The sequence below is a fragment of the Lissotriton helveticus genome, chromosome 5_1, assembly GCF_964261635.1.
Source record: "Lissotriton helveticus chromosome 5_1, aLisHel1.1, whole genome shotgun sequence".
Classification (NCBI taxonomy): domain Eukaryota; kingdom Metazoa; phylum Chordata; class Amphibia; order Caudata; family Salamandridae; genus Lissotriton; species Lissotriton helveticus.
In genome coordinates this window covers 1,432,095,551-1,432,383,908 of record NC_136065.1, presented here as the reverse complement: position 1 = coordinate 1,432,383,908, position 288,358 = coordinate 1,432,095,551, and the positions used below count along the sequence as shown (strand labels likewise).

The window sequence follows — 288,358 nt, the reverse complement described above, 5'->3', positions numbered from 1 at the left end:
TATAAGAGGGACCGTGCCTTTAATCTTCAGCTATCGTTCCATTCTGCCATTGTGCAGCGTCTAAAGCCATTAGGCAGATTCAGCCTTGTTCCTCGATTGCACCACTACAGTGGTAAGTCGCGCTGGTTTTATAAAATGTATGGATTGGGCTATTAGTAATGTATATGTAATGGAAATTTTATTTCTTTTCCATCCGATACGCAACAGTACCCGGCTGGGTTAACTGTAAGTGCATTTATCCCTTTTTTACTCACGCATGGTGATCACTTATTACTATCCAGTCCATGAGCCCGTACACTTTCAGGTAATTAATTTGTCCCTTAGTCCTTCAACAAGCCATTAACACAATTAGTGTTCACACACCTCACCCTTTGCCTTTTCATCCACAGAAGTCCCACACTCCCCAGTCCTGACGAGACCCATTATTCTTCTAGGGTCGAAACACCGTCGACGCCCCCAGAAAACGAACCTTACAAACAGTGCCTATGATTTGAGATAGCTACTGTGCCATGTATTGTTGTCATTATTATTTACTTGATGGTCGTTTTCTTCTCTTTGTATAATATTCCCTGAAGAAACCCTGTATATTACACCTTTTGCATAACCTATTGCATTCTTGGTTCTCACTTTTACACTTTGGGTCATTTTTGCACTTGTGATTGTGAACACTATATGTATGTAAATATTGATTGATTATTTAAATGAAATAGAAGAACAATGATGGTTGAAATCTATGTGTGTAGAGTCCTTTCTCTTTCTGACATCCCTCTAAACCACTGAAGTGTTATTAATTAACATATGCTGTATTGATTATTAGTCGTACATTTGATGCACCACTGGAACCATTGTTTCTGATATATAGTGTAAACCATGGTTCCTAAGTGAGTAGGGTCCCCTTGTTTTCCCTGTGATCCTTTCAGAGAAGGCATTGTCTTCAAAGACCTGGAATGACCTATCCATCAGAAAAGACTGAAGTCATTTAACAAGCAATCCTGTCACCCCAATTTCTCTTAGTCTTGCAAATAAGAGTTGATGGTTGACTGTGTCGAAGGCCGCCCAGACAGCGAGTAATATAATAGCCGCGGACCCTCCGACATCTAGAATTTTCCTTGATTCCTCAATCACCACTAATAAAGCAGTCTCTGTGCCTTGACTGGATCTGAAGCCAGTTTGTGAAGGATGCAAACGATCGTTCACCTCCAAAAATGTGGTGAGAACGGAGTTGAGGTACTTTTCACATATTTTGTCTATCCCTGACAAGAGGGAGATTGGGCAATAATTTGCCCATACCTCAGGGTCCATGGTTGGTTTCTTCAGCAGGGCTCTGACCATAGCCCGTTTCCAAGAGGAGGGGACAATCCCAGAGGAAAAGGAGGTATTCACTAGTTCCAGGATGACAGGGACGATAGAGTTGATGACCTGATTAAGAATGGTGGGGGCTGCAATATCGCACGGGGAGCCAGATTTCAGCTGATCAAAATAAATGTTTAGAGCTTTCATATCCATGGGGGGGATTGAGTCAATATTGGGGTCAGGGAGTTGGGCAAGGTCTTCGGACAGGTCAGCCCTTGTTGATACTACTCGGGGGAAAAGCGAAGTAGAAATATTCAATTTTCTTATAGAAGAAATGTGCCAAATTGTTACAATGTCCAACGGTATCCTATGAGAGCAATAGGGGAACCAGAGGTTTCAGGAGGGACTTAGTTATTTTAAAAATTTCCCAGGGAGAGTAGGCAGCTGAGATGATTTTCTTTTCATAATAGCCAGATTGGGCAGTTCTAATTTCTGTCTTATAGGCTTTAATAGCATCTCTGTATTTACTTTTCTCTATAATGGAGAAATCCCTTCTCCAGTTTCTCTAAAGGTGTTTACATAATTGTGTTAATTCTCTGAGTTTAGGGGAGTACCAAGGTGCACAGTGCTCGACTTTTTTGCTGGTCATCCACTTTTTTGGAATTAGGGCATCTAGTGATGTCTCCAGCCATTGGTTAACTATATTGCTGGCAGATTCTGGATCACTAGCCAAAACAGGTCTTATGTTGTCCACAATAGATGCCCAGGAATCAATAGACAGTTTAGTAAAGAGCCAGCTACCGGACCCTCGGAAAAACCGTACTGCATATTATGAAGAATTGACGGAGGCGGCCTCCTTCACAGTGATGACGTTAGCTGATATTGAGTTGTTCTTTGGTCTGTTGGTACCGGTAGTTAAATGGCGGCAGGTAAATACGCAGGATCATGCACTGGAGTTGGGTGGCACATGGGATGAGATCAAGGCATGGAATAAGGAGCGTAAGCCCGGCGACAAGCTGAAAGCGAGCTCCTAGCTCTTCCGGGGCATATTATCACCTACATGCACTCCCTTATCCCCCCAAGGCGATTGAATTGGGATAAGTTGACCGTGTGTTGTCAGAAGAAGGATGAAAGGGTGTCTGATTTCTTTACTAGATTTGAAGGGGTGTTTTTAGACTTTAGTGTTCAAGACCTGTTACAGGATGGTGGTGTTTGTTTGTTTGTTTGTTAACAGATTTGCCACTATCTTGCTTCCCGAGATCGCAACTAGGTTGCAGGCTACGGAAAGTACTTGGACGACCTCATCCCCATCAGTGATTTTGAGTATGGCACAGTACTACGAGCATAGAGAGAATGAGGACAAAGAAAAGGTGGAGAAAAAGTCTAAGGATTTGAAAACAAGGGTGTTGATGCAGCAAGTTGCGAGGGGAAGGAGCAGAGGTTCGGGTTCGGCCAAGCGGTTACCCAGGTCTGATAGGTCTAATAGGGGTGGTGCTTTGAGTGCGCCCCTCGGGCTTAACCAATGTGCGTATTATAAGCAGGAGGGACATTGGCGGAATGAGTGTCCGGAGATGTTGCAGAAAGGGGAGGCCCCAAGAGGTTGAGGTTTTAGAGGACGCGGAAGAGGAGGAGGAGGCTGAGGGGAAATGCAGTCAGAGAATACATCACACAATCGACAGAGTGGGAACTATTTTGACGACCCCCCAGGCCAACAGTACTATCATGATGACTATGACCTGATGAGGTGATGGGGTTTTCCAATAGCTAGGACAGCCAGGGACAGTGTGAGGGACCAGTTCCGGTGCCTGTAGATCAGTGCGGACCCTATGTTACGGCAGATTTGCAGGGTACAACCAAGACATTTTTAGTTGATGCAGGGGCTATGAATAGCTCTGTTCACTGGTCCCGGGGTCAGCTCTGTCTGGCCAAAATAATGTGTAGGTAGGCTTTTCGGGCATGCCAGTTGTTAGCCCCATTTCCGAACCTCTTGCTTTCACTATTGGCCGTTTCACGGTTGATTCACCATTTTTATTAACATCAAACTGTGGGGAGAACTTGTTGGGATTGGATTCGTTAAAAAGGTTAAATACGACAATATTTGGTTCTCCCGATGGTGTTTACATGGCTATTGGTCCGCACGTGAACCACGCCAAGCAATGCCTCGCAAAGGATGTCCCCCTCCCCGCTGAGTTTAAAGATGTGCCACATACCCTGTGGGTTACAGGAGACACGGATGTGGGGTTGCTCCAGATCCCATTGGTCTCCATCCAGATAAAACATAACGCCAAATTGCCACGCATTCCCCAGTACAAGATCTCGCAGGCAGGAGAAAAGGCTTTGTTACAAATAATACAGGATTTGATTAAGTCTGGTGTGGTTGAAGAGACAGTTTTGATTGTGTATTATAGCCCTATTCTTCCTACTCACGATTCGTTCCCTGTACTCTCGTACCCACCACCAGGGGGCCACATAGTGGGACTTTCCAGTCTTCTAATAAGCTTCCAGACCCTCCCTTGCATGCATATCCTGACTTCCAGCCATTTGGACACTTATTGGGAACTGACTTCCATTCCCAATCCATGCCGGGTTTTGTGAAAGCCTGCCTGCTTATACTTGAAGCCAGCCTACTCATGCCTGAAACTCCATTACCCAGAATTCCCTGCTCACTGCTTTGTCTCCACCCCTTCAGGCCAAGGATGGGTGGAGGAATTCAATTCACCTATGGCTGGCTGCTGCTAGCCTGCTTACACCTGCTGCATGTGATTACTGTGAGCTCTTTTAAGCCCCAGCTCCCTTCAGCCCAGTGCTGGTCATTGTAGCTGTTTACCGGTGAGACCGATGCTTGTTTCCAGTGCTCCCTGAGGTTTTGCTATTCTTGTTTCCAGTGTTTCCTGAGCTTTCGTTCTGTCTTGTTCCTGACCTGCTGCTGTTTTCCTTGTTCCTGAATTAGCACTGCCTGCAGTGCGACCTTGACCTCTGAGCCTTAGTATTCCTTGTTCCTGATATGCAGCAGTTTTCCTTCTCCTGAATTAACATTGCTTGCAGTGCTACCTTGTTTCCGGATTTCCTTAGCTATAGCTATTCATTGTACCTGAATTAGCACTGCCTACAGTGCTCATGTTTCCTGAGCTATAGTTATTCTTTGTTCCTGTTCCTGGGCTTCAGCTATTTTTTTGTTCCTGGTTGGCACTGTTTGCAGTGCTCTCTTGACTCCTTGTTTCCTGATCTGTAGCTATGTCCTGTTTCCTTGAACCAGTACTGCGTGCAGTGCTACCTTGACTCCTGAGCTCTAGTAATTTCCCTGTTCCTGAACTAGCCCTGCCTGCAGTGCTACCTTGACTCTTGAGCCTTAGCTCAATTCTTGTTCCTACCCCAGCACTGCCTTCCTTGCTACTTTGTTTTCTTGATTCCTTAACCTGCATTATTTGAATATACCCTTGTAGCCTCCCCTTCTGTATATCCCTTTCCAGCCCGTATCTTTCTTCCCATTTCCTTGGTTCCAGTTCTAATTTGCCGTCTTTCTAGTCTGCTGTCTTGCTTCTGTTACCTTGTATGTTTTTTACCTGCTTTCTGCCAAGTGTGTCCTGTGATTTCCTTCCTTTCCTGTTAAGCACTCCTCCTTGCTAGCTCCTTGTCTATTGTGCTTGTGTTTAGTTCTACCCCCTTGCTGTTACTGCCTTGCGTGTTCCTGTTTGATCGCCAGGATCCGTGGGCACAGCTGACTACCTAGGTGGTGTTTCTTGTTCACTGTGAGTATTGTCTTAGAGTTACATTTATAACATCATCATGGGTATAAGCTCCACAGACCCTGCCTTTGCATGCATATCCTACATGTGGGTATTTGCAGTCAGTATCTGTAACAGCAATTGTGGGTAAGAAACTTGCTGAGCTTCAGTCTTACCATGTGGAGCTCCTGAGTGCTTTATCCCACACCCCCTTTATTGTTAATGTTGTATTATATATATGTCTTGCACGTCTGTCCTGGGTGTAGTTAGTCTGAATGCTAAATTGCCTTGTGAGTGCCCTTCCTTTCTGAGTCTCACCCATCTTGTTCACTTGTACAGGCTTCCCCTTTGGATCCCTTTTTCTCCTCTGACTCCCTGTATGATCCTGGGCAACACTGTACTCCTCCTTTCTGTGTACGTCTTCTACCCAGTTCCCAGTCCTTGCCCAAGTCCCTGACTGTGTTCCCCACATAGTCCCTGATAGCCCTTGACAAAAATTGTTTTCCGTGATTGATTTGAAGAATGCTTTCCTCAGCATACCAATCCATACGGAGTATACGATATGTGCTCCACAAGGCTATACAGAGAGTCCTAGTATCTATAGCCAAGTTTTGAAAGCTCTATTGGATTCATTGGAGCTTCCCCCTGGTAATGTGCTGTTTCAGTACGTTGACGACCATCTTGTGGCTTCGGACACTGAGAATGGTTGTAAAGAGGCCACGGTTAAATTACTGTTACATTTGGCACACCATGGACACAAGTTGTCAATTTCCAAATTCCAATATTGTCAACAGGTCACCTATTTAAGTCACCGACTGTCGAAGGAGGGTTGCAGACTAACACCTGAACACATAGCTGCTATTACTAATATGGATGTTCCTAAGACCCAACGCAAGGTGCGTGCTTTCATTGCCATAACTTCGTATTGTCGGCACTGGATCCCTAACTATTCCTTACTAACGAAGCCCCTTCTTTACCTGGCCACGAAAGAAGTGCATGAACCCTTGCCTTGGACATCTGCATGCCAGCAAGCTTTTGAAGAATTAAAGGTTGCGGTTTGCTCTGCTCCTGTGCTTGGTACTCCTGATTACTAGAAGCTTTTGTGCTCTACGTTCATGAGGAAGATGGTTGAGCGCTTTCTGTCCTAACACAGGGTTTCGGTGGTAAGCAGATACCCTGCGCTTATTTCTCTGCTGCACTTGATAACGTCTGCAGCGCTCTCCCGAGCTGCCGTGGCAGTGGCAGTTTCTATCAGACAATCAGCAGGGCTGGTCCTTGATACTGATCTCCCAGTAATGGTACCTCATCCTGTGGATGCGCTTTTGAATAAGACAAAGACGCAGCACCTTATTGGTGTGCTTCTTACTAGATATGAATGAACCTTGTTTGCTCCGCACATTACCATCAAACGCTGTGCTACTCTGAACCCAGCCATGTTACTCCTCTTCCCTTCGGAAGAAAAGGACAATGATGTCCATGATTGGTTATCTCAGACTGAGGAAGAAACGAAAGGACGGGTAGACCTGACTGATGTTCCTTTAGCTGACTCCCTAGGGGAACTATATGTTGATGGCTCTTGTTTCAAACTACCAGATGGCACTTCCACTGCAGCCTATGCAATCATGATGTTACACACTGTCATTAAGACATCCCGTATCCCATACAAAACAGCAAAAGTTGCAGAGTTGGTTGTCCTCCTTAGGGCTTGTGAGTTGAGTGAGGGACTGACTGTTAATGTCTACACCGACAGCCTTTGGGGTGGCCCCTAATGTTGGGCGCCTCTGGTCAGAGAGAGGGTTTGTGACCTCGCATGGGATGTGAATACAGCATGGCCCATTGATACATAGACTGGTGTCAGTATTGACACTTCCTGATAAGTTGGCAATAATGAAATATAGCGCGCATAAAGCAGTAACAAATGACGTTGGAAGGGCAAATGTGTTTGCAGATCAGACAGCTAAGAAGACAGCTTGATCAAAGATGAAAAAGATGTTTGGGCAGGTCCCGCTAGGTGGGTCCCAGACAATGGCATGTTCGAGGACACATTGAAAAGTGGCAGGGAAATTCAGAGTGAGGCGACCCTAGATGAATTGGCAATGTGGGAGGAGAGTACAAGGTGCTTGGACGAAGATTGGTGTTGGACTTACTTGTCTGGGAAACAGAGATGGTTGCTGCCCAACGCTTATGTGCTACCTGTGTTACCATGGCCCAGCACACATTAGCGCAAAAGGAATATGTAAACTACTGGACCCAGTATGGCAGAATGATTATATCTCTAAGCTAGCCACACACCTAGTGAAGCATTGTATCATTTGTTTGAAGCATAATCCTGGGAAAGGTACTAACTTTGCACCGCCTTCCTTCCTGTTCAAGGTTCTCCAGATGGATTTCATCGAATTGGAACTAGTTAACAATTTGAAGTATGTGCTAGTAGTGATTTGCGCATTCAGTAAATGAATTGAGGCTTACCCCACTAAAGAGAGTACAGCTATGGCGACGGTGAAGGCACTCTTAAAAGAGTTCTTCCTGCGCTATGGATTGCCAAGTGTGATTTGGAGTGACAACAGAAGTCACTTCAATTCAAAACTCATTGAATTGGTGTGTAAAGGCTTGCAAATTAAGCAGAAGTTTCATGCAGCGAACCACCCCCAGTCAGCAGGCCTGGTTAAGAAGTACAATGGTACTCTCAAACTGAAGTTAGCGAAGATCCAAGAAAGTAGAGGATTGCAATGACCAGATGTGTTACCCTTGCCTTTATTATCTACCAGGGCGACAGCATATTCTAGAACAGTGTTGTTCCCGTATGAGGTGGTCTTGGAACACCTGTCAACCTCTGGGGCGTCCCAAGACCTACTCGCTTCTCCGAGATAGAGTACCCCCTGCTTGTAGATTATCTGTATGAGTTAAGTAAAGTTCTCCATTCTATCTACCAACAGATTCACGCCACGCTGCAACCAGTATCAGAGCGGCCCGGGCATCAACTCCAGCCCGGGGATTTTATCCTTGTAAAGAACTTTCAACTGAAGAACTGCCTGGAGCTGAGATGGAAGGGGCCCCTGCTTGTCCTTCTCGCCACCCACACAGCCGTCAAGCTTGAAGGCGGTAAGCACTGGGTCCATGGATTGCACGTTAAACAGATCCCCCTCCCACTTCGATTGGTGGGTCCTCGATGGCATTGCTGACCAGGAAGGAGAGCGGGTGCCCCGCTTCAGTCCCTTCTCGGACGCCAGACTGAGGTGGGCCCAGACGGACGAAGAAAGTGACACAGCCTTGTTGGAGGCAGTCCCACCAGAAATAAGGGCTGCTCCGGATAACCCCGTTTCCAATACACCAGAATCTTAGTCTCGATGCCCACCTGAACCGGAGTTTCTACCCTTTTTTGTTGAAGAGACAGTGCCCGGAGTCAACAGGTACAACCTGTGGCCCTAAAAGAAGGACAGTGCACCAACAGAACAGTCCAGGAGTTAGGGAAGGACTTGAGTTTAGGGCGTTGGTGCCATGCCTAAGGTGCCTGTATTAGATTAGAGAGTGAGCTACACTGGTACACTGCCCTGGACACTGGACAGGATCATTGAAGGTACTCGCCCAGGAGGGAGGGTGCCCTATCCTGAAAGAAGAGGATTTGTTTTTCAGCAAGGGCTGTGATCCCACAGCCCCCCTGTGGGAATGCTTCATAGCACTGTTGTTGATGAACAATAGGAGACTACCGGTGAGTCTCTAAACGGACGCTGGGTGACTTGCGCTCCTCTGGTCGGTTGTATTTTTGTGGCTCCAATTTCTAAGGTTTCTTTCTATGTACCCATTTGGCCGTGCAGTCATGAAGGAGGAACACCCCCTGGTGGCCCCTCCATTACAGCAGAATCGTCCTGTGTGGTCTAGATGGTCCACTGGGAGTAGAGTAGTAGTGGTAGTGGGCCTTCTCATAGTAACAATTACACTATTTGGGGTGATGTGGTATTGAGAAGAAAAGCATCCGGTGCACACTTTGATAGGGACTATCCTGGCTCCACCTTAGCACCTATTTGTTACACTGGCCCGAAAGAGAGACATAGACAGACTTATACCGAGAACGCTTTTCTGCAGATGCTTCATGAGGTACACAGCACCACAAATTTTTGGGTGTGTGGGTTATGTCCGTTATGCATAGGAATGATTTGCGGTGTAATTGTCCCTGTCATATTTAGGTGGATGTGAGGCCTGGTTTCTGTTGCTTTCTATGGTATACATGCACTTTCATGCTGATGCAATGAAATGAAGCAGTGTTGGAGTATAGAGTAGTACATCGGGGATATATACGTTTGGGGCAGATGACAAGGAGGGTACCCTTTATCCAGAAGCTTGTATGAACATTTTTAAAGCAAAATGAAATGCTGGATTTCCAAGGATTTAATGTTACTGAATACTTCAAATGTTTCCGGGACCGAAATATCACTGAAGAAAAAGCCATGTCCGTCCCTGTGATCATTGCAACAGCTAGTTTTTGTGTTGAAGGCTCAGGAAACATTCCTGTAGGACAGAGCAGTTGTAACTACACATACCGATTGAACACTACTAGTAGGCCGGTGTTATGTCTCTTTTCACTCACCTCCCATTTACATTGCACCGTCTAATTATCATAAGGATCATAGGCTACAGCGTAGGGATCTCCATTTGCATCGGGTTAAGAGAGTTGTCAATCCAGACGATATTGATCAGACAGATACCTCCCTACAGCAAATTACTGGCGTAATGAAGGGCATTCTGCCGTTTTGGGGTCCCATGTTCAATAGTCATAATATTCGTCACCTTGCCAGAGCAGTTGAGTGTGTTATTAATAGTACTGCAGGTATACTGACTAATATTACAGTCGAGCTTCAGGAAACGAGGTTCATTGCTCTTCAAAATCTGATGGTTTTAGACATCATTCTTGCTGATAGGGGCGGAGCCTACCACGTCATTGTCAGCAGCTGCTGTGTGTACATTCCTGATAACGCTCCTAATGTGTAATCCGCAATACAGAAATTGCAAAGACTAGCTTCAGATATCCATCAGAATAATGGTTCATGGTCCCTCACAGGGTGGCTCTGGGGTCTGCTGACATCATTGGGTTGGTCGATATTACTTGTCCTAGTAGCAATCACAGGTGTCATCTTTACATGTTGCCTATGTATCAATTGCCTTCCAGCATGCTGCACCTATTGTGTGAGCAAGTTCACCCCTACCCCCAGATTGTCAGGACGTGATAACAAGGTCTCTACTATGATTATGCAGGATATCCAGGATATGATGCTCATAGATGAGGGCATTTTTGAGTACTAAGTGGATTTTAATGCTAAGTGTGTTGCTTTATTCCCCCTTGTAACCGGAGTGACTATACATTTTTCATTCTTCCCACTTAGAATTGTAAAGACCGTACCAGATAGCCTCAATAAAGCATTTAGCCACCCATACTAAAAGGACGGTCTGTTAGGTTTGAAAATCCCATTCCTGCAATGCACTTGTTTCATGCTATATTAGGTTAGCTGTGTGTGGCTAAATGGAAGCCATTGTATTCACGTTATGCAACCCACTGAGTCATTCCCGTAATGTGCAGGCTTCAGTTAGCGAGTGTGACTCCATTTTGTATTTCGTAATCCCTATTAGGCTGCTTAGACTGTGCCTGAACTAGCCCTCATTACTCGTTTTGCTTGCCTCAGCAGAACACTGTATTTTGTCATTATTTCCTCTTCCGTTCACGGTTGTTCCTTGACTTACTAATGAAGAGGCCATTCTGCCCTCGTACACCTATGTGAGTGTGTAGATCTGCTCCCAGGTTAGGAAACGCTGAGACCCAGCACGGTAACCTTGAGTTGCCGATAGCATGTACCCATCTGGCAGGTGGTAGCTCATCCCTCTGTGTCCTCTTTGTTCATGTTCGGCTCAGGCCAGTAACTTTCCACTGTGGGCGTGGTTGGAGGCTCTTGGGAAGATTAATTACGTGTTGTAGACTGTTGAGGGGTCAGTCCCTCGGCAGACATCTTATGATGCAGGTCAGATTGGACTCCTCTGCAGAGTATTGCTGATAAAGGTATGTTTGTATTCTCTACTGTCTGACCAACTCTTCATTACATGGGAAGGCATAGCAGGTGGTTGTAAGTAACCTGGGTTGCCCCTAAGGGCCTTTTCCTTCAGTAGAGACATGTATGTCAGAGGCTGAGGATGAGTAAATCTCAGGGGTGGGGGCACAGAATCAGTGGAGAAGATGATTTTGTCAGGCCAAGGTAGAGGACTTGGAGGCCCGCTCCAGGTAGAATAATCTCTGTTTTACAGAACTTGCTGCATCCATGAATGTGGACAACATGGAGACCTTTGTGGAGAAACTCCTTGTGGACCTCTGGGGCAAGAGACATTCTCCAATATGTTTGTTGTAGAGCACACCATTCACCGGCCTCAAAGCTAATGCCTGGGTCTAGGCACTCCCAATTATAGCAAGACTGCTTAATTATCGAGATAGAGATGCAGCACTGCACAGCCCCCAGAGAATTACAGACCCTTAGATATGAAGGTGCAGATCGCTCTATTTTTCCAGATGCCTAGAAGCACAAACACTTTCTTCCAGCTAAAAGGAAACTAAAGGAACTGAAAATTGACTATGATTTGCTTTACCCCACTCGCCTATGGGTGACTGTCGATGGAAAAAGAAAGATCTTTGGTCACCCTAAGAGTTTGAAACAATTTTTCAAACAACATGAGTTGGCAGACGGTAGACAGAGATACCCAAGGGAGGAGGACGAAGACAGTCAGGGACCGCTTCTAATTTAGATGAACCTGGTTGCTAATAATTTATCTTTGATCCTTTGCATGCCAGAAATCCAAAGGGTCCGATCATTTGATGATAATGTGATTTGTAAAGTTATTCTCTTTTGGTGATGCTTGGTTTTATATATGTATATCTAATCAAATGTTATAATATGTATTATGTTTGAATTGTATGTAGGTTCATGGGGTGGGGTAACATACTTCTGAATGTTTGCTACACAATTGGCGCATTGCCTATTTTATATGCAACTTCTCTGTGGTTTTGTGTTGAGAGGGTCCTGTCTCGTGTACTGTGCCTCCATGTGTGCCCCACATTGTTTTCATAGGGGTTTGTTGATTAGGGAAATGGGTGGGGGTGGAGTGTACTTTGCCATGTCATATGTTGGAGGATATTGGCATTGGAAGGGGCAGATCTTGGAACTTCAAATCAGTTATATGGCACAAACGATGGTGGACACAGGTGCATCTGTTCAAGTTCATCCAGGTTTCCCCATTACATGATGTCGAAATGCCTGCCGGGGCTAGGGATTCGAACACTAGTAATAGGCACTCTTTACTGTGGAATTTTCTCACTTGGACTGTTAGAGGGCTCAATGACAGCAAGAAAATCTGTAAAGTGTTCTAGCATTTACAAAGTCATCAGATAGATGTAGCTACACTTCAGGAAACACACCTGGCTCCCCATAGTGGACTGCTCACACAGAGACACACAGGAGGGATATGTTATAATGTTGGTTTTAATACCCATGCCAGTGGGGTTCTGATTTGAGCCAGTGGTGGATCTGGGATACAATTGCAAGAAGTGTGTGTAGACCCTGGAGGGCACTTTGTAGTAGTGCTATGCCGCAGAGAATATTTCGAGGTGTTACTAAGGAGGGTCTCTGGGCCTAACTATGATGATCCATAGTTGTATCATGCATTCCATGCTAAGCTGTCCCGTTATGACAGTGTACCTCAGATTTAGGGTGGTGACTTTAACTGAGCCAGTTCCCTGATAGAGATTGTTCTCAGGGCCAAACTCAGCGACCCTCATTGGCAGCCCTTGCCATAGTGGATGTGGCTGACCTGTGCGAGCTGGTGGATATATGGTGCTGAAATTCTGCATAGGGTAGGGAATACACACATTACTTTACCATTCATTACATACATAAATGAATCACCTACTGGCTAATTACACGCAGTTTGATGCGTAATATGAACATTTGCCTCAAACATATTCGGATCATTGATTGGTGTGATTCGTTTTTGAGATGGAAGAACCACTACCGCTAGCGCTTTCTTGGTGCTTCCTGCACTATTTTTTGCTGGCACTGTGTTTCACCAGGAACTGGTGCAGGAGATTGATAATTACTTTTGTACAGATTTGGGTTCAGTGTTAAACTTCACCACTATCTGGAAGGCTTTTAAAGTCTACATTCATTGGGTTACCATCTCGAAACATGCAGGTGTGCTACGTCCCATGCGAGTCTGCCTTGCAAGACTAGAAGGAGATTTGGCCACATTTATTTATTTATTTATTTATTTATTTATTTATGATTCTTGTAGAGCGCACAGCTACCCCCGTCGGGGGTGTCCCGGCGCTAAAACCGTCAGCAGAAAAGAAAGAAGGGCCTGTCTAAATAGAAGAGAATAGCCAAGTTTTCAAGCGTCTACGGAACAGTGCTTCAGAAGGGGCAAATCTGAGGTCTAAGGGAAGGCTGTTCCAGTGTTTTGCAGCAAGGACAGCAAAGGCTCTGCCACCCATTCGGGCGCGGCGGAAGCGTGGCACCACCATAAGACGAAGACTGTTCGAACGTAGGTCTCTTACTGAGTGCGATAATGTCAATCTCTTTCTCAAGTATTCAGGTCCGGATCCGTTCAGAGCACGGAACGCAAGAGTGAGAATTTTAAACTTAATGCGGCAGGCTATAGGAAGCCAATGGAGCTGTTTGCGAAACATTGAGATCGGGTGTCGGAAAGGGATATTGCCAATCAGTCTTGCTGCCGCATTTTGGACTACTTGAAGGCGTTCAATTTGGTACAATGGGGCCCCCGCATACAGACTGTTGGCGTAATCCAAATGAGAGGTTATTAAGGCCTGGGTAACTGTTCTGCGCGCATCCATTGGCAGAAATGGAAAGATTTTTCTCATCATTTTTAATTTTCCAAAGCAGGCGGCAGTAACTTTATTAATTTGTGGGCTGCAGGAGAGCGTATCATCAAACTGGAATCCCAGATTACGAGCAGAATGCACCGGAATTGGGGGGGGGTTGAGAACCGTAGGCCACCAAAGTGAGGGGGGTATTGTCATTTTTTGATTAAAAAACAGGACTTCCGTCTTGTCAGTGTTAAGACGGAGATGGTTCAGGGCCATCCAAGAGCAGATTTCGCCCAAACAGTGGCGGAAACTAGAGAGGCTGGAGTCAGAGTGATCTCTAAAGGAGAATATCAGCTGAGTATCATCAGCATAGGAAATCACTCTGACTCCGCATGCCTCCACTACCCTGGCCAACGGTGCAAGGTAGACATTAAAGAATAAAGGACTCAAGGCCGAGCCCTGCGGGACTCCACAGGTAAGAGGTTTGCACTCCGATTTAAAAGGTCTGAGAAGAACCCTCTGAGATCGACCCTGGAGGAAAGAAGTGATCCACCGTAGTGCCGAGCCGCTCAGTCCAATCTGCTCCAGTCGATCTAGAAGTATTTGATGAGACACCGTATCGAAAGCGGCGGACAAGTCGAGGAGTACCAACATGGCCTCCTCGCCCTTATCCACACACTCTTGAACAGTCTCAGATACCTCTAGTAATGCCGTTTCCGTGCTGAAGCCCGCACGGAAACCGGACTGGGAGTCATGGAGTAGGGAATTAGTCTGGAGATATTCTGCAAGTTGAAGTTGGACGGCCTTCTCCAGGACCTTCGCTGGTTTCGGAAGGAGGGAAATAGGCCGATAATTACAGAATTGTGTGGGGTCCGCATCTGTTTTCTTCAGGATAGGCACCAGCAAGGCTTCATTGGTATATGCTCACGGTGAGACGGCAGAGCAGGCACTTTTGAGCACATCCGAGCCAAGTTATATAAATATGAGCATACTCAAGATGAGGTCACGCACTTGGGCAGGTTTGCAACAGCTAGAATTTATGGTGAGGGAGAGCGACAAGGTGCTAATCTAGCTGCCCTTGTTCGGCCTAGTTGCGAAGATAGTGTAATATTAATGATCAAAGACGAGCAGGGCATGCTTCGACAGTTCAGTTCTGCCGATATTATCATCCACGATGAACAAACTGTACCTGACTACCTTATGCAAATAACCATGAAGGGGTTGACTGATGGTCACCGGGGGTGGCTTACAGCCACTATTCGTCCCATCGAAATTGCTGCTCTGTTAAAACAGCATGCCGAGTGGGAATGCGCCCTTCTATAAGGCCTACCAGGATAAACTCATACCACACCTGGTCATCTACTTTGAAGAGATAGTCCACGATGGACATACGCCTCCATCAATGCAATAACCGTTACTCGTCTCACTAGTTAAACTGGGTAAACTGGCTCCTCTTATCAACCTATTCTCTTTTAAACATGGACACAAAGCTCTTTGCCAAGGTTTTGGCCAATCATTTGGAGGCTTTGCTACCCAGTATTGTGAGACCTTAGCAATCTGGTTTTATACCGGGCCAGTCTCTCATATGTTACCTCGGTACACTTTTCGTGATAATATCATGGATTGCTCCTGACGTTCGTGCCGCTGTTATTTTCCTAGACGCAGAAAAAACATTTGACTCTGTTGAGTGGGGATTTTTGTTTACGGTGCTACAAAATGTGGGAGTCAGCAATGTCTTCCTGCAACTTGTCCAGGTTCTCTACATGAGACCAATGGACATTAGTTGCAAAGCCTTTGGCCTGTGCTCTGCGAGAGTACCACTTTCTCCATGGTATTCACTTTCTGCATCATAAACATATCATAGTGTGCACTAATATGCTTTTATAGGTGCAGGACCCCGACCCCGAATAAAACCTTTCGCCAGTCCTCAGAGAGATGGTTCTATTCTGTGGCCATTTCGGGTTAAGTTTTTACTGGAACATATCAGTTATTTTTTCACTTACTGCTGCTACGACTCCAGTATCACTGGAGTTTCTGCTTACTTGGACGACGGAGCCAGTTCGTTATTTTGCTGTTCAAATTCATACTGATCCAGAAATCGTACTGAGTGACAACTATGGGAAGGCTGTGCATTGCTTCACAAAAGTGGTGGACCATTGGATTTGCTTACCTCTTTCGTTGTGTAGACGCATAGCTATCATGAAGATGGTTATTCTCCCCAGACATTTGGTTTTTTTTGCAAATGCTTAATGCATTTTTTCAGACCCTACCCTGCATATTGCTGAGATTAGTGTGGGCCGGAAAGCAGCCACATGTGTATTGGGATGCACTCATGCTACCATACAAAATGGGTGGACTTAACGCTCCAGACCGGGAGGCCTGCTACAGGGCGGCACAATGTATGTTTGCCTATTTTTGGCTTCATGGGCCACTGGAATTACTTTATCTCTAGAGTGAGATGCCACATCTCCGCTATCGTTTCTCCAATATTTATTTGATAGGCCGGTGTGTCAGTTTCATGATATTGATCCCGTCAGTACCATGTGGAGCCCTTGGAGGAAATTGTCTGACCTGCTGAACAGACACTTGTTATATTCTCAACGAGTCCCCCTGGAGTGGTGTGAATGGTTCCTGGTGGGGCAAAAAAAAGGCAGCAGAAGAAGCAGCAGGATACAATATATGGGTGATTTCTTTGGAGTTGGAGTACTCTATGATGCGAGGAATGAGGGGCCGTCCATACTAAGACAATTTCATTATCATCGGGCATGCCACATGATGCACACCTTACTGAAGGATTCCCTTGCGGAGCCATTAAAGCTCAAGCCTCTTACCTATCTACTGCAGGAACCCCCCCCCCCCCCATTGCGGGTGCTGCAAAGCTATACTCTGTTTAACAAAGGGCCCGATGGCCTCACATGCCTAGTGGCCTACCGTGATTGGCAAAAGGACTTAAGCATAGAGATTAGAGAAACCTTTAAATATTCATCATAGACTGGTGCATTTTAAATATCTTAATCGGGTATACCACACGCCAGCGTGTCTATTTTGTTATGTTTACACGAGGACAGTGCTTGTGTTGTGGACTGGATGGCGCTGGCTTTGCAAATGTAGCGAGGTAGTGCCGTGAAGTGCAACACTTTTGGCTTGCAATATTTCAAACTTTACAGGAGATCACTGGGGAGTCATTGAGCTTCACTCCATTGATGGGCTACGTCAAAGACGTTTCAAAGACATTCCGGCATCTGGTTGCCTTGGTTTTGCTTCTGGTATGCCGCAGGGTAGCAATGCATTGGATGAAGGGTCCTGTTCTCAAAGTAAAGGAGTGACACACTGATATGGTATAGTGCAATACTCAGTAACACACTTATCATGACCTTATGCCGCCCCATAGTCGCCTGAAAGATACATGGGGCCCATACCAACTGTATTTGGTGCCTGGGAGGAGTGCTACTAATGGAGAGAGGAAATGAGGGATATTAAATGATATGCCTTGTGTAACACCATTAAAACTATGAATATTCAGAGCGTGCTGACCTGTACGCTGTGAACAGTCATAGATGTAAATATGGCTGTCCCCTCTGCTTGTTATCAGCCGTTCATTTGTAGTGGGGCATTTTATGTTACATCTGGAGGAACCTTGGTGATGTGCATTTTGCTTATGTTTTCATACTACCTGTGATTGCCGGATTGTGCCTTTCCCTACCCAATACATCTAATTCTTTTCCCCGGCGTTTTATATAGCGCAAGCTTGACCCAAAGGTATCGGAGCACTTTTCATGAGCACCAGTTGCTTAGACAAGGACTCATTCATTTTTGTTAGGCACAGGGAGATTAAGTGATTTGCTCAGAATTACAGGATATTGAGCCCCGTTGCCAAGACTCGAACCCCAGATTTGAGATCGACCACCTTCGCCGTTAGGCTACATCCTCTCTACATATCTTATACTTTACATTGTACTTGCTATGTACCTGTGCCACTGTGGAATTCACTACCTTGTATTTTTGTTGTGCCAGGAATGTCATAATTAAGGCTCCCTATTTTCCGTTTTTACGGATGTGTTTTCTGTCTGCATTTATTTTTAAAAGTGGATAAATACAAAAAATGCTGCTTCTTTTAAGTGACTACGTGCAGTCTTTCATGAATTATAGGCCAGCAGCTGAGCAGATAAATAGCATGGTTAATTAAAAAACAGGATGGCATTTCTTTAAATAAGAAATGTATGGTATAATGCTAGTATTTACCAAAAGATGTACTGTTATGTAATATTTGGGAGCCTAAATAGCTAAAAGACGACAGACATCAAAGTAAGAGGTGCGCATCTATCAGTTAAATAGATATGGAAATGTACAGTTTTACAACTTAATTTATACACAAAACACAAAATAAATATGGATAAATACAGATAAATACAGATAAAATAGACAAAAAATAAATATGGATAAATACAGACGGAAATGGCCAAAAAATAAATACCATAAAACCGGGAGCCCTAGTCATAATCCATTGTCAGTTGTGCAAGTTTGATAAACTGAAAATAAATGTAAAAAAAAATAATAGGGTGACTTGATATTTGATCTTACACTTGCACCTAAAAGCTTCTTAAGGGAATCCCCCAATCTGGCTTACTGTGCACTTTAGGTGATTTTACATTGTGAATTTTAAGTAAGTATTATTTGTGCTCCTAAAGGATTTCCACACTTATACTGATGTGCAATAAGATTGAAATTGCACTTCAAGTTTCTGTCAAGCTAATGTGATGGCATACTGATTCTTAATTTTTACATCTAAAGTGACCACTGACACCACATTTTCTCTTTGTTCTGAGTTATACTCCCATTGCTGTATATCGTGATGTTTCATACGGAATCTGCTTCTATAATCGAATCCAGTCCACTGCAATCTGTTAGTACGAATTCAAAAAGCAAAAACACACCCAGAAGCTGCCTTTGACAAAACCAATTTAGTTGCAAAACAATTAGAAAGGAAGAAGTCCTTGTCTTGTTTGTGTCTAAGACGTTCCAGCGGGGAGTTTCCACAGTGAACAGTGAGATCACACAATAAGATGTTTTCCGGCGAACCCGCGAGTACAGTATGGAGCAAGACTCGGCTCCATGTTGTGAGAAATAATCTCACATTTCAACATAAGTAGTCTACACATTTTATTTGATCTTATAATAGCCACCAAACTAAACCAATGAGAGCTTCATGTCACATCACATTTCAAGAAGTAGCTAATACCACCTCAGTGATCCTATTCACCCTTGGCACTCCAAAACTGCCCTCAAATACCACAAGCACCGAGCCGTGATGGTTAATTATAAAACCATAAGGAATTGCAAAATACCATAGCCTCAGGCAGGGCTCAGTGACAACACATTTACTGTTTTCTATGAATTGCTTTTTATTTCTAGTCTCAAATAATGCAAAAAAGCCTCCAGTGAAAAAACATACTGTCTGGGTTTACACTTGAGTCTATATGAAATTGGGAAGATCATGATTCAAACCTTGCATATCAACTTTATTATTTTCACTGCATTGTTTGACACGTTGTAGAGCTTACATGGTTCTACCAAGGATGGGGACATTAATTATAGGATGGCTATCATCTCTGACTACAATAGCTCTAGCTCATCTTCATATTCCCCTTAACCCTTCTAACCAAAATTACTCCCACATCACTCGCCACTGAAATCAGACAGCATCATGCCAGCATTATTCAAGGGAGTTAGGACTATAACCTAGAACAACCTGAACAAAGCTACTCCGACAATGACATGAAAATACCATCAAGAATTAGATTCATAGCCCTCTCAGTAACCATCGTCATCCCTTAATGTGCCTTCATCTTTTAAACAATATTCTTGCCGACTCCAACTACACCAAAACTGCAGCACACAAACTCATGGTTAACAGAAAGACTTGACCACTGATATGCATGATTGGCATGTTTAGGGTGATTACTCATCTCATACTGCATTACAGCTACTCACCTCTGACTAGAGCAGAAATCTCTCCTCATACATTCAAAGAGGCATCCAGTTATCCAACTACAGTAATTTGTTCATCCATCTTTCTATGCACATTTATCTATTTGTGCTCTCATTGGTTTATCCTCCCGCCCACAGATATTTTCATCCACCCTTCCATATATCTGCCCACATCTATGCATCCATTAACCCATCCCCAGGCATCTATCATTCACCTTCACCAACACACATATCCATCCATTCACACCCTGGAATTTATTTATCCACCAACAACCAAAGGTTGAAGCATTCACCCTCACTTTCACCCGTCCAGCTGTGCAACCACACCCTTTCATCATTCCATCCACAATTGTATGCACCAACAAGCATCCAATGATCTGCTAATCCGTGTATACAACCACACAAACAACAATCTATCCATTTGGGGCCGGATGTAGGTCGCCAAATACCGATCGCTAATGCTGAAATTTGCAGAATTTCAGCATTTCGGTATTTGGCTGAGAGCAATGTAGGTGAGTTTAAACCTACTAGCAAAATAAGGAATTGCTAAATTTGCAATTCCTTATTTTGCTCTTGCATTTAAGGAATCGCTAATTGCGATTCCTTAAATGCAATGTAGGTAGCACAAAAGAAAGTGCACTTTAGGCTTAAGGAATCGCTAATTACCACCAACTTCAAGTTGGTGGTAATTAGCGATTTACTGTAAAGAAGCACTTTGTGCCATGTGGCACACATTCATGCCCTTAGGGCATGTATGTGCGCCACATGTGCACGCATGCACCGTTCAGGGGTGCAACAGGGTGTCCTTTTGACACCCAGGCACCCTTGAAATAGTTCCCGCTATTTGAGATTCTTCAATACCGAATCGCAAATAGTGAATATCTTCCCATTCACTCCTATGGGGCTCCTAGCCCGTAGGAATGAATGGGTAGGTATTGCTTATTAACTAATCCCAATTTGAGATTCATTATTAAGGAATTTTAAGGAATCGCTAATATTTTAGCGATTCTTACCTACATTCAATTTAGCGAGTACTTAATAGCGATTCGGTAAAAACCGCTATTAAGGACTCGCTAAATTGAATTTACCTACATCTGGCGCTTTGTCATTTAACCAAAATCAACCTACAGGTCCCCCTATGTATGCTGTTAGACCACTTGTTATTGCAGATGTGTTGTCTGTGAACGTTTGCTTTCATTTAGGTACTGTCTGCTGGTGCATATTTTCTACTTGCGCATCCAACCATATCACACAACATGGTATTCATTGGTAGGATGTTGTTGACTCTGCTGGCAACTTTTTGATGATCTGTCCAATATTGGTGTCCACCATGTTGCCTAAAGCAATGAGCCATTCCTCTGGATTGGTTACCTTCAACCCTTTCATGAATGCCTTGAACTCATTCAGCCAGTCTTGCCAGAGCAACCCCATTCCACTACCAGATGAGATAGGTAGTAATCTCTTTTGTCTATCTTGTGTGATAAAATGGCAGGCGAGTCGCTGGGGCCTTTTAATGACCGCCTTTGGATATTGTGGAATGAGTTGCCGGACTCAGCGATGGTCGCTCTCTGGCCTTCTGCTGTGAATCCATGGCACCTGACTATAAGATGGCTGCTAGTGTTTCTTCTGTGTCCAGTGAATGGGCCACCTGACTTCAATATGGCCACAGGTGTTTCTCAAATCTTGCAAGACTTTGGAAGTCTCATATCATGAGATTTGCCTTCTGTGAGCCGGAAATAGGGGTTGGATTTCATTTTTAATTGGCAAGTCACCACTCACCTGAGTTGCCCATTGGGGGGCTCCACCTTCTGTTACAGTGCAGCCAGGGAGAGCTCCTGGGGACGCGCGACCGGGGTGGGCTTCCAATGTCATGTTGCCCTTGCAGGTCTTCTACCATAGAAATTGAAATGGTGGCAGTGGAATTTTTAGAACAGCCAGCACCTCCGCTATGTTTGCATTAAGGTCAATTTATGACTTTCTCTTTCAGAGCGTGCTCTATGTCTTCATACCGTGCCACCCACAGTATCACCTAATACATAGCAGAAATCTTCGTATATATTAATAAACATAGACAGAGCACAGCACAAGGTAAGTAAACAGCTGATTGGTCCCAATCAGCAAAATTATTTTAATACAAAATTCGTGTAGTAAATTTTGCTCAGCAAATGATCTTCATAACTGTTGTTCTGTAGTTACAAAATTGAAACAGCTACAGCAGACATGTGTTTCGTCGCCAAATTGCTACTTTTTCAAGGCTTCAACGGAAAGATATGGTCAAAATTCGAACAACGCATCTAATTTGGCAGGTCAGAGCAACGAGGTCTGGATAAACTTTGTCCAGATCAAGAAAAAGTATTTGCAATTATATCTTGGTACTGAAATCACGTCTGCCCATCGGTTTTCTTCATATTATAAATCGAATACTGTAGCAAAGTCAATAAATGGAAGTTTTCTGCCACGCTGGCCTCAAAGTCAATTCTCAAAGCACGTGATGCCACGCAAAGACCCTCTATCGAGCAGCTTTTAATCGTAAATCGGCATCTTTCAGGTTACGGCAGAGCACAAATGTCATCCAAATCCAGTTTGTAAATGGTATATCTAACTCAAGGAGCGGTAAAGTTTGGTCCCCACCAGCAGATAACGTCTGTTATCTACCATGACTGCCAAGTCATCGTGAGTAAACTCTGCCTCCTACACTCGTTGGCCGATGTCAAGTCGTGATTGCGCAGTGAAGGAGACACGACACACTGCGCAGGTTCAACTTTCTATATTCAACATATCGAAGAGAATCTATGTCTTCTTGATAGCCTGCTCTATCTCTACTAGACTTCCTCCCATTAAGTCCTCCCTTTCTTATCCCTGGCTCCACTCTATCAATGATACCTCACTGTGCCGGGCTCCTAGTGTCCTGAGGTCAAAACACTACAGTCCATACTAGGCTTCATGCTTAAACAGATGAGCCTGCGGCTAGGACAGTCACTCTCAAAGTATGTAAGTGGACTTTGGAAACTAAATGTACCGAAGTTCTCATCTTACTCAGAAGATCCTCCACATGTCAAATCCTAAACACTGAAAAACTTTGACCAGAGATTGCAAAGCTTAAATGGCTGGTGGCCCCTTCCTTAATGTGACAGTGAGGTATGCATAAGACTTCTTTAAGGTAGCCTCATATTTCCAGTCAACACGTTCTATGGGCGCAACTTTATCTGGCGTCAAGGCCAAGTGTTTTACTAGGTTCCTCAGCATGGGGTCCACTTTAACTCAATAGGAAAAGTCTGTTTTGTATAAAGTCTTAGGAATGACTGGTTTATCGATGTCTTTCCATTCTCCGAAGAGCAGACCTCTCATAACATCATGCACTGATATATTGGAAATGGAGGAATGGACAAACCTTATAACCAGTACCACACTGATCCCAGAGAAGACATACTACTCATAGCAGATTTAGGCAGATTCATAGATTTGACAAAAGTTCAATCTATGCTCTTTCCGGCCCCCATGGTCTGGTTCAATAATAATCTCCTTCTCTTACCCTACAAGATCATATTTAAGAAAAGTAACTGTGAAACCATAGCCCTGGGGACACCAGAACTATACCCAATTTTCTGACATCCTGAAAAAAGCTCAAAACTCACCTGTTCAAAACCTACCTTTCATAACCTACCAGTGACAACTGCAGACTTGATGGTTATGTGTTATATGGTACAGTACTATATCTAATTTGTTTATGTAAGGCACCCTGTTGCTCTTGTGGCTAGAGTGGCACTCTAAGTAAGGTTTAATTCTAAAATCATTGTAAATCTTATACTCCAATGGTCAGAAGCTCTGCAAAGTAGGGGGATTGATGTCTTCCCTTTTGTAGAGAAACCACGAAATAGAGTCTTTCATAATAAACCCCCGATAACTCAGGCAGACTCTGTCACTAGGGATCACCTTCTAGAATTTGAGTACTTAAAAATCTGTATTTCTAAAAAGGGAAGACAAGTGAGACTCATAGACCCTATCTCTCTCCCCTTCCAACGGAACTCCATAGAGGAGAGCCTACAATGGAATTGGTTACCTGGTGTCCTGTCGAGCAGATTCTGCAATAATCTCCCCCTGCATCCATTCTTTTAGCAATGAACTAAAAATATTATCGTGGAATGCTGCAGGAATAAAGAATAGTAGGGAAAAGCTGCAATTTCTACACACACTAGATGCAAACGTGATCTGTCTCCAAGAGACTTGGTGCACGGAGAATTTATTACTGGGCAAAGATTACTTTACGTTGGACGGCAGAGCAATTCCATCCAGGAGAGGACATGCAAGGGGCGGGGTGGCTTGCCTGTTGTCTAATAAGATAAAATGGAGTTATGCTTATTACATAGACCCTAGTAACCTTTTTCAGGCAATAACTTTGTTCAACATGGGCAACGCTGGAAAGGGTAAACCATTGATCTTGATAAATGCTTACATTCTTCCGGATGCCTGCCACAATGTACTTTTAAAAAATGTCTTTTCATACATAAAGAAAGTCACTGAAGCAGAACCTTCCCCCCACATCATTTTGGTAGGGGATCTTAATTGCAAGATCTCCAATCTTAATCTAGAGATTTTCAGAAATAAGGATAAAGAAGAATCCTTGCAGATTCCTCAAGCGATTTTTCCACAAAACATCAGGACAAATACGAGAGGGAAAATGCTTCTTGATGAATTGATAAAAGTTGATGGCATTATAGCAAATGGAAGGCTCCCGTCAGATACACCGGCGAACTTCACCTGTAAATCAAATAACAGTGAATCCATCCTAGACTATGTGATAGTGGGAAGTACCTCTTTCTTCCTCGTTAAAGATCTTAAGGTCTCTAATACTCACCATAGCGACCATAAAGTGCTAACTCTCACTGTAAATTTAAATCCAACTCAGACCGATCCATGGTCGTTAAATAGTGATTTGGTCGGCTTCGGTAAGAAATCAGGAAGATGTCACTGGGATATCAGGACTATTAGGGGTTTGGAAAGTATCTTAGAGGCCGCCGTGGTCAATTTGGTTAACTGGAACGGCTTTGAAATAGCATGTTTTGCTGATTTTATGGAAACAGTGATTGCAGTTGCAAAAAAGTCGATCCAAAGAAGTAACAGAGTAACTCCCAGATCTCTACGCCTACTTAATATTGAAATAAATTAATTAATTAGGGAACAATATCTGACCAACTCCTCCGAAAGATATCTTAGAATTTTACTACTCAAGAGGAGGAGGACTAGGGTAAAGGTTAAGATGAGAAAAGAAAGGGAGGATAGTACATGGATTAAATTGAGGGAAGCTGCATTGAAAGGTCAAACAAGAACATTCTGGTCTCTTATCGGGGAGGGTTGTGGAGTTAGATCAAGTCCACTTCCAGTTCCTATTGAGGAGCTTATATGGCTTGGCTATATCCGGAACCTTTATGCAAGTAACGGGAATGTGCTTGATTGTAGCAGAGTAAATGAAGACCCTTCTCCATATGAACCACCTTCTGAAAAAGATATTGAACTGGCCATCAAAGGTATGCGCTCCTCTGGGGCGATGGGCCCGGATGAACTCCCAATCTCGGTCTTGAAACAAAACAGTGCAATGTGGAGTAAAATCCTTTTCCCGGTCTTTAGATTTTGCTTTGCAAATAGAACCGTTCTCCCATCTTGGAAAGGGAGTATTTTAGTCCCCCCCTTCAAGAAGGGAGACCGTGGCGCCCCACACAATTACCGACAAATTGCACTTTTGGATGCCGTGGGTAAAGTCTTCGCCAAATGCCTCCTGATGCAAATCAATGTCTGGGTGGACTCGGGTGAAATTCTTCCATTTGAGCAGACTGGATTTAGGCGAAGGCATGGAACCATGGATAATCTAACGGCATTGCAAGTAATAAATGAAAAATATGTTAAAGTCCGAGGAGGGAAAGTGTACGCAGCTTTCATAGATTTCTCCACAGCATTCGACAAAGTTGATCGTCCTTTGCAGTGGAGAAAACTATCGGACCTTGGCATGCCGGCCACCCTTCTGGAGTTGGTTCGAGCTCTCCATACTGACACTTGGTGTAGAGCCTTGATGGGGGGGGAAAGAGGTCTATCCCAAGTTATTTCTACAACAAACGGCCTAAAACAAGGTTGCTTGTTGGCCCCCCTATTATTTTCTTTTTATATATCTGATCTACCCTACGCCCTGTCCTTAAGTGAAGGTATCGCCCCATTATTGGGGGGTAAATCGATAGTCTGTTTGCTATATGCCGACGACATATTAATACTGGATTTAACACAGAGGGGATTAAATAGTCGTCTGCAGGTATTACATGAATATACAGAGGCCCATCACTTAAAGATAAATGTGTCTAAAAGTAAAATAATGTGCATGCGGGGAAGGAAAAAGTTGAAGTGTGGGAACTATGTTTGGTCTGTTGGTGGACAAAAATTGGAAGTGGTAAATTCATATGTCTTCCTAGGAAAAATAGTGTGTGGAAACTCAAGTGAAAATGCTCATATAGGAAATAATATTAGGAAATCAATGGTAAAAGCTTAATCTCCCTTTACAGATCCACAGGCAGAAGACACTTCGCACTTCTACTAGAGGTTTTCCGTGCTAAAATCCCAGCGTCCCTGTTGTATGGTATCAAACTACTCGACATAAGAAAATGGGGCTTTTTAAATTCAACAGAAGGTAAACATTTTCGGAATCTAGCCTCAGTTAACTCTGCCTGTTCTGTTGCGGCTCTTAGGCTGGAATTTGGGCTCGCAGTAGTTGGGTACAGGGTCTCGCAGGGATAGTGCGCTGGGTCTCAAGCCTTGTAAAGGGTGATCCAAGGTCCATTAAGATCCTTTATTCAGAAAGAATTATTAGGAACCCTAAATGAGCAATCATTAGATGTAAAAAAAAAATAGGACTGCGGTGGAGTTGCTTCAATTGGATGAATCGGTACTTTTTACTTTATCTTCATATCAGCTTAAGGCAACTTTGAAGCGGGCCACCTGGAAATTAAGTTTTACTATGGACAGGGAAGCGCGTATTTCAAAGAGAGGCATTCATCCAGCTATCGATTCTTGCCTGATAAACAAAGTACAGTCTTATATCACTTGGAACCTCCCTCATGGAGTGCTTTGTTTTTGGCTTTTATTGAGGCAGGGTTCTCTACCACTTAACAATGTGTTGTCCAAATGGTACGGTTCCTCCCCTATGTGTAATTTGTGCAATAATTCCACCCAGGATGTTACACATGTGCTCTTTGTTTGTCAGGCTCTTTTATTGTATCGACGTAAGTGGATGAGGCCAATCTGCCTGCAACTATCCATTTTGTCCGCCACGCATTTATGGATGCCATTTATAATCCTCCTAATGAAATGTTTTGCCACAGGATTTTTAACTTTTTTTTAATGTTTTTTAGATATATATTAAAATTTCTAAAGGATGTTATGACTATCATCAGTGATTTTACTTGACGTTTTACATGATTATGTATATTTGTATATCTTATTCTATTGTTGAAAATGTATATTTTATCCTTTGTGTTTCTTTTTATGTGGATCTCATCTGAGTTCCAAAATCATAAATAAATTGAACTTGACACTCTAAGTGCCAGTAATAAATAATAAAAAGCAAAGATGCGTAGAAATCAAGGATAGAGGTATTTGCCTCCTATAAGCAAGTCCGCTGACCTTCCTAGTCAGTGTCACTGCTCTCCCCCGCACAGCTCTACGATTGAGGGACTGCCCTTGAGCCCAAGCTCCTTGCTAGGTAGTTGTTCGAGGCCCTCTTCCACCCGCAGGCTCCTGCCTGACCACACAGTAACAGGCAGGTATACCTCTGCTCCTGGTCCTACTCGTTTTTAACTTAAACGTGTGCTGCTCTAATGTCTGGATAATGCAATTTGCACTGTGAATGTGGTTGTTTTAAAATTATCGCTGTTATAAGATTTTAATTTGGGGAAACACTACCTGTGTAGCTGCCGCTTTCCTGTTGTCCTCCCCGGTCCACTGCAGCATTCTCTGCTGATTGAGTGAAGGGAGGACTTGAATTTCAGATTCCTCATTTCCGGGTGGCAAAGAGCAGAAAAAACAGCAGCAAGGGATAATCAAAAGCCACATCACCAAGTTATACACAAGTCACAAATATACTTGTAGTCAAATTTGCCCACCTCCCTGGTCCACTGCCAATAGACCACACAGTTATAGTACACTTAGTGGATGTAGCGATGCAAACCCTGTGACAGTACTGCTAATGTGTTCTTGTTTAAAAAATGCAATAAAACCTGTTGAAATATTTTTTTTTTAAAAGCAGAGTGGCAACATGACATTTTTTAGAATGCACAAATGCACAGTAGATGAATTCATCCGGACTCTCTGATGGTATGGACTATGATCCTATTTAGGGTGAAACGCGTTGGCTGCACTGTTGGCTGTATTATTCCATCATCTTACGCCATATATGGTCCAAGAACTCATTAAAGAATCATAGTCAAAGAATCCAGATTAATTCATCTACTGTGCATTTGTGCATTCTAAAAAATGTGATGCTGCCTCTCTGTGATTTTCTAAGTCATTTTCGGGTGGCCATCGGCGGTCGCTATTTTGGGAAGGAGATGGTCTAGTCTCTCCCCTGAGTAACTACCTGCTGGTATTTAATCCAGGGATGGTGCTGACATGCAGCGGGCGCGCGGCTTGCATGCCAAAGACAAGCCAGTCTACGCCTGGACGCCAGGACTCCTGGGTCTGGACCATCCTGCAGGCAAGTTTGCAGACAGGAATTTCTACTTTCACTACAATCCAAAGCCCCCTGTGGACAACATAACTGGCATATTGTTTCCTCCCCCCCCCCCCCGCAGTGCAACATATGTGGGTTTAGGGTGGGTATGGGTTCCAGACTGCTGCCTCCAGCCTCGGGGTTGAAATATCTCACCATATGCAGCCTTAATTGCAGGTCTCTTGTCAAACATAATGCAAAGGTATTTGACTTTTGCAGGAATCCGCACCGGATATTTTATTTCTCACGGAAACGTGGCTCACTACTGACTCTGTGGCCATCGCAGCCTTGGTCCTACCTGCAGGTTACACGATGTGCGCCCAGAACAAAACAGTCGGGAGGGGGAGAGGGTTAGCCATTATATTTAAATCAAAACCAAAGGGGATGATGGATGGAGTGTTGAACATTGCAAGCACTTACCCCCAGTCAACTGATCTGGGTTTAATCCATCATCATTCTTTAGCTCACTCCACCACCCCAGTTCAGACATGGCCATATGCAAATCAGTCTGACCCTGTGCCTCATGGGAACACTCCAGCCCAAACTGCCAAAGCCATGTCTTCCCTGGACCGGAAAGAAGCATCCTGGGACCAGTTTCGGGTTCACAAAAACGCAATCTCTAGGAGATTGTACAGCTCAGCGAGCTGAACTACAAGCATTCATAATGGCACTTGAAAATACGGATCGCAAATTCCCCACACTCATAGTGTGCGATTATTTTTACTGTGTTTCATCATACAATGAATTTTTACTGAATTGGCTTCAAAATGGTTTCAAAGATGCAAAAGGTGGACCAATCAAGCACAAAACGCTTTGGGAACAAGTAGTTCAGTTGTGAAACGGACTACAAAACACTCACCCGATACACACGCTGAGTCATCAACGTGATGGCGTTCACATAGAAGGGAATTCATTGGCTGATGAAGCCGTGAAGGGGGCTGTGCAAACGGCTTCCGCAGCTGCAATCACTCTTTCAAAACTGAGCTAGACAGTGAAATAATACTGGCTGTCAATGCTTTAAGCAAAGGCAGTGGTGCAGCGTTACCTAAAGAGTTTCCACTAAAATACTCATATATAATTGATGCAAACAGCGTTCAGTTTGCTCGAATCCCTGGAGAGGGGGATAGGGTAATTCCAAACATGGAACGTAGGACAGCTTTGATTTACGAAGCGCACCTGGGAGAGGGTCTGATACATCAGGGGATCTCTAAAACAATATTAGCATTAAACGAGATGTACTGGTGGCCAGGGATGAATGCACATATTCACATCTTCATCATTAACTGCAATAGAGATCGCAGAACAGAACGCCACCAGACACCTGACTACAAAGTAGCCAGCCCAGTACAGACACCAATGTTAGACAGCATTAGACTATCTACATGCAGGCGTCCTTATGGATGAATGTAGTTCCACAAACACTAAATCAAGGTTCCTTTGGATGTGGCCTCAGCGCTCGGCTGAGGCTCGAACTGTTATATAAGATTTGCGAGTCTTTATCGGCACATACGCAATAGGCACACTACACTCTGACCAGGGCCCTGTGTTTAGCTCCCAAGCTTACAAAGAGGCCATGGCCAGTTTGGGCGTTAAATTGCGGTACTCTTCTGCATTCCATCCTGAGGGAACTTCTGTTGTGGAAAGAAAAAAACGGGACATAAAGCAGTCTGTAACAGCTAGGGTATTAGATTCGGATGATGGGTGGGTCAAACATCTTATGGGATCCAACATGCTTTAAACAATTTGCCACGAAGTTCTCTAGGGGGGTGTCACTCTATATGAGGTCCATTTGGGACAAGAATGTTGGTCCCGGATCTTGATTGGCATGGAAATGTGGGGAGAAATAAGAAATTTGATATCAATGATCATTTGGCTGTTTTACAGGACTTGAATGAACTAAGATTGAAACAAAGCAATGTGCTCCTGAAGCCAACCACCACTGGGGGAAAAACATCCGTCCCAGCAAGGCCTGTCTGGATCCCAAAACTTGGTGATCTAGTCAGAGAAAAGATCGTAGACAAGAAGGAATTTGGGCCTTCTTACAGACGACCAGTACCTCTCCTAGCAATCCACGGATCAAGAACAGTACTACTGCCGCCCCTTGCTGGTAAAAAGGAGAAAAGTTGTGTGTCCATCGACCTGATAAAACCACACTATGTGGCCGATACTAAGCAGTAGGCCAAATGGATTCCGTCAATGTAGCAGACGCACTCCTCTAGCTACAATCCAAGAGGTTCAAACTGAGAGACTCATCACATTTGAAGATTCTATAGTGAGAAAAGAAAGACTATGCAATAAAGCTATGGAACTCGTTCCTCTTGAGACTCAAATAACAGTTCGTCCTGTTACACCCGTCTACAAAGAAGTAACAAGTGATCAAGTGGTTCCAGCGATTTCAACAAATCCGGATGCAATCCCAACCATTGACAGAACTGCCTCTGGCTATTTCATTAACTTTGATACGTTTTCTGAGGATCCCAGCGAACCTGAAATGACACCAGCACAAAGAACTTTCAAAAGAACAAGCAACAGACTTTTTTCATCTCCTGAAAAAGACTTATCTGGTTTCACCATGGATTGAACTATGGATTGTTTTGGGAATTATCTTCTTTCTACTTTGGTTAGCTCTGGTATTAACTCTGGGTATACTGATAAATGGAAGATATATTCAAAAGGACACAGCAAGTAAAAGAGTGAACTTGCTTCTCCAGCCACAGAAATCATCCCATCGTGAACAAAGAGACTTGTCAGCAGTGAACATCACAGCCGTTCCTATGCCAGATGGTATAGTTTGGGACAGAACTGAATATGCCATTTTTGGCCCGTCAAAGCTTTTGAAGATTCCACACTTATTCAAGATTTCATTAAGTGACTTTAATACCTCTAGTACCTTTTCTGATGATTGGGACTTCGAGACTGTTAATAAAATGCTGTCTGATCTAGAAATGTCTGCAGTATTCACAAATCATGAATATTTAGAGGGTTCATCAGACTATGAACAAATGTATTGTTATAGCCATGATGGTCATCATTTCTTGCACAAATTTGCAATGCCTAGAAATGTATATATGTATAACCAATGGAAACATTGTCCTACACCTCCAAAGGGTAGCTCAAAAACTTTTGCATTTAAATTTCCATATTGTTCAGGGTTCAATTTATCCAATGCTTAATCATTTTATTTAAAAAATGTGAATAAGACAGGAACGAAAAATATGTTAACCACTACAAAACAGATTTATTCTGTATGCTTTATTGCCCAACAGTCTAGACAGGGTTTCGACTTTTGGAAAGACAACATTGAGACAAAAACTGGAAGGGTGGGTAGATGGCCGCGGTCAGTTCGTAGTGCGAAGTCGCACCATTCCTCCTCGACATAGAATGGTGGTCTGACGGCGATGTGGTGGACCCCTGCTGACCTGGGATATCTAACCAGCACTGGCCCAAGGGATCTCATGGCTCTGCGATCGACAAGAAACCAGATAGCGAGCATCCTGACAAGGTTGCAAACTGGGCTCGTGAGGATGGCAGCTCTGCTTCTCAGAGGGGTGCGTAGAATGCCTCCGTGCTCCACAAAGCAGGTCAAGGACCAAAAGGAGTCGGCGGCACCCAGAGAGAACGATGAGGGCAAGGATCTGTCAGCCCCGGGCACGGCACAGCGCTCCGCTAGCGCGATGAGAAGGACTCAACTAAAAAAAAACCAGGGAGCAACGTGGAAATACGAGCGAGGTCCCAGGTCCGGTGATCGCTCGGAATTTGTCTGTACAGAAATCCCTAAAGGAGAAAGGCAAGAACAAGGACTCAACAATGCATCAACCCACCTTATCAGAAGCTTTTTCTGTCAAAGTCCCAGAGTCAGTAGATGTCAGCGTGATGAGCGGGAAAAGTGGGAGCGGCGCCGTCCTCGAGGACGCGAAACTCCGGTCGCTAAGCAACTCCTGGAGATCGAGGCCCAAGCTCCGCCTGGGTGTGAGCAGATGGGCAGGACCCCAGGGACTGAGAGTGCTATTGCTGGATCGGACGGAGGCAATCAGAAAGTACAGTTCGAACTGGTTGATGACCACATTACTCCCGTTAATGGCGATAAGGGTGAGTCAGGGGCACAAATACTGGGAGTTAACTTACACAATGCAGGCAGAACTGTGAGCACCTGGGCGAGTGACGCTCTCCTGGCATACCATAATAACACTAATGCTATTCAGCAGATAGGGGCCCTGGGGAGAGGGGGGACTGGCTCTTCGGAGGGGGATCGCTTCTTCTCTGTGAATGAGGATTCGGAGTCAATGATGTCGAGGGAAGCAAGCTCGGAAGAAGATACTGACTCTGGGAGGAGTTGTATGGCACAGAAAAGCATGCAGAAGAAACGCAGGTCTAAAAGAAAAGCCAACCCTTCTGGGACTCCCTCAGATCCCACAAAAAAACTGACCTGGGATTACTCAGCTACGTCTCAAATATACCACGATGGATGTAACCCAGTTATGCAATAAGGGGAACTGGCTTCACACACACACCCACAGCCTCAGCCTACCTCATTAGATTTACTGTTTAGCACTTTAAAACAGATGCAAAGTGAAGCAAGGGCTGAGAGTCGTAGGGCTAGACAGGCTACAAAAAAGATACAAAACTCACTGAGAAAAATGAATAAACTCTCCAAAGAGGTGGCAGATAGAGTGGCCCACGTGGAAGAAAGGACAGGGAAGCTGGAGGATGATCTTGGCAGTTTACAGACTTTTAAACAAGAACAACGAAAGATGGCCGAGGATGTCCAGTGGAAGCTCGAGGATTTCGAAAATCGGCAGAGGCGAAATAACATACAACTGCTGGGGGTGGCAGAGGGGCTTGAAGGGCAGTATGTGAGACTATTTGTGGTGAATTTACTAAAGGGTGCCTTCCCAGAGTCACCTTCTTGGCAGTGGGAGAATGAAATACAAAGGGCACATCGGTTTCCACTCACACTAAGGAAAGGGCAGGGGGAGAGGCAGGAGGACAGGCCCAGGGCAATCTTTATTTATGTGGGCAACTATTTGCTTAGGCAAGAAATCATAGACAAGGCGAAGCCAGAGTTTAAGCACTCATTCAACAGCGTCACATTCTTTGCCAGACCTGACATCTGCCATGCCACTGTCGAGAGACAGCTAATAGCTCCTATCCAAGCCCTGGGTTCAAAGGCATACCTTCTTTATCCCGCCAAACTTAAAGTGGTTACTAGAGGGCAGATCAAAATGTTTTTCTCAGAAGTAAAGGCACGAGAATATATGGAGGAATTACGGAGGCAGAAGGGGGGGTGACATATACTTGTTAAGGCATTGATAAGGCACGGGTGGGTGCTCCTAGGTATGAAGAAATAGGTTGAAATCGCATGTCAAGGCATATATGAAAACGGAAAAAAATAAGGGGTTTTGGGGATTGGGGTCCAGCATAACGAGGGGGGCCTTGGTAAATATAGGGGAGGGAGGAGGATACGATAGCTGAGACTTAAGCGGCCACACACAGGTCATGTTGGACCTATTTGCCTGTAAGGGGGGAGTGGGGCTCTGGGGGGGAGGGACATTGGTGGGGGAGGAGGGGAAGGGGGAGCACACGCAGCACACACAGCACAGCTTAGCTTTTTTGTTTTCTTCTAATGTATCAGCAGGTGTTTTTTAATGAGTCTCCGGATCGCCTCAATTAATGTTTGTGGGCTAAATGACGGCACAAAAAGGCAGCGGGTAGCCACACTTCGGAGGTCAATGCGGCTAGATCTTGTTTGCCTACAGGAGACACATTTAGAGGGGACAAAGGGGTACCTCTTGGAACAGCTTGGTTTCTCGTTGTTAACACACACAAGGCAAGGCTCCAAGACCCGAAATGTGGCCATTTTAGCTAAAGGAAGGGATATAGTAGTTAATAGAAAGAAGGAGGATCAGTGGGGCATATGGGTTCTACTAGAAGTAACCACTAAGGGCGAGACGTTCACTATAGTGTCAGTATATGGGGCTACAGAAGAAGACGCAGACATTTTCAAGTTTTTGGACCTAGAATTAGCCCTCTGGCCTGAACCAATCATTGTGGGGACTTTGATATTAATGGGCTCTCTGGTATGAGGACTCAGGCGGGCCAGCTATACACTGGTCGGAAAAAGAAGACATCCCGCGCAATAGCGGCTATAGCACATCACAACTCGTTAACGGACACAGTGGTACTAGGCACATGGATATAGCAACCCCGATGAAGTCCTTATGGATGAAACGTGTTAGCTGAGCTGCATTACTTTTTGATGAAGGAATCAATAAAATTGGATATCAACACAACTCCTCGCTCGATGATGGACTGAATTTCATTGGATGGTTGAGTTGAGACTTTTAGAATAAAAACCTCTTTGAACTTTCATTACTCAAATAAGAAACACATAGTGATTCTTAGCACTCCTTTTCCATTTTGTGTTGAAAAGTTTGGCTACAGTGTGATTCCCAAGCAGTGGTGTCACTAAACGTGCTGCACAACAGGTTGAATTTATACAATTGAGAAAAATATATACACTAGTGCGATCCTAGACTGCCTATACTGCGTCTGTGGTTGTTTTCCTTTCAAAAAGGGTTTCAAGCCAACTGTAGTATCTGTGGCGGTTATTCGTTGCTATGGCACCCTTGGACATCGCGCAAGAGAGAGGACTCACCTGGAGGTGGCTGGTGCTGTAATCCTCTGAGCTGATCTGCCCTGCCCTGTGTTGCCACCAAGACTCCCCGCACCCGTTTGCGGGTGCCGCTTCGCGGCGCTTGGAGGGGCCGCCGTGGATTTTGTGTGGACCGGGGGCGAGACCAACACCTGTAGGGGAGGAGCGCTGCAGGGACTCGCTTGACCAGGAGTCCCTGCACGGCGTTCTACTGCTTGCCGGCGCCCCCTGCTAGCCCCGCCCCATCACGTATCCTATTAATCTGACCTTTCCCCCGCCGAGCGGGACGCCGGGCAAAGGGCGGGCCATCTGTGGCCGTCCGGGGCTGGCCAAGGCTGGGCTGAGCCACCCCACCTGACTGGTTGATTGTGGTTGCATGTTTAGGTAGCTAATCTCCGTTCCGCGTTGTTTTCCAGGAAGGAGGTGTTGTACTAGGCACAGTTTTCCTAGTTCGTAGTGCCCATGCCAATGTCAACCCGCTCGGGTAAAAGTTTGAGAGGGGGAGGGTCCAGTTGTGTAATGGGTACAATGGATCAGTTTATTACCCGCATTGCCACTGTTATTGAGCAGGAAATCGCCATGACTGAGCGGCATCTTTCCCAGGAACTTCTTGCTGGTAGACGGTCATCATTGGGTCAATTGGCTTTAGTTCCGTCTCCGGCGCTCCCAGTCGATCCCTTGGTGGCTGCCCTACCCCCTTCAGACCTCCCACGGGTTGCAGCTCTAAGGGCTAGTTTGGACAGGCTGGAGAGCCTGATAGCCATAGTTCAGCTCAATGAAGATATCGCAGTATCAGATCCACTGGCTAGTGAGACCCCAGCCCCTATGTCTCCTTCTGTTGTCTCTATTAGCCATGGGGTCCCTCCCTCTTTGCCAGTATTAGCATCGCTGGCTGTAAATAATCCAAACCTTAGCAAAAGGAAAAGAACTGCTAGCCCGCGTAGAGGAAGTCAAGCCAAACCCTACAAGAAACTCAGGAAGTTTAGTTCCAGGGTGGGTGGGACCTACAAGAAATCAGGGCAGGGTGTTGGTCGTTCCCAGGGCGATGAGGACCATGGTGCTCTAGTAGCAAAAAATTGCGTTGACCTGACGGTTGATCCCACTGAGGCCCTGTCACATGAACCCCTCTCTGCAGCCAATTTAGAGAAAATGATGAATTCATTGCTGTCTCCGGTTTTGGGGAGAGTCAAGGGACTCAGAGAGCGGTTGGACAGGTTTGAGCAGGCAACCTTGAACAACTTTTTTTCTCTAAAATCCCTTATCAAACTACACTCAAGAATTAGGGAAGATGGACAAGGGGGGGGAATCTACAACCCGGGTGACACTATTATCACCACAAGATCCTACTAATGTTGTTGGGCCTGCACCCGGGGTGGCCGTGGCAAATGCTCCCGTTGTACAACCTGTGGTTTCCCCTGGAGCCGTCCGGAAGACAGGGTTGGCCACAGAGGACGGTACAGCGTGACCTAAGGTATCTAAGGTTAGCACCATTCCAACTAAAAGGATTGCACAGCCGAAGGATTCTGGTACCAGCTGTCGTGCCAATCCAAAAAATCTTGAAATTGGAAATGGGCCTGAGACAACTGATCCTAGAATAGGCAAAACGATGATAGTCCCCACGTCACAGCCACTGCCTATGTTAGATTAGTGGTAAGTGGAAAATGGGCCTAGTTCAAACTGCCACTTTTGGCTTAAAGTCAGCTTCTAAAGTATTTACTAAGTGTAGTTATTGACAGAAGACCCATGTCGTATATATACACTGGATGATTGGTTGGTAAAAGGGAATGCCATTCAGGAATATCAAACTCACAATTTCTTAATACACTACCATGGCTCCCAATTAAGGTGGAGATTGGCAGCCAATTTAGAGTAAAGAAAGAAAAATGTATTGGAATCAAGTTTGAATTCAGGCCATGCAGCAGCTTTCCCTACAGCTGTGATTGTTTCTCAGAAAATGCCTTTTTACCATACACCACGGCCAATAACTGAGGAAAGAACTTCTGGAATGATGGCATTGCAATTAATTTGCTCTAAATGCAGGTTTACAAACATATCCCCTCCATGAGTGTTTGGGTAGCCGGAGACCTCAAGCAACTGGGAAATAACGTAGTACGGAGGGTTGTCAATTAATAACAAGCATTTGCACTGCAACAGGTCTCGCATTTACAGGAGTTTGAGCTATTGGCATTGTAAATGACAAAGCCTTTTATTTATGTTTTGGTTTTTGAAACATAAATAAAACGCATTGTTATTTACAATGCCAATAGCTTACACTTGCATAAATGGGAAGACTATTGCATTGCAAATGCTTGTTTATTCTGTATGTATGTTCACTTGTTCTATTATGGCTTTTAGCTGAAATAAAGATTATGATGATGAATATTAAGGAAAACTGAATAAAATGTTAAATAAAAGAGGGTGATTGTTGATGTATGCACTGTTTTATAACGCCAGTTATGTTATGCTGCCTTTATTTTGTTGTCTCCAATTGTTGCTACTGCCAAGAACAGATTAAGGAGAAAGGGCATATTGTACCTTACCGCTTTGTCTTATGCTTAAATCAGATCTGTCACCAATCATGCTAGTCATAAAAGTCATCAAGTCTTGGCTTTTCTCTAATGCCTCTGAGGTTACACCTCTTACTGGTTTGCATTTGGTGTTTTCATACCTATCCCAACACTTCTTTACTTTCCACTGTTTGCGTACAATGAAGAGATCATACTAAACAGTAATTAATGACACCACTATCCATATACCTCAGAATAACAAGCATCGCGGCACCGAATCTTTAATTTTAATGTTAAAAGTGAAGCGTGGGTGCCGCGATTATAGCAAAAGTAAAGAAATAGAAAAAAACATCTATTTCTTTACTTTTGCTATAATCGCGGCACCCGCGCTTTACCCGAAGGTATCAGAGTGCTTAACATGAGCACCAGTTAAGTTACAGACTGACACATTCCTTTTTGTTGGGCACGGGGAGATTAAGTGATTTGCCCAGAATCACAGAATGTTGAGCGTCCCTGCCCAGACTCAAATCCGGATCCCCGGCTCGGAGGTCGACCGCCCTAGCTATTAGGCCACATTCTGTAAGCATTAATCTGTTAGTGTGTGGAGACTCAGCTTATGTCTGGCAGCAACCATCAATGTGGACTCCTTGAATGTCCCTCAACCCATGGTTTTGGCTTTTATCATATCCAGTCCTGTTACGACAGAGGGTATTCTCTAACCTAGTGCTGCAGCTGAAGTCACAAAGCACTGCTTGACTCTATGCAGCCGAAGTAAAAATAACATAGCATAAACTATACAAGACTCCAGCCCGAAATCTAGTTGTCCTGAAATTCGTGGAATCTCCCTCAGTAGTCTCGGAAGCAATCTATTAGTTGATGTGTGGCTGTGTTCAACTTTCAAAAGTAATTTTGGTGCCCTGGCATTTTTCTACCAAGGAAAGGCAATTGAAATATGACAGCTACAAAGTGGCTCATTGAATGTCTTCACCAAATCCCAGTTTTCATTGCTTACTGTGGTTGTCGTTGCTGAGCAGGGCCTCCAACACCTCAAAGAAAGCATCTCTGGGTTGAGGGTTTTCTGTTCGGTGGATGGAGATTAAGTCGTCTGGAGTTGCTGCTAGGTAATGGAGTAAGAGGAGTGCCTGGTAGAGGCAGCCGCGGTCCTGCATCGAAGATTAGGTGGTGCTTCCTTGCTCATTCTTTGGCATTGCTTTTGCACCCCCTCCAGCTGCGTTGTGTATGGACTTGGTCTTGCTACTCAAGGCCTGTTTGAACTTTGCCAAGGGCCTGAAACCCACAATAGCTCTGCATGTAACATTTCCCTATTCAGTGGGAAAATTCTCCACACGTGAGTCACTCTCCCATCGACTCCCCAAAGCGCGCACCAATCTGTTGGCTTTGTGAAGAAGGAGCGAGGTCCCTAGTGAGGGAACTCCAATCCTTCAGTGCTTAGGCCTAAGAGAGACCAGTGCGGCCCTCACACTCTTGCTTTTACCGCTGATGGATGCCACATTTAAGTTGCACAAGCGCTATATAAATGGAATTACAATACACCTCGCTCTAGGGTGGAAGGCAGAAACCCGCAGAAAATATGGTTCCCTCCTAACACTAAGGGGCTGATTCAGATTCGGCAAAATCCCTTACAAAAAGCCATACGGAGCATATTTCCCATACAAATCGTACCCTTAAACGTCCCCGTACGTACGATGAAGTACGATTCGGACCCAAAGCAGATCTCTGTTCAAATCGTACGAAAGACCATACGACTTAAAAATCCGTACGAATCGTATTTGGAACACGCAGTACGAGACGTCGGTACAGATAGAAACAGCATTTTCCGACCCAGCAAGTACAATTTGTTGCATGATTGCAGGTGTACGGTGCGTAGGGGTACGGTGCGTACCCCCCCCATGATTGCAGGGGTACAGTGCGTATTGGATTGTGTGGCTCTCCGTACGAATCGCTCATACACAATGTTTTCTGTACGAATCGCGTTCATTCCCCGGTCCAGATCGTACTTGTTGGGTCGTACAGCATGTTTACGATTCGCACGGTTCACTGTGAGGGTCCATGCAATGATTCGGTTATATATTTTTCAAACGAATCGTACTACACGATTCGGACAGAATTGTATGAGTCGTCCGGAAAGGGCTACGGATTCGATTCAGTTGTACGATGGATTTACCGAATCGGTATTGGCCCCTAAATGTTTGTAGGGATGCTCCAGAATTATGGAGCAAGTCATACTTGTTCTTCCTGGCAAATATTCTAATATCTGTTTTTTCTATTTATTAAAAAAAAAATGCAATTATTTATAGTATTTGGAAAATTTATGCTTTTTCCCACCAAAATGTGGGACCAGGGGGGAAACACTGCATAGTTCAGTGGTGAGCGCCTAACTCCCTATTAACAAATGTTATTCGGCTCCGACACTAGCAAATACCAAGATGACCGTTCGGTTTTGACATGCACTGGCTTTGAGGGGCTGGAACTTTAATTTAACCTGTCTGTGCAAAATAGAACCTTGTTCAATGGTAAATAAAATAGCGCCAAAATAGCTGCAGCTGGCAGTTAATGCAGTGTGTATTATTTATTTGCCGTTTATGACAGAACTCTTAGTGTCGTCCAGATAGATTACCTTCCTGGAAGTCTCTGCATCCGTTTTTACTGGTGCTCCACTGCACCAGGAATAAAAGCCTTGCATTAAGCAGCAAGCGACTGCTGGGGCAGAGATCACTTACTTTGGTGGTTTGCTGACATTTGTAATAATACACGGGAAAAAAGATATGCTGCAAACAGCCACTCTGCACCAATAAAATCCCAGCTCTACAAAACGAACGCTTCTAGCAGGATTTACTTACACCATGTACAGTTACATTCAAGTATCATACAGATGGTGTGGGACCCAGAACACATTAGGTTTTAAGTCTTTATAATATAAAATCCATACCTGAAAGTTTAACGCAAATGGTGCCCTGCTCTGAGAGCCAAGTTTGTCAGTAAATAGGGTAGCATTATAGCCTGCTGCAGTAATGGTGGTTAAAGGCCCTGTGCGACCTTATAGGCCCACACAATATGCAAGCCTTTAATGATGAGGAGGGCTATTCTGCTACTTGAGCACTCCACCGAAGGAACGTAAATATCTTTAAAATCAGAAGACCAACTTTTGGAATGTTGAAGCACAGATTCTCTACCAGCCATTATGGGCCTGTGATGCACGGTCTTCGGAGTAGCTTTAGATATTCCAGTGTTCGAATGCAAAGAGCGATTAAGGGTAGAGTACCTATATCCCTTCAATCTAAGCTTGGGATCTGCCACAAAAAGAGGATCAAGATGCAGAAACTAGAATTGTTGGAATCTCTTTCTGTACTGACGTAAATGCTCTGGAAGGGCAAATCGGCCACCATTGATAACTGATCATTCAAGAGCACAGGACCCAAGTGTTCACTCAGATTGTGCCTCGGATGGCGGTATAACCAGTTCTGCAGATGGCTGCCACACTGCACTGAAAATCAGCTTGGTCTTTGGGAGATTCTAGGTTTAGTGGTACTGCACCCCACTGCTTAAGAACTTTTTTTAATACTCTTAAAGAATTGTCAAAGTAAATCCCAAAACAAATGGGGGCATTAACAAACTTTGGGAATAGGCATGGAATCGTGGGGGGGGGGGGGTGTAATCGTAGGCAAATTGTGTGTGTGTGTATATTCCAACACAAACAGCTTGTTTCGCTGAAACACGGAGAGCACGCAAGTATCCTTTTCCAAGAGGTTTATTTGCAGACCCTTCAGCCCCCGACAGACGCGTTTCGCCTTCCGGCTTAGTCAGTGTCGATTGGTTTGTGACCACAACCACCAGTTCTACTTTCCAAACGGTATTAAACACAAAAGAAGGATTCTAGCAAGCGTTACGAATGCAGCAACCATCTTATAGTATGTAATTCATACACAATCAATTTGAAAAATGCATAGAATTGGTTGTTAAAACATATATAGTGCAATTAACGAAAAAAAATTGTGTGTGTAAGAAACATTATTGTGCAGAATTCTTGGGGGGAACATTTGCCATTTTCTGAGACAATATATACCAAACTCTCTACAATCTTTTGCCTGCCTCAAAGTGGTAAGCATCGGGGATTCCGGACAAATAAAGTAGCAGCATTGAAAACAAGGCTTGGTCCTGCCTTGAGCACACGCACCGCCTGAAACGAGCGCCGCACACTGCCCGAACATGGACCCTTCCAGAGCGCAGCGAAAGCACACAGGGCAGTAGGCGCTCACCAAAGACTTGACTTTGGGAAGGTCCCCCGCTGCCTCAAAGTGGTAAGTATCGGGGATTCCGGACAAATAAAGAAGCAGCATTGAAAACAAGCGTCTCCCACTGAGGGAACATAACATCAAAGGTCAACACTGAACTACTAGTACCATCACGCACGATAGCAACAGCCAGCCCGTTGAGGTGACCACTAGGGGCGATTAGCTATAAGGAGCAAGAAGGGCGAGTTCAGTGTTTGGCCGCATGGACACTGAGGCTACTTCCCCCGAAGAAGGTCAGGGAATGACCGAAATGCATCGGGAAAATAATGCCGCAGCTGCAATAGAAAAATAAATGTTTTTACTTGCTGGAATGAGTGCTGCTCACCTTTTCTCCGTGCGAGATACCGTGCTTGATATATATATATATATATATATATATATATATATATATATGTATATAAAATGTATTTAGCAAATGTAAACCTACTGAGGAAGCAACTGAGTGTTGTACGTTATTAGGCAGATGATCAAGGCCATATACGTAACACAGGGGATTAAATTATACACTTTTTGTGGGCACAGAGATTGTGATTTGGCCATAAACGCATGATGTTGATCCACGTGTTGCAGCCGAGATTCAAACCTAAGTTCCCCTGCTACAAAGGGTACACTTTCAGACCAGTGCCCTGTCCTATAATTTGGATAAAACTAATAAATTACATAAAATGTAGACATTAGATCAAATATTGAAATAGGAAAAATTAAAGCACAAAAGGGGAGAATACACAAACGTGAGATCAGGCTAGCATGCAGAACCTTCCTTGTAGCATCCAACATACCTGCCGCGTCCCTTAGTGCTGGAGTGACACTGGCTTGTGGTACAAGGTACCACAGTTAACGTCTCGCTGAGAACAGCTGGACTAAAAAAATAAAATAAAAAAAGTTTTGAACCTGTGCGCTCTGGTCATTGTCTAGACTGGAGCCAGCTGCTGTTTGAAGCATTTGGTTGGAAGAGGCTGGGGCGGATCTCGGAGGGACCACTCCAGCAGCTGATGCTAACAGCATCCATGATGGTTATCTGGCCCCTATAACTGATGCTATTCAGGCTGGCAAACATGGGGGAAGTTATGGGCTAATTAAAAGTTTAAAGGATCAAGATACACCTTCATATTGCGCTCCAGTTATCATTTATACCAATTATCTCTAACCTAGCTTTCATTGCAGGTCGGATTTCTTAATACGCCCCTTGCCATCACCACACATTGCCCCCCTCCCCTCCTACTTCCACTCCCGAAAGGACACCTCCTGGAGGCATCCACTGGTGGTGAAAGAATCAGTTTATCCGAATGGAATCACCGCGGCCCGGGGGCTTGTGTCCATGTCCTAGTCACCCACACAATGAGATGAAAAGAGGCCGCAGCTGTGGTGCGCACACCGACGGCCCATCTCCCACGGAAGACCCAGTTGTCACATTTTAAATGCAGCCTTTCGGGGATTACCAGATCAAATCTCGGCTTGGAAATTGTCTAATTAAATGCTGCAAGGTTTAAGGAGAATTGCTTGAGGGAGGCGGGGCTGAAAGGTCTTCAGTAAACAAAGTTATTTTCTTTCCTTTCTTTTTCTCTCCTCACTAAGTGGGGACTTGTAATGTGCCGCGATTATATCTAAAGTAAAGAAATAGATGTTTGTATCTATTTCTTGACTTTTGGTATAATTGCGGCACCCGCACTTTACTTATAACATGAAAAGTAAAGCGCGGGTGCCTCGATTATATCAAAAGTTAAGAAATAGTTTCCATTTCTTGACTTTTGGTATATACCCGGCACCCGTGCTTTACTTTTAATGTTATAAGTAAAGCATGTGTGCCGCAATTATACCAAAAGTCAAGAAATAGAAACAAACACCTATTTCTTGACTTTTGGTATAATCGCGGCACACGTGCTTTACTTTTAATGTTATAAGTAAAGCATGTGTGCCGCAATTATACCAAAAGTCAAGAAATAGAAACAAACACCTATTTCTTGACTTTTGGTATAATCGCGGCACACGTGCTTTACTTATAACATTAAAAGTAAAGCGCGGGTGCCGCAATTATACCAATAGTCAAGAATAAACAAGCACCCGCAGTGTATTACTTATGTAATGCCCCCCAAAAAAACGCAGTCTGGCGTGTGGGCATTGCAAAACGGAAATAAAAATGCTATCACTCACCTTCAAGTGGTTTCTGGGTCACAGCACCGCAAAGCCCGATCCAGCACCGCAGGACAGTCAGGGGGGCCTGTCACCACTATACTGGCGCTGACGTACACTTTTCTTTTTCTGCTGTCCCACTTGGACGGCCCGGCCTGCTTTCCATCGTTTTTTTATCTTTATGGGGCCATGTGTTTCGGCCCCATAAAAATAACAAACCTTTTACGCCAGCAGGAAGTCAGGGCAGTCCATCCAAGTGGGACAGCAGTAAAAGAGAAAAGTGTATGTCATCAACACCTCTTTCCCAATGGCCGGCCAATGTTTAGCATAAACAGTGACGCCGGCCAATGGGAAAGAGGGGCGGGGCTTAAAGCCCGCTAGTGTAAGCCATTCTAAGTCATTAAATCTTGCGAGGGAGACTGCACATGTGCGCAGTTCACGCCAGCTCGACCTAAAAAGTAAGGATTATTGGAGGGAATAGGAGCTTGTGAAGTTGAAGTTATAGCTATAGTCAATGAGGTATGTAAAATGAGAGAAATGATAGACGCCAATGAAAGACCAAGAAAGGATAAAAGACTTCTTAGTGAAAAGAGGCATGAGAAAGGGTAGGGATTATTTTAAAGACCTATGACAAGGTGAGGCGCGGGGAGAGAGGTTAACAGTTTCAGAAGTTTACTCTGGCGTACAGCTGTAAGGTCTAGTCTCGTGTGGGTTAACCAAAATCATCAAAAACAATTACATTCTAATATTGAAAAAACAAATCTTCATTTAAACAAACCCAGATTTTGAAGATATTTTTCAGTTCAAGGATGCATTTTTTCAGTGTCTTGGAAACCTAGAAATTATTCACCACACTTTGAATATTTATGGTTAGTTTATTGTAGTGTGTACCAGCAGTATGAAAACATATGCTGACAGAAGGGGGTTAAAAAAATACAAATGTACTATGTTAAATCAAATTGAAGAAAACGGGTTTAATACAAAATACTCATGGTTTAGGAAAATTAAAGTTCCCCAGTCCATGTTACCACAGGACTAGGTCAATTATACTCCGAATAAATCCATAAGAGCAGAGTAGCAAGTGAAACTAAAATGTTACAAGACATGGAGTAATTAATACTGCACAATGATCTTCAATACGTTCACTAAGCTGCAATGCAATGATATTTTTAGGAGTGCCAAATTTGACTCTAAGCAAGGGGTTTTTTTTAAAACAATTTTACTAGGTTTTGAAAGTATTTTTTTAGGGTCTAGTATACATGTGGGCAGTCTTAGGTATGTGTGTGATGCCAACCAAGACGCAACCGTATGTTGTTGCATTGTTTGTTAAACACATTAAAAAAACAAGCATTGGCAAAGCAAACCGGTCTCGCCTTTTGGATCTACAGGCTTGACTTATGCTTTTAGCAATGCAGTACAGCATTCCCAATGAGGTGCAGCATGGCTAAAGAAAAGAATTAGAAAGAGAGAAAAAAAAAATATGACACAGTCACCCTCATTTTGCTTGTGCGGCGTGAGGTGTGGCGCCGCGGCCAGGGTGACTGACTCCAGAATCTGGGGATCACGGTTCGATCCCAGGGGCCAGCAGCAGATCAGCTCAGCACCATGTGACTCTGGGCAATAGCTTGCTTAATCTTCCCAACGGCCCCCAGTACCTTACGGGTGATGGTTCGCACTTTACAGATGTGGATTATTATTATTATGTGCACCATGCACAACTGATTCTCTCGCTTTTATTGATCAGTTAGATCATATATAAAAGGACATCCAAAGAATTTGCGATTACATTTTGTTTAAATGAATGGAAAAAAAACAGGCCGTGTGGGGGGGCTTACAGAACATGGGAGAAGGAAGCAACGGGGAGGGTGCAGGCGGGTGGAGAAAAGCAAACATGCAAAACAGCAACATAAAGTGTGGGGGAGAAATACAAACTGGCGTGAAAGCGCAACGTGTAGCAGGCATGGAGAAGCTCACAAGAGCAAACGCATCACTGAGGAGGTGGGGTAAAACCAGAGGCGACAGAGGGAAGAGAAGCACACTAGGAAGACAGCTGGAAAACACATGCACTCTTGAGGAGTGCTTACGATAAAAGAAAAAAGTGGTTCCCTTAAAGTGACCAGTGGAAGGACACAAGTAAATTTGTTGCTTCAGGGGAGAAACGGACACAAGATGCACAAGGCAAACGACTGAATAACAAGGGGCTTGACCTAAAATGATCATGTTAAAATGCAAGAAGTGACTTAAGTTTCTACTACAGACAGATTTTAGTGGTGGTTAAAGAAGTCTTGTGAATGATACCAAAAACTAACAGTGGGCATGGAGCCAAACCATTGCTTCCCTTTGGCTGACTCTCGTCGCTCCTTAGCTTTCTCCTTATTCAGCTGCTTTCCTTCCCCCCCCCACTTGGGTGTGTCCCTCCCCTGAAACATATCCTCCTTACCACCCTTTCTTTGGTGGGCTGTGATCCTTCCATTACTTCCATTGAGGAAATTACTTTTTCCTTTCTTTAAGCATAAGGTTGCATGAGTTCACCTGCTCTCCCTGGTGTGCTGCTAACACTTGAAATCCACCCAGTCCCAAACACACTAGTTGTATGGACGGCAGGGCCACCCTTGAGAGGAAATTTTCCTCTGAAGGTGTAAGAAAAGTAATTTGAGACAGCGCGTGAAACTAAAAACAAAAAAAGAAAGAAGGGTCAGGTATTGAAACAAACAAGCAGGAACAAAGCATTATGGACATTGTGGTCCTGATGAATGGAAATAACATGCATATGATTGACAGTGTTATAAATGGAAAATGCAAAGTACTTTATCTTTGAAGGATTATCCTATGCAGATACCAGTGGAAATAATCACTGTCTCAATGCGTTGTTTTTGAAAGAAATTTAGGCACTATTAAATCACTGCCACATCGCACTGAGCAGGAAACCTGGTCCTTTTTCGCTGTTTGGTGTTCTAATTTAAAAAGGTCGAACTAAACTGCCATCAAGTTTGCATACGAGTAAGCCTCGCTGGAACCGAAACGCATCATGCTTTTACACTTTGAACCTTTTTCATTGAAGCATGGCTGGTGGGCGTGCGCAGCACTGAAGCGGTGCGTGTTCTTTATTAGGAATATATTTCCTTCCTGGAGCGTGACCAACTCCTTTTAGGTCATTAAGGACAGTTTCCAGGACTGCACGGTGGATCACCTACATCCTGCACCTGCACCATCACCTGCATTCGGGGAATTTTAGTTTGCTGCAATTCAATTTAATTATTTTGAATAATACCTAAAAACATTAGTTGTAGTTCAAAAGTTCAGGTTTGGACAGTGTCTGTAATAATGTGGAGTGGAGTCACCTGCATGCTTGAAGCACCTCATGTTGCTCCCCCACTACCCGCTTTCAGCTGCCATCTGCTGCTGAGCTGCTTCTATTTGATGCACTTTGCACAAGCTTAAGATATTTGTATTTACCTCTTCAAGACTCGTGTTCCCTATCTTAGAATAGTAAAAGAAAGAAAAAATAGGCAAAATGGTTGCTACACATTATAAGGTCTACACATATGGGATAATGTATGCGAATGGATGGATCATTAAGTTGAGCTACCATAGTTTCATGGTGTACGCACGTATATTAGCAGTCATACCCCCCCACCCCCATAAAAGCTACTGGCTTTACCAACGCTTCTTTAAACGTATAAAAGCAAGGAAATGATGGACAATAAAACAAACCAAAGGGAGGGCTGTAAATTCTAGGTAAGCACACATTAGGCTTTCTGCAACTGTAGGCTGGACCTAAAGTTAGACATTTACACCAGTCATCTGGCAAAGTACTTCTTTCTGCTTTTTGAAAGACCACAAAGACGTTATGAGGTTTTATACTCCAAACTTTCTCTTCTCCATAACATTCTACTCTTAACAATAACTGAAGGGAGGTATGGATGATGTTCACACCTATTTAAAATCGGGTGTATATCTCTGAATGAAAGTGAAGCCTTAAGTTCATGATCAGGGAAGAAGGCGTTATCATTAGTGGCACACCCAGGTTTGGAACAATAGTGTTGGAGTAAACAGCCTTCAGCCCTTGTAGAATATTAAAGCAATCTTGTCCTCTAGGAATATATATATATATATATATATATAAAAAATTTAGGAGACTGCAAACAGACACGTGAAGGTTTGACAAAATGTGTACATTGATCAGTAACTCTTTGGACACACTTGTTTCTAACCCCAAGAGAGGAGAATTGTATTTCATTTAAACAGATTGGGTTGGTGAGCTACATGGAGAAAAAAGTGGTTATCTGCGCTAGAAACATCTGAAATCACAAAACTACTGTGAAAAATAGCAAATTCTGCTTCGAATTTTCGTGGGAAGACAAAATGACTGAGGACTACTCCCACAGATGCTTCAATCAATTGGTGCCTCAGAAGGTTAAATGAGGATTTCCGTTTTTCCGTTGTTGTACGGACTAAGGATGTCCAACAGACCAACATAAGTGGAAGCACAATAGTGAAACAGGTGGATGTGTGGAACTCAACCTCAATAAGAGGCTAAGAATAAAAGTAGTTTAGCCCCGGCTGAACTATACTGGATTGGAGGTTGAAGTAATGGAGCTCTAGAAATGCAAAACCCTTAGCTGGTTGAAATCCACAGATGAGCTCGGGTCGTAGGAATTCGAGACAGTTTGCCCTCTTGCAGTGGCTTCAGAGTGGGGCTGAGACTTTCTATCATATTGACTGGTTGCAGAAATCCAATTGTTTGCGCTATGACTGCACTTGCTTCCGCATTAAAACTTAATGGAATCCACTCACAGGAGCTTTGAGAGGGTAGGTAGCGTAATAGCAGTACATAGCTCAAAGTTACAGGCTTCTTATCATTGGTCTATTTCACCTGCCTTGGCAGGGGGGGGGGGGTTAGGAGGAGGGTGATTGAAGCACCAATAAGCAGAAAATATCTTCACTCAAGGTGCTTTTAAAAAGCTTTTGTAATTAAGTTTTGAGTAGGCATTCATCCTATGCTGTGGGACTTTATATGAATAAAGAAGGATCAGGGAAACTAAAGCACCCTTGAAAATACCAATAATAATGTTCTATGTCCACCAGTCCTGATGAAACCACTGCCAGTTTACAAAAAAAAGTCTACCTTCGCAATATTAGTGTTTGTACACGCAATACTAGTATCTTTTTTGATGTAACCCAGGCATGTTTATTAGGATGTTGAAAGATCCACAAATACAATGCAAGAGTCCCACGTTTTAACTTCATCTTCACAAAGTCATAGCAACAGGGGAAGCTCAGATAGATGAGTTAAAGCTATCTTTCCAGTAATCTTAGTTGCACTCTCATTACCTAAATCTTCTACAGCAGAGAAAAATACTGATTCATAGACCTACATGAATGTAAATGTACAGGAATTTATATAGCGCAAATCACCAAGCTGTTTCTAAGCGCTTGCTTAGGGAACCCGTCCTGGTATTCCCCTGTGAAATAACCCTGGCAGGGTATCCGCAAGGTGAAAGCCAGGCATCCCGCCGCGAGGGGCCATTGTGGAGATTAAGCAAGCTATTGCCCAGAGTCGCAGAGTGTGAACCCGTGCATCGAGTAGGCACCGGAGCGAGAATTGTCGAGTCCATGGACATTTTAGGACTGAAGACCCCGCTGAGCCGGGAATTGAACCCTGGTCCCGGGCTGACCTCTGCTTCCAGGTCAGCCTCCTCTAACCAGTTAGCCACACTTCTCCTAGACATCCTATAAGCACTTCTTAAGCGATAGGGTCCCGCTGTTTTGAGGATTCTAGTTTAGGTCAACTTTCATGTTTTACGAATACGTCTTGGGGTCCTCTTGGTTTGTGCTATATTTGTTCATCTTATTCTGCCTACTTCTGGTACAAAGATAATTTGCCAGTTCATGTTTATTTCTGTTTCGCCATGTTAATTTATTTAAATAAATATAGTCTAAAAAGCAGTGGCTGCTTTGCTTCTCAATATCTACAAGTTTCAAAGAAAGGGGTGGAAAAAATGATATGCACGGCACCTCACTTCAACAGCACCAAAACCCCGCTTGTGTAGTATGGATTTAATAGATATTCAAAATGAAGATAATCATTAGCTACTCAATTGAAGTTATGCAAATGAATTAATACTTTTTTCATAATTTTGCTTCCATTATTCAATATTTCAATTAGGAAAAAACGATTGTCTAATAGAATACAACCAACAAGTTTTTCGAGTGAACATCACTTTTTCAAGGTAAGGATTCAGTTTAATTTGCATTCAGTTGTGAATTCCAGTGTCTCAAAATAATGACCCCCTTTTCATTATGGAATCCGGAGTAAATTGAGTTTACCATTGGAACAGGTTTTCGTAAAACATTTCCAAAAAACAAGGTTAGCCTGCCTTCTTTTCAGAAAAGGAAACCTGAAAAACTATGGATGAGCTCCGCAAGCATAGGCATGAATTATATTAGGTTAGGAGCAAAAACAGAAGGAACACATCAATGATAATATGTCCCAACAGTTGAAATCCAATGAGTACCCCTTAGAACTACTGCGAGTTGTGACCGTTAACTTTTAGAAGCATGGTTTTCTTTACTGAAGTGAATGTAGCCATGCAAAACAAACGCACAGAGTAGCAGTCTCTTTACTGCTAGAGTAACCTTTATCACTAGGTCGCACAACTAGGACTTTGTAAGAAGCATTCCCCCACCCCCAAATTTTCTAATGTAATTTGAGTTTGTGTTTTCGTGGTTATCTCAAAGCACACATATGCAAAGGCAATTTGCACTAGGATCTTTCACGGAAATCAAGACATATGGACTTGTGACATTAGAAACGGTGCATAGATTCTTTAATGGCTGACAGTCTTTGGTGAAAGAGGCCATGGCCACTCATTTCCAAGACTGTGCCAGTGAACTGCAGTCTTCAAGTATAGCAGAGTGACTTTAATTTAACACGGAAGCAAACGCTTATTAGGTACTTGGTAACCACTGGGGGGCGTGCAAACCCAGGGATCAGCTAAAAGGCATGTGTGCATCTCCTTGTAGGTAAAACACAAAATATTATGGGGGGGAATGCTTGCAATTTGTCTAACCATTGCCAATCGCTCGGTGTAGAATCTCAACCCATCGTTCTTTTACTCACCATACCATCTTAATTTAGACCCAGCTATATGCAAATAAGCCTAGACCCTGCTCCTCATGGTAACAGTCCAGTCCAAAGAGCCAAACCAAATCCCCACTGAACCAGAACCAATAGCAGTTTCGCACTGGTAAGGGCTCATCAGCAAGTTATAGTTTCATTCCAGTGGCACGGTGAGCACAGGACCAACATCTGGGCATACCCATGCCTATTAAGGCAGTCCATTAAACACACAAAAGGATGGGAGGAATGCCTGAAAGTTTCATGCACCACCCTTAGTGGCATGGGTGTGTCCAGATGTGGGTCCCCATGCTCACTGTGTCACTGGAACCAACCTATGCCCAGCTGATGAGCCAATAACAGAGGAAAAACCGGTACTGTGTTTCTTGTGTTCTGGTTCAAGGAGGACCTAGCTTGGCAGTTTGGGCTGGAATGTTCCCACAAGGAGCAAGGTCAAGACTGATTTTCATATGATGGGGTCCAAACTGAGGTGGCATGGTGAGCAAAAGAACAATGTGTTAGGGTGCTACCCTGAGCGATTGCCTGTTAGACAAAGTGCAAGCATTTCTCCCGTCACTTTTTGTTTGTTTCATGCATCTACTTGTAGCACGTCCGATACCACTTTGAATAAGGCAGAGTAAGATACGAGTCCGATCACGCCCAAAATGCATTAATAATAATCCCAAAAATACTGCTGTGTTCCTAGAAATGTTGATTTTAATGTTAGCAAACCGACCCACCCTAAACACAGCCAATTACCTTCTTTGCTGGGCTTCAATAGTTTGGTTAGGGGACAAACTAATGTTTCTCTGTATCCCAATTCTACACCACTTCCTAAATGGGTGCAAAGGAACTTTTAAAAGGATGCAAGACAATCAAGGAACCGGAGACTAAGTTCTTCTGGTTCCAGGAGTCTTTATCAGAAGTGCAATATCCTATGGAGCAAGGGGAGTGAAGCCTAATTGATTGAAAGGAATCCTACTGGGGTAAGGAAAGAGTGTTCGTCACACTGGTGTGGGAGCACTCAGTGTTTGATAAAATACCCCTCACACACCAAAAGGCCCCTTGGTGTCATGCTTCATCATTGGGGTCTTCGCACCCTTCTAACGGGATGCGGCGTGCTACGACCTACGACTACGCGGGAGCACTTATAGTGATGACTATATGTGGTGCATGTGAGTGAGTATATTATATGTGAATGGTGGGTTGAGGTGAAAAAATTAAAAAGCACCTGGCTCGTGGGTTGACTAGAAAAAAGTTTATTCAAGAGCCCGGGCTGGTACAATTAAAAGAGGTGCAGTGCGAGGTAAACCGGTCGTGATATGGACAGTACCTCAGGTGTGCGTCAACATGTTTCGGAGGCAAAGCTCCTTCTTCAGGACAGGGGCACAACTTCCCCACCTTACTCACGTTTCACTAAGTTATAGAAAAAAGTGTATTATATGTTAATTTAACAAAAAGTGAAAAAAAACGATATATACATGTGTATGTAATTAAAGGCTATGTGCCTGACAGTACAGCGGAGCAGCGTGTGGGGTAAGACGGAGGACGAGTAATCCGGAGTCCATTGCACACAGCAATCACCCCCCAGACGTTTTTGAAATGCTCATGAAGCAAGCCAAGAATACTTGACAAGTGATGCAATTCGCATTTACTTGAATAAATCCGCTGTAGGCACATCGTAGCCTTTAATTACATACACATGTATATATAGTTTTTTTCACTTTGTTAAATTAACATATAATACACTTTTCTCGTAGCACGCCGCATCCCGTTAGAAGGGTGCGAAGACCCCAATGATGAAGCATGACACCAAGGGGCCTTTTGGTGTGTGAGGGGTATTTTATCAAACACCGAGTGCTCCCACACCACTGTGACGAACACTCTTTCCTTACCCCAGTAGGATTCCTTTTGTTTATATGAATATGTTTGTGGAGAAAGAATCCTTCTGTGTTACTCTACCTCCCTTTTTTGTTAATTTACCTGCCTAATTGATCGAAGCATGTTTAGTATTTGCACAATTTTATAATGGGTAATGAAATGTGGTACAGCAAGATAGGTTTTGCGAGCGAGTGAAGTGGACATCATCCCCATCCTGAGTAGGATTAAAAACTCTCACTGAATAAAGATGCTTACTTGTCTCAAGTTTGTCAGAGCACATGCCCAGACTGCCAAATCGGTCACAAGAATTCAGAGTTGCAACTTTTCAAAACCATCCTTAAAACAAAAACCGCTAACAGAGCAACAAGCAAGTTTACAAAATAAAGTTACTTTCCTACCTCATTCTGTGACGTGGTCACATTATCCGGACAGAGCATAGAAGATTGAGGGCATTCTAAAGATACCAGACTAACTAAATTACTCCCATTTAAAATTATCTTCTAAAGCAAATTTATTTTTTAAGTGACTATACTTAATCTGTCAAGGACTAGCAGCAACACAGAGCAGCAACACAGAGCACCGTTGAACACACATGGCACAGTCCAAGAGGTTTACATTGCTAGTGGCTTACAGAATCATGTCAGTATGTTAAAGAACGTAAAGAAAATAAACTTCATATTCAGTGCAGCCTTCAGTGCAGGTAGCTTACCAGCAAAGCGTAAAACACAAGTCCTTTCAAACCACTGCATATTAAGTGCCTCACCTGTTAATACAATGAGCTAAAAGCATATCTTCATATAATGCAGCTGCTGTCAGGTTCTGTTTTATCACATAGATGCCCTTTAAATGATAGCCTCGAAGTAGATGTTGAAAGCAAGTGATTAACAAATATGGGGTGTGGTAGTCGGAGAAATGTCTAGCAAAAGATTTTGAGTTTAATGCTTGAAACAGAAAAAGAAATATGTAGCTAAAGGACCCTGCAGATTTCTTTTTATTTCTTATAATCACTGTTGATAGTACTGTAATCTTTATCAAACTAACCTTCATAGGATTAAGGAAGTAGTCCAAAGAGAAGTGTAAGTAGTCTAACAAATACAGTCTCCTCCAGCAACTGCTACAGGAAAAAGAAGAATGTGTAACTTGCTAGTTGAGATCAGTATTGGGTAAAGCTCTGGGTAATTCAAGAGTAACACTCACATATCTAAGTAGTAGAGACTACATTGTGAAGATTGGCATGATAAACATTACAGTACTATCAACAGTGACTTTTCCCAACTCTGGGCTGATACTGTATTGCTGAAGGAGATCACTATTTTTTCGTTAAGATGCTTTCCACGTCCCATATTTCATCACGGGTGCTGTTATAGTCTCACCATCTGGATCTTCACGGTTTAATTTGATCGAATCTGGAACACTAATCTGATCTCTTGAAAGTCTTTACACAATTGATGCTTGTCCCTATATCAATAACACCTTTTTAACTTTCAATAGTTTACCACAAAATTCACTTGCTTTCTATAATTCAAGATAGAAGTTATATCCTTCAGACCTATTTAACTCTATATTAATTTTACTTCCTCATGTTGAAATCTTACAGCCTTGAAAAAGTCACGTAGTGACGAAACGCTTGTTGGCTGTGGAGCAAGAATCTACCAAAGTGGAATGTATAGAAGATAACTAGAATTTATTTGCGTTAAACTGTTTTTTCATATGAATACTATCCTTACCGTTTGGATTTCATATGGTTTCCATACTACCAGCGTGCTTAGGTTTTCAACTGCATGATTATAAAGTGGTGCACATGATGAACAGCCATCATTCAAGTCTTGCAAGCTTGGAAACTAAAAGGTCTAGACTGCTTGTACTCTTTGAGGAGAGAGCATGAAGAAAACATAGCCAATTTGGCTTCTACGGTAATGTTGTGGAAAATGGAAATGTCAGTCCATGGGTTACAACAAAATTAATTAAAAATAATAAGTGTAGAGGGCGTACACCATGTCCTGTGTCTAAAATGTGAACACCACCCAGTTGATTGTGATGAAAACAGTTCTATATTTTATGGACAAGCAAGCGGGCTGCCACATCAGCCCAGACTTGACATTCGGGGAAGCTGCGAGACCAAAAAGTAAACCTGCATTAGTAAAAGAAAGCAAGGCAAATATAGGATCCTCTGAGGGTCTTTACGAAACAAAATAGGCTACATTCAACAAAGCCATTCCCAACTACGCCGGATCCTTTAAGTGTCTGCAATTATTCTCAATTCACCAGTCTTTTGGTGAATTTTACTAGTGACAAAATATATGGTCTTTGAACGCTTTGACGGGAGCTTGGTGGACAATACTTCAATAGGATTTTCTGTATTTGAAGAAGGAATCTTAGCTATTCTTTAGTGCATGACTGAGAAGTCATGAGCTACAAAACTGTTGGTGGGGGGTGAGGTGAGATCATATAAGAGCCAGTGCAGGAAACTCAACAGAACAGCAGCAAGCCTGCACAAAGGCCAAGATGTGCTTCCTTTCACCAGTTTCCAAAGTGCCACAATTTGGAATGCTGCTAAAAGACAGAGATAGATTTTCAGAAGTTGTGGAGGTAAACGAGCTACACAAAATTGCACACAAAGACAAATGACTGCAGGAAAAATTAGGTCAAAACGCAATCAAAGTTTAAACCTACTAATAACTAAACACAAACAATAACCCCATCTTCAAACTGGCATTCGGCCTTCATCAAATTTCAATAAATGATTGATGAATAAGTCAAGCCACAGACAAAACCTCCTGTATCTATCCACAGACCCTAAACGAAGGCTAATAACAAAAAAGAGTACATGCAGTTACAAGTTATGTATTGATTTCCATGTTATTTTAGAAACCAATTATGGCCAGACACATTGCTAGTTTAAACTTGCTATTTCTCATTTTCTAAAACAGACATTGTGTTCTGCTTGGACACACTCCTTCACCCAAAGTCACTCAATACTGCATGAAGCATGTGCAAAACTCTAGAGCGATGAAGGCCGGGCCCACTAACTGCTAGGCCCATGTTATATTAATATAATCTGTCCAAGGGGCTGCTGCAAACCTATACAGTCACTTTTTTTAGGCAAATGTGAGTAATACCCTTCAGTGCAGGATAATCTACAAGGAAAAATGCAAAACAAAAGAAAAATCCTAAACAAAAAGGTTCCACAGTGTAGTGCCAAATACCAAACGTCTATAACCTATATAAAGCATTTATAAAAAATAAAAATTATAGTCATTCTACACATTTCCACTTAATACCTTCAGTATGGATTTGGGGATGGACGCGAGCCCACAAGCGCACACAGCCTTACCTGGCCACATAGTAGCCATACGCAAATTAAGACGGGACATGCCATTATTGTTTTTAACTTCCCACTTAAAACTAGAGCAGTCATGCTCGCTTCTAGACCCACAACATTCATATGTTTTGGAAACACAACCAAAGTCCCAGGGTAAAAATGTTTTTATTAAACAAAAAAATTAAATTAAAAAAAGAAAAATCAACTTTCTGAGAAACAAGGGTTGTAGTAGAAAGAGACAGTGAACATACAATGGTGATTATATAGTGGCTCAATTAGCTTAATTTGACAGAAGTGAATTGCTACACTGAAAACTCAGGAATTAGAAAAAATTAGGACCATACTTTTACCATGCTAGTCAATAACTAGCATTATTAAAATGTATTCTGTATGATAAAAACACGTTATTCAATAAAAACATTACAATTTTAAAAATGACTAATCAAGCATCCACATAACAGGTTATTTTTTTTTTTAAAAAGCCACTAATCTGTCTATAAATGTACTGTTAATACATCACCATTTTATGATAGTTGTTCTTTCTTTCAGAGTTTTTATGTGTGCAACACTTGTTGAATTGGTTTAGAAACTACTAACGCCAGACAAGGGAACTTTAAGGCACAGATTAGCACATTCATATTTCTATCAGCCAAAACTACAAAAAACAATGATTCCTTTAACAGAAGCGGCACTTCACAAAAATAAAGTTACATTTTGAAATATAGCTTTGATGTGACAATATTGTACATGACGGAATTGTTCAGGACCCTCGTTGAAACACTGGACTTAAGTGCAGTATTTCTTCACGCACACAGGCACACTTCATGGTACTCAAGCACTTCTAAATGCACAACTACTAAAAAAAAACTTCAGTCTTAGATTGTACTTTCTTGCTCTTTTAGTCCATCTTCTTCAGTCTTTTCAGGCACAACTGCTACATCATTTGCTTTTTGTTTATCATTGTCGATTGAATGAGTGTCGTCCTTGGTTTCATTGTTCCTTCTCTCCTCTTCCTTTTGTTCTTTGGCCACAAGCCTGTAGTTGATGCCCATGCCAATGAATAGATATATACCGGCAATAACTAGGATGACTCCACAAGCATAGTACGTGTATCTGTAGTCTCCATACATGTCGTTGAGTTTGCCTAAGTAGATAAAAAAAAAAACATATCAGTCGCACAGGTAGCTGGGGGAATATCTTACTATAAAAAGCCAAAAGATCAAGCAATGCCATTCAGTTAGCCCGTTATTAAACTTCAATTACTAGTGTGAAGAATTTATGGTTGCCACATTATGATACAATACATGGGAGCATGTAAACTTATTGCCCATAAATGCTTGTAAAAAAGGGGGTCTCTGTTCTCGTTAAACTGTCCCAAGAACTCGGAGTGAACTCTGAAAACAAACACTTACAACGGAGGCCTTTAAGGCGATGGACAAAGAGGCTTTTTGACATCTTGCGAGTCCTATGGTACTAGATAAAATCAGCGTAATGAAGTAGAACGTGGCCGGCTTTATAGTGTACAAGCAGCCAAAAAGCAATCTTTACCGTGAGGCAAAAACTTATAGTTATGTTCGAGTCCGGACTGGTAATAACCATAACGTTGTGCTCCTTTAACATGATAAAGTAGCACAATCAATCTTTACATCTGCAGCAGTAAAATGAAACCCTGAACCAACATGAGAGATGGCAGAGGCCAAGGGTTTTGATTTTAGTATGGCGAGATGTTTGGTTTACTCTGCAGCAGGTGTTTTTTGGGGGAAGGGAGGTGAAACCAAGTATGAACGGTTCAGAAGTATTCCAAAACACCCAGCATCGGGCATCAGGTCTGGCTTTATTGTGCCAGCACACAAACCTATGCAGGCACACAAACTTGTGCCATGCCATCGTGTAACCTCCTGCATGGCACCATAAGCTAGGCTGAGGAGAAGAAAAAAAAGGACAGAAGAGTGTTATTGGCATAGGTTTGCACAATCTGCGTATTTCTTCATGCCTCGCCATATATTCTCAAAATAAACCCAGACTTACCGGCTTCGCTAACAATATATAGTTGTTATTTTTTGCGGGGCTATTATACCTTTCCGTTGGCCCCATACCTGCGAGCAGTACCACTAAAATCGACGCTGCACTCCATGATAAAGCCCAAACAAGCTGAAACCCAGTTAATGTTGCAAGTGCTCTGGGGCAGAGATATGGTTTTAGCTGTTTAGGTGGACTGGACCTGGCACTGAATAAAGTTGTTCTACACCCGTAGGCGCTCATTAAAAGAGGGGCTGGAATCGGGCCGTATTAATTCACAGATCTGGGTTGAATCCATCGTTGTTTAGCTCACTTCGCCACCTCAGTTCAGTCCCTTGCTCACTTTGCCATTGGATTCAAGCTAGCCTGGCTGATGAGGGGTGTTACCACGAAACCGGTCCCAGGATGCTGGTTTCTGGTTCACCTGGCTTGGCAGTTCAGCTGGACTGTTCCCATGAGGCAGAGGGTCAAGACTGATGTGCATATTTCTGGGTCTGAACGGAGGTGGCGAAGGGAGCTAAAGAAAGGTTTGATGGATGCAACCCAGATCTGTGACTGGGGTGAGGGTCTGAAAAGTTTCAGCGCTCCGTCCATCATCTCCTTGGGTTTGCTCTGTTGAATACTACTCCATACTACGCAAGGAATGTATGATGTGAAATGGCCGCTGTGGTGTTTAAAGTGCCTCCTGCAGCCTGTCTTCACGGTTTCGTAGTGCTGTGCATAACAGGCGGCATTACCCAGGAGAGTTAATCAAGATCAGAAAGATGAAAAAGATGAAAGAAACCCCGAGTCAGCCATGTGGCTATCGAACCCATCATTCGCATTTCACACACACAACTCACCAGTGATTCATTTTCCCAAACCTAAATACTTAGAGGTAGGAGTCCTGAGACAGGGATACCATTTACATTTCAGACGAAGTAAAGCAGAGAAGGTAGAGCAGGAAACTGTGGCGTTCATTGGCAAACACTGGCACTAATTAACCAATGGCAGTGGCTCAAAACACGTCAGAGGATCCTAGAGCAACCTGTTGCATCCACCGCCACCAGTCGCTACTACCTCCAGTCTAAAGGACTGCTGCTGCTGGAGCAACTTCCTGCTGCTGCCATCCCCAGCCAAATGCTACAGGTGGATCTACCCACAGAGATCAACAGCAGTGTCATAGCGTCATAGTAATCAGACGAAGATGTGAACCCGTTACACACAAATAAATCCTGCACATATCATCAACCAATAAACAACAAAAGACACAAATGAATTTGCAATTGGCTTGGAAAGTGTTTTTTAGCCATATGAAGCAGTGTGGGTGCTGTGCAGCATGTGTGAAAATTTGGAGAAAGAAATGTCATGACACAGCCAGCACTGGCTGCATCATATTGTTTTGTTTCTGGTGGGAAGGGAGGGGGCAAATAACAGAGCAGCACAAGCAACAATGCTATAGGGAGAATGAGGGACGAGGGCTAGTAACAAGGTGAGTAATGTAATGAGGGGCGTGGGAACGCAACAGGGTGTCTGTGGGGAAAGCCACAACAGGGGAGGGGTCGAAGTTACAAGGCAAGCAACAATAACTAACAGGGAGGCGGGAGGCGTAGGGAAAAGCAGCAACAATAGCAAAATGGAAAGGGAGAGGGACGGGAGCAAGCAATAACAAGTATTGGCAAAGCTAATAGGCTTTAAAAAATAAATATATATTTTGGCAGTGAGACGTGAAAGGACAGGAGGGGTAAAATAATCAGAACAGAAGGACAGGTAGGGGAAATAGCATGGAGGGCAGGTGGAGGAGAAGCGGAGTTGAAAAATAAAAGCACACTGGAAACCGAGGAAAGCAGTGGGGAGAAAAGTACACGACAGACAACAGGTGGACACACATGCACTCTCATGGAGTGCTTCGCAAAAAGGAAAAAATAAAACCTGAAAAGCAGACACTGGTGCACGCATAGAAGCAGCCAATCAGAAGGGTCCAGAGGAGGGACAATTACAGGCTGGCCCAGCTAATACATTGAGCCAGCGAACAAAAAGTAAGGAAAAGTGAATGACAAAACAAAAAGGCAGTGTTTAGCAATGGGAAAAGTGCACTCCTAGGTCCGTTTTCAGCATGTCCACAAGAAGCCAGCACACGGTCTGGTGGGCTCCGACCTAAAAAAAAACTGTCTTTATTTTATTTATCCAGCTATGTTGCACTCAGACTTGCTTTAGTCCTCCGTGTAGGCAAGAGGTGGGGAAAACAGCTTTTACTTAACCAGAGAGAGAGAAGGAAAGAAGCTAGAGTTACTCTGCCTCTAAGAGATGCTATTGCTCCAAGTGAGGCACTGGAGCACGGGTGCAGCTTAACCTCGTAGCTCCCTTTCATTTTAGAAGTCTAGTGTACCAATATTTTTTATTTATTGTCTTTACCAACAGAGCAATAACAATTGCTAAAAATTCTCCCCTTTTAGGCCTGTCAAGTAAGTTACAGAAGGTACACATGATGGAATTTACACACTAAGAATTTACGTATACAGTCGGGATTATAAACAAGGTGAAGATAAAATCTCGCATGAAATCGGTGGAGCAGACGGGAAAATATTGGTGAAAATGAAAGCAGGAACAAGAAGGTGGCATGTCCTCGGTAGCCGCTGCTTGGAAAGCACAGCACCCTGTAGGGATTCGGGGGCGTGTTTTTCATGCTCTCCCCTTCCCATTGGCTGGAAGGTAAAATTCAAGCCAATGGGAAGAGGAGAGGGCTGGACTTAAAAAAAGACACGGAAACGCCCCCGAATCGCGTTGTGAGGGGGAAAGAGTAATTGACAACCATCTCTTCCAATGGCTAGCCTCCATTTATGGAGCTAGCCAATGGAAGACAGAGGTGGGACAAAGCCCCATATTGTAGATCAACAGATTTCGCCTGCGCGAACGCTGCTGCGCAGCGGACGCCAGGCGAAACCTAAAAAAATAAGTGATTCTGCTTTTGCGAATAGCAGTGGGAATTTACTCAAACTGAGACAGGAACGCAGAGGCCCACTAAGAAACAGTGTAAAAGAAAAAAAAAAAAAAAAAGTGTGACATGAGACACCAAGCATTTGCAATGCAATAGGTCTAGCATTTACGAGAGTTTGAGCTATTGGCATTGTAAATGACAGTGCCTTTTGTTTATCCATTTTAAAAACACATAAATAAAAGGCGTTGTCATTTACAATGCCAATACCTTAAACTTTCACAAATGCGAGACCTATTGCGATTTTAAAAAATTAGTGCTCGGAGGCTGTAATTAAAGCCTACTGAGTAACAGGGGTTGCAGTCATGGGATGTTACAAAATGAGACAAGGCGGTACTAAGGCAGAACAACTAAGCCTATTGACCAATAAAAACCCACAGTTTACAGTAGACAATGACAAAAGCCAATGAAAAATATGGGCAGAGTGGGCGGAGCTTCAAGTCCCTACCTGAATACAGCATGCCTCTCTGAGCAGTGCATGCGCTAACCACGCTCGACCTAAAAACAGGGAAAACGGGTGACTGTTCCATTCAGCGAGTGTCCGTAAGAGATCGTGTACTGCCATACAGTCAAAAAGCACTAACACTATCCAGGATATCCAACCTTTTGTGTAATAAGAGCTACTTATGCTAATTGAAAATCACTGCAAGCTGACAATATTATTAGTGCTGTAATAGTGACCTTATCAGATAAGATTACCACCGAACACAAGATTACCAGCAGTGATCATCACAGTTCATCAGGCATGATTGCCAGCAGTAACGTACAAAACGCTTTGTCAATTTGAAATGCGTACACATAGGTAATATATGCCAGCTACGGCTGAACTCTGGCATAAAAGTAATCCTATTAGTAAAAAGTGATCTCCACATGATTTATCGCTCAAAAATCACCTTAAAACATTTTGAAAACTCTGCCAATTTTCTCCAAACATCAGCTTATGAGTTCTGAGAACACATGCATATTCGTCTTAGAATGCACAATTATGTCATACATATGTTAATTTAACCAAGCAAAAAGTTCAAATTGAGAAAGCGGAGATGCACACATGAGAGCTACTGCAGGTAGCTGGAGAGCGACCAGTAGCTCAAGAGCTACACGTTGAAGCCTCCTTTAGACGGTGACTGGCAGAAGAAAATGAAGGGAATGGATAGATGTAAGGCACCGACAGCCAGCCTGGAAGAGAGTCAGAGACTGTGAGGGGAAAGAAGTGTTTGGGACAAAGACTGACTCCAGTTGAGTGCTGTGGGAACAGAGGTAGGAGAACAACAAGAGGTATGGGAGCAGAGCTCTTTACTAAGACTCAGAGAAATTGTATATATAAAAGAAACCTTGTAGTTGTAATAGAAATGTAGCACAGCCGGAGTGGAAAACAACCTCAGCAAAGTCAAAAAGACACCCTGCGGCTTCAGAGTAAGTAAGGAGAGACCCAATAAGACTTGGTAGATTCAATGGGAAGGGTAAACGAGGAAGGGAGTCTGGGATGAGACTGAGTAGTCTCGAGGAAAGCCTAGGTCTTCCAGAGACTGGAGCAGCAGAGACGAATAAAATGACAGAGGCTGCCCTCGGAGACAGTGGTGCTGCATTTCCTCGAAACAGACGAGGAAACGTGAACCAGTGAGCTGGAATAACGCATACACTTGCTATTTATAGTGCAGCACTACAAAAGGACAAGGAAAGGTGACAATAATTCTACGGAGGGAGGAATTATTCCTGGACACAACACTTCTGTGGGAAACATAGACCTTGATGTACCATCACGGTCAGTACCACTTTACCCCAAAGTTACAATATTCCACAATATTGTCAAAATAAGTACGCATTTTTGGAGGAACCCAGCCCACGTCCCCAATTAATCTTTGCAGGCGCTGAGCAGGTTGCCACTCGGCCCATCATGCAATCTATTGATACTAGTGTCATAATTTCTCCAGAGGCTGGTGGTTAAGCTACTTACGCTGTGAATTCATTGCAAGACCTGAAATTTTCAGTTGTGAAGCGGACGCTAGAATTGATGATTTTGTGAAATCCTAGCCGAAGGTTCACCGCAAATGTAGCTGGAGGGGTGGAAATGCTCCAAGTGGGAATCTAAACCTTACTGTCGAATATTAATCCTTCAACGTCTGCAGCTCCTTTATTGCAGGAACATGTATTGTGACCATAACTACTATTCCACTTGGCTCAGATCCTGAGCCTATCGCTGGCGTAAACTCGGACCAGTTGTAACCAGAAAAGGGTTTCATACACACAGCACCATCATGAGAATAATACTTTAAACATGATTAGCAATAGGCCTGCAGTGTGGCCCGCTTGGACGAGACACCCTGCTAAAAGTCCAAATACCCAACCACTAGACTGGGGAGGATGGTCCAACATAGAAAGTCGTTGCTCCTGGTGCATATGAAGATACAGAATTTCTAGCCAATACGGTTATACTATGGGTCAGAACAAAACAAATGCCTATCAGTAATAAGGTCTGATATCGTACACGTAAAATGCCGTTCAGGGGTGCTACACAGTTTAATTATACATCAGTGACGTTGAAGGATAAGGCATTGGTTGACGGGCCCAACAGCCTATTAGCTAAGTACTGGTCAAATGGTCAGGCCCCTTATTTTCACCATTAACCTTAGGCTACACCCACCTTCCAGCCCTGAAATATTCACCCATCCAGGGCCTCAGTGTAATCTCCCAGGTATTTTAAAGGAAGCTGGAGGGCCAAGTACTAACGCAAATGACAGAGTTACCAGACAGGTAGTTTGTCAACCAATAAAGAACCAGGTATAAATGGTAGAGTGGGTCTTCAAATAACCCAACCAAGTGCTGCCCATACCCAGTGGCGGTTGCCACAAAAAAAAGGGGGGGGGGGGGGGTGCGGGCACGGGGTTAAGAATTATTATTATTATTTTTTTTTTTTTTAAACTTACCAGGATGTCCCGCCCGCCTCCTGTGTCACGCCTCAGTGTTCTTTCTGGTCCCAGCAGACACTGGGACATCATTACTGACTCTCTGCGCAATCTCTGTGCTGCTCTCATGCTATGAGAGCAGCACAGGGATTGGCCTGAGAAAGCAGGTTAAACGCTCCGCTCAGGACAGGGAGTTTTTGCTGTTTATCCAACCCGGCAGTTCAATAGAATCCAGTTAGAGAAACCTAAGTGTGCATGTGTGTTTGGCCGACCTAGGATGGCTGGCCAAACGCACATTGACACTTAAAGGGCACAAACCAGCCCCTCCCATGGCCCTGGCCACGCCCCTCGCTACGCACACTGGCTCAACCAGCAGGTGAAAAATTAAACTATGATAGAATACAGTTTAAATTTGTACCTGCTGGGCCTGAGCTAGAGGGGCGACGCTCCTGGGCAATTGCGGACGAGCCGCCCCTGCCTATAGAATAGTGGTAGGAGGTTTGGCTCCTGAGCTTCTCGGGTGATACGAAGGGGTGAACAAAAGAGAACTCATCAGGCAAAATGTAGGATTAGGGATGTATCGGACAGTAAGAGTAGTACCATAAAAACAGATTTCACTGTCATATCATGGAATCTAGCTGGTATAAATTCTAACCTTTAGGATACTGAATTGGGTTCTTATACAGGGGAAATTGATGTCTGTGCATTCAAATAAAACAGCCTGTTGATTAGGTGCATTCTAATAGTTTTACTTCTTATGGTTAGAGGCCACATCACCTCAGAAATCTGGTTGTCCCACTGGGTTATTGTTTTGGATTGAGAATTCCACCCCCTGTACTCCTTCGATGCTCAATATTAATTCACATGATTCAATGGGGGGTTTAGGTTTTTTTTCCCCAGGCTTGAATGTGGTAATCTAGGTTTACATAAAGATCTGCACCAGTCAATATGGGCTAAGTTTTAGAGCTCTAGGATAAACTCATAGAATTTCAACAAAAGCACGCCAAGTTCATTACCGATGGCAACATTAATGTCACCTTTGAGCCCTCTACATGTATTAACACCCAGATTGAGTAAGATAATGAGCAGTTGACATGCCTACTAACTGGTAAACCATTAAGGTACTTTTCAAATACTGCTCTTCAGCTAGATTCAATTGTAGTGGGCAGGGGTCTAAGAGCATTCCATGGACGGACTTGTTCTGATCCAGAGATGGCACCCACTTTTAAAAAGGGAGGCGGGGCTTATAAGAGTAATATTGATTATGTTCTAGTTGATTTAAATCTATGTCCCCTTCTTGAGGATGTGAAACTTAAAAATCGAATTGATAGTGACCACAATTCCTTGATCACCTCCTTCAAGGGGAATGCCATTGGCAAACCAGTCGTTGTGCATTATAGAGGAGCCCCTTCCCATGCTAACTTGTGATCACAGACTGGTTTCCCAGCACCAAGTCTGGTCCACTCCGAATCTGATGTCTGCGGTTTGTTGAATACTCAGCTAATTTTGTATGGTACACCGAACATACTATCCCCATCAAAAGTGCTTCATGTCAGGCTTTTCCCTGAATTGCAGGAGCGGTTTTAGAAGGAGAAACTATTTTTAAAAATTAAAAAAAATTACACATAGCAGTCCTTTGTTAAAACAAAACCGCAGTTTAACCAATGTATGCAATCTAAAAGAGTATTGCAACTAGCCATTCTACCGCATAGCCTTTTTAAATAAAAAATGGCAGATGCCAGTGTAAATGGACACTTGAGAGCATGAGGACAGCATGGGAAGACAAAAATTGTCAAGATATAGTTTGTATTGCCAGGACTAAAAGTATTTTGGCCCTTCGTGTTCCATAGAGTCCTTAAGAGGAACAACTTTGTTTCCTATTATCAACCTGATAAATGGGTGTTTCATTTTACATCTTTGTACGCTAAGGTCAACACCATTAATTCGCACTCAGGCTCATGTCCCACAGGTTCACTACTACTGGTGTTTATAATGCAGCTGCTAGCTGTCTCGTATCCTTCTGTCTATTGGATTCTGTAGGAGCCATTAACCATCTTAAGTTGGCAACGTCTTCAGGTCCTGACATGATCCCTGGGGATCCAACTAAATCAGACCCCTATGTCTGGTTCAGCTAGATTAACTTTTCATCCAATGCCACTGAGGTTGGCAGCAAAATCCCTGAAACTTGGAGGGGAGGGGATTCCAATCGATAAAAGTGACGGTGGTGACCCTTCTCATGATCGCCCCATCAGCCTTGTCGACAACTAAAGAAGATTTTTGCCAGACCAGTAATTGATCAATTGCTGGACTGGATGAGTGCACATCACACACTGACCCCACTACAAGCTGGTTTACACGCTAAGACCTGCACTGTTGATCATGTATTTCAATTTGCCATCCTGTACTGGAAATATGTCCTGCTTAATAAGCAAAACCTCTACATGTTGTTCGTAGATTTACGCACAGCATTTAATCCTGTCCCATGGGACACACTTGGTGAAATGGTCGTGTTCACCAGCCCGAACTGCCAAGCCAGGACTTCCCTGAACCGGAAACCAGCATCCTGGGTCGTGTCCCTCATGAATTGGTTAACCTTATTGCACCCTCACATGAAGATAATTATGCGGAAGTGAGCTGGGTTGACAAAGGAAAACGTACAGATCTCATCTCAATGAAGAGGCATTCACCAGGGGTGTGTTCTAGCATCCACACTTCTCTATACATATATTAATATTTGGTAACATACTAACTATATTGACTGAACGACCTCCCTCCCCCACCCAACAGATGGTTCAACTGTACTACTCTTACTTTTTGCTGAAGACTCATTTCTCATCTGAGACTGAAATGAGCCTTTCAAAATGGACTGATCCATTCCTTAAGTTCTGTGGCCTGAGAGGGTTTGAGTTGAACGCAGCAAAAACTAAGTTTATGGTACTTAGGACAAGACCTTTTCCTATCACTTAATGCACTTGTGTGGTAACTAAGAACAGATTGTCACCTAGTACTTGCCCAACTTGCTGCACAGGTCCTGAAACTGCGGAGCATATATTGTTCTGCTGTTCAGTGTACCATGGGGCATGACACAAGTGAACACAACCAATGTGATTGTATCTAGGGACAAGGAGATATTCCGTTGCCCTCAGAATACTGAAAATAAAATTACTGTAGAAATAGTAGAAAATAGACATGTGAATGTTTCCACCCGTAATTCCTGCAACCCTGGATGGCTAAACTACAAAAGTAATGCAGCTACAACAGTCAGACTCTTCTGCTCACAGTGCTATAGAAGGTTTGTTGGCTGCCCAAAAACACAATACCTAGGCCATTAACTGAGCTGCAGGTTAGAATGATGTTCCACTATGTACCAACCAGGCAGCAATTCATATTTAAAATCTAATGAATGAAAAATGGATATGAAGGAAAGCTATGCACTACGCAATATGAACATGAGTGAGTTTAGGAATAGTGGTTACCTGTACAACTCTGAATATGTGGTTACCCTGGTGATTCAGAAAGCATTGTGCAAAATGTGCTCCGACACTGGCTTTCCTTTAGAAGCAAAAAATACAGATATATTATGTTACTAAACTTCTCCCAATTAACATAAAATTAAAAAAATTAAGTAACCCACTTGCTTGAGCGGCCTATCCCCTGCAACAGGAAAGCCCCCAAAAAATGCAATCCCTCCCTTCCACCCTCCCACATCTCTTCCCAAGCTTGAAGACTGTACGAAACGTTTAAGGAATTCACGGGTAACTCACCTACAGTGTTACTGATGACAGCTCTAGGCATACAGCTAGAGTGGCTGAGAAGGTGCCCAAGGCCGCAACGAGCCGAGAGAGCGAAGGTATTGCTCAATGACAGAATCTGATTGAGTGTCACTGATGGGCTCACTTTTGAATCTGAGCAAACTCCTCAATGTGATGCTGCCAGTGGTGGCAGGCACATATTCTGGGAGGCGGGCAAGGGGACAGGGATGAGGGAAAGTAAAAAAAGAAATGCAGCGTTGTGATTGGTCTAAGCGCCGTGGTTCGGTGCTCAGATGGGGAATGGAGGCGTGGGCATGCACTCCACCCAGGTTGTAATGCAGCCTGCGTGGACAACAAGCAAAGTGTGCACGACTGTTTGTCTGGCTAAAGATTCATGCGCACTTCAGAGCAGGCAAACTACTTCTTCCCTCTACTGATCTGAGAGCAGAGCTGCCTCGCCTCCGCCCCAGAATGCAAAAGCAGCAGGAACAAAAACAAAAATGATAAAACGATAACTCCATGTTATTTTCCCCTTAGTTACACTGCTTAAAAGAAGCAGGGCAATGCTCCTCTGCCTTAGCGAAGTAGCCGCCGCTGGGCGCCGCCCATTTCCAACCAGAGTCTGCGGCAAGCAACCTCCCAGGTGATTTCACAGATGAGCTCCCAACAAGATACCAGAGGACTCAGAAGTGCCCACAGATATGAGGGACAATCTGGCACCTAGCGCTTCAGAAGAATTTGGGATCTATGACCTCATCCCAGCCTGTGGGAGTCACCATCTTTATTTCTACAGAGGACATACATTTGGTGGTTTTTGGCAGCCACAAATGCCTACACCTCTCCACTTTTGTAACAAGACACAATAAATTAGTAAATCTTCTAAACTTAATCACACACTTTAAGAGGAGTAACACAGAGAGCAAATGGCTAATAAAGGACACATGTATGAAGCAACTACTAAAAACAAACGAAAGCCAATATATGCAAAAATGTTCAGTAACTTTTAAATGATGCCCCAAATACTTGGTAATATTGGATAAAGTGAATGATCCGAAGGAAACTGATTAATTCAGGAATGCTTGCACAAACTGCACAAAATGCTAGAAATAATCTTGTGTTGGGTACTATCCGGTGGACATTAAAAGACACACATCAAGCATTACTGGCAGGTTCTGCAGAGACCATGGCTACAATTTCACCCCAAACAAAAGTGAATGTACTACAAGCAATCAAGAAATGCATGTAGACTGTTGAGCGTTAGTCCTCAGAAACCAATAATAATGTGAAGCATATGCAATCCAAATTAGACAACCTTAGAACAAGATTGGAAAAACACAGACTCCTGTCTTGACAACTTAGAATGAAAAAAGGGAGGGAATCTCGATTGTTGCATTCTTTTTTAAGTTCCATATATGTCCCTACTCCAGACTGTGGCCTCCCAGTACAAGGAGACCTTCACTACATTCCGGCAAAACCTACCATGTAAAACTTTCAAAACACCACTAGAATTTCAAATCGCTCATCAGCTACACGCTGGTCACTCTGAATCAAAAAGACCAGTAATAGCTGCTTCAGAGAGAGACCCACAGGCCCAACACATCCTTCACATCACAAAGATGAACAAACCCTTTTGATAGGAAGGGAACAACATTTCTATAGCAGCAGACTTTTTCAGAGAAACAACCTGCAGATGTTCTTATACTCAAACAATGGTGGTCCTTACACACTTCTAAGTCTAGATGAGCACACGCAATGCCTCTCATGATATAGCCACATGTATTAAGTCTAAGCACACATCATCCACAACTTACTAAGTCTCCAAAGCAAGTAACAACTGTAGTTAAGACCACAACAGAGGTTTTGAGAAGCTGATCGGCTATTATGTGGATCCCTGCTCAGGGATCTCCTTCCTGCGACAATCAGAGCAGAGATCCACTAAGTGAAAAGTAGGAGTGGAAAGGGGACATTCTACCCTCTTCAATGAAACGTGTACTGTTATGATCTGTGCTTGAGAAGAGGAGAGATTCAAAGATGCCTTAAAGGTCAGGATGCTGGTTTCACATTCTGCGACATAAGCGCACATGGTGTGCTGCACATCACAGCACAGGCTGAGAGGGAAGCTCTTCTCTCGAAGCTCGAGATAGGGGCAGCAAGAGGAGGTCTCTTTGGTGTCTTCTCCAGAGAAATGTCCTCCTTTAGTGGAAGGGTATGGTATTGCGCAAGATGTGAACATCGCATCCTCCGCATTAAAGGCTTCAAGATAAACAGGAACTTCACTCTCACAGTATACAGAGCAGAGCGGCAGGCAATTTCTAGGGCTCGCAACCAAAGCGAGCGAAAAGCCCTTTTTTTATGACACGACCATAATCTACATAATGCGTTTCCAGCTCGCAACATTTAATCATGAGGAGTTGCAATAGTTCTAAGACTTGAAAGACATACAGAATGGAAAACATGGGTTATAAGCAAGTCCATCACTGTCTCTACAAAAGGGACTACCAGGAAAAATGGGAGAAAATACAGAGAATTCACTCAAGTAAACAAGTCGTACAGAGAAGCTTGACCTCAATAATGTGTATATATGGAATCGGAGTAAATACCGAAATACTAGGTAAATCGGTGACCCCATCTCCAAGCATCTGTAGGACTCCGAGAGAGAACACTTTATTTGAACAGTACAGCAGGTTTACCTTCAGTATTTCTTAACGGAGAGGGGTCTGTCAACCATACAAAAGGAAGTTGAAAGGCAGGACACTAACCACCTACCATGGAACGCTTTGAAAATGTTAAACAACTGAAGTCAGGTATATAATATCCATTTTGTCTTGCTTAGTTATTTAATCCCATCCAGAAAGTTTCAGGATAGAGCATAAGTGGCAACGCTGAACAGCATAAGTTTTAAGAATCTGATCACCTATTATGTGGATCCCTGCCGATAGCCAAGTAATGTAATCATGATCCTGAACCATCTCTCACTTGCATATTATGCCATCTTGGAAGAAATCTCCCATGTACCAATCCAGAGCATGTGCAAGGCCTATGTCACTCCTCTCTCCCGACCCATAGCAAACTAGAACACAGAGTCAATGGAACATGCTGTGAATACCATATGGAACCAGCCTGATGCTCCAGTAGACAATGACAGGCGTGTGCTGTGATATTTAAGGAATCTAAAGCGTCATGCCGGGTTACTGAACAACATTTGAGGTAACGTGCAGGAGCCTGCGGCGTTCCTTTCAAGGTATAGGTGTGGCAAATCGCACGGACGGTGTAGCCAATAGTGAGCAATCATAGTCTGTACCGTGTTGCAGTGTGTATCAAAGTCCAGAGATTACAGCCACCCACATCACATGGCAGGATACATATATCCCAGCGTGCTCTTGGTTGTTTTCCCGCCCAGTCCAATTTTATCATGAGGGACTGTAAATTGTCACACATCGCTCTAGACTACCATAATTATCGAGGAAGACCACTGCCGAGTCCGTGTCACCTGTATCTCCAGGCAACGCACCGATTCACTCGACCACTAAGGGGTATTCCAAGGTTATTGGCGTTAAGGACGGGGTGAGTGGAAACATTGATTAATCCCAATTCACGCAGAGAAGGGAGAAAATTCCATATCGCACTACCTTGCGCCGTACAGGGGTGAGATCTCTCTCCGGTTAGCATATGTACAACAATTTATCATCCACATATGCAGAGATTATTAGGTTGCAACCTGGGAAGTTCAGGCTCCTGTGTCCATAAGACTCACGAAGAGCACACGCCAATGGTTCTGCCACCAATACATTCAGCAATAGAGACAGAGGGCAACCCGGACTCCTGTCTCATGCCTCTAGAGATCGCGATGGGATCAGATATAACACCATTGACGTGTATCCGGGAGGTCTGCAAAGTGTAGAGCCTTTTCACCAGGTACAGAAAATACCTCGCCAACCCCAATGTGCAAAACAGCCAGCATGAATCTCCATTCAACAGAATTTAATCCTTTTTCCGCATCCAAGAACACAGCAGCTGCCCTCACCTCTGGATCAATATGCTGGATAGCGCTGACCAGCTTTCTAAGATTGAAGGTGAGACTACGGCCCAGGACTAATCTGGCTTGTTCCAATCGCATCACTCTGGGTAGAAGCAGATCCAATCTACTGACCAATATCTGGTCGTAAACTTTGGTGTTTATGTTTAGCAGTGACAGTGGTCTGTAACATGAACATAAAGTCGAAGGTTTGCTAGGTTTCTAGTGTCACTATCAAGGCCTTGCATATGGATGTAGGCATGATGACCATCTCTGCCATCCCCTGATACAGTGTAACCAAGTGGAGAACCGGTAGAACCTGGTAAGCCTTGTAAAAGGCTACAGTTAGCCCACCTGTACCTGGCAAGTTCCCTGATTGCACGCCCTTAAGTGCCGCACGAATCTACGCCGGTAGCAACGGTGCCAGCAAATGTTCCCTATGCTCCGAGTTAAGCCAGGTCACAGCTGTACGTGCTAAATTAATCAGCGGTAGTAGCATTGTTGTGTGCAAGTTAACTTTGCTTTGAGCAGTCTCATAAGTCATCCACCTTTGCTTTAATATCGCCTAGGAGTTGGCAGTCAGCAGAACACTATCTCCATTCCAACTCAGGTATCTCCTCCTCAAGGTGCATCAAACGACCTCGAAGAAACCCAAGTACCCTTGCGTGTTTGGATAAAGCAACACCTATGATTTAGACATTGAAGGCCTTCCAGACCGTAGCAAACTTATTAACAGCACCAATGTTAATGTGGAAGAATTCCTCAATGACTTGGCTCAATTTAGCACTGACCACGGAGTCTACTAGAGAGTGGGAGTGCAAAGTAAATGCAGTGGCCCTTTAGGCCCAGTGCTCAAGTTCCAACATGACAGGGCGAGTAATCAGAGTAGGTCCGTGAAAATGGTTCACATCGCTGGACTCCAGACACTAATCCCCTTGGTATAAGCCAAAAATTAGTATCGGTGTGGATTTTGTGTACTGTGGAAGAGCAAGTGTATCCCGCCCCAGGGGGGACCTATGGTGCCAGATATTGAGTAGACCCGCTCGGTCAGCAAGGTCTACGAGAGCCCACACGGCCGTCGAGGGATGACAGGGAGGGCCGTTGCAGCAGTTGTATTCAGGATTTAAAAGACTATTGAAATCCCTGCACCAGATTTGTGGTAGACCAACCCATTGCAGAAGGCCAGTGCGAGACAATGGTAAAACGGTGGGTCATCGCCTACTGGGGCAGCATCTTCACCGCAATGAACAAGATACTGGAGCTTGAGCTGACCCCGGACCCCGCGCTGGTGCTGCTCGGCCATTCCAGGGGACTGCTGGTTGCGGTCCGTAGGCTCATGGACATGGGGATGTTTATGGCTAGGCGTGTGGTGGCGCTTTGTTGGATGAGAGGGCCACTACCTACAACTAAACGCTGGGCGCATGATATGCTCTACTGCTGCACGCAAACTGAACACTATAGCGAGTTGCTGCCCCCTACAAGCCGCCCGAAGAACTTTCGGGGATTGTATCAAATGCATTTAAGAGGCAGTGAAGCAGAGGGCGAATCCGATGAGGCGCGCGATGGCTGAGTGCCTCTCTTAGGCACTTCGGACAGCACAGAGAAGGTAACATTAACGATCCACTGAATGTGCCATTTGTGGGCGCTATGGGGGAATATCAGGGATACGAGCCCTGTAGCGGTGGGTCTGGAGGGGAGTGTGTCTGGGTCGGCTGAGGAGTGGGGTTCGATTGATAGGGTTCAAATGCTCCTTTTGAGACAGTCTGCTCTCTTTCGGATATTGCAATGGGATACGTGACGCCTACCCGCTCTCTGGTAGACAGATGAATGGCTGAGTACGGGTTTCCGAAGGGACTGAGGTACTTGGAGGCTGGATTGTGGTACTGTGTGTTTTCAATTGGGGGGTGGGGGGGGGGGGGGGGGGGGAGGGGGTTGTTCATAAGGATTGTATGTTTCAAATCCCTAAGAAATATTTTCCCACAAAAGATGGGGCGTTATGGCAGGGAGGGATGAGGTCCAATCCCAAGTGCCTAACCGTAATTTTCACAGGCTATGTGGCACGCAAATTATTCATATTGTGCACATGCTGACTGACCAGAATGCATTTATACCTGCTTTGCCGCCAGACCCCAGGGTTGTCGGCTAAAGGGCTGTGTTATCCCTGAGGAAATAAGTCTATTTTTTCACACTGCCGGCCCCAAGGTTGTAGGCACATGGCTGTGTAATTTTTTGCAAATGTCAATAAAGGTTTTGAAATCTTAAAAAAATTTTTTTTAAAAAAGGCAATAAATTAAGGCGATTACGGTTGTAAATTACGGATATTTACATTCTTCAGGCAAAAGGATTGTGTAGGATGGATGAGTGGCCGATGTAGCACACAGAGTGTGGCCGTTTGAGCCCAGCGAGCTCCGCCCCTGGACACATCATTCTTACTTCAGTTTCGTAGTAAGAGTCTGTCAAATTACCCCAACAATGCACTTTAAACATTCATTTAATTTGATAAAAATGTAACTGCAAAAAAAAAAAAAAAAAAAATCTTATTTAAGTTGCTGTCAGCGTCCTGATTGCCACTAGAGGACTGTGAAGAGGGCCCTCAGTTTAACATTAGCCTCTTAAACACAGTGTACTTCTAGGGTAAATTACTTCACCCAAGTTTCTTTACCATAATTGTGAGCATTTACCACCGGCATTTCCAATTTTATGCAAAAGGCAACGCTAGCACCTTTAATGAAAAATGGAGCGGTTTTCTCTGGCCTTCATGTTACTTGGTGTAAAAGACTACAGTTTGAGGATCCCTGCACAGGGAGAGGTGCGGTGCAGCGGCCAGAGGGACAGACTCTGGAGGACGGGGCTCAAGATTCGATCCCCAGCAGAAGCTCAGCATCATGCGACTCTGGGCAATAGCTCACTTAATCTCCCCAACAGCCCCCAGAGCCAAAACCCTTTAGGGGGGATATGTTTGTACTTTACAAATACAAATTATAGGTGCATGATCACAATCCAGCGCTGTAGTCAGAATAAACAAGTGCATAGTCTTATGGAAATACCTAATTTTTAAATACCAGAACCAATTAGGTCCTTAACATCTAGAAGACAGGATAAAATAAAGGCAATTGATTTAGTCTACCGAGAATGCGTTAACTAAGTCCTGTATTCAGATTTCATATTTTTATCAATGAAAATTCAAGGGGACCCACAGCCAAATGAGCTCCCAGCCAAATAGGATGGTATCAAACACAGTTTTACACCACTACAATGCTTCCTCTACGAAGGACCCCTATAATCCATTTATCGCTGCAACGAGGTAACAGCGCATTACATTTTTACAGCCAAAGAAGGCAGAACGCTTTTAACTCTACTGCACCCCACACTATCACAGCACCGATTGGAGACAACTGTAAACTTCTCCAGCATTTAATCTTTTTGGATTCACATATTTCAATTAAAAAAAAAAAAAAAATATAAGGCTCACCATATGAATGTTCTAGATGGACAGGAGGGTAGTCCACACAAGTGCCCTAATAAAGTGCAACAGAAAGTCACTGCTTTCAAAACCCTCTGGTAGAGTGGGATCTTACTGGACGAGGGTCTTCCTAGACCGGCATAGCAAATACTACAAAAGGTCTAACTTGCTGGAGACCTTGAAGGCCTTGGTCCAGTTACGTAAAAAGCGAGCCCACGCTTGGTGTGCCAAGGAGTTTGGGGTGGAGTTGCCAGTGTTGAAAAGTATGTGGGTAACCACATTTGAATATTCAAATAAAAAATATTAAAAAACATTATGGACACTGGTCATTAAATATGCATTTGTCTTTAGCACACTTTGTCTATATGGAACTTTAGGGGCAGCTCGTTAGTCAAAAAGTCTGTATTTGTAGACCGGTCTTCTTCTGGTAATTACTTTTAGAAATACTAATAGACCTTTCAAGTCGCCATTGTGTGTGGGCTCCAAGTGAGAAGCCATAAACCTTTTCAGCACAATGATGTGCTTCCATATGGAGGCAGGAGTAGATTGGTGGATAGATTACAAACATATCCCACATCAATTACCTGATCACTACATCTATTTGGGTTGCCTTCTGAAATATGAAATTGCTGCTAAACTATCTCTGATGGTGGATAACCAGAGTAAAGATTTTAGAAAGTGTAGGCAATAAGAGGATCTGATTATGTTTGATGTATTAAGGGCTGTATTGGTGGGAGGGTGTACGCACTAGGTCGTTGCTATCAGGCACCTGTAAATGTAGATTTGAAGTTTACTTGATCAATTTCAAGAGTATTCAAGGCTCCGATTTATAGCTAATTGGGAGCAACACAATGTGGTGCACAGGAGGGAAGGTTGTACTTGGCTGCAACCCCTGCAGCAAAGTTGCACTCAGGAAGGGATTGCATTCCATGCAGACATCCTCAGCAGGACTGTGTTCAAGAATAGTCTTCCATGTGCTAGCACTAAGGTGTCATTAGGAAAATCAAGCACTTAGACAAGAACCCAGCATGGAGAATTGCTACCCCACAAGCATCCTAGCTGCCACTACAAGTTGGGAGAGGACCCAGCATTTGGCTTTCATCAGAGCTGCAAATTATGAGTAGAACTGGGAGGGAGGCTGAGGGGGGAGTTTGGTGGGCTGATGCTACTGTTCAAAGGTCCATTTCAATGGCCAATCATCCAGTTCTCTTTCTTTGCAAGATACTTAGTTCAAGCATAATTTTAAAAAGTTAATACATTTCTTCAGTGTCATATACCAAAGGGTCACTGGAGAGAAGAAGTTCTCATTCTGCCTTCTGCAGTCTTTTGCAGAAAATCTGCAGGACCCATTGCCTGCCAGGTCATGTGCTAGATTATGGTCAATGAAGCCTGCAAGGCCAATCACACCACCCTAAGCAGTGGGACATTCACATATAATTTTATGGATCTGTTAGTTAGGTACTCGTGACACTCAAGAATTTGAGACGCTAAGTTTTTCAGCCATTTGCCTTTAAGCCATCACTTCGGTTAAGAACAGCATACCACCCTAACCACCTAGCATCTGCTTTTACACAAGCTCCCACAACATGCTATATTGGTTGTGACCTTAGGGTAGGGAGAGTGACCGAGCCTACCAGGGTCCTTTTATGCATGCACAAGATTGAAGGGAAGCGACAGAAGATACTAGGGGAGCAAACTGGCATGATTGAGAGTAATGTGGAATACAGAGGAGAAAATCAAACTTACTTGAGTGAACAAGAAACCGAGCTGGGAGGGGGAGAAGCACACCGGCGAGTAAGCAATGAGGGCAGGAAAGCACGAGAGCTAGCAGATCACAAATTGGGGTAGGAAAGAACCACATGGGTGAGAGCAGTATGGGGTAAGAGAAGCACACTAGGAAGACAGCTGGACCACATATCCACCCTTCTGCATTGCTTAAGCAAAAAGGTAAACGTAGCACCTGAAAAGGATGCAATTAAGGACACAATGATGCACCATACTCCACGGGAGGGACAAACGCAGAGGAAGGAAAGCGTATATGCACGCCAATAGTGGTAAGCAATGGGTATGCCTTAAGGCACCTGCAAGCTAACCGTATAACTCACAAGATGCAGAGCATGTGCTCTGTCTTGTAGACAAGACATAACAATTCAACTGTGTGTGGACACTAGCATTTTCAGCTGTCCAGATGTTGTGTTAAAGTAGCTTTTGAAGTAAATTTTAATTGAACCACCAGAGCTCTTAATGCTTGCTTAATCAGTTGGAAGTCATCCAAGCTCTTACAGAGATGGCTAAGTTGTATTAAAGTAGAATTCAAAGTAACTGCAATACGGACACTGCAGTTTTAATACCCACTCCGAGCCGGATTGCTTGTAAAAAACTCAAGCTTTAATGCATCAAGCTCTAGAAAACAAATGTTGAATATGAAAGAAGTGTTTTATCTGCATATAGTAAACTATTACTCCTGGACATATGAGGAAATATTTCTATGTATCATTTTAAATCAAGAACTTGCAGCGTATTGTAGTAAATTCACATGGCAAGAGTGGGATGGTATCAAGTCTAAAGCCTTCAGGTGCAAGGGTTACTATCGGGTCTGTAAGGTTTTAAATGCCAATGAATACTAGAACCTCTGCAGAACCTCAGCAAGCTCTCCTCCATGAACCTGTGGGGTGCCTTTTGGGGGGAGGGGGTAAAACCTGTAGCGTGGATGGATCACCCGAGAAGTTCCCTGTATTTTAGAAGGTAGACAGTTTGCTCTTTTAGGTTTGTTAATGCGATAGTTAGTTATAAGACCCTGAGGATGTATGACAAAATCTGAGAGGGTTCAATTATAAAGACCTTGAGGAAGAAAATCAATAATTGGGGCAAAAAAACAGTATGATACTCTTTAGCGGAAGATAAAGTAAATTCACATATGACCAAGACACCTAGGTTATTTCCTTTCAACTTTCCCCTCACTTTTAAGTCACTCGCTATTTCACTATACATCCATGGCAAACCCACTCCATTTCTTCATCCGTTGGATTCTCATCTTTTCCAGTCAGAGGTTTCAAATGTGTACATGTTCCACGGACACTGCAGCTTGCATCAGAGTTGCCAGTGATCTAACCCTTCAATAAGGTAGAAGTATCACTTTGGGACATTTAAGTTTTTTAAAAACCAAAGTATTGTCCAGTTAATGCAGAATTGCTTTTTGGCTGGTAGTCATGGCCAGTGTGATGATCAGAAATTGGCAAAGATGGATTAGGGAAACTATATTCATAAAATACTTCTAGCATCATAATACATGTATTTAATGTAGGAAGGTTCGACTTGCTTCCTTATTAGCGGAGCTAAAAAGTAGAGTGCCAAATGAGGAGATCACAATAAAAAGAAAAGCTATGCAATCCTGCGCAGATTCCAGCAACTACTGTACACTTCTCTCAGATTAAACAGACTCTTGGAATGGAGAAAAAAACGATCCTGCTTAAAAAGTTTTCCCATCCTAGTCTCTAAGAACAGGTCTAGCTCATTTGTTATGTTTTATTCCACAACAATGGAGACACAGAGCTAATAAGCGGCACACTGTCGATTAATAAAGAAATAAATGTAGTAAAATACCCTTCTAGGTTAGTAGGGTACATCCACCGAGACCATGATGTGCTATGGTGTTAAGAGAAAATATTTGCAACTGAGGAATACCTGACCCTATACTTGGACGTTTTAAAAAGAAAAGCTGTGTTTTGAAAATGGCATTTAGGGCTTTAGACAGGTTTTTGGTCTAATTATCACAGTTTTCAATCAAATTCACCAAGCTGCGTCCAGAATACCATGCATAAAAAGTCTCTGTGCACCATTCCCTACATAACATTAATTCATAAACATCGGTGAGTGATTAAAGTCTTCTAATAGCATACTGAAATTGTTCACCCTTATATCGTGGCAAGTATTTTCATAAAAAAGTAAAGGCAATGCAACATTATAGGTAATTACTGAACATACTGTACCTAAAAGGGGTGGTCCAAGAAGTACAGGGCAGCATTCCACAATGGTCACCAGTCCGACAGCACTTGAGAACCTCTGTGATCCAACAAGGTCCATTAATGTTTCGAACAACACTGAGCTTAACCATCCAAAAGCAAATCCAAAAAATCCAGCGTAGATACAAAAGCCAGCATATGTGGTGGAAAGGGGTGCCATAAGATGGCACACACCATTGTAAATAATGGAAATTGCAAAGAAGTACTGAATCCTGGGCCTTATCCACTTGGTATTGGCTACAAGTCCCATGGAAGGTCTGGCGACCATATCAACAAAAGCCAAGATGGAAAGTAGGAAAGCAGCGTGCTCATTTGAAATGTTTTTACTCTTAGCATAATTGCTGAGGAAGACTAAAGGAGTAAACAATCCAAAAAACATGAGTACATTGCCAGAGAGGTAGATCAGAAAACCTCGATGAGTAAATAAGGACAAATCCAAGAACCTATTGATGGTCTGTAAGGCTGTGGGCTTGGTCTTTGGTGTTCCCGCAATGAGATCTGTGTTTGCATCACCACTGCCATCATCTTTTTTTGAGGACTTCCCAGCTTCCTGTAGGACCTCTTTGGTCACCTTTTTCACCTTTTCAGGTTTAGGACCTATTGGCCTCATTAAAGATCCAGCAACACAGCAGTTCAGCAGAAGAGCTCCAAGAATTAGGAAACTGCCTCTCCATCCAAATATAGTGTACAGGTACTGATTCAATGGTGCCAAAGTTGACAAGAATACAGGACTCCCAGCCATAGCAAGCCCGTTGGCAATAGGGCGTCGCTTGTAGAAATACTTGCCAATCATGGTCAGGGCTGGATTCAAGTTAAATGCCAGTCCAAGACCTAAGGGGAGAAAAGACACTGTTTAAAACATGGCAGTTGTTTTTGGCTACCTTCCATGCACTTTATTAGGTGACCACTGTATTCCAACCAACCATCTGAAGTTACATAGTAAACCAGTTCAAATATTCAACCAAATTTATAGCCACGACATGTAGAGCATTTATATACAAATAGCTCAGCACAATATAAAAACTCTGAAAAGGAATATTATCTCTTGTGTGAATACAGTAGCATATTAACTTTCTTTCATCAAGGGCAAGTTCACCAGCAGTTGGTTTTTTGGCATAAGATAACTAATAATTTCGGCCAGTGGAGCTTTGTACCTTTTTCTAGGCAGAATCTAGATGGCTGGTTTTGAAGGTTTAATGACGATTAAAAGCAGACATTTTAGAAAATCTATGGTACCCAATCACCAGCTTACCCATTTATATGTATTGCAAAATTAAATGCATCGTTAAACATTAAATTCAGAATTACACAAGGAGTTGCTGAATTACATTTCCATATTAAGGATTTATGACAAATTTACCTCCAATCACTCCTATAGTGAAGTAGAGTTCTGTCACAGTGTTACAGAAAGAGGATGCAATTAGCCCACAACCGGAAAGACACCCGCCAGCAATCATTATTGGCCGACTTCCATATTTGTTCACCAGAATACTGCTTATGGGCCCTACAGGACAAAGAGGAACACAAGGTTACTTGTAGCGCATATGTATCAGAAAGCAAGAAATCCTACATTTTCAACAAACACTTATTACCTAAAACTTGTTCGCAAAACAATTCAAGAATAAATCTGTTGTGATAAATATAAACAGTATATTTCAGATCAACTTAAATTATCACTCCTTATCGATTAGGCTTCCAAAATGTCCCCTTGCCACTTTACAATGTCATTTTTAGCTTGCCTAGTTCTACTACTGATGCTCAAACAATTCTCCTATTTTGCTACCCCACTGGAATAGGGTCTGGCACGTATTTGCATATATGATTTTATATAAAGAAGTTTTAACAGCTCAAATTTTTAAACACTTTGCAGTCAGGATGCAAATCTCGAGCACATTTACCAGCGACCGTGGGCTAATACAATAGCTGTGTTTATTATTTACTTGTAATGGTCAATTAGTTTGAAAAGAGTTTTTAAACAGTTCGATTTAAAGGTGGCTGTGGAAAGAACAAACACGGCATTAAGGATGCCAGAAAGGAGGAATGTGGGAGTTGTAGGAGTCTATAAACTAGGAGGAGTTTGGGCGGTGTAAGAGGTTGAAAAAATATGGTAGAAAACCAGGTGCATATTATTAATGTTGATTGAAGGGGCGGTTTTTAGAACCGAGCGTGGAAGGGGAGTTTTCATCTTTATAACAAGGACACGAGTTGAAAGAAATGGTTCCAGTTTCACGAGAGCAGAGGGAGAAAGCAGTTTCAGCAGGTAAAGAGAAAATAGTTGGGAGATTGGGAGGGGGAAGAGAGGAAAGTTAACGCAGCACACGAAGGCTGGGAGAAGAGAGAGAGTGAGGGAAGCTGGAATCTGGTAGAATAATAAGAGGAAGACACTGTGGTGTGAAGAGAGAGTAACAGCCATTGAAACGGGGAACTTAGCAGGTTTAACTTACACATAGAGGAAAAGGTTTTTGAAAACATGGATAGAAAGCATTGAGATAAAAGTGGAGGGGGCATCTGAATGAAATAAAATCGACTAGAAAAACGGACCATGAGGGGCATAGAAAGCATTCATATATTGTATTGAAGTGAATGTATCTGATGAAATTAACATGTCACGAAGATGATTGTAAATATATGTCTTATTGTTTGTCTACAGTTTTCCCTGACGAAGAACCCATGTAAGGGTTCGAAATGCATTAGATAGAAATAAACTGCTGAAATAAGAACCATGCTTCAGTGCGTGTTTTGGGGAGAGAGGTTCGTCTGGCCCACCAAAGCATGAGAAACTTTGATAATTTGCAACTCCTTGCTTTAGGATGGATTATGAAGGATGTTTATTTAACAGGATAAATATTGCGCAAAGCGGATGGTTTAAAAATGAAGATTAATACAAATAAATGAAGAAATTGATGCAAATGCAGAATAAACAGGCTGTCGCCACTGGAGTGGGGTTAAGAAGTTGCCCCACAATTTTGGTATACTAATACAATAGCACTCAAAAGGTACAAAGCAAATCCTGATGCAATGCCGAGACAGACAGCACAGCATTGAAACGATGTGTGCATAAAGGCATATCCTCTCCATAAGTAGGTCAGTTCACAAGACCAATGTTTCAAAGCCACAGTTTGCCAAACGTAATGACAGCAACAGTCAGGAAAGGCACATGGGAATATGAAGACTAAGGAGTGACTAGTACATTTATTTTGTTCAAATCATTCATTATTTCCATAACCATTCTTTAAGGACTTTTATTCTGAATTAAAAGAATCCAAAGCATTATTTTGCCCCACAGGTCTAGGATTAAAGTGCACCGAGATCCTATGTGAACGTGATATACAACAAAACACTACAAACTAGCATGCCCTTTGGTATCCTAGTATGACGGTAAAGGGTGATGGTAAAGATATTTAAATAGCAAATTGAGGAAATCAGGTTCTGCAAACCTACTTCTTCCAACTGTGATGGACCAATCTTTAAATATACGATTTTAAATTTAGATTTGAAAAACACCTACATACAATTTCCGCATCATTAACTTCACAAACTGCTAAGACAATTCACTGACAAGGCTGGGAAATGCAGAAGAGAATAACCCTATGAGAATCAGTATTATGTAAAGTACTGTACATGGGAAGATGGTATAGACCACATATATTTATTAATGTTAGAAACAGTTGCAGTGCAGTGTAATATATTCTACAACATCTACATTGCCATTAGTTTAACTGGGTTTTCATTTCACTGTGCACAGTAAAAAAACAAGTTTGAACAGCTTACCGCCTCCGTACATTACAGCCAACATAATCGATGAAATCCATGATACTTCACTACTCGTTGCTCCAAAGATAACCTCTATATCTTTAAAGAAGACAGTGATTGACTTTGCAAAGGCATAGGAGAAGCCAATTGAGATGAAAGCACCAACTACCACGGCCCAACCCCAACCACCTTCTGGTGGGGTGTATCCAACTGGGCCCCCGACTGCTGGGGCCATCTTCAGAAATGCTGGTAAAAGTTGTGGTTGTTCAAGGATCTGCAAAGGAAAACGATTATACATGTTAGCAGGAAAAAGTTGTATACTTGACACAAAAAGGATATTATATTCAAATCATTCTCTACTCGTGTTAGTACTACCGAAGAATAGGATGAAAAGGTTCACAAAGCCATGATCTTTGACTATAAAGCATACGTATGAAGGAAAAACGCTCCATGGTCAAAAACCATTCTAGAATTTAAGTGTCCTGGTTATTTTGTTCAAAACTTTTCAACTGTTAGAAAAGACAATCTATCTATTGAACCAGTTACTCAACTAACTTAACATTCCCTTATCGAGTTCTTCCACTTCCCGAATGCCCTACTTATACCCTCCACTCCCTGTAATGACAGGCCTATCGCTCTAGCTGCTACCCTCCCTGTTTCAGCGTAATGTTATTAATGTAGGTAGTACCTGCATAGAGCAAACCTAGTCAAAAGCTAGGGACGTTAAAAAAAACGTGGGTGATAAAGACCTCATGTGATGCCAGCATCCATTCTTTAACAAAGCAGGATTCTACTAGCATAAACCTTCCTTTAACACCTTCGCCGCTCTGCACATTCCCCTGCTGTGCTGGGGGTATGGGGGATTTAGTGCATTCATGACGAGCTGGGCTCGTCATGAGCGTGTGAGCGCCCTGCTTCATGACGAGCCCAGCTCGTCATGAGCGTGGAAGGGGTTAACAGTGGCTCAATGTAGAAGTGATAACAGGCAGAAGACTTTGGACCACTATTTTGAAATGGATACCCAGTAAGATCTAAACATTACATAGCTAAACCCATTTCAAATTACAAATATATATTACAATAGCAGCATTCCTGTCAATTAACTTTTACAGTTGCAAATTTCAGCCTGGTGGACGTAAAAGCTAGTATTTGCGAGTATTCATTTTTGTAATTTCATTCTACCAGAACAGTTTCTCCACCCCCAATCTAACCACTGCCAAAACCAAATTGAGTCACAACTAGAATACCATTTTTACAATAACCACTATGTAAATATAGTACATTTTGAGTAATTCTTATGCAGATTTTCCCCATATCTAACCTGCAAATCTAGGTCCATGTAAATCAATTCTGGATTAAACATTTAGCCAACTTCGCTCAAATAAACACACGCATATTCTTCATCTTTAACTCTACAAATGGAAGTGACAAATGGTATTAGAATACTAGGTTGACTTCTCAAAAAGCAGAAAGAAGGATTTTCAGAAGGCAAACCTAATTTATGTGACATAAATCCCAAAATGGTAGGTCTAACAAGAAGCTGGCGGTCTGTGATCCATTCCTTGAACTACAGAGCTTGCGGCCAGGAAATCAAAACAATAGAACAAAAAAAAGGTACGTGAAAAAATGTCCCAGCTCTAGCACTGCTTTAAGTATGGTTTTAGTTTAAATAGTGTCTTTTAGCACTTAATTTGGCACTCATCTGCCTATGTGGAATTCTGCAACCTAGGATCTATGTATGCGAGAGGTGCTGTGATGGGCCTCCCAGACTGGGTGTAGCCATGTAGCACAGAGAACAACGGTTATTCCTCCATGGTAGGGATTTGTTGGAGGTGCAGTAGAGATAGGTCCTATAATCTTTAGACTTATTATGGACTTATGTATCATAGACTGTCTCAGCGAATCAGGGTGCTGGTTTTTACGGGCCTCCGCCCAATCAAAATTCACTTTGGTAGCCTTCAATGGCTATTTTTAGACTGCGTGCTAAAAGTTAGAATACTGTGGTAGAGGCTTAACTAGTTTTCCTTTGTGGCGATTTGTCCCCAAGAATAATCTTGCGGGTCATAAGCACAGAGTTTGTTTTTCTCACCTCGTATAAGCGATGTTCTGCGATAACAGTTCTGTGTCTGGGGTTTACTGAACTGCCACCATTTTGAGAGTCTCACAATTGCCTTGGCCGATTCACTGTGTCTGATGTTCTCACTTACCATCCTCTTTACCAAATGCTATCTGTAGTATTCTGAGTATTGTGCCTCTCAGGCACTTGTAGTAAGAATCCTGTTGTGTGGGCATTCCATGTTCTGTGTTGGAATGCAGGCGATCTGGCAGTTGATGCTGGTTCTGCCTGATGTCGCTGTTCATTCTCTTGAGCTCAATAAACCTACTTTAAAGCATGAAGACTGAGCGATTTAATGAGCAACTCACTACATTATTTATGGTGACGATGCTCAAGAGGAAATTAAGAACCCATCTAAACTCGTTAATCAGCATCGAGGTGTGAGCGCTGCGGGGCGAACGAAGAAACGCTGTTCAATACGCAACAGTAAAAGCAGAAAAGTCACGCCTGGTTCATGTAGCGTTTTGCAAGAGTTGTATGCTGGCTGGATAAACGAAAGTGGAACTATATATTTATAAAAAAAATTGAGCAGCGCGAGTCGTGGTTGGCAATAAGAGTCGCGTGTGGTTGGCAACGCTGTACACCTAACGAGCGTGTAGAAGTCAGCCATTTTAGAAATTGAAGTTAAAGCGCATAATTGTGGATGCGAAGAGGTTGCCATGGTAACCATGTTTAGGCAATGAGAAGACGCATGTGATACAAGACGCAGCGTTGTTGACATACAGCGCAAGAAGCTAAGAAGGCTGTCTAAGGCGCGTGAACAAATGCGAGGAAGAGATTAAAGCTGAATAAGGCGCACCGTATCAGAATTTTCAAGGTGACTAGCGCGTGTTAACGTATACTACACTATCCTTATGCTTAGTCTTGCGGTGCCACATCTGTACACTCTGCCCGTCTTGAGAATTGTATCGTTAGTGATTTTTTTAGTCCAGGTCTAGTCTCCGAGGCTGGGTTCAGAGGAGAAGGGACTACTAATCTTCCAGTATTCACAATTCTACTCTACAAAGCAAAGCTGAAAGGCAGAGGCTTGCATCAGACACACAGTATGTTCAAAATGGGTATTTTTATTAAATTATTCTAAGAATTGCTTTGATCGTGTAAGTTGTCTCAAGAGTAAGAAACAAACCACGCTAGCCATAAACAAAATGACTATGTGAAGCAACATTTGTTGCTTCACACACAACACGTTAAGTTAAATAAAACATTTTTTTAAAGGATTCTGCAAATGTTATTTTCTTCTTTTCAATAGGAATAGGTAAATGGAAAGCACCCAATAACCACTGCGGTCTCCACAATCTTATTTAGTTAAGCAACTGAAATAAGCAAACCGGCTTTAAAAAGTACTCAGTCCCAATAATTCTGTCACGGTACAGGGTGGGTTGTTGATAAACCTAAAGAAGGTACTCATGGTAGAAAAAGTATTTTACAGGTAAACAACCTTTCCCATCAAACAGTTTATCAAAATTAAGATACACCCCTTTGACCACAAGTCTGGAGTATCGGAAAGAAAGAAAACAGACCATAACAGCATGAACACCTGCAGCTTACTTGAAAACTGGAATACGTTTAAGGTGGCTTTAAGTCTCATTCCACCCTTAAACATGTTACATGCTTAGGAATAAGGCCTGGAGCCTTGTTTTTCTACAGTTGAGAAGTTAAACTGTGCTCCAGTTCACCAATATAGCTGTAGAACTGCAGTACTGTTCAGGAGAAAAATACAGCTTGCCCTACGAGCCGCTACATAACTCGGAGAAAAGCCTTCATGTACTGTCAACATTTCCAATAGATACCCCTTTGGTTACGATTGCACTTGTGTGCGAAATGTTTTTATTGGTACCTCAAACGAAAGGAATTTGTGTTTTGTAAATCACAAAATCAAATGCATATTAACTTGTAGAACAAATTACCTACTGTAACTTCAGTAATGCTCTTTCTAGTGGTTAGTCTAACTGCACATGCCTCAACTTTAAAATATCTCCAAGTGCCAGACTGGATTCGGAAGAATGTCCAGGTAAGCCCAGGTGGGCCAGAAGCTCCCGTCTTGAGGCACTGTGTTGACTCCACTCCAAAAGAGACGGCTGGGGCAGCATATACGTGCCACCTAGGCAAGTATTAGGCAGTTTTCTTCAGAGGGCACATACGCTGAACCGAAAGAGTCCAAAACATTTGCCAGTGTGTAGATCTCTTATTCGGAATTTTGAAAAGGAAGAGTAGATTCAACAGATTGGAGAGGTGGAAGAGCGGAGAGCAACCCAGTGTTCGACAGGCTAACTTGCTCTTCTGATGTATACTACTCAGATTCCCCATTTTTAAGACCGATACTAAAGCAGTAATCCACTGATCTCGGTCTGTGTAACAGGCCTCAGCTGAGATTTAGGTGTTGGGGGAAGGGGGCTGTTTTGACAAAAAAGCAATGTTGTTGACTCATGAAGTGAGTCTTAGGGAGCTAGACCTCAAAGCACAGGGTCCAGAAACATTGGTGACAGTGAAAGCAGTGTCCATTGGGGACAACAGTCCACATTCCAAAAGATCTGGAGCCTTGCTAAGTGGTGGGGAATAACCCTAACAAATTATTTTTGACTTATGAGATACCCCCAAGGACTCATACGGTCCGAGAAAATTACTGGGGGAAGACTCTGGAAACAGCTACATGGTGGGGAGGGAATAATCATTATATTGAGATGTACAATCGGATTCTAAGCGAATACATGCCCAGTAACAATTTTACAGACCTATGCCAACACCTGGTTGATATTAAGCTCACTGAGCCAGGCAGTTTGCGAGGGAAGCAGACTTCTGAATTGGTACCAGTGTCTAAGAAGGTACCTGGAAGGGACCCAAAGAAGGGTGGATGAGGATTTCCCACAGCAGAGTGATGGGGAGGTCCAGGAAGGGACAGACAAGTGCCAGAGTAAGGTTCGGGGGGGGAGGGGGGGGGGGTAGACGTGAGAATGGTGGTTCCATGCCTCTTCCAAAATAAACGGGAGGAAGTTCTCGTGGGCAGTGGTATGGGGTGCAGTTAGACTTGGCATCTTTGGCGTGGTTTCCCCCAATCTATTTGCCTCTTCCTCCTGTATTTTGGATGCTGTGCTGGATTTCGTTTTTGCTGGTTTAGATGCTTTGGGCACTTTGCCACTGATGTTCAGTGTCAAAGTGCAAGTGCTCCCTGTGTACATTGATATTGTGATTGGTTATCCATGATTGGCATATTTGTGTCACCAAGAAGTCCCTAGTAAAGTGCACTGAGTGTGCCAGGGCCGGTGATAACAAATGCTACTAGTGGGCCTGCAGTACTGATTGTGCCACCCACATGAGTAGCCCTAAAATGGTATCTCAGGCATGCCACCGCAGTGCCTGCGTGCAGTCTGTGAACTGCCATGTCCTCCTGGTCAGTGTCCCCAGTGGCCAGGCCTAACCCTTCCCTTTCTGTACACATTGGTCAACCCTATGGAAGGCCCTAGGTACCCCCCTTGGGTAGGGTGCAGTGTATGTGAAAGGTAGAGCATGTACTTGTGCAGGTGACATGCTCTGGTAGTGAATTACAGCCATTTTCGTTTTTCACTATTGTAAGGCTATCTTGCCCCATAGGCTAACATGGGGGATGCTGGCTACAAGCATATCTTCCCATGGGAGCAAGATAGGACATAAAAGTCTGGTATCCCTGAACTCAGGATTTAATAACCCATATTTTAGGAAAGGTTGTTTTTAAATACTGTGTTTGAGAACAGCACTTTTAGAAAGTTGCTGTTCTCTTGTCTGACCCTTCTGTGTGCCTTGGCCTGTTTGTGAATTGGCTGTCTGGTTTGAGAGTGACAGGGGCTGGGAGCTCCCAGGAGGCTGGCTTGGTTAGCCTTCGGCTGAATGACTGCATCTGCATCTTGAGTGGTGGGAGGGGATAGCACCTGGGTCTGAATAGGGCTGTGCCTGCCTTCCACAATGTTGGCTCCACCTCCTGCTGGGCAGCTGACGATCCTGCCCCTCTACCTGAAAGGAAAGGAGAGGCCAGGAAAACAAAGTGCTCAAGGAACACCCAGAACTGGTTTTGACCGGGCTCAGAGCCCTCCTGCACAAAGGGATCAAAGACTTTTAGGGGTATAAGTACAGGACCCCCTGACTACAGAAAATTAGATCATCCTGTAAACAAGAAGGAACCTCTGCCAAGGAGAAAGCTGGAAGACTGAAGAAGGACTGCCCTGCTGTGTGATGCTGGACTGACCTGCAGTTGCATTGCTGCCTAGGAGAGGGGAAGGACTTTGTTGTTGCTTTGTCCCATTACTTGAAGGAATCTCCAAGGGCCTGTTGTGAGCTGGCTCCCTGTTTTGAAGTCCCAGGAACAAAAAGGACTACACCCCCAGCTTCACTGAGCTCTGCTAAGAGAGTTCGGTTCTTCCTAGAGTGCTTGGGCCAGTTGTGGTTCCTCTGGAAGTTGTACCTGTGCTGGGAAGCTGGAAACCAAGATTTGAGAGACTTTGCTACCGAAAAGTTACTGCATCGCTCGCTTTCGCAGCACATCCCTAACAGCACAAGGAGATTCCCGCCGCTACGAAGGCCGAGATATTCGCAGCGCCTGTTGCCACTGCCGGAGACGTTAAATCCTTTGTTTCCGGGAAGATCACCATCGCTGCGAGCATCGTGGCAGAGCTTGTCATCGCTGGGTGAAATCGCCGCACCGCCTGCTTGCGGATCGCATCACGTCGCTGCGAACATTGTCACGGAGCCATCGCCTAGAGAAGCTGCGAGAGGAAGAGCGCCGCTGGATCACGCATCGTCGCCCAGGAGATCGTTGCAGCCCCTACAGATCATCGCATCGTGTCTTTGCGAAACCAAACTTCCTACGCACCGGAATCCATACAAGTCATCGCCTTCCTCCCCATACAGACCGGATTAGTCGCAACACGCCGCTACATCCAGCGGAATTGTCGCATCGCCTCCCCAATGTCTCAGGAGTAACGCATCGCTTGTTTTTCACCGCACCAGCTTCTGTTTTGGAACGTTGTCACACTTAAAAGGTACTGTTGGCTAAACGTGACACAACCATGAACTTTTCGCAAAACTGTGGATTATTTGATCGCAACTTTAAGAACTCTTTCGCAACCATATTCTTGAACTGTGTATGTTGGATTTTTGTCATTTTGGTCTGGTGTAGTTTAGTTTAAATACCTTTATTTTTCTAAACGGTTGTGGAGTTAGTTTGTGGTGTTTTCACTGTGTTACTGTGAGTGTTGGTACAAATACTTTACACATTGCTTTTCGATCAGCCTGACTACTTGTGCCAAGCTACCAGGGGGGTGAGCAGAGGTTATCTAAAGAGTGACTAGAAGCAAGGGTCCCTATTTGGACAGTGGTACATACCTCTGCCAACTAGAGACTCCCAGTTCTAACAGGTGCCCTGTTAAAACATAATCGACAATCATGAACATCACCGGCGCCATCTTGCCTAACAAGAGCCACCGTCCGCACGTAAACGGCATCCATTTTAGGTGCCGCAGCCATCTCGCGCTTTGCGAGTCACCTATGATTCACCCTGACCCTGCAACCATCCCCGGTGCCCTGATTCAGCATGACCAAATGCACTAAGGTCATAAAACCTGGTCAGCCTGACAAATCCCCGGAGCCACTTCTCACCCTAAAACACATTTGTCCTTTCATCCCCTATACATGAGCAAGGCCTTCTGATAACCCCCAACTGCACCTGGCCACTTGATCCGGTCCCAGGCTGTAAACCAAGCCTTGCGGACGTACTTTATTGCCCCCACACAGCAAGACTTGTTGCACGAACCAAAATTATTGATCTTATCACTTGCATAACCTTTAGATCTGACAGATCCCACACACTTTTATGTCCTGTCGGAATGTCCAGCTGCAAGATGGCAATCATCTGTTAGATTTGGGAGGGGGAACGACAGCTGGTGGGTCTGTGTGGGAACCGGCTAGAGGCAGGAATTCCTAGGATGTTTGACCACCAATAAAGTCACTGTAACGTTTATAAAAAGGAGAGCAGCAGAGAAATTGTTAGAACACCTCCTGAAGACATCCCTTGTGTCAGACCTGACGTGTTCTCCTCTGGATCAGAAAAGGGGGTGGTGATGAACAGAGTGCCTGAATTAAGCAGACCACTCTTACCCAGTCCAAAGATCAGGGCTTGATCCATCACCGTTTTTTAGCTCACTGCACCATCCCAGCTCAGAACTTGGCTATATGCAAATTAGTCTGTTCCTGTCCCAGTGCATGATGGGAACAGGGCAAACCAAACTACCAAGCCAATTCTTGTACTGGGAAGGAAACAAGCTTCCGGGGACCGGTTTCTGCCATTTCAGGCGTCGTCGGCCCGGCTTGCTTGAATCCTGATGGTGCAATGAGCAAGGGACTCACATCTGAGTATACCCTTCCACGCTTATGGTGGACAAAATGATTCAGAAAAGGGGGTGGTGATGAACAGAGTGCCTGAATTAAGCAGACCACTCTTACCCAGTCCAAAGATCAGGGCTTGATCCATCACCGTGTTCTCCTCTGGAGCAATAAACCTGTTCTTGCCTTCCAGTTCCTAGCGCCTGCCTCTTTATTTTGGTAACTATTATTGAAGTGAATTAGAGGCGTCTTGCGCCGGGCAGCTTTGGTATTTACAAGACAAACGCTGCTTTTCTACAGCCCCATCTCAAACGCCGTTGCTGTGAGTGTTCCCAGTGTGGTCACAAGTAGGGTGACTGTCTGTTCCAATCAACCACTCACTCGTGGGAACCTCTACAGGAGTGGACAGTGAGGCCTTGGGGGTAGGTAGTTCCCAGGAGTGGGGTAGTGTATTTTCTGATGTCCCTTAGCTGGGAGGTCGATTTCAGGGGTAAACATGGGATTGAAGAGTGGGATTTGTCAATTCTATCAGGGAACAGTTATTGGGATATCAGTACCTGTCCTAAGGGATACCTGTGCCAGACCATGGTGGTGGAAAGATTTGTTTCAGCAGAGCACCAGGCAGGTGTGTAGTGTAACTCCGGTTCATGTGCAGAACTTATTCTGCCCTGTTGTTCTGTTGTTCCTGGAATGGGAACGGCTGAGAGGAGGGTCATAGTTAGCCATCAGATGCCCATTTACTGCAATCTGCTAAATTAATTGCCGTCAGTGTCAGCTGGGTGCTTTGAAAGGTCTGGTTTCTGGGGGTACTACTTCCAACAGTAGAGTATGGACACCCAGATGGAGGGGCAGATGGTAGAGACTGTCCACAGTGAGGAGGGGGTAAGGGGGATGGGGACAGAGGATCAGGGGTTGCCAGCTCTATAAATACAAAGCACCCCCAAAACTGACCCAGTTGAGGCCACTTATGACCTGAAGGTGCTCCCTGCACTGTCAGAGACTGAGAGATGGAAACCTGCACCAGGCAGACCCCTGCATGACACAGTGTATAGCCAAGGCAGGGTGGCAGAAATTCTAAACACCCCAGTGAGGGGAAAACTCCAGATGCTTCTCCCATTTCAAACCTAGAATGGACATGTCAAGTCCACTCTTCAGGTCACTTCTGGACCTGTGGAAGACTCCGAAGGAGGACTGCTCTGCTGCAAGGACTGCCATGCTGCCTGAGGAAGGAAGACTGGACTTGCTCTTTGAACCAAGAACCACCAGAGGGACTCCAAGGGCTAGCTGACTAGCCCCCTGTTCCAAGCTACAGGGGCATGACATATGCTCCAGAGACCGGTCCTGCACCTGCCCAGCTGGCCAATTCAACTGGACCTACTTGTGCCCTGCTGCTGGATGGAGTCCTGATCCCCAAGAGCTGCACATTATCTATTTTTATTCTTCCTTACATATCCATTTTTGATTTCAACTATTACTTTATTTTGAAAATCCATGCTCAATCTACAACATTGGCCCCCTTGTTTAATTCAACTTTTTGTCTGCTTTTCACAAATGTACAACTTCATTGGTAAAGCCAATGGTTTCTCTTCTTTCACATAGAAATTGCAAACATAGGAAATATTCAATATCACTCATAAAACACAAGCGTTTTTATGTTTCTCACAGCTCTGTTACATAAAGCTAAAAATAGGGTGATCTTAGCACTGCAAAATTTTATTGGCGTTGTTTTAAGGGGAAAAAAATACTTTCACAACTTTCTCCCCAATTTACAAAAAGAAAAAATACATTGCTACATTTGGACTAGGTCTTCAGTTCTCCTCAATGGAAATCTGCAACCCCCCGGTAACCTTTAGAAACCCCTACATTGGGAAGCAGGGGGTGAGGAGGGGATGACACAAATTTGAAAATGAAGACATTAGGCTTTAGATCCTCAGGAAATAAATGGAGGAAGGTTTAAGCAGAAACGTCCATCAAATATGAAAGGTCCATCTGCACTGGCGGGGGTGATCATCAGCACTTGCGGTGTTAGTGTTAAATTGCAATGCACAAGAATTGAAGGAAATGAGGTAAGATTGAAAAACCCATAAGCAAATTTCCCAATCCTGCCAGGCAAATTATAGGTTAGCTTCACACTCAGAAGTTGGCTGATTCTAGCAACAAGTCACAAGACTGGCTTGTCAGAAACAATGAACAATTGAGTCATTCTATAGAAACAAACGCAAGACTCAAAATCAATGTAATGTCAAGCAAACCAGTTTCACACTCTTGATCAAAAAACAAAGACATTGTCTATTCAAAGTAAAAGCCAGTGGAATAAAACACAGAGGTGAAATAAGACTAGGAGTCGGAATGTAGAAATGTGTAACCGCAACACAATTAATACGCCAATTATTTGAATTTAAAGACATACCGAGGAGTACTTTGGGATGCAACTGTAGAAACCAATTCAGATATTTAAACAACAGTCTAATATGGATATTGCCGGAACTAAAATAAAAAAAAACACATACATTTAATTAAACAAAACACGGGCAAAGCAAATAGAGCATAGCAAGTGTGCAATGACTTCTGGGATGAATTTGGTTGGCAGATTGCTCTATGTTGTATGCATTGATTCATAATAGTTGAATGAACCAAATGATGAAGGGTGCTTATCCAAATGAGGTAAACGTATATGTTTTATATCTTTTTTTATTTATTAAAACATGAAACACGTGAGATAGCTAAAGTAGCCTTAAAATGAGACCTAAAAATGTATTAAAAAAAAAAAAAAATACACAATACAGGGTTTCAGTAGTAGTTTATTTCTAAATTGCAACTATCAAATATCAGCCAAGAGGCAAGTATTGGGTTGTCCTCCTCCTGGTTCTCTGCACATAAAACAAGAAAAATTTAATAAATCAGGGACAACAAATCCGGCCAGGCAAGGCCAGAACAATGCGTTGCACAGTACTGAATTGCAGTAGCGCCTCACACCCCCTGACAATGTGCATTGGCAAACAAGACGTTGGTCTATAGAGTTTGGTTCAATGTTGAAGTTTTAGGGCCCGATGTAGGTAATTCCGATTTACCGACTCTTAAATACCGAATCATTCCTATGGGGCTTGAAGCCCATAGGAATCATTGGGAAATACGGAATCGGTATTTACCGATTCGGTAAATACCGAATCCTGTAAGGGTGAACAGGGTGTCACTGACACCCTGTTGCACCCCAATGTCAGGCTTGTGTGCCATGTGGCACACATACATGCCCTAAGGCAGTGGTTCCCAAACTTTTTTGACCTGTGGCTACCTTGACCTAATCGGCAGTTGGCCGTGGCTCCCCACCATTTTTTTTACTGGTGTACAAGGTCAATGAGCATGTGCATGAATTCGCCTCGCCTGTCTAGGCATGCTAACGGCGGTATGTGCAAACTTCACATGCGCCCTCTTTGGAAGGTGTTTATCCTGTGCGTGTTAGCAATCTCGAGGGTGTGCACGTTACCTATGTTTGCATGCTCTTTGCTTGCGAGTGGACGCTCTCTGCTCAGAAGTGCCGGCCTTTGTGCACACTTTCGAGATTCTCGCTCTGAAGTGTGTGCACTTTTCTGTGTGCACGCACAGCCATTCAGCGCTTAATTGTGTACGCACGCTCTTTGATCGTGTGTGCATGCCTCACCTGGATGCTAGTTGACGTGTGCCAGAACGCAGGACTACGAGTGACACTTTCTCATGAGCAAAATCAAGCAATGAAGACGAGGGAAACATATAAATATCAGAAATTGCTCCCATTTGAGCAACGAGCAAACTCTACAAAGATCTTGAAACTGGTGCAATGCACCTGATCTTTCCAGCAGGGCACGAGTCGGGGGTACATGCAAGTACACGGTGTCCACCCACTATTTTCACAGGGTGGACGCCGTCCCCCTGCCAGGAAGTTGGGTCCCACAGAAAAATGCTGAACTTGTCCAGTGAAGGGGCTTTTTTTTCACCACCAGCCAGGCCGCAGTTAAGGGGCCATCATGCCTCCTCTTGTTTGAAACTCCTGACTGGAGGTGCCTTGGAACCTCACACTTAAATGTAAATGCAGCAGAGGGGAAACAAAGGCACACAGCTTGCAATCTCTTCACAGGTATTTGAGAGGCATGCTTTTGCCTTTGTTCTGTCCCTGTATATAAGTGCAGCCACTGTAAGACTATCAGATGGGGTGGTCTGTCCAGTATTTACACAAATAATTTAAATATTTTTTTTTTATAGCTCTACGTCATGATGTCACTTGCATAGTGTCTAACTTGGTCAGTCCCCCACCTTTTTATTGAACTTGTGCCCTGCTTTACAGATTGCATTTTAACCCCCTGCGCTTCTTTATGGTGGGTCAAAACTGCTCCTAGACAAAACTCTGATCTCTCTCCAGCAGGAGCATTAATCATAAGTTAGTTTTGATGTTTTTATTGTTGTCTGAGAATTGCTGGACCCACAAGTAAATCTAGCAGGAGCTTTTACACCCATAAATTATGTTTAAGCACAGCACCCCCTACCCCAGCTCAGTCACAGGTGCAGCTGAACCGCAAGTAACAAAAGGATCTCTGTGGCAAAAGCAATAACCGGGCTATCTACTTAAAATACATTTCGGTGATATCAAGGTACTACATTCTTTGTTGCAGGCATGTTAACCCTCTGCACTAATTTATGATGAGTCTGAGACAGGCGGGTAACTAGAGACATTTCGGGGGGGTGGGGACTGAAAGATTTGGGGGGCTAATTATTCCAGCCGTAACCAGAGCGGCAGTAAACAGGGATGTAAACACAACAAAAGCCTAATTTACAAGTACACGGTCTTTTAAAGACCTGTGAAGTACTTTGGGTGCTACCTTCTTAGCTGCGACGTAAGACCCCGGAGCCTCACCGGCACTGTCCAATCACATCTCACACCCTCCCCTTCTTTTACTTCCTGGTTGTAGCACGCCAGCACGCCAGGGAAGATCGTTGTGACCGCGCTTTTCGGTAAGTGCATAACACTATGCATTAGTACTTGGGGATTGCAGTTCAGTAAATTGTAAATCCCTGAAACGTATGTTTAATTTTTACAGGCACACCCTGGCGCCGACCTGTTACGATTCTGTAACACGGCCGCTATCGCCTATAAATGGTAAGATTCATTGCATGCTGCCTCCCAGACCCAAGCGGTATCGCCGTTCCCCACTCTAACATGCAGCCTATCATTTTTTATGCAGGGCTGCAGAATCGAATCATTTGAGTAACTATACTCTCGATATGACATGCCTTGCGCTGCATTGGTAAGCCATATCCGCCACCCCCTCACACGAGAGGAGACCTTTAGAGCTCTTGGCCACTGCAATACCTTTAGTCCATACGCGCACTTCAGCACAATTATATGCCGTAGTCACATCATTTAGAGGCACGACTTGAAAATTTCTAGAGATAGCCTGCCTAGGTTAAGCCGCCCTCGGCCATTCTGCACTCTCTCTCCCCCGCTGTATAGTCACGGGCTACTTGATCTACACTCGTGATCTACACCTCGAAAATTTCAGTACTACTTGACAGAACCATCACTACCTCACCAGCCGGTCCGACGCGGTACTCACCTGGCACAGTAAGCCATGCACGGTGCACGAGAAGTCACAATTCTACCTTGTTGTTTTTATTAATTTTAGTCCCTCTATTCTAAAGTATGTATTTTTCCTTCTTTTAGGCAAAGTAAGGTTTAATGAGAAAGGCAATATTACTGTTTGTCCTGATGATGGTTCCCATAACTCTTTAAGGGGAACCGAAACGCCGTCGACCTGCTTATGCACCCTATACAGATGATTGATTGTATAGTTTGTTGTAATGGTGCTTAATGATATTTTCTGTGTAATGTATTTGTAAAACAGAAAAACGCTTGTTGTTTGCCTTCAAACCTTTCCTATCTTCACTAACGGTAATCAACCCGCATGTGTTGGGCACAGGCTTGTGCACCACACAGGGGTTCTGTGGAAGGTATCTTTGTTCCACCTGTGTAAATCTTGTTTATTCAGTAAACTTGAAAGACCTCTGTCCGGCTGGACAAGTCCTTCCAAAATATAGATTTGATTTCGTCTATATTTATTGTATGTCTATCTTTTCATGCACGGGACCATTGTTGTTTCAAAAAAAGTAAGACCCCGGAGCAGCACAAAGAGACCTGTCGAAAAACAGTGGGACACTGACAGATCTTACCGCTCGTGAATGCTGAAGATTGTCGAAACCATTTTTGAAGCGCTGTGCACATGGTTGTTAAAAAATAAAGTTAAAAAGAAAAACACATACAGGGCCTGATAACAAGTTGCGGTGGTCCGTCTGCCGGATTCCAACTCAGAGTTGTTCCGGGGGTGGACCACCGGCTTCTCCAGGTACCGCCGCTCTCTGGCGGTGGCGCAGGAGAAGGGCAATGCAAATGCTGAGCAGAACTGGAACAGTCCTGCTGATCTTATTAAGAGTTCCTCCATCACTAGCCTCTGCACAGCAGCGAGCCCGCAACGAAAAGGATAGTGGTCAGGGCCCCCATCACCCCCCGCCATGGGGATGCATTCATGGGGGCACAATATGTGCCCCCTTGTCTGCTTGCAAACCCAGTTCCAGCACAGCCTCGACTTCGCAGTCCATGCTTTGCTGGAACAATTTTCTCAACCCCATTGTGGTGCCCTTTTTCAGAGCACAGTCGTGGAAGAGGTGTGGCGCAGCGGCCAGGGCGACGGATGCGGGGGATCACGATTCGATCCCCGGCAACGGTGGGTAGGGTCTGCCCAGCACCATGTGACTCTGGGCAATAGCTTGCTTAATATTCCCGACGCGAAACGTATGGGTAGTTGTGAGCTTCACAAATACAGGGGAAAAAAAAAAAGGCAAAATGGTTGTCTGCCTGCATGAGCTGAACTTGCAATCAGTCGGGCTGTACGTGAACAGCTTTGGCAGTGCTGTGCCGGCAAATAGCCAGTGCAGCACCACCAAAAGGTCCAAAGTTCTACATTTCTAAAAATTTGAATTGCACTTCAGCAAGGGGTAGCCGTATAGTTTGCTCCTGGTTTGCCAAAAGAAACTATTATAGTAAAATTAAAAAAATAGAAATAGCTGACAATGTTTCCATCTGTATTCCCTCACCCTGCCCCCTTCAACTAACAGGGACCATCTAATGTATTTATGCTGTACTAAAAATAATGAAGTTGAAATGCAAAACAGTAAACATCCCCAAACTAGACAAATAGAGTGAAATTTAAATCCAAAATGACAAAAATCCAATAAGGGGGAACTGGTGATCTGAATTTTGAATGTTTTAATTAGATGCATCATGAAGCCCAAAGTGCCAATTATAGTCAATGATCGATGTAGAACAGGACCTAGTAGCAACTTGAGACTGCCCGCAATGAAGCGCGGGTCAGATTCACTAGCATCGTTCGCCCTGGTCAGAGATTTTACCTTTCGACTCTAGTCCTTCACGTTTCAATCCACCACAGGAGTACGCTTCCAACGCCATCCTGGACTTCAGGGGAGGCACATTGGAGCTGGTTGTGTCCCCATTGCTTTAACAGGGCCCTTGGGGTCCACTTCTTTGTCCTGGGTACAAGAGATAACAGCTCAAGTCCTTCTGGTGAGTGTTCAGAAATGGATGCCTGGTGGTGCCACAGTTAAGTTTAGCTCAAGCCTGAGGGTGGGAATGGGCCCTGGGAGATGGTTATTAATGTGGCAGAGGTTACCGGTTCAAATACTACCAACATTGAGCACTTTAAAGATGGCAAAATCTTTGGCGACACTAAATTTGGGGTCCAAGGGCTGTCGGTGTATGGAAGTGTACTATGGTTATCCTGGTGTCCTCCCACATCTACAACCAACAAACAGTTTTAGGCCGTTCCTGTATCCCACCACAAAATTGAGACAAAAACCAGGGACAATCATAGCTGAGCTTTCAGGAACCAGACAGTGTATACAAAGAGTGATTTGGCGTGGTTTCCCGCCTTTAAAGTGAATCTCAAATGTTATATCTAAAACCCAACAGGATACTACATTCAAACAGAATTTGAAACTTGAATGTCAAAAGGAATCCTCCCAACCTCCACTGCATAATCTATCACCACCAAATGTGTCATATCTGCGAATTCAGGTCAGCCAATTGTTTGCTCCTGGGAGCAGTTCCCACCTCACCACAGAAAAGCCATCAGCTGCCAAGTGACAACTGGAAGGCACTGAAATGCCTTATAAGCCTTAGGCAGGCAAAAAGGTAGATTTTCTAAACATACTTTTTTCTGTAATAGACACATTACCACTTCATCATTACATTGGATTTTGTTTAACTATTAAAAAAGAGCCCTCTAGTTTTTTCCTAGGCAGAGATAACATGTATTAAACTGAATATTGTATCTCAATGTTTTCCAATGGAACAGCTAAACCATTGCTGGTGTGAAAATAGCCTTTCGGGCCTTTACACCATAAGGACATGTTTAACACTCGACTTTTACGGGTCCTTCTCCTACATATTATACACCATGCCTTAATGAGAAGGAAGACCTACTTTGGGGTGACCTGATATTTAAAAAAAAAAAAAAAAAAAAAGAGAGTGTTTAGGCCCGTCAAAATGGGTCATTTTGACACATCAAACTTGCAATTGAACCCTGCACAGGCAGGCTATGGTGGTATGGTGGTATGCATGCAATCAAGTTTGCATTGTCACTGCAGTGGGTGGCAAAACGAATAATGCAGCGTGGTGTGATGTGGCGGCGCCCCCCGAGTGATGTGGCGGCGCCCCCCCCCCCCCCCCCCCCGAGTGATGTGGCGGCGCCCCGCCCCGCAAACCCCAAGTGACTTGGTTGCGCCCCGCCCCGCCCCGCCCCCCCCGAGTGATGTGGCGGCGCCCCCCCGCAGAGTGATGTGGCGGCGCCCCCCCCCCGCAGAGTGATGTGGCGGCGCCCCCCCCGCAGAGTGATGTGGCGGCGCCCCCCCCGCAGAGTGATGTGGCGGCGCGCCCGTCCCCCAGAGTGATGTGGCGGCGCGCCCGTCCCCCCCAGAGTGATGTGGCGGCGCGCCCGTCCCCCCCAGAGTGATGTGGCGGCGCGCCCGTCCCCCCCAGAGCAATGTGGCGGCGCGCCCGTCCCCCCCAGAGTGATGTGGCGGCGCCCCCCCCCCCCAGAGTGATGTGGCGGCGCCCCCCGTCCCCAGAGTGATGTGGCGGCGCCCCCCGTCCCCAGAGTGATGTGGCGGCGCCCGTCCCCAGAGTGATGTGGCGGCGTCCCCCGAGTGATGTGGCGGCGCCCGCCCCCCGAGTGATGTGGCGGCGCCCGCCCCCCGAGTGATGTGGCGGCGCCCGCCCCCCGAGTGATGTGGCGGCGTCCCCCGAGTGATGTGGCGGCGCCCGCCCCCCGAGTGATGTGGCGGCGCCCGTCCCCCGAGTGATGTGGCGGCGTCCCCCGAGTGATGTGGCGGCGTCCCCCGAGTGATGTGGCGGCGTCCCCCGAGTGATGTGGCGGCGTCCCCCGAGTGATGTGGCGGCGTCCCCCGAGTGATGTGGCGGCGTCCCCCGAGTGATGTGGCGGCGTCCCCCGAGTGATGTGGCGGCGTCCCCCGAGTGATGTGGCGGCGTCCCCCGAGTGATGTGGCGGCGTCCCCCGAGTGATGTGGCGGCGTCCCCCGAGTGATGTGGCGGCGTCCCCCGAGTGATGTGGCGGCGTCCCCCGAGTGATGTGGCGGCGTCCCCCGAGTGATGTGGCGGCGTCCCCCGAGTGATGTGGCGGCGTCCCCCGAGTGATGTGGCGGCGTCCCCCGAGTGATGTGGCGGCGTCCCCCGAGTGATGTGGCGGCGTCCCCCGAGTGATGTGGCGGCATCCCCCGAGTGATGTGGCGGCATCCCCCGAGTGATGTGGCGGCGTCCCTGAGTGATGTGGCGGCGTCCCTGAGTGATGTGGCGGCGTCCCTGAGTGATGTGGCGGCGTCCCTGAGTGATGTGGCGGTGTCCCTGAGTGATGTGGCGGTGTCCCTGAGTGATGTGGTGGTGTCCCTGAGTGATGTGGTGGTGTCCCTGCGCCAGATTACTCGTATTCTAGTCAGGCGGCTATGTATGTACCACAAGCTAAGTGCATACGGGCAACAGGTGTGCAATTGTCAAGGCAACTGTGGAAGCAACTAGTCCAGCATGAAATGTCACAAAACAGGGAGGACCGCACCCACACACGATACAAGCATGATGTTTGCTGGAGCAAAGTGCACGTTCATCAGTAAACAACACGAGTGATGACGAAAAGCTTAAACAAGTGAAGAGCGCGCACCGAACAGAACGTGGGAAGAGAGACACAAGGGGGCGTTCATCCATCGGAAGGTATCGCTATCAGCTAGTTATCCTGCGTGTGATGGAACGTTAGGATAGTAGGAAATGGCCTGATGCGGCGAGGCTTCCGTAGTCGGCACGGCTCCCAGGCAAAGTACAGGGTATGTAAAAGAGACTAACGGATAAAGCAATGCACGCGAAAAGAACGCATCGGAAAGCGATGTAAGGATATTGTGCCCGCACCCAAGATTACTGAGGTGTTGGCATGTTTTAAAATCAGAAACCTTTGTGTGGAATGCAACAAAGTAATATGCTAGCTAGGATGAAGGAGAGAAAAAGTGTGGGGGCGGGGAGTGGCGCAGCAGCACAGAGACTGAAGCTAAAAATAAAAAACAAGTCCCGGCTCAGAGTTCACTGGATGTTGGGGCTGCTTAGCCCATGCAATGTAATTCTTGGGGGCTCAACAATCTTCAATACTAATCCTTAGTGTGGCTTTGTTGCGAGCATCCTGAACGTCGGTGGTGCAGGTATAGTGATCAGTAATTCGGCAGTATCGATGTGGACAAAATGATGTTAGGTGTAGCACTTTTCAAAATTCTAGAGTTCTGTAAAGCACCAAGAGCTGCGAGCTATCAAACTGTGAGATACAGCTGCGAAAGTGGTAATTGAAATAAACGATATCCTAAACATGCAAGAAGGTGGAAAGAAGAGGTTAGGTATAGCACTTTTCAAAATCCTTATTTCAAAAGTGCACCGTGAGCTGCGAAGTATACAGTGACACGCTCTGGGTAAAAATGCGAACAAGCACTCGGCATTGCTGTGGCGTGAGCGCATTCCTTTGAAGTCTGATGCGTGGGGTGGGGGAGCGGCAGCCTTTTAAGTTTAATGCCGAGGCACAGATAAATGGTGGTGTGTGACGTGGTTGGCGCTGTGCACGCGCCTGTCTCACATGAACTGTGTCTAATCCGCCGCTTTGGTAGACTTTTCGGACCGCTTACTATAATCTCGCCGGAGCAATGCGCAAGCGCATTGGCTCAGGCGATACCTAAAAAGAAGAGAGGAAAAACAAAAAACAAAAATCACATTTAAATTAAATATAGATAATTTTTTCCCTTCTTTTCGGTGCCCCTCTTAGTATGGCAAAAAAAAGGTGTGTTTTAGCAGCCACATAGGTTTTAGAACCACCAATGATGTGTTTACTTACCTTTGAAGACCATTCATTGCACTCAGAAAATCTATTCGGGGTATCTGATCGCCAGACTCAAGAGTGTCCAAGACAACTGCAGCCAAGCTTGCGCTGAGCCGCCCACGTCGCTACTCGACAACACAGGCCTTAGCGGAGCTTCATTGGCTCCCAGTAGCGCAAAGGATCTTGTTTAAATCCTTGTGCGTAACGTTTAAAGCACTTCGTGGACGAGAACCAAAGCCGATCCAAGCTAGATTTCAATGGTACGTACCCACTCGTAACCTTCGATCTGAATCTGCCTATTCGGTCAGGATACCAAGGACAAAGAGAGCAACCATGGGGGGAGGGGAGGGGAATAGAGCCTTCAGTGTTGCGGCTGCCCGCCTTTGGAACAGCCTTTCCTTGGAAATTAGGAGCACAGAGAAACTAATGCCATTTCGTAAGAAAGTAAAGACCTGGCTCTTTCCCAAAGTCTGTTCCCCGAGTCTTTATTTCGACATCAGTGGCGGCCATCCAGCTGATCTGTCTAGTATTCCGATCAGTATGCTGTTTTAGCGCCAGGATGCCCGCATGGTTACAGTGCTCTCTACAAATGGTATAAATAAATATTCAATAGCACAGGCGGTATATTAGTCACTGTGATTCAGTTTAGAGCACTTCAGATATGCATACATGTTGTAAATGTCGGACTACTACGAAGCCTTATCAAGTACTTCTATCTGACCCACCAACAGAACCAATTGACCCATCAATGAAAACATTAAATGGCACTTTGTGGCAAGAAAACTTAACACTTTTATTCCTGAAGCAAGACACTAGCATTCTTTTACATGCAACCCATTTCATTGCTGGTAAGGGCACCTATAGGCCTTAGTTTAAAATCAGAAGTGAGCTAAGATGCAGAAATCCGCAGGTACCACGCACACGATTCAGCGAGGACATCGCCGACTTCATCAGCCCACATGCCCTCCCCTCCGCCGACTACATCCTCCTGGGGGACCTCAACTTCCACTTGGAGAACAAGAGCGACCGTAACACCATCACCCTGCTCGACAACCTCGCCAACCTCGGACTCAAGCAGCTGGTGTCCACCCCCACCCACCTCGCCGGACACACACTCGACGCCGTCTTCTCATCCAGCAAAGACATCGCCTTCAGCCACACAACAGGACTCCACTGGACGGACCACAGCTGTGTCCACTTCACCTTCAAAAGAACGACGATCCACCACCACCAGCAACAGGTTGCCCGAAGAAGCTGGAACAAGATCACAGCCGAGCAGCTCACCGCTTCCCTGAACCAGCACCCTCCTGCCGGCTCAGCGAACCCCAGCCAGGCCGCCGACAACCTCACGAAGTGGATCAGCAACTGCGCGGACGAACTCGCCCCTCTGAGGACCCCGCCCAGCAGACCCGGCAGCAGAAAAGCCCCATGGTTCACCGACGAACTCAAGAGCTCCAAGAAGAACTGCCGAGCCCTCGAGAAAGTATGGAGAAGGGAACCAACAATGGGCAACATGACCACCCTCAAGCTCGCCACCCGGAAACACCACCAACTGATCCGCGCCACCAAGAAAAATGCATACAAGGACCGGCTGGACAACAACGCACACAACTGCAAGGAACTCTTCAACATCGTGAAAGAGCTCTCCAACCCCAACGCCGGAAACAACGACATCACCCCATCGCAAGACCTCTGCAACTCCCTCGCCTCCTACTTCCACAACAAGATCGCGGACATACACAACAGCTTCAGCATCCAACCGACACACGCCACAACCGCAGCAACGCCACCCACCACCACCCTCCGCGCCTGGACTCCGATCAGCACCGAAGACACCGTCCGTACAATGAACTCCGTCCACTCCGGATCTCCGACCGACCCCTGCCCTCACCACGTCTTCAACAAGGCCGACGATGTCATCGCACCCCACCTGCGGGACATTATCAACACCTCCTTCGACACCGCCACCTTCCCTGAGAGCTGGAAGCACGCCGAACTCAGCGCTCTACTCAAGAAACCTACAGCGGACCCCACCGAACTCAAGAATTACCGTCCCAGCTCGCTCCTCCCGTTCCCGGCCAAAGTCATCAAAAAGACCGTCAACAAACAGCTGGCCGCCTTCCTCGAGACGAATGGATCCCTCGACCCCTCACAGTCTGGCTTCCGAGCCAACCACAGCACCGAGACCGCCCTCATCGCTGCCACCGATGACATCCGAGCCCTGATGGACAACGGAGAAACAGCGGCCCTCATCCTCCTGGACCTCTCCGCGGCATTCGACGCTGTCTGCCACCGCACCCTAGTGCAGCGCCTCGGCAACATCGGAATCCAGGAGAAGGCACTGGAATGGATCACCTCCTTCCTCGACGAAGAACACAGAGAGTCCGCCTACCACCGTACAAGTCAGAGGCCACCGAAGTCATCTGCGGCGTCCCTCAAGGATCCTCGCTGAGCCCCACCCTCTTCAACGTCTACATGAGCCCCCTCGCGGCCATCGCACGCCAACACAACCTCAACATAATCTCCTACGCCGACGACACCCAGCTGATCCTCTCCCTGACCAACGACCCCGCCGCCGCCAGAGCCAACCTGCACGAAGGGATGAAAGATGTAGCCGAGTGGATGACGACCAGCCGCCTGAAACTGAACTCGGACAAGACGGAGGTCCTCATCCTGGGCTCCTCGCCCTCCGCCTGGGACGACTCCTGGTGGCCCCCCGCCCTGGGCACCGCACCCAAACCGACGGACCACGCACGCAACCTGGGCTTCATCCTGGACTCCTCCCTCTCCATGACCAGACAAGTCAACGCCGTCTCCTCGTCATGCTTCAACATCCTGCGCATGCTACGGAAGATCTTCTGGTGGATCCCCACCGAGACCAGGAAGACTGTCACCCAGGCCCTCGTCACCAGCCGACTGGACTACGGCAACGCCCTCTACGCCGGAACCACCGCCAAGCTCCAGAAGAGACTCCAGCGGATCCAGAACGCCTCAGCCAGACTCATCCTCGACATCCCACGAAACAGCCACATCTCCGGACATCTGAGAGACCTGCACTGGCTCCCCGTCAACAAAAGAATCACCTTCCGTCTCCTCACCCACGCGCACAAAGCCCTACACGATCAAGGCCCGAGCTACCTCAACAACCGAATCAACTTCTACGCTCCCAAGCGCCACCTCAGATCGACCAGCCACGCCCTCGCCGCCGTCCCCCGCATCCGAAGAGCGACAACAGGAGGAAGGTCCTTCTCCTACCTGGCCGCCAAGACCTGGAACTCCCTCCCGACCGACCTGCGCCTGACCCAAGACCACCTCTCCTTCAGGAAGAAGCTCAAGACCTGGCTGTTCGAGCAGTAACGGCACCCCCCCCCCCCCTAGCGCCTTGAGACCCTACGGGTGAGTAGTGCGCTCTATAAATGTCTTGATTGATTGAGGTAAGCAGCTGAACGTGCAAACTGCAGGGATTGTCTGGCTACGATACATACCATAGAGGCATACCAAAACTAGACTTTCTAGGAGTCTAACCGTAATAAGTCGGTTAGTAAATATTAGAATTTAAAAAAAAAGCATTAATAATGTCTTAGCAAAAAAAAAAGAAAAGTGAAGCCTAAGTCAACTACAGCAGCAATATAAAAATGTTGGAAAACTGGCGTAAAGCACAATCAATTAAAGCACATATCGATGTCAAAGTCACATTACACTATTTCAACACCCTAAACGGTTTGTAAATGTGGGGCTATTACCGACAAAGTAACCTGGGCTGAGTTTAAAGAACTAAGCGCGCACAAAATTTAAATCCTCCGTCTCAACTTAATGAATAAATATAGTACACATTTTTCAAGAACAGCAAAAACACAAAATAAAGCCGAAACTTTACTGAGCACTACATTCACATACATGGGGCCAAGAAGCACAATTAAATAGGGAAAAAATGGTGTTAAACTACTCACAATTCTGACTATGAGCTCTAGCACAAAGAAGTGTACGCAATTTACTAACATGTAAATACACTAGGAAATCACGAGCTGACAAGCCGTGCAGCTGCAGACACCCTCTGAAGGTCAATTATCACAACGGTATGTAGCTTGGTGTGCGTGCATGGCTGCAGTGGAAAATCATTTTATGAGGACACGTGCTAACGGAGCGCTCTTCACGGGATGCGGTGAACTAACTTTCTATACATACACTAAATGTGTCATGCTTGTGGGAAAACGGCACAATTATGGCTTTATAGAAAGCATAAAAATAGCAGCGCTGCACCAGTTAAATAACCCTTTGCATTCAAATTTCTAACAAGAAACTGCTATTACAAAATACTGAAGCTCGATAATAATTCTCAGTAAAATTTAAATAATCACACGAGTTTATAAAGGGCAACATACGGGGTAAAATATGGACAGTTTATCACAAATGTGTTCGCATCTATAGAGCCCGGTGACATTAAAAGTCAAAGTTCCCACGGTAGGGGTCACATCTGTTAAATGTGTAGCGGGGGGGAAGGGCGGTGGGAGAGGCGTAGCCACACGCAAGATGGGCCTCATCATGGAGCTAGTCCTGCTCTCAATCATTCTACAGTCATGGTCCAGGGACTAGGCATTCCCCTACAGCTTTACAACATTAGCAAACTCAAAGTTTCAGAATTACTGTGCAAAACATTCAGGGATGCAGAGTACCAGAGCTGTGTAGGTGGCAACATCAATTTCGAATAGCAGCAAAGACGCTCTGGACCACACCACTGACAGTTCATATCACTCTAAAAAAGCTGATGTAAAAATTACAGCGATGGGCGCTATCCCACAGCCCTAGAAAGCAGTAAAGAGTCTCGGGGTACACGGCAACGAGGATCTCTATAGAGCCCCAGCTAGGCGCAGTCACTTCTTTCTGCAACCTCGAAGAATTTGAAAACTCCTTACCGTGGAGGCACTTGTCCAAGCCGTCCTGGCTCTAGTCATCTCTAGGATCGACTATGCCAACTCTATCTATGACTCTATAAAGGCCTACATTGCAGGCTCCAAATGACCCTGAACCAAGCAGCCAGATTAATTTTCTATCAACCCAGACACCGCTACATAACCCCCCCATTAGGACTCTAACCCTCTTATGCACTAGGCTGGGATGGCCTGGTAGAATGTTCACAAAAACCTTTGCATTAACTGTTCCCGTATTCGGGAGTGCCACTAGTGAAAAATGCGAAACTCAAAGTAGGCAATTGTTCTGGAAAGACTAAATAGAGACCGCAATTTGCATTATGGATTGCGAACTAGTCCTACAGGCTGCATCCCATGTAATTGTGGACAAAAGCAACTTACCCACTAAGTTTGCTCTAAACTAGACCCTTGAGTTTCCTCTACCCACGTCACCCATATAAACATATTTCAGACTGAGGCAAAATCAAAGGGGTGGGGTCCAAAACGGATATTTCCTCGGCATAGACAGCTAGTGCATTCAGCACCAAATGGCAGACTAAACTCTCAGTCCAGTGTTTTGATGCAGAGCAATGGTCCAACATACTTCTTTCTTCTCCATATCAATAGCCAAGTGAGGCCAATCTTAAATTCAGGTACTTTGAAAATACTACACGACTGGTATTGTTCTTCACTTAGACTGCACGCTGGACACATGAGCCTGGCATTGACCTGTTGGAGGGCAGCGGCGTCACTAGGGGGGTGGGGACCTCACAGAGTGTCACGCCATCTGGGGTGACACCAATCTGGTTAGTTACGCTGGCTGGCTCCGTGGCTCGCTCTGCAGTGGAGCCTGAGCCACGGCTCAGCCTCCCCTCACGTCCCAGAGTGCACTGTGTAGGTCTACAATCCGTGCCGGCCAGGAATGATTCAAGGAGCTGCATGCATGTATACCCCATGCCTGTATGAGCGTTGAGCGCTGTACACTATATGAAGGCAGTACCTACCTATTCTAAAACCATGGGGCAGAGCGGACATTGAACATATACGGTCCGGGGTCGGAGGCCCTCTGCAGAGACTGTTACATGAACGAGAGCTCAGTTCTGAGAGTGTGTGACGTGCCTGCAAGCCGCAAGCGCACGCCACCACGGTACCTGCTTACAAAAAATGACTGCTAATAGTACAGTACTACTGCAGTCAGTGTAGTGAGTGTGTGCACTCACAGCAGCAGCACGTCGCCAGCCTCGCACGCATCAGATGCATGTGATGATTCTTGTGACTGGTGCGATGCGGATGTGCGGCGTACCCAGCAGTTTGTGGGTCCCAGGGCCGTGAATCTTTAGCGCTACCAATGACGGCCCTGGGACAGCCCCCGCGCGCTGTGCGCTCCTGCTCTGATGAGTTATGGCGGTCAAGCGCCAGGGAGGAGGAGACGAGAGACGGCAGCGCAGGGGAGTGCGTGGTTCTACTAGAATAAAGAATTAATACCGATGACATCACACCACCATCTTATCTTTGATATCGCGAGCGCAGTCGTGGTCCTCCCTTCAAATTTGGGACTGGCTTAAGTTGGGTCCGGACTCTGAGGCAGTCGGTGAGAGAGAATATTATAATATATTATAATTTATTATAAATTAATATGAATCATGAACTAAGTGAAATGTGGCAGTGCAGTGGCACACAAATGAATCAGATTCAGTACACAATGCTTTTTTCTTGGGCGCACATTTGCACAAACGAAAACACTGCCCTCTTCGGGCGGGTCTAATGCACCAGGCTAAAGCTTTCTTCCTTCAGTCTAAATTGCGGCTCGTCGGAATGAGAAACGACCCAAACTTAATTTATATTCGTTTGGGTGTTACGATACGGCCGATTGGAGGCAGCGACTTTCTTTGAAAGATTGTTGTGATAATTTAGTTATCAGCATAGATTAATTCTATAGCAGTCAGTGGAACCTTTAAACTGACTCCACAGCAGTTGGTTATTTTATTGTTTGATGACAAGCTCAGAAAAATTACTGTCCTGAGGATGACCATGTACTTATGACAACGGTCGAAATGCCGTCGACAATATTGTGGCCACAATTTAAGGAGGACACATTGTTTTGTGTATAGGAGTTCTTATATGGTTTTAGAACTCTTATGTCTATGTAACCTCTATGTGTTTGCCACCTGTCTGGTTTTATGTATATGTTGTGTAATCTAAGACCGACAACCTATCTGAGCCTTATGTTAATCTTTTAAATATAAATACATTTTGTATTTTTCTATAATCACACACATTTTTTTCTTAATCACTTTTTCTTTGGACCGAAAGTTTCTTATTCTTTTTTACTTCGCTTTCTTTGTATAACTTTGTCCTTATGGCATATTATTGATTCATGCACACTCTGAACCTCTGTTTGGAAGAATAATTTTAGCCCCTGGTTCAGGCGGTTAGGGCTGCCCCTGTGGTGGTGAATATTCCTCCTTGGGCAGTCACGATAGGCCTGGGGACTGCGGTAATGGCATTTTGTTTGCTTTTTGATACTTGCACAAGTGCCACACCATTGCCTACGTAACGTTTGTTCTTGTGCTTGAGTCGAGTGCCTACTATATATTGCAGTATTATACCTCTAAATGTACTTTGTTTTCTCTTGTAACCTGCACACGTCACTGCTCCTGTAATGCACGGTTTGCAACCTCATGTATTTTGTTTGCTCACAATTGTCACTTTTGCCTCTTGTAACTTAACGTTTGCTTTTGTAATTTGTTCACTTGTAATTTTCTCCTCATGTTTCATTACTGTTCCTATTGTGAAGCGCTCGGACGCCTTTGGGTAAAGTCTGCGCTATATAAAAACGCATAAATACATAGAAGACCCTGTCCGGCCCCGCCCTTACAGCCTCCTAGGCTAGTCCTGACCCGGGCAGTGCATTGTGCTTGCAGTTGCACACGGCCGGCCTGCATGATTCATTGCTCAAGGCAGGGAGCAGGCCTTTCCTTGAACTGGTCACTTCACTTGCAGGTGGTTCACTTCACAGTTCACTTCATACGTATACTAAGAAGTGAACTGCTTTGGCTGAAATATGCCTGCTTTGCTGGCCGGTCTTCATCCTGCTGCCTTATTGTCCATCCTGGCAGCTTTTATGTCACTGTGCTTTTGGCTGTGGATTTGTGTTTCTGCTGACTTGCGATTTGTTATTTTGGTAATTCCCTAGGTTGGGGCCCTGCTTCTCTGGGTACACTGGCTGTGCCATTTTTCTTTTGGGTTTCTGGTCTGTTGGAGGTAAAATCGGCGTTATGGGGTTAGCAGTTAGAAAATAGAGCATTCATGCTGCGCCTTTCAAGTGCCCACAAAGAGAAGAGAGGAACCAGATTTTAAAGTGAAAGAGACAAGATGAAAATATTGTTCTGTGATTTCATCACATGCCGCAGTAAAGAGAAACTGTATGAATATATATATATATATATATATATATATATATATATATATATATATGTGTATGTATGTGTGTATGTATGTGTGTATGTATGTGTGTATGTATGTGTGTATGTATGTATGTTTTTTAAAGATGTTACAGATTCAGGGATTGGGAGGATGGGATAAATAACTAATTACGTGCGGTCTTTGAAAAGGCGACGGTCTTCCCAGTAGACAATCGCAACCCCGTCAGATATGGTGGTATTTTCTCACTGCTGGGACTTTTATTTTAAGCAGTAATATTGTTTTGGACATGTTGTAAAAATCTATTCTATTGTGAATGACCATTAGTTTTTTCAGTCAGTTAAATGCTTACTGCCACTACACACGCGTAAAAGCATGCTGGGAACAAGTGTGAATTCTAATAGAGCTGAACTAACGCCTTCATTCTCAAAAGGTGAAAAAATAAAGCAACTTCTTTTACATTAGTGGAAATTAATAATTACATTGCTACAAAATGGCCAGAATATGAAGCAAACAGAATAGAAAAATCATTTTATTATTCAGTCTGTGGGCCCACTTTCTTTTCAGTAATTCCACAAATGTTTCTTCTTTAAGCTCACATTTAATTTCACTTCCAGCCTCCTAGTCCTGGCCCGGGGCATTGTACTTGCACGCGGTGCCCGGCGCAGGAAACATGATTGCTCAGGGCAGGCCTTAGACTCCTCACTCAGCGATTGACTTCACAGTTCACTTCATATGTATGTAGTGAACTGAAGTGAACCACTGAGTAACAAGTCTGAGGCCAGGCCTGTTACTAAGGATTCTGTATGGTCCCGTTATTTGCCATCTGTGACCACTGGCTGAATCGGAGCGGAGGAGGTCCATGCAGTAAGTCGTGAGGGGGGGAGGGGACACCATGAGTTACCCGCACCGGGTGACACCAACCCTGGTGACGCCGCAGCCAGGTGAGACATACTGCACATCATACTATTTTTCCAGCCTCACAAAACAATGGTCCCAGATAGAATCTTCTATGGGACCTTCTAATGGCCACTATTGTCCCTTCACACCAGTTACATACCTTGGCAGACACTGTCAGGTAAAACATGCACAGGAGGAGATTGTCAGCTAAGGCTCTCGCTGTCACTAAGGTATTAGATTTTAAAGAACTTCACTAGTCTCCAAGCACTCCAACTGGTTAAAGGAGATGGTGGTCATAGGAGGAGATGGTGGTCATAGGAGGAGATGAGCACCCATTATACAAACTTAACAGCCAACTGGCAATCTGAAAGGGAGTGGATACAGGGGGAGAGAACTCCTGCAACACGGCTGGGAATTAATGGAAGGGTCTGGTGATATAACACCTACCTCCTCCTCCGGACTACTTAATCAATGCAACAAACGACCCTATTTAACCGTTACTCTATATAAGATGCAAGCCCATAATGCTGCTCTCTACCCATCTATGGCTTAAATACCAACTCACAAAGTCCTCAGTGCTAGCACCGGCTTTAACACCACACCTCAATTCCATTTGATATACTACACCTAAGTATATACTTTTAACCCCCTAAAATGTTGTGGTGGTATGTCCTCATCAAGGTTACTTTCTTAATCCGATTTAATCAAAAAGAGACTAGCTCATGTTTTACGAAATTTACAAAAAGTAAAAGACTCGAGTATGTTTCGTCATGGGGTGGGAAGACCTGGTGAGTGTGTTCATGAAGCCCTCACCCACCAACCTAGTTGGTGGCATGCTTCATCATCGGGCCCACCCAGTGACACCTAGCGTGTCCCGGGTGTGCTTCAATGCCTGATTACAGCGGAGCAGGTATGTTGCTGAGCGTGCAGTGAAGAGTGTTATGAAAGTGATGTTAAAACGGCTTGGTGGGGGTCCCAGTACCCAAGGGTAAATTAGACTTTAATACCTGGGCCTCCGTCAGCGGTTAAAAATAAGGCTGTTGGATGTTAGAGGCGAGTTACGACCTCCCACATCCGGTGGTGGGTCAACATGTTTCAGCCAGTGCCTTATGTATATGCTGGCTTTCTTCAGGACCTATATTAAAAAGTGAGTAATTAAACTAGTGGGTGTGTAATTCAGACTATGTGTATACACGCCCTAAAGTGTTTATCTATGTGTGAGGGGGGGGAATCCCTTCTCAAAACACGCTAGTTTTAGCAGTTTCAGACCTCAAGGTTGAGAGGTGGCAGGGGGTTGACCAGCTTTTCTGGGCAGAGCCTGCTCTAGACCTGTAGTGCCTCCTTCGCATACCGGTTTCTTAATCCAACACCACAGGGACTGTCCTATTAAGTCAGAGGCACAAAAACTACTGCTTGGCCCAGGGAACTCTGTTTGGACTGATTGTCCCATGGTCCGCAGCGATACCACTATTTCCCTTTCTCTTCACTCCCATTTTAGTATATTTATCGTTGTCCTGGGATGGCAACAACTGCCCTGATTGAAAGAAGTTAGGAGTTTGTAGTTTGAATAGTATGCTTAACTTTGATTGTATCAACATTAGGCCAAGAATACATAGATTCAATATTCGATTTAAGAATATACATAGCAATGGCTATAAATCAGAGGAAAGAGTGAATTACAGCAAAACCACATCAGCCAAGAAAAACTGGTCAGCGCCTACAATAAGCAACCACATTTTCCAGAACACCTGAAAAGTGAGCGACAAAACATTTGACAGCCTACCAGTCCTCCTTGCAGTCCATGCTATGCTTCTGAGCAGTCAAACACACCTATGTGAAATCAACCCAGACATGGGGACTTTTGAAGCAAATTTTGAGTGCCGAACTCCAATCTTGGAACAAGCAGTTTTATGGATCAAGGAAAGAGGCTGAAAAAGTCTGCGGTAGGCCTGAGTGGTACAGCACTTATCACATGGAATACAATGATAAAGATGTGTTCAGCTACCCCATGTTGGCATGTGATCTACAGGCAAACCTTTGGAATTCTCTAGATATGCAGTGTAAAGGGTCTAATCACCAAATTTGAACAATAAACGGACATTGATGAAATGTTGTCAAACCCCCTAAAACGATAATGTGCGCTAGTGCAACCACTTTGCGCAAACAACCTCACTGATGAAGACAAGAAAGCTAGCACAATCAACTGAGGAGGTAGGTGCATAGCAGGGACCCACAGAGAAAAAATAACTGGGAAAAGAGTAGTTTGCCATACTAGAGACAGTACCAGGTTTGTGAATCAGTCATACAATTGGCATGGAAATCTCATCTAGCTACAAGTACCACTAACTACCACACTGCAGTGGGTCAGATATGGGAGCACTCCATTACATTGTTTTCTTTTCAAAGTCTATAATTTGCAGCTAAAAAATGGGACAATTTTTTTCCGAATTTCGGATTAAAGCACTCATAACGGCAACATTTGGAACCATATGACAGCATGAAAAATGACAAACACTAGTGACACCTTGGACTGGTATGTTTGGGGAATAATACAAAACCATGCAATAACATTATACAACGGGATTTGATCCACCAGATAAGGTCATCAGAAGTTGCAGAATGCTGGCAAATGTTACTCATTAACACTACTAGTTCTTGTACGCTGTAGTCATCTTTAACAATGTGAAAGATTGGACAACTATTTTGGTAAGTATTTAGAATGGTTATCTAATTTAGCGCTGTTTTTGATGAATAACCAGACACTGCAATGTATTTCTAGGTATTCCAAGTGTGCAACCCATTCTTCTGAAAAGAAAGGAAGAAAAAAAAAAAAAAAAAAAAAAAAAAACACTTTATTATGATTATTTTTTTTATTTTTTATTCAGACTATACTAGCGACTACTTCATGCCCAGAAATGTCTATAACAAATATACATTTTGGAATTGCCCACTACTTAAAGCTCTACAACAAAAAAAGGAAAAGAAAATTCACCCATTCAATCAATCAGAAAATGACTATCCGCTTCACCTCCAAATCACTTCAGCATATCAATTCAAGCCAAGGGGGCTAAAACAACTGACAGTGGGCATACAGTACTTACTAGCGTATCGCTTCAAATTTCTACCTTAGTTCTGCTCAAGGTTTTTTGTAGGCCACGGTAAATGCTCATTTAAGGAGCACGAAAATTAAGTTGCATGCGCCTCACCCACAACCCTAATTCGGAGACCCTATCAGTTTCATAGAGAAGCAGGTATCAACTTAAAAAAGGCGCGCATGTTGCAAACAGCATGCCTCTTGGCCGGACCACCTATCATGGGGTGGAGGGGGAAGGTGCAAGCTCTAAACAAACTCCTGACTTCATTGAGAAAGAAACACCAGAGGCAATTTGAGCCTTCTACTGATAGATCCTAAAACAAGAGAAATGTCAAATACTAAGCTTGCTCTTGCCAAGCCCAAAACAAACGAGCCAGCTACCAGAGGATCTTAGATTTAAACCTCATCTACTGGCCTTCCAAAACTACAACAACAAAAAATTCACCTCTTCGAACGTCACAAAGAGAACTAAGTCCCATCGCGCATTAGAACCAGATTTTGTGGTTGTTGATATTAACTACTCACAATAAGTCCGCTAAATTTGAGCCAGCTAAATAATTTATCAAAAATACCTATTCTATCTACAAAAATACCTATATCTATCAACACCAACAAAAAACTGGGGAAAGAAAACTACTAACGAAGGTCAGTGGAACACAAGATCTGGAATAGAACTGCCAAAATTGTAACTCATCAATATTGATTATTTTGTTATTTGAAAGATAAGTGAAACATTGGGTTTTACAAATAAGTGTCATTTTAACTTTAGTCGTGCACTCGCCAAGGAGTAAAGACAATAGAAACCCTTTAATGCAGCAGCTTCTTTGTCCTGCCTAGTAGAAAAGAAACGGTCAAATCAGTAATAAAGAGATCGCACTTATGCCAAGCGCTATATTAATATAAGATTTGACAAACTGTTTCACCGTCTTTTAGAAATGTCATGTAAATGGCAAGATGCACCATTCATTTAAATAGGCACTTAAGAAAAGAATGTCCGATGTACTAAGATTGTTACTTGGAAAAAAAGACAAGTAGGAAAAGAGGCATTTTTTTCATTAATCGTTTACTAGAAATTACTTTTGACCTCCGATGTGCTAACAAGCTTACAACACTCATTAGCCTACATGACAACCTTGATAAACCTGTAAAAAACCAGAGCTTCCAAGAAGAGACTGCACGGTAAGAAAACGCAAGGAAATTAACTGCTGTTGACCAAGGCAAAAACGCAAGACCCTTTATGACTCCTGAACAGTTTACAACAAAGACCTCCAATTTCAAACACATGATTTGAGGATCCCCTCCTCTATTATCCGTAACTAAATAGACTTTAACAAAAGAAGACTTTCTGAAATCTGTACGTTCGCATTGAAGAGGAGAACACACAATTAGGATCAAGAAATTGCTGCTGAAAAATCTAAGAAAGTACAATTCAGTCCACACAAGTGGAATCACAAGTTTTTATTCTGTAGCATAAGTTAGTAAAAGTCTAAAAGATGACTGAGCAAAAACACATGTATGCCCCACAAACCATAATGTAAAAGGTTAGCCAAGAGGAAGCTTCAGCCTGCGAGCTATCATCATGCAAGTCTCCGCTTTTGTTAATAATAAATAATAATTTAAAAACACACACAAAAAAAGAAGAAAGTAAGAACCCCGCTGTTAGAAATAGGGGTCTCTAGTTAGCAGGGGCTTGCACCTTTGTCCAAGTAGGGACCCTTCTTCTTAGTCAGGGTAAGGGAGTTACACTCTGGCTCACCTCCTTGGTAGCTTGGCACGAGCAGTCAGGCTTATCTTAGACGCAGTGTGTAAAGCGTTTGCACATAACCGTAATACAGTGAAAACACTACAAAAGGATGCAATGCTGAGAAACAACAAAGTCCAACAGTTCTAGCAGACTACGTCGGTATGGGCCAGCGAAAGCGTGGACAGACTCGGTAACAGTACCTTTCTTGTTGCGGTTGACACAGTGTTGCGAGTCGGTCGTGGCAACCATCGCGGTTGCTTTGCAAAATGGAAGCAGTGCGGTGTCCTCTTGATGCGGTGCAGGCAGTGACTCTGACGATCGTCCAGATGGTGTAGGTGAGTCTTAAGGTGCAGGACGAGACGGTGCTCGATGCGGCGACAGAGCCGGTTACCGGGAGCTGGCGTCGGTCAGCCCAGATGGCTGTGTGAGACGATGCGGTGTGTCGCGAAACTTACGAGCAGTACCCCAAGCCACAATGCGGTCATGGGTGTCAAGTCCGCAACAGTCAGTGAGACCAGGATGGCGAAGTGAAGCGAGGCGGAGTGGAGCCCACAGGTCACGGTGCAAGCAGCGGCTCGGTGGTGTCGGTCGCTTGGGAGACGAGGGTTGCGGTGCAAGATGCGGACAGCACGGTTTGCGGTGCCGCCAGGACACAGAGCCAGTGACGGAGTCTGGTGCGTTTCGCTTCTCTGCGGCAGCTGAAACAGCAGTTCCAGAAGCGGTACCCAGAGGTCAGTGAAGTCTTTGCAGTCCCTGAGATATCAGAACAGGAGGCAATCTCTATTTCAGGCCCTTGGAGATACTCAATAAAGAAGCTGCAGAAAGTTCAGTCCAGTCATTTCATGGTCAAGACAGAGGCAGCCACTGCAGGCCAACACAGCAAAGCACTCAACAAAGTGGTAGTTCCTACTCACAGCTTCTCCCGCTCTTCTTCGCAGTCTTCTTGGTCTAAAAGAGTTCTAAAGTTCTGGGTCTGGGCCCCAATATTTATACCACAAAATCCTTTGTTCTCTGGAGGCAGAGTGTCTATGCCCAGCCAGAACCAGTTCTGTCCTCTCTGGTGCAACTTCCTGGCAGGAGGTGGCGACAGCATTGTCAGAGGCAGACCAGGGCTATTCAGGTGAAAGGAAATCTCCTCCCCCTACTCTAAATGCAGCCCAGCCCCATCCAGCCCAGCCCCATCCAGACTCCCCAGCCCCTGTCACCCCAAAGCCGGACAGTCAATACACAACAGCAGAGGTACACTGAATAGAGAAGCAAGAAAATTCTACAAGGGGTATTTTCAAACACAGAATGTCAATATCATCCTCACTAAAAGTTGTATTTTAACATTCCGAATTCAGGCACACTAAACTATTTCACTACCGTGTTCCCAGGGGTAGTTATGTTTATAAGATAAGCCCACTAGCAGCATTTGATTTACCAGCCCAGGGCACACACAGTGCACTGTACTAGGGACTGACGTAAATAAAATATGCCAATTATGGAATCACCAATCCATAACACAATTTACACAGAGAGCACATGTGCTTTAGCACTGATCAGCAGAGGGAAAGTGCCCAGAGTCCTAATACCAACAAAGACAGGTCTGAGAAAAAAATAGGAGTAAGAAGCAAAAAGTTTGGGGATAACTCTGCAAAAAGGGCCATCTCCAACAACCGCAAACCTCATCCTTTAAGGTTTCTGAAAGGTCAATTCTTAGTTGCCATCCAAATGGAATGCCAATTGTATGCAAGACTTTACCAATTACAGAGATGATGGTGGAACTAGGCAAAATACGAGAATATTGCTTTGAAGAACAATAGAATAGGTACTAAAAAGTGATTCTGAATAGAAAAACATACTGGGACTATAGGGTGATATTGTAAAGCATGTAATTTTAATCAGGAATAATAGATGCAAGTAGTAGGCAGAGTTCCTAGAAACTAATTAGATTTGACTGGGTAGAAAGGCTAATCCTACTGCAAATCAGTACCAAACAAGAATTAATTTGACACTACCACTATATGCAGTGGTGGTGTGCGCTAACCACCAAAGCAGCAGAATCCAAGATCAAGAAACCTATATCATAAAGCACAGAGACAATACTAAGACATTTCAAAATTATGAAATTTAAACCAGAGATATGGTAGCAATTTGGGACATAAAGCTCCTTAACTGGCGTGGTCAACATTTAGTAAAAAGAACACAAAGGTCAGATTTAATTTATGTTCCATCTAAATCTACACGAACATTACAGCAGGACACAACATACAAAATGAAATTGGGAGAATATACTTGCCAAACCCAAATACACTTTCCATGAACTAAAATATTCTCCAGCCATATCTTCATCTGCTGATGTTAATCAATCAATCAATCAATCAGCCATGTCTTGAATAGTCTCCTGAAGGTAAGTAGGTCTTGGGCCTGCTGTAGGAAGATGGGGAGGGTGTTCCAGGTCTTGGTGGCAAGGTAGGGGAACAATCTACCGCCGGCGGTCACTCTTCAGATGCGGGGAACGGTAGCGAGGGCGCTGTCAGCAGAGCAGAGCTGGCGGTTCAGGGTGTAGAAGGTGAGTAGTCGGTTGAGGTATGCTGGTCCGGTGTCGTGGAGTGCCTTGTGTGTGTGGGTGAGGAGTATGAAGGTGATCCTCTTGTTGACGGGCAGCCAGTGCAGGTCTCTCAGGTGGGGTGTGATGTGGTGGTGTCGAGGATCAGGCGTGCAGAGGCGTTCTGTATGTGTAGCGGGTCAGCTGTTTGTTGATGTCTTTCGCGGTGACCTTTGCCGGGAACGGGAGCAGAGAAATGGGCCGGAAGTTCTTGAGGTCTCTTGGGTCCGCCTTGGGTTTCTTGAGCAGGGCGTTGATCTGGGCGTTGATCTGGGCATGCTTCCAGCTCTCCCGGAAGGTCACGGTCTCGAAGGAGATGTTGACGGCCTTGCGGAGATGGGGTGCAATGGTGGCGCTGGCTTTGTTGAAGATGTGGTGTGGGCATGGGTCTGACGGGGAGCCGGAGTGCATGGTGTTCATGATCATGATGGTGACATAGTCGTTGATGTGGGTCCAGGTGAGCAGGGGTCGCTGTGGGTGGTGATTGTGGGGTCTAGAGAGTCGTTGGTTGTTGGGGTGGTCAGGTTGTTGAAGCCGTCGTGGATGTTGGCACTCTTGCGGTGGATGAAGGTGGCAAGGGAGTTGCACAGGTCTTGCGATGTCGTTGGCGTTGCAGCTGGGTTTGGAGAGTTTCTTCACAATCTTAAAGAGCTCCTTGCTGTTGTGTGCGTTGTTGTCGAGGCAGTCTTTGAAGGAGGTCCTTTTGGCAACTCTGATGAGGTAATGGTGTTGGCACATGGCGGTCTTGTGGGCTTCTTGGTTCTCCGGTGTCTGTTCGCGGTGCCATTTCTGCTCTAGTTTTCAGCAGGTTTGTTTGGAGGGCTGGAGTTCTGCGGAGAACCAGCTGGCATTCTTGGTGGTGTGTCTGTTGGAGGGTTTCTTGAGCGAGGCGAGAGTGTTTGTGCAGTTGTCGATCCAGCGCCTGAAATTGCTGGCGTCGGGGTCAGTGGGTGGGCGTCGGGCGAGGGAGGTGTTTAGCTGGTCTTCGGTGATTTTGCTCCAGCTGCAGTGGGGGACCTGTTGGGTGCGGTGGTGCATGGTAGGTTTCTGGAAGGTGAAGTAAATGCAGCCATGGTCAGTCCAGTGGAGTCCAGTGGTGTGGCTGAAGGAGACGTGGGGGCTTGTGGAGAAGATGGGGTCAAGCATGTGGCCGGCTGAGCAGTCTGAGTCAGAGGTTGGCGAGACTGTAAAATTCAAGTAAACTCACGGCGCCTCACTGAAAGGAAAAAAGAGTGCACTCCATTATCCAGCAGGCACCTGGGTGGCCACGTCCATTGAGGCGGGGAGAATACCTTCTTATGGAGTGCAATTTGAAGTTGCCGTGACTATGCTCGTATCTCCCGAAGAAGTGTGCCAATATGAAACGCGTTGAGAAGGACATTAATTCTGGCAAAGCATCGGTGATGTGTGGAATATGGATTTCTTCCATCAATAAAGAGGCGTATACCTACCTATCTGTTGTGGGCCTTCCTTACAGCAGGCAACTCATTGTGTATATATATTGTGGGAAATGCAGTTTCTCAACTCAAGCTGCAGGGGAGGTGCTAGAGCACACAAGGGTCAGGTGTGCACAGTTCAAATGAAGGAGGGGCTGGACTATTTCAAGCCATCCAAGCAGTCCGAAAAGCAATTTTATCACTTGGCACTGAAAAAGGAAGATTTTATTATAAAGCTGCCTACCTTGCTCCGCTGTGTCCCTTCCATCCTTTTGTGAATGAGATGTATGTATGTATGTATATAGGACCCGTGATCAAGCAGTTAGGTTAACTGCGAAACGCGTTGGGCACCCGTTGCTGTAATAAAACACGGTCTTCTTACACCGAGGCCACGGCACCAGTGAGTTTTATTTCTCGTAGACTGGAGTGTTGTTTGAATATACACACACACACACACACACACACACACTAAGGAAAAAACTTTGAAATGTTCTCCTTAGTTATATTTTGGAAAAATATACCTGTTGCTTTGCTTTTACAGACACAACTGGGAGTGCCAGCTATCAAGAAAGAGCACATTGATTGGGAGTATTTTGGTGGGGAAAGCAGGACACAAACATAAGAGCAAGAAAACGCATGCAACCAGAGTGTTTTGTGAAAAAGAAAAAAAATTGTTCAGATTCAGCAGTGGAAAAATACAAGTCATTCAATAAAAGGACGGAATAGAGGTTAGGCTCTAGGGACAAACAAACGCGCACACACACAAAGCCACAGAATCAGTGGAACCTAAACAAAATGGACAAGAATCCCAATCAATGTCTTGAGCTCTAAGCATACTAAGCTTTGGGCACTGTCCACAGGAGGTTTTCACTTGACCGTTAAAACCTGTCTAGTAGGTGAGACCTACAATTTCATTCAAATCTATTGTTCGATCACGGAGAGAAAATGGTGAGTCGATCTCAGTTTAGAGATACAATAGAGCCTTTTACTCAAGACACAAATCTGCTTCAATGCACGTTCATTTCCACAGAACACATCTAAATATGAAACACAAGTGAAGATGGCTAAAATGGTTCTCCCTGAGCACTCAAAAACAACATTTTTAAAACAAATCATCCAAAAACATCAAATCCTTCAAATGCAGGAAGACAAATATATTCCAGTCCTTATATTGATCCAGTCAATACAGTCCTTGTATTCCAGTTAGATTTTATCCATCCATTGTTATCTTCAAAACGCAGCCAACACATGTTTCATCGTGCTATGTAAAGCACACTGACTTCCTCAGGGCTGCAACCCAAACAAATAATGTATAAATGCTATGCTCATTACACGAGGGTAACCAAAATTCAATTGATACAACATAGATCTTCCATAAACAATTTAATACTAGTGGAATCCCGTGCAAGAAAAGAACAGACAAAGGATAGGGCCAAATCCAATAGTCACCCAAGTGTGTAAAAGCACTCAAATAGAAAAAGCCTCCACCACTCATATCACAAGAGTACTTATTAGGGCAAAATAGTAAATTGAATTATTAGATAAAATAGTCACCTGTCCTAGACAATCGCAAAAGAATTATTCTGTTACTCCACAAGAGGTCCTCACAATCAATATCCTGTAATATTAATACACCAATATTACTAAAAGAATATGTCTCCCCCCTCAAAACCACTCATAATGTACTGGCTCCGTTAGATTAAAGATAAATAACTAATGTGCATATTATATACCGTATGTACGTTGTCCCACGCCGTAAATGCGTAATCTTCAATTATGATAAAGTCCTCTATTCATCATTAGTTTCTATAATATCAAAATATACCCAAAAAGAAATATATAATGTATGAACTATTGACACTAAAGGAGTAAAAAAAGACTATCAACTATGGCAATGCATAGTCATAACTACTCACCCCACGATTTCAAATCAAATCTCAGTAGTCTTCCAATTTCCAGCGTCAGTACAAAATCTCCCCGATCACTTATTACTAAAGAGTTAATAAAAACATGTTCTTATGTTCATTTAAACGCCACTATTTTGTACAAACACACACTCTCAAATGCTCCCTTTAAGTAAAACCCACCCCTATAGGCAAAAAAAAAAAAACACACAGAAGGAGGCAGACACAATCACTCCCTCCGTATACTGTAAGAATCAATCTACTTTAGAGTCCTGATTACAGGACAGACAGCCAGAGTCATCGAGTTTAAGACTCCACCGCACACTTGAAAGACATATGTATACTATTGTATGCTTACAAGTGAAAGAGTAGCAGCCACAATAATTATGACTAGGCTACACCGCGCACATGTGAGCTTCCTCGCATGCTTTCAATCAAAACCGTGACAGTCTCAATTATTAAAACTGGACTTAACCACGCGCATGTAGGCTTCCGTATGCAATTGTATGCTTACAATTAAAAGCGTGAAATCGCTCCCAATACGAGTAATCTTAAGTCAAACAAGTTACAATGCAATTATTATTATGAGCAGTCGATGCACAACAATCCAAACAAACTTACCCATATCATTTTAATGTATTCCCAAAAAAGGACCTGCCCCAGTGGTCCTTTAAAATATTCCCAAACAGTATTTATCTATTGTTAAAGCAATACCTGAGAGGCATAGATTCTTGCCTCCATTAAATTCCCATGAAAGGGGGCAGGGGGGCAAGAGTGGCATCATGGGCTCTAAAGCAATTCCAGTATCACGTTGAACCAATATTATGGAGTGAGGCCTTCTAAGACTTTGGAGTAGAAATAGATTTTATAGTTATATAAAGAGAAGGGGACAGTGGTTTCGCTATTCCCTACAACAACCAACAACAATCGTGGATGACAGTGGTTCAGTAAGAAAAGTTATGTATTTTATATATTTAAAAAACTTTTAAACACATGGATGGATGGATGATACCAGCACCACCTGGAGGTAGAGACACTTTTTTTGTTGAAAGAATTATTGGATTTCCTGAATATGGAGGTAGAGATTATGTCAAATCCTTTCATAATAGGGGTGAGGAGAGCAACCCTGCAATAGGCAACTTTCAGCTCCAGTCAGACTACACCCTGCCTGACCGTACTCCTGCAAATGCATAACTGCATGGGGCCAGGGGAAGGTCTGCTAAAGTATTTTTCAATAAAGTTTGACTCAAAAGGCTCAATATCAATTGCATGGGTGATTAGCATTTTCACAAAAGTCCTGGCTCCAATGGGGGGTAGCACGCATAGACAAGGAAGCAGGTTTTCCAATACCTTGATGAATTTGATTAAATAGTTATTTTCTCTCTAAAACTTACGAAGATGTCAAGCAGGTCTGCAAATGTTGTTCCGAAACATTGGTTCTTAATAAATTTCACCTGGCGTATTCTCCTGAACTGTAATACATTGTAGCAGCATTTCAAATGGACCAAGTAAAGGTTTCTGCCACTAACCTGTTCCACCCTCACACCACGTCCATTCAACACTATCTGTCCTATTACATCAGTTCTGAAACTAAACAGTTTAGTTACAGTCATGTAAGGCCCTATTAAATAAAAATCTTTTTTTTTCAAAAGGAATAAGGACTGATTAAAAACCCAATTCCAGTCCCACATTAAGGAGATATTGTGGACTATCATGGACACTATAACGCATATGGGGCACTTTTTCTGCATCTGCCACGGCGCATCTTAAAACAGGTGTGGACGGGAGCAAACACCAGTGGGAGCGCTGAAAGAGTGGCGCTCTAGCAGTACGCCTCCTGCCGCTTCTTTGCCTCTGCGTAACGGCGCGCGGTGCAGAGGTAAAGGAATTCCTTAATCTGCACAGGAACACCCTCTGGTAAAAGAAATGGTGCCATATGCTTACCAGCGCTACATGTATTACAGAAAGGGACACACAAGCACCAGCAGCCCTTTATCTAACACCAAAGTGTCGCAGGGCATGTAAAGGGGGCGCACATACCTGTTGCACCCCCTGGCCACTTTCCATAATACAGTTCATCGCATTCTTCTCAAGGACATCCCAGTGGCTACTCACAGTAGCACTAGAAACCTGCGTCAAACTAAATGCCTGTACAGAACACCCAGGGATTACCAACCTTATATCTAGTTCACGCCCCCAAGACATGCAGTACCACCAGATACCACAAAGACAACACCTAGGCACTCCTTCCTACATAGGAACGCACAAATTGACCCCAACCCAGGGCCTCTGGTTTTCTATTATATCTAGCATAATATTGAGCAAAATCCTCATAGACCTTTGAATGGGCATCCTCTTTTCAAATATGTCTCACCACCCTAAAATACTTTAATGGGATCAACTCAATCTTTTGAGTACACCCTCTATCTGTGGTTTAAGTGGGATAACTAATAGGGGTCAGGGGTTATGGGGGCGTGGCAAATAGGCATAACTATGAAACCTTTCCCAGAGGCTAAAAACATGTTTACCAACATTCGGGGTGCCTTATGAGCATTACATGGGTACCTTGTGCGTTCTGTTATTGCATCCAGGGATCAATGATTTTAGTAATTATACTATTGACTCAGCCCAACACCAAATATTTATCTAAGATCATTGATAAAGGCCAACAACAATATATCACATGATGCACAGACTCCATCTTCATTTCTAAAAATTGATTTCTTTATTGATAATATTTCTAATCCTCGTATTCGGTCATAGCCAAGTTATTTCGTCCTAAAAGAGTTCTTCAGGGATTTATATTACATTTTCACTTTTAGCATCAGAACAGTGGAATACTGTATAGGATTACACAACCACTGCTACCTCAATTTATAATTTCCAGGCTACCCAGTTCTCAGGCTCATTAGATAACAATTATGTTCCTTTTCATCCTTTACTGATGACAATTTCTTGTATATCTTGAAATATACAACAGCAAATGAACCCGTAAACCCAATAATTTCTCTAGTGATTTGATCAGTTATTTTAATCCTCCTCAATTCAGTTAATCGGGCGCAAAAAAGCATGTTTGACTCATAAGTGTGTCATGATGTCGGGAGTTACCATGCTCACCAAATCTGGAGGACCGTGCCTGGTGTGATATCAGAAATGAGGAGGAGTAAAATGAATGAGTTTAAATTGTAGTGTTCGTAACAATGTCTTAGTGACTCCCATTATCCCTTTCACACCATGTTTCTCTACAGCCTCTCACTCTTTTAGACAGAGCTCTTTTTTCTACCTAGACATTTTCGAAATACTCTACCGGCATCTTTCACACATTTCCTCTTCAATACCAACTTTTTAAACTCTCCATCTGCAAGTATCTTCTTTCATCTTCACTTCACCCATCTGTGCATAGACAACCTATTCCCTCACTTGGAAGCACATTTTCTTCTAATTTGTTGTCCATATTTTAATAGCTGTATACCTCCTTCACACACACTTTAACATAAAATTATAATTATAATTAACACATGCAAATATGTAACTGGTTTCTTTAGATAGGCCAAGCAGTGCATGAAGCTCACTCCTTTCACCCTCAGCTCTAGAGCCCTCTTTTGTGGCTCATCATAAACATCCAACATCATGAACTTACCCAAACAGGCAGCAATTCAGTTCACTGCACACGAGTGTTAATTTGCATGAAAGAGACTACAGTATCATCTGGATACAGCAAATACTCGAGGTATACAAGACAAAGAAAAACATGTAAAAAATGTAAACAAGACTGCTAACGTGTATTACATGAAGGGGCTTTACAGTCTTTGTTGAGTAATTGATCAGTGCTTTTGCCTGCAAGAGTGGGGGACGGGAACAAAGGGCCCGGTCCCGAATCAAGATCAGTTTTTTTGTTTTAAAATTCCAGCTCGGTCAGAGCCCCGACAGGTCCGTCCCTATTTCAAGCCTATCCTCAGTGAACAGATAGCACGATGACACGTATATTCATTCAAGACGCGAAATGACCCTCAAATGACCGCACTGGGTCTTTGTAATATAGTCATCCGACCACCCCCAAAATGGAGCCTTAAAATGTGCATTTATACTTTGTCCCCAAAAATATCTCGCACAGAAACTGCCGCTTGGTAGAACCCATGTACAATCAGAGGTAAACAACCCCCTCACAAGCACGAGTAATACCACAGACCATACCCAATAAAATATGTCAGTAACAAGGCACGTAAGGTCCCAGTTACAACACATAACCGGCCGGGGCGCCTTTTAACACCCTAGACTCGGATACAAAAGGGCACCCAGTTCGACCTCTTACAAGTCCCGCCCAGAGAGGGGGCCTTTACAGCCACTGTCCTCGTGCAGTCCAGCCGCGTGCTGCTCCTTCCATCAAGCCCTATGACGATAACGGGCTCTGCGAGCTCGCGCCAGCGCCACCTCACCACTCAGAAAAAGAGCACGCGCTTCTCCAGCACCCTTACCTGATGAGGGCCGCCACAGATGGCCGCGGGAAACGCTGGTCGGCGCCAGCAGACCCCCACCAGCTCGCCTCAGCCTCTAGCCCGCGCTGCTTCAGCTGCAGTGAACGTGCTGCTACCGGCGTCCGTTCCTGCCTCCTTGCTCAACTTTTGTTTTAGCAGCAGTACGCATGCTAACACGCAGCAGGTTCGTGCGTAGGCGGCACATCTTCCAATGAGCGTTCGCCCTGGCGGCCCGGCCCCCCGGCTCCGCCTTCTGCGCAGAAACAGTCAATTCAATTGGAGCTAGGAGTCACAAGAGCATCTCTTTCACAGTGTTGCGACTCGTAGAGAAACTCTGTAAATACTGGTTGTGAATAAAAGAAAACTCTTAGGAGAACAAAAACTGCAACTGTGCACATACATGGAATAACATCCAGAGCTGCCGATTACAGAGTTTACTGCGCGACATCACGTAGAAAATTCTACACTGTTTTAGTTGAATCAGAAGAAAAGCACGCTACATTGCGTAGGCTACTGGAATCTACACAAAGGAATGGACTTAATACTGAATTCATCACCAGACACTCCCTGCCTCTTTCTCTCACTCTTACAGATTATTTATCATCCCTACATTCTCCTGTTTCGCTGTCTTTCTATTCCACCTTTGTTCCCCATTTTGCATTTTTTTTCTTTTGGTCTGAACCAAAGTCTTTTAAGAAAATATAAACGTGGGTCTGTAAACTGAGTACTGGCGAGCCACACGTGCAGCCACAGACTCAAATTAAGCACTGATGCATAAAAACATGGAATTCCCACAAAAGAGGTGAGCGTTGTTCAAATAGAAAGCTCTTAGAGTACTACAGCTCGCACAAAGAAATAACAAAGAAAGGAGCAATACAAACCTTCAGTGCACACACACTGATGGTCACGCAAAATATCCAGTCATGCAATTCCACGCAGAACTGTATGCTTAAATGGCCGTCCAGCCTAAAGTTCTCAGGACAGTGGAGTCTGTAGAAATGATTTTAAATTGAGTCCACTAATAGGGCCACAGATAAAACTGGCAGGGCCATCTACAACAGGCACACGTGGTGTCCAGGGGCGGCTGGTGACATTTAAAACTGGTGATGCATAAAAGTTTGAGTTCCTATGGCGAGCACGTGGAAAGGTTTTTTCCATTACACTGTTCGGAGACTCCAAGTCACTGCATTGACATATAGGTGTGTAAAAAGGTAGGGTCGAATTCGACCAAGAACCCTTCAGTATTTGCCCGGCGTTAGCCGCCTCTCACACCATTCAATATTACCAAACAAAGAGGCAGGCGCTGGAGGCTGGAAGGCAGGAAACAGGAGTTTATTCCGACGGAATCAGAACACGTCAAATCAGACAACAGGGTATCTTCTCGAGGTGCTCTAACCTCATCTCTGAGGCCTGGCCTCTTATACACAAGTTTATGGCTTTATTACATTTATGACATCCGTGGTATTGCTTTGAAGTACGAAAAGGCATCCTTGGAATCCCCGGTTCAGGCCCGTTCTCACACATATCTACAGTAGGGGTCCCCACCCAAATCTCAGCATGATGGCTATCGCGCAGCTGGACATTCCGCTGGGAACAGGAATGCGGGCGATCGGTCGGATCTAGGGGTGTGAAGGCATTGATTAATCCCCGCTCCTTTGATGTGAGGCGAGGTCCTACTGTAGGGGGCAATAAACTGCATCTGTTGGGCTAGGTGATGGCCTGGGATCAGGCCAGACAATCGGGCAGGGAGGAAGAGGCTATCAAAGGGCCTGTACTATGAATGAGATGAAAGAGTGAGGGGGTTCAGGCACGGGATGTGGCTCGGAGACAAGGTCGCGCTGGAGGTGCGTTTATGGCCCAAGCAGGAGAGACCGGGGGCTGTCGGGGCGCGGGGGGGAGGGATGCTTGCGAGGCCGGGGAGTGAGGGGGAGAGAGACACGCAGGCTATTGGCAGTGGGCAGAGAGGCTATGGCACACAAAATGGCTGCCACTTACGTGCATGAAGGGGCCTAAAAAGGGACAAGATGGCGTGGCCACTGTTTCACGATTTTCACTTTACTTTCAACAGTGGCTGTGGTGAACATAAATGAACGCCGCTTATGTATACCTAATTTAGTCATTTTCCAAAGTCCCCAGTTTTTATCATAAGTTAGTTCATTTCTGTTCATGTCACAGGTGAGGATGTACAAGCTGACATTAGTTATACAATTCGCTTTGGTAGCCCATATGCATTACAGGCAGATGGAAATAATTCTGCTATCAATGCTGACAGACTCGTACATAACCATATGTAGTCAAGGTGATAGGCGAGGAGGCAGTGCATACAAAATTAAATTAGCTGTGTCATACATTAGACCTGGAGATGGGGACATTACTTAGATGATGTAGGGAACTCGTTCGAATACAAACATGATGTCATACAAACAAAAAAATGTTCTGGCAGAATAAGGGCTATTAAGTACATTACTTGAGGTCTGGACTCCGTGGGGATCAAAACTAGACAGCATGTTCATGTGTATGACTGGTGTTCTATAATCATCATGATACAGAGTTGACGCTTTCTTAGTTATCCATGCACAGTTGAAAGTGACCGATGTAAGGTTTCGAAAGCTCAATTGGGTGATAATCAATACAAAGTGGTTGGGAGAGGAATTCAACTTAATACAAGTGACAGTCAAGGGGTGCTAATGTTCAAAAACAGGTTCTTCTTTCCAGTGTCTTATTACAGCGAGCCATCACTGGTAGGCTCTCATTGTTCTTCCTCTTTTTTTTCGTTGGCACTGTTGAGCACCGGCGGTGGAGCTATGCGTCCAGCTCTAATCCAGATTTCGCATTGCAGGGTGTGGCCATTCTTTGCTCTCGGACCACAGTCCTGATTGTCTTGCTCCTAACTGATCTACCATAGGTACTTTAGGCGGAGTACCCGCATTCCGTTCTTCTTTCGTGACAAACCCTATTCTATCTTTGTGCTGTGTTTCTTCTTGAAGTCAAGTTAAAAAAAAACTCCATATGGAAAAAAGGGGGGGGGGAATGGGGGCGTGCTTTGGGAGGCCGAGGGAAGAGAGGGTGGAGTGGGATCAGATCTGAAATGGACCAAGGAGGGCAGAAATCTCAAGCAAGTGGGCCCATCAATCGGGCTCAATGGGCTGGGACTTTCGGCACGAGCTGGTCAACATGCAGGGGCTTCTGTACAGCCCTTCTTTCTTTCATTTTCCATGTTGAGAATGGTGCCTCGTCCCGCATCTCTTTGCTCTGTGGCTCGGCCTTGGTCGAGGTCATAGATGTTCCCAGACCTGCAGCCAGGCTGTGCGTTACATCCGGCCCCTCTCCTCCGACGACTGCATGTTATCTTTAAATAAGTACAAAAACAAGTCTTAGAGAACTGGCAGGGGAAGACGTTCACATACTTCAATTTCTCTCCCAACCCCAAGTAGTTGGGGAAACGTTTATCGGTCACGATAGGGTGGATGTTTATTAATCCTTACATCGGGGTATGCTATTAACTCATGAATCATCGCTGTGGTGCAGGTTTGCAGGCATTTTTACTATTTTCCATCATCATGTCTGTTTGGTGTTTATTCCTGTTACATTCGCTAACGTGATTTATCTTTAAAAACAAGGTCATCAGCTACACTCTTTAAGGTTTTCTGGGATGGCTGGTACAGAACTGGGACCATTCTGGAAAAACGGGGACGTTTCGGACACTCTACTTTTGTGCAATGGGCGGTGGTAATCTGAATGATGAAGGCGGTGTTACTAAAGCACAAAAAAACCCACTGACATATAGCTCCCTTTTAAGGGCCAGATTAGGGGACATCAGTCGTCTTACCTGTCCTTTCTTTCTCAGCCAATTAAGTTCCATCATTTTACAGAAAGGAGAGGTAGTAATATGGCAAGATACAATCGTTTTGTTTCTGTCAATTTGTTCAAACACTGTCGTGTTCAAAGCCAATTATACATGTAACAGCGAGGTACAGTGTCGTCATTTATTCAAAAGGGAGCAAGGGAGCCCTCAGAGGGAGAGAGCGTCGTGCGAACCAAATAGGATATTAGTACACGTACAACATAAAGAGAGAGAGAGAGGAAAAACGTGTATAATAATAGGCTATTCAGTGCACACACACATAGAACAGTACGGGTCAGTTTTACGTGTAAAAACACAAGCTGAGGGAAAACATAAATTCCTAGTTTACGTACACACAAATACCAGATAGGGTGCGACAGTACATACATCAAGTACGGAAACCTAAGACAAGACACAGAGCTATTTTGGGCAAAAGGACTTTGTCATGCGTGTTGCGTATTCTCAGTATTCCCTTTAATTCATTTGGGGGTCGAGCTCTTTTTATTCTCCTTCCTTCCTAATAGTAGACAATTTTTGTTGGTAACCTCTTTTTCAAAAATACGCACTCCTTTTTAATTGGTCGGATATTAGTCCAGTCGTGCTTATACTCACGGTGGGGTCTTCCAACATCTAGCAAATGATGATGATAATGGTACAATTCCGGTTTTTCTATGAGGATGGAAGAAGAAGGGGGTAAATCTAAAACATGACAATATCCCTAATTTCTGGGCTGAGGGGGATTTTGGATGAACCTCGACCCGGGGTACTCTTAACTTCTCTTATTTTAGTCAGCGCATAAATTGACTCACTGGTGCGCATTATTTTGGGTATACATTTGGGATATCGGTTGGGGTCAGGTTCGTTGTACTGCAGTAACCCTTCAAGTTTCTTGGTGTAGGCCATTCTCCGATTTACTAGCTCCAGAGAGAAAGAGTCGTCTCTAATTAAGGAATGTGCTATACTCTTATTCGTCTTTCACATGCAGGTACCATGTTCGGGCTTAATTTTCCTAGCCCATTAACCGTTCGATCAACACCTCAGTCATACAGAAAGCATTCTTTTGTCAACCCAGGCGTGTGCCACACATAAGCATTCATACGGCACAAATCAGGGCCCATGCGCACATTCATACCATACAAATTTTTCACGCTCCCAGAGATAGCTCCTGTATACAATGTACCATCTCACAGAGCTAGCCTATTTTTCTTTTTGCGTGGAACACGGTGCGTTTTAGGTCTTCTCCATACTTCAGCTGAAATTCCGATATTAATCTGCAGAAAAAGAAAAGAGGGGGAGGGGGCAGCGTTCAAAGCACATCAGCGCGCGTAAACACGAAAATGTTTTTACCCACCACGTACCTGACTTATCTCTTTGGGATGTAGTACCTTGCATCTCGGCATTGAAGCCCAGAGGTACTGGTAGTGCGGCAAAGACAACCGATGATAGGCTGTTTATTACATAGATCGCTCGAGGGTGGTAGTACAGACCGCATGTAGGAAAGGGTCAAAAGCCAGCGGTATTCAGTATAAGGTGAGGGGGGGGTGACGGAGTCATGTTTTCATTTGAAGGAAAGAAATGGTCTACAGTGGTATAGGGTCGTTCCTATTCGCAGAGCATGGAAACTATTGGGGGGTGGCAAGTTTCACTGAGGGCTTTCGTGCCTTCAATAGTATGCGTTTTGCCTAACGTTAGACTTGAGGGCATTCCTCTGGTGAGTTTTAGGAGCGTTTAAAAACTCCTCCGATACACGGGGTGGGTAAAACAAGGATTATGATGTTTAGGATTCCGAGGACCAGAATGCACTCGGGGTTCATCACTAACAATACTTCGGGTTAATGTACTTCTTCGGGGAATTTACAACTGTAGTGTAATTAAAGATTCCTAGTTTGAAAAAGGCGCGCTTTCGATCCACAAGGGGGCTGTGAAGTAAAAGAGGTCTGGTCTACTGTCCTATTCATAGATACATCTAAATATCAGGATCTTTACCTATTGCTTATGCTGCAGGAATGTAAAATACGACAGATCTTGACTATTCTTTTCGCATTATTTCTGTGTACTATGTCTTTTTAATTTTTCATAATAAAAATTGCTCCACTTCATTTGCCCTTCATTTATTTGAGGATAGTAGCCTTTATTCGAAAACCTACCAATCTAAGTGACTGTTATGATGTTAGTTCCATATATTTTAAAAACCTTTATTTGTGAAGATGTCAGCATTCAAATACGGGCCTCCAACCATATAGGCCGGTCACGGAGCAGACGGGAAGCGCATGAGGTAAGGAGAGATTACTTTTTTTTTTAAAATAATTTTTTTTTATTGAGAGTTCATACCGGTAAATACATATTCCTAAATGGATATATAAATACATACATAGATAGAAGCATAGCATTATACCATCATGCGAGAAAAAACAGAAAGAGTAATAAACATTACAGAATCACTTGAGATGTTAAATATCTACACAGCCAGTAAATCATTCATTTGTAGTTAGTTTTGCTGTCCTCCAAGTAGCCACTGGAGCCCAAAGTCGCTTGCCCACATCCCTTAGCTTCGCCCCCTTTAAATCATATAATGCTTCCTCAATATTATGTATCCCCAACATTCTGCACAACCACATTTGAAAAGTTGGGGCTTCTGTATCCTTCCAGGCTGCGCTAATTAAAATCCTAAGTACTGCTACAGAAATAAAAACTAAAGCTTCAGCCTCAATACTCATATTTAATTTCACATCACAGCCAATTATTATCAGGGTTGGGGATAGGTTAATTTTGACATCAAGTACCCCCTCTAAAAAACGTATTATTTCAATTTTAATAGTTTTTAATTTTTCACAGCCATAGAACATGTGTATAAGATCTGCTGTGCCATTTCCACATCTGGGGCAATTGCTATCTGTCGCTTTCCACCACGAGAATAATTTTTCGGGCGTATAGTATAAATTAAATAGGGTTTTGTAATGTTGGGCTCTGAGATTCGAGGAGCGCAGAAACCTCTTATCCATAGCTAACGCCTTATCAAGGTCTACTTCGGGATCTCCCAATTTATTGGACCATGCGGTTTCAATTTTTCCAATATCGTCAGTTAATGCGTCGTTAAATATTTTATATATATCTCTAATTCTATGGCCCCCTGACTTCAAATACTCAATTAGTTCGTATTTCCCGAGCAAAGTGATACGTGGCCTAATTGATTTAATTCTATTAACAATCTGTATGTATTTGAACTCTTGATAGCCTCGTAATGAATAGTGTTGTGTAAGTTCTTCGAGTGTTCTGCACTGATCTCTGATCATTATTTGCCCCAACTCCACTATACCATGACTCTCCCAATGACGCCACATTCCATCCCTACTAAGATTTGGAAAGAGTGTTGAATTCCAAAGTGGTGTACGATGATGGATGGTAGGTATATCTAGAACTTTTTTAGCAGTTTTCCATATATACCATACACCTTCAAGCGTCTTGTATCCAATTTCCTTGTAATAACTCCTCTGAGTTCTCCTTAATAAAAGCCCTACGGCTTCGCTTCCCACCAATAGCTGAAAAATTGATGGTATCACCGCCTGCCTGAGGGTTGGACCCCCCGGATGGAGTAAAATAGCCATGTCTGTGAGGAGACATGCAGGATGATAGCTCTTAATATCTGGCAGCCCCAACCCACCTCTATCTTGTGGTAATGACATATATCTATTTGACCGCCTTATTTTTCCGTATTGCCATAAAAATTTCATGAAAATGGCCTCAATTTTCCTAATAATTTTCTCTTCAATTTTAAATGGGATTGACCTTAATTTGTAAAGCACCTTAGGAAACATTGTCATTTTTATAACGTTAGCCCTCCCAATCAGTGACAGCTGTAATGAGTCCATTCTTTTTAGATCTGTTTCCATAGATTTGATAAGAGGGGTGTAATTATCTTCAATTATTTTACCTGGTTCTGCATTTATTGTTATACCCAGGTAAACTACAGATCCTACATATCTTCCATCCACCTTGGCTATGTTTTTTGAACATAAAACCTGTGTTTTACCCACATTTAGTCGGTAGCCCGACACATCTCCGAAATGACCGGTTATGTTGACTATCTCCCTCATAGCTAGCTCTGGATCTTTTGTAATGACTGCTAAATCATCCGCGTAAGCGAGAAGTTTAGTATGAAACCCATTTGATATTACTGGTTTAATAAGCGCACTGTTCATTAATTGTGTAATTAAAGGATCTATGTAGAGCGCGAACAAGATTGGAGAGCATGGGCAGCCCTGTCTCGTACCCCTTGTTATATTGATCCTATCTGATCTTTCCCCCATTGATTGAATTCTTGCCGTAGGTGATGAATACATAGCCTGAATGGCTTGACAAAATCTAGGGCCAAATCCCCTTGCCTCCATAACCTTCCATAGAAAACTCCATCTAACGCGATCAAATGCCTTCTCTGCATCGAGGAGGATCATTGCGACCTCCTCCCCCCTAGCAGCACCGATGTCAAATAAGGTGATAGCTCTCCTAATATGATTTGTGGTTCCTCTTCCTGGGATAAACCCATGCTGCCAGGGGGAAACCAAGGACGCAATGATCCTTCCCATGCGAGTGGCCATGATTTTGGCATATAGCTTGTTATCACTGTTAATCAATGATATTGGTCTATAGGAGCCCGGGTTGGTCTTCGGTTTCCCTTTTTTGTGAAAGATTACTATATTGGTTTCTTGCCAGGACTCAGGTATTATTCCGGTATTCATAACACCATTGAATAGATCTAAGAGCATTGGTGTTGTTTCCTCCCTTAGACTTTTATATAGCTCTACCGGTATAGCATCTGGGCCCAACGCCTTTCCGCTTGCCAGATCTTGCAGAGCTTCCAATACCTCAGACAATGTAATATCTTGTTCCAGTAATTCGATCTGGCCTGATTTTAGCTTACTACCCATGTCTAACCAGCTTATATTTGGGGGCTCTCCAGCCGCTTCCTCCTGATATAATTCTTGATAAAATTTCCTAAACCCCTCCAAAATTTCACCAGGCTTGTCGTATATTTGGCCCTGATATTCAATTTGTTTCACAATGTTCTTACTTGCAACCTGCCTGATTCGCAGGGCAAGAGCTCTACCTGCTTGCTCACCAGTTTCATAAAGGCGTGATCTCTGTGCCTGATAATTTGCTGCCGCCTTTCTTGCTAGTTGTTTCTGGATCTCAGCTTTTAAGGAGTTTACTTTATGTAGGCTCTCAAGAGATTGATCACCTGTAATTATATCTTGTCTATGTTGTGTCTCTGCCTCACTCAATTTTTCCATCAATACTTCCCTTTCCCTATTAACCTTTTTCCATACGTTGGTGGTATAGCTTATAGTCTCTCCTCTTATTCCTGCCTTGAAGCTATCCCACACCGCTCCCCTTGATGCACTGGAGAAGTGTGGCTCAATGGTTAGAGCAGGCAGACCTTGATGCAGAGCTCTGGCCAGGGACCAGGGTTCGATTCCCGCCTCGGCGGGTCTCCGACTCATTAATTCCCCTTACTGGATATTCTCGCCTCAGTACCTGTTCTGATCATGGGTCCCACGCTGCAACTCTGGGCAATAGCTTGCTTAGTCTCCACAACGGCCCCAAAAGCGCTGGGATGCCTGGCTGCACCTGGGGGGTGCCCAGGAGTGGACATTTCCCAGGAAAGCCAGGAAGGGTTCCTAAGCGGTATACGGACAGCGCCGGGACACCTCCGGTGGAGGTAGCTGTGCGCTTTACAAATTCCGACATTTACATTTACATTATGCACTATACCTATTAGCGTCAAAAAAGGACTGGGACCATATTTTCATACGAGTGATGTAGTCGACATCCGCTAATAATTTTTTATCAAATGACCAAGGTCTAGGAACCTTGTATGGTCTATTGATGACCATATTTAAGACTAGGGGGTTGTGATCTGACATGATTTTGGGAAGCTTGTTTATTTGAACACTCTTAAGTAAGGTAGTCGAGATCATGAAGTAATCCAATTTCGAATATTTATTAAAAGGATGTGAAAAATAAGTAAACCCTGGATCTCCGGTCAGTAAATTTCCCCAGACATCGTCTAAGCCATGTGACTGCATCATTGACATGATTGCTCTAAACACCCTTGGCTTCCTGCCTATGTATGCGCTACCATCCGTAAAATTTGCAGAGATATTGAAATCACCACATAGTACTATGGGGGTATGCCAGTCAATTAATTCATTTTCAATATGACTAAAAACTTGTGGCTCGTCTGTGTTGGATCCATATACTGTGCAAATAGTGAAACCTAAGTTCATTTCGCAGATTGCCCATCTTCCTAGTGAGTCCGCCTTACACCTTTTGGCCCCCCCTAACCCCACTTTGCCAATTATGGCCACACCTCTTATCATAGAAGTCTGGGATGTACATGACAACAATTCATAGCCTTTAAAATTCAACCAGTGTTTTTTGCTCCAGGGTAAGTGAGTCTCTTGTAGACATATTAAATCTAAGTTTATCATATTTAAATATTGTTCAAGCTTCCCCCTCTTTTTCCAATCATTTAATCCTCCTATGTTAAGAGATCCAATCCTTAGTTTAGGCATACCTAATTTTTAAATATTTCCATAACATCAACCTGTCTAGATAACTGATGCATACACAATATACATAATAAGAACACATCCTGTGTTTCAAATTTCCTCCTTCATTCGAAATCACTTTAACAGTACGAACTCTCTTCAGTTTTTTATTTTCTCCCCCCACATCCACCACCCAACCCCCTTTCCCCCCCTCCCTCCCCCCCTCTTGCCCCCCCCCTCCTGCCACCCTTTGAGGCAACCTGGGTTTAGACTCACCCAGCTGTTGATGGCCGTGTGTTCCGCACGCCTGGACCTACCACCTGGCCTGATACTATATGATCATACTGAGTGTCAACCTTATATCAAATAATAATAGTTAATAGTTTGTCGGCACTAAATGCCTTCTTCTATTCAGTTACCATTGTTTTGTTTCATTCTTGCTTCAACCTCCTTAAGATAGGCCTCCGCCTGAATCTCACTTGTGAAGCTCCTCGTTGTGCCTTTATATGTTATTTTTAATCGTGCCGGATTTTGCAGATAGACCGTTGCTCCTAGCTTTTCGAAAGGGGCAAACAGCTGTCGCATTCGCCATCGTCTTTCTACTGTTGCGTGTGCAAAATCTGGTCTTGCAAAAAACTTAAAGCCCCTATATTCTCTTTGAGCCGTTGGCCTAGCCAAGTCATATATAGTGTCACGTACCAAAAAGTTTCCAAAGTTGACTAAGAAAGCTCTCGGATATTTTGGAGAATTCTCTGACCGTTTTGGTAATGTTAGTGGAAAGCGATGTGCTCGGCATACTTCTTTATCCATTTCCCAGGAGTTGAGTTCCGGGAAAGAAGATTTTAGCAGATTGATCATTAAGTTTCTTGGATCACTCCCTTCCGAGCCCTCGGGAATCCCAAGAAATCGAAGATTATTCCTTCTTGCTCTATTTTCTTGGTCTTCAGCCTTTATCATTAAGTCTTTAATTATTCCCTCGTGCTCCTTTGCTTGGAGTTGTAATCTGCCAACGTCTGATTCCAGGTTTTCTGCACGAACTTCTACCGAGCACATTCTATCAGAGATTTCCTGACATGTATTGCCAACTTTATTGATAGCTCCTTCCAATTTTTGAATAGCGACATGGTTTCTTTGGCTATCTTTCTTTACATCTTGATGAAAATTTTTAATTGATTCGAAGACTTCACTAAGTGTAGGTTCTCTATGCTTCAGCTGCTCATCATCATCCGAGTTGTCAAGGATATTCTTATTTTTTTCAGATTCAGCGTTTGTTTTGCGATGAGGACTTTTTCGTGAGAGTTTGGTTCTCACTGTTATTTGTTCTGGATTACTCCCAGGATCTGTCGTTTCATCCTGAATTTTATTTGGGTGCCTTTTATGTTTACTTCTTTTTCTCCCCATTTTCTTTGTTGGTGTATAATCGTATAGTAGAGCATTTTTAGATCCGATTTCTGTCGGTGAAGGTACTTTTTTGTCCAGTTCCTCCTGTCTGGGTTTTTCGCCAAGATCAGTCTCTTCACTGGATTTTCTGGATTCACTGGAGATTGATATTCCTGTCTCATAGATCTCTGATTCAGAGCCATCGGAAACTTCTGCTGAAGCGTACCCCTTCGTAGCTTGGTTTATATTCGAGACTTCTACTAAAGTGCTGCCTTTCACTAATGGATTAATATTTGAGTCTGCGTATATGTTAGGGCCAGATCCGCCTTCTTCCCTCATATTTTCATGTTCTAGATGTTCTACTGGGACTAAAACCTCAGCTGCCGCAGTTATGGTCTTATTTTGTAATCCTTGTTGATCCATTGTGATTGGTGCAGTTTCATTGGAAGGGCAATTCTGCTGTCTTTCTTTAATTGCGGGGCTGAATATGTTTGAAATTCTGGGTTGGGAACCTGTTGAATGCCCAGTTATGTTAGCCGCAGCTTTTAAATTTTTGATCGTCTGTAGTCTTTTAGCCTTTTTCTCCAATAGGTCAAGATTCTCTCTGCTTGCCAATTCCTTTTCCTTATCCTTTTCTACTTCTTTTACTCTCTGTTTTTCCTTGGCTTTCTTTTTTGATTTCTCAGCTTCCTTATGCCGTTTCTGTTCAATCTGTCCATTCTCAATGTTTCTATCTCTTCCATCAAACTTGATAACTCTTATTTTGCCATCGTCATTAATTTCGTCGTTATTTTCCATTGCTTTATAGCCCCTGGTCTCGGGTCGTCTCTGTGTTTCTTTTATCTTCTGAGATCCTTGTAAATTAAAGATCTCTTTGGTATTTCCTCTGTCCCTGTCATCTGAGTTCTCTTCCCTTTCTTGAATTTCCAGTTTTTCTTGATCAACCTCACCTCCTTGAGCCTGGGCCTGGGCCTTTGCCTTAGCTTTTGTAACGGTTGTTGTATCATTCTCTATCCCAGTTTGATTCTGTTTTTGAGTTTGAGTTTCATCTTGAGAATCAAAGTCACTGGTTTTATCCTTATTTTTACTTTTATCTTTCTCCATGTCTTTCTCTATGATTGTGTTCAAAGTTTGTATGGTAAGTTCCGTTATATTTGCTAGCAGTACTGTGTTACCTCTGACCCTGAATCCTCCGCCTTTAAATCTTATAGTTGATTTAAGTAAGCTTGGGAATCCAGCATACGCTCTTTTTCTCCGAAGAATCTTAATGTCTAGACCTGTATTTTTCCCCAATTGTAGGTCTGAATAGATCAGCTGAAAGTTTTGGCCAACCACCAAAGAGCCCATACGTGGTTCACCTCCTTTTGCTCCCGGTATGTTATTACTGTTATATTGTATATATATTGTATTTTCTTTTTAGCTCTTATTTTTAAAATTTCCTTACTTTCCATTATTTTTCCATTTTTGTTCCATTATTATTATTATTGTCCAATATTTTTCCAATTTTTCCAATATTCTGCCCCTTTAGTTTATTATACTACGCTGTGCTGTATTCTCATATTCTCATATTCTATGCTCTTTTTTTTTCCGGGCTAATGGCGTCGTCTCCCTTGACAACGACGCGGTCTCCTGCCTTCTTACGCCCCGCTGCCGTGTCTGCAGATGACAGATGACGGATGTCAGCCAGCAGTCAAGCAGACGGCAGCTGCAGGCGGTAAGCGGTGAGCGGAGCACGGGAGGCGGCGGAGAGGCAGAGAATGAGAAGCATTTAGCGCTGATCTCGAAGAAGCAGGCTTCACTGCGGGTCGAAAAAGAAACGGGGAGAGCAACTCAGCGGAAGAGCAGGAGAGCAGGTATGGATCCCTTGTATCGTTTTAGTTTTCCTCTTCTCACTTTTCTCACTTTTTTTTTCTCTCCCCAGCTTCACATCCTCACTCCTCACTCCTCACTCTTCGCTCTTCACGTTTCCATTGTGTAGCCATGTGCAGCAAGCAAACACTGCAAGCCATGCAATCGTCACGGCACGGCACCAAGGCAGTAAATCCGGGGATCCGGGGGTAGCCGGTAGATTGTAGCCGATAGCTAGAAATTTTACAGTTCTAGCCGCACACCGTGTGATCGCGTCTTTTTTTTTTCCCTTACGCTGCAAGCCTCAACTTCTTCCCTGCTACGGAGCAATTAGTCTATTATACACAGCTCATGTAGCAACAGTTACAGCCGCCGCCAAAAGGGATAGAAAAGCACCGCGAAAAGCACCACGCAGCTAGGAGTTAACAACAGCCGTGACAGCTTACGTATCTACTTCGCTTGCCTCGCAATAGTCCTCCCGCTGGCAAACACAGAGCGTAATCATCATCTGAAGAGTCTTAGGGTCCGGCAGTTGAAGTTAAAGTTGAAGTTAGAAGATTAAAGACTAAAGTTTGAAGGTTGACAACCAGAGTACTATATTAGCATTTTCCAAGGTCCCAGGTCTCAGGAGCAGGCTCTGCAACGACCTCTCACACGGACGCCATCTTGCCTCTCAAGAGGCAGGCAGGTAAGGAGAGATTACACTGTAGTATAGAAGTACGTAACAGGCGAGCCATTTAATTAAAAACTAAACGTGACTAACGGTTGCAGGATCAGTGAAGGTTTAATTTTATAATTGGAAGTATAACAGAATCAATTACAATAAAATCGTCCATACGCACACCATGGGCGAATATCATGAGTAACATTACTTCGAAGCTATAATAATACAATAATCAATAATGAATAAAAACCCACATCAATAGGGTTGTCCGCATGCCCAGTCAGTACCCTTCCCCGCCCGCCGTGTGCACAAAGACCGCATACATATCCCATAACATAAGGGCTAAGCAACTAGAATGTCATAAGGAGTTGCAAGTCCCGCCTATACTGGCGCCATTTTGGTTGAGGCCGGGCAGGTCCAGAGTATAGTCCAAACACCTCCAATAACTAGCGGTCAGACCAGAACCCCTTTCGGCAGTTCAAAAAAATTCCGTTAACGCCAACGGAAAGGACAGGCGGCATGAACCGTGACTTAAAGGTGAGGGAGGCAGAATCTTCCCTACCGGGCCACGCTGAGGTCCCACCGGAACTGATCGAGTTGGTAGTCTACAGTATCTCTTAGTAATTTAGGACAAAAGCTGGCATTAGCATGAGAGCACCGCCATCTCGTGACAACGTCGTGGCCACTCCGGAGAGCGGGACAGCAGGCGTATCCCTCCGTCGATGCACTGAATCGTCCTCCCTCACGGCACCAGATGAGGGTAAGGCGGCGGTCACCCCCACCGGAAGCCCGCGGGAGTCGGGGGCCAACGACTTCCGTAGAATCTCTAGAGCTGAGAGAACGTCTTCAAGAGTGGGGTTCATGCCCGAGCAGGCAAGCATCCGAGTTCCATGGTAGCCCAGAGCCATCTTAGTGGACCAGGCCCAAATCCGGGGAGCCGGCCGCCATCTTGACAGTCCCACAGCAGCTGCCCTTCACCACGGCCACCGGAGCGGTCCTCCCCCCGGTCAGCCAGCCGCGGGGGATCCGCAAGTGGAACGCGAATGGCAGTCTTGGTGCAGGAGAGGAACCTCCATCTGGAGGTGGAGGGGGCTGTCCGCGCCGCCTCTCCGCGGGTGCCCCACGCCATCTGCGGGCGCCCCACGCCATCTCCTGGCGCAGGTATACAAAATGGCTGGACCAGGCAACAAAGGGGGGAGCCATCAGCAAGGCATCCCCCGCACACAACTTGCTGGACACCACCTCTGGACGATCCGGGGACGGGCCTCGGCGCGTTGTGTTGCCTCCGGCTTATTCGCACAACGGTCCCTTTTGGTTGGTCGCCATCCTCCACCCCAGGCCGCCACCGATGTCGCCTCGCCGGCTGATGACTGCAGGCAAGGCCCCGGTCTCCACGTGCCGGAGGCCTCATTTTCCGGACGAGCGTAGCTGCAGATCTGCTGCATTCCGGAGCCCCCAAGACGGATGGTAGGTATAAGGTTGTCGTTATTGGGCAGGGTGGGCGGCAGGATAGACACGTTTGGGCAGCGGGGTCGGCGGAGCCGAGCTACCTTGCGGCCATCACGGTGTCGAGCTCGGCTCCTCCCACTAGTTTCATATTTCTCATGAAGGGCTGTTCCTAGTGTTTCTTTTTTAGCGGGGTCAAAAAAGATCCCATCAGTGGCCTACTGAATTTGCTCGATTCCTTTTGTTTTTCCTAGCGATTTTTATGTCATAGTTTATTGGAAAGATACAGCGGCTAATCCGCATTTTATATACATGTCCTTTTTATTAGGGGTGCCCTCCGGTGGAGCCGGATGATCTACCTCTAATAAACGGTCCGGGTTGAACCAACTACTGAACAATGGGGAGAAGATAGGCATGACGGGTTACAATGGGGACAAAAGTCTGCACTACCTATCCTTCACTACTTTGCGAAGAGTAGGCAGAATATTTCTATTCTACAGTATTCGCAAATAGGGAATACCCAAAGAGAGAACTAATTCCAAACAGTCAATGTTCGGACAAACAATCAATCAATCAAATGAGGAATAAAATAGGCGCACGGGTTACAACGGGGGCAAAAGCCTGCGCTACCTACCCTTCACTATCTGCAAAGAGAGAGGGAAATTCCTGTTCCTCCCCGTTTGTAGGCAGAGAAGATCCTTTCAAAGAACCAATTTCGAACAGTTAATGCTCGAACAAACAATCAATCAATGGAGAGGGAAGTAGGCGCGACGGGTTACAACGGGGGCAAAAGCCTGCGCTACCTACCCTTCACTATCTGCAAAGGGAGAATACTCCTATCCTTCCCCGTTTGTAGACAGAGAATCTCTCAGAACCAAACAATCAAATGCGTAATACTAGTATTTTCCAAGACAATCAAACAATCAATTTGCAATTCGTCGTGTTACACGACCTTACCCGGACCGCATGGACAGTTTCTCGTCTTCCGCTTCCAGCGCCTGATCGTCCTCTATTCTCCGTAATTGCTGTGGCACTCCTGATAGTTCCCAGTCAGGACCGTAGATCACTCGAGAGAGGTCTGCTCGGAACCGGTGAAGTTCGGATGATCGGCTGCCAGACGAGGGTCTATCGGGCAGGTGCACTTCCCGATCGTTGCAGTCGTTCACTCTGTCGTTGGGACCTCTCCCACTGGATCCACGTGTCACTGATGGGCCCCACGTTGGGCGCCAATTGTAAAAAGGCAGGGCCGAATTCGACCAAGAACCCTTCAGTATTTGCCCGGCGTTAGCCGCCTCTCACACCATTCAATATTACCAAACAAAGAGGCAGGCGCTGGAGGCTGGAAGGCAGGAAACAGGAGTTTATTCCGACGGAATCAGAACACGTCAAATCAGACAACAGGGTATCTTCTCGAGGTGCTCTAACCGCATCTCTGAGGCCTGGCCTCTTATACACAACTTTATGGCTTTATTACATTTATGACATCCGTGGTATTGCTTTGAAGTACGAAAAGGCATCCTTGGAATCCCCGGTTCAGGCCCGTTCTCACACATATCTACAGTAGGGGTCCCCACCCAAATCTCAGCATGATGGCTATCGCGCAGCTGGACATTCCGCTGGGAACAGGAATGCGGGCGATCGGGCGGATCTAGGGGTGTGAAGGCATTGATTAATCCCCGCTCCTTTGATGTGAGGCGAGGTCCTACTGTAGGGGGCAATAAACTGCATCTGTTGGGCTAGGTGATGGCCTGGGATCAGGCCGGACAATCGGGCAGGGAGGAAGAGGCTATCAAAGGGCCTGTTCTATGAATGAGATGAAAGAGTGAGGGGGTTCAGGCACGGGATGTGGCTCGGAGACAGGGTCGCGCTGGAGGTGCGTTTATGGCCCAAGCAGGAGAGACCGGGGGCTGTCGGGGCGCGGGGGGGGAGGGATGCTTGCGAGGCCGGGGAGTGAGGGGGAGAGAGACGCGCAGGCTATTGCCAGTGGGCAGAGAGCTATGGTACACAAAATGGCTGCCACTTACGTGCATGAAGGGGCCTAAAAAGGGACAAGATGGCGTGGCCACTGTTTCACGATTTTCACTTTACTTTCAACAGTGGCTGTGGTGAACATAAATGAACGCCGCTTATGTATACCTAATTTAGTCATTTTCCACAGGTGCTTATTAAAATAATGTGGTAGTAAATCAAAAACATTTCGTAACACTAAATGAAATCATGCTATTTATTTTTTTTACAGTTTTACATAGCGCTAATTCGGCCCGAAGAAAGCATTGAAGCGCTTTACATGATCACCAGTTACTTGGCATTATGTAAAAAAACCTAGCTGAAGGTCACATAACAACACATAGCAGCATGTAGCGCTCTGTGAACAAACATGCTTGCGGTAGTCATTTGGAGTTGAAAACCCATGATGTATAAAAGCCCTGTACATCAGTCGCGCGCGGGGGGGGGGGGGTTGATGTCGCGCGGGGGGGATTAAATATATAATAAAACTTACATCACCGCCGGTCCGTGTCCGCACCTCCTCTGCTCCTCAATCCCTTGGTGCCTTCATGTCGTCGAATGCCACTGGCAGCCCCTTGCAGCCAATCCTGGCACTGCAGGGGCACAGGTTACTCTGCGCCCGCAGCACGCCCATTAGGAGACCGAAAGGCTCCTAATGGGCATGCGCAAAAAAGCGGAAACAAAAGTGCGCATGCGTTGGCACGGGTAAAAAATTCACCCTCCGTCCCCACTCATGCGCACTTGTGTTGCTGCCTCCCTTTTGCCCTGGTGTCTGGTGACAATCATGTCAATCAACATGACGCCAGACCGCCCACCCCCTTCAGTCTCTGAAGGGGGTGGGCGGTCCGACGTCATGCTGACTGGCATGCATTGCCAGTTCTCCCTTGGCGTCTCCTGCAGGCGGCTGCGGGCGGGGGGGGCTACGCCCCCACGCCCCTATGGACGCACCACGCCTGGTGGTGTATGTATGTGTGTGTGTGTGTGTATATATCTATTTTTATATATATGTTTATACACACACGCATATATACATACACTTTCTCATTTGTTCCCCGTTATTCATTCACTTTTTCAAACACTTCTTTCTTTTCCATTCACCCTTTTATCTCTTTTCTGTCATTCCCCGCTCAATCATTTTCTTGTCCTCGTTTCCAATTTAACTGCTATCACATCTTCATTTTCTTTACACTTGTTTACATATTTTTACTTTTTCTTCCTCTAAAGCTCTGCTCCTTCCTGCATGCTTAGGTCGAGTCCTGATTTCCTGTTTTTGTCCTTGAAAAACGCTCTTTAGTTTTGCCTAACACTCGGAGATGGCGCACAAGGGAGGGCTAGTAGGAACGCATATGAGGCAACGGCCGTGGCAAGCCCCACCCAGTGATGCCACTGCCCAAGGCGACAGTAACAGCTGGCTCCCAGGGTAATTTTTCCTGCCAGTTTTCCTTTAGCACTGAAGTATTTGTCATCTAAAGTACCAGGTCGAAGGATTCTAATCCATAGAGGTCTTTCAAATTAAATAGGCAGTGCTCCCCAGGTACATTCTTGGTGTATCCTGAATAGGGGAGACCCTAAATTGGCCATCCTGTCCACCTATTATCATCTACATCTCCAAGTCGCAATATGTTGCAGGTGAATAGACCATGGGGAGTAGGAGGAGTGGAGCTGATTGATAGGAAAGACCAGAATGTGTAAATGTGGCAGACTACTATCATGACCTCTTTCACATTTAATACAGATAGAACCGATCTTGGCCCTTCAGATGCCGTGACTACAATGTTAACAACAAGAAAAAGGGGAGAAACATACTAGAGACGTATACTTTCATCCTCCCAGTTTATCTAAATATCACACAAAAAAAGGAAGGACTAGGCTGAACTAATCTCTGTTAACCTACCTATTTTGTCAAGACTTATCTCTGGAAAAGCTATGCCCTCACCCACATATAGAGGCTTGATCCATCATCAGGCTTACTACACCCGGAGTTTAATGTATGTCCAGGTGGGCTCTACCACTTAGTGTGGTAGCAAGTTTTTTTTTGTTAGTGGAATGTCAGGCCAGAGTTTTGTAGGTTAAAACAATCTATGGCTGTCCACTAAAAATATTTTTTCGGAGATTGCTTGGCTGTATTAAAATAAAACTGGGTAGCTTATTTTGGATGGGCATGAATTTCAATCACTCTTCTGTCTTAGATCATTAACATGTTTCAGCTGACCTAAGGAGGTGGAGCCAACCGCCTGAAGGAGTGCATCATTGAAAAAGTTCCACCCGCTGTGGAGAAATATGAAAATCTGGCTACACAGAATTCGACCAGCCATTGGACAACCACTGAGATCAATGTCCCACAGTGAGGGAGAGGCATTGAGTTCGAAATCCCAAACTGCATAACTTGAGTGAGCCGCTAATCTAGAGAGGAGCCACTAAGCCCTGCACGGCTGAATTTAAGATGGCAACCGTAGTCGAAGCCCTTTGCAGGCCCTGGATACATAGACAGAGAAGGAGCCTTTGAGATCCTTGAAGATCTTTGTACAAGGAACAGAGCATGTGCAAGGCTGTTTGGTGACTTCCTTTCCTTCCTGTATATGTGTTGTAGGCCACAGTCATATTTTTTAGACAGAGTCCCCTCTGAGGCGGGACCCACTTGCAATTGGCTCCTCATGGACGCAGGGACCCAGTGAGGCTGAGCTCATACCTAATTGTGCACTTCCCCATATGATTAGGGTGCATGTACAAGCCTAGCTGAGTGTTGAAAATTAGTACGGTTTGGTGAACATTATCTGCGCCATCTTGCCTCTTCCCCTGATGCCACACTTTTGTCGTGCGCACCCGCCATTTTAAGATGCCCTGATCAGAGCGAACCCTTTTGCATGCCGCTGGCCCCTGATATAGCCCTTCACCCTCACTAAGCCTGCACGCTGACCAACCCCCTGCTTGCACCTGCCTTGAATCATAAACCCCTCTTCGGCGCTGCTCTGCCCCAGGCCCTCATCCTGTTCCCAGCGCGACACCTCCCTTCTTCCCTTTCACGATCCCCGGCCCTTAGATGCAAACCCCCCCTTTTTTCCCCCGTGTGCCCGTTTGTCTTCCCCGTTCCCAGGCCGACACCCAGCACTGCCGATACCATTCCTTGCCCCTCCCCGTACAATAGAAAGCTTCCCCCACCAAAGGATCCCCGGGTTGATCAAAGCCCCCACTCCATGAGATCCGATCAAACCCCCCACATTCCGTGAATCGGCGGAATATCCAGCTGCGCGATACTCATCACCTGTTGTGACTAGGGTGGGGACTTCAACTGTAAATGTGTGTGGGAACGGGCCCAAAGGGGAGTTCCGGGAATGTCTTTTCCGTACATCAAAGCTTTAACATGAATATGTAATCTGCAATAAAGTCATAAAACAGTGTATAAGAGGCCAGGCCTCAGAAATGTAGCTAGAGCACCTCAGAACGATACCTTCTGCCCGTTTTGTTGTGTTCTCCTCCGGAGAGAATAAAAAAACCTTGTTTCCTGCCTTCCAGTCTCCAGCGCCTGCCTCTTCATTGATTAAATAACTAGAGGGTCACAGAGGCAATACCGCCGGGCAAATACCGATTGTCCCCGACCCGTCTCAAGGTTTAACAATTGGCGTCCCAAGCGTGGGGCCCATCAGCGACTCGTGGATCCAGTGGGAGAGGTCCCGACGACAGAGTGAACGACTGCAACGATCGGGAGAGCTCTTGCCCAATAGACCCTCGTCTGGCAGCCGATCATCCAAACTTCACTAGTTCCGAACAGACCTCTCTCGAGTGATCTACGGTCCTGACTGGGAACCATTAGGAGTGCCGTGAGAAATACGAGAAAAAGAGGACGAACGGGCGCTGGATTCGGAAGACAAGAAACTGTCCACATGGTCCGGGTAAGGTCGTGTAATCACGACAAGTTGCGAAATGATTGCTTGATTGTTTGATTGCTTGATTATTTATAAAATACTAGTATTACTCTTTGTTTGACCTATTTGGAGATTCACTGTCTGCACACGGAGAAACAGTAGGCTCCTTCTCTTTTGCAAACGGTGAAGGATAGGTAACGTAACCGTCGCGCCTATCTTTCTCCCCCACTGACTCTATTATTTCTTAACGGTTTTTGGGAGACTCCCCTCTCCCTCACTGATTAAACTGGGTTCTTTAACCCCGAACTACTGTTCACAGATTGTCTTCTGGAGATTCTCTGTCTGCAAACCGGAAACAACAGCTTCCTCTTTGCGGTTAGTGAAAGGGTAGAGGACGCAGACTTTTGCGCCCTACTTACTCTCCCCATTGTCCTTTTTCTATCCTATTTATTTATTTATTAATTGCTTGATTGTTCCGCGCTCTTGGTTACTCTTTTTTATTTTTTGTTCATGAGGTATTCACTGCCTGCAAACAACGTAGAATAGGAATATTCTGTCTAGTCTTTGCACCTAGTGATAAGATAGGCACTGCTGACTTATTAGTCCCTCGTTACGAGCCGTCATGTCTGTCTTCTCCCCATTGATTGATAATTGGTTCAGCCCGGACCGTGTATTAGAGGTGGACCATATAGCTCCACTAGAAGGCACCCCTAATAAGGACATGTTCATAAACTATGGATTAGTTACCATAGCCTATAATAAATTGTGGCACAGGTATACCAAAGAAAGTCAAGACAAACAGTGGCCACTGGCAGGATCCTTTGACCTTGATAAAATAGAAACGTTAGAAATAGCCCTTCGAAATAATAAGACATCGCCTATTATGCTCGACAGTCTCGGTATGTGGCGCAGAGAGGCTATGCAACGACAGAGAAAAGACGAGGACAAACCAAGTAGAGAAATATACCGACAGGACAACCCCAGGACACCGCTACCCACAAGTTATCCCCCGACACTACGCAAAAGACGACCAGACTTAGGGCCAGACCAATGCGCTTTTTGTAGATATGTCGGACACTGGAAAGCCCAATGCCCGACTCTACTGAGCGTGAGTAAAGGCAAAGGGCCAACAGGAACGACAGATCGGCAGTATGAGAAAAAGCGCGAGACAAAGAAGAACCCGACTTACATAGACAGACCAGATAGAACCACCACGTTTGATTATGCCCGATGGCACAGATTTCGCCAGGACAATTTCAGCGGCATGCTCAAGTTCTCCTAGGTCGGGCAACGTCAAGACGGGAACCCAGCCACGCTTTAAGATTCACAAACGGAAAGAGATAATTATGACCAATAACTGTTTTATATTCGTCTTGGGTCTTTGTATGTCGTACTTGTACTGTCCCCCCCCCCCCGTCTGAGTTTGTGTGTATGTAATGTACGAATCTGCGTCATCCCTCTACACGTGTTTCCGTGTTACTCAACCTCTGTTAAGCAGAAACTTAGCATAAAAGCAACCTGGAAAGAAAGAAATGGTACAACAAAATCCGTAGACCATTGATGAACTTGAACTTTTAATTTAACACAGCAAACAAGAAATAATAACGGTAAACTGTAGAAAATGAAAGTCAAACAGAACATTCGCCCCCCCCCCATTCTGGAACCTTCCAAAGTGGGGCAGGGTTACGGCTACGCCCAACCAGCGGCAACCCATATAAGGCGGGCCCCGCTGCCAACTCTTGGTCAGGAAATCTTAACGTATGGGGAAGCCGGAGGAGAGGCAGGGGCCAGCGGAGTCCAGCCGCAACGGCCCTAGGTAGTTGCCGGTAGTCCCGCCACATGCCTCCTCGGCCCAGCCGCAACGGGCCTGGATAGACTTAAGTAGTCCCGCCACATGTCCAGAGAAGAGCGAGGCACCTCTTCCTTTTCTCCTCCGCAACAGCCGCAGCAGCTCTGGGCGGCGGATGCCCTGTCCATACCCCTGCAGGAATGCGTCCAGGTCGGGCCGGGAGGGAGAGGCGACGCGGACGAGCCTCTCCCACCTCCACCGATAGGAGGTCTCCCAGCCCCCGGCCCAACGCCGAACACCCCCAGTCAGGCGATGGTGCCCATACTTGCACAGCACCGAACACACCATGGTGGCACCCCAGTATTTGCGCAGCACCGAACGTGCAATGGTGGCCATATTTTCGGAACACCGAACCTGCAATGACTGCACCGATACTCGTGCCGCGCCGAATGCGCGCCACAGGTGGCCATACTCCCACAGCACTGAGCACAAGACTTGGGGAACACCGGATGTGGAGAGACCTTCATGCGGGGCGATGAAAAAGAGCAGCATGGAGTGCACCGGGAGAAGGAGACGGCGCGAACGAGTCTCCCTCGCCCCCCCAGGTGGGGGCATCACAGCTGCACCCCAGCCGAACGTCCCGCTTTCACACAACAGGGACCTCTTCCTTTCACTCCGAAGGATCTCTTCCACTCTTGCAAACTCGACGAGAGTGGCCCCTGTAGGGCCTCAAAATGGCGTCTGGGTCCGCTGGAAGGCGGGCCCCGGCCACTAGAGTAACTTTGACCAGCAATATAACTCGGACATTTGCCCACTGGGGCACGAGCCCCCATCTCCGACAGCATCTCCGCAGCCTTGAGGACCCTACAAAAGTCCCCGGCGGAACCTTCGGCCTCTTCAGGTTTCCGGTAAGGGACGGCTGCCTTGACCGCCAACGAAATAAACATGACATTGCCACTCCTTCTGTTAGCATGAATTCTAGAACTGCCGAAAAGGACTCTGGTCCAAACTGCCAGTAATGGGAAACATTTCCCCCTGATGCTACTTCCGGACTGAGCCGGCCCCGCCCAAAATGGCGCCGGTATCAAGAGGGACTTGCGAACACCTCGTGGTGTTCCTTCGCACTAATATAAACTTGATGTTCTGAGACTTTATATGATCCTTTGTACACTTGGCTAGAAAAGACAAGGAGAGCTCACTCGACGAACAGTATGAAAGGATCCCGTTAAAAATGTTGATTACAAATGTACAATGTATTATATTTTTATAGCTGATGTATAACCTCATCTACGACGCACACATACAGTATGCATATAGGGAATCTGATTGCAACTATTATGATTATGCTTCTAAATTATGAAATAAATGCCCCCGAACCCCCAGCCAATTAATAGACGTTTTAGTTTCCTGCAAATGAATGAATAAAACTTTCCAATGTATTTATTTCCGCAAGACGACACTCCCACTGTACGCGCTTTAACCATTGCCATGTCCGACCAAATACGACTGCACCCTCATCATCCACGTACTGAAATGATTCCGAGAAATAAAGGTTTTCGAAACTATGGACGGGTATTGCATGCTTTATTTTAAAAAAAAATGTGGGATCGGTGGGAAAGTTCTTTTCTGTGCACCCTACTCTGCTCTCTCTTTAAGGTTGAAAGAAGATGGTTGCCCAGCCCTGGAGGACGGATCGGATCGACAACACGACACTCTGCCTTCAAAGTACGCGACTGACTCATGAACTCTCGCGTGGAGGAAGACCTTGACTTCCAAGGATGGGTAAAGCGAACGGTGTAAATGAGGGAATGTAAAAGGAGGGTGAAATGAAATGATGTAAACGTTATAAAGTACAACGTTCCAAGGTATCAGGGAACGGAGCTGACCCAAGAACCGAAGAACCTTAGAACGCCACAGCGTTGAAGGAGGTTTAAGGATCCAGATAGTGAGATACGTCCTTTGACTAGATACCTCGCACTAGGCACCTCTGGTTTCCCTTTCACGTTCCCCGCACACGACCTATATGGACACACTGCCCCCCCCCCCCCCGACTCCAGAAACCATATCCCCGGGGACTCTGCCCCGAGGAGGGAAGACGAGTAAGAGGTGAGTAAAGGACTCTTGAATACATGTATTTAAATATGCGCGAATGCTGTTCCCTCCCCTCCCCCCTTTTTCCTCCCTCTGCAGGTTACATCAGAAATTACAGCCGAGGTGTGGCGAAGATCTGAAGCCTTGCCATGTCTAATACACGAAGCAGACCCGAAAAAATTAGCACGACCTGATAAAAAGTGATCACCCTTAAACCAGACCGGACGAATGAACCCATGTCACGTATGATGCGAAACTGTGAGAGAATGTGTGTGTGTGACCGAGGCGCTGACCCAACTGGTCGAAGGACCGAGAATGCGAGAAAATGCGACAAAATGGTACCTCCTCTCTTCTTTCCTTTTCTCAAGGCACGTCCCCTCTACCCTGTCTAATACTCAAACTGCATGATTACAAGATCCTAACGCAGACCCGTGAATGTCCTTTACTGTGTAATGCACTAAATAGCCTTTCTTGAATACACTGCCACCCTCTCTGTTGCACGTGTACTATTTAGCCTGCCGTTGCACTCTCTCTCTCTCTCTCTCTCTCTCTCTCTCTCTCTCTCTCTCTCTCTCTCTCTCTCTCTCCTTCTACTTTTGCACTCCCACTCTTCCGAGCGATTAGCCCCGAAATTGGCAGACTGCCACCCCTAGCGCACCCCCTAATTGGCTTCAAATACCGTCAGTATTTGCACAAAAACTTGTCTTTAATACAATCACCCTGAGACCGTGTCATTACCTCTCCTTTTCCGCTAGAAGTCAATGAACCGAGGTTGGGCCGTAAGGGAAAGGACAGGTAAGACGACAGAGGTTCCCTAATCTGGCCCGTAATAAGGGAACTACATGTCAACGGCTCCTATGGTATAAAACAAGGACCTCAGAATACGCGACCCTCCCCGCCCCGAATTGTCGCAATACCCAAACAGGAAAAATGATCACCCCTGTTACATCCCCTGTATCAGCCGCTCCAAACTGGAGTTATGAAACTACCCCTCATTCCCGGTTGTGAGGAATGGGTCGATTTACGCCCTTACCACAAGTTTCTATGTCCCTAGTTGTCTCCCATAAAACCCCTGTCTTTTCTGATTAAGTACTCAGGCCGTAGGAAGCTACGTAGGAACCAGAATGATGTTTTACAAGGTTAAAAGACTAGACCAAAGTGAAGAAGTCGTTGAAATGAACCCTGCCGAAAGTAAAAAAAAAAAAGAAAAAAAAAAAAAATGTGTTTAGTTGAAAAACAGGACGCATTGATAAAAAGAACTGTTTAGCCTATGTTCGTCCCTCAGCAAAATATCTGTTTAGTACCATGTCGATAGCACACAGTACCCTTGGTAAATATAAAACCCTAGAGAACGGCATAACTTTGTCAAGCCCGTCTTACGAAGGTGGGTCTCCATCAGATAAACTGTCGAAACTGTAATAAATAATTATGAAGGAAAGCCATAATACCTCCAACAGGCCCAACATCGGTCATTTATATGTTAGTTGTGAACCCTAAAATAACGGACGTTTTCATTTCTATCTGAAGCTGGGAGAGAAATAGACTTTTGTGATTTCCTTCCTCTGCAAATTCTCTAAAGACTGTCTTTTCAAACTCGTTTAAGGGTACGGCTGTCAGGAGAGAGAAGGACCGGATGTGGGAGCACGAGGCCCGACTGCAGACTATGGAACACCTACGACATGGGCCAAGGCGAGACCGCGACAGAACAGAGCTACAGGACGAGGCACTACCTCCAGCAAAGTGAGAAGAAAGGGCTAAACTGATGCCCCCGCTCTATGTTCGAATGTGTGCCGAAAGGTCCCCGCTCTCCAGACTCGGTCATGAGCCCGCCCATCTGAAGTCTCTCGTTCCCCTAGTTTGTTCCTAATTTGGCCTTGCTCCATCCCCCTTTTTCTCCGACCTACCCTATGGACTGTTTTGTACGCTCTTCTTCCATCTGAACTTTCTGACAATCACCTCAAAGGACACAGGGCGAAAAGGACCTTTCCGACCAGAAACGCGAGGAAAGGGTCGTGCCCTGCAACGCAGAACTTAGAATAGAGCTGGACTTGTAGCTCCACCGCCGGTGCTCCACAGCGCCAACGAAAGACAACAAAGAATAATGAGAACTCGTTAACTTCGAACATTTGACATCCTCAATCACCGTTTCTGCTATGCCTCATTTCTCTCCCAGCCGCCATTGTATTGATCATGCTCCAATCCGAATCTGATATATGTAATAACCTACCAGTTCACGTTATGAAATGTACTTGCTGCTCTCGCTACAGAATCGTTTTTTGTATTACATTTCTATGACTTTCCTGCTAAAACAAATTGATCAAAGTTTATCAAATAGGTCCACCTCCTAAAACTAGAAATGTTAAAATGTATTGTTTACAACTCTTTTCATCTAGGGTTCCTACCGTTTTCTTTCTCATGCCCACCACAATAGAACCGAGTAGAAAATGAACCAGCAAGATGTCTTGAATATGTTAAAGGGAGGACTGTTGAAAATTAGTACGGTTTGGTGAACATTATCTGCGCCATCTTGCCTCTTCCCCTGATGCCACACTTTTGTCGTGCGCACCCGCCATTTTAAGATGCCCTGATCAGAGCGAACCCTTTTGCATGCCGCTGGCCCCTGATATAGCCCTTCACCCTCACTAAGCCTGCACGCTGACCAACCCCCTGCTTGCACCTGCCTTGAATCATAAACCCCTCTTCGGCGCTGCTCTGCCCCAGGCCCTCATCCTGTTCCCAGCGCGACACCTCCCTTCTTCCCTTTCACGATCCCCGGCCCTTAGATGCAAACCCCCCCTTTTTTCCCCCGTGTGCCCGTTTGTCTTCCCCGTTCCCAGGCCGACACCCAGCACTGCCGATACCATTCCTTGCCCCTCCCCGTACAATAGAAAGCTTCCCCCACCAAAGGATCCCCGGGTTGATCAAAGCCCCCACTCCATGAGATCCGATCAAACCCCCCACATTCCGTGAATCGGCGGAATATCCAGCTGCGCGATACTCATCACCTGTTGTGACTAGGGTGGGGACTTCAACTGTAAATGTGTGTGGGAACGGGCCCAAAGGGGAGTTCCGGGAATGTCTTTTCCGTACATCAAAGCTTTAACATGAATATGTAATCTGCAATAAAGTCATAAAACAGTGTATAAGAGGCCAGGCCTCAGAAATGTAGCTAGAGCACCTCAGAACGATACCTTCTGCCCGTTTTGTTGTGTTCTCCTCCGGAGAGAATAAAAAAACCTTGTTTCCTGCCTTCCAGTCTCCAGCGCCTGCCTCTTCATTGATTAAATAACTAGAGGGTCACAGAGGCAATACCGCCGGGCAAATACCGATTGTCCCCGACCCGTCTCAAGGTTTAACATGAGGTGCAAGGCCTGGGGGCCACAAGGGACGAGCAGAGCATCTGAGGCATATTGTGAAAATAAGACAGCGAGTCCTCAAAGGCCGGACTGTGGACCCTATGGGATTACAAGTAAATACTCTGTGGAAACAGTCAACAAGGCTGAGAATGCATTGGAGTTGGTCTGTGCATTGGCCACTGACTCGCCACTCAGGGGACGCATCAAAACCGCACACTTAGCTGGAATGCTCTATGGAGGGAGTGATTGTCCAAGGATCTTGTCAATCTAAGTGCACTAAAACCAATTTCCCCACCAATGTGTTGCTCTCATGTCGTATACAGTCTGATTCTAACTATTACTCTGTGCTGTGACTACTTGAGTAGTGCATCTCTCCTATACAATGGGAAGTACATAGAAACATTGAGAGGATGCCATGGCTGAGACAACGGTGTAAGGGAGTAAATTACCAAGTGAACTTACACAACAGAGTGACTCTGACAATCGTGAAGCTGGAGACAGACTAGCCACCATATTAGTGTCAATCAGCTCCAGCAGGGATGTTCTAGAAAATAAGATAGACTCCTTTGTAGTGGACTTTGGCTTTTTGGGAGATGATCACAGAAAGATGGCAGAGAGAGTCCACAAGGTGGAGAGGGCCAAACAGGACATCTCCCCGACTGCCAATGAACTTCAACAGTGACTCACCGCAATGACTGCCTGTTAAAAAATGGGTTACCTGAGGTATGTGCCCTGGTCAATCCTTCAACCCCAATCCTTGTCTGGGTAATATGTAGGCAAACCCTAAATTATGCTGGGCTCACCCTCTGGTAGCTTGGCACAGAGCAGTCAGACTTAACTTAGAGGTACTTGTGCAACACTATAAACAGTAAACAGTGAAAACACCACACAAAATGATTCTACACCAGGTTAGGAAATTAGCTCTGACCGAAACAAAAGAAATCGAATTTGGAGAACTTGCCTCTTCATTGATTAAATAACTAGAGAGTCACAGAGGCAATGCCGCCGGGCAAATACCGATTGTCCCCGACCCGTCTCAAGGTTTAACATGAGGTGCAAGGCCTGGGGGCCACAAGGGACGAGCAGAGCATCTGAGGCATATTGTGAAAATAAGACAGCGAGTCCTCAAAGGCCGGACTGTGGACCCTATGGGATTACAAGTAAATACTCTGTGGAAACAGTCAACAAGGCTGAGAATGCACTGGAGTTGGTCTGTGCATTGGCCACTGACTCGCCACTCAGGGGACGCATCAAAACCGCACACTTAGCTGGAATGCTCTATGGAGGGAGTGATTGTCCAAAGATCTTGTCAATCTAAGTGCACTAAAACCAATTTCCCCACCAATGTGTTGCTCTCATGTCGTATACAGTCTGATTCTAACTATTACTCTGTGCTGTGACTACTTGAGTAGTGCATCTCTCCTATACAATGGGAAGTACATAGAAACATTGAGAGGATGCCATGGCTGAGACAACGGTGTAAGGGAGTAAATTACCAAGTGAACTTACACAACAGAGTGACTCTGACAATCGTGAAGCTGGAGACAGACTAGCCACCATATTAGTGTCAATCAGCTCCAGCAGGGATGTTCTAGAAAATAAGATAGACTCCTTTGTAGTGGACTTTGGCTTTTTGGGAGATGATCACAGAAAGATGGCAGAGAGAGTCCACAAGGTGGAGAGGGCCAAACAGGACATCTCCCCGACTGCCAATGAACTTCAACAGTGACTCACCGCAATGACTGCCTGTTAAAAAATGGGTTACCTGAGGTATGTGCCCTGGTCAATCCTTCAACCCCAATCCTTGTCTGGGTAATATGTAGGCAAACCCTAAATTATGCTGGGCTCACCCTCTGGTAGCTTGGCACAGAGCAGTCAGACTTAACTTAGAGGTACTTGTGCAAAACTATAAACAGTAAACAGTGAAAACACCACACAAAATGATTCTACACCAGGTTAGGAAATTAGCTCTGACCGAAACAAAAGAAATCGAATTTGGAGAACTTGAGATATTGAAATTCAAAGTTTTTAAGTAAAATAGCACTAAGAAGCAAAAAACGCTACTGGGGCTTTCTGGTCGCACTGAACTGAGACAAAGTCACAAGTTCAGGCCAACTACAATGGACCACAGGCTGGCTACAGGAACCCAGTTAGGCCCTCTGAAAAGAGTATGTTAAATCCTGGTTGCGGAGTGTTGTATGGATCCGCGACAAAGATGCACCTTGCAGACAATGTGATGCGTCGGTTCCAAGGTACGATGAGGCTGCAGTGCAAGGTCCTGTTGCGTCGACATCAAGGATCCTGTTAGCTGGGTTTGCAATGCAAAGTCCAGTGTCGGGGCTGCTAGGCGCAGCAGAGGCAATGCGTCCATTCCGATGAGTGGTGGAGCTGTGATACGAGGTTTCGGCATTGCAGTCGAGGCTGCTGTCGACGGAGCATACAAAGAGCTTGTACCGGGAAAAGCATTGCTCAGCAGCGGTTCCGCAGAGAATGCTTCGGTCCCAAGATGCAGGAATCAGCAGTGATGCAAGTTTTTTGCTACAGGCCCAATCCACACAGCAGCGGTGATGCGTCAGTTCTGCTCAGGGATGCACAGATGAGCCAAGGAGAAGCGTCAGTTCTCCTCCGGAATGCGTCGCTCAGTCGATAAGTTGAGTCAGTTCCACTGGCAAGTACCTTAGAACCACTTCCAAGGGTCTAGGGCTGGGGTGGCACTACTTGGCATGGTAGACTCACATATGACAGAGTCCAGATGGAGAGGTTGGAAGCCTGTTATGTCCCTGAGGCTTCAGATTAGGAGGCCAGTCAGCTATCCTTTGGAGTCACTCTGGGTTCTGGGGCTAAGTGATGTAGGTCCACTCCTTCCCACCCAGGCAAAAGAGCAGCTGGCTGCAGATCAGCACAGCAAGGGAGGAGTCTAGCATAGTGGCATTTCTTCAGTGGCACAGCAGTCCTTCTTCCTTGCAGAATATCCACAGGTCCAGAGGTGTACGGAAGTGGTGGTGTCTGAGGTACAGTACTTGTACCAAGTGGTGCCTTTGAAATGGGGGATACTTCAAAGATATACCTTTGAAGTGCACAGAGACCCTCCCTTCCTGGTCTGGCTCCTATTCAGGTGACACAGCCTATTCAGGTGTAAGTGAGGCTGTGCCCAGCCCCTCCCTCCCATCCTGCAAGAGATGACCAATTGAGACACACCTAAGTTCCCATTGTGTGTGGGTGGCTGGGAGGAAATCACAGAGCCCAGCTGCCAACTATACCTAGTCACCTGATCAGAGATAGGCTACAGGCACCAAATGGCTAAAGGATGAAAATGGCAACTTTCTAAAAAGGGCATTTTCAAAATTGTAATTTAGAATCCAGCTTCACCATAAATTAAGATTTTACATTAGGATTCAAGAGACACCAGACTTGAAGGGTTTGAGAGAACAAGCGCTTTAGCACAGGTTAGAGGTGATAAGGTGCCCAGAGTCCTAATAGCAGCAAAAACATGGTCAGAAAAGAAGAGGAGGAAGAAGACAGTCAGGTCTACCAGGTGCCTCCCCCCAGCTAAAAGTGGGGAGAACTACCCAGCTCCTTGGGAGTTCTCTTCACTAAGGTGGAAGAACCTGGAAAGACCATCAGAAATGGTGTGGTTTAACCCCAGACGGTGTTCCACCATTAAGTCCATTCCTTGTAGTGAGATGGACCACCTCAACAACTTGGGATTTTCACCCCTCATCTGCATGAGCCATCTGAGGAACCAATGGTCTTTCCGAAACAGGAAGTGAGTCTCAAACAGGTATGGTCTTAACTTCTTCAATGCCCAGACCACAGCAAAAGCGTATCTTTCAATTATACTCCACCTCTGTTCCTGTGGAGGTAGCCTACTTTAATTAAGGCTACTGGTTGGTCTAGGCCCTCCTCATTCAACTGTGCTAAGACTGCCCCTATGCCTTGCTCTGAAGCATCGGTCTGAACTATGAATTAAGTCAGGAACCTTGAGTACGGGTGCTGTAGACATGGCCTCCATGAGGGTATCAAAGGCTTTCTGACAGGCGTCTGTCCAGATCATCACTCTGGACTGCTTCTTCAAAGTCAGATCTGTTAAGGGGGCAACAATGGTGCCATATCCCTTAATAAATCTCATGTGAGGCCCAGGAAGGCTCTTACCTCAGTTTTTAGTTTTAGATGGTTGCCAGGACATGATAGTCTCAGCATTGTCCTTGAGGTGCTGCACCTTTGCCCCCGCCTACCAGGTGACCCAGATACACCATGGAACCCTGCCTTCTCTGGCACTTACTGGCCTTGATAGTCAGGCCTGCCTGCTGCAGAACCTAAAGCACTTCATGGAGGTTGGGCAGGTGTTCCTCCCAGCAGGGGCTATAGACAGCTATGTCATCCAGATTGGTGGCACATAAGGCTTCCTTTGCAGCTAAGACCCAGTTAACCAAACTCTGGAAAGTGCAGGGGCATTCTTCAAGCCAAAGGGCATCACCTGAAATTGGAAATGGCCCTCTGGGGCTGAGACTTATGACCTCTCTTTTGCCCCCTCAGTCAGAGCAATCTACCAGTATTCTGATGTAAAATCAAAAGTACTCAGGAATTTGACAGTGACCAGCAGTTGATGAGCTCATCAGCTCAGGTGATGAAGTGTTCATCAGTCCTGGTGATGGAATTGAGACTCCGGTAGTCCATGTAGAACCTAAGTTCTGGAGTGGGGACAGGTGGGACAGCCTTCGGTACCAGCACCACAAGGCTGGACGTAGGTCTGTTGAAAGGCTCAATTACCTCTAACACAAGCATCTTGGAGAGCTCCTCCTTGATACTGGCCCTCACCCTATATGACAACATGTAAATTGTGTTCTTCACAGGAAGGTGGTCTCCTGTGTCCATGTCATGGAGGCATAGGTGTGTGAGTCCAGGGGTGAGGAAGAACAGAGAGGCAAACTGCCCCAGTAACTGTTAAGAGTCGATCTGCTGCTCTAGGGTCAGGATAGAAGAGAGGTTGAAATCTTTCATTTAACCATTGTGTTCGTGGGAAGATAGGAGATAGGGGAGAGGCTTGATCTCCTCTTCCACTCTCTCATCTGTCACCAGGAGTATACTCACTTAGGACCTCTTGAAATGCGGATTGAGACGAATCCTGTGTAGCGCCCTTAAGGGGGTTCCATTGGTCTGGAGATCCATCAGGTAGGTGGACTCCCCCTTTGGCTCTTTCAACTTATAGGGCCCCCATCCAGTGATCCTGGAAAGCTTTGGGCTGAACAGGTTCGATGATCCATACTTTCTGGCCAGGTTGAAACTCGATCAAAGGGGCCTTCTGGTCGTACCAGAGCTTCATAACCTCTTGGATGGCCTCAAGTCTGCTTTTTGCCTTTTTCAGAAGCTGGGCATCTGGTTGCAGAGGGCCAGCATGTACTGACCACATCCTGGGGAGGTTTCCTGGGAGCTTGCTCCCAACCCTTCTTCACAAGGCTCAGAGGTCTCCTAATGGGATGGCCATAGATGATTTCAAAGGGGCTAAACCTTACTCCTTTTGTGGCACCTCCCTGTAGCCAAAGAGAAGGCATGGAAGGAGGACATCCCATTTACACCTCATGGGCTCAGGCAGATCCATTATCATGCCTTTCATGGTCTTGTTGAATCTCACCACAAGTCCATTGGTTTGGGGGTGATAGAGTGTGGTGAATTTGTAGGTTACCCCACACTCATCTCACATGGACTTTATGTATGCTGACATGAAGTTAGTGCTTCAGTGAGACACTACCTCCTCGGTAAACCCCCAATGGGTAAATATCCCCATCGTAGCTCTGCTCGCCACAGGTGCCATCACTGACCTCAAAGGAATGTCCTCTTGGTAGGGGGTGGCATGGTGTAACAACACCTAGACAAACTTGTTGCCTAAGGCTGTCTTGGTATCCAAAGATCCAATGATATTGATGCCTACCCTTTCAAAGGGAGTGCCAACAACAGCTAGAGGAGTCAGGGTAGCTTTGTGCTTTTCCCCTTACTTCCCACTGGCGTGGCAGGTGGGACAGAACCTACAGAATGCATCTGAGGCTGTCTTCATCCTGGGCCAATAAAAGTGGGCAGCAAGCCTGGCAAAGGTCTTGCCTTGCCGTAGATGTCCTGCCAGTGGGATACCATGAACCAAACCCAGTAGGACGGTCATGTAACACTGGGGGACCACCAGCACATGGGCTGCCCCAGGAGCCTTAGGCTCACTATATAGGAGGTAATTCTCCCAATAGATCAGGTGATGCCAAGAGTGTCACATGCTGCCTGGGCTTCAGTTTGCCGCATCAAGCCCTCGAGGATGGGACACTCTTTCTGCATCTTTAGAATTCCTCCCTGATGGGCCCACCCTCAGTTTGCCAATGAGCAAGCTCAGGCAGATTAATTAGGGTGACAATGTCCTTCCTGGTTGACTCGGGGGACCTCTTCCTCAGGTGCGCCATTAACCTCAACCGGGGGGATTTCAGAGGCTGGTTTCCCACTACCATTGTCCCTCTCTTTCTAGGCAGCAGTTTGCCATTGTTCCAGGCACCATTGACTACCTTCACAGGCAGCCATGCACCATGTAGTCATACACACCCACTCAGACAATCCCAACATCTCCAAGTTTGACATGAGGTGTACCTCCCTGACCCAGAGGTCCGCCTCATCAGCAAACTTCCTGGGAGCAGTCATCTTACTGTCACTTAGGTGCTAGCTCGACTCTATAAAAAAATACTGAGAATGTACACAATTCATTCTAATCATTCACTTTGTTGCCTGCACCCAACCATTCAGGGAGTTGCAGAAGGAATCCACAATATCTACCCAGGACTGGTTGGGGAGCTTCTGGGTGTCCCTGAACCTTTGGTGGTATTTTTTAGTGGTCAGCACAAACTTTGCAATTAAAATGGTTTTCATTGGCTTGTTCCTGGTTTGGTCCCCAACCATTAGTGTTAGAAGTGTTTTCCACCCTACAGTAGGCATGTGTTTTCACAGACTACCTTCCCAGTGCCTTTCTTGGACCTTATGGACCCCCTGGGCTACCCTCTGGGCTACCTCATAGGTAGAAAACCATTTGTCTATGTCATCTCCCACCACATAATTGGGCACAAAACCCTTCTGAATGTGAACTTTATTGTCTCTCTCAGACACTGCGGGTATGTTGCCACCATCACTGCTGGAATCTGCCTGTCTTGCTTTGATGTGCAGCTCTTTGACATTCAGGCCATGAGCCAGTAAAATGTTCTTCTCTTCCAAGGCTCTTTCAGCCTCCCCCCCCCCCCATTTTTAAATTGGCTATTTGCAGCTTGAATTCCCTCTCCTTCCTCCTCTATGCCTGTTCCTCTGGAGACAGGCCATGGGAGGAGATGCTGCTCCTTGTCCTGGCAGGGAGTCCCATTATAGGGGTCAAATCCTGCTGAACGTTTTTCCTCCACATCCTCATCCTCTCCTGTGATCTCATCCAGTATGGAGTGAGCTTCTACCCAGGGCCTCATTGCCTTTTGCAACTCCACCTTCTTGGTAGTGCTCTTGGAAGGTAGTCCAAACTCCCTGCAGAAGTCCTTCAGCTGGGCTACAATGTAGAACTCCATGCTTGCAAGTGCGGCATCTGATCCAACAGAGACACGATTTAAAAAAATGAAAAATGCCAATCAAAGAGATTTAAAAATTCGAATTGGTCTTAGAATTGGAATGGTAGAGTACACCAAATCAGTGTATGGCACTGCACAAACACGATTCCTAATCTCACAGCTGATCACCTTTGTTCGAAATTGCATTACTGGTTGACTGGGGTATGTGCCCTTGTCAAGCAGCCACCACTATCCTAGTCAGGGTAAGAGTCAGGCAAACCCTAAATTAACCTGTGCTCACCATCTGGTTGTTTGTCACAGAGAAGTCAGGCTTAGCTTAGAGGCAGTGTGTAAAGTATTTGTGCAAAGGTAAAACAGTGAAAACACCACAAAAAGGTTTCCACACCAGGTTAGAAAAACAGCTCTGGTTTGAATAAATAAAACAAGATCAAAACAATACCAAAATGATAAAAATCCAATTAGTAGAACAAGAGATATTGAATGTCAAACTTTTAAAGTAAAATAGCACGATGAAATAAAAAGCGATATTGGGGACATCTGGTCGCACCAGTCACAAGTTCAGGCCGACTGCGATGGAGCGTGGGCCAGCTACAGGGTCGCAGTTAGGGCTGCTGAACAAAGTACCTTAAATCCTGGTTGCAGAGCATTGCGTTAATCCACATTGAAGATGTTTCACGCAGCTGAGGTGATGTGTCGGTTCCAAGGTGCAGTGATTTCGTGGATCCTGTTGATATGAGGTGCAGCAGAGGCGATGTGTCAGTTCCGATGAGGGGTGCAGCTGTACTACAGAGTATTGTCATCATCGCCGAGGCTGCCTACGATGAGGAATGCTAGATGCTTGCGCTGGGAAAAGCATCACACAGCAGCGGTTCTGAAGGTGATGTATCAGCCCCAAGACGTGGGAGGTGGCAACGTTGCCAGTCTTTTGTGATGGGCCCAATCCACACAGCAGTGGTGATGCATCGGTTCTACTTTGGGATGCATCATTCAGCAGAGAAGATGCATTGGTTCCACTGGCAAGCACCTTAGGCCAACTTCTAAGGGTACAGGACTGGGGTGGCACCACTTGGCAGGGTAAACTCAAAGATGGAGGGGTTGGGAGCCTGTTATGTCCCTGAGAGTCCAGATCAGGAGGCCAGCCAGCTATCTCTTGGAGTCACTCTGCGTTCTGGGGTCAAGTGATGCAGATCCATTACTTCTCACCCAGACAAGAGGGCCGCAGATCAGCACAGCAAAGAAGGACTCCAGCAGAGAGGCAGTCCTTCAGAAGCACAGCAGCCCCCCCTTCCTGTCAGAGTATCCACAGGTCCAGAAGTGTACTGAAGTGAGTGTGTTTATTTTGCTAGTTCGACATGGCAGTGTAAACTGCACATACAGGCTTTGCAATGGCAGGCCTGAGACATGGCTAAAGGGCTACTTAAGTGGGTGGCACAATCAGGGCTGCAGGCCCACCAGTAGCAAATGAGCCAATGTTATGTTTTGAGGAGAGAGCAAAAGCAGTTTAGCACTGGTTAGCAGTGGTAAAGTGTGCAGTGTACTAACACCTGCAAAATGGGGTCAGAAAAGTGGAGGAAGAAGGCAAAAAGTGGTGGATGACCACCCTAAGGCTATCAGGTCTAAACTGTCCTACTGCAATCAATGGAAAATAAGGAGGCAAATCAAGAGGACAGATCCCGCAGAAATAATATCAGGATGATTAGGCTACCAGAAAATATCAAGGGACAGTCCATGATTTTCATTTTGGAGGATTGGCTACAGAAGGTTGTTGAACCTGAGGGGCTGTCCAAATTTTATGCACTGGATAGAGTGCTTAGAGTCGCGGCGTGCCCCCCCAACTCTGGATCTCCCCCGAGACCAGCAGTGGTGAGATTACTGCACTTTCGGGACTGTGAGCTTGTCCTGCTGCAGGCGCTCTCCAATGTTTTGTTTATAATGGAACTGCTGCTGAGAGAGACTGGTGTGTCCTATGCCATAATGTTTCCAGCCAAACTGAGAGTTCAGGTATATAGAAAATATTAGCTTTGTACAGATCCAGCTGAGGTGTGGGTCTGATGGACACACAAAGCATGAAGGACCTTATGCCTGATAAACCCATCCCTGTAAAACCCTCAAAGAGTTAGAGGCAGCATCCAATACAAAGGGGGAGCATTTGCCCCTCGAGACAGCAAATTACAGTTGGCAAAGAAATGGCGGTAGCAGCAGCTACTTCATTGGGCAGTTTCAACAGAATAGAGAGAGAACATATGGTGTTTGACCGATAGGACACTGGCTACAGTGTGGAGAGTGTGAATGGAATGCATTGCAGTGACATAATCCCTAGGGTAAACTGTGGCATGGTGGATGAAATAACCTAAGCACGTTAAGCCATAGAGGAGATGGGGGAGAAGTGGCATCTCTATTTTCTTCTCTCCCCACATTGCTTAATGTTGTGTGGCCAGCTAGTTAGAACGGCAAGTGGTGCAGTAATAAAATGATTTTCAAAAGACTGTGCAGTATATTTAAACATCACTGTGATGGGTTGTGAAAAGTTGGGGTTTGTATATTTGTTTATTTACACACATTTGTTTTTATTGTTTTGCATTGCGATGGGGTATAAGAGCATGATTAGACAGATGTATTAGTTGGGTGGCTAGAGAGCTTATGCAGAGAGGGAATAGTGCTGCTTCAACATGGCAGTTCTACACAGACAAGGCCAAATTAAGCTACTGACCTGAAATGTGAGTCGCCAAACCTCCATGAACAAATGATATAATGTGCATACATATATAAAAAGATGGGGTATGCACATAGAGTTCCACCAGGAGCAGGAGACAACCCTCACACAAGTAGAAGGGCGGGCTCTTCAGAGAAGATGTTAGTTTACTACACATCATACACAGCCTTTGCACATGGGATTTTGATGTGGGTAAGACCAGGCACTCCTTTCTAGCCTCAGATAGAAATAATGGATAAGGAGGGAATATACAGCAAAGTGGCGGGCAGATTAGATGGGAGATTTATTTATTGATTTATAAAGTTTTACATAGCGCAAACTTGACCCAAGAGGGTATCAGAGCGCTTTACATTTAGGATCGTTGTGTTACAAGTTACATCAGTTACAAGAGCATAGTAAGGTACAGTACACATAAACAATGTAGCAAGAATTCGTAGGAGGGAGTGGAGGAAGGAGTAATAACGGGGAGACGAGGAGGAACTGTGCCCAATGTCTGGCTGGGTAGGTGACGGTCAAGGGGGAAACCAGGGCCAATCTCCTCATTAGCTGTATAGAAGCTCCACCGGGCATCAGCCATGTTACTCAGGTCTCAGTGTTCAGGTTCAGGAAAAACAGTTTTTAATATATTTGATTTAAGAAGTTTATTTAGTGCTGGCTAGACCCGGAGGTATCAGAGCGCTTAACCAGAGGATCGTTGCAATACAATGTACATCTAAAAAGGTTTATATAGCACTTGCTAGACCCGGAGGTATCAGAGCGCTAAACCAGAGGAACATTGCGCTACAAGTTATATCAGTTGCAATAGCGTAGTAAGGTACAGTAAACAAACAACCAGGTTAAGAGAATTGGTGGGAAAGGAGGGGAGGAAGGAGCCATAGCAGGGAGACAAGGAAGAACTGTGTCCAATGTCCGGCTGGGTAGGTGAAGGTCGAGGGGGAAACCAGGGCCAATCTCTTCATTAGCTGTCTAGCAGACCACCGGGCATCAGCCATGTTGCTCAGGTCTCTACGTTAGGGAAAAAACATTTTGAAAATATACATAGGCTACAGTAACAGAGCCAAGTAGTGGAAGAGCATGTCCTCCCTAGAGGATAGAGGTAACGAAGGAGGTGGAGGGGTGGGAGTACAAACAAACGAGAGAAGGAGCTGGGGCTGCCAATTAGGCCGATGGGGGATGGATGAAGGTCTGATCGGAGTCCGGTAGTAGGGAAAACTGTGGCAGCCATCTTAGGGTCAGGCAAGGGATTGCTATTGCAGCATCCAAGATCAAAACTGCTCCCTTGTTTCTCAAGCCGCCCACCATTCTCGGGCTCTTCTGCTGCTGCTGCTTTGTGCTGCCACTATTAGGTCCCACCCTACGTCTCATTCCCTCCGGGTCCTACAGTTATGGTCGCTCTGAAATGGGATTGCACATTTTGCACATCAGGTCCCTGAGTTTATAGGGGCCGAAAACAGGTTTAAATATCCAATTTACGCCGCAGTTTTCATCTCCGTCGCTGCCGCTGGTCTTCCGGTCGCATAATTTTTGTAATTAAAAGCAGTTTGTTTTGATGAACTTGCCGTATTGCGCTGCAGTGCGCGGAGTCATCACTGGGCTTAGCTCCAAGCGGCCATCAGGTTAGGGTCGCAATGCACTGCAGAACAGATTAGCAGAGATTTTAGATACAGCGTCTCTGGTTGGCAGCCATTTTGCGCGTAGATTGTAGATCAGCACCAAAATACCAGTGGAATGAACTTGGTGCCGACGCACATCAAACATGGGCCAGCTCTGCAACAGGATGTAATATCACTGCGCAGGCACCGCAGATTTCGGCAGTATCCAGATCGGTGAGCACACGCAGTCCATCATCCCTACCCAGCCGGTCTGTTGGGCACAGGCATTGCATCGGAGGTTGTCAGCGAGTCGGAGGTTGTGCAATAAAGCGCACTTCAGCTCACAACTTGCTGTGTTCGCTCCTCCGTTTATTTCGCCCCACAAGTATTTTGCAACTTAATTAAAGTTAATAACATAGCTTGTTCATGTCACAGTTCGCCGCCATTAACGGGTCAGGCACTCTGACGCAAGTATCGGTGTATTACAACAGCAGTTCCGATAGAAGGGGGGTAAATACCTTGTTGCTTGGTGGATATATCCCTAGTAACATCAGACGGTTGATCGCAGTAGTGGTGTGATGTCGTGGATTGGCAAACCAAAACTTTCAAAAGTTAGTTGCTAAGTGGCCGCCTTTTTGGACACTCGGTCGCCTGCACCCAACGGGGTTACAAATCCTACTCCTGTACAAATTAGTCCACCTTGAGCCACGACAAAGGCATCTGTGTTTGCAACGCACCTTCATAAACCGAAATCTGTAATTGCGATTTATTAACGGTCATCAGGAACTCTGGAATCTCGGCATTTCATCTCCGCTCTGACGGAGAGACGGGATCGGGATCATTTGACAATATGTACACCTAAACGTGTATCAATAACTCTTTCTGGATGGTTTGACACTGCAACTGGCTAAAACTGCCCAATATCCTTGGTTAATAGGAGAAACTTAATTGTATAGCAGGCGCTGAACTAGGTAGATCTTACCTACCACTACCAGTGTCAAAAACACACATGGTGGTCAGAGAGTTCACAACTTGTTCGCAACACTGGGAGGTGGAGGACACCTAGAAGATTCATAACCCCTTACATAGTCAGTAAACATTGTGTTCAGGTATGCATGATCTCAATGTCAGAGGTTCCTATACATTAGGAAGGTCCAGTCCAGGGTAACACTTGTGGAATACTTGGCAAAAACTTACTCCAACCACTATCCCATACTAATGGCATTTAGGTGGGATACACATAGACCAACAAATACGCACCTGGCAGCTGAGTACGAATCTCTTGGAGGACCAGGTCTTTCAAGGCATGCTAAGAGACACAATTAGAAATAATTTTTCTGAAAATGTGGGTACTGCTTTGACATTGCTAATGGAATAGGCGGCATTTAGAACTGTACTACGTGGACATTGCATAACCAATAACGACACAAATGCTGGCAGAAGTCTGAAAGCAGGAAGGACTCCTACACGTTATGAAGAGAGAGGCTCTGCAGGACCCCCCTCAGATGTTCACATCTCATGGAAGAGAAAGAAAGGTTATTGCAATTAGCAGAACGTATGAAGAGGTATCACCATAAAAGCTGTATCTGAAGAACACATGGTAAATGGGACAAGTCAGGCCGATTATTAGCTTGGATAATAAACTAAGACAAGAAGCCCACCTCAATATTGCAGATTTATCATGAGCATGGTCAGCTGGCATATACACACTCTGAGATTAACAGAGTGCTTAAAACTTACCAGAACATTACGATGTTGAGAGTTCCATTGAAGCCAAGGGTGTGGTTCCAGGCTTATAATGGCTGGTATAAGCCTTCTGCTTCCGCATTCCAATGTTTCTTTATGTTTCTCCCTTTTTAATTTAGAAACATTCTATCAGTCGAAGACGATGCAGGTAAGACTGGTGGGGCGGGGCTGGGATGGAGAGAGGGGAAGTCGATAGACAGCGATGAGGGAAAATAAAATTAAAAAGAAGATAACCACTTAACTTGCACTCGCTATATCGCCGAGTCGACAATGCAGCACACAAAAGGTAAGTGTTTTTCAATAAAAACTGTCGATTTCTCCCCCGCTCTGCCCCACTGCTCTTACCTGCACCGGCTGCAACTGCATTCTTCTCTTTGTGGGTGGAATGTTCTAATAGTTTATAGCCGTTCTGCCTCAGGCTATACCTGTTGTTGTATACCCGTTATATGCCCTCACCTGATGCTCGGGCCTATAACTTGGGTTCAGGGCCTTCAACAACTGGTATAGTTCTCTGCAGCCAGCTATAAGGCTATATTTCAAGAGTCTGTATGACTGTGGTGAGACCCTGGGTACCAAAAAGGTGCACAAATATGTGATGGGGCCCTCGACTCCTAGTCTTTCAGATGGAGACGCTTTCGCTCTGGTTTTGGAGCTACAGGTACAAGAAGTTTGTGCTTCTGTTAAAGAGCTGGCCAGAGGTAAAGTCCCAGTCCAGACAGACTCCCAATGGAGTTCTGTGTTACGCTTGTGTCACGAGGACAGGGTCCCTGTCATGGACGGACGGGGTGTGCCTACTCACTGTTGTCCGTTTCCGCCCCGTCCGCAGGAACCTTTGGACATATCCTGGTGTTTCCCTAGGCTGCCTTCCAGGACGCCGCCTCAGGCCCTGCCTTCCGTGACGTCCGGGAGGAGTTCCCTGGCGTTTCCAGCATTCGACCAATTGGAGCGTGAGACGTCAGGAGACCCGGGCCAATCACCGGACACTGGGGCGTTTAAGGAAACCCCGTGTGCGTCTGCTACCGCGGAACCTCCAGGAGAGCAGCCGCGCCGTGAGGAACACGCTGACATCGAAGAAGACGAGAGAACCGAAGACCCTCATCCCAGACTGCCGGTGTCACGACTCGACAAGCCAGGAGGCCAACGGGCCCACGAGCCGCCCTGCCACACTTCCAGGGGAGAAGTGTGGCTTCACAAGGTACGAGGGCGTTTGCAAGGGTTGTTGGGGACACGGGGTGGTACAGGCTAGCGTGAGGGTGGTCACAGGCACATCACGTTCCCGGCATCACTTTGTAGGAAAGACCCTACTCCACAAAGGTGGCGGAACCCTGGTGAACCCTCACTCCCTTTCCCCCTCCCATTTCTTGTCCTCGTATCAGCCAGTAACGGGGCTGTTTGTTTCCTTTCTTTCTGAGTGCATCCCGTACCGGAGATGAGCGAGAGGAAGAGGCCATAGGACTACCCCAGAACCATCAAGAGAAGGAAGCACTACATCCGGAGGAAAACCTGGTTACGGGACTCATTTCTATTCATTTGCTTCTCTGCTTTCTTGAACTATTTTTGACAAACTGTCAATAAAAACTGTTAAAAGAGCCCCACGGTCCGTAGTGTCCATCCTTGCACGGCCAGATAGGAGAGGTGCAGGAACCCCGCCATCCGATACAGAATGGAAAGCATACTATCACAAATGGAGGCAGATAGGTCTGCGTTCTCCCAAGCCATCCAGAGCCAGTCGGAGAACATTCTAAAACTGGCCGAGGGACAGACCCAGTTGATGACCGTGTTGGGACAAGGAAGGACTGCAGCTCCACCTCCAGGCACGGTAGTGCCGCTGCAGAAGTTCACTCCAGGGGAAGACCCCCTTGCCTTCTTTTTGAATTTTGAAAGAGCCGCGAGAGCCAGCTCATGGCCTGGGGATAGGTGGCCTTTTTACTTGGCGCCCCTGTTGATAGGGGAAGCCCAGGCAGCATACCAGACGGTGAATCGGGATGGCACCACGGCGTACGCCGTAGTCAAACAGTACATCCTAGATAGGCTGGGGGTTGACGAAGAAACACATCGCCTACGGTTCCGTCAAGAGAAAGGCATTTCTGGGGATCTACCAAAGACTTTGTTTTTCAAGTTAAAGGAAGCCGCTGATCTGTGGCTAAAACCTCAGGAAGGCAATATAGACGCCATCATGAACAAAATATATCTGGAACAGTTCATAGAATCTCTCCCTTATGGCACCCAGAGATGGCTGAATCAACATGCGGGACTGACCTTAGATCACGCCATAGAAATGGCCACTTGTTATGCCCGGGCTCAAGGCAAGCCGTATATGAGGGAACCCGAGAAACCCATCAAGACTATTCCTCCCATTAGACCGGAGAAAAAAAAACCAAAACCCTTGCCGGAACCTCCTCGACCGCGGTTCCAACGACCGGAACTGCCAAACACTGGACCTCAGTGTTATGATTGTGGAGAGTGGGGGCACATAGCGCGGTACTGTTGGAAAAAAAAAGAGAAGGAAGATGAACCCATGGATGTGAGCTATGCCCCCAGGTCCATACTGTATGCTCAGGAAACGGGCACCACTTTTTATGTAAGGGTTTCTCTTAACGGTACTTATATACGGGCACTGTTGGATTCCGGCTGCAAACACTCAGTCATCCGCGAAGATCTAGTTAAGCCCTCTTGTATCATCCCAGGGGAATTTGTTAACATTCGATGTGTCCATGGGGACGTGAAGGGATATCCTGTAGCCAGAGTCACATTGCACGCCCCCTCAGGGAAGGAGATGGAAGTAAGAGTAGGGGTTATGACTAGATTACCCGAGGCTATTATCATAGGGACAGACAATCCTTCCTTCAACGCCTTGTTGCTAGACACCCTACAACACCTGTCTCTTCCTCACGATACCTTACTAGCTTCAGAACCATGGGCCAGGGATACTCATTTTCGCATAGCCCAACTAAATGATGCAAGTCTCACAAATGCGTGGCATGTTGCACGAGATGGACAGGATCCCTCCTCTAGACGTTACCCCACTTTCGTTGAGAAAAACGGTTTACTCTATAGGCTAGCGAAAGTAGACGCAGAGCCTCAACTGTTGGTCCCGAACGACTTTCGTGACCAGATATTGTTTTTTGGTCATGCCCATCTCTTGGCTGGTCACTCAGGGGCAGAAAAAACGGGTCAAGCCATTTTACGTCATTTCTTTTGGCCAGGCATCTATGCACAAGTCCAAAAATACTGTCAGGAGTGCAGGATCTGCCAAAAACGGAACCCCTACACTCCCCCTCCGGTACCTTTGGTTCCTATGCCCATTATAGGGGTCCCTTTCGATCGCGTAGGAATGGACCTGATCGGCCCATTGCCTAAGTCTTCTAGAGGCCATCAGTATGCCCTTGTATTGGTTGACTATGCCACTCGATATCCAGAGGCATTTCCGCTAAAAGCTGCTACTTCAGCAGCCATCGCCCAGAAGTTAGTGGAGGTCTTCTCGCGTATGGGTTTTCCCAGGGAAATAGTTACCGATCAGGGCACCCCTTTTGTTTCCCGTTTGATGCAACAAGTATGTGTACAGTTAAACATCAAACACATTAAAACATCTGTTTACCACCCCCAGACAGACGGGTTGGTTGAGCGATATAACGGCTCCTTGAAACGTACGCTAAAAAAACTTTTGTCTGGGGATGGGAAAAATTGGGACCAGTTATTACCTCTGGCTCTCTTTGTGCTCCGTAGTCAAAAACAGGCCAGCCTAGGAACCTCCCCTTTCGAGTTGTTGTTCGGAAGAGCGCCAAGAACACTTCTTGAAATAACAAAATATAGTTGGGAAGCAGAGGGAGCACAGGAAGCTGAGGCTCTATTGGATTACACCCGCCAGCTACAGACCAGACTACACAAACTCAGAACACTTGCCCATGATCATTTGACCATAGCCCAAGCCAAACAGAAAGCATTCTATGATAGAGGCAAGAAATGGAGGGTGCTTGATGTAGGTGACTGGGTTCTGCTTTTGTTACCCTCCTCGACGCATAAAATGAAAAAAGAGTGGCAAGGGCCCTTCAAAATCATTCGGAAGATAGGGCGTACGACATATCTCGTACAAACAGGTAGGGGCAAAACACAAATGTACCACATTAATCTCTTGAAAAAATGGCTATGGAAACCGCCACAAACAGTCAATGTGGCCTCACCAGTAACCAACACTAGCCATACAGTCAGGGATACGCCTATAAATAAGGAGCTTTCTCCTGACCAACAAGAGGACATCTTGTCTCTTATGTTGTCCTATTCAGAGGTGTTCTCCGACCAACCGGGGCGTACTCACTTGGCAGAACATTACATTCCTACTCCCCCTAACACTGTAGTGAAACAGAAACCCTACCGGATACCAGAAGCAAGATGGACAGCATTCCAGACGGAGGTACAAAACATGTTGAAATCAGGGATCATAGTACCCTCACTCAGCAACTGGTGCTCACCAGTGGTGTTGGTACCAAAACCGGATGGGAGCATCCGTTTTTGTATAGACTTTAGGGCCGTGAACAGGGTGTCTAAACAAGATGCGTACCCCTTACCTAGGGTTGATGAACTTCTGGAACGCCTTGGTGAGGCTCGTTATATAACCACCATTGACCTCACCAAGGGTTATTGGCAGATTCCCCTTGCCCCTAAAGACAGAGAAAAAACAGCCTTCTCCACCCCTTCCGGACATTTTCACTTTACTGTAATGCCTTTTGGGTTGCATGGGGCGCCAGCAACATTTCAGAGGGTTATGGATACTCTGTTAGCCTCTCACTTATCCTACGCCTCAGCCTATTTAGACGATATTGTCGTGTTCAGTAAGACCTGGGAAGACCACCTGGTGCATCTGGGGAACATCTTGTCCAGTCTGAAAGAGGCCAATTTGCATATCAACGCAAAAAAATCTAGAGTTGCTTTTCAACAGGTCAAGTACCTGGGCTATCTTCTAGGGAATGGTCTGATTATGCCTCAGACTGAGAAACTCGATGCTATTCAGGCTCTGCCATACCCATCCACAAAGAAAGAACTCCGTGCTTTTTTGGGGTTGGTGGGCTATTACCGCCGGTTTATTTCTCAGTTCGCAAACCTGGCCGGTCCTCTCATTGATCTCTTGGGCAAAACTGTCAAAGCCTCCTCTCTTCCAGCCCCTTCGGTCATACACACCTCTGCTTTCCAGGCTTTGAAAGACGCTCTCACTACTTCTCCTGTTCACATTTCCCCTGATTTCACGAAGTCTTTCATCCTACAGACCGATGCATCTGGGGTTGGCATCGGGGCGGTTCTCTCCCAGGAAGATGAACAAGGTGCTGAGAAGCCTGTGCTGTTTATCAGCCGAAAGCTGTTTCCTAGAGAGCAGGCTTACTCAATGATAGAGAAGGAGTGCCTAGCTGTTCGATGGGGGGTGGAAAAGCTGAGGTACTATCTCGAGGGGAGACCCTTTGTCTTGTTCACCGATCACGCCCCCTTAACCTGGCTCCAACGTAACAAGGGACACAATGATAGAATCCTGCGTTGGTTCCTGGCTCTACAACCTTTCCAGATAGACATTCGGCATAGGAAGGGTTCTCTACAGGGGAATGTCGACTTTCTTTCCCGCTTTCCTCTTTCCCCCGATCGGGTCAATCGTGGGGGTGGGATGTGTCACGAGGACAGGGTCCCTGTCATGGACGGACGGGGTGTGCCTACTCACTGTTGTCCGTTTCCGCCCCGTCCGCAGGAACCTTTGGACATATCCTGGTGTTTCCCTAGGCTGCCTTCCAGGACGCCGCCTCAGGCCCTGCCTTCCGTGACGTCCGGGAGGAGTTCCCTGGCGTTTCCAGCATTCGACCAATTGGAGCGTGAGACGTCAGGAGACCCGGGCCAATCACCGGACACTGGGGCGTTTAAGGAAACCCCGTGTGCGTCTGCTACCGCGGAACCTCCAGGAGAGCAGCCGCGCCGTGAGGAACACGCCGACATCGAAGAAGACGAGAGAACCGAAGACCCTCATCCCAGACTGCCGGTGTCACGACTCGACAAGCCAGGAGGCCAACGGGACCACGAGCCGCCCTGCCACACTTCCAGGGGAGAAGTGTGGCTTCACAAGGTACGAGGACGTTTGCAAGGGTTGTTGGGGACACGGGGTGGTACAGGCTAGTGTGAGGGTGGTCACAGGCACATCACGTTCCCGGCATCACTTTGTAGGAAAGACCCTACTCCACAAAGGTGGCGGAACCCTGGTGAACCCTCACTCCCTTTCCCCCTCCCATTTCTTGTCCTCGTATCAGCCAGTAACGGGGCTGTTTGTTTCCTTTCTTTCTGAGTGCATCCCGGACCGGAGATGAGCGAGAGAAAGAGGCCATAGGACTACCCCAGAACCATCAAGAGAAGGAAGCACTACATCCGGAGGAAAACCTGGTTACGGGACTCATTTCTATTCATTTGCTTCTCTGCTTTCTTGAACTATTTTTGACAAACTGTCAATAAAAACAGTTAAAAGAGCCCCACGGTCCATAGTGTCCATCCTTGCACGGACCGAACCGTCACAGCTTGCAACAAAGCTGACGGAGGGCTATAGTGAAATGATAACACAGGGTTCCCTACCACCTACTTTGAGAGCGGCCATCATGGTCTCTCTTCCTAAAAAGGATAGGGATACATTGAGGGCTTCTTGTATTGGCCTCGATTAATGTGGATGATAAAATCTTGTGCAGAATACTGATAAACAGGATTTTCCCTAAGGGAAAAGGTTTATTCCCAAATGTAATGCCATGATTAATATCAGGAAATTGATAAACGTGCTGGATAGTTTGTCCAAGACACATTCCAAGGCACTAGCTTTATCAATTAACATCGAAAAAGTTTTTGATTCACTGCAGTGGGATTTCCTATACAATGCTATGGCTAGTATGGGTCTGGGATCTGGATTTTTTAACTGGACTAAACTATTATACACCAATCCCACAGCCAAAATTAGAATGGGCGAGCTCATATCTGAACCCTGTTCCATTGGGTGGAGAACCTATAGGGGAAATCCCCTCTCACCATTTCTTTTTGCTATAGTCATGGAGCCGCTGGAGTTAACCATTCAGCAGGGACATTGCTTTCATGGGGTGCATGTCAATGGGCTTCCTCTGTATATTTCGCCATATACGAATGATATGGTGTTTTATTTCTTTGGGAAGAGCTTTTGGGGATTTTGGCTCACTGACTGAGTTAAATGTGTACAGGGGCAAATCGTAAGGCTATTTAGAATGGGAAACGAAGGGGTGCTAGTGACCCTCAGAAGTCGGGCATGAAATACACTGGTAATCCATCACAATAAAATATCTGGGGGTACATATCTTCAGAACAGAAAGTAGCCCATTATAGGGGAATATTGTGGTGACATTATGGTTGTTGCGGCAGGTTATCAATTTCTGACATGCACTGTATATCTCTGTGATGGGGAAGATAGCTTTAGCCAAGACCGTCCTCCTTCCTAAGCTGTTATACTTTTCTCCTCATACCTATATAGATACCCATTCAACCTTTTGGGGAAATGGATAGAATGCTGACAGAATTGATCTGATTGATGATAGTTGGTGACACTCTGACACCATTTTATGCTTTGTATAACGTCTACACTAATCTGCACCGCATGCATATAGAAACAGGATTTTCTTTGTGATAAGAAGAAAAGTAAAACTTACCTCACCATGGGAGGCTTCTCCCATGGTGGAGGGTGCATTATACTTGTTATACTTTTACTTGCCACCAGGCTTTACCTGGTGGTAAGGTAATAAACTGTAAAAATGACTACATGTCCCCCCACTTAATTTGGGCAGGTGGACATGTAACCCTGAGGAGCAGCCGCGGTCCGCAGTAGGAGTTCCTGTAGGGCGGTGACGTGGGGAGGGGGAGGGGCAGGGTGGGTGATAGTAATGTATGGATTACGGAGTTTAACAGGTAAGTAAACATATAAATAAATAAAACGAATTTCGTTGCGTGCACTGCATCACCAAATGCGATGCAGTGCGCGCAACAAAATTTGTTTTATTTATTTATATGTTTACTTACCTATTAAACTCCGTAATCCATACATTACTACCCCTAACCCTGCCCCTCCCCCTCCCCACGTCACTGCCCTGCAGGAGCTCCTACTGCCGACCGCGGCTGCTGAGGAGTAAGGGTTGTCAGAGAAGTTTGGCCTTGGCAGAGACAGAGTTGTCTCTGCCATGGCCAAACTTATGGTCTGCTGCTATTAAGTTCGGCAGGTGGACCATTATATTGGTAGGGAAAGAACTCGTTTGCCGTTCTAATGGAGTATGCTTTCAGCCAATGTATAAATCAGGCCCTTAGATTCCTGAGCAAATTCATTGTTGTCTCACACCTCATTCCAGAACTAGAGGTCCATACATTCGATAATCTTGCACTTGCATTTGCACCAAAGATCTGCACTATGCAAATCCCATCAACGCTGCTACATAGGCGAAGGGTGGAGCTGTTCAAATTATGATTACCCGCAACTGGCTGCCCTGGACTTCGAGCACTATTATCTGGCCGTCCAACTGCAGTGAGCGGCCAGGTGGAGGGCTGCTTGTTGGAATGAATGGATATTAGAGATGCAGATACCACATCTAAGATTATATTGACTCAGTTAGGCTGTGATCCCTTTAGGAAAAATCAATTCAAAGGCGAGGATATACTAGTAAGAACCCTCCATTATGTTTGGGCTGGGTCACTCCAGAGGACGCATTCAGAGGATGTATGCTCAAGAAATCTCCTTAAAGTCCTTGTTGGCACTGCCACATAGTGGCAATTGGGGAGAGTTGGGAACCTTATATGTATATGGGCTTGCTACACTAGATAACTGCACAGACAGTGGAACTGCATGGTGGTTAGTGTTTTCAAGAAGAATATGTTAGCCCAGATAGCAATGTTTGCTACATGGTGCACTAATAACAACACTGCAAAAGTGTTTGAGGCAGAGTACACAGGAACCCCATGTATATAGTTGCCTGAAGGATCTATATACGCTAGATGCCATTACAGGGGTTGTGATCCTTTTGTATCACTTGCGCCTAAATCTTTGGAAGAGAGAATTGATGGGGGGTATGACAAATGGTCTGAAGACCTAGACATGAATTTGAGCACGGCCAAATGAGATACAGTCCTGAGATGTACCCCTAAAACTTCTCTGAATTCTAGATTTCGGCTCATGCAACATTGCAACTTGCACACGGTTTATAGTAGGTCCGCAGATTTTGTCAGGACCAATCCAATCAACTGAACAACTGACCTCAAGAGGGTTTTTAACTTATTTACCTTTACTATAACTGAGCAGAAAAATGAAACTAACGTAGCCCTTAACATTTCTTACAGTGTGTGAATACACAGCAATGCTCCCCTGTTACCCAATGTTGAGAAAAACGATCTCAGCTCTATGATGAGAATATATCAAACAGTGAGAGGCACCCACTCATGTTGTGTGCTGTATTTCACAGACTGGTGTGTGTCTGGGTTTCCAGCGGTAATTGTCTGGGTTTCCAGCAGCAATAAATGGAACACACTATCATCTCTAAAAAGAATTTGATATACATGCAAGAACAGTGTGCTCTCTTTTCGGCAACGTGAACCCTAAAGGCAAGGGGACAAACAAGAAATGAGTAATCATCAGTCTATGTGTTAATGTCTTTTGTTGCATACTTAAGTGTCATATGCACGTCTTTTACGTCTGTAATGTGAAACCTTTGACACACGTGTTATACAGCCAGAGACCTAACGTCCTGCAAAGGCTCTAAGTTAGCTGACACATGTTGACCATCTGAGATGGCTGGGTAATTGAAATTAAGTTCATCCAAAATAAGCTGCCCAGCTTTGTTTTAATCCAGCTAGTGTAGCTCTAAATTAATACTTATAGTGGACAGCCATAGACTATTTTACCCTAGAAACATATTTGGCCTGAAATGCCACTAACAAAAAGCACACTGCTCCAACGCTAGGTCGGGCATACAATGTGACCTGGGTATAGGAATCCAGATGATGAAGCATGTCATTATATGTGAGTGAGGGCATTGCTCTTCCCAAATATATGCCTCCATAAAATATGCAGGTCTGCACAGGCTAGTTCCGCCCTATTCCTTCTTTTTCTGTGGGATATTTATTATTATATTTGTGACTAGCTGCCTCACTTGACATTGTATTTGAAAGTGAGTCTTTGGAGTTTTGTCTTCCTCTAATGTTACCTCAATGGAAAATTATTCTCCTAGGAGACTAAGACTTCAATTCAAGGTTCCAAGAAAATAGGGATGTGTCAGCGCTGAATCGTTGGACCACTTTTAAGTAACATGGCTTCATATAGATGGCTTATTCCCTATGCACCAGGAAGAACATTGCTTAGATTGACTTCTTACATTGAGGAAATGTCAAGCCATCATAAAAGCTAGGAAATACTTTTTTTTGCTAACAGCATGACTAAGGCCGGGATTATTCAAGATATTGAAGGAAATTACCCTGGCCCCCAGACAATCATTCTCATTGGTGCAGTGTTGTCCAAAACTATTTTCAGGGTGACATAGGTTAAATGTGAGTTTCCATTGTCATCCCTGAAGATGGCCCTATGCTCACACTCAAATAAGAGAAATGGAGCACGCAGTGGTGGCGAACCAAAATGGCCGCTCCGTGAATCAGCTCTGTGACACTGAGGAGCGGTCAGAGCCGAAGGGCTTTCCTTTTTCATCGGAGCAGAGATATAACAATGGATTCTCCTGTCGGAAGCTGCGCAGAGTCCTGGGGCAAGCTTTTTAGACCTCAAGAGGTCTTTTTGGACACTTTTTCATAATTTTCTTTCTGCCTCATTCAGCCTTGCATTGCAGCCACTATTTTGTATGCTCAATACCCGCACTTTCCACAGCGAGCGACGATGCAGCTATGTTCCTGTGACTGGACTTTTCTATCCTTTTAGGACATTTTCAACATAATTTCTACTACTTCATGGTGAGATGGTCATACTTTCAATGGATGTCTTTTCTCCCTTAAATACATTCATCTCTCCCCCTGGGGCACTGATATTACTCAGCCAGCATTTTCAGTCAGGCTTTCTTTAGGGTTTGTTGGCGTAACCTCTAGTTAGTCTCTATGGCACGTAATGTTGGAGTTTTTGATTTTTCACAAGTTGCATTGATACACTGTGTTCTGGTCATGGATCCTCCACATTCAAACAAGACTCATTGAGTTGTTGGTTCTAATTCTGGTAGGCGTAAAGATTTGGTTGGTAGTAATAACAAATGCGCCAAAAAAGATCCGTCCTCCCAACAAAATCATCTCTTCCTTTGACGCTGGAGGACATCATGGACGAATTGCGTAATATTAAACCCTTTATGACGGACACTACTGCGACACTTCAGAAAATTGAAGAGAAGTGGTCTGGTTTGAAATCAAGACTTTCGGAAGTGGAACAAAAAATCCGTAACGCACAAGAAAGTGGACATTCTTTCTCGTGAAGTTACGCAACTGAAGAAAGCTTCAAAGGATTTAGAAAATCGAAAAAGTCCACAACAACCTATGAGTTTACGGAATTCCGGAAGGTTCTGAAGGCTCGGATATGATCTCCTTCTTGAAGGTTCACGTTCCGCAGATTGTTGGTCTGTCGAAATATACTGATCTTAATATCCAGAGGCCGCACAGGATAGGCCCCCAGAACACATCTTCCTCAAATAGACCAGGGGGAATCATTGCATATTTTCTACTGTATTCTGATCTCATAGCAATCCTCAAAGCAGCCAAGCAACATAAACAGATGCTCTGGTCTGGTCACAAAATCTTCTTCAGTCAAGATGTTTCCAAGCCTACTGCTAATCATCAAAAAGAGTTTCTAGACCTCAGACCATCGTTGAGATCCATGAACGCCTGCTACGGTCTCAAGGACAGAACTTTCACTTTCGAGGATCCTGTCGAGCTTAGGAAATTCATTCAAGTTCATAAAGGAGAAGCTATGGAACTGAGCAAAAATCTTAATTGTCCTCTCATATGTTCTTTCTCTTGTTTCTTAGGTTCACCCCTTGCAACTTATCGATGCTGACTTCCCTATCTGTGTTGTCCATCTGTTTTGTTGTGTATGAATGACTCCATTGCTTTGTCTTTCACATTGTTTGGTAAGTTCCCTTCCATTGTGTTGCTTATGTTTACCTTTACTGATTATAATTTTCAGTTTTCTTTCTTTTGTATTAGTAAACCTGTTCTTTCTCGGTGTCCCTCTCTGGAGTGGCCTCTATCCTTTTCGCCCACCCCCTCCATTAATGTTCTTTTTGTCTGTGATCATTATGACTAATGTCTTTTGGTTTTTTGTCATCATTTCTTTGTTTACACTCACAGGGTGACTGTGTTCCACTCTCGCTTCTCCCCTCTATCTCCTTTATTACCTCCCTCTTTCCCACTCTTTTCCTTTCCTCTTTACTCTCCATTTTATTGCAATCTCTTTCTATTTCTATGTTTCTGTGGTATGTTACTATTTTCAACCTGGCATGTTTAACTGGATACAACAAGCTAGCTGTTCTACTTTCCTTCCTGTCTGTCAATTCCTGCTTCCCTTTTTTTCTTGGCTTATACATTTCCCTCTCTTATCTGGTTCTACTTCCTTTCGGTACTTGTACTACCCATTGTCACTCTGCCTCTTGCACCTTTCTTATCACACTTTCGTCAAGTTTCATGCATCTCTATATTTCATTTTGAATAGGTTTTTTCAATGAGTGGCCTTCATATTATCTCATGGAATGTTAAAGGTATCCGTAATCCAGTTAAAAAGCAGCGTATTTTGTCTCACCTTGCTTAATTGAAATGTCACGTAGCGTTAATGCAAGAAACGCATCTTAAATTGCAAGATTTGCCTTTCTTGCGCAAACTATAGGTTGGAGATGTTTTTTGTTCCACTGCAGTGAACAACAAGAATGGTGTAGTAGTTTTATTTCATAAGTCACTAAATGTTCTTTTGCAAAATGAGGTCAAGGGTACTAACTGTAGATGGCTTTTATTGAATACTAAAGTTAACAATACCCAACTCTCTATTTGTAATGGGTATGGTCCCAATGGTATTGATTTAGTATTTTGTAATGATTTCTCCACTCTTCTCTCTTCCCACGCCTCAGAAAATGTGATCTTGGGTGGTGATTGCGATCAACTTATGGATTCCTTTTTAGACCAGAAATCCCAAACCAAATACATTCCCAGAAAAATGCAAAAGACCTTTCACAAGGCTATCACTTCTAGAGGATTGCTGGATATATGGAGAATTTCCCATCCTGACGTCTTGGAATTCTCATTTTTCTCCCCTGTTCACAGGTCTCACTCACGCATAGATTATATATTTCTCACTCAATCATCTCTTCAATTCATGAGTAATGATGAGATTGGCTCCAATCTCATTTCCGACCACGCCCCTGTCATTTTTAGATATGTATTATCCAACACCTGCACCTACTTTTTGCCGATGGTGTTTCAATACCCCCTTCTGTTGGACTCTCTTTTTGTCGAACAATTTACACACTTTACCCAGGAATTTTTCAACAAGAATCTCTCCTCCCATTCACAATTTCATTTTATCTGGGATACTTTCAAACCCATCGCGAGAGGTTACATAATAGACTTAGGAAAAGAAGGAAAGCACTTTTGGAGGCAACATCCACTCTAAAGCAAATCAAGGTCCTAGCGAACAAATACTTTACCACAAATTGCCCCGATATACTGTCCAATCTCATTAAAGTGAATTTGCAATATAATAAGCAATCCTGGGAAAATGCTTAAAACAATCTCCTCAAATTCAATGCCAAAATGTATGGCGACCGGAATAAAGCAGACAAATCCCTAGCCATTTATCTTAAAATTAAAAAACAAAAATCCCAAATTGTTGCCATCACAGACAATGCAGGAATCAGACACATTACAGAAAATAAGATCCTTGATTGTTTCACTGAATACTATACCTCCCTCTACACCCTCGAGTCGACTCCTTCCTCTTCTCAAATTGATTCTATCTTCGAAACCATTCCCAACCCCCCTGAGAGCTACATTGATCTTACATCCCTGGATAATCCAATATTGGAACAAGAAATCACAAATGCCATTAATCTACTACCCAGCGACAAAACACCAGGTCTGGATGGCTTTACTGTACATGTTTTCCTATTTCCTTCACTGCAAACAATTTATGGTCCCTCAACTGTTAGGCTTGATAAATCATTTTCTAAGCACCGGTGAAACACGGGTGCCTTTCTCTCAGGCGATGTTATGTTTGATCCCTAAAAAAGACAAAGACGCTTCTCTTTGTCAACATAACAGGCCTATCTCCCTGATTAACATGGATTGTAAGATCTTTGCTAAACTACTCGCTCTTCGTAATAATCAAGTTATCCCAGACCGTATCAATATATATCAATCAGCATTTGTAGAAGGACGGTCTATCACAGATAATTCTAGAACTTTCCTTAAAATTATTAATTTAGCCCCCAAGGCAGAATCACCAGGTGGTGCAATTAGATTAGATGCTGAAAAGGCATTCGACAGAGTAAACTGTGAGTACATTTTAGTGCATCGAAATGGCACGGCTTTAGCCCCCCCTATTATCAGATACATCCAGTTATTATATATTGCACCCTCCACCTCTATTTGGGTGAACGGATGTCAATCTAAATACTTTCCTATCCTCAGAGGAACTAGACATGGGTGCCCTCTTTCCCCACTTCTATTTATTCTTGCCATATAACCCTTTTTGGAGAAACTTAGACGTTCCCCGCAAAATTCGGGTTTCCAATTTAAACACACAGACATTAAATTCACTGCATATGCAGCTGATATTCTGCTATACCTCTCTACCCCCCTACTTCTTTGCTGGCATTCTTCTCACTGCTAAATGAATACTCTCTAGTCTCTGGTTACAGATTGAATACAGACAAATCCGAGGTCATGCCATTAAATAAACATTGCTTTTCACATTTCATTAATAAAACAGGATTCAAATGGAATCCCAGGAATATTAAGTGCTTAGGTATCCTCTACACTAATAGTATTAAAGAAACCGTTAAAATAATTTTTGTAGACATACTTAAAAAACTTTCTACACTCATTGATAGCTGGTCCCCACTTTTTTTTGTCCTGCTGGGGCAGACGAACTACAATTGAAATGATGTTGCTTCCAATCATTAATTTTTATCTCTCTATGCTCCCGGTCACTCTCCCACTCTCCTTTTTTAGCAATTCCTATGGAACAGTTGTCAGGCTAGGATTTCACTTATTCGTCTTCAACAGTCGAAAGATTTTGGCGGGGTTAGTTTTCCTAACCTTAGACGTTACCACTCTGCATTCACACTGAAACAAGTTTGGACCTTTTCATCTGAACCCTTACATACACCTTTAGCAGCTTGGAGCTGGTTAGAGCAAGCCCAATATGCACCTTTCTCTTTTACTGCAGCCACTCGTTTATCCCAACCCCCTAGACATTTCTCATCTCCTACCTTCATGCATTCCACAGCAGTCATAACCTCTTTGCTTAAAACTCACCCTTCTTACTCAGACTATCTTGAACACACTCCAATCTGGTACAACAAACACGTAAAGATTAAAGACAGAGCTCTATTTTGGAAGGAATGGATTGATAAAGGCATTATTCCATTTGAACATCTGTTGAAGGATGGGTCGTGTATGAATTTCACGGAGATCCAAAGGATGTACAGTATATCCTCTCTGCATGCTCATCATTACCCCCTGCTCAAATCATCTATAATTCATCTTCACTCTCAGAACTCTTCATCAGTCTCACTCGATCAAACATTCACTCCTGCACTTGATTTCTCTATTCAACTCATGGCATCTTTCCTCACCTATTCTAGAACCAAACCCAATATAGAACTTCTCTGGGAAAAAGACTTGGCACAGAAATTCTCATTTCTGACATGGGGCTCCATCTGGACAGAAATTCACACCTCCTCACGATCAGCTAGAATAACACAGACTTTCTACTATTTCTTTAATGGGCTTTTTCTCACCCCTACATATTTGCATAAATTCAGCTTGTTGGATTCTAAGAAATGCTGGTCTTGCCCTCATGTAAACAGTTATTTACTTCACATGTTCTTTCTTTGCCCTCTGGTTAAGAGCTTTTGCTTACTCATTTGGAAGAAATTGAGTGAAATGTTATCTACCAATGTTCCTTTTGACATTGTGCGCCTTTTCTGGATAACTCCACTTCTATATGGGATACCCAGGGAAATGTGGGTACATTTATCAATGTATTTATAGCTATTACTTCAGATAATTACCACCAACCGGAAGGATACAACCAAAATTTCATATCAAGCCTGGCGGAACTTTGTCACCATCATAGACTAGACCGCGCACATGCTACTTCAATACCTCTTTTGATTAAAAAAGATTTAATTGGTCACCACTAACCACATTTCTTTCCAGGTAGGTTAACTATTTGATCTATATTGTATTCACATTGCCATATTTCTTCTTAATGTTATTATATTTAATTGCTTTTCATTATTACGCATAATTGTTTAACTTCCTCATAGTGCTTCCCTCCCGCCCTCCCTCTTTCTCCTTCCCCACCTTTTAAAATTCCAAAATGTTAAAATGCATTCATTCTAAGTATAGGTTTAGAAGGTTTAATTGGTCTCGTTGATATTCCAATTCTTTTTTATTTACTACACCTTAATTTGTCCTTTTTTACTGATTGACCTCTGTTTATATAATGATGTTTTACTTTGCTTACTATTTCAATAAAGCATTCTAAACAAAAAAAGAAGAGAAATGGTCTCTTACACTGTTAAACCTTAATTAAGCAAAAAATGACAGCGGCTGAAAACATCTCCACCATAAGAAACTTAAATCCCTCTGGCTGCTTAGGAGGCCCATGTCTGTTTAAGGTTGAGAAGTAGGGGTAAGAAGCACGAGCTCCACATACAAAGAATATATTTAACTGCTCTTTTAGAATGGGTGAGGCTCCAGCTTGACTTACGAAGGCTCTGGTTACTCTTATCCTCATCAAAAACATGTTTGAACCTACACTGGACCCAAAACATTACTGTCCCAGGTCCTATATTCTGCTACTTCTCTCAATTATTTGAGAACGCGTCTACCATCATCTATAGACTTTCCTGAACAAAACATGGTCTTATATGATTAGCAATCTGACCTTAACCCTAACAGGAGGTTTGAAACTGTCCATATTGACATTCATCGGCCATTCTAGACATCTTAGATTGCTTCAACTAATCCCTGCTGGCCATGCTACCCTGTGAGTGGAATATGTGAAGGATGTGTGAGATGGAAGTGAGTGATGTGTGCCTCCTCTTTATGAGCTAGGAAGGCCACGGTTTGTATAGGCAATGGAAAATGTCTGGTTGTCCCAACTACTGTATTCAGTGTTCCAAGGAACAGGCTTATCTTTTCTGTTGTTAGATGTATACCTGCGGCTACAAGACTGACTGCTGAAAATGTGTAAGAGTGACTTACCAAATTTTGCTGACGATACTTAGGTGGACGTTTATTTCGCAAATGATTCTTCTGAGAATCTTAATCACAGCAGGGAAGTGTTCTCCAAAATTCAATTTTGAGTGGACCACAAGGGGCTCCACCAAAATAAGGCTAAAAGGGGTTCTTGGCTATTGAAAAAGTCTGCTGACCACTGAAAACAAGAAAGTGACATGGTTCATTGAAAGTGAGATTACTTATAATTGAAATTACATGTAAAGTTAGAACTTTAGAGGTCATTGTGGCAGCCTGTTTATCCGTGGACAATCACATCCCGACAGTTATTATGTCTTCTGGCTAAGATCTAGAACCGCTCAGAGGGACTACATTTCTTTTGTACGAACAAGAGAGGGATAGGTCATAGTTAGGCCTGAATTGCATCATGGCAGGGCACTACTTCGAAGGACGTCTACATGTAACCCTCTGCAACTGCAAGTGCTGCACAATTCTGCCACAGGAGCTGCACCAAACTCATTTAAGAGATTTCATAGGACTCTAGTGCTCAGGAGATTGCACTGGCTCCCTGTGACTTCAAGGGTTCTGTAAGAGCACCTATAGTAATGCCATGGACTACCTTAAACATAGTGTGCAACCGTTTTTATTAACTCCCCAATTGGGAATGTCCCCCAATTCATATCTCAAAACTGGCCCTCACATTCGAATATGCCCTTATAACAAGCGCAGCAAAGACGCGCTATCCCAATGAGGTGTCTTTCCGACATCATAACCTCTGTCTATACCACGCGCATGAGCACACCTACGTGTGCCTTCAGCGCTACTTCGCGCATGCGCGAGAATCATTAAACCACTGCGCATGCGCCCATCAAGAACCACTACACCTCTGCGCATGCGCCCGGCGGCAATGACATGGCGTTTTGCGCGACTGCACCCCTCCTTTATCTCCACACTTACACAGGTGAAAATGATAAACGAAGCTATTAAAACACGATCGGCAAAGCCCTCCTTTCACATTCGGGGGCCGCAGAAGGACGATAGGTCCAAGGAGGAACCAGACCGGCAATTCCGTGAGTAAATGGACTGCGCACTACAGCAACTACTGGGGTAAGGTGTTGAGGTCTTTTTCCCTACAGGTCGGATACAATTCAAAACTGTCACAACCTTCTTTCAGGGTCTTTTTCTCTGCCAGGTGACCCAAGGAAGCTTTATACAGAAAAAAGACTGTGTGAGGATAAAGTTATTTTACTTACCTGAACCTCACATTGAAAAAAAAACTCGCTTTTTTAGCCCACCACTACAACCGGCTTCTAGATAAAAAACCACACAGGTCCTGTCACTGACATGACCACACTTTAGCCAAACATAGTTCGATCACTCACCTTATAAGACGGCTGAATGATGCTTAACTTGCAAAATCATGCTAATGTGACTCTACTCTGTACGTCTGTCTGTGTCCCCTTTATGTTATGTGTAGCAAAGCGAGAGGGAATCCCCCTCTCACCCATACAGCACCTTAGAGAGTGCTACACATAGAAAAAATAACACAATCACTATAATTTAGTTTATTTATTTAATCTACACCTTTTACACATACTCACTTGGTCCTGAGGAAAGCCTGTTTCAAATTAAAAAAGGCCAGGCTGAAACATGTAGACCACACAGGACGCTGGAGGTCATAATCCATACTCCAATACGTCCGTCTGCCTTTTAAATAACCAACAGGGGCCCAGTAAATTAAAATATTGTTTTACCCTCGGGTACTGGGACCATCTGTATGGTTTTTTAACTTTCACCATCTCACTCACTACACTGCACACTCAGCAAGTATACCAGCTCCGCAGTAATCTGGCATTGAAGCACACCCGGGACACATTAGGTGTCACTGTGGTGGGCCCGATGATGAAGCATGCCACCAACTAGGTTGGTGGGTGAGGGCTTTTTGAAAAACCTACTGGTTTGCCGACACACGTACTCCATTGAGTCCCTTTCTCCTGTAACTTAGCTAGTCCTCTTTTGATCTTTGACGGCTACCTTAAACATAGACATCTTATATATCAACCCAGAAAAGCAGTAAATCAGCCTTTGTTTTGCATCACAAGAGCAGGGGCTGGCAGTAGGGCCTTTCCAGCAATTGCATCTTCTCTGTGGAAAGCTGTACCAGGTGAACTGGGAGCAAGAGCTCGGGATCAGATCTCACCATTCAGGGAGTTGCTGAAAACGTATCTATTTTGAGGTGAGGTTGTTAGCTCGACTTATTATGCACTTGATGTATGAGTGAGATTGTTTGTGTTGTACAAATAATAATGATTGATAGTTTCAAGAATGTACCCTCTAAAATATATGTCTGAGTGGGTGGCAGCATTAATCTAGCCTTTAGGTGCAGTAGCTGAACCAATAGGGAGTCTTATTGCATTCTTGCCAATGTTTGGTATCAGAAAAGAGGGACATATACAAAAAAAATGAACCTATATTTGATGCCTACTGCAAACTTGCCAACACTTGGGAAATGAAAAGACGGGAAGGGGATATAGAGATTATTTGTGGGGGTTTAATACCCCCATTAGCGCACATTGAAGAGGAGAGCTTTTAAATGGAAGAAAGCTAAAATAAAGCACATTTTAACTAAACTCAAGACTGTTAGCATGCATGCTACTGCTTGCAAGTAGTGTAAACCTAGTTACCTCTACTAACAGGTACTCATTTGTGGTTATGTCTTTTTAATTAATGGAAATGTTTGCTAACCCCGAATGACTGTGGTCACATACATGATTGTGGCCATGAGAACAGGTATGAGAGAATGGGTGATAGCTATTGTCTCATTTTTCCTTGTCATTATGGGTTCAGAAGGCAGATGAAACCACCTGTTTGTCCGAATAGTGTGTGGTGAGTAATTGTTGCCCACATTAATGACAAGGGCAAACCACCCCTTATTTTATAGGGTCTGTCTCGCTCTGATGCACAACGGTTCTCATCAGAAATGTACCCTGGGCAGTAAACTCAAGTTTTCAACACTTTTAGGAGTGACAACTAATCAGCATTTAGATGACATCGCCAGTGGCATAACAAAATCTCAGGGGGGTATCCTGCAAGGTAAAGTGAGGGGGCCCATTACCCGTCTATAACTGCCTTGTTGCTGCTGAGTGTTTTATTTGTTTGCAGCTGGCCAGTCCAAGGAGGCCCCCTTTGAGGTGAACAATGGTCCCCCACCCCGCACCATTGGGGCTGCAGAGGCATCCGTTACACCTCCGGACGTCGCCTGAAAAGAGGCCACATGCCCTATGACACTGATCATGCCAGAGGATAGTGACATCAGCGAAAAGTTGGAAATGTTCAAAATGAATGTAAAATGAGGAAAATAAGATAAATACCTCATTAAAATGTTCATAAATTGTAATTGCACCGTATAAATATTCCTCATTAGCACTTGTATAATACACAATCTATAGGAGTCCGGAAGTAATAAAAGAAAATGGATTATCATAAAATGTAGAGCATTGATTTACTGAGTGTAGAGTAATTAGTTCCCTCGGCCAGAGAAAATGTAGGAGGGCTCCTCTTCGACTATCAGGAACTGCTTGATATACAGCAGATGTCTGAGCAAAGTCAAATATGTCGTTCTGGTTTAGAGTGTGTCGACAGGTGTAAGATACAGGCAACTGCCAGGGATGAGTGAGTTCTCAACCCGGCCTGGCTGCCTCTAAATGCAGGAAGCTCACTCTCCCCAACCTTACAGGAGACGGGAGCATTTGAAACTTTAAAGAGGCCCTGTTTGAATTGGCATATCTTGCTGGGAGTGTTGGGGTGTGATGTTGATTGTATGTGCACATGATGGTGGGTATGCTGGCCTATTAATGATAAGTGTGTTGAGGCATGTGGTTGGTTGTACAGACATACAGTGGTAGGTGTATTGGTGTATGTTGGTAGTTGTTCTGACATATGATGTTGGTATTGGGGTATATGATGTTGGTTATACTGGACATATGATGGTAAGATTGTTAATGTAGGATGGCGGGTTTGTTTGCATATGACGTTGTAAGGGCAGATGTGCCAGGCTGAATGTGTTGGGATATGATGTTGGATATCTTGACGTATGTCATTAGTTGGATGTGTGGATGATGGAGGATGTGTTGGCATACGATGGTAGGTGTGTTGGTATATGACCAGGCCATGCCTAACAGCAGGTGAATTGTAGCATTTTTGTTAACCCTCCTAGACCAAGAGCAGGGTTAATGTCTGGGCCTCTCCCGCCTTTGCCAATATAGTTTTTGCTGGGCAGCTAATTCGGTGTATGATGTTGATTGTGTGGGCGGATCATGGTGGGTGTGTTGGCATACAAACGTGGTTGTGTGGAAATATATTGGATGTCTTGGTGTATGGAGTTGGTTGTGTCCACCTTTGACAGTGGATTTTGTGAATGTATGATGTTAAATGTGTGGACATATGATGATGAATCTGTTTATATATGTTGGTAGGCGTGGTGGCATATGATACTGGCTGTGTCAAAATATTATGGTGTTTCTGTTCGCCTAAGGGGTTCGGTGTGTTGAACTATGATGTTGGTTGTGTTGCCATATCATGGTGGGTGTCTTGGCATAAGGTGTTCTTTGTGAGGGCATATAATGGTGGATTTGTTGGGCTATAAAATTGGGGTAAACATCCTTTACAATGCAACTTTTACCACGCAGTGCCTTTACGACGCAACTGTTACAACGCATAACGCTGGGGAGGCGCTCTAGGATAGGGAATAGATTTAATTTACTATCCAACACCTTCCCTACTATCCACGGGGACTGGAGTTGGAATAGTAAATTAAACTATTCACTATCCAGCACTCCTTAACGCTATGCGTTAGTACAGCATGCGTTGTAAAAACTGCGATGTAAAGGCATGCGTGGTAAAAGCAAGCATTGTAACGTCGTACAACCGTGGTGTTAATGGTGGTGCTACTGGTAATGGTGGTCGTAATGTTTGGTGGTGCTACTGGTAATGGTGGTGGTAATGTTGGTGGTAAAGTTGGAGGTTGCAATGGTGGTGCGAATTGTGGCAGTTGTAAGAATTGTGGTGGGGTAGTAGTGGTGATGGTATTAGTGGTAGTTGTGGTAATGGTGATGGTAATGATGATGGTGATAATGACGGTGGAGCAGGTCAAGAGCAAGATATGTGTGGTGAGGTCTTGTGTTATCTTGTCTTCCCCTGGGACAAGGGTATTTTTAAATGTTGTTTTTAATATATCCCCATGTTTGTGAATTTCGGTACATTAAAAAAGATGCCACAGGGGGCTCCATTACATACCCACCCCTGCCTCATCCAAGGGCAGGGTGGTTTGTTCACCCTACACCCCTCGTCTTGATGAATGAATTAGGGAACACACCTTCACCTTGCCCAGAGACGGGGTGGTGTGTTCTTCTTTCCCTCCACACCCACCCTCCTAACTTTTGTATTGCCCAAGAGCCAGTGGGAGGGAAACAAATGTAATTCTATTTATTTTTCCTTTTTAATATATCCTGATGTTTGCGGATATTGGGCGATATTAAAAGAAGTATCCCTCAGAGGCTCCATTCCTCTCCTTACTTACCCAAGAGTGAGATAGAGGTAAATAAACATTATTGACCCTTCCTCACTTTGCCCAAGAATAGGTGTGGTATGTGCTCCCCAGACCTTGTCCAAGGGAGGAGCAGTAGAACAAACAATATTGACCCACTCACACTTTGCACAAGGGCTGAGATGGTGTGTTCTCACTCCAGGCCGCCTTGCACAATAGCAGGGTGGGAATAGAACCAACAACAAGAAACGAAAGCTGGAGCAGCACACTGCCAAGGCTGGTCGAGGAATGTAAACGCATTGGCTGTCCCATGGTGCTGCATCGTGTTTTTTCCAGTGTTCGTGAACAGTGGTCGAATTGCCTTACGAGTGTTCAGGGCACATGAGCCCAATTGCATTTTCAGTTGTTCATCATCTACTACCCTTAGATCGCAAACAAAATGACAAAAAGGCACATTGACATTTTGGCTTGTGACTCGAGACAGCTGAACAAGTTTTCACCGAGCCAAAAAAGGCACCGAATGATGGAAGGGCAGCGTGCATAACGTTCTGGTAAACATTCGTTCAGCCGTTTTGGAACCATGTAGGAAGAAAAGTGTCTGATAGAAAATCCCATTATTTTGCCAAGGGTAAATATGAGCTGCGGTCAAAGGTTTCTTCACACAAGAATGACATATGATGCAAGAATAGGCAGAACGGTCTACTGCCAGACCAAGTACAGTATATGTAGAAATCCTGCACAATTTCCTCACGCACAGAACAAACGCAGCATGGATGACAGTACTGCAAGCTTCCTTTACACAGATCGAGTACAGACTGTAAAGCAGCTGTCCAAAGGTCCCTCGCACACAGTAACAAGCGCATAAACACACGCATGCCAGTGTACACACAAACACAAATAAACACACACACTCTCTCTCTCTCTCTCTCTCTCTCTCTCTCTCTCTCTCTCTCTCTCTCTCTCTCTCTCTCTCTCTCTCTCTCTCTAGGCAGCAGCACTGCAGACTCCCCCAACACACAAAAGCAGTACAGTATGTCCAGCACCAGTGCAGCTATCATATGTTTATAATATTATAAGTGTAGTTTATGTATGGAGTAAGATGATTTGTATATATTGCAACAAAACCTTATAGTATTGAATGTTATGCTGGCGTAGGTACACATAGAAGTCTTTCTGGGGTTGAAAGTATTATTTGCATCACATATAGTGAGGAGATGGTAGTGCTGTCAATTTGTATTTAAGGGTACCGGGATGTGTTTTAATGTTGCACTGCTTGAAAGTAACTCTTAAATGGGTCTCAACAAACACTGTGCTTGCTTTTTGCAATGAGGCATTTATCAGCCATCTCTTTAACAGTTAAATATCTCTATAAAGACTGCCAAAAGCCACATCCCTAGAGCAGAATTTAAAATTGTTTCTTTCTACAGGTTTATGTTCACATATTGCATGTAATCGCCAAAATCTCGACCTGAAATATTCCATAAAATCCTTCATGAAAGATCGACCATGAATTAAACGTTTACTTTTCTATCCCTTATTTATTTTGAATTCACCTCTCCTTCCCTTCTTCCTTCTGCATGTCTCTTCAATATGTAGACTTCTCTAAATCCTATGACTGTCTGTCTCATCTCTTTTTCACACCATATCCCTGCAACCTAACAATATCTATCAATTCCAGCAATCATTTGCTTCTCTCATAGCCCCCTCTAATGATCACACCTGTCATTAATGTAAAACAAAGAACCTGGAATTATGCATGGAATGGTTTCTTTAGCATGCAAGACTAACCCCAATGACCAATGGACTGACCACTAACTTTGGGCTCCCGGCTAGGGTGCTGCTCACCGTAAAGCGCTTCAACACCTCGTCTGGGGTAGTAATCATTACATAAATTCAATTTCAATTTCAATCGTCACACACATTGCAAGTACAGCAGCAATGCAAGAGTCCAATGTGGGGTGTGGCAAGCTTCTGGTCCAGGCTCATTTGGAGCAGACTATAAAGCTAAATTATTTGGATTGAGCAGCCAGCAGCGGTCTGTGCAGGTAAGCTTGGTTGGGCGGTGTGGCGGGGCGGGGTGGGGGGATGTTGACAGACGTCGTAATAGGAATTATGTATTTATTTAACTTTCCGTATTCTGTCGTCTGTCGACTCCCTGCCCCTCAGCCCCCGCCCCTGCCCAGCCTCACCGCGCTTACCTGCACGGACCGCCGCTGCAAGCAGCCACAGCCACAGTACTCAAAAGCAAAGCAGTCTCCCCTCTCCAGAACCTGCGGGCAGCTGTCACAGAACCTATCACTCAGAGGCTTTAAGACAGGAGGAGATGCCGCATGAGTCTTGTTGTGACATTCAGTACAACAAGAGGCAGGAGTAGAAGAAATTGGAAGATAGTTGGAGCTCCAGCTACATGATGGCGAATCATCAAGAAGTATTGCTGCCATTGCATGTATCAATTTGCAATCAATCCAGAACCAGGTGGTCAGACATGTTTGAATATCACATCACCCCTGCTTTGAATTCACTGCAGTGCCACCCAGCACAACATAGGATGCAGCTCAACATGATTTGTCCCACACGTAAGTCCTTTTAGAAAAAAAGCCATAAATAAATACAGATTCTTGTGTCACTCTGTCTTCAAAAAGTGACGTTAGATCCAAGAATGCTGCCCCATTTAGCCAGAAGACGGCAAATAAAAAAAAACATAGAGAATAACCCCTTAAATTTCAGGGCTCCTTCCTCTCGAATGAACCTAAACCAACTTTAAGATATCAATCAAAACACCTTTAATTTAGAAAATGTCCTAAAACCATTTATTTCAGGGAGGGTATTGGTCTACTGGTACCAGGTTCCACAGACAAGTTCCTAACCAAGAACCCCTACATCTCGGTTATCTTTTAGATTTTATCCTCATGCCTGGCCTCTCTGCCTGGACTGACTGGTGGTCTGTTAGGATCACTGAAATGACAGGACTCTAAAGGTTTGTACCAGCTTACACCATGTTCTCTGAAGTGCATCGTATCATGTCCCATGTGATACAAAACTCCCTCACTAAATGAACAATTAGATTAACTACACCGTGCTTTCTGGGGCAGGAAACGCAACAATTTCAGCATTATTTATATGGTTTTTTAAAATATTTTTGTAAGACAATTCATATGAGCAGAATAGGCTACAGATTGTCGGTGATACAGGGGAGGGTGTGAGGCAGGAAATACAGTCAATGAAGGATTTAGGATGCAAATGCTTGTTGTAAAGGGAGATTTTCACAAGTGCTAAGAACTTGGTTGCTAGACGGCAATGGGAAAGGGTTCCAGAGGATGGAGATTTCCTTGTGCAGTGATTGTCCCCCAACACATTTCAGTTTCCAAGTTGTTGTTGATAAACGATGTAGGGAGGCCGGCCATAGGATTCTGTTTGGGCAATGCAGCGTAAAAACTTAAGTAGACACTGGCGCTAGCTCATGCAGGGCTTTCTGAATCACACTAATTTCCGGGTATAACAGGCAAGTAGTTGAGGGCTATTAAAACTAGGGTAAGTGGATCAGAGTCCTTAAAGTTATAAATGAAACACGCTACACACTTCTGAGCGCTTTGTGATCTGACCAAATGTTAGGCTGCGAGGACTATGTGGACTCCGTTACAATAGTTGATATTAGATGGGGCTAGTGAGGGAAACGCTTGAATTTGTCATAAAAGACGAATCCCATGTAGGCAATGGAGGAAGAAGAATTCGCTTTTAACCACAGCATTGACCATAGTGGATGCTGAGAATTCATTTTCAAAGAAGTTTTTCAAGTTTCTGACAGATTTAGAGGATCTGGGATGAGGGCCATGAGTTGGGGACAGCTAAAGCTTACAGTTTCCCGTCAATTTGACCAATGCGGAAGATCTTGGTTTTAGTATCATTAAGGCATAACTCTCTTGTTCAGTATTCATTTTTGCACTTTAGATTTAGACTTTTAGTACCACTTATCCATAGCCAATTGTTTGTTATTAATTTTTGCATCCTGTGGATGCCATTGAGTTCTTTTGGACGATTTATTGGTCCTTAGGTATTTTGATTTGGATCTGGTTGTCAGCAGCCTACATGAGATAACTGATGTAGTTGTTGAGAATACGGGGGGGGGGTGGGAGGGGGCATATCTGTTTTAGAGCGAGCAAGGGAGAGGAAATATCCGTGACATGCCAGAGGGCATCGTTGTGATTTTCGCTGCGAATAAATCAAGTTCTAACTGATGGCTGCAGCTGTCTCATAAGAATGTAAACCACTGGAAAAAACAACAACTCTGAGCCCGTATGTTAACTCCAAATGAGTAAGAAAAATGTTGTGGTCGATCTTATCGAAACCATGCAGAGTGGCACAATAGAATTACACTTTTGCGTTCAGCCTGGCAGCAAGGGGGCATGTACTTTGACTGAGTTCCTTGCCAAAGCCCCTCCTAGCCTCAGTGCACCATGTTCTGTCACGTGCTGTGCTACTATATGCCAAACATAACCCGTGATTGTCATTGAAAGGCAGGATTGGTGGGGTTTACAGTGACAAAAGAGGCGAATTGCTAGTACTAGCAAGATTTAACACAGCTGTCCCGTCCCACTACTACATCTTAACGAAGTACGCTTGTTACATGAAACATTGCTGGTGAGCAAGCGGCAGAAAGAAGATGATGCCTGGTCTATTGTCCCAAGTGTGACCCCCTAAGGGCAAAGCTGCTTCTCTGCTCCACTAGCAGAGGCTGGTGGACATCCTCGAGGTCTGTGGCTGAGGGACAGTGACAAACAAGACATGGGTTCGTGTTCGCCCACACCCTATGGTAGAGGGTGCCGTGTGTTGATGGAAATGAAGGACCTGCCTGCGATGACATCGCAAACGTGGAAGCTACAGGCTTTGACACTGATAGGCTGCCGTAGGACAGGACAGTATTAAGGAGGGAGCGAAAGGGCCCGAGGGAGAGGTATAGGGCATAATGAGGTGTTTGCGCCAGTCGCTTTAACACAAACAAAGCTGGGGAAAAGGCAGCAATCCATAGAAGGGTAAAGTGATGGGTTCTGCAAAAACATCTGTTTATTGCATCGTCTTTGGTCACGGAAAGGCATTTAGTCTGCAAACACACTGCACGTTTCCTGTGGTTAATGTTAAGAGTACGCACACTATGACGGGGCTGGCATACACACGTGCCGCCTGCCTATACGTCACTCTGCATTTCCATCCTCCTCTTTGGCATAGATGTTGTGCTGTGCACGTGCAGTCGTACAGCCGCACGCAGACACTGCGCAGAGAACCCTTCCCTTTCCCAAAACTGACTCGGATTCTCTTCTTAAAAGTGAGTGACGGTAACCTAGCAACATGGATGATGCGCAGCCGGCTGCGCCCCCTCTGTCATTTCCTCTGTAAGTCACTGTGTGTGCGAAGGCGGTTGTGCGTCTCTTTGCTGCAGTGACTTGCTCGGTAGTCGGCGCGGGCTGCGCAGAACTGACTGCTAGATACATTGGCGATGCCACTGCATACGTATCCTAAGGGAAGGGGGTGAACAACACCCGAAAGAAGCGTCGTGTGAGATGTCTTTAGGGCATCCCGCGTTGACGGGTGAGGTCCCCCGCTCGGGCTGACTGGATCGACTTCTGCGGATCGTTTCTCATGAATACTCGAGAAGTTGCTGCACATTCGGAATAGGGTGCAATGGGCAGAGTCATTTGTGTTGCTGATTTTAAAATGCCCCACAGGCTAGAATACCTGCAGGAAAATGTTACATCTACCAGCCGTAGGTACAAACTTCGAGCTGGGACAAAAAATAGGCCTGGGCACCAAAATAAATGTGACCCCCATGTGCGAGGTGGGTAGTTGAAAAAAGTGTCGGGCACCTCGGATCCTTTTCAGACAGGCTCCGTGGGTGGTCTCTGCGGGTGGGGAACCACAGGTGTTTGTACCTGTTGCATGCAATGCTTGTGGTAATATCAGGAGAATGCAGCTGTGAGATTCATTGTGCCCCTCCCATGAGGAAGATGAAAACATTGACACATCCCTGCTCTTCTACCCACAAATTGCCGCTGGTCCTTCCACGCCGCCTTGCATGAGATAACAGCATCCACAATGCGCCTTCCTCATTCTCTCAATGGTGTGCCCCTTCTTTCCTCTCTCCTGGTCCAACTTGTCCACCTCAAGTGTCCCCCTCAGTGCGGCTGTCTTATTCTGGGTTAAAAATGAGATCAACAGGTGCATGCGGTGCAGCAGACAGATTAATCCAAAGGTACTCGCAAACATTTTCCCAGGGGCCAACAAGTTTGGTTGGTGATGTGCCCGAGGGCCGAATTGAAGCCAGTGGCAGGATTAGCAATAAGGTATGTGTAGGCAAAGCGAAGCATATACATGTATTAGCTGGATTGAACAATGTGAAACCAGAAGACCTGGGATTAATGCCGGCTTCCCCACTTTTCTAAATTGTGTGATCCTAGGCAATTTTTTAATTTCAAATGTCCTCCTTTTTCTTCATTATCACATATATGAGGCCCTAGAAATACATGATTTCAGGGTTTGCGCTGCACAAAACCTGCTCCAGTGTTTGATTTAATAAACTATTCTATTGTTCATGTATAATAAGAACCCAGGCCAAACAAAATTGCACGTAATTTGCCCCTTTACTTCACTATTGTTGTCAGGGTAGGGGAAGAATTAATGTTTCTAAATGCATTTTTGAAACTATCACTTTTAAATTAATACTGCTCAATGCCCTGATATAATTAATTTAACTAAGGTACAAAGGTTATGCATGTTCATTAAATACACTTTTTGATTTTGAAGAGACTCATAATTTTACACTTATTCTGCAAGAAGTCTTTAAAAGTGAAGGTGTTTCTAAAGTTAAGCACATGACTCCCAAGTTACTTCATTTCTTTGACACCAATTAACCTTGAAATAAATCATTGCCTGTCTATTATCTTATATTGTTTTATTGTATGTATCTTTTATATTGTTGGTGCTCAGTGGAATAAACAGCAGCCCAGTGCTCCTGTTGATCAGGGGGCCGCATGTAAAGGTCAGGGGGCACCGCATGTGGCCCTGGTCCGTACTTTGAGTATCCATGGATTAATTCTTCAAGATGCTTTAAGATTAGTCAAACTTCCGAGCAACCAACTACATACAGATCTCTCTAGCAAGTGCATTAACAACCGGAGTAATATATTGGAAGCATTATACCAAGAGGCGCTGGATCCACACAGTCTAACAGGTGCAATAGTGCCCTTGGCAGGTGCCTTCACCTACTAAACCAGCTTACTGGTAGATCACCTGCCCAGCAGAAACATCTGGTCAGATACCTAAATGGTCAATATTCCTTTTGTGGTTCACTGATGTATGTGGGATTAGGGGAATGGGTCGAGAGAGGGTGAGGAAGAGATAGACCGGGAGAGAGATAGGAGGCACAGCAACCTGTAGGATTCTTCTCTCTGGCTCATAGGGTAACAAGGATTAGCTCCTTGAGGTTTGGACATTGATTTTTCAGGAAGAACAGTCTAGAGGCTTTAGCATTAGTGAAGGTAAGAAAGTGGTTGCTGAAGCACAGAGGAAAGTTTCTCTTCCACTAAACGCTAGAGAGTATTTCTAAACTATTTAAACACATGAGCTACACAACAAACTGTTTGGGATACCAAAAAGTATGCTGTTTGCCTGGCTCAGCAACTCCTCCACCACTATGCCAGGAGTCCCTGTACATCAGAGCATGGCAGGACCTCCTATGCAGTCAGCCCCTGTCCTCGGATACCACTGCAGAGTTTGTGCTGCACAGGCAAGCAGCTACAGCCTGATTGCCCACTGGCCCAACCCATCCACATCCAGACTAATAGATACTGCTGGTCCTTCATATCGGACTTGGCAATGGGCATTCATTGGTTGATTGCACACAAGTGCAACCATAAGCAATATAGAGTTGGACATTGTGAAACTTGAAGGAGGTATCTGTGCAGCAGCCATTGTGGGCATTTGAACTATTTTCAAAATAGATACAACTGCTCTGTCTGCTGCAGCACAACTGATATGGCATAATGCAGTTCTTTGCATACCATGTGAGACGCCCACCCGCACTGCTCTGTGCCCAGCTGAGCCTACATTCACCTGCACGGTGCGACTTGTTGTCAGAATATCATCTGACATAAATATCAAGTCCTTAATATGGTCTACATTAATATCACCCCATTGGAGTTAGCAATAGCAAAACAACACTCAATGGCACAATATTTTTGTAAACAATGTTTAGGACACACCATTTATGCTGGGTAATATTTCAGCATGTGATATCATGAGAAGCAACCGCATCATATGCGTTATATATAGATATTCACCAACACTACTGGTCCATACACAGCCACAAAACTGACTGGTCCATAACACCACAAAATAGACTACAAAAGGCCATAAAAGTGACCCACACACTGACCTGTTAAACTGGCCCAACTGGCACTCCTGATTGACCGCTAAGCCAGTCCAACCCAGGTAATGAACTACATCTACTAATGTGAAGTCAGACTCTGTTTTGCTTTTCTGCAACCTGAGTATTGGCCACCATTGATGAAAAGGCCTAATTCCCGAATTGGCCAACATCTGCCTCTGTTGCAGTGATGATCACAACCTCCTGAGCAGAGCACACTGGGATAGTAGCAAGACTGAATCAAACTCTAGATCAGGCCCAACATTGTACTTTTGCAAGAGGTGCAAAATGTTTGATGCATTGTTTAACCCCTTCGATGCTGATGACGAGCTCAGCTCGTCATCAACATTACCTACCCTGTGCGGATGACAAGGTGAACTCGTCACTCAACATGTTGATTTTGAAAATCCAGCACACAGCGGGAAAACCGCTAGCGTGCAAGTGGTTAATAGAAGAATATGTGAGTAAGTAAATTTAGCAAGTGGTATTGATGGTGTCATATGCTTTTCCATTGATTTTCGTAAATTAAATGAGGTATCTTCATTTAAGACATACCACATGCCTTGAGAACAAGATCTAATTAAGAAGCCCTGAGAAATCCATTGCATCACCAAGTTGGATCTAGTAGCAGCTGCTAGCGGAAGCGGGTGTGGGGTGGGGCGGGAGGGAATTAAAAGAAAAGGAAAAATTCACTTTCCTTTAACGGCCTGCCACCGCCTCTCCTCTGTCCTCTTTATCTTCTTTGTTCCTGCATCGGCAGGAAGCACCCGGGCACACAGCATCCTCTGAGCCAATCACAACGCTACAATGCAGCATTATGATTGATCTGAGCACCGTTGATTGGCACTCCGACGGGGACAGGGGGCAAGTTCATGTTCCTCACCAGTCTGTGTAATGCTGCCTGGTGGGGAACATGCAAAGTACGCATGAACTGTATGGCCGGCCCAAGAAGGCCAGTCAAACATTTCATGCACACTTAGTGAGTGTAAACCACTTCTCCCCTGCTCTGGCCAGTCCTGCCCGCCCCACCACTGACTGCAATAGGAAAATATAAAATGATAATAACAACAGGCTATTAGCATTTAATTTTTCCTTTTGAACAGTGGGGCGACGCTCCTCCGCCTTAGGAGCCGCCATGGTTGGATCTCACTGAAGGCTATTGGTACATGCCAATTACAAGGACAAAACAGTTTTTTGACTCCTCATGTCTAATATCATTCAATATATCGAATGCTAAGGGAAGTTTCTCCCCTTTCAAAAGGGATGTTTTGGTAGGTTGGGCTGCCAGTTTAAATTTCAGCATCCAGGCGAAGTTGGTCGGACTGAGTCAATGTTTTTCGTGTCACAATATTAGGTGGCACAATAAGAGCTGCAATCCACAGATGACATTTCACTTTCCTTGCCATGGGCATACACACAAACAATGGCCTAATAGGAAAGTTACATATGCCAATCAGAGATAAGCCAATTTTTACATGTTTAGGGTGATCTTAGCACATACACGGGCACCAGACAGCAGTGTCCCAGTGCGCAATATAAAAACCAGCAATACAATTCAGGCAAAAAATGAGAGGACCACACACAAAGGGGCATTTACTCACATCCATAATATGTTAAAATAGAGTAGTTTAATAACATACAACTGCTAAGGTTTAAATATACATGACTGCACATTGTTTTACAAGAGTCAATATTATCCCTAGAATGCGTCCAGCTGTGTATTAATAGGACCGCTATTACACAATGCACAACCACAAGAACCACAGCAAGACCCTTATCTCAACTATGAGAACAAGGGGAGACCGGACACCGTACAAGAAGACAGATGAGGAATGAAGGCAGGGTATACAACCTCCATTCGTTCAGTGATTTACCTTTGTTTAAAAATTAACCTTTATCACTACTAGTTGTAAACCCTATTTTACCACGTTTGTCCTCTCACCTTTCACTCACCTCTTTCTAAATTAGTGGCACCTCCCAGACATCTTGTCTGTCCGAGATCCTAAGCTAGGTGGTCGAACACTACCAGTTTATTCGACTCATCTACCTAGACTTCAAGCAGCAGTTCTGACTTATTTTTCTAAATACTCTGCCTTATTTTGCACTCAATCGTTGCTCCTTCTTGAGGTTCACTTCTTGGAGTTACCAATATGTGGTTGAACAACCATTGCCAGTTTCGGACTCACCGGGATAATCCACAAATCTCCCATCAGCCCTTAATTGGTGGTTTCCACTACAGAATCAAGATAGAAGCAGCCTATTCAGGCATGTGAATATCATGGAGGAGCAAGCAACTCTGGGTGTTCTAAAATTACAAGCACGCACACACTGGGCAAGATGGGAACCCAAGCCAGTGGCATTTAAAATTAACTTGGTTAGCTTAACTTTTTCAAACGTGCAACAACCACACATACCCATCATCATGTGATGCTTTAACCCCTTCGACGCTGATGACGAGCTGGGCTCGTCATGAGGTAGCCTCCTCGCACGCTCATGACGAGCCCAGCTCGTCACGTAAAGTGCGATTACGAAAAACCCAGCGTACGGGCGGAAATCCTACCGCACGCATGCGGTTAAAGAAGTCATACAATCGGCACACAACAGATTCCTTAATTTGCAAGCCTATCTTTAAAGCAGCAAAGTACCGTACAACAGAAGGGTGGCCAACAAGGAGGTAGAGTTTGCTTTTAGGTAGAGGGCCAATCTATGTAAAGTGCTTGTGAGGGAGTGCGGAAGCAGAAGCTGTCACTCATGGACAGTAGCTTCCCTGAAGATCTTGGTGGGAGCTTTGTAGCTGTTTTTATCCCTAACTTTCTTCTTCCCTTCAGAAGTTTTGGCAGTGCCTAATGGGCTGGTCTGACAGATTAGTGCGTGGTCTGGGTTTTTTAACAGTTTGTGGGCTAGTTTTAGGGCAAGAAGGGCTGTTTATTTACTGTTGATTTCCCCGATAGTGCCACAAACATTGCCTGCAGCCAATGCATGCAGTCTCCCGTGCATTGCAAAAGACCCATACAGCGTGCCTTTACAAGTTCAAAACTGGCTTTCTTTCCAATTGTGGGCCACTTTTTTTAGCGGTCTAGTTTGCTAACAGGGGACACATTTTACTTTTAGTGCCCATAGCTATTTTTGTCCCAGTCCGACCTTGAAGTCAGCTCGAATCGAATGGTATAATCCAGGCTCTGACATTGAGTGTAAAGTTGGAAATGAAGTTGCCCTCAAAATTACGAGTATGCGTGCCCACTCTGATTAGCCCCCACTACAACCAGTCAGCTGTGTCAAGTGCGGTGGAATGAACAGCTCGGAGGCATTTGCGCCTGTGGGCCATTCCAAAGCAGACTTGTAGACATGATTAATGAAAGGAAAGGAAGCAAGGGGAAAGTTACTGTATCAGTAACAGCGAGACAGACCCCAAGCGAGGATTCTATCATAAGAACAAATACAGCAATAATAATTATTTATGTAAAACACACCACAGACATCACTGTGCGGTGGTACTCTAATCATATAGTTGTATTTCGCTCTCCATGGTGTTAACCAGCGATAAATGAGTCCCACCAAATTATGCACCCCTACGTCTAGCTGAGATGCAGAAGACGGAATGGGCTTAATTATCACTCATTGGAGCACCAGAAAAATCAAATAAATCTATTAAATTGTATTGATGACATAATCACAATGCTCAACCTAAATAATCTATGCTTAGAGTAATGTCGCTTTTATGGCTCCATTACAGTTGTACTGCTCCTGTCTGACTGCTTTTGGCTGCTATTCCATTCATAACAATGCCACACATCCTGAGTGCAGGAGAGGATTCATGCGTGCAGCTGCTCCCTTGCAAAGAAGCATAAAGCATTTAGAAGTGCCTGTCCTCCAACAAAGCTGATTGGCTGATTGTAATTAAAACAGGTGCTGCTTTGGCATATCTCAGTTGTCCTTGGTATCTCAGTCGCTGGGGTACTTGTCCTATTGATTTAGGTAAGACTCAGTAAGGACTTAAACTTAAGATCTGAAGTGTAAGCCCATTAAATCTCACAGCAGGCAAAGCCACATGTAGCACTTCCCCAGTGACAGTGGCTACTTCAGGGAGGATGGATGTCATGATGCAAGAAGGATGTGTGGTAAGTTTCTAAAGGTTGCACCTGGTGTCATTATTAGTGCCACTCCTAACCCGCACACAGCTCAGTCCATACACCTCTATTATAAGTGTCCTGGCTGCCTTGAATATTCACACGGTTGGTAAGCTGGTATGGGTGAAGGGCCAAAAAAAACAGTTTTGCAAACTGGGACAGAGATTATTTTTGTGTGGAAAAGTTTGAGCAAACACTGATAATACAGCTGGAGCTGAGTGTTTGATTAATGATAGCAGGTAAGTCGGTTTTATGCCTGGCCTTTCACAGAGGTAAAGAATACTCCTGCCTACGAGAAAAGAAGAGGTAGAAGTCGGTAAGGCATCTCATTGAGTGCATACATTTACTTTATAGGTCTGCATAGCCAGCATGAGTCGCAGGTTCAAATCCTGAAATGCATTTATGTTTCCACCGTTCTGCGGTATTTGGCGGTATTTCAACCTTCGCATAAAAATTTTGGTTGTCACTGGTATGCGTTACAAACGCTCTAAAACTTCCATCTTCATTTAGTGGCAGGGCGCTCGATACTGAGCAACACACTAAACCTGCTCGAGGTACGACAAAGTGATGAATGGTTTAGTAACCTGGGGAGACATGCTTACTAAATTCACCCTGTTAATAGCTATTTCTCCCATTTAGGGCTCTCATCAAACCAGCTCACTGCATTCTTCAGTGGCGATGCAGCGCAGTATAAAAACAGGATTGGCTACACTTTAACATAGCTTATCGGATGCTGTACTTATCTGGTCATCACTGACTGATTACAGAGAAGGCAGGGCGGAATTCCTACTGAGACTGCCTCATTTGCATGAGTTTCTGATGAACCAAAGATACAGTTGCCACATTAGTTTCTCATGTGAACCTTACATGTTTAGGAATGAGAAAAAAATCTCAATGCGGATTCAATCCCCCATGCCTTGTTTCCTTTTTAGGTCTCGCCTGTCGATGCGCATGCGCATCGAGCAAGCGAGACTATGGGGGCTTATCCACTCTTTGTCCAACTTGCAAGGAATCGTGGCGATTCCTTGCAGTGCCCGTGACTTTTAAGCTCAATGCGCATGCGCATTGAGCTTAAAAGCGCGTGCACATGCCCCCAGCCGCCTGCCTTGCCTACTCTCCCGCCCCCTCACTGCTTGATTGCACGGCCGCTAGGCCGTGCCTCCCCTACTCCTCCTCCTACTCTCCTCCCCTCGCCGTCTGTTCCCGCACTCCTCCCACACCCCCGCTCCGTGTGTCACTTAAACCGCCAGAGTTCCCTTTGAGTTGTGGTTGGTGCAAGCAGTCTTCAAGTCCCTCCTTTTGGTGATTGTTTTTCGGAACAGATACGGTATCATTGGAGGACTTTCTTTTAGGCTTTGTTCTGTCCCCGATAGAGCATTTCCTGTGGCATGTGTTTTTTAACGCGTTTTAGGGTTTGTTTTGTCTTCGATAGCAGAGCATTTCCTGTAGCATGCGTTTTCTAACTCGTTTTAAGCTTTAGTTTGTTTCTGATACTTTTGTGTCCGATAGCAGAGCATTTCTTGTGGCATGTGTTTTCGAATGCATTTTAGGCTTTGGTTTCTCTTTCATAGCAGAGCATTTCCCGTACTAGTTTTTTTTTCTAAAGCGCTAGCCTTTTTTTCATCTCTGATGGAAAAGCATTTCTCCTGTTGTTCGTAAACATATTCTATTCCGTTTTCGTAAGCGCTCGGCTTTCTTTCATTTACGATAGCAGCGCATGTTTTTGCGTGTTTTTAACGAGCACATAATTTCACTGCACAGCAAGCGTTATTTTTTTTTGCTGGAGCGGCTCTTATTTACTGCGCTTATTAATTTACGGACCCAGTACTTGTTTATTGTAGTGTTTTATATTGTGCAAGCATGCCACCCTGAAGCTGCTCCAAAGCTCTCTGAGACACTGTAGGGATGCAGAAATGCCTATTTCATTTAGTGTCCCATATAGTCTCCTCGTAACTAGTGGTGGGCGGGGCTCACAGAGTTTCACTCCACAGAATTCCACAGAGTTAAATAAAAACTCCGCGAGATTCAGTGGAGTTCTGCCAACGGGCGGAAAGTATGCACGCCGCGCTGCTCGCACTGTAATTCAGCGCCAGTAGCTTGAGCAGTGCTGAAAACTCTGCACGTACGGCACCATGCAGTGCGCAAGAGTGCACAGCCATTCGAGTTGATTTTTCTCCCACTCGAAGTAGGAAAGTAGAAATAAAGTACCAATATACCAACTGCACGGTAGGAGATTGAACGTCTTTAATTTTCAGTCAAAACATGTTAATTTTGGGACAATGCCAATAAAACGTAAAAACAATACAATAAAATACTCAATATAAAAATATAGTATAAAAAGACTTAAAACAGCGAATGTTTGTCATGTTGCAAATAATTGACAGCATACCTCATAATATAACACTGAAGTTAAATAAAAATGTATTGAAGATTTCACAAGGTAGGTGTGCAAGTCATAGATAATCAGGGGCGGAAAGAGTTTACATGAGGCGAGCAGAAAACCTGAGGCTGCAAAACCAGAAGGAATTGAAATGTCCATTTTTAATAATTCCATTGCGAGTCTTGCCCTCTGGATATCCTTATTTTTCAGCAATGCCTTGAGCCACTTTTCCCTAGGACTACCAGACGTCAGACAAAAGAGCAATTCATACTCAACCTGCTCTGGGGAAATGTGACACGATCCTGATTGTATGCGAGCGACGATCCATTAGCATGTACAACAGTTTAAAGGTGGAGTGTCAAACGTTAACTTTAGGTAGCAGATTTTGGGCACTGTAGGTTCGACTTCATCTAAATAGAGCCCATATATGGGCGCAGGTTGACTAATAAGAAAGTCCTTAGTTAAACTTCCACTGCTTGGGGATGGCTTAAATTGGGTGTACCCCAAAGTCAAACCTCAGATAAAACAGGTCTTAAGTTGGCGGTGGACAAAATATCCATAATCCCAAGCTCCAAGAGCAGAGGTACTTTGAGGATGCAAAGGAGTAATCTTAGCAATCGTTTTAAAAAGCTCTTCTCTCAGCTTGACAGTCTGAATATCCCCATAATTCCCAATATCTCAATAATTTGGCTAATGAAGAGTGGCACTCTGACCTCATGACATATGGACTTTCAGAGCAGTGTTGGTCCGTTGTACACCCTCCTTTTGAGCAAAGAGTAAGGTGGCTCCTAATGTCCATGCCAGAAGACTCCTAAATCTGCTCATATGTTTTTTTCCATTTTATATTGTAAGTGAAGTCTATAACCAGGTATGAAAATTCATACTTCTATTCAACAGGAGCATTATATAACCTTAACTTGTTCTTAACACCTTTGTGTAGAAAAAGCACCATCAATTTTGTTTTACATGTGTTGATAACGAGGCTTTTAGTAGAACATAATTCACAAAATGTGTCCAGTAGACTCTATAGCCCTCCAGATGTCCTGGAACCAAAAGGTTATCATCAGTAGACAAAAATATTGCGATCCTAACGTCGGAGCAACATTTTTGTAGGTTCAACAGAAGTGGTGGCCGCCACATACAAAAAGTGGTGAGGCGGGCGAGCAGGGGAACGCGGAAGGAGGAATGGGGTCTTTCTTGTCCCAGCAGACACTGTGACTATGTCACAGACTTCCTGTCAAATCCCGGCGCTGCAGAGCAGTGCTGGGATTGGCCTGATCGGGCTGGAAAGACTCTTCGCTTAGGTCAGGGAGTCTGTGGGGTTTCTCTATTGCAGCTGTTCTATACAGCTGGGTTAGAGAAACGTAAGTGAGCATGTGTTTTTTGGTCGGCTTGAGACGGCCAGCCAAACACACATCCGCACTTAGAGAGTGCACATAGCACTCCTCCTCCCCCCTCCCATGCCCCGGCCATGCCCCTCCCTGCACACGCTGGCTGAGCCCGCAGCTTAAAAATAAAACGATAATGAAAAATCGTTTTCTTTTTTGCTGCTGGCTCAGAGCTGGTGGGCGACGCTCCTTCGCCATTGCGGAGGAGCCGACCCTGTTCAGCACCCTCTACTACTTAATTTATGTGTAGGGCGAATAGCACAGGAGCTGACGAGCAACCCTAGTCAACACCTTTGTAATGGGGCCTGATCTACAGTTTTCTCCTGCAGGGCCCTAACGTATCCTGCCATAATTCCTCTCAAGGAGCCCAATTAATTTACGCAAAAGATCAGGTGTAATAGAATGCGCAGTCGAACAGTGAGGACCATATGAAGCGCTTTGGCGCTCTGTCAAAAGTATAGAGCAAACCAACAAACACCCCAGGGAGTGATGTTTTTTCAAGCACAACATATCTCCAGAACTGTAGATAAACCCTGAACGCCTGGACCATTGTACCGCTTTTTTCTAAAACCCTCCTGGCAATGAGACAAAATCCTCTTATCCTCGGCCTACTTCCTTATTTAGACAGCAAAGCGCAAACAGAAATGCTGTGGATGTTATCTAAAAGACTAATCGGTGATAGTGCGCTGCATTATTTCTTGTATGGAGGAACTATGTCAGCTCAAGGCCGATATCTGGGACTTGGGGCATCATTTATCACAACAATACTCCCAAAGGGGATACAGCAGCACCATAAAATAGGATGTGATTTATACAGATCAGCTGGTATTTTATCCAGGCAGGAAGTCCTCCCCCTTTTTTTCTAATAATAGCAAGCATGATTTTATTCAGGGTAAGGGCTCAGGTCATTTGAGCTCATTTATAAGGCATAGGCCAAGAGGACGCATGGTGAGGAATGTGCAGACCAATGATCTTATATGATATGTGGTTCGGTCTTGTAAGCTATTTTTGTTATTATCTTTGGCAATGATGTGCCAGCAGGGATGTGAGTCCTTGGCTCTCGTGGCTGCACGGAGATCTTCATATCTATTATATTCCTTCAATGCCCTTTTCTGTGCACTGCCGCTTTATAGTGGTATCTCATCATTTTATTATATCCCAGCATATCACTCTTGATTGCTGCTATTAAAGCTGTCCTCGCTAATCCACGATCTGTGTCTAAGCAGTAATCCGCCAGATTACTCTCAAAAGACCCTGCTTTAGAGAAAAGAGAAGCTGGATGCTTGAATACCTCATTGTTCAATTCTGGGGGCTAATGGGTTCGACTAATGCAATAAATGGTGACCTCGGTAGTGAATGCATAAAGGGGGGGATTCAGCCACGCTCCACCTTCTCCCACATCGAGCTCCATGCAAGAGTTTCAAACAAGGTAATTACTATGGCACATAGTATGAGATGGTGCTTCAAGCACACCAGTTGCCTTAGTGAGGGATAAGATAAGATAATGTTATTGCGCAGTTAATAAAAACTCACAATATAAGATGCACAGCTTTAAAAGAAGTATGTATCAAGAATAAAAAATTAATTGGCGGAAAATTAAAATTATGTAAGGATCATGTTACAATTTACATTTTTAATATTGTTCGTTGGAGCTGTGGACCCAAGGTTTTATACTCGGAGGCACTGTGGGTCTGTTACTCAGTTTCCTCCTTTTGTGTCTGCTTAATTCTCTCCGCCACGACGTCAAAGAATTTTTGTAAATCGGCAGTTCAATTGGGTCTCCTGCGGGTTAAAACATAGTTTAAGTGCCTTAGTGAGGGGTCTGGGGCCATGCTTGCTTCAGGCCAATTACCAATTTTCATATGATTCATGCTCCACTGAGATTGATCAAGCGATATATATTATATTTTGCTTTTGTAGTTAATTGCCTTGGAGAATCCAATTTAGACCTTCAAAGTCAGTAAAGCCAACTGTACCCCATTTTGGACTGTGAGTTTCTATTACTTTTAGCTAAAAGAGTATACCCCATACACTGTCTTCTTCTTCTGCTGCAATGACATAACCGTCATTTAGTTAATAAATGATAAAATCACCAGCAGTGCTTAAAATTGGTTTATGTTTGCTCCTAGTGTAGTTATTGCGCATGTATGATCTGGCGCCTAAAGAAGACTGAGTGTGCGTGTCAGCTCCAGAGCTGAACAATGCTCCTTAGCTTCCCGGGTAATGCTTGTTGCCTCTTTACTCCTCATTGCAGGATGAGTCAAGAATGCACTCAATAATATGTAACCAGGCGTTTATATTGAGTCCTTTTTAGTAGCTCAGTAAACCCCTGTCTAGAACATGGTGTGGTCTCTGTGAAAAATATGTGGGGGGAAGATCAAATGTATTTTCTTCTCTAGGACCCCAGCTTTCTTAAAGGACATGGACTTTGTCTACACTTCGCTGTCTAATGTGGGTAGGAAAAAATGTGCGTGCATATTAAGTTTAGAAACCAGACCGAACAAGTTACTGAAATGGTTCCCATTAGTATTCTCACACTTTGGGGCCTGGCTTTCAGTGCGTCGTATGGGATTACCATTGTTAATTAAGGCATGATTATCTTGCTGCATCTTGCTGCCAAACTTTTGGTCAAAGCTGAGGGGGGCCCATTGAACATGTACTTAACATTGGAACATGACAATAAAGGATGGTCTATTGGCATGGACAGGTTGAGTGGAGAAGTATATATTCCCAGTTTGCCATCTAGGCCTTTTATGACAGATAGGGAATACTTGTGTGTCTGTTCAGCCAATTGCCAGTCTGCATGTTGCTGTAATTTTTAATTGTTGGTAGCGGCTCTTGCTGCGTACTGACTGAAAATTATGATCCTTTGATTTCTGCTTGACAGCAACATCCACAGGTTTTGATTCAAACTGTATCTGGGTGATACTTTTTAAGAGCTGATGGCCCACAAGATCCAGGAGTTCATAGGGGTCTTTAATAGCAGACACAACTTCTAGTGAGACAGATAAGCCTTCCTTGTTTCTGACAGCCTCAAAAGGGTTAGAAACCTCAGTGCCAGTGAGGCCAATTGAGTTGGTCAATAGTTCTATGGATCTTCTTTGCTCTGCCCCCGTGTACTGTTTGGAGGCAGTCATAATCCTCCCATTGCTGGGCCCAGGCTGATAAGCCGCCACTGGTACCACAGTTATCTGGCATCTGAGTTTGATTGATAAAAGTCTAATTTCTTCAATAATGTCTTCAGTCCTTAAGGCCCAGTTGATCTTTAATATCTCTAAGACAGACACCACTGTTTTTGGACCCAAATCTGCTCTAATGCTACATCTTTCCAAGGTGTCCACTATCTTATATAGAACCTCCAATTGCTTATCTGTCTTTTCAGACGATGCTCAAAGGGACAACGAGAAGGTGTCACAGGTTTTTGAGATGATGCTCACGGCTTCAAGCACTGGAAAGGCCTCCAAGTGTCATTATAAGCTTGTGCATCCTTATTCAGTCTTTAACTAAAGATTCCTTTTGGCCCTGACAGTGGCAGGCTTGGAAACATCAATTGCAGGCTGTCTGGACAAGTCATCTCCGTGCCCTTCCATGATATGCAGTGCTTGCAGAGTTTCAAGTGTTCTATCTGTGACAATCATGTCAGTGCTGGCCTGCATGCTGACATTACTGTGCTATATAATAAAGCCACTAGAATTTTCAAGGCCACATACAGATTCTGTACAATTGTCAAGTAGGGAGATAAATAAGCCACCTAAGGGTACAGTGTGTGCCTTGGATGGACAAGACTGTGGATAACATTATTAGAACATTGGAATGTTGGGAGCTCCATTGAAAACAACGGAGTGCCGTGCTCCTAATGGCTGGTGCATGCCTGGAGATCCAACATTCCAATGTTGTCTTCACAGCTATTGTTGTTAACAAAGGCCTCACCCTCCGTGAGGCCTTTGTTTATTTGTTAGAACATTCTGCCTTCTAGTGGCGAAATGTTCTAACAGCCTTATAACCTTCCGTAACTCGTCTAAACTGGCAATAAATTCCCGCTACCTTGTTAAAGGCCCTCGCCTAGATCTGGCCTTTAACGGCAGGTATAGCCCACTAAGGCGGGCTATAAGGATATACTGAGTGGCTCGGTTTTGTGGACTAGGGTGCCTAGCAGTGATCTTGCACTGATCCTTTGCCTAAGAAAATGATCTATGTTTTTTTTTTAACCAACAAACTAGGTCCAGTTGTAGATTCATGGGCATTAAGGGTATAACCAATGTTGGAATTATCGGACTCCTGGATGTGTCTAAAAAAAAAAAATTTGACTTGGTTATCATGTTACAAGGTGGTCTATTCGGTATAGCGGGGCACCCAGTACTCTGGTTCACTAAAGGATGCATATTAGTTGTTAAACTCAAAGCATGGTCTTTGCTGCTTTTCATGGAGCGGGTCTGCATGCTTAAAGATGTACTCGTAGATATGCTCTAGTGATGGGTGGTAGCGGTTTCAAGCAGTAGTGCAAGTTCAGATTAACAAGGTAAAATATGCTGTCACACTCCTGTGTTTTACATTAATTCCAACAAGTACTGTAGCGTTGATCTTAAAGTTCCAAGCAGCCGCTTTCTCCTAGTGCAAATCAAAACCCAAATCTAGGCCTGAAGAAGTATCTGTTCTCAGGGGCCCTCCTGTAATATACAGAGTTCAGAAAATGTATCACCTTTTCATACCAAACTGAGGTGAATGCCAAGGTCTCTGGGGAAAGCTAATCAGGGAGTCCCCACAGAACAGTGTCACAGAGACTTTCCACAGCAGCTCAAGATAGGGGGTGCTCCTGCCACACCCACCGCTTCCCTAAGGGATGGCAGGCACAGTGATGCAGGGCTGTCCACCAGTAAATGCCTGCAGACACACAGTTTCCCCCACAATCAACAATAGGCACGCTCCACCAGGACCCCACTCCTGTACTGAACCCCTATGAGAAAAACCTGCAATACTTGGCTGGGCCCTGAGCTACTTGCTGAAATCCGGGATGGAGATCTGGGCTGGGGAGGGCTCCAAACGAAAAAACACATCAGGCTGCATTAGAAATACTCCCCAGAAAGCGCTCCCGTGTTCCTCCCCACCCTTCCATCCGGTTGCAAACACTGATACAGACCACAGAAGCAGGAAGTTGCTGTACAGAAAACTAAACACTGATGCAGATGTCCATGTAGAAGCTGGAATACTGGAGGTGAGAGGGCACAAGTTTGGCACAAAAGGAAGGTGGCAAGACTCGTCTTCAATTATTTAAAGGACTTCACCCTTTCATTACAAGACTGGAGGTAGTGCGAGACAACATTACGCTGGGCTCTGAATGAGATGAGTATCACTACTTATCCCTCTGGCCTCTATAGTGCTGGCGGTACTGGGAGCGAGTCAGTAGCACTGCAGACACTGTGAAGGGAGCACCACCATTTCTTAGGCACTGCAGGTCGCGTGACTAGTGAGTATCAGCCATTTCTATAGCGCCGCATGTCTCGTGAATAAGTGAGCACCAGCCACTTATACAGCACAACTAGTACTGTGGAGAAGTGAGACCATGCCATTTGTACTGCACTGTAGTATTAGTTCTGGGCAGAGAAAACACTGCTACAATGTTCTTCTTACAAAAACACTGGTCAATAGAAGTCTAATGTGTTGTCGGCTATCATCTGCAGTTATTCCTCCTTTGAGAATAACCAGGAATTCTATCTGGGAGTCTGTGTTTGGTTAAGAACTCAGACCACAACATTTGGTGCCCTAGACTCCTAGGCTGATGATTCTGCCATAGGATTCTGCTGGCTGGCTGGTTAGGTACTCTACAAGGCACAGTGCATCATAGGCATGTGAAAACCAATGCCCTGTGAAGTCCCCCAAGGTTTCATTCCGGACCCTGGACCTTTCAGTTTATATATTGAGTCCCTACGTATGGTGCTTTAGTGTTCAGGCATACATGTTTGTCAGTATGCATATGATACACAAATGCACATCAAAACCTCCACCAAAGATGATATAAGCCCGATCAGGCTCTCCTTTGCCAAACTCAACCTCTAAAGTATATCAATGACTTACAATTGAATCAGTCCAAACTGAATTCATCCTACTTTCCCACAGACACAGAATTTCGACGGTTATCTGCTTAACACACTCTAAGAGGAGGGTCTCAACCTATTGCTGGCCACTTCTGTTACATCTCTCGTATTTTACCGTCCACTCTTCTCGTTTTTTCATCCCACTTATATATTCAATCACCAGTTCAGCCAACTTTCACCTTCTCCATCAGAGGAAAATCTCACCAGGCCAACTGACAACTGTTGTACATGCACACATTCTATTCCATCTGCACTTTGGAAATGCCTCACCGTTTGTTATCCCAAAACACTCTCTGTCCCTTTTCAAGGCAGTTGTTCACTCTATGTCTCGAATTCTATCATAAGAAAATTCGACCACAAATCACCCCTCCTCCATGAAGTCCACTGCTCTCCACCGGGGCAGGAATGAAATTGTAAATCCGCTGCCTTATGTCAAAAGCCGTTCACCTGCACCATCCACCTTACCTCGCTAGCCTTCTCACCATTAATGGAGATCAAAAAGGCTTGAGGAGGCGAACCACCATACCTCAAAGCACCCACTGTCAAAACTAACCAAGCTCTCATGTACAAACCGTCTTTAGGGCCACCTCATCTCTTTGGAACTGGCATACCTGCCAGAGCTGCTGACTTTGAAGGTGGGGAACCAGTTCCGAGTCTCATCTCAATATCCTGTGATTCTTGGCAAATCACTTAATCTCCCCGTGCCTACCAAAAATAAATGTGTACTTGTGTAATGTAACTGGTACTCATGTAAAGCGCTCCAATACCTTCGAGTTGAGTTTAAGCAAAATAAAACTGCCAAAATAAAAATAGCATTTATGTAGTGATTACTATCCCCGGGTGAAATGCTGAAGCCTTACCCTCATGAGTAGCAAGCCACCCTGTGTGATGTGTGTCGTTGGGACAGTGTAGAGACCCAAATTTCACCCACCCTGACGTTCAGAGAACAACTAAACACACATCTTTATCACATCCACCTGAATGTCTCTAACATAAATTCAACTAGTCTGAGCGCTCTGTACACCCACACTTCTCTAACAATTCTTACCTGCTGCCTTTCTCATTGTGGAGCTCACCTCATTAATATTCTATTTCTGTGTTACCTACCATTGATTGCCTTTTTGAAAGCAATTAAAAAAAAATCAAACTAACCCTGACAGTTACCCCTGTGAAGTGCCCGGTGGTATCATATGAATCATAATTTACTCTACTGTTCGGTACTTATTTTCCTAATTAATCCATTAATTTGATAAATTGAGTAGCACTATATTGCAGCGATGACAGAGCCCACAATGACTGCTAGTCACACAACCGGGAGATTCTTTTGCATTTTTCGCATGGCCTTAACTACAAACTTTCCAGCTGGATTGATTTTATGGAAACACCAAAGTGTGAACTTGTGGAATGTTTTTCATGCTCCAAGTAGTACAAAAGCTAATGTTTCAGCACTCCCAATGCTAGATCCGCTACTAAATTATCTCAGAAGGTTCGGAGATTCTTGAAAATCTCTACGGAGCCTGCCATTATTATTTTTTGCCGGTCGTCTGCGTGAGTGGTCGGCACTGGGCAGTTAAATTCGTCATTCCCTTTTGGCGTAGTGGTACGACCCCCAGTGTAAACACAGGCTTGTGGTGCAGGAATGCTAACACCCGGACGCCGGCGCCGCTCACAGCTGACAAGCTGAGCAAGCTGAGCTCGCAGCAAGAAGCACATGATGAAGGGCCGGTTTCAGCCCTCAACCGCATTATGAATAAATATTTCCTGTTTCCTTTGAGTCAGCACGTTTTCTTGGAAGACACTGAGCAAGCACTGCGTGCATGGGCATTGCTGAGGGTCATGAACCAGACGCGAGCGCGAGGACGCGTCTTCCCATCAGCCACCGGTGCTTGCTGCATAAACCGACCCAGTCCGGATCCTATTATTCTCCCCTATCCACCCTGAACAGATGGCGGCAGCTTGCATCATCCACATGGACGTCACCCAGAAAGGATTATGTTTCTGTGGTACTGCAGTCGTTACACAATGTTAAGTTCCCCTCAGTGAAACATAGTGCTACTGCATACCTGTGCACCAACGTCATCGCGTCCCTCCCAGGGCTAATGTTCATCTGAAGGTATCTGCGAGTGACTCCAGCTCACCGTGTGCGACAGCCAGGGCTGAACTTTATTCTTAGGACTGCCCAAAGGCTCACTCGGCGACTCGCCAGTGAGGAAAAGAGTTGAGGCAAGGGCTTCAAGTGGCCCAGGTTTTGCTGGTGCCAAGCTCCGGCAGGTCTCTATCGGGCTCTCCTAAATCTTAACTCTGCAGGAGTACCATCTTCGTTATAGAACTTTCATAGTCTCGTCATTTTAGGACAGGAGCATTTTCAATATTATATAGGATGAAGCCGTAGTTGTTGCTTATTTAATTTATGCAACTAACAACCATTGACAAAGCCAATAGTCCTGCCTTGTTGTAGATGTAATGTTACTTGTAGTATTATATATCTAGATGCAATGACACAAGCAGGAAAATACCAGTAGGGCGGCACACTATGCTAAGCACAGGTTTTTAGTTTATGTGTTTTAAGTCACACTTTTAATTACTTCAACCACGCCCATTTGAGACCCGCCATCCCCCAACCCCCCAGTTTTTCTATCCCACTTACACCCCTGTTTGAGGTTGCTAGTTTAAATGCCGGCAGGCAGATGGACTGAGACCCACGCGTGGAAAGCTGGAAAGGAGGTTTTGTGCAGCTGTGTGTTGATAGCTGCCAAATTTCAGATTGCTTATGTGTGACATTATGGCTTAAGCGAATTTATGTGTGACATCCCATGCTTCATGTGTGACACTGTGTGAAAGCTAATTGCGATTAAAATCATGCAAAAACATCCCTGAAAAAAATAAATATCGGGAATTATCTCGCTTGGTGTTATATGAAGCCTTAGAAGTAAGTAATTATTAATTAAACTTACTGTGGAGACAAACTCAGCCAGCACAGTTACTATGAGCGAGCTTTGCTTGCAGCTCAGCCTGCACACAGCACTGAGACTGTCTGTTACACGTTAATAAGATTATATCTGATCCGCCCCCTGGGATATTTTGATGCATTTAGAATGTTTTATCTGCAGATAACGTATACAGTGTGTCCCCGATATACTCAACTTAATCTATATTACCATGTTAAAGAACACAACACTGTTTATGAATAGGAACACCAAGCCAGACAGGTTTACGGAATCCCAAAAACGTGTTACGTTTAAGATTATAAACGTTTAATTTCCTTAGTGGTTTGCAGTCATTGTGAGTGAATAACCATGAATCCATGCGACATATCCAGTCTGAAAACATGAAGGTACATACATTTTACATTACATTCTTTGTTTAATTACCATATGATCTGTTTTTTTCGTCAATACAACACTTTCGCTCCGTTTCGAAGAACTATCCCAGAAGTTCGAACTCACTGTCATTAACCCTGAGGAATGGGGCTTTGGGGGGGCGGCCGACCAACGGGAGGCCTGCCGCCCCGGGTGGGTTTTGGGGCACAGAGGGGGGACACGGGACAACAGTGGCAAGGGAGTTGGGCTAGTTGGGCTGGCGGTGGAGAGTTGGGCTGTGTTTGGGCTGGGGTTGGGCTGCTTGGGTTGGGGGGCTATAAACCCGGGCATTTTGTGTCACTGTCCACTATTTTGGTGGCAGTGACACGGCAGCCGGCGGAGGGTTGTTGGGGCACGAGCTTTTGGCACAAGCTTTTTTGTGGCCTTGTCGTGTTCTTGCCTGTTTGCGGGTTTTTGGTCCTGCGGCGTTTGTCCTGGTCGGCGCGGTGCGGCGGAGTGAGCGTGGGCGAGGCATGGTGGGTATGGCGGATCCGAGGGTCCAGGATGCATTGAGGCTGCTGGGGGAGGTGGGCCGCATGAACTTGGTGCGGCCCGACGTCCAGGTAAGGCTGCCGCGGCTGTCCTTGCATGTGAGCCTCCGTGGTCACGGCCGCGGAAGGCTCAGGGTGGGAGGAGAGGGGTCAGGGGTGCGGGGGAGAGCGAGCGGCGGGGCCTTGCAGCGAGGAGGCAGAGCGGGAAGAGGAGGGCAGGGGGGCGGGAAGCGAGGGGACGCCCGGGGCTTGAGTTTGTGGGTGGGGCTGGGGGGCGGGGGGAGGGAGTGGAGAACACCGTGATGAGTGTTGGGGACCCGGGGACACACGGGGGGGGACAGGTGGGGGACAGGCTGGGGGCATGGGAGAGGGGCGAAGTGGGGATGTGGGGGGAGGAGGGGGAGGGGCAGGATATAGGGGGGTGGGGTCCCCGTTGCTCATTGAGGAGTCTGAGCTGGAGGAGGAGGGGGAGGGGATGGGGGGCCAGGAGGGAAGGGGGGAGTGAGCTGGACTGGGGGTCATCATCAGGGGAGGAGGCGAGTGTGGTGGGCCAGAGTAGGTCTCCTTTGTCGAGGGGGTGCAGGAGGGGGGGTGCGGCAGGGGGTGCGTGGGTGGGGGAGGGGGCCAAGTGGTGCCCGGGCAGCACGGGGGGTGGTCGGGCGGTGTGGGAGGGGGTGCGGTGGGGTGGGCGAGCAGGGCACGCAGGGGGGGGAGTGGTGGCGGGCTGGGGGGGTTCGGGGTGGGGGGGCGGAAGAGCCACAGAGGGCGGTTTTGGGAGGAATGGGGGGGTTAGGGGGGGCAGCGGGGAGACAGGGGCACCCAGCGTGGCGGGGGGCTACTCCGCAGGATGGGGTGGGGCGCACAGCGGGGCTGAGGCGGGGACAGCGAGTGGGGGGGACGGGAGCGTTTTTTCCCCGGCATGCTGGACTCCACTTTTTTCCCTTGGCAGGAGCTGATGGCGTGGCGCTCGGGTGAGCAGCATGCGGCTCCAGTCCACTGAGGGGATGGGCCGGCTCTGTCTTGTACGGGCGGGCGCGCTCCACCGCGGGACCTGGCGTGGGAGCACATTGGACGGCGGAGGGATGGGTCCCCGCCGGCCCCCTCCCGAAGGGTCGAGACGTCCGCCGGGAATAGGGGAGTGCGATTTGACACAGTGGAGACAACTTCTGGATCCTGTGCTGCGGAAGGACGGAGGGAGAGTGTGGATTTGACTGATTTGATACAGGTGTGTCGGGAGAAGGCGTGGTTGAGCCGGCTGGAGCCCCTAGGAGGCGGCCGGGAGATGCAGGACGTTGGTGTGGGGGATGATGGGGAGTCAGAGGAGGAGAGGGAGATCAGGGAGGGGTAAGGGGGGATGAGTAACGTTGTTGGCAGTGTATTGCAGGTACGCTCACGGCAGGACGCGCCCAGAGTGACGGCCCCCTCAGCTCCACTGGTTAGGCGGCGGGACCCAGCGCGGACGCCGACCTTGACGCCAAGTAAGGTTGGGGACGGAGCGGGGTGTGGTTTGGGCAAGCGGAGCTGCACGCAGGTGTCAGTGGGGACGGATGCTGGGGGGACGATTGGGGGCAACTGGTGAAAGGACGTTATGTGAAGGACACGGGGGTGGGCACGGATGGGGCGGAACCTTCGGGAGGGTGATGTCGGGCGGCGTCGGGCCGGGTGCGACCAGTGGGACGGCGGAGAGAGGCGCGAAGACGGGAGAGTCCTCTGCCGGGGGGAAGGAGAGCTGCTTGATACCGGTGCGCAAGCTCCCGAACATGGGGGTGACTAAGCCGCTGGGGGCCCATTCGTCGCTGGCTACGAAGGAGAAAATATGGAAATGGGAGTACGTAGAGATTCTGAAACTGTTGCACAGGGAGCTGACCTCTAAGGAGGGGTCCAAGGAGGAGGAGCAGGAGTTGGTGAGGCGCCCCCAGGTGCCGCTGATGATTGATAATTGGTCGGCGGCGTTCCTAATATACGCTAGCGTATATTGCGAAAAGTTTCCGGATCGGTCCATTGCGTTGTTCAAGTACATGAATGTGGTTCGGCGGGCGCAGGTGACTTACGGGGGGTATGCCTGGTCCCACTATGATGAGGTGTTCTGGGCGAGAATGGCGTCCGACCCGGATGCGAAGTGGGGTGAGCTGGATTCTGACTTGTACCAGCAAACGATGGGCGGGGCGAAGTTCGGTCGCAACGTCTATACGGCCAGCGGTTTGCCACTTGCGCCGACCCCCTTTTTGGCACACACCCCCCGTGGGGGGGTGGGGCAAGGAGAGAGCGCCGGACAGAATACGGTCGGTACCTGCTGGGATTTTAACAAAGGGGCGTGTAGCAGGCAAGTGTGCCGTTTTCAACACAAGTGCTCCAAGTGTGGGAGGCGACACCCGGTGGTACGCTGCTGGGGCGTCGGAGGTCCGCCGGGACAGCAGCCCACGGCGGGGGGCACTCAGAGCGCGGGGGGAAGAAGGGAGGAGGAGCAATGGGAAAAGGCTTGTACGCCGGTTAGGCTGGAGCGGCTGAAACCTTGGCTGGCGGCGCGTCCGCGGGCGGATGATGCGGCCGTTTTGCAACGGGGTTTCCGGGAGGGGTTTCGGTTGGGCTATGAGGGCCCGCGGATTGCGCGCTGGGCGGACAATCTGAAGTCGGTGAATGCGCACAAGGGGGTTGGCGGGAGAAGTTGTTCAAGGAGGTGAAGGAGGGTCGGATGGTGGGCCCCTTCGCGGTGCTGCCTTTGCCAGATTTGATTATCTCTCCGATTGGGGTGCTGCCCAAGAAGGAGCCGGGGCATTTCCGGCTAATACAGCACCTGTCGTGACCGGAAGGGTCGTCGGTGAATGATTTCATCTCGGCCGAACTCGCGTCGGTGTCGTACTCGTCCGTGGACGTGGCGCGGAAGATCGTCGCGCCGGTCGGGCCAGGCGTCATGATGGCAACGTGTGACATTAAGTCGGCCTTTCGCCTGCTCCCGGTGCACCCGGAGGATCACCAGTTGCTGGGGATTCAGTTTGAGGGGGGCATTTTTGTCGACAAAGCGCTCCCCATGGGGTGCTCTATCTCCTGTGCATTGTCTGAGCGGTTCAGTTCCTTTCTGCAGTGGGCTTTTTCCAGGCGCACAGGCTCTGAGACGGTGACGCACTACCTAGACGACTTCTTTCTGGTGGGGCGGCCCGGTGCGACGGACTGCCAGCAGCAGCTGGACAGTTTTACGGACCTAATGGGTTATTTTGGGGTTCCCCTGGCGCCAGAGAAGACACACGGTCCCAGTACGGTGTTGTCCTTTCTTGGTATAGAGCTCGACTCAGCAGCCATGGAAGCACGCCTACCGGAGGACAAGAGGTCGGCAATGTTGGCTCTGGTGAGCGGCATGCTGGAAAAACGGAAGGTGACGGTGCGGGAGGTGCAAGTACTGTTGGGGCTTCTGAACTTTGCGTGCCGCGTGGTGCGAGTGGGATGTACTTTTTGCAGGCGGCTGGGTTTGGCGCTATCCGGTCTGACTTTGCCGCATCACCATTTGCGTTTGTCGGCGGGGACGAAGGAGGATTTGCGGATGTGGCTGTCGTTCCTGGGGCGGTTCAATGGCGTGCCCATGGTGCCCCCGGAGGATTGGGAGTGGGACGTCACGCTGTTTTCAGATGCGGCGGGGGTCGGAGGCTTCGGTTTGTACTGGGCGGGCCGGTGGTGTGCGGAGCAGTGGCCGCCGCAGTGGCAGGCGGGAGGCCGCCACGTCCCTGGGGTGGACAATGACATTGCGGATGCTTTGTCTCGTTCGCAGTGGCAGAGGTTCCATGGGCTAGCCATGGAGGCGGAGGAGGACAAGACACCGGTGCCGATGGAGCTTTGGTCGGTGAGAGACGCCGGGTCGTTCAACTGGTGAGGGCGTCAGTGGCGGCATCCACTTGGAAGGCGTATGTTCTGGCTTGGGAGGAATTTCGGCGATCTGGTGCGGTAAGGCACGGGGACCGGTGGCAGCGGGAGGAGCAGGTGGTATGGTTCATGCTGGCTTTGATGGACAGGGGTTTGTCGAGGGTGATGATTGCGGGTAAGTTGTCGGCGGTGGCATTCATGGGTAAGCTGTGGTGGGGATATCCGCCGTCGGCGGGGGAGTTGGGGGCGCGATTGCTGGAAGGTTGGGCGAGGGAAAGGGGAGCGCGGGTGAGTCAGCGAAGACCAATTACTGAGGACATGCTGGGGGGTTTGTTATCTTCGTTACCGTCGGTGTGCCGGGATGGGAGGGAGACGGTGTTGTTTTCGGCACTCATGTCATGGCTGTTCTTTGGAGCGTTTCGGGTGCCGGAGTTGGTGGGCCAAAAAGGGGGGCTGGGGGTCGTGTAGGAGGACGTGGATGTGCGGGCTCGGGAGGTGGCGGTGCACTTGCGACGCTCCAAGACGGATCAGCGAGGGGAGGGGACATGGGTGGTGTTGTTGCCGGGGGGTTAGGAAGGGGTGTGACCCGCGCCATGGGGTCGACGGTTGGCGGCTGGCCGGAGTGTGTTGAGGGGGGAGGTTTTTGGTCGACAGGACGGAGGCAGGGTGACGGCGGGTCAGGATTTTTGGGTCCTGCGGCACGCCCTGCGGTATATGGGGGAGGGCCCGAAGGCTTTTGGAACGCATTCCTTTCTAATTGGGGCAGCGACTGAGGCGGCACGGAGAGGATGGGGAAGGAGGATATCAAGCGGTTGGGGCGGTGGAAGTCGGGCTGCTACAGGACATATGTCAGGATGCGGGAGGTAGAGGGGGCGCTTTGAACTGGCAGTTTTTCGCCCTCTTACATGTGTGTCTTTGCAGGTGCTGTGGCAGGGCCGGCTGCGGCGGTGTTAGACATTTACATTGTGGGACACTCCTTTGTCAAACGGGCAGAGAGGGCTAAGTGGGACAAGCATCGGAAGCTTAACTTGGAACTGGATGAACGACTGTTTAGATGTCATTGGCGGGGAAAGGGGGGAATGTGTTGGCACGAGTTGATGCAATTGTTGAATAATGTGGTGCGGGGGGTGTGTGTCCTGATGTGGTGGTCATCCATTTGGGCGAGAATGACCTGGTATTGTGCAAAGGGTTGGCACTGGTCAAGCAGATGAAGAGGGACTTGTTAGAGATCAGGAGGCAATGGTCAGGATGTCATGTGATTTGGTCTAAATTCATTCCCAGGAGGTTTTGACGGGGGGCGCAGCGACTAGAGGCCATAGACAGGACACGGCGAAAGATTAACAGGGAAATGAAGTAGTTCTGTGCCGGGGAAGGTGTGGGTAGGATGGAGCATCCTGAGCTTAGGTACGGGGCAGTGTACTTTTTTAGGGAGGACGAGGTCCACCTCTCTCGGTATGGGATGGAGTTGTACATTGTTCAGTTGAAGGAGCCGCTGGATGTGGCTTTGGGGGTGCGCAGGTATCCGAGGGGGTAGGAGTCCTATCGGGGGGTCGAAAGTCGCTATGCGGCTTTCGAGTGGCGTTTCTCCTAGTTTAAAAGGGGGACTTTGTAGGAGGCCTGAGCTGTTTGGCAGGGGGTGGGGAATACTGATGTCAAGTTATAGTTCGTTAGGCAGGAAGACATGTTGCACGTTGGATGTTGTGTTGTTGTGTTGTTGTTGCAATGTTGGGTGAACCACTTAGGGGTGGGGGTGGGGGGGCTGTTAGGCAGGGCTATACTTAGTGAGGTTTAGTTTTGTTCAGCACAGGCCAAGGATTGGGATTTTAGGGTGCACCTACTTCCAATAAAGCTGCCTTTGTCACACCATTTTTGTGTCTGTGGTCGGTGTTTCCCCCCCCCCTACTGGTGGGCCCCAATGGAGCTTTGGGGGGGGGGTGGCCGACCAACGGGAGGCTTGCCGCCCCCAGGGGTTTTTGGGGCACAGAGTGGGGAGGGGGGGACACGGGACAACAGTGGCAAGGGAGTTGGGTTAGTTGGGCTGGCGGCGGGGAGTTGGGCTGTGTTTGGGCTGGGGTTGGGCTGGTTGGGCTGGGGGGCTACAAAACCGGGCATTTTGTGTCACTGTCCACCATTTTGGTGGCAGTGACACGGCAGCCGGCTGAGGGTTGTTGGGGCACAAGCTTTTTCCCGCCCTCCCTCCCAGTTTTTGGTGGGCTTGTTAGCGGGGGGTTTATGGTGTGAGGGGAATTTTTGGTCAGAGGGGTTTTCTTGGGAGCTGGTGCATCGGGGTGAGGGACGGTTGTGGGGGATTTATCGTGTCGCTGGAACAGGTGCTGGTGTGCAAAGCAGGAGGTGACGTTTCTTCTAGTTTAAAAGGGGGACCTTGCAGGAGGCCTGGGCTGTTTTGCAGGGGGTGGGGAATACTGATGTCAAGTTATAGTTCGTTAGGCAGGGAGACATGTTACAGGTGGGATGTTGTGTTGTTGTTGCAATGTTGGGGAACCTCTTAGGGGTGGGGGTGAGGGGGGCTGTTAGGCAGGGCTATACTTAGTGAGGTTTAGTTTTGTTCGCCACAGGCCAAGGATTGGGATTTTAGGGTGCACCTGCTTCCAATAAAGCGGCCTTTGTCACACCATTTTTGTGTCTGTGGTCGGTGTTTCCCCCCCCCCCTACTGGCGGGCCCCAAAGTGCCAGATATGGGGGCTCCGGCTGCTGCTGCAAGCCAGTTTCCAGAGCCCTGCCCTCTGACACTCTTAAGCTCCACCTCTGAGATCCCAGCCTTTCCGTGGGTTTGCTACTTGCCTCTGCAGAGAAGGAAATGGCGTTAGACTCTATCAGTGGGCCATTTGTTGCACAAGGTGCAGACTTGGGACTTCTTGTGTGTTTCTGCAGTCCACCTCCACAGTGTGTGTACTCGCACCTTCTCTGCGCAGAGAACTTTTTTCATTTTGAAGGGTTTGCTCAACTCCGACAGGCTGACTGACAAATTCAGTAATGCTCCTGTCATGATACCTAAGCCACTCTGCCGCAGGATCTGGCCTCCTCAGCCCTCTTTGAGCACTCGGACTCCGCGCTATTTTAAATACAGCTCCAACGGTCGCAGTCACTTTACCTGCTTCACCCTCAGTGCGCTGGTGTCCAAGCCAGTGGAAAAATGTGTGATTAATGCATTTTAATGCGGTGATGGGGACCACCACATTAAAAAGCGTTAGTCTAACGCCTGGTGTGTGGTACTTGGTGGAGCTACATCTTCTACATGCATCAAAGCATGACTCGTTAAACTATAGTGTTTATTGCAATGAAATATCTATAGGATTACCGGTCTTGTAATCCCAGATTTCTTACTGGTAATCTTCATTACTCCAATTCCACACTCTTGCGCAAAACTGAAAAAACAAATCATTCATGGCAACGTTTGCACATCAGAAAGAGGGAAAGTTAAAAAGATATAATTGGGGGACATATTTTCCTCATTGACATATTGAACTGGGCACAATTTCAGGCGAGAGAAAGATACATGAAAGTAATTTTTGGCTTTAAAATTTGGGACTCTCCCACCTGCATCGGGGCTGTTGGCATGTATGAAGAAGTACACCGCCTGTAGGATTTGAAAGATCTCAGCTGCATTCAATGACATGAAATACGTCATCCAAGCCAAAAAAAATAATGATTTGGTACCTACATACGACTCTTCAGGGACAATACTTGCCAAATGTACATCAAATACCACCAATACATTATACCTCAGAAAATGAAGTGAGGGAGAGCAGACCTGTGTGGCCAGTCCCTTACCGGCCCCTCCCTTCCTAAAAACACAACAACCTGTGAGCAACCAGCGGAAGAGTCTCAAAGTGAAGGCCTGAGAGTCATTCCCATTCACAACCATGGGCACAAATAAAGTCCCAGCAAAACTGCTATAGGAGTAATAAAAGTTCAGAAAATAGCCTTCAGTCTCTTAAAAGGAGCGCTCCACACAACACAGATGTTGGGCTCTGTATTGTCTGCAATATAAAATTCCATGCTAGCGGAAAACTTTGTGCCGCTTTTGTTGCTGGGGGCCAATATTGCCGCTACGCTGCAAAACCGGCACCCGGTAACAAAAAAGGCCCCCAGGGATCTAAAACTGGGCCCCCACCCTGGCGGCCCACTGGGGAAATGCCCGGTGCTTGTTACAGCCAGCTCAGCCTTGTGCAGACTATGTATATAGTGTGTCTCCGATACACTCAACTTAACCTATATTACTGTGTTAAAGAACACAACACTGTTTATGAATGGAAACACCAAGCTAGACATTCGCCAAAGGGGGTTAAAGCTTTGACTCCAGAACGCCTCTCCACCACAATACCACTATTCTCTCATCTAAAGCCTTCCTGTGCAAAGGCAGGAGGGGTCATTTAAATAGTCACAATTTCCAAAATGGGTATGTGTGGTACTGTTTACATAAAAGTCGTTTTTGAACATATTGTGTAGTTTCAATGATTCACAAATATGTTTTTTGTACCTACTTGTGCACCATGTTTGTGCAAATGAAAAGAAAGTGCAAATTGTTCAAGCCCTATTCGCAGACCACTTACATATGCGTCTTTTAGCTGGATGCACACATAGGCTTTTGAGACTAGAGGGCTGATTAGTGGGTGTGGCAAACACTATTGCAATGACAACCATACCTTTTTTCGACCGAATGATGGTCACCACCAAGGTCATGGCAGTGTAGGCACGTTTTAAAAATGTAGCGTGCTGCCCGATGATAATTAAGGTGCAAGTTGCTTATTGTTTTGTTTGTTTGATTTGTCTCCTTTGGTATGTCATTAAGCTTTTTGCTAGGTAATTGGAGAACATAAATTAATTTGGCCATTAACTGCTGTTTGATAAGCTTGAATGAACAAAAATACTCTTTTACAGCACATATCGCTAGTGATTGTACCTTAATGGATTCAAAGTGGTAATAATTGCTCCAGGCGCTGTTGCCTTTGGTATACTGACTGCTTAAGCAACCAGGCGGCTGATCCTACCTGGCCTTACAGACAGTTTTCCAGTATGGACACCTCCGGCTCTGACTTGCGAGAGGGAGAGCGCGCACCGCATGGGAGCCAGTGTGGTTTGGTCATGAACAACCAGAGACTGCAGAGGCACAGCTGTAAATCCAAATCAGAGAAAAAAACACTGAAAGGGGTCAGAGCTTTAAGAATCCAGCACCAAATATCGCTATTAGTGAGAGCCTATCAAATCTACACTAAATCCCTGTGCATTGGGTCTGGGATGTGACCTACATACATCCAAAAAGAGGTGATTATAAACCACCACTATCAAAGATAAAAAGGAGTGACCTCCACACCCGAGAACAACAGTCAATGTTACGTATGGATGTCCTAGTACATCATATTAAAGCAAAAACACAATATATTAATGAACAGCTTCCCAGATGAACAAGACAGATGGTAGCAAAACTTAATTGTAGTTAATGTATTCCTTTTATTCAGAGGCACTTTATTCTTTTAAAACATCACACAATTGCTTGCCCCCAACGTGTCTCATCCCTCATGGGACTTCTTCAGGGCTTCATCAGAGTTTGTATCTGTGGATGTCATTTAACAAAGGTTCATGTCACATTTAAAAACAACACCGATGATGAGACCGTGTACTGATAAAAGGGTTCACGTAGTCTGTGTTTTTCTCAATGTGTTGAATAGGCGTTAAAAAAAGGTTCATGAACATCAATGAATTAGGGCTCGACGGTGGCAGGATAACCAAATCATTAAAGAAATATATGTATATATATATCCGGCGTTGTTACAGTTGTATCTGTGTGTGTTGTATCCTTCCTAGTAAAGTCCTATCCAATTAGAAAATAACAACCAGTGATATTGTCCATTGGTTGTGGGCAAAGTATGTGGCCCTCCGTGTAAAAACAGCAGTCTGGCTCCCTCACAATCTACGCGGGTAAATCCAAATCACTACAAAGACTTTGGTGTAAAATGTCGAAGTGGATGCATAGGGTAGAGTGGTTCACAAACATTGCCTCCTCCTCCATCGTCCTTGTTCTCATCATAACCACACTGAGGCAATCCTGACTCCTTAAACAGACATGAAAGACCACCTCCGCAGCTGGCATTCTATATTGTCTGTCTATCTAAAAGGAACACGAAGGTCCTCGCGATTAGGGCAGTAACTTCTTAAATTTTTCTCTTTTCCTCTTTTTTGTTTTTTGAATGACCTTCAATGTGGCATCTATAGTGTTAGGTACAAAACAAAATTACTTCTAATGTTTCTTTGGGTCTTTGGCCTTGGTTGCACAGCACTAAACTTCACCCGCCTCTTGGAAGCAAAGAACAGGATGTGTTGTCTATGGGCCTGCAGGAATTGGCCAGTCACAGTAATGTAAGAATAAGACCGTGGCGACAGAGGCGGCAAGATGAAGGGCGGACCTAAGAGGATAACACTGCTCTCCTAGCAGGTTACAGATATTTGACTGAGCAGCCAAGAAGAGAACACTGTTGGCTGGTGCTCATGTCACAAAGTAGCAAAAGAGACCAGTAAAGGACCCAAAAGGGCTAACTGGCCCCCTCTTTAGCAGGTAGGGTCGCCCTTAGAGAACACGGAAGGGGTATGCATTGTGACATTATGCACCAAAGAGAGGCAGGGCCTCAGGCTCAATGGTTGTCTGTCGACCAGCTACGCAGTCACTGCTGCATATCTATCAACCCACCTACACTTGGCGGGTGTCACCGCTTTGTACTTGTATTCACCGGCCTGACAAAAAAAATGCTTCCATAGATGTTAGTGGATTCACCCACTTTTCAGACCTACATCACCCTCCCAAAAAGTATTAATTTCCATCGATCTTAATGGAATCACTCTCTTGAACACTTGACTTCTCCACATTTTTGAGGCAGGAGGTTGACAGGTATGCTATTAGGGCCAGTATGGATTTTTTGGCAAAAATAAGAGGGAGATGCTAGCTGGTGACAGTATTGCAATCCGAGAAGTGGTGGGAGTTTCCTCACATGCACACAAGAGAAAAGAAAGCCCGGATCCAGAACAAGGGTCTCCTTTGAGGTCAAAAGAGTAGAATCAGATTGAGCGAAATAGGTATTGTTTCCACTGAGATTAACCCTGGAGCATATCATCACCATTGATTGGGGCTTCTGAAATCTAGTGCTTGGTGGATAATGCTTGGCATTTGAAAGTTGCAAAGAGAAGTAATTCAGGGGGAAGAAAAGAGACATAGCAAACATGACGTCTCTCTAACGTTATCCTCATTATTAAGAGTGTGGGGAAGTGTCCCAGTCCTGGAATTTATTCAGCAGGAATTACAATTGCGCATATGTCTTCCAAACTTGCTGAAGGGCGTACCACTCTCTCTTTCCTTTTAACTGGTGCTGGGCAAGATGCCAGTGAAAGAACAAGAAATCCCTTGGGAACCTATGCGCACATGCAGACTTCACATAACCATACAAGATGCCAGTGGCCAGACAAAAATGAAGTTAATCATCCAATTGGAAGAAGCTATCACCAAAACAACTGGCTCTGCTGGAGCTCAAGGGGAGTAAGTTGTAATCAGGGAAATATAATCTTTTGAAGGTTCATCAATCACCCATTCCCTTACCCTGTCGGTCCTGAGAGGTCTCATCTCAGTGGGTTGAGTCCTATGAGTTCTCACTGCAGGTGGTGCATATCAGGGTAGTGAATCATGTGAAACATGACCTGATGCTCTGTCATCCTTAGAAGTGTTTTTCCTGATCTGTGGTAGGTGAGCAAAGTCAGTAGCTTTTTACCCTAGTTTGCTCCCCCTCATCTCTCCCCACCCGGTGTTGCAGGCTTCTGGAGAAGGGAGCCTAGAGACAAATGGAGATAAAAGATGTTTTGTCTCTACATAGTCTGTAGTTAAGTTGTATAACTTACAGAATTATGTTAACCAGGTCTTGCAACTCTAGGCGCTCTGCAACAAGTGTGCGTAAAGTGTTAACAAATGTATGTCAAACTTGGTGCCCCAGGACAAAGCAGGTCTGTTACTATACAACCCAACTTAGCTCCTCAACAAAGTAGCATATAATGTTCACTGAATAATCTGAGCACTCAAATAGTATAAAATATTCATCAATGGCAAAACAAGATAGATGAGTAGTAAATTCACTCTAATCAATGTATGAGTCAAGGGATAGACAATCCCAGGAGATCTTCACATCAGGTGTCGATTTGCATACGGCGTGGACGCCGTTTTCACATGTGCATGGGAGTACTCTCCTATAGATTCTCCTTTCTGTGACTAGGAATCAACTTTAGACTGCAAGCATGTCTTTGAGATTCTGGTTTCCCGTCGCTGCTGAGCGGTATTAATTACTTACATCTATTTGATGCGAGTTGCTATTCAGTACAGCCCTGATGAAGTCATGGTACTACTTACCTAATGATGAAACACATGTTGGCTGATTTTATTATGACTGATATACAACTTTATTATTGTTGTTGGAAGCATTTTTGTTGTTTGTATGCAAATCGCCACATGATGTGAAGATCTCCTGGGATTGTCTACCCATTTCTTCAGGATTACTCTTCCTCTGTTCATAAGCAATAGGCAACACTCAAGTGTTTCAGGAATATTTTTGTGCTTCTGAACCTTAAGCTGTCTGGCCTTTATGGTGTTTTTCTGTTGCCTCCTTATTTATCATCTTTAGTTCACAGTTTGGGATTTACCTATGCGATGCAGACATTGTGGGATCATCCCTTTGAGAACCTATCTAGGATGGAGATTAACTTTCTGAACACAAAACATTTTCTCCTGGTGGCAATGAAGTTCATTGGAAGGTTGGGAGCGTAGAAGTCTTTATCCTGTGAGTTTATATTCTCAAGGGATTTCTCAGATAGGAAGTTGTACCTGAGTTTATCCGCTAATCCTAGGAGAGAGATTGCATTCATTTGCTATCAGCATGGTGGATTTAATTTATTTCTCTGATTGGAGAACCGAGACAATCGGTCACATGTTTTTGTGTGGAACAGAATGGTCTTAAATAGTCTAACTTTGAGTATATGGGCCAGGCAGGCAAGTTCAGTAGTGTATTCAGCTGCAGAAATGTGTCCTTACTGGCTGGCATAATAATAATAATATGTCATGTAGAACAGTGTGCTACGGAGGTGTAGGCACATCCCTGTATTGGGCACACTTTTTGTGGTTCAGGGCACTAGAACATGCCGTGCCGTGAATTCCAAGTAAAAGTTCAAAGGAAACAGTGAGTGAAGTTTTCGTTTTCAGGTTTTTATTCCGTTATTTTCATATTGTCATCATATGATTTGGGAAATTATCAATGACATCGTGGTACTACATGGTGCTCCGATGCATTTCGGACACAAGTCCTTTGTCAAGGAGCTCTATAACAAAAGATACAACAGAAATCAAATCAATCAAAAGACCTAAATGATGAGCATTAAATCGTTCGTGTGACAGAGTGTAGACGTGAAACCTCATGCGACCCTAGTGCGGTGAAGTATCAAAGGGACAATTCCCGGGGTGCGTAGCAATCGAATGAAAGACTAGGATAGATAAGTTGAAAGGCAAAAGAACCCGCTGGTGTGTGGAAAAAATGATGCAAACACGTGCGTTTTTACCATGATAGAAAAGAAACTGTTTAGTGCGTGAGCTATTCCATTATTACTTAAACCGGTGCAAACAACGTGCGTAAAGGGTCAGAGCAAGTACTTACTTAGTAGCCGAGTCATGCGGCGTGTAACATGCAAGTGGTAGCTTCAATGGCTCCGCGAAGTTAGTGCGGAGTTTCATCAAGAGGTGGTGGCGGAAATGAAAGTAGGACTAAAAACGGTGAACAGAGACTGTAGAAGTAGTGAAGTAAGGGCGGCCATCTTAGAAAGGGGTTGAAAGTGAACGTAGTTAAAGTGAACGTGTAGGGGTGAAGAATCATTCAGCAGCAGAACAATAAGTACAATGCAATAGTTCAAATATATTACAAGTAGCAACTTAATTCAGTACGGTCATTCAGACCGAACGGTTATTGTGACTGAAGTTTATATATCCAGGAAGTTTCACGTTGCAACAGGGTCTTATTGTTGTCTCTCCCTTCAATTTTGGGGACCACTTCAAGGACCAAGTATTTGAGCTGAGCCACATTGTGATGTTCCTCGTTGAAATGGGTGGCTACATTAGATTTGGGATTTTTTGTACGAATGTTTGACTTATGTTCGTTAAGTCTGATTTTTATTTTTCGGCTGGTTTTTCCCACGTAGATTTTACCGCATGGGCACTTCAAAAGATAGACTAAATTGGACGAATCACAAGTGGCATCCACCTTAAGTTTAATGTTGTATCCTCGCATGGGGTGGTTAAGGTTGGTGCCTTTGATTACATTGTTACAGTTATTACAGTGGTGACAGGGACGTGTGCCTGTGTGTTGAGTAGATTCCTCTGCGGTGATCGTTCTGGATAAAATTTCCTTGAGATTTCTTGGTCTGGTGTATGCAAAGATGGGCGGCTCATTAAACAAGTTATCGAAATCAGGTTCTGATGTTAGGATACGCCAATGTTTCAAAATGATTTTTTTGTAACATTTACTGGAGGTAGAATACCTCGAGACAAGGACCAATCTTTGGTCTATCGGTTTCGTGGCTCGCTGTAGGGCTTTCTCTCGGGAGATGGAGGAAGTTCGGTTGACAGCTTCCTGTAGGATATCTTCAGGGTATCCTCTGTCTCGAAATCTTGCTGTCATAGATGCGGTCTGAATTAACCTGGTTTCAGGGTCAGAAACGATGCGTGTAACTCTTAGCATTTGACTGTATGGTAAATGTCGTTTTAATGAATTCTGGTGAAAGCTACTGAAAAGTAAGGAGTTGTTGCGATCAGTTGGCTTCCGGAAGAGATCGTTTACAATGCCTTGGGGGGTCAGTTTGATGAGAACGTCCAGGTAAGTTATCTCTTGCTGGTTGATGTTCCAAGTGAACTCAATTCGATCATCTTTCGTATTGAGTTCCATAAGGGCCAGTTCAAGGTTTTCTTTTGAGTCTTTCCAAATGAAAAACAAATCGTCAATATAACGAACATAAAGTTTTAAGTTCCTCATCCAGTTTCCATCCTTGTAAATGTGGTTGAGTTCGAAATTGCCCATATACAGGTTCGCATAGGTCGGTGCCGCACAATTGCCCATGGCCATCCCGGACATTTGGAGGTACCATTTATTCTCAAATTTAAAGTAACTGTGATATAAAGTATATATCATCAATTCTAATATGAAAGGTTTCAAAGAATCGTCCATTCCAGATGACAGTAAGGCTTGTTCAATGGCATTGATTCCTCCTTCATGGGGGATCGAGGTGTATAGGCTTTTAACATCAGCTGTGCACAGATATAGTGTTTCGTTTTCATCAATTTGAACGGTGGACAGTTTGTTCAAGAATTCGGTGGTGTCTTTTATATAGCTTTGTAGTTTCAGGACCATGGGTTGCAAGTAGCGATCAATTAGTTTCCCAGTTGGTTCATGGATTGAGCCTCTAGTGGAAACGATAGGACGAAACGGGGGATCCATTAAATTTCTTTAACGTATCCAGTTCCTTGTTGGTGATGTTCTTCCGGGATTTTTTTCGGAAATTGATTCTTGCAATGTCCTGTTTGACTAGAGTTTCAAATGTGTCAATGCTTTTATGACTAGCTGGTGGTATGAAGGTGCTTCTTGGGCGCAATCCCATTAATTGATCCGGTTTTTTAGCCAGGAATCCTACGTTAAAGAATTTAGCCAGGAATCCTTCCATTAAATGTGTAAAGGCTGACAAGGGCGGTGCTCTTGTAATCCTGAACACGCACCTCTACGAACAAAGAACTCGCGAACACGTGATGGACCCTGACGTGTATTTACCTCTGGATGGTAATCCCACCAATGATTACAGAACTGAACTTTTACTAATCATTGACAAAGCCACGTCCGATGGCATCATTGATGAAAAGACCAGGAGATACTTGAACGTGGAACATCCAAGAAGTCCGTCCATTACCATGCTACCCAAGATCCACAAAAATTTAATGGATCCCCCGTTTCGTCCTATCGTTTCCACTAGAGGCTCAATCCATGAACCAACTGGGAAACTAATTGATCGCTACTTGCAACCCATGGTCCTGAAACTACAAAGCTATATAAAAGACACCACCGAATTCTTGAACAAACTGTCCACCGTTCAAATTGATGAAAACGAAACACTATATCTGTGCACAGCTGATGTTAAAAGCCTATACACCTCGATCCCCCATGAAGGAGGAATCAATGCCATTGAACAAGCCTTACTGTCATCTGGAATGGACGATTCTTTGAAACCTTTCATATTAGAATTGATGATATATACTTTATATCACAGTTACTTTAAATTTGAGAATAAATGGTACCTCCAAATGTCCGGGATGGCCATGGGCAATTGTGCGGCACCGACCTATGCGAACCTGTATATGGGCAATTTCGAACTCAACCACATTTACAAGGATGGAAACTGGATGAGGAACTTAAAACTTTATGTTCGTTATATTGACGATTTGTTTTTCATTTGGAAAGACTCAAAAGAAAACCTTGAACTGGCCCTTATGGAACTCAATACGAAAGATGATCGAATTGAGTTCACTTTGAACATCAACCAGCAAGAGATAACTTACCTGGACGTTCTCATCAAACTGACCCCCCAAGGCATTGTAAACGATCTCTTCCGGAAGCCAACTGATCGCAACAACTCCTTACTTTTCAGTAGCTTTCACCAGAATTCATTAAAACGACATTTACCATACAGTCAAATGCTAAGAGTTACACGCATCGTTTCTGACCCTGAAACCAGGTTAATTCAGACCGCATCTATGACAGCAAGATTTCGAGACAGAGGATACCCTGAAGATATCCTACAGGAAGCTGTCAACCGAACTTCCTCCATCTCCCGAGAGAAAGCCCTACAGCGAGCCACGAAACCGATAGACCAAAGATTGGTCCTTGTCTCGAGGTATTCTACCTCCAGTAAATGTTACAAAAAAATCATTTTGAAACATTGGCGTATCCTAACATCAGAACCTGATTTCAATAACTTGTTTAATGAGCCGCCCATCTTTGCATACACCAGACCAAGAAATCTCAAGGAAATTTTATCCAGAACGATCACCGCAGAGGAATCTACTCAACACACAGGCACACGTCCCTGTCACCACTGTAATAACTGTAACAATGTAATCAAAGGCACCAACCTTAACCACCCCATGCGAGGATACAACATTAAACTTAAGGTGGATGCCACTTGTGATTCGTCCAATTTAGTCTATCTTTTGAAGTGCCCATGCGGTAAAATCTACGTGGGAAAAACCAGCCGAAAAATAAAAATCAGACTTAACGAACATAAGTCAAACATTCGTACAAAAAATCCCAAATCTAATGTAGCCACCCATTTCAACGAGGAACATCACAATGTGGCTCAGCTCAAATACTTGGTCCTTGAAGTGGTCCCCAAAATTGAAGGGAGAGACAACAATAAGACCCTGTTGCAACGTGAAACTTCCTGGATATATAAACTTCAGTCACAAAAACCGTTCGGTCTGAATGACCGTACTGAATTAAGTTGCTACTTGTAATATATTTGAACTATTGCATTGTACTTATTGTTCTGCTGCTGAATGATTCTTCACCCCTACACGTTCACTTTAACCACGTTCACTTTCAACCCCTTTCTAAGATGGCCGCCCTTACTTCACTACTTCTAAAGTCTCTGTTCACCGTTTTTAGTCCTACTTTCATTTCCGCCACCACCTCTTGATGAAACTCCGCACTAACTTCGCGGAGCCATTGAAGCTACCACTTGCATGTTACACGCCGCATGACTCGGCTACTAAGTAAGTACTTGCTCTGACCCTTTACGCACGTTGTTTGCACCGGTTTAAGTAATAATGGAATAGCTCACGCACTAAACAGTTTCTTTTCTATCATGGTAAAAACGCACGTGTTTGCATCATTTTTTCCACACACCAGCGGGTTCTTTTGCCTTTCAACTTATCTATCCTAGTCTTTCATTCGATTGCTACGCACCCCGGGAATTGTCCCTTTGATACTTCACCGCACTAGGGTCGCATGAGGTTTCACGTCTACACTCTGTCACACGAACGATTTAATGCTCATCATTTAGGTCTTTTGATTGATTCGATTTCTGTTGTATCTTTTGTTATAGAGCTCCTTGACAAAGGACTTGTGTCCGAAATGCATCGGAGCACCATGTAGTACCACGATGTCATTGATAATTTCCCAAATCATATGATGACAATATGAAAATAACGGAATAAAAACCTGAAAACGAAAACTTCACTCACTGTTTCCTTTGAACTTTTACTTGGAATTCACGGCACGGCATGTTCTAGTGCCCTGAACCACAAAAAGTGTGCCAAATACAGGGATGTGCCTACACCTCCGTAGCACACTGTTCTACATGCCATTTTGAGTCGCAATTGAACGGATGCGACACCTGTGGAGCACCTTAAAATTTCCAATTTGTTAAACCTACGTTCACCTTTGCACAACAATCCGCGCGCCAAGCCCCAATTTCATTTTGGTTCAATAATAATAATAATAGGCATACAGGACATTTAATCAGAGGGATAACAGTACCTTGGTATGGGTTGCGTGGCATGACCCTGCTGGAAAATTTGCTGGAAGCCAAGAGGGCAAATTCCATCTGCACACATCGATTACGTGCTATGGGTATGGCAAGAACTGGTGGCAGGGTAGCGAAAGTGAAGAGAGTATTGCTAGCACAGCTGCCCAAAATCCCAAAGGGAGTCAGAGGGACAAAGGGATCCAATGGTGACGCCTTGAATAAGGTAACAAAGAAAGTTAATATTCAGAAAGAACAGGCACTCAAGAGGAAACTCAGCTTTCAAAATAATCTACACCCAGGGTGTGCAAAAACATACAGATGACATTTACAGTAAAGGGGGATAGGGTGCAAATACCAGTAGCTTCACTCGGTAAGACTGAAGCATAGTAAGGGACAACATGCAAAGGCAAAGCATGTGAATCTGATAACTTGGTGATCTTGTAAAAGGTAAGGTAAAGACAAAACTCACAGCAGATGAGAAACAGCTAGGTTGGCAGCTATGCCTTCGAGTGCTGAGAATCACTCAGGAATGAGCAAGGTGGTAACAACAAGAATGCTTGAATTACTCACTAAGTAGCGCTTCATTGCTCGAATCATAGCGTTCATCCGCCAGCCCCAAGGAGTTACTTTTCCGGCCTGCCTTGGTTGGGTCAAAAGTAAAGAGCTGCAACTTGTGCCTTTCTAGGAAGGAGTCTTATGCCAGCAGAGCGGGGTGGGCTGGCAGAGAGTGTCTGATGACTAAACGGTTTCCTTCTGCATGTATGTGAATGGCGAATGGCATCAAATCATATGGAAATGCATGTGAATTACACAGCTTTGCCTCCGCTGGAATGGGTGCAATACCCGAGCAAGGACCTTCCTCTGGTCAAGAGCTTTCAGAAACATGTTACATTGTTCTCTGCTCTTGCAGAAATGCACTCGATAGTGGAAGAACTGTCCCTTTGATTGACAGAAAATATACAAACACTTACTTATTTCTATTTGCCTCCGTTCAAGTCATCTCTTGCGCCTGGTTGGAGCAGGGGTAGTCTTCGCCGGGGCAAACATAAATCTCCCTACACTAAGAATCAACAAACTTATCTGAGGCTGTGGCTGCTTTTGCATGTAACCCTCATTTCCGGTGTCAGTCCATGGACACTCCGACATTGTCACCACTTTTGTTGCCCACTTTCTTTCAGTGTCATGTAGTGTGAATATGTGTATGTCATACACATGAAGTGCAGTTTGCGCATTTGCAAAAACAAGTTTTGTAGGAGCAAACCTTTCTTGGTTTATGAAGAATGCATATGTCCTTTTCTAGTACAAATCGGGTCATGTGACTTTCAGCCCTCTCTGTCACTTGACATGCCTCAATCCGTGTGCACTGCAAAGTTAAACATGGACGACTCATCATGTAGCCACTCACTAGTGGAGAGCAATCAGATACAGCCTGAAGTACAAAAGTTGGTGCTTAAAAAATATTTCTAAGGGCTCTTCTTGCACATGCGGGGTAGTATTTTGATTTATAAATACTATGTCATGTTTCTGCTTTGTTAAAAAAAAGTAATACTATTGTTCTTTTAAATCGTCACCATTTCTAAATAGGTATGTTATTGGGTAGTACTGTTCACATGAAAGTTGTTTTTGAAACTATTGTTCATTTAAAGATTCACACGTGTTTTTTGTACCCGCTGGTGCATTGTGCTTGTGCAAATGAAAAGAGACTGCAAATTGTTTGAGCCCTGATCGCAGAGCACTTGCATGTACCTGTTTTAAGCTGTGCACACACAAATTTCCTGTGATTGGATGTGCGAATAAAGGGGAGATTAGTGGGTGCAGCAAACACTCTTATTTGTGCACCCTTTATTCACAAGTGGGCTACCAATAGATGACGACATAAAACGTAAGGCATGACCACATAAAACGTAAGGCACCAAGCAGACATTGGTCAGACATAACCACTGTCCAACTGTACCCTAGGCACCAGGTTGTAAGGGCTTGGATCCCACCAATAATTTACAATCAGGGCTCCAGGTTCAATACAAGACGTTTTACACTGGTTACTAGAAAGACAGAATGTAAAATAGAGTTATCAGCATGCTTGAAGGGGCAGGGAGGTGTCCATGACAAGGTACTGTAATTGCAAGCCATTCCTCATTTGTAGGACCCTGGATCAAAACAATCAATACGGAATATCTAAAATAGTTATTGAAAAAGGGCCCCTTTAAGGACCCAGAGCAAACTTACCTTTGTTTTAAAACAACATTTTGAGGCACTTTAAGATCAGATACATCTTACTATTTAGAAAATATACATATGATTTACGAAAGGTAAAATAATAGCCTTATGATTTATTTTTCAATATCCTTTTGGGCTAATATCTATTTTATTGTTGTTTTCTAAGGTGGCCTCTTCAGGACAATAATAAAACAGAGAACAAGATGACAAACCTCTGACATCTCTGCATATGGCTTATATCTCAAAATAGACATTGCAAATAATGTTACATTTATATGCTATATATATTGCAAAGTTTTCACCTGAGCTATGAGTGCAAGAATGAGATTGTGCCAGTAATGAGGAAGGTCATCGTTGCACACTGCCTAACCTAAAGGACTTGTTGATTGATTTTTGGGGTTCAGGGAAGCACAGCTTGGGTTTTCATCACTGGTTGTTAGCACTATACAAGTTGAATAAACAAGTGGCTTATCCATGGTTCTGGAGTCTGAGAATGTTTGTTCAATGCTGGGTCTTTTCCATAGCCAGGTGATAATGCAAGGAGCTGATCATATGACCTGAGTCCCACCAACAATTTGGTGAACCTAACTCCCCTGCACACTGTAGAACACGTTATGATCGTTATTGTGCAATGCACTAGTCTAGCCACAACATTCACAATCACAGCTTGATTTTTATACATTGAAAAAAAGAAAGTAATATATTACTCGCACTTTCCACGCCTTCCTCGCATCCGGGTCCCATTTGGCAGTAACTGGTTTTACTTGTTCTGCAGCCTGCTCTCATCCAACGATTTTCTTTCATGCAATCTTCCCAGCATAGAGACTTTTCCGAACCTTCACATGTCAACATCTGGCTTGATGCACGCGCTCTAGCATTCAAATATTTGTTTAATTAGACAGCGTTTGTTGTCACATTTTTTTCCGGGTCTTTTTAATTATAAAATGTGACATTAGTTTTAATTTGGGAGTGAGGTATGTGGCTATAGAAGTATAGTATCAATTACTTACTTTGTCTACAAGTTCACCCGGGAGAAATGTAATTGATCTTAGGTGTTAAATAAGGTTTACCGTTGCCATGTCTTTACAACTGCTATCTTGACTATGTGCTAATTGCACATTTTTACTCTATTTGATTAGGGGTAGTTGTTTTTAATGTAATAATTTAATTCGAAGATCTCACTGTGCATGATGCGTCGTAGATACGTTTTGTATGTTTTTCATACCATTTTCAGATAAAAAAAACAATTGAAGGCTTAAGTTAGAATTGAGATCTAAAAATTGTTTGAAATTCTCAAGTTATGGGTTAGGTACACAACATAACACCCAATGCACCGCTCATGACCTCACACATGGCATCACAAATAGCATCATAACTGACATGGATGAAACCACTGATGCCTCAAACCATTTATTTCATCATTACACAGAGATGAAATGCTGCTGTAGGTTCATTTATTTGTAATATGTATCGTGACAAACATTAAAAGTGGCTGCAGTACCTACACTAGGATGTAGATGTATTTGCATTAAAAATATGCAATTGAAAGGCTCTCTGGCTGGCACACTTTCAAGCAGTACATGTCACGATACACCTATATTGCAGCTGTAAAGATGCAATACCATTGGCAACATATAGGTGTAATCATAAATGATATAAAAAGTGGAGTGAAGCTGCAGCAGTTGCACTCCCTCTTGACAGATATCTCAACAGATAAGACATGCAGTTGTAAAGCTACAACCCCACTCTCAACATCCAGATGTAGAAATGGCACTGACCATTAAGGCTGCTGCAGTTACACTGACAACACAGAGATACTGAAAAGCAGATTAAATACAACTGTGAGGCCGTGTTATGGCTGTACGCCCTGCTTAGGTAAACAAGAAAACTACAATAATTTCCTTGTATCAGCAACGTATTTGAAAACGTTGAAATGTTTATAGCTTATGTGATATGAGAGATTATGATTAAGGCTCCCAGTTTTCCATTTTTACAGACAAATACAGACAGAAAAGAAGTGTTTCCAGTCTGTAATTACATTTTTTTAAGTGGAAAAAATGCATAAAATGTAGCATCTTCTCAGTGACTCTCCTTGTTGTTGTTCATGATTTCCCGGCCGATAGTCGTGCAGATTGAAAGCATGTGGAGTCAAAAAACACATTACATTTCCTTAAATAACTGTATATTTTAACATACGTTTGTGCTGTTGTGGAAATATTATAATGTGACTTTATAATTTTATTATATTTGGCTGCTAAATGTGCTGAAATCGGTAAAGGTATGAGTGTACATTTATTGGTTAAATAAATGTGGATATTTATACGAGACACCACTTCATTTAATCATGAAATACAAAATAAATATGGATAAATACAGCTAAAATTCCCCAAAAATAAATATGGATAAATACCAACGGAAATGTTAAAAAAATAAATGCAATGAAACTAGGAGCACTAATTTTGATGTTGCTAAATTTATATTTGATGTCAGTGACATCACTGGTTATATTATTTGTGACAACATTTGTGATGTTGTGTGATATCATATGCAGTGCTATTTGTTGGTTAATTTTGATTGCATATCATTGTTCATTTTTTGTTTTTATCATAAACTTAATGTCCCTTCACATAAAAAGCAATTTCCATGAGCAAAAGCATTTTTCACTTTCATTGTTAGGGTTTTGCAACAATATTTTACAACAGGTGTATATAATTTGCATGTTCCCCTGCTATCAGTATACAATGGGCAAACCACTTTACCATGCCCTGCAATGTCTAGGCACTGGGCATGATCATTACCCACAACCTGAGGCACCCCTGCCCAACACCCCAAAGGCTATGGCCTTTGGCTGTGCCTATTTGGCTGGGTGTGGCCTTTGATCATGGCTAAGCATGGGCGGATTTTGCGAATTGGCAATCCGCGAAATTGCGTATTTACGGATTCGCAATCCGCAAAATCCGCGAACTCTCGCGATTTTTGCGGATTCCTTTTTTTTTGTGTTCGCAAGTGTTTCTGCCATTTCGCAAGGGTTTTTTACCAGTTCGCAAACGCGAACTTACTTGTCGGGTAGCAACGGTCGCGACCATGTTGTTTCTACGTCTGGTTCATCACAGTACCCTCTGTTTCACCACTGCCACCCTCAGTTTCACCACTGCCACCCTCTGGCCCACCCATGCCACCCTCTGGCCCACCCATGCCACCCTCTGGCTCACCCATGCCACCCTCTAGTTCATCACTGTAGATTTTGGGGGGAAAAGCACACTTGCCCTGCCTCAACTGACATGAATGAATTAGGGGCTGATTAATGTGTCACTGAATTTGAACTTCCAGGCTGGTACCTGCTTCCTTATCTGTAATTGCTTTCTGTTGCAGTGTAATTTTTTTAACAGGACCTTTGTTGTATACTTGTAGCTATTCTCTGAGCCTGCTGTGAGGGTCAGAGCAGGGTCATAGAATAGTTGCAAGTAGGCAACTGAACTCTGAAGGGGCCCCTCAGGAAGCACTACAGGGAATGGTTACTAATGATAAGATTGAACTTTTGCACCTGCTGAGTGCTTTCAGTTTTGCAAAAATCCAAATATCCAGCAGCATCCACAAAAAGTAATCCTTCCAGGCACTACAGGGAATGGTTACTAATGATAAGATTGAACTTTTGCACCTGCTGAGTGCTTTCAGTTTTGCAAAAATCCAAATATCCAGCAGCATCCAAAAAAAGTAATCCTTCCAGGTCAAGATCCAAATCAAAGTGACCAGCACATGACGAAAGCACTGGGAGGAGCCTGCTGGACAGGAACAGGAAGTTGGAGACTCTGGGGCACTTCCTTACTCCCACCCCCCCCCACCCCCCCCAAAATGGACTCCTTGCAAAAAAAAAGTGCAGGCAAATGTCAACCTGAGGAGTTATTCTGATAAAAATCATAATTTTCAAGGTTTATGCTGCCTGCTGGTGGATTTCTTGTGCGAAATTGCAAATTTTGCAATCTCGCAATTGCGAGATTGTCGCTGCCCGCCGCATCTACGTGTTCGCAAGTGTTTACTCCCGCAAAATTGTCTAGTATTCTAGTTGGCAAGTGCGACCAAGCAAAAAATCCGCTTCGCACGGATTTACGAATTTTCGGCAAGTTCGCGAGAGTTCGCGGATTGCGAATTTGTCGAAAATCCGCAAAATCCGCGAGCGGAACGGATTTTACGCCCATACTTAATCATGGCACATCTTACGGGGGCGAAGAATGCTCTTTATTTTTAAAAAGATCTTATAAAAGGCACCCGGTTTGCAAACCTCTTCCTATTTCATGAACCAATAGGCACATCTTTAAAACAAAATGTACACTCACAGTACCAAGAAACATATGTTACTCTTAGAGAGGAGGAATGTATCCACAAAAATATAGGCGAATGAGGGTACAGGTGAAGGCCAAGACCTACAGGCTTTCGGGCTAAGGGAAGTGGGCACCTGGTACGGGTTTTGACACTTCTGGTATTTACAGAGACTGGTTAGTGTAATCGAAGACTGTGTCTTGCAGACTGTGGGTCGGAGACTGCAAATCTCTGAAAAAGAAAACTTTTTTAGCAGATGTTAGAATTATATACTAGAGTCAGCAACTAACAAATTTATGAAAAAGCATAAGAGCATAACCTTAAAAATCATCATTTTGAAACTACTTTATGGCGACCACGCGCAAAATAAAGGCAGTGGTTACCAAATTACGGGGCGCGTTTTACAAACAGGTAGATTGCAACTAGTGGTCAACAAAGTGCGCACTGACTTTTTGCGACCTGTCTGTAATTATGCAGTGTAACCTATCTTTTAAGAGGTCACATCACATAATCTCTGGTTGCAGAGTGTCTCATCAGGATCTGCCAAATGAATGGCAATTAGACAGGTTATTATTTGCAACCTAAAGAGACAGAGTTTGAGGTCTCTTCTGTTTGTTAATAGGTACCACACTGGAGAATTCTGTAATTCCTCAGATATCTTATTGAGAATGTTTTTGCCACAAATTAAAGTTGCGTCGAACAGTGCAAACCACTGTGATTGGTTTCATCATTGAACTGGTGGCCTGCGAGGAAGGCAGAAATCATCCCTGCATTTGCATTCCCAAATGTGAAACTTTTGTTTAAGTTAACCCACGTTCCTTTGCCATTTAAGAATACATCAGTAGGAGTAGGCAATGGTCCTCTGCCGCGCTGTCTACTGCCCCTGAATACACCTGTTACAATTCCCAAAGGAGAAGCTGTTGAGGAAAAGTGTTCTTCTGATCCTCATCATTTGTACCGGGACGCCATTGTTTTTTCATTGCCATTTGGTGTCAAACACTTCCGCATGACCCCCCGGTCGTTTCTGCTGATGCCTGGGGAAATTCTAACTGACACGACAAAAACCATCTTGCAGCCTGCATTTCTGCCCAGGAACTGTCACACACCCAACCCCCCCCCCCCTGTTCTTTACAGTTCAACAGAAAGCCATGAGACACTCACACCCTGTGTAAATGATTTGTTTTCCATCTCCTGCTCCCAGCCTAGTAAACATCCTTGACACCGTGAACAGGTTATCTGGACAATGGTCTGACTGCTGGGCCTTGATCAGGGTGATTGGACAATGGTTTGAATGACCGAGCTTTGATCAAGCTGATCGAACAAAGACCTGAATGACCGAGCTTTGATCAAGCTGAGAGAACAATGATTTGTGTACCAAGCCTTAACCAGGTCACCATCTACTAACATCGTCTGTATCTGGTTATCAACTGCAAACACTGCCCTGATTGAACAATGGACTAACAGCCAAAAGACCAGAATGAAAAAGTATATAAGGCTTGTAAGCCGCGGAGTAAAGCAGCAGCCTCCTCTGTCTTGTTTCTAACGGGCTTGGGACTCTGTTCCATAGCCCAGGCTATTTGAATAAATCTGTGTTCCTCCTGCAGACGAAAGCTCCTGTGTCTCCTTTTACTACGTATAAAGGGAATGGAAGACTTGGGCGCTTCCTCCGCCTCCGAGACCCAGTAAGTGGGTTATTCCAGTTCTTCACTGTCATGTGAATCGCAACTTGGAAGGGACACCCTTTCACACTACCTCCTATTTGCGATTCGAAATGAGTCAATAACCCCATTTTCCAATTTGGAAAGGGTTCACTGTTGGAAACTGGCTCTATATCTACTACACCAAAATGAGGTATAGTGTGTATTGTCAAGGGTCTTCCCTTGTAGAGGAGGATGAATGTCCACAGGAGCAAAGATGAATGTCCCACACACTTCCAAACAGCACCAACCCAAGTGAGAAGATATAACTCACTCAAAGTCAGATGCTCCCTAAAAGTGTGGGGGGAATTTCCCAAGGAGTATACCACTCTCCCCCAGCGGGGACGATGTAACTGCAGTCTCGATGGCAGGAGATAGCTGGAATCAAACATACAACAGTACTAAACTCACTAGTAGTTAACAGGACTAGTACACAAGTGTTCAACATAGAATTCCACTTACCTCACCAGGTGAGCGTCAGGGCACAAGCGAGCAGTCAAAGTCATGAACCAGGAGGAAGGGAACCTGGATGACCACTCAGCAAGGGATACCTCCAATCACGTAGGTAAACAGTTCCAGTCCTGCTCTCGAACTGAGAACAGAGCAAGACTGGGCCACCGGAGCAGCAGATGACAACTCGTATCACTTATGGAGCTAAGGACAAAGTGACACGGCAATAACTCCCACTTCCGACTCATAAACTAAAGACAGAGCGGAGTGGGTAAACATGGAACACACAACTAGCAGAAAGACACACACCACGTCCGACTCTTGAAACTTATGAAGGAGCGGAGCGGGTGTACACTCAACGAGACAATCCACTGATTACACACAAGGCGTCCAACTCGTAAACTGAAGACAGAGTGGAGCACGTAGACAAATACAAACACAACAACGCTAATGCACAGAGAACACCTCCGTCCACTCATATAACAAAAGCCCGAGTGGAACGGAGCGGAAAGAGGGGCTCGAATACGAACCAAAAACCGAAAATGGGGCGTGGGGAACAGAACCAGTCGCAAAGGCAGAAAATAGGGCAAGGCACCGGGGAGAAAGGAGAAAGTGGACGGGAGCTCGGAAACTAGACTTTGAAAAAGGCGGGGAAGGAAAGTGAAGGGATATCGGGAATCAAACGGGGAACCAAGGACAAATACCACGGGCTCAGGAATTCAGAGGAACAAACTGGAACACGAAGGCAGACAGGAACCAAGAACGCTACGGGAACCTCACAAAGCAGGACGCTGAGTAAAGGGGGCGTGGTCACTAACCAAGCAGTAAGCCAAGCATTGATTCGCGGGTGAGACTCCCTTTTCACTTAGTTAGGGAGCGTCCTGAATTTCGCCACACAATCCAGCATGCTATTTAGGGAATGTCACAAAAGACCTCATGGAGTTCATAAGGAATGCGGAAAGGAGAACTCCGATTCAGCCCTGGAGAATCTATGTTGAACACTCGTTCATGTGGTCAAATCCGACCACCCCTAACATGTATAGAGACCAAGTGACCCCAGAGGTAGGCAGAGGTTAAAGTTATATAGAACCTCATTCTCTAATTGTGGTAGTGTGGTCGAGCAGAAAGGCAGTATCAGAGGACAGTGTTAAGCATCTGATGTACACACTCAGTTAGCAAATTAATTCACACACTCAATAACTGAACTCTAGGGCCAATTGTGTTTCTAGAAAAATATATACTGTTGTTTTATTTTTAGAACCAAGCAAGCCTGGCACAGGTAAGCATTAAATACTTTTCAGTAATAAGTTACTGGATATAGAACAGTTTGAAAATGCAATAGAAATTGTACTTTGTTTGATTTACAGGGGATGCAGTAAGTTGCAACACTTAGCAAATACAGTACATGGAAATGAATAGGCTTTTTCAGTAAATTACAGGTAAGTTACTTTTTATGTTACTTTTCTAACTCAGTGCTGGATACCTAGATTCAGCACTGGGACATTTCCTGGAAACAGGTAAGTAATTACGTTTTGGTTATTCGCATGATTTGTAAAGAATTTTTTTAGATTTCAAAACTCCACACTTGGAAACTTTTTGGAGAAAAAGTGTCAATGTTATCATATGGAGGGAAAACAGGTTAACGGTTCACAGGTAGGTAATCGTTTGTGTGAGTAAAGGTTTTGGGGTTAGACTCAGGGGTCTCCCAGGGTCAGTGATGCACTGTTGTTGCACCCTTAGTGGCACTAGGGCAGCTGGGTGCAGAGTGTTGAGGCCCAATATTATCCAAAGGGGGATAGGGGCCTCCGGTTGGTGGCTGCTGGCAAGCAGGCCACGTGGTTGTGGGAGCAAAGCTCCTAGGGTTAAGGTCAGGGCAAATGGGGAAACAAAGTAGCACAAAAGGTGCACCCTTAGCGGCACTGGGGGGGGCGGGTGCAGAGTGCTTTTTCGATGTTGGGCGCCCTGTTGTTTTCTATGGAGAACCTTCGGTTTGCAAAAGCACTGCAGGCAGGAAGACTAGATTTAGGGGCGTTGCAGGTAGGTAAGGGCAGGGACCAATGGGTCCCTTCCCTGGGGTGGGTACACCTCCTATAGTGCCACCCTCCAGTGGGAGGGGGGCAGGAGTCTGACCCTGGTTGGCTGGATCCCCCATCCTCAAGATGGCAGGGACTCGAGGTTGTGCTTCACCTTGCCTCCCCCACCTGAGGTGAGGAGTTGGCAGAGGTGGGCACACATCTCTTCCTCACTTGTTTTTACTGCCGGTTCTCCCTACCAAAGTGGGCGGAGCCAGTGGGCACCAGTTGCTGAAAGCAGCAATTGGTCTGGAGAGGGTCACAAAGGCGGCATGCCTTTGAAGCCTCTCCTTCGTGAACCCTGGAGGAGGCTTGGCACCTCATCCCAGGATGTGCATTGTTTCAGACCCCCGAGAGCAGCAGGCTCTCTGCCCAAGGGTCCAGAAACATGTCTGTTGGTGGCAGCCTAAGCAGCCACTCAGTCAGGTCACTAGAAGTTGGTCGAGTTTCAGGGGGCATCTCTAAGATGCCCTCTGTTGTGCATTTTACTTTAAATTCCACACTGGCATCAGTGTGGGTTTAATGTGCTGAGAAGTTTGATACCAAACTTCCCAGATTTCTGTGTAGCCATTATGGTGTTGTAGAGTTCGTAATGACAAACACCCAGCACCATATACTCTTAATGGCAGCACTGCATTTACAGTGCCCAGGAATGGACTTGGGCACCAAGAAAAAGTGCATCAGTAGTCTGGCAAAAAGTTGGGGGGGGGGGTACTGCAACAGAAACCCACTTTCCTACATTTACCAAAAGCAACATGTGATTAGTGCATGGCATAACGCTATCATGCAGTCACAAATCGTGTTGTTTTTCTAATCGCTGTGGTTGCAACCACAAAATGGTATTAATGGTATTGTACATCTGGTCCACTTGGCCGAAAATACCTCCTGATGTGAAAGGAATTCCTCCTACTTGGGGTACAGACGTGTTTCCCTGCCCTGAGTGTGCAGCTGTGAGAAACTGGAGTTCTGGTTTATGATTTTGGCCCCAGATTTATGCTAATCTATTGTGTGCATGAAGGCCTAGGACTGTTCCTTGAGATGACTGAGGTCCTTGACGGAAGGGTGCACAAAGCATGCCTTCATGTGTTTTACAGTGGGCTATCATCCCTGTCATAGGTTTAGCATGTTGAATAGTTTGTGGCAGCATACCATGGTTTGTTAATCAATAGTTGTTATCGGACCTTTTTTATCTGTGTTAGGGGTCTACTGGCCCACTCATGAAAAGTAGCACTGCTAAACTCTAATCCAGGTCCTAAACTATCGCAGTGAAAATGTGCAAGAATATATGTGTGTGGACTCTGTGGTCTGTACACTGTGTGTGTGATTAAGCCAGAGTAATGGAGGCCAGATGGTTCCTTTTCGAAAGACCCTGCCCTGTTCATGTGCACAATATACAGGTGAGTTAAACAAACTGATTTCCCAGACAGTCAAAGTGTATTGCAGACATTCCCGAAGCATGAGAGAAGACATCTAGGCACTGAATTGCAGAAAGAGATTCCCTTTAGAAATTTGATAAGTTCCTTTTGCTGGAAGGAGCTGATTAGTCTCCCTGAGAATTGCCATCTGGTAGATGGAAGGGTGAAGGGTGGGAGTGGAGTCTCTATTGTTCACAGTGTGAAGGGTCCTTTAACAGAGGCCATACTTTTGTCTCTATTCCTGATCACTGTTCAAAGTGGCTGTGGATAGCCAGATGTAGAAAGATCACCTCTCTTTCTACCTCTCTTGCAGGTGCCTCATAATTGAGAAACCCCCTACTGTGAAAGCATCACCCTACACAAAGGCTCTGTCTAGAAGACAGCCTGGAAAGGACACGTGAAAGCAGAACCAACCCAAACCTGTTTCAAGAGCCACAGAGAATCCTCATCCCCTGTCCCTGTCTTCTTTATCCTTATAATAGTGGGAGCTTGTGACCCACTAATTTTTTCCATTTCCAAGATCTCTTTGACCAAGGAAGTGGGAGTTCGGCAGAATATCCAAAGAACTGCTATGTAAATAAAGTGAACTGTGCAACTGTGATCGTGCAAGTGGCCTGTCCCTTGGTACTGTCTTGAAGTGTGCCCAAATGGACTGTGCTGCCGTGACCCTGAACATATGTGCCCAAAGCAGACTATGTTGTTGCAAGTCAGAAAATGAGGAGCAAGTGGATTGCACCACTGCGACGACTAAACAGACCTGTGTGGGCCAAGCCACTATCAAATCACTGTGAGTGATATTGGATTTGTTCTGCTGCCCTCACAAGTGGTCTCAGTGGCCCAGTGACCTTTGAACCCACCCAACTCATCTTGCATCCAAAAGAGGGCATGCAAACAACCAGAGAGAGCAGCGACTCAGGAGCTGCTCCACGAGCCAGACACCGGGTAGAGGGCTCCACCAGGGTTGGATTGGTTACGCGGGCACTCAGGCAATGCCCAAGGGGCCGGTGTCTATTCCAGCTGTGGGCTGATCTTTTGAGCGGTCTGGTGGGCTAATTTGGGTGGTTTCTGCATTGTGCAATGCCGCCAGCGGCCCAGTGGGTGACCGAGTGACTTTTCTGGAGGCAGACAAGAAAGGAAGTGGAGAAAACACTACTCCGAAAATGATAAAGCTAACTATAAACTTGCTCTAAAAAAGTATAAGGAGGAGATTAAAATTACCCAATCTAATTATTTTCAGACCAAAATTAGTATGGCTGCCAACTCACCTAGAGAAATTTTTAAAATTTTTAAATCTTTGGTCACCCCTCCTGCCCCAATTGAAGACCCAGGACTCGCCCAGGCACGTTGTGAGGAACTCGCCAAATTTTTCCTCAACAAAGTTGCCACCATATATTCCTCTTTTCAGCCCCTTCCCATTGGACCTTCCCTAGCTCCTTATATGGCCCAAATCCAACTTAATGAATTCCCTCCCATAGATCTCTCCACTACTCAGAGTCTCCTAAGAAGCTTAAAATCAGGCTCTCCGAATGACCCTGCACCCCCCACCAAATTAAATCTGGTGTCAGACACTGTGGCCCCAGTCATTCAGGAAGTGATCAATGCCTCGTTGACCTCAGGCCTGGTGCCGCCAACATGGAAGCAGGCCAAAGTTAAGGCCCTGTTAAAAAAAACCAACCTTAACCCCGAAGATTGGGCAAACTATCGCCCCATCTCTCTTCTACCTACTGTTAGTAAACTCACAGAGAAATATGTCAATTCTTTGTTGGCTACCTTTCTCGAGGAGAATAATCTTCTTCACACGACGCAGACAGGGTTTAGGAGAAATCAAGGCACTGAAACAGCGCTCATTGCAGTGGTTGAGGAGGCAAGGAAGATCGTAGATAGTGGGAATCATGCGGCCATACTACTATTAGATCTTAGCGCGGCCTTCGACACCGTTAACCACTCCATTCTACTTAATAGGGTGGAGGAGGTTGGTGTCTCGGGCCGCGCACTTCAGTGGCTACAGTCTTTTCTCGCCAATAGGACCTTTGTGGTGTTTGAAAATGAAGATTCCTCCGCTCAGATGTGTCTTAACTGCGGTGTACCCCAGGGCTCATCCCTCAGCCCCACCTTATTCAATATCTATATGAAGCCGTTGGCTGAGGTGGTGCTTCCCTGGGGAATACAACTTGTTACATACGCAGATGATACACAACTGATTATCTCACTATCTACCAATGATGCCCCTTTTGAAAGACTCTCCAGCTGCCTTAATAAAGTTCAGGAATGGATGGAGGAATCCTTCCTGAAACTAAACGGGTCAAAAACTGAGGTGATGTTGCTGGGACATAAAGCACCCACCACAGTGGATGGTTGGTGGCCGGATAAGCTGGGCCAACCACCCAAACCTAAAGCCCAAATTAAAAGCCTTGGGGTATGGATGGACCCAGCCCTTAATTTTTCTGTGCAGGCCCTGAAGGTAGCTGCTACATGCTATGCACTCCTGAGGCTCTTAAGGAAAGTCATTGTTCTTCTCCCCTTTGAGGCCAGATGGATTTTAGTGCAGGCGTTGATTTTGTCACGCCTTGACTATTCGAATGCACTTTACCTGGGCTCCCCCCAAGGAACAATCAGGACATTGCAAATCGTCCAGAATTGTGCTGCACGTTTGCTGCTGAACATTCCACGGAGAACTTCCGCCAAACCCGCACTCCGTCAGCTGCACTGGCTTCCAGTACAACAGAGAATTGAATTTAAAACCTTGGTGACGGTCCACAAAGTAATTAATAAAAAAGCACCTCTATTGTTACAATCATTTTTTTGCCCCTACCTCCCTAGCCGGGAATTGAGATCCTCTAACAAGAATCTGCTCTCAATCCCTAAAACTAATAAGGTGCGGATGGGGGGCCGACTTTTCTCCCTACAGGCCTCAAGACTCTGGAACAATTTGCCACTCGATTTGAGAATGGAAAGAAACCACCTTAGTTTCAGGAAGTCGCTGAAAACCCTGCTGTTTCCCTAAATTGGGTGAATGAACGCTTTGTCCAAAGCGCTGGGATGCCTTCGGGTAGCCATGCGCGATACAAATGAGTAATCATTCATTCATTCATCCATTACCTCCCTTTTACCAATGGGCAGAGATATCACCTATTTTCTCTTGCTGGGCCGGCCAAATAATGTGTGCATACAGAGCGGGGGCTGGGAGCTTGAGCAGAAGTGGCCTCACTTGTTTTCAGGTGTGTTTCAACAGTATAAACTAGTCCGTGCATTTTTATTACCCCTTACCCCTTTTCTTAAATAAAATTTCCCCGAAGCAGTGTTTTGCGGAAATAAAATATGCAAATGTGGGCCACTTTTTTTTTGCATGACCGGGCCGAGTTTTAATCCCAATTCAACTTTGGGCTCCACAGCTGCTGCTCCCAAAGACAGGACTGGAGTGCTAGTGGTGATGCTTTAGCACTATTTATTAGTTTTGCTTAACGTATATATTCATCTGCACATCATAAGCACATATATAAAGTGTGATTTTTAAAGTAAGTTAGCCATAGCTAATGTAGGTCCAATTTTAAATGATTCACACTAAGATGAAAATATCGCTTCGGCTGCTGTGTTCTTTCTCTCATTTGAGGAGCAGTAGGTTACGCTAATTACAATGTTAGAAAATATTTTAGTTTCTGTTAGAAATGTTTATCTGTATGCATTCCGCAGAGAGTGAATAGTGAATTTCAACACCTGTGGCCGGGACAAACTAACCATTGTGAATCATCTTACTACGAGACATCTCTCGAAGGTTGTGCAGCAGAAAACTTCCATTGTGTGGTGACTGGGAAGAAGAGTGAAGCCATGTTATGAGGGAACGTTCAATCCTGATTGGTCTCCTCACCATGGAAATCACGGGGGCGTTGCTTCTTGTCAAAAATGGTATAGTTTAATTGTGCATTGCTGAGCTAGTTCAATGAAGATGCCCCTTTCTACTCTCTTGAGACCAGATGGCTTATTCTTCTGCTCAAAGTGTTAGACTTCTGAGCAAACCCATAATTTTTTTACCCAACTGAATATATATTGATTCTACCTTTAGGCTTTACTTGCTAAGATCGCCTGCTCGACGTTCCCCATTCATTCAACTTCTTAGTTTAACGTGTTAGATAACTTCCCTTCAGTACCTGAGAGGCCCTTGTTCCCAATCTACCCCCGCCCCCAACCCCATCCTTCAAAAACAAACCTTGCTGAGGCTTTAATGGGAAAAACAGAGGAAAGTAGGCAAAGTTTCACATAAAATATTGATAAAAGTGTGTTGTAAGTGATGAGGGCTGACATTACCATTGACTGCAAAGTTGTGGACTCACTGGCGGTCATCATAACCAGACTCCATGTCCACTGCCTGGGTTAAGATCAGGCAGAACAAAAGAAAGCCTCCACACATTGCCAGACATGTCCTTTATGGGCACCTGAGTCTTGGCTATAATGGCCATCTACAAAAACACTGGATGCCCCTGCTGTCTGCCAAGAGTGCCAACTCTGATGCTAAGTCATTTCATGCAAAATGCAGAGAGAGCTTGTGAAAGACACAACAGAGAACATCATCTACCAAGAGAGCATCCCACAACATTGAGAGATACCCCTACTACCAACATTATATAGATCATATTTGATGTTCACAATAGTGTCACACAGATCATAGGACAGCCTCTAATTTACTTTCAGAGAATTCCAAAACACTCTCAAACCACCCATCACACAACATTCACAAACAAAATAATCTCATAGTTTACCAGAGTAGTCACATAGTCTCAAGATATGTGTAGTTGCCCCAACACTCTATCATATTTTGATATGGCTTCCAAAATTTCAAAACATATCCCACAACATGTAATCACAAACCCTCCATGCCCCATCACTCCATTTCATAGCCTTCAACTTCAAATGCCTATAAACACAACAGATACAGCAAAACCTGGCACAAGGAATGGGGTGTCATCAGCACACCCTCCTTGCTCTGCATTATTCTGGTGAAACCTGGGATTTTTACATGAATTTGGCAGAAATATCAGATTTTACTCAATTACTTTTAGAGCAGAACAACTATTGATTAGAAAACTGCCCAGTTGACTTGTTTCATTCCTGGCCATACAAACAGTGGGGCTGCTAAGCAAAGCGGGGCATTACTTTTCCATCGGATTCAGCCTAGTAGCCCTTGTTGGACCTTTTATGACTTGATGACATCAGCAGGAGTTGCTGGTTGCAGTGGTCACAGCAATAATAATGGACAAAACAAGGATCAGGGTGTCCTGGGAGTGGTTTCATATGTGATGCCTGGAATAGGTTGTTGTGATGGTGATTATGAGATGATGGGCCCTTTCCTGTATTGGTCTCAATGTGCATTGGATGTCTAGTGTGTATAGCCATAGGAGGTGGATACCACCTCTACAGTGGAAAGCGTAGCTAGATGGGCTGCTGAGAAAGGCGGTCCAGCATTGCAAAGATAGTTCTGTGTAGGAGGTGTTAAACTGGGGCTGGATCCATGATACATACTGGTGGGAAGGTACAATGAAACCCTCTTAATATAATCCTGCTGTGTGGGATTGGCTGATGAGTGGTACAGCACAGTAGAGGCTGATTTATTCCCCAGCACTGCTAATAGGTCGGGCCAATGGAGTACTGGCGGAAAAAGGAGAGCTCTCAAATATTTCCTGTGGTGGGTCTGCAGTATACTAGCTGATGGAAGGTCTGCGTTAAATTGACGTACAAGAACTGTCCGCCACTGGCTGATGGAGATTACACTATCCTGGCTCATGATGTCCTGCAAAGTACTAACTAAGGGCTGGGCTCAGTAATGGATGAAGGTGGATGGAAATTATTGGCTGCACCATATTGGTTGATGAGAATGTGCACAATAACTGCTGATGGTTAGCATTAAACTACTGGCTGAAGGCTTGGACTTAAATTTGGCCGGTAGGGGTCTGTATGATGTTGACTGAGACATAATCCAAGCAGCCTCACGTGTATCCATCAAAGCTTGTCTTGTAGATGTCCATTAGGACCTCCACGGCTCCTTACTGCTCGGCATGCATCCAGAAAGCCTCCTTGCCCCCATCTCTTTCCTTCACCATTATTAGTCTGCTGTGAAAGTGCTCAGATATCCACATGTTTGGGAATTGTATAAATGGAGTCAATAAAAATGGTCAATAGATTTCAATGCTTTACGCTGTATGAGTCTAACATTCTCTGGTAGTGCAAAAAGGCTTTGTTTTTAAAAATATATATTTTTATTGGTATTTACAGATTACAGATTACATATAGTAACACAACATACAGATTTGTGTTGGTATGGTTGCTTCACGCCATTAGTTGCCATTAGTTGGGAAGGCTTTGTAACTCCTTCCCACAAGTCTTCACAAAACCTCTAGTTTGTTCACATTCAAAAGGGAACTAAGAATATTTTATGACAGACACTTTGGTTAAAGTGAGTATCACTACTTGCATCTAGTATGTTCATTTGACCTGTTTTTCCTCTCTCTCTGCTCTCTGGGTGAAGTGCTGTGGATTTATTCTCATGGTATAACTACTTGCTATACTGAAACGCCTCTGTTGGTATGAACGGTTTGTTGTTCCATATTTTCCTGATGCCAAAAGGTTGTTTAAAGACGTTTTTAACACAAACTTACATCTTGCTCTCTTGTATAGCACCCTAATGCCTTCTGACCAAGCCGGAGCTGTACAAAAAGAGCAAAAGTAATACATACAAAAATAAAACTAATGTTTGTGTACTTAACATAGAAGTGAAACCAAACCACACCTCGAGTGCCGGCGACTTGCTGTACGTGACCCTGGCCGCGTCTGGGATGAGAGAAACCGTGACAGACACCCCACGCGCAGTGACGCAGCTGCTGTGCGTGACACACACGAATGAACTGTAGCAGTGGGGATTGTGAAGCTGAGTAATGCGTCGCAGTGACGGGCGGGACAGTGACGCAAGAGAGACTCAATCACGGTACACACGGAGTCTGACTCAACATTCGCAGCAGGGCGAAGCAGGAAGCAAGGAAACTATGTATATGGGAGACAGCCCCTTCAAAGAAAGGAAGTCACAAGGAGAACTAATGGTAAGGCAAGGGCGCGCAGCTTTCAAATAATGCACAGAAAGTGTCATTGAAATAGCGGGTTTACAGTCACAAAAATACTGGGCTGGCGTGTTCAGTGCCCCTTGAGTGAGTAAGCAGGACATGCCTGTTTCCACGAGCCATGGGGCGGCCAGTCTGTGCTGCAAGCTGATTACACGCACAGCAACAAATATAATTCTCGCACGAGGTTACGTACTGGGGCGAGATGGTGTCTCTCCTTGGACTCCAGTGCTTCTCTTAGAAATGTAAAGGTGCAAGGTGGCGTAGTGGAGTCACGGGCTGTGGCAAGACGCCTGCATTGTTTATTATGTTGAGCAAACAAAGGATTGGCTCACCCAGTCAACGAAGACAAAAGTGCTCTGCCAAACCGGTCGATTTTCAGCCGGGCGGGGAGAAACACGCCACTCAAAGCGACAACCTCACAAAAGTAGAAAACACAGGGTACTACTGTACAGTGTACACCACATCGATGGGCAATGCACGGCCGTGTCCTCCTCGGAGCCCTGGAGACGCGACGCAAAGCCAGAAAGTGATGTATGGAATGCTTGCCTCATCTCAGCCACTAGATTAGGTACTCTGGACTGCATTCCGGAAGTTCGTTCGTTTGCTCACTGCACAGTACAGGCAAGGGAGGACACACCATATGAAATCAGTCTTAGCCCTGTCCCAAAAGCGACAGCCCAGCTTGATCTGTCTGGCCAGGTCCACTCTGTATGATAACGCAAGTAACCCCAAACACAGGACGCCCTCATTAGCAAGGTGCACGTAGAGTCCTATGGGATGCAGATGCAGGCCCCTACCTGCACATACCTGGGTCAGTTTCCTTAAGGTGCATGGGTATGTCTTGATATGGGTCCCTTGATCGCTGTGCCATGCGGTCTTAAGTTGAACCTCACTGACCCCTCGGAGTGATGTGTGAGGTGTACACACTCCTCAGAGGCTGCATTTTCACTAGGACGTCTCCAAATGCTCAGTATCTTTTGGTCATCACTGAACTTTGGGAGCGCGTTGTTATATGTCTACACACTGCAAAAGTAATTGAAACCTCAAGATGTTCCCCTGAGATGGAGGTTGGTGGTCCATGCACGGTTAAGTATACTTACCATTAACTGTAAGCAGATTTTGTTATAATGCTCGAATTTCATACAGCCAAAATGCCTTCTGAAAAATCCACACCCTGATCCAGGACACCATGCTATCACTAGACCCGTATTGTCTATGAATACCAAGCTGAAAAGTACCTGAGGAAATTAAAAATAGAAATGAGCAGGGGGTGGTCTGCCCCCAGGTGTTAACTTTTGAAAATCCCTTTGATACTAGGCCAATAATTCCAAAAAGGAGGGTGGTGGAGTTATGCCTCCGACTTCAATTCTGACTTGAGTACACTTTGCTGTGAGATTCGAAAAACATCTTTACTAAGTTGTAGCAAGGGAAGCATCACATCCCGTATAAATGCAGACCTGCCACCACACCACCTATCTTGGCCCTATGTTGCTCTGCGGTAGTTGCGACAATCTCGAAATTCAGTGATATGAAAAATTGTTCCTTGTTGTGGTAAACCATGGCAAACCCTGTGAACAAGCCCACAGAACGAGAAAAAAGCAGACTAATGATCTAAACACATAACCCCTTTAGCTGCTGGCTTGCAAAGAAGGGCTTACACGCATGTACATATGTTAATATACAGCTAGAAGCTAGCAGAAATTACCAGATGTCTCCTTAATTCCCATCAATCCACTCACATTTATTTCCTCTCAAAAGCTGCAATCAATCAATCTATCAATCTATCTATCTATCTATCTATCTATCTATCTATCTATCTATCTATCTATCGATATATATGTGTATATATATATATATATATATATATATATATATATATATATATATATATGATATGATATGATATGATATAATTAATAACATATTCATACCACTTGGTGCTTTCAGTTGCCCAAGGACTCGCTCTCTTTGAGAGTCCTCCAATTTCGAAGTACTCATTGCTCCACCAGAAATGATCAAAAGTATTGTATTGTATTACATAAGTGGTAGAGTGAGAGCCTGAGAGGTTCACTCAATGTAAAACATCTTTACTAAGTTGTAGCAAGGGAAGCATCACATCCCGTATAAATGCAGACCTGCCACCACACCACCTATCTTGGCCCTATGTTGCTCTGCGGTAGTTGCGACAATCTCGAAATTCAGTGATATGAAAAATTGTTCCTTGTTGTGGTAAACCATGGCAAACCCTGTGAACAAGCCCACAGAACGAGAAAAAAGCAGACTAATGATCTAAACACATAACCCCTTTAGCTGCTGGCTTGCAAAGAAGGGCTTACACGCATGTACATATGTTAATATACAGCTAGAAGCTAGCAGAAATTACCAGATGTCTCCTTAATTCCCATCAATCCACTCACATTTATTTCCTCTCAAAAGCTGCAATCAATCAATCTATCAATCTATCTATCTATCTATCTATCTATCTATCTATCTATCTATCTATCTATCTATCTATCTATCTATCTATCTATCTATCTATCTATCTATCTATCTATCTATCTATCGATATATATGTGTATATATATATATATATATATATATATATATATATATATATATATGATATGATATGATATGATATAATTAATAACATATTCATACCACTTGGTGCTTTCAGTTGCCCAAGGACTCGCTCTCTTTGAGAGTCCTCCAATTTCGAAGTACTCATTGCTCCACCAGAAATGATCAAAAGTATTGTATTGTATTACATAAGTGGTAGAGTGAGAGCCTGAGAGGTTCACTCAATGTAAACATCACATTGTTATACCCCGCATGGTTTGTAATGCCAGGCGAGCCTGCAATCTTCCTTTGGGTGAAAGGTCAGGAGTTTAGGAGGTTTCTCCTGCCTGGGGCTCCCTCGTGCAAGCTCCTCTCAGGGTCTCCGTGGCATTTAAGTTTCTTTCTTACCTGCTGGCGTGCTCGCTGGCTCCCCTCCCTCAGTGCTTTTTCTTGGCTCCTCCTTGAGACATCTGCTGCTTGCTTCACAGCATTACACATATATTGCAACAAAAAGACCCGGCGTCTGCCAATGTTTCCTGGAAGTGGGATGCTCGCAGCCGCGTCGCCTGCTTTCTAATTGCTTAAAAGAGGCTCACCGGGAAGGCCTGGGATTGGACGAGGTGCCCAGGCATCTTTCCAACCGCCCCGTCCCCTGGAGAGGTGACTGCCATTTAAACGGCCCTCCCTTGCGTGCAATGACCCTCGGGAGGACGACGCGTTATTGTTTGATCTCTTGCCACGTTTGTCTCTCTTGGCAGGGGCCCTTCCTTTCCCTGCTCTGCGGCCTTGAACTCTCACCCTCAACAGTAGCTGCTCGAACTTTGCGACCCGCGCAGCCGTGCACAAATAAATTGTGGACTACGTGATAAAATCTGAGTTCCTATTCTCAGCACGTGATAATCCGCGGAGGCCGCCTTCAGGACCAGAGACTGGACTCGAGATGAGCCGTAATGTACTGCGAGCAGCGACCACCGAACGCAGGCCTTCCTCATGAGCACGCCCTTCAAGTTCTCCATCATTCACACCAATGACCTAGAGTCCACGGTAGGGGAAGTGACATCATTTACACACATCCTTACCTCCTACGGCATTGGCCATAACCCCCCCTTTTTTTTTAACCTTCAACCCCTTACCAGCCTCTCATTTGCTGTTGAGTAACTAAGAGAATGCCAGCAGTGGAATATAAGGCCTTGTGTACTTCCTGTTCCCGCTGTTGCCTTCATGACCCTTGAAATTAGTTGCAATAAAGGCAATGTCACAAGTACCAGAGGTGAGGCCAAGGGTGGCAGCTGCTGCCACCGGCTACGCTGGATTAACATCCATGAGACTCACCCGCTTTTCCCTGCCCTGTCAACACTAAGCCAGCTGGAGGCAGGTCAGCACAGGGCCCTCTATATTTCACTCTGGCTGAAAACCTCTTCAACATATCCAAGGCAGCCCTCTTCCTCAACCTTGAGGAGCTGAACATCTGACCGCATATCATAAGCAAGGCTTGTGTTATGATAGAATTATCTAATGAGCAAAATCTCAATATATTGTGACATCGCTGTTCTGGTCCTCGCCAATTATCTGTAGATCCCTGCACTGGTTTAAATACTCCCCATAAGCACATGGGTGGGACCAGGGCACAAGTTGGGGGTACATGTGGGTGGACGGCATCCACCCACTATTTTTAAAGGGTGGACGCCGTCCACCTTGCCAAGAAGTTGGGCCCCACTGAAAAATATGCAGGCCTGGGCGTAGTTTGCGGAGTTTTGCTACGCAAAACTCTGCGAAGTTACAAAAAAAACTCAGCGAATTTCCGCAAGTGGTGGAGTGCAGTGCGAACTGCAGTTTGTGCTGGTATTCAGAAAACTCTGCAAACTCCGCCAACAGAGCGAAGTTGACCGCCCAGGCCTTAAAATATGCTGAATTTGTCCAGGTGTAATTTGCAAATCCCTTGCAAACACCGGGACACATGTAAACAAAAATTCCCAGGCAGGCACATAAGTTACTAGCATGTACACGTGCAGTTAAGATTATCTACAAGAACATTAAACAACTGCTTTCTCCAATAAACTTGGTTTTAATTTCTTTTACGTTTTCATAAAATATCATACGATAAAAATGTATTACAATGTTCAGGGAAAATGCAAACTTCATTGTAAATATACATAATTTGTCATGTTTAAAATTTTCATTGGACACTATAAAAATAGATGGTTTCCTGTCGACGCGTTTCGACACGTGAGCTGTGTCTTCTTCAGGACTGTACCATCGATATTCTGTAAAATGATAATTGTGAACATATTTTACTTTTCAGTTCTTTTCATAATGAAGCAGTTTTCAATCGTTCATTTCATGTTAATGGTACCGCTAGTCAGTCTTTCGTATATATTGATGTACCGCATGTGTGCTCAAAAATTAGCTGTGAACCCATTATATGCATCTATTACATCTATAAACATTAGCATAGGATTCTTGAGATAGAGCATAAACATGCTTCATGGCTCTTCACATTGTCAACATTTGTTATGTAACATCAAAATTTTCTTATTTCTTGATACGAACTGGGTGACAAACTTTTATTAGAGTGGGCTGGCATAGGTGTATACTGTGCTGTACATATGGTTTTAATGCATGCAGAGAAGAAAGGGAATACCCATTAAGAAATAATATCGTATAGGTCTGTACAGTCATGGGGGGAATTCTACCGACTGTGCAGAATGGAACGCTAACATCACCAAAGTTTGCAGCGGTGCATTGCCCTGCGGGAGGGAGTATCCAGCATTACATTGCATGATATGCGCACTGATCCAATGGTAGGTATTCGCTAAAGGCAATGGATCTTGCACTTATGTATTAACCTAAATAAGGGGGATTGTTTAAACATATTGATGTTAACCTACCCTTGTTCCTATTTAAGACACAGAGCACCACAGATGTATATCAAGGTGACTTTTCTTTCCCTTATTTGCGGTAACCACTTTTTAATTTACATTACATAATCACACATTCAAATATCTCACCTTCTAGTGTGTCAAAGATTGACGTGGATATACTCTAGGTATTTCTTTCTAAAAGCGGGTAAAAACTGTAGGCATACGCAGGTCACAGAGATATACAGAGACTTAATATCTGAAATGGTATATAAATGGAATGTGTCACATTACATATTCTCGTTTAATTAGATGGCACAAATGCGTTACATTGTAGCACTGATGTTTGTTACCTTAAGTTAGGTGTTTCGTGTCTAGTTAGTAGTAAACCTCGTATAGTTGCATGTGCTGTCAGGATAATAAACGAACTGTCCTCTTTCAGTCTATGGCTTAGAAAAACGCTGATGCATGTTGTAGACCGCACGTATAGCCGACCCTGAGGTTTAAAACAATGGTTGTTATGGCGTGTGTTTTCTTTTCCCCAGTTCTAAAGTTAAAAGGGACAATAGTTCTTACCGAGTCGATATTATTAGCCAATCTAATCCGAGAGTTTGGTATAACACGCGGATGTGCAAGGGAACGGCCAGGCTTAAGGGAAGGACGTTCTCATGAGTCCCACGGCGGGTCAGGTGAAAAGATACTCTATGGTGAAAGGGACAAGGCTGTAAGAATTAAGGAATATTAACTCTACCCTCCCTCTAGCTGTAATAAGCATGTGCAGTGTATAAACGATTCTTACCGGCAAACTTTCACAACTTTAGTTGTCTGTCTCGAGCGGTGCAGCATGGGGACTAATAGCGGTATCGTATATCTGTGTCAAGAGGCAAGGGAAAAGGATGAAGGAAACGGTTACTAGAGCGGGTGTGCACGCTAATCTCTTTTGCGTGATAGAGTTAACGCTAATGTTGCATTTCTTCTCTTACCGGTATCTCTGGTCTGTAGACCGCGTGTGTTGTCTTCCTTCGTTTGATTAGGGTTTGAATGTGTGATTACCCGGGCCTTTTATGTAAACGGTCTGACTATTGGTGGATACGACCCGTTTTTCTTAAAGGGATACAGCGTCAATTCTCAGTCATAACCTTCTCGACTATTAACACATTTGTAAAGTTATGATCTGTTTTCCTTAAGCAAATGCAACGTTATGTACCAGACCCTTAAGGGGTTTGCTTAATTTGTTTCTTTCAGCTGTTCTGACGTAGGTTTTCTCATATCGCGTTCATTTTGGAGTGTAAGGGGGAGGCCACTTTGTATTCAATTTATTTACAGTGTAAAGCGAACCTACCTTATGGACATCAGTTAACATTAATTTGTATGTCACAGACAGACCTCATTCAAATAATACTGTTTGAGCTCATTGGAATCGCATTTAGAGTAGTTGTGTTTTAGAATATTATTCAAATTAAAGGATGGCATTCGACCACGGTAAATCATTATTCAGGCCATGAGAAAATGTTTTAAGCGAAAAAATCCAGAAGACTTCTTTCTTCTTTCTTATTTTATCGCCACCCGTATTGTCAGGACCAGAGACTGGACTCGAGATGAGCCGTAATGTACTGCGAGCAGCGACCACCGAACGCAGGCCTTCCTCATGAGCACGCCCTTCAGGTTCTCCATCATTCACACCAATGACCTAGAGTCCACGGTAGGGGAAGTGACATCATTTACACAAATCCTTACCTCCTACCTCATTGGCCATAACCCCCCCCCCTTTTTTTTTAACCTTCTACCCCTTACCAGCCTCTCATTTGCTGTTGAGTAACTAAGAGAATGCCAGCAGTGGAATACAAGGCCTTGTGTACTTCCTGTTCCCGCTGTTGCCTTCATGACCCTTGAAATTAGTTGCAATAAAGGCAATGTCACAAGTACCAGAGGTGAGGCCAAGGGTGGCAGCTGCTGCCACCGGCTACGCTGGATTAACATCCATGAGACTCACCCGCTTTTCCCTGCCCTGTCAACACTAAGCCAGCTGGAGGCAGGTCAGCACAGGGCCCTCTATATTTCACTCTGGCTGAAAACCTCTTCAACATATCCAAGGCAGCCCTCTTCCTCAACCTTGAGGAGCTGTACATCTGACCGCATATCATAAGCAAGGCTTGTGTTATGATAGAATTATCTAATGAGCAAAATCTCAATATATTGTGACATCGCTGTTCTGGTCCTCGCCAATTATCTGCAGATCCCTGCACTGGTTTAAATACTCCCCATAAGCACATGGGTGGGACCAGGGCACAAGTTGGGGGTACATGTGGGTGGACGGCATCCACCCACTATTTTTAAAGGGTGGACGCCGTCCACCTTGCCAAGAAGTTGGGCCCACTGAAAAATATGCAGGCCTGGGCGTAGTTTGCGGAGTTTTGCTACGCAAAACTCTGCGAAGTTACAAAAAAAACTCAGCGAATTTCCGCAAGTGGTGGAGTGCAGTGCGAACTGCAGTTTGTGCTGGTATTCAGAAAACTCCGCAAACTCCGCCAACAGAGCGAAGTTGACCGCCCAGGCCTTAAAATATGCTGAATTCGTCCAGGTGTAATTTGCAAATCCCTTGCAAACACCGGGACACATTCAGCAGCGCCAGCATTTTGTTGTCTGCTTTCAATCAGCAACAACGTGCACGCCGGACGGGGCCCATAACAAAGAATGAATCTGAGGGGTCATCAGGCCGCCTTTTGTTGGAGTCTTCTGGCTGGCAGCAGTCAGGAGCCTCACACCTAGAAGCAAATGCAGCAGAGGGCAAACAAAGGCTCACACCTTGTTAGCACTTCACACATACTTAAGAGAGGCAGCTTTTCACTTTTTTCAGCCTCTTGTCAGGAGATATGCATGCCTGTAAGAATTTCAGATGAGTTGGTCTTTCCCAATATGTACACAAAATATTTAGCATTTATATAGTGCTCACTACCCCTGAGGAGGCGTTGTAATTATTTAAATATCACTATTTTTTCTTGTAAAGCACTATGGGTAGAGGAAGTTTACGCTGACAAAAGGCAACATTGTTTTATGTGTAGCTTACAAAAGTGTGAATCTTCTGCCTAAATCAGGAGGGTGTGCATGTATACTCTAAATGAGCTCCAATGTACCCATGATAGACCTGGTACACATATATGTGAGGGCTTAAGATCTGATGTCACTTATGATGTCACTTCCGGTGATGTCACGTGCTGTGATGTCACACGCTGTGATGTCACTTGCATACTGATTAACTAGGTTAGTCCCCTCACTTCTGTTTTTTTAGGACTTATGCCCTGGGTGGGACCAACCCGAATGTGGGGACAAATGATCCACTTTGTTGGTGCACCTAAAAAAAGTGCTCACCCATAAACATCAGAATAGACGAACAAGTATTGAACAGGAGTCTATACACAGTCACTGATAAAAAACAATCAGCACCTCCAGCCCACATTCGATCTGGAATCTAAGGCCCTCATTACAATGGGGCCCATAATTCTAACTCTGGTGCAACCATCTGTGGCTGAATCGAGATCACACGTTTTCTCCAAATTTCACACAGACCTAGTGGTGCCTCTCCACATAAAATTAGCCATTAAAACCTGTCAACATTGGGGGGCGTGGCTTGGATGGCAAGGAGGCAGGAGACCTAAGTCCGGAGCTCCCGACCCCCAAGTTTAACGAGCGGCGCGCATCACAGTCTAACGTGAGAGAAACGGGGCCAAAAGCAAAGGAGGTGTGTGGGAACCGAACGGGCACCCCTTGAGAGGCTCAGCGGCAAAAAAGGGCAAAGAACGAGGTGACGGCGGGAGAGAAGACGAACTGCCAGGGGGAGAGAGAAGAGCGATCCCAAGATGGCGGCGTGATTAAGAATACCCGGGAAGACAGCGAGCCGCACGAGCGACAGGCAGACCCAGCCCGAACGCAGCCCGAACGCAGCATCCGACCGCCCCGGCACCCCCCCGTCTCAGGAAGGGGGAGAGAGAGGGAGTCACGACGTGCGACAGGAGCAGTCGGCACAACCGCTGGGTGCAGCAACCAAGTAAGCGAGCCCCGGCTCAATGAACAGCGCAAGCAGGTCAGCGCAGCAAACGAGCGGGCCGTTCTCACAACTCGCTACTCTGACGAAGGCTGAGAACTAAAAGGGCAGTCATTAAGCGCAACCCAGGCAGCAAAAGCGGCAGCAAGGAAGACAACAACACGGCAGCCATCCTTGTAGAGGGGGGGGAACAAGGAGCGGCCATCTTGCTAAAACGCCTCACAGCGGAACGGCCCCGGCGATAGACAGCTCAACAAACAGCGCAAGCAGGCCAGCGCAGCAAACGAGCTGGCCGTCCTCACGACTCGCAAATCCGATGGAAGCGGAGAACTAAGGGGCAGCCATTTAGGCACACCACAGGCAGCGGCAGCAAGGAAGCCAACGACACAGCGGCCATCTTTGTAGAGGGGGAGGAAGCACGGGGCGGCCATCTTGCTGAAGCATCTCACAGCGGAACAGCGGGGATACCAGCCGAGCAAGGCGGACGGAGGTGGCAACAAGGAGCAGGGTGCAGGCCCGCACGGTGGCACAGGCAAGCCGTGGGTTTCGGACAATATCGCCGTGGAGCAGCTGGTAAGAGGGCGACCATCCCTGCACAGAGGGGGAGGAACACGGAGGCTAACAACGACGTGCGGTCGTCTTTGTGAAGGGGTAAGAGACACAGGGAGGCCAGCTTGCCACAGCAGCTTGACGAAGCAGTAAAGCGGAAAGCGGAGAACTAGCGCAGGCGACAAGGGCAAGAGTGGTGAGCCCTCTAGTTGCCGCAAGAAGGCGCAACAAGGCGCGAAGCCCGGAAACTAGAAGGCGGCAGACACAGGTTGTGGGCCCTACAACAGCAACGGGAACAGCCGACAATACGGCGGCCATCTTGAGACAGAAGAGAAGCACTAGGCGGCCATCTTGATGAAACGGCAAACGGCATAGTGAGAAAACAAGCCCAGGCAGACGACGGCGTGTGGTGGAAGGAAACAGCAAGGGACACGGAAGACCAGGCACAACAGCACCCGACTAAAGAGATAGAAGGCGCAAGTAGCCACCTCGAAGCAGACAGGGCAGCAAGCGCACACGAGCGCAAGGGGTGGAAGGGGAAGCCCAGGGAGCTGTGGGAGTTGTGAGCCACAGCCAGGCCCTAATGCGAAACGCACAACAAACAACCACCAGAGCAAAGGCAAAAAAACTAGAGGGTACAGCGCAGGAGGCTGGCGGAGTATAGGACAAAAACCAGAGTGGTCAAGTGGCCACCCAGGTTCAGAGACGACCCCACAACGTCGATAAAAACCCTGAGGGACAAAGAGGGAAAGGGGGTAGACAAAGCCGCAAAAAGACAGCCGCCAACAGAAGGGAAGCCCAAGTTCAACCAGGCCAAAAGAGGGACCGAAGCCATGGCAGGTAGAGACGGGAAGCAAGGTGCTAACGACTTGAAGAAAAGCAAGAATGAGACACCACCCTCTCCGGGCAAGGAGCGCAACAACCATGGGGATGGCACAATCACGCTGGACATGCTCCTGAAGAAAATAACAGAAGGGAACGAGCTGGCAAAAGCCACGAAAAAAACAGTAGACAGCATTCAGATGGAGCTAATAGCAATCAGAGCCGAGCAAAGCAGAGCCAATGGCAGAATAGACGAGGCAGAGAAGAGAATAGGCATGCTGGAAGATAACGCAAACATAACACATAAGGACATGGGGCTTGTGATAAAGAGAACAACGGCACTACAAAAGGCCGTGGCGGAGCAAGAGGACAGGAGCCGCAAGGGGAACATAAGACTCCTGGGAGTTCCCGAAGAGGAAGAAGATACACCGGGGGCATGCGCCCTGATGCTGGAGGCTTTAATACCTAAAATAACGGGACTCAGCTTCGACAAACCGCTGGAAATCACCAAAGCGTACCGCATACCGGCCAGGAAGCAAATGAACAGCAACGCCCCCAGACCCATAATATGCAAACCACTACGAGAAAATCAAACAGAGGCAATATTTGCGGTAGCCAGGAAGGGTCGCCCGATGCTGATAAACGGAAGCAAAGTAACCATCACCCAAGACTTCTCCAAACTAACAGTCGAGGTGAGGAAAGGCTTCCTAGCCCAAAGGGAACAGCTGCGGAAAAGGAACATCGCATTCACATTTGCAGGTCCATCCAAGATGAAAGTGATAGATAAACACGGAAGCAGAATCTTCGATGACCCCAACGACCTACACCGATACCTACAAGGCCCGGAACCAGAAGAGATGGAGCTACCGAGCCCTGGGGCAAAGAGAAGGGCATCCTCTGACGAAACACACGAAGGAGGCGAATAAGAAGGAATGTTTGAAGTAACACGCATGTGCAACCATGCTCCGAGACTCTGCACCTAACAACAGCAACAACCTACCTCAGACAATCATACAACAAGAGCAACCGCGGCCACCGAGACTCTGATCACAACGAACATTATGCTTGGAGCAACACGCATGCGCAACCATGCATAGACACTCTGAAATTAACAACAGCAACAACCTACCTCAGACAGTCACACAACAAGAAAGACCGTAGCCACCGAGACACGAACAATATGCCGCGAGCAATTGCACAGCAAGAACAACCATACCTACCTCAACAAGGCCACCGCAGCCACGGGAAGAAGAGGCAAGACACCGACTACCATATCCTTTTTAAAGCAACCGCGAGGGCGGGGGGTCGGCCAACACCAAAGACTCAGGAAGAACTTGGGGGGGGAGGGAGTGTGAGGACCCTTGCTGTCGCACACCCGGTTTACTACTGATGGGGGGGAGGGGGGAGGGGGGAGGTGGTCGGGCAAGGGGGGGGAGTGAAGCTGGCGGATAAGACAGTACATGGCAGGGCCACTATTTGTGTTATGAACAAAAGACCCAGAATGTTGCCTTTCTCCACAGGCACCCTATACTTTTTCTATCTCTCTATTCCCATCCAACACCCCGGGGGGGGCTGCAGAACGCAAAGCACAAGCGACGCAACCAGACCACCATGACAGACCCAACAAGAGCTGGCCTGTCCACTGACCTGAAGATAGTGTCCATGAACGTTAAAGGACTGAACCACCCGATCAAACGGAGGAAAATCCTGGAATACCTGGCCAAACTAAAAGGAGATGTATACATGCTCCAAGAGACCAAGCTCTCAAAAGAAGAGGCGAAACTACTCAAAGCTAGATGGATAGGGGAAGTACTCTGCTCGCCGGCAAAAGGGAAGAAAAGAGGAGTCATAACTATCCTGAGCAAGAGGGCCAACCTAACAACACAAGCAGTGGACGCTGACGAAGATGGCCGCATGCTCATAGCGAGCGTCCAGAGAGGAAGCGATAGAATCCACATGGTCAATATTTATGGTCCCAACTCGGAAGACAAACAATTCTGGCAGGGAGTGGACAGCAAACTATCCGACATCCCCCAAGAGGACCTCCTGATCACGGCCGGGGACATGAACAAGACAATGGACCAGGCAACAGACAGACACACAAACAGACCAAGCCATAACTCCAACAACAACAACAACACCCTGAAAGACCTATGCGCTAAACAACAGCTGGCAGACCCGTGGAGGCTCCAACACCCGACAGCGCGAGAGTACACTTTCTACTCACACCCACACAACTCCTACAGCAGGATTGACTACATACTGATGTCCAACACACACACGCACCTCATAGAGGAAACGGAAATAGCGCCAATCACCGTCTCGGATCACGCTCACATAACACTCACTCTAAGTGGGAAACACAACGAAAACCCAACGAGGAGATGGAGGCTGAACGATGACATCCTCCAGAACAGAGAGAACGTTAAAGAAATTGAAGCCACAATCAAAGAATACCTCGAGCACAACGACAATGGCGAAGTAGGGAAAGACACCGTATGGGACGCCCTCAAAGCGACACTAAGGGGGAAACTCATAAACATCAAAGCCAGGATGAACAGAGGAAGGAACAAGAAAATCCTTGAGCTCGAGGAGGAGATAACAGCACTGGAGAGAGGTCACTGCGCAAACATAACGGACAAGAACACGCTCACCCTGCTTACAAAAAAGAAATACGAGCTGAACAAGATCCTAAGCGAAAGAGCAGGATCCTGGCTGACGAAGTTCAAGTCAGTCAACCTATGCGCAGCAAATAAAGCAGGGAAACAGCTGGCGTCCTACTTAAAGGCAAAACAGAGGCAACACACGATAGCAGCAATAACTGATCGAACGAACACATCCCAAACAACTAACAAAGGAATACTAGAAGTCTTCAGACAATTCTACCAAGAACTGTACACTGAAGATCAAACCCTAAGCAAAGATGCAGGACGAGATCTACTCAGTAAAACCAATCTGCCGAAACTAAGGGAGGCGGAGAGGGAGTCGCTCGAAGCCGACATATCGGAAGAAGAGATTGAAACAGCCATAAGCCAACTGAAACGGAACAAAGCGCCAGGACCGGATGGCTACTCCGCAACATTCTACAAAACCTTCAGCGAACACATTAAAACGCTAATGGCACAAACGTATTCCACATGCATCCAGAACGGGAAGATGACAGAGTCCATGTGCGAAGCCAACATCACCATAATTCCCAAGGAGGGGAAAGACCCACAATATCCCCAGAACTACGGACCAATATCGCTAATAAACGTCGACTGCAAGATCTACGCAAAGGTCTTAGCCAACAGACTAAACAGGATCCTGCCAGACATCATCCATACCTCACAAGTGGGATACATAAAAAACAGACTATCCCAGGACACCACAAGGCTACTGTGCCACCTGATCAACCACACAGCAAGTAGCAACGAACAGGTGGTCATGATAGCACTGGATGCGGAGAAAGCCTTCGACAGAGTTTCGTGGCCCTTCCTGGGGAACTGCATGGGAGCTTTTGGTCTAGGCGAGAAGTACACAGCAATGGTCATGGCCCTCTACAACAAACCGAAAGCAAAAATAGTGGTAAACGGGAGTGCATCCGAAACGCTCACGCTGGGAAGAGGCACCAGACAAGGATGCCCCCTCTCCCCCGGACTCTTCTTGCTCGCTCTAGAACCCCTGCTAGCCAGAATCAGGGACAACACAGAGATAACAGGCGTCAAGCTCAGGAGGAAGACCGTCAAACTAGCGGCGTACGCCGACGACATCCTAATCACAACAGCAAACCCCTCCACGTCAATAAAAGCTCTGATGACAACAATAGGTGAATACGCGGAAGCCTCGGGCTACAAACTCAATAAGGAGAAATCGGAGTGTAAGCCAATGAATGTCCACACCACAAGAGAAGTCCTAGGCGAATCCGGCCTGGCATGGCAGACGAAACCACTGAAATATCTAGGGCTCCACTTTGGGAGAGACCTCACATCAACGCTACAACACAACGAAGACCTCACGCTGAAAAAGATAAAAGAGAGGCTGGAGCTATGGTCACCAAAGTACATCAGCTGGTGGGGACGCATTGAAACCATCAAAATGATGATAACACCGGCAATAAACTACACGCTAACAATGCTACCACTCCCAATGACAGAGACATTCCACAAAAAACTGGACCAACTCATAAACATCTTTCTATGGAAAAACAAGAAACCAAGGATAAGCCTTCAAAAACTAAGATTGTCAAGAGACCTCGGAGGCCTTAACCTGGCGAACTTCAAGACATACCAAACGGCATGTCTGGCGAGACAGGGTATCGCCTGGATAGATGCCACACAAACGTACATACCAGTATGGCTAGAGGTCGAGCAGGACATCCTAGGAGGGCTCAAGCCAATAGCACTCCTAACAGCGAACCGGCACCCACTAAAAGCCAACGCCATACTAAAACACACGAGAGACGCCCTGCTGAAAGTGGACAGGCACATGGCGCAGAAACTGAAAGGCACAACATGGGAATCCATCTGGTTCAACACCAAAGTGACCTACCAGGGAGCGACATTGCATAACGACACTTGGATCGGGAAGGGCATCAGCACCCCCAGCCAAACAGAGACCAGGCAAAGACCGCTGACGTTTCAGAACCTACAGCAGCTACATGACCTCCCGAACCAAGAGTTCTATAACTTCCTAAAGATCAAGACAGCAATAACAAAGGCCAACCTATGCGGAGGAGAGCCGGGAATCATCAAATACCTGCAGCTCCTCAACGCAGCAGGTCACCAAACGGCAAACATCTATAAACTCCTGAGCCCATCCAAGCTGGCGCAGAACAAAAAAGCCACTAATACATGGGAGACGCTCCTGGGCAGGCAACTGAATGAAACAGAACGAGCGAAAATGTGGAGCTCAGCGACAACAAACAAAATTACTCCACAGCTAGCGCAAACAAAATATTGGCTACTCCACAAGGCCTACTGGACGCCATCCAAACTCCACAAGGTCGGCATCGCAGATTCAGACAAATGCTGGAACTGCCAGAAAGAGGAAGGCACCCTCGAGCACCTCATCTTCACCTGCGTGAAAGTCAAGAGGTTCTGGACACAAATCAACACTTTCTTGAACGATATGCTCAAAACCGATCTGAAAATCAGCTTCGTGAGCCTGGCGACTGAACACCTAACAGCGAATCTAAAAAGTAGAGAAGAGAGAGAACTCCTAGACCTACTCCTCACAGCAGCCCTTAAAATAATCCTAACGAACTGGAAAAACACAGCCAAAGCAAACTTCAAAACATGGATCAATTGGGTCACCTTCCTGAGAGGAGCCGACAACATCACAGGCAACTTCTCAAAAGAACATAAAGCCAAGCTACACATGTGGGACCCGCTCGATGAGCACCTAAGGAAGGCCCAGTAAAGGACAACAACCCCCCCCCTTCTCTTCTTTTTTTCTCTTTCTTTCTTCTTCCAGTGGAGAGAGAACAATCGCGCCCCACGAATGGACTGTTATAGATATGACCGCCATCATTGTACGCACACCTGTATATATATATTTTTGTACGGCCTTCTTTTGTATGCCAATAAAAAAAAATTCTAAATAAAAAAAAAAAAACTGTCAACATTGGTACCCAGGAGGTTTTACTCCACGGCTATTCCCTACATCTGACAATGAGCAAGTGAGCCAAGGCTCTTATGCAAGCAAAGTAGGTCCATTTGCTCAGGTTGAGTACTAAACGACAACAATAGTTGGGGTGATGTGGGCTTCTCTTGTCCCAGGACCTCCAGTGCCACTGTATCTGCTACACTTATGGTAGCTATGATCCTTTCTCGTGCTGCACAAGTGGTCACACCCATGGATGTCCGCAGGGGGGGCAAGGAGGGGCGCTCCCCCCCCCCCCGGAGCGCCCTCCTTGCCCCCCCTGCGGATGTCCATGCTTAGTGTCTGTCAGTCACTGCCTTAGTTTGCTGCTCATCTTTTTAGTCACTTTCAAGTGTGCATTCATGAGAGATTTATATATTTACTAGCAGCCCGCCCCAGCGTTGCCTGGGGCAGAAGGGGGCTGGGGGCAGCATTTCCGGATTGTGGCAGCATTGGGGGCAACATTTCAGGCTTGGGTGCACTCCCGCCCCGGCCCCCGCCCGCCCCGACATTGCCCAGACTGCCTCCCTCCTCCCGCCTCCCTCCCGCCTCCCTCCCGCCTCCCGCCTCTTTATAATAGTAGTATAGATAGTGTTCTGGCGTGTGGTGCTTGCATCAGCAATTGCCTTTTCTTAAAGGTGTAAGTTGTACTTCCAGGTTTCGGTGGCAGTCGTCTGTCTCTGTCCTTTGTTGTTTTCATTACACTGCTAGTTTCTCCGGTGGCTGCTGTTTTTCGCGATGGGTCAGGTTCTTGGCTCTAGTGAAAGGCACCCTTCGTGTTAGGGTTCGAGGGAGAAGAAGGAGACCTTGAGCTGTGTTTAGGGTCGGATCACGGACTTGGGAGGCGCCCTTTACACACACTCCCTTAGCCCTCTAAAGGAACGCCTCGCACGTAGCCTGACGCTTGGCTTACTGACTCATTCCGTGACCACGCCCCCTTCTACTTCCGTGTTGTTCCAGTCTCGACGCTGCTCCTTTGTCGTCTTCGTGATTTGGTTACCGCTGCCCTGGTTCTCGACTCAGCTCCCCTTGGAGTCGGATTCCTCCTGAGGTGTAGCGGTATTTATTTCTTGGCAGCTTCCCCCTTCGCTGCATTCCCCTCCCCGACCCCCCTTGTTGTTACTTGCCTCAATTGTGGTTTACATCGAGTACATTATCAAGTACTGTGAAGTCTGTCACGGTCTCAGTACTAATCAAGGCTTTAATTTCTTATCTTCACCTTTTGTTGTTCCCTGCGAGGGAGTAGCTGTTCCGCTCCATATTTCCCCTGTGGAGCGGACGGCACACCTCGGCGAGTGTGTCTCTGCTCCGCCCTGCTGTGTACTGTCAGGGCCGGGTGGAACACCTCGGATCCCGTTCCTGCATGTGAGGGAGTTGCTGTTCCGCTCCATATTCCCCCGTGGAGCCGGACGGCACACCTTAGTGAGCGTGTATCTGCTCCGCCACGTAAGGACTAACTGGCCGGTCGGAACACCTCAGACCCCTGTCCCTTTCGTTTAGAACACGTTTCACCTTCTTTTCCATCCCCCACAGTGTCCGTTGAATGAATGGTGAATGAATGAGTGTGAAGGTTACCTCAGTTTGAGACCTCCCGAAAGAATTCCGATAACCTACCCTCATTCCAGCCACATACAAAGAGGTACTTGGATATTTGAAGATCCTCCTCTTCAGGGAGTCTTCCAGACGAGCGCTGGTAAGTGCGAGACAATAATAAACACAGCTCAATGTTTAGAATGTTCTAAAAGTTGCATAGATATATAAGGGTGGTTATTGTTCTTTCCTTCCAGCATCTACGTTCCCTGGCTGCCATTCTACACGACCTCAATCCTCATCATATGAGGAGAGTGGTGGACACTCCTTGGTTTTATTCCCCCATACTTTTTGAGAGCAGTGTCTCGGAGTGAGTTTCAAGGTTCTCCTTTGAGGGCTGCTTTTTGGAAGTTGGGGGATTTTTTCTTCGCTCCTGTGGATCCTGGCGACTGTTCCTGACAGAAAGCCAAGCCCACGTATTAATTTTCACCCGAGCGAAGATGAATAGCGAAGGCGCAAGTATGGAACAGGGGGGCCCTATGTATCAAGATACCCATTTGCGATTCCCAAATAGCGATTTTTAAGAAATCGCTATTTGAGAATCGCAAATGGGTATGTATGTACAAAATCGCATTTTTTTGCGATTACTTAAAATTCCTTAATTGCGATTAGCAAATTGCGAATCGCAATTAAGGAATACTTTCCCATTCATTTCTATGGGCCAGGAGGCCCATAGGAATGAATGGGAAGTTATTCTCAATTTGCGATTCGCAATTTGCTAATCCCAAATTGAGAATAACTTCAAGGGTGCAGGGGTGTCCAAAGGACACCCTGTTGCACCCCTGAAATATGCATGGGTGCACATGTGGCGCACATACATGCCCTAGGGGCATGTATGTGCGTCACATGGCACTTTGAAAAATGTAAAAATTTGCATTTTTCAAGGAATTCGCAACTTACCACCAACTAGAAGTTGGTGGTAATTTGTGATTCCTTAAGGGCATTTTGCAAAATCTTTTTGCTACATACATTGCATTTAAGGAATCGCAAAATTTGCGATTCCTTAAATGCAATTGCAAAATAAGCAATCGCAAATTTTGCGATTCCTTATTTTGCACCACATTTTGCTTAATACATTCCATTTAGCAAATTTGCATTCGCAAAGGTCGAAATACTGCGAATTTCGGCCTTTGAGAATGCGAATTTGCTTGATACATATGGCCCAGGATTTCCATTCTGGCGCTTAGGCACCTACACTAGAAGAGCTGTCCACAATGCTAATGGATTTACAGGCAGGAGTAGGGAGATTGAGACATGAGAACCAAAGACTACAAGAAGAAGTGCTCCATTTAAAAGCGCAAGAGAGTACGCAGGGCAGAGAGACAGGCACTATTCCTAAGACACGAAAGAATTACATCCAACCTGCCAGGTTTTCCCTGCCTTCTTCCTCTTTAAACTCCCTCCCTAGAGAAAATCCTGAAACTCCCCTTCCGATACAAGTGACAGTACACACACCCAGTCCCGTCCCGCTAGCCATGCCAGAAAGATTCACGGGAGACAGTTCAAAATACGGCATTTTTATGAACCAATGCCAACTGCAGTTTTCATGTAAAGCCTCTGCTTTCCTGGAAGATGCTGCCAAAGTAGCGTTTATAATCTCTTACTTAGCGGGCAATGCCGCTGAATGGGCTGTCCCCTTAGTAGAGAATAATGACCCCTTGTTATATAATTTCACGCTGTTCCAAGAGAAAATGCGGAGTCTATTCGCAAGACACACGTACATGCAGGCAAGCGACAATGCCCTTCTTAATCTAAAACAAGGGTCCAAAGATCTCCTCTCCTATATTACCAGTTTCAACAGATTAGTGGCAGAGACTCATTGGCCAGAAGACAAAAGGACGTCATTATTCTATCGCGGATTATGTGATGAACTAAAAGATCTGTTATCACAAATTGTGAATCCTCCGGAAGATTGCGCCTCCTTTATTGAGTTAACTGTCAAAATCGATCACAGATTACATGAAAGGAAAGTAGCAAAAACTCGTTTAATCGCTCCCAAATATCTCGTGGTTCGTTCAGAGAAGAACCCATGCAAATAGGAGGATTAAGAGGACCTCTCTCTATTGAAGAAAAAGAGAAACGCAGAAAAAACAATTTGTGTTTATACTGCGGGAAAGGAGGGCATTATGCAAAAGATACGTTTGCCCTAGAGAATCAAAGAGAACAGTCGCATGTGGGTCTGTACATCCAGAAAACTAGAAGCCTTGTAGATTGGTGAGATCGAATCTTCATGGGTACAGTCTTCTAAGATCTCCAAATCCAGACCCACTGTACCGAAAGTGATAAAACACTTCACATTAACTGTTACGTTAATCTGTTCCGCTACTGGGCGACACACCATGTCTCTTCTTTTAGATTCTGGGGCTACTGGGAATTTTTTAAATATTTGTCTGGCAAGAAGGTAGGATTGCCTGTTATTGCCAAAGAACATCCCGAATTGATCAGAGCAGTCGATGGCTCTGAATTAACCTCGGGGCTCATCTCGTACCACACCACTCCGTTGACTTTAGTGTTTGATAACGGGCATTCCGAGCAGATCGTCTTTGACCTGATTGATGCCCCGACTTTTGGAGCCATTCTTGGGGTGCCCTGGCTTCAGCTCCATAATCCCCAAATCGATTGGAGTGCCAGAACTGTAACCCTTAAATCCTCATATTGTATGAGACAATGTTATCAGGAAGCCAGAGAAGACATTTATCCATTGTATTGTGTTGCCACAGAGACCCTCCCTGCCAGTTATACTGACTTTCAGTCTGTGTTCAACGAAGTAGAGGCCACTAAACTGTCACCCCACCGCAGTTACGATTGCAGAATAGACTTAATTCCTGGGGCCGAACTACCTTGCAGTAGAATCTATGCTCTTACCCCTCCGGAAACGGAATATCTAAAAACATACTTGGACGACATGTTGGCCAAAGGTTTTATTAGGCATTCCACCTCCCCTGTATCCTCGCCTTTGTTTTTTATAGACAAACGGGAAGGGGGCTTAAGAGCTTGCCTAGATTACCGAGCCTTGAATAAAGCCACTGTTAAGAACAAGTACCCCCTCCCTCTCATTTCTGTTCTTTTGGACCAAGTAAGAGGGGCGAAGATCTTCACGAAGATAGATTTGAGAGGGGCTTATCATTTGATCCGAGCAAAACAGGGGGACGAATGGAAGACGGCTTTTAGAACAAGATTCGGGCTGTACGAGTATTGCGTAATGCCTTTCGGCTTATGCAATGCGCCCGCCGCCTTCCAGTATTTTATTAATGACATCTTCAGAGAATATTTGGATATATTCGTCATCGTGTATATAGATGACATCTTGATATATTCTCAAACAGAACAAGAACACATCGGCCATGTCAAGAAAATCCTGAACAAATTGCAAGAACATCAGCTGTTTCCCAAACTTGATAAGAGTACATTTCACACCACCCATATTGATTTCCTAGGGTTCATCATCACCCCCGAAGGCATCCAAATGGATCCTAAGAAAATGGACGCTCTCATTCAATGGCCTAGTCCCAGTTCCGTTAAGGAAGTACAGTCCTTCCTTGGCTTTGCGAACTTTTATCGCTGATTTATCAGTAATTTCTCAGAAACCATCACACCAATAACAAAATTGTTGAAGAAGGGAGTCGTCTTTGGGTGGATGGCAGAGGCTGAGCAAGCCTTCTGTACGTTAAAGAAGAAATTCACATCAGCCCCCATTGCCAAACACGCAGATAACGCCTTACCATATTTCGTGGAAGCAGATATTTCCCAATACGCGGAAGTGGGGTTTTATCTCAACGAGATCGTAACTCTGGACAACTACACCCTATAGCATACTTTTCAAAGACCTTGCTACCTGCCGAGCGAAACTACACAGTTGGTGAACGAGAACTATTGGCTATAAAATTAGCATTTCAAGAATGGAGGCATTATCTGCTGGGGTCTCTTCATGTGGTGACCATATATTCTGATCACAAAAACCTTAAATTTTTTAGATCCGCACGAGCCCTCACTCCCCGACAAATGCGATGGGTGTCTTTTTTTAGTGAATACGATTTCATCATCACGTACCACCCTGGTCCTCAACATGGGAAAGCAGATGCGCTGTCAAGGCTGGGGTATTCCACTTCATTAGAGAAGGAAGAACCACAATTGTTAATCCCTGCCCATAAGATCGTAGAAGCAGAAGTCCACTCCCCTCCTGACTTTCTCTTAGAGTTACAGACTCAATATAAAAAGATCCCTGACACTCAATGGAAAGTAGACCCAGTAAACAGTGTCAAAGATGGACTTTTTTTATCGTAACAACAAGTTGTATATAGCCCAGGGACCTATACAGGTGAAGGTGATGGAATGGTGTCACAACAGTTCCTTAGCAGGTCATCCAGGGATGAACAAGACAATAGATACATGCCAACGTTGGTTTTGGTGGGAAACAATAACTCAAGATATAAGAAAGTATATTCAAGCAGGCCCTACCTGTGCCAGACAGAAAGCGCTGCATTGTGCACCTACTGGGCTACTCAAAACCATAGCCATCCCACCTGAACCATGGCATTCTCTTAGCATGGATTTTATCACTGAACTGCCTCCTAGCCAAGGGTTTACCACAATTTTTGTTGTGGGAGATATGTTATCTAAAATGGCGCATTTTATTCCCCTCAAGAAAATACCATCTGCTAAGGAGTTAGTACAAGGATTCGTAGACCAGATCGTGCGATTACATGGCTTACCCTCTGTTATCATTTCAGATAGAGGCCCTCAATTTGTTTTGAAATTTTGGCAAGGCATGTGTACGGTTTTAGGTATTGACCATCGTTTGTCTACAGCCTATCATCCCCAGACCGATGACCAAACCGAAGGAACCAATCAAACCCTGGAACAATTCCTAAGGTGTCTTCTGACAGGGATTCCAGCTGACTGGGTAAAAGTCCTCCCCTTGGCCGAATTTGCTTATAACAACAGCACACACTCTTCCATTAAGGTTTCTCCTTTCTTTTTTAATTATGCCTATCATCCATGCATGTTACCTATTCCTCTTCATTCTACACTCCTAATATTCCTGCCCTTGAAGAGCACCATAATCATATCAAGAGGGTATGGGAAGAAGCCAAAACAGAACTAACCAAGGCCAAGGAAGCCATGAAAGAACAAGCAGACCAACATAGGAAGGTAGAACCTACATATGTAGTGGGCGATACAGTGTGGTTATCCACCAGAAACCTAAGATTAGAAGGCCCCAAGAAGTTGCAACCCCGGTTTATCGGTCCCTTCCAGATTCAAAGACTTGTTTCCCCTGTTACCTTGAAATTGATACTCCCGCCTCAGATGAAAATTCACCCCGTGTTTACCTGTTCCCTGCTAAAGAAATACGTCCCTCCTCTGCACCCAGAAGATCCGCCTCCCCCACTCATGATAAACAGAGAAGAAGAATACGAAGTCCATAAAATATTGGATTCAAGGAGACACAGAGGGAGAATCCAATATCTCATAGATTGGGTTGGTTATTCCCCAGAGGACAGAACCTGGGAACCTATAGAAAACGTTCATGCTCCTCGATTAATCAGGAGGTTTCATGCCCTCCATCCTAACAAACCACGCCCCGGGAGGAGGCCTTTGAGGGGGGATACAGTTAGGGTTCGAGGGAGAAGAAGGAGACCTTGATCTGTGTTTAGGGTCGGATCACGGACTTGGGAGGCGCACTTTACACACACTCCCTTAGCCCTCTAAAGGAACGCCTCGCACGTAGCCTGACGCTTGGCTTACTGACTCGTTCCGTGACCACGCCCCCTTCTACTTCCGTGTTGTTTCAGTCTCGACGCTGCTCCTTTGGCGTCTTCGTGATTTGGTTACCGCTGCCCTGGTTCTCGACTCAGCTCCCCTTGGAGTCGGATTCCTCCTGTGGTGTAGCGGTATTTATTTCTATGCAGCTTCCCCCTTTGCTGCATTCCCCTCCCCGACCCCCCTTGTTGTTACTTGCCTCAATTGTGGTTTACATCGAGTACATTATCAAGTACTGTGAAGTCTGTCACGGTCTCAGTACTACTCAAGGCTTTAATTTCTTATCTTCACCTTTTGTTGTTCCCTGCGAGGGAGTAGCTGTTCCGCTCCATATTTCCCCCGTGGAGCCGGACGGCACACCTCGGCAAGTGTGTCTCTGCTCCGCCCTGCTGGGGCTGTCAAGGCCGGGCGGAACACCTCGGATCCCGTTCCTGCATGTGAGGGAGTTGCTGTTCCGCTCCATATTCCCCCGTGGAGCCGGACGGTACACCTTAGTGAGCGTGTATCTGCTCTGCCACGTTAGGACTAACTAGCCGGTCGGAACACCTCAGACCCCTGTCCCTTTCATTTAGAACACGTTTCACCTTCTTTTCCATGCCCCACAGTGTCCGTTGAATGAATGGTGAATGAATGAGTGTGAAGGTTACCACAAATTCTTTCGTAAAATAAGGCTAGATTTCTTCTTTGAAAAAAACATCCAGAATTCCATCAAACAGATTATGACTGAACAGAACACGGGCCTGAGAAATCCCTCCACGTTTACGCCTCTCAATACCGCTGTTCCAGCTAAGGTCACAGCCTTCGAAGAAGCTGTGAAACATGATGTGCAAAACTTGTTTACTGAAAGACATAAACCTTTTGTTAACATCACAAAAGTTGAACAACATGCAATTCAAAAATTATCCAAAGATCCTCTTATCACGATAAAGCCGGCAGATAAGGGTGGAGCCACAGTCCTTTTGGATACTACTACCTATAGGGCAGAATGCCTTAAACACTTGAGTGACAGTCATGCGTACCGACGCCTTCCAGAAGATCCCACACCCAGATTGAAGATACAAATTGGTCATCTGGTTGAAGAAGCCCTCTCGGAAGGTTGGATAACCACCAAGGAAAGCAACTATCTCTGTAGAACACATCCCACCATGCCATATTTTTATGTTTTACCAAAGATTCATAAAGCACAGCGGCCACCCCCAGGACGCCCGATAATTTCGGTTATTGGCTCATTAATGGAACCCCTTTCTTCTTTTGTGGATGTTTTTTTGAGACCGCTGCTACGAGTTATGCCGTCTTACCTACAAGATACTAAAGACGTATTAAGATTATTACCAGAGATTGAGTTCGACTCCACATCAGACATACTTGTGTCCTTTGATGTGGAGTCGCTCTACACCTCTATCCCACAAAATGAGACACTGGAGGTTATTGAACAACTTCTTAACACCAGTAATCTAGATTCCATCACGCCAGTCTCATTGATCATGGATCTTGCATCACTAGCAATGAAAGAACATTTCTTTCAATATGAGGATAATTTCTATCTACAGACGTCAGGTACCAGCATGGGCAGCGTTTTCGCGCCAAGCCTGGCGAACCTCTACATGCACAAATTCGAACAGGATTATGCATTGAACATCACAAACCCGTATTTGTCATCTATACGGGTTTGGAAGAGGTATATAGATGACATCCTGGTGGTCTGGCGGGGTGATGTGTCTGACCTTATGAACTTTCACTCATGGTTGAACAATTGTAACAACTTTCTTAAGTTCACCATAGAGTATAATCATCAATCTCTTGCTTTTTTGGATCTACTGATCACTGTATCCCCAGATGGACTTAGATCTGAGCTGTACAAGAAGCCGATGGCCCGTAACTCACTCCTGGAATATGGGAGCTGCCATCCGAAATCCCTTCGGGATAATCTTCCATTTGGACAATGTTTACGTGCCCAACGGAATTGTTCAACAACAGAGTCCTTCAAAAAACATGCCCATGACCTGGAAGAGAAACTCCTTGAAAAGAAATATCCAAAGAAACTGATTCGCACATCCCAAAAGAGAGCTTCAAATAATAATCGGGAAGCTTTGTTGGAACCGTCTCCACCTAAAGAACAAAATGAGAGAATAACATGTGTCAACACTTTCAGCACCAGATCCAATGCTATCCAGCAAATCATTCGCAGACATTGGAAGATTCTTAACACTGGTGCTGACAAGTTAGAACAACCTCTATTTGCTTTTAAGAGAGGCACCAGTATCAAAGACCAAATAATACACACAAGACCGCGTCCAGCCACCACCGATCAAGTTGGGACATTATGGGACATGCCAGCGGTGACCGGACACCATCCGTGTGGAAATTGCGCAGCATGCCCACAAACAAAAAAATCTACAAGTATTGATATTGGGACGAGTGGAGCCTGGGAACAACGACGCTTTACCAATTGCAATAGTAGCAATTTGATATATTTAATCACGTGCCCTTGTTCCCTGAGATACGTCGGAATGACGACAAGGAAAGTGAGGACGAGGATCTCGGAGCATAAAAGTACCATCCGCTGTAGAAAACAAGCGACCCGTCTTACTAACCATTTTTTAGAAGTCAACCACAAACCAACAGACTTCGAATGGACAGTGCTTGAACAACCACTTATTCCAACTCACATTACTGACCTGTCAAAATACCTGTTCAAAATAGAACAGAAATGGGTGTATAAACTTAACACAGATAAAGCTGGGTTGAATGGGGACATCCCGTGGATGTCACTATAGATGTTCTGCGTCCCTCATGATAGAGCAGGATCCATGAATGGAGGTTCAGATGCGGATCCTGAGAATGATTAGCTCGACAAGAATGCTTCAACTTCCATGTATTTGGACCTATCTCTGATAAATAAGTGATAAGCTTATAGATTATCATCTGTATGAGCCCTTGTCTATCATGATTATGAGCCTTTACTGTTCATTTTCTACACAAAACTTAGTACCCTGATCGGTACTGCCTTTGCTCTTCGTTTTCCCAATTATCATTCATAAGAGAGTGAAGCATATGCAGGACCTTTGAGGCTTCGATATATGCTTAATTTTGATACTGTGCATATTCCGGCTCCATAATGAGTAAATAACACCTACCCGTATTTATCTTATGTTTTATTTTACCGGTAGACGAATAAAGAATTGAACTACATTTCCCGTCATATTTCGTCGCACATGAGTACTAGGTGCGCGTTACGAACACAAACGTGTACCGGACTACAATTCCCGGCATACTGTGCCGCGCATGATTGACATCATTGCGCCACGATGAGAGTTGTACTAATAACGCTCACGTACGGAGCCCAGGCACCTCCCCAAACAGCCCAGACGGCTGCTGAGTGTACCGACGGGCAGGTAAGCCCATACTTGCTCGCTTTTTTGGCGTTTTTGGTGTGTTTACAAAGAGATGTGAACGAACGATAAGGAGACGAATATACGTGGTATATTATGTCCTTGAGTTACGAATGCAGTTACTATGTACTGTAACTTGAGCACATGAATGTATGCTCAGTGGTTTAAACATTTGCCACAATAATGTACTTCTGGGCTAAATGTATTCAAACCATGAGTTAAGAGTGCACCGGGTCTAAACTATAAAACGGAATTTAGAATCGTAGCGGGCATTTCTCAGTCTCTTGAAGAAACGAACAGTCTCTTATCAATATACGAATAGGCTGTGATTTGAAGATATTATAGACTCATTTTTAAGAACCTTTGGAGCTAGGAACATAAAAATATGAATAACTACACAATATCCATGAGATAAGATTAAGTATGGATGATGACATACTTGAAAGCGCTTGATTCATTGGCATTCGCGTTGCTCTTAACTTCGATTTACATACATCACTTTCCCTATACTCTAGAGTGATGCACTGACTTCCTGAGCTGTAGCCAGGTGAGGAGTGGCACGTTCCTCTTACCCTAGAGGTGAGTGAGGGGACCTGAGTTACCTAGCGACTAGTAATCGGTTGTTTAGGTTTTCCATATGAGTAGTGGACAACATGAAATGACTTACACTAACCTTGGTATTGTCGTTTTTATCTTTGTATGTGTCTTTTATTTATGTTGTTGTGTCTTGATGACGTCTCCTCCTGGGACATCCCCCGCACAATTAAGAGGACTACCAGGTTTGAACAGGTGATATCTGTATCAGAAATCCTTTTTATATCGCACTTTTGAGCAGGAGCAAACTGTATAGGTCCTGAAGAAGCGGGAGATACTTAGTGATCTTTAAATTACCGCAGAAACATGTCGACCACCACCTTGGTCAGTGACTATTAGGGTGTATCACTGACTATCTTGCACTTAATTGGTTTTAAACTTGGAAATGAACGACACCAGAATAAAGTTGTTTTGCGTTCATTATTCAATTTTATTTTAGAGCACATCTCTTTTTCTCTTTTGGTTTTCACAATTTATTCCTGCACTGCTCCTCAGTTACTATACAATTCTTTTCCTTTTGCGCCTTATTGTATAACACTAAGCCCTTAGTGACATAGAGGCAACAACCTGGACTCTTCACTGTGGGAAGTGGTTCAAAGGATGAAAGGGCGGCAAAGGACGAGTAACTGATGGATTTCTTCTCCACACAGTGCGATGTCAGGTTGTGTGCTTTTTTAACTACCTGAAGCACACTTGGACTAATTTTGACACACTTCATTCTTTGTTCTGACACATTCTTCGACCCATAGTTACTTTGTGTTGTATACCTCAGTTTGAGACCTCCCGAAAGAATTCCGATAACCTACCCTCATTCCAGCCACATACAAAGAGGTACTTGGATATTTGAAGATCCTCCTCTTCAGGGAGTCTTCCAGATGAGTGCTGGTAAGTGCGAGACGATAATAAACACAGCTCAATGTTTAGAATGTTCTAAAAGTTGCATAGATATATAAGGGTGGTTATTGTTCTTTCCTTCCAGCATCTACGTTCCCTGGCTGCCATTCTACACAACCTCAATCCTCATCATATGGGGAGAGTGGTGGACACTCCTTGGTTTTATTCCCCCATACTTTTTGAGAGCAGTGTCTCGGAGTGAGTTTCAAGGTTCTCCTTTGAGGGCTGCTTTTTGGAAGTTGGGGGATTTACCTTCGCTCCTGTGGATCCTGGCAACTGTTCCTGACACTTCAGCTGCTTTGTTGTGCTAAGAAGTGTGCGTTTCTTCATTTTCCAACACCAGACTCCCCGCGTAGCGTCTGCCTCTTGCTCTGGTGTGCACGGAGGCAGGCTCGGTTGGTTCGGAAGAGGGACAGGGTAGGCGGAACAGCTCCAGAGAAGTGCGAGCAAAATCGGACCAGGGCAAGCAGATCCAGACCAGCAGATCCTCCTGAGCAGGGATACTTCGCAATAAACAATCAGAATATAGTGTTCAGCTTTTTGAAGTGCCAGGGGGCAACTTTAGTGTTCAGGGTGAGTGTGGATTTAGGGTGCCAGAGAGTAATTTTAAGGTTCAGGGTGGGTATGGGATTTGGGGTGCTAGGGGGTAATTTTAGGGATTAGGGTGGGTATGGATTTTGGGGTGTCACAAAAGAAAGAAATGGCTGTGGCACAACAATCCTATGGTGTATGAGATCATATGCGGCCTGCTTCCTGCCCCCCATGGCTCCTCCTGCGCGCCAGTGTTTCTTGTGCCCCACCTGGCACACATCATGTTGGAGGATGGTGATTACGTTAAAATTTTGCCCCCCTCTGGAAACATTTCTGCGGACGCCCATGGCCACACCTCTTCCTAGGGCCAAAGATCGGAAATTCCATGCCCAGAAACCAAGAGACTAGCATCGGGCAGAGCCCACTCTTAATAAATCAGAGTATTATGAGAGGAAGAAGGGGGGTTGTTTGTATAAGAAGAATTGGTTGATTTAAACTAGCAGAAGGAATTGGATTCTCATGGGCCAGTGACCATATTTTCTAAAAGCACAATGATTTTGTCGTATGGTGTGTCCTTTTTCTATTTCTCAGCCCCAGGTAAATCCTAATTTGAGGGCAAGGCAGCAATCATGTTTGGATTTGAGTCAAATGTGCTTTCCTACGGCTTTGCTGCCCTCAGACTTCTCTTCTTTCAGAAACATGTGGTCTCTTCTTTGGGTCAATGAGGATTCTGGGTGGAGAGTGCTGTGTTGTGGGGGCATTTGCTGTGCACTTCCTGTCTTGAGGAGATTGCTTAGTGGTCAATGAACTAGTTGTTGTTGTCCACCTACAGCTCTCTGGAAGTTCTTTTCTGTGTGGTTAGTTACCATACTGGTCTAGTTTATGAGTAGATATTGAAAGACACACAACAGTTGTCATCTGTACATATTGGATGTATTTCTGATTGCTGGTCCCAGGGAGTCCTGATTTTTAAGTGTTCTCATCTGCTTCTCTTTGCATGATTGCAACTCTCCGTGTAATGTCAGGTATGGGATTGAAGTATTGCTTGAAGCATTGCCTTGATTCTGTTTGCAAAGTCCTTTATCTATATTTTAAGTGTATGCTGATGTTTTTGTTGTGCTTCATCTGTGCTATCAAGGCCTTTAACCCCCTGGCTGCGGCCGGAATTCTGCGCCTGTGCGGCACATTCCGATCATGGGCGTGGTCATGACGGCTCCCGGCCGTCATCAGCACACGCCCACCGTAACTGATGACGACTGGGAGCCGTCATCAGCACCGAAGGGGTTAATCCTTTTTTTTTTAAATTTCTTAATTGAGTTTTCAGCATTATTTGTCATACACATATGCAACATAATATAAAACATGTGAAAGGTCGCACGTGAAGCTCCCAGCTGCATCCAGGAGCCCGGAAGATGTTCACAGTCTAGACTATGCAAGGAGAGCACATCACGGCTATCTAGTGGGCTCTGCAAGTGCGGCCCATGCCTGAGGCAATAGAAGCAAACTTTCTTGGAACAATAAGAAGAAAAATAATAAGAAAAGAAAAACATAAAGCAAGCCGCGATCCAATCCTAGCTCAATAATAGTAGACATATCGATCCAAGCACTCTCCTAGTGTCGAAACATAGACAAGAACCGCTCCAGTGTCTCATAAGGGGGCCCATCTCTGACCTCTCCCCTACAGACGCCAATTCCCCCCCAGTGAGGTCAATCTGTGCTCTCATCAGAATGTGCTAGCAAATATAAGCGCAGTGGTTCCCAGATGTCCCTTGGTCTGGACCTAAGGGGCAATTCCTCCGCATAAACACTGAGGCTATCCCTGCATTATACCAAGTCAGCCAACCAATCCTTCAGACCCGGACGTCTACCTTTCCCCA

The 288,358-nt window shown here is 45.1% G+C and overlaps 1 protein-coding gene across 4 annotated transcripts; it reads right to left on the bottom strand.

The window, feature by feature from the left end:
* Positions 1 to 56,680: 56,680 nt before the first annotated feature.
* On the bottom strand, positions 56,681 to 260,383 carry SLC16A1 (solute carrier family 16 member 1). Of its 4 annotated transcripts, XM_078644439.1 has the most exons (6): positions 127,829 to 128,012; positions 123,366 to 123,440; positions 83,451 to 83,706; positions 81,040 to 81,183; positions 79,647 to 80,510; positions 56,681 to 57,675 (listed from the first exon to the last, which is right to left on the bottom strand). In XM_078644439.1, the coding sequence occupies exons 3-6, from the start codon at positions 83,665 to 83,667 to the stop codon at positions 57,407 to 57,409; spliced, it is 1,494 nt and encodes a 497-aa protein (XP_078500565.1). In that variant the 5' UTR covers positions 83,668 to 83,706; positions 123,366 to 123,440; positions 127,829 to 128,012; the 3' UTR covers positions 56,681 to 57,406. The 4 variants fall into 4 exon arrangements, with proteins under 4 accessions (XP_078500565.1, XP_078500563.1, XP_078500564.1 ...); XM_078644437.1 differs by lacking the exons at positions 123,366 to 123,440; positions 127,829 to 128,012 and adding an exon at positions 260,236 to 260,383; XM_078644438.1 differs by lacking the exon at positions 123,366 to 123,440 and having other exon boundaries at positions 127,829 to 128,016.
* Positions 260,384 to 288,358: the final 27,975 nt, after the last annotated feature.

Bases quoted from the DNA above. Each gene is read 5' to 3' on its own strand.
- SLC16A1 (XM_078644437.1), bottom strand. From the start codon at position 260,325: ATGTGTAATGCTGTGAAGCAAGCAGCAGATGTCTCAAGGAGGAGCCAA. The intron at 83,707-260,235 runs GTAAGAAAGAAA...TTTCCTTTGCAG, and splicing joins GCCAGCGAGCACGCCAGCAG to ATCCTTGAACAACCACAACT. The intron at 57,676-79,646 runs GTACAGTATGTT...TTATCTACTTAG, and splicing joins TCTTGGACCACCCCTTTTAG to GCAAACTCAACGACATGTAT.